The 288,358-nt window shown below is 41.4% G+C and overlaps 2 protein-coding genes across 3 annotated transcripts in view; one reads left to right on the plus strand and one right to left on the minus strand.

Annotated features, from left to right (window-relative positions):
- Positions 1-82,265: 82,265 nt before the first annotated feature.
- On the plus strand, positions 82,266-195,321 carry FRRS1L (ferric chelate reductase 1 like). Of its 2 annotated transcripts, none has more exons than XM_075212810.1 (6): positions 82,266-82,725; positions 83,806-84,002; positions 140,104-140,188; positions 182,148-182,286; positions 182,847-182,967; positions 194,853-195,321. In XM_075212810.1, exons 2-6 carry the CDS (start codon positions 83,810-83,812, stop codon positions 195,023-195,025), a joined length of 711 nt encoding a protein of 236 aa, XP_075068911.1. In that variant the 5' UTR covers positions 82,266-82,725; positions 83,806-83,809; the 3' UTR covers positions 195,026-195,321. The 2 variants fall into 2 exon arrangements, with proteins under 2 accessions (XP_075068911.1, XP_075068910.1); XM_075212809.1 differs by having other exon boundaries at positions 82,267-82,725; positions 182,847-183,093.
- A 92,156-nt stretch (positions 195,322-287,477) lies between these two features.
- The window catches only part of TMEM245 (transmembrane protein 245), a 206,281-nt gene continuing 205,400 nt past the window's right edge, over positions 287,478-288,358 (minus strand). The window contains exon 17 of the mRNA XM_075212814.1: positions 287,478-288,358. This exon is cut by the window's right edge and continues 1,029 nt beyond it. The gene's annotated coding sequence lies outside the window, so the exon portion shown is untranslated.

Below are 288,358 nucleotides of genomic sequence, written 5' to 3' on the forward strand. Positions count from 1 at the left end.
GCCAGCAACAGACTGGTACTCAGTCTGCACATGTGCAGATCAAGACTAAGGTTTTGAGAGCTGCTAATGAGGCACAGGTGAGTGTCTTAGTCTTTGTTTATGGAAGCCGAATAAGCGCCGTGTGACAGTGAGAGACTGAAGGAGGAGACGTCGTTAAGTGAAGGTCCAGTTCAGTGGTCAACTTGCTGACTAGGAGCTTCTTGCATCTGTTCAGATCTCGGTCAATTGGAAGCAAAGAATCTATGTAGGTCTTACACCTAGGATCAAGCACAGTCGCCAAAACATAGTGATCCGACTTCAAGATTTTAATAACTCTTGGATCATTGCGAAGCGAATTAAGTACTTGATCTACAAGGCCAACATACTTTGCGGAATTGCTTTCTTTCATCTCCTCCTTCAGTTTGTCAAGCTGCTTTTCCAAAAGTCGCATTAAGGGAATGACTTGGCACAAGCTAGCAGAGTCTGAACTCACTTCACACGTCACAACTTCAAATGGTTTCAGCACCTTGCACAGCACAGAAAATATTCTCCACTGCAAGAGTGAAATACATTCCCCCTCTTTTTCCAATGTCATGGCTTGTGCAATATGCTTGTATGGCTTTGCGCTGTTCCTCCATCCTCTGAAGCATGTACAGGGTGGAATTCTACCTTGTTAACACCTCTTGCTTAAGTTGGGGGCAGGGCAAATTAAATTGTTCTTGGAGCTGCTGCAATCTCCAAGGATTCCGGAAATGTCTTAAAAGTTTATTGCGTGAGCAAAACAGGGAATGTGATGAAATTCACCCAGCTGTAATGCATTCTTTATGGGTATACTATCACAATGGTCACGATTACACATACCACTCATGGATGGACTCTCCTCAGGGATTGGTGTCATTTCTGAATCTGAGAATACATTTTCCTCTAATGACTTACTGTTTTCTTCCAGCTCTGCTTTTACACGTAACAGTATTTGTGCACCACTTTTGGACTCCGATTTACTTGGTCTTGCTTGGTCACGAGTGACCTTACAAGTAGAAGCCTCAGTAACAATTTTAGATCTAGCACTCATAGAGAAAGGCGAAGGCCTCATTCTTTCTTTAAATGACCAAGAAATGCAGTGGTCACCCCACTCACTCACAAATACTAGTGCAATGCAGAGGGTTAAAAAGAATACATATTTATTTAAAACAAAATGATCACATGCACAGACAATACTGTGCTGAAATAATAAAAAGAACCACTAAATTGGAATAACCACAGTTAGATGTTAAGTAGGTGCACCTACGTATTAAGCTAACATTGCGCATATAGTTTCCAACAGCTGGCAAGAGTTCAAAAAATGGTGTTGAAAGTATTCCTGATAGACAAAGATGGTATTAAAATATGGTCAGACCACATAAACTTCTGTATAATGAAAAATGTATATCTCAGGATGGGTCTTGGATCAACCTGATATTGGAGCCAGGAATAACAACATTAAAGTACCTGGTGAGATCTCTGGTCCGTTTGTAGAAAAGCGATATCGATTTCTTACCAGAATTACTGGAATAACAACAAGGTCTCTGAAATGCACCTCCACGGAAACTTCTCAGCATTCCAAACCAAAGCGCGAGCACAAGTACGATCCTCAGAAACAGGTAATAGTAATCTTGATTCCCAGGTTCTTACCTACTACGTGCGCACAACTGTGTGTCAATGTTCCTAGTGCACAGGATCGAATAACAGTGGGCTAAAGATAACAATAGTAGAGATCATCCAGTGCTGACCAACAAATAGCAGGAATGTATGGCCAGCGGTGAGTAGTTGGAAGAAGGTGGTGTAAATCTCAAATAGCAGTAAAAAGGTCCAACTAACGCAATTCATCGCCTTCAGGCAACTTCATCAGAGATCTGATGCACATAGATCTTGACGATCTTAAGTATGGTTCAACTAATTGATATACAATAGATATTTATTCCACAGAGAATCACCAATGCATGTTCAAAATAATTAGAATCTACTATTGTTATGTGCGTATTGTCGCTAACCAATAACGATTGTCGAACCTCGAGTTGTGTTTCCAAAGCACAGAGATTTATTCGCAAATAATAGAATATATATATGCTCAAGCGAAGTAATAGTAAATACAGCCGTTACTTATCGCAGGCGCTCTGGATCCAGTGCAGTCATTCAATCCTGAAGTCTGGGGACAAGATGTCTGCCCTCTGGATCACAAGCTGCTGCTTATATACACAATCAAATACAGTAATACAATGAAGATGGTATAGCTTGCATCTATTGGTCCAGGTCTCAGGAATGTCCAAGGGGTCGTCAATCATTGGCTGGTTCATCCTAAGGAATCCAAAGGAGGGGGTCATCTCTGCAGGGGGTATGCTCTGCTCTTCCCGCCAGGATTCCTTAGTCTTAAGTAGTTCATAATTCCCTATCATTCATAACTTGCGTATGCACTCTGCGATTCCCTCGCAGAGTGAACCAAACAGTAGGATATGTAATAAGGTTCATTATGATACCACTCATGATGTTATTCCTTTAACCCATTCCGTGTATTTCACTAATATGCATGTAACTCTGATATAACATATAAATACTACTATATTTCGACATAACTGACTATGTGTTGCAACTACCATTAATGTGTACTATTTTATAAGTATGCGTGTTTGTGCGAATGTATGGTAAAAGACCGATTACTGTTGCTGCCACGTGTAGTGGATGCGTACGCCCTTTCACGCCGTAGCGTGCCCTTGTACGTCATAGCGTACCGTACGCATCTTTTCAGACAAAGACAACCAAGTTTGCTAAACTTTAATTGAAATGACTTTATCCAATTTGCTGACTTCGACAGTTCCACCCTTTGATAGTGTAATAAACTATCACCCAATCACCGTTTCAAGTTCAGGATTATACAATACTTCTTCACAGACCATGATCTCAGTATCTGGTACCACCCTTTCAGTCTTTCTCAGTGTTACTCCCATGAGACCGTTTTCCACACTTCAACACAGTAGGAACACATTTGACAACTAAACCAATTGCTAAGATGACACCCAGTATAAGGAGAAGGAGCTTACCTACACTCGCAATCATTTCCTGTACCCACTCCCCCAGACCGGAGAACCATTTTGCTGGGTTCAACCATGAGAACCAACCCGCCACCTTTTCCCCGACCTCATATAACGAAGAATTATGGCTCTTTCGAAATTCCCATTTCAGCTGCAAAATTTCATCCATCTTCCGGTCTATAACCTCTTTAGGGTCATTAGTATTATTAGTAATGTACGTGCAACATTTGACACCGAACTGGGTGGCCAGTGTCACACAGTACCCACCAGTAATAGAGGTGAGATAATTTAGTACCAGTCTATGTTGCACCAACTCCTTTTTGTACGCTTGTAGCTCCCTTCCAGTATACCTGAAATTGTCATCATACATCTCGGTGATATTATCTATTAATTTAGCTAGGTCTTGGATATATTTAAAGTTTAATGTTCCCCGAGCGGTCCTGGTGAGATCTAGAGCAACCATAACTTGGAAACCAGCAGTTTCACTAATCAATTTTGTAGCTATGGGTTCCTCAACAGGAATCATATTTCTCTTGCCACGGTGTTCATACTGTGTGTGTATGTATGGTGGTGATGTAGTCTTGTGAATATCTACCATTTCTTCATGAGTAATAGTCATGATTTCAGGAACCAGTTTAGCTAGGAAACAGATGCCCTTGGAACTCGGAGTCACCCAGGAATAAGCTTTCCTTCCACAAACAAAATACACATCATCAGGGAGAACATAAGGAACAGTATGCCCATGAATTATATCACACAGAGTTTTGATAAAACTACCCATGCCTAGTGTCTCCATCTGCTCTAGACACGTGTCGGCATTAATGATATTTTCACATTTATCTGTAGAGACTTTTCCAATGGATACCTTCTTATGTTTGGTTATACGCCCTAACTTGTGACTTCCATCAACATTCCTGCCTAGTAGTGACCTTGTGAGTCTCTCTCTAAAATGTGTGTGGCGAGCCATTGTCTGATCTGATAGGTCAGCCTCCCAATTCTCCAGGCGCTTTGCATGAGATATGTTTAGGCACAGCAAAGATCTGCCTATGGAGTATTGTCGAAGCGTCAGACTAGGGGACCTAGTGTTATTGTACCTCCCTTCTATGGGCCTCCCACCCTTTAATTCGAGTACTTCAGATATGGTTAGAGGGAATGGCACTAGTCCTATGTTATGCTGCCCTTGAGGCACGTGAGAGCACACCCAACACTCGGTTTGGTTTAGCAACTTACCCACCAGGGAGTGATAATCCTCCAAAGGATGCCCGCCTATATTCAGAGTACTGGGGGACTGGCATCGTTGGATGCATCTCTCTTCCACTAGGGAGTTGCAGAACTTGCAGATACAATACTCATCAGACAATAGCCCCTCACACTGCCTCCGAGTTCCTGAGCTAGCAGACCTTTTCATAACCCCTGGACCAAGTTTGATAATGGGCTGCTCAGGATATCCTATTAACTTTTCTTCAGCCTCCATTTCATCCGTATCACTCCCAGAACTCTCCTCCGTCCTCCATCCTCCCTCACAAAAATAGAATGTCCTAGAAAAAGTAAAAACAAGGAAAATCCTGGAACAAAAGAAAAACAAAAACCGCCACTCCATCGCTGGAAAGATAGTTCTGAGGCAACGTCTCTGGTTCAGGTGTCTCAACTGCAGGCTTTAGGTCTCCCGGAACAGGCTCACAAGTGACAGCTCTATGTCGTCGGTCTGAGTCTTGTCTTGCACTTTCTCCGGATTATGGACTCTCCTGCAGTGGGTGGAATGGACCCAAGTGTCTCTCTCTGCAACCTTCAGTGATGTAGTACTGGTCAGCAGCACTTGGTACGGGCCTTCCCAACGGTCTGTTAAACAACCTGAACGTAAGAAATTGCGGATCATAACATAATCTCCAGGTTCAACATCATGACAGTTCGTTTCTGGCATACCAGGTGACAGCATTTTTAGTTTTTGTTGTTGTTTTAGCTGTCTACTCATTCTTATAAGATATTGTACAGTCACTTCATTATTACACTTCAAGTCGTCTTGTGGACTCACGATCAAATGAGGTTGTTGTCCGAACAGTATCTCAAAGGGGGACAGATTAAGAGGAGGTCTAGGAGTGGTTCGAATGCTGTGGAGGACCAATGGCAAAGCCTCAGGCCATGCCAACCCAGTTTCAGCCATTATCTTACCTAGCTTGTTCTTTATAGTACCGTTTACTCTCTCCACCTTACCACTGGCTTGTGGTCGGTAAGGGGTGTGAAGTCTGCTACTGATTCCCATAAGTTTACACATATTTTGGAAGATATCACCAGTAAAATGGGTACCCCTATCACTTTCAATGATTCTAGGGATACCGAACCTACACACAAAGTCTTGTACAATTTTCTTTGCAGTGAACACAGCAGTATTAGTGGCTGCCGGATATGCTTCTACCCAACCGGAAAACACATCAATACACACTAACACATACTTTAGATTCCTGCACGGTGGTAATTGGATATAGTCAATTTGTATTACCTGAAAAGGTCCGTCTGTAGGAGGGATGTGGGATGGTTCAGTTGGAATAGTTTTCCCAACATTTTTCCTCAAACAAGTAAGACATGACATTGCTTTCTTACCAGCTTGAGAGGAAAATCCGGGAGCACACCAGTATGCTCTCACCAGTTTGCACATACCGTCTTTACCCAGGTGAGTCAGGCCGTGTGCTGCTTCAGCCAGGCTTGGATAGTATGTTCGGGAAGCTACAGGCTTACCTTGTCCATCCCTCCAGAGTCCGGAGGACTCTTGACCACATCCCTTCGCCTTCCAGACCGCCTTCTCCTGCAGGGAACACAAATCTTGCATTTCAATTAATTTCTGCGTGTCTAATGTCTGAAAAACCATCATAGTCTCGGTCGATACAGTCATAGGTTGCCCTGCTGCCCATTTAGCAGCTTCGTCTGCCCTGTTGTTGCCCAATGACACTGGGTCTTCTTCAAAAGGTATGGGCTTTGCACTTTATGACGGCTACTGTTCTGGGTAACTGTATCGCTGTCAGAAGTCCTTTTATGTGTTGTGAGTGTGCCACTGGTGTACCTGCTGCTGTCGTAAAGTTTCTAAGACGCCAAAGGGCCCCAAAATCGTGCACTACCCCGAAGGCGTACCTAGAGTCAGTATATATATTGGTTGATTTACCCTCTGCCAATTCACACGCTCTCCTTAGTGCTACTAGTTCCGCCACATGGGCTGAGTGAGGTGGGCCAAGGGGTTCAGCTTCTACCACATCCTGGTCGTCTACAACAGCGTAACCAGTACATAGCTCTCCTGTCTCTGTCTGTCTATGGCAACTTCCGTCTGTATAAAACGTAAAATCTACATTTTCTAAGGGGGTGTCACGTATGTCGGGCCTTGCAGTAAAGGTCTGATTCAGGTGTTCCATACAGTCATGCGTGTCAGTATTCTTGCCTAACTCATCATCAACCAGGGTCTCCTCACCTCCCACCCTTTGTGTCTCTTGAGACACATACGGAAGGTATGTAGCTGGATTTAAGGTGTTACATCGTTTGATGGTGATGTTTGAGGGTGCCATCAGGGCTAGTTCCCATTTTGTGAATCTAGCTGAAGAAACATGTCTGGTTTGGGCTAAATTTAACAGAGCTGATACAGCATGGGGTGTATAGATGGTTGAATTATGACCTAATACTACATCTTCGCTCTTACTTACTAAAAGGGCCGTTGCTGCTACACTTCTGAGACATGTTGGGAGTGACCTTGCCACATTGTCTAATTGTGCACTGTAGTATGCTACCGGTCTGCTAGCGTCACCATGTTTCTGTGCGAGGACACCTGCTGCACAGCCATCAGCTTCTGTACAAAATAGCTCAAAAGGCTTTTCATAATCAGGTATTCCCAATGCAGGTGCTCTTGTCAGACTATCTTTAAGGTTAAAGAACGCTTGCTCTGACTCTTCTGTGTGTACAACACGCTCTGGTTTTGAGGAAGAGACTAGCTCCTGCAATGGTAATGCCAGAATAGAAAAACCTGGGATCCAGGACCTACAGTATCCACACATCCCCAAGAAAGTACGAATCTGCTTCTGGCTCTGCGGCAGGGTCATGTGTTGTATGGCCTCAATTCTGTCGGTTGTCAGGTGTCTTAGCCCCTTAGTGAGGCAGTGTCCTAAGTATTTGACCTTAGTCTGACATGGCTGTAATTTATCCTTTGCCACCTTGTGCCCTGTTTGTGAAAGATGAAGCAACAACAATTTAGTATCATGCAAACATGACAAAAAAGAATCAGAGCACAACAACAAATCGTCCACATATTGAATTAGAACAGACCCATTGTGGGGTTGAAAGGATTGCAAACAGTCATGTAAGGCTTGGGAGAAAATACTGGGGCTGTCAATGAACCCCTGGGGTAGTCTGGTCCATGTGTATTGCACTCCCCTGTAGGAGAATGCAAAAAGGTATTGGCAGTCAGGGTGAAGAGGGACTGAAAAGAAAGCAGAACATAGATCAATGACAGTAAAATGACTGGCAGATGTTGGAATCTGCATGACAGCTGGATTCGGCACTATGGGGAATTGGCTCTCAACAACTTTGTTAATTCCCCTTAAGTCCTGGACTAATCTATAGCCCCTCCCCCCACTCTTCTTCACAGGGAAAATGGGACTATTTGCTGTACTGGCTGTACGAATTAAAATCCCTTGTTGTAACAGCCTCTCAATAACAGGATATACCCCTAGTTCCACCTCCGGTTTTAATGGATACTGTGGGATTTTTGGAGCTATCCTACCACTTTTTAGATTGACCATGACAGGGGCTACGTTTGCCATCAGTCCAGTGTCCTGTCCATCTCTGGTCCATAGGGAACCTGGTATTCCCAGCAACATCCCCTTTACTTGAGATGGACTTTGTTCTATAACAGTAGAGTGTAACATTAACCTTTGAGGGGTGTCCAATATATCCTGTACCTCATGTGCGAAATTCTCCGGCATATCTAAGAACACACCATCAGAAGTACAGTATATGACACATCTCATTTTACATAACAAGTCTCTCCCTAGCAAGTTAGTAGGAGCCGCTGCAGCCAAGAGAAACGAATGCTTAGTATGCAGAGGCCCGATAGTTACTTCGGCGGGTTTAGTTAGAGGATAATGTAACACTTTTCCCGTTACCCCCATAGCTGGAATAGTTTTACTGGTCACCTGTAGGTTGAAAGGAGAGGTTATCACAGATCGGGCCGCCCCTGTATCTACAAGAAAAGTTTGTTTCCTACCAGCTATGTCAACTATCATTGTTGGTTCTTCACTCTGACTCTCAGTTAACCTCACTGGCTGTAGACTACAGGTATGACCTGACCCCTACCGCTGACTATTGATTTCCCGCGCAGCATTTGCTGCCGTAATATGCGCGGGTAGATGTGAGTCTTCTAGTCTATGTGAATCCCTCCTTGGAGGATATCTATGTGACCCACCTTTCTGTGTATTGAGTCTTTCCTTTTTACACTCTCTAGCGTAATGTCCTTCCTCGTTACAGTTGAAACACCTGATCACTTTAGGTTTCCTGTTATATGGGTTGTATGCTGGTGGTCGTGTATGCACCCCTTCTAGAGCCTGTATACTTACCGTCATTAACCTATCACTTTTCTCTTCCCTTTTTCTAAAAAGGTTCTTGTCATGCTCCACAGCAGACTCCCTAAGAGAGTCTACCGTGACGCCTCTCCAATTAGGTAATGTGGTTTGTACTCTCGTCTTTAAATTTTCTCTAAGGCCATCCATCAGTACCCCTACAGCTACCTCTCTGTGATGTGGATCCTCACTTATGTTGGATATCCCAGTGAATCGTGCGATCGCTGTTATAGCTCTAGCAAAGTAATCTGAGGCAGTTTCACTATCCTTTTGTTTAATGGTGAAAATCTTACTCCAATTTACTACTACTGGAAAACAGATGGCTAAGTGTTTGACAATTTGTTCTATATTCCGTTGGTTAATCTCATCAGTCAAGGTGTCATCTTCCTCCAACAAACAATCTTCAATAAATTTTTGTATGTTAGTATTGGGAGGAAGACACGCCCTCAACACTACCCGCCAATCCTTACTGGTTGGTTCGTGAGCATTTCCTAAGTCTTTAACAAATTTCTGACATTTAGCTTACTCTTTTCTAGGATCTGGGAATTCAGTCATAATGGAACGTAATTCTGATCTAGTCCAGGGACAATGCATTGTAACATTTCTTAAAGGAACTACACCATCCTTATCCGGTTTCCCATTGGGAACTGATATTGTGCGGACCGGGAACGCACCCTCTGGTACACTGACTTCAGGAGACACTACAGGATTTACTGGTCCTAGATTTAAAACGCTTTCACTCCTAGTGATCACGCTACTCTCACCTATCTCAGCCATTTTCTCATACATGCGCTGAGCCTCTAGTACACTAACGGCATGGGCAATGGCCGAAATCACAGTGGGTTCATCTTCACTTTCAGATACACTTGATTTAAACTGGTTTAAACAGGATACAACTTAGCAATTTTTCTATTTTCAGTTTTAACAACGGCTGTACTTACCCCTCCCGCCACATAAGGTGGCGGGGGCGCGCTTGCGCTGAGTTCGCCACGCTTCACAATGGTTACATCCGCCTTGCGCGCGCTTTTCGTCACGCCTACTTCCGGTTTGCATTCGCTGCTCTGCCACGTGTTACTTTCCATTTGCCACAATTTTAAACAATCATTATGTTTATTCCTCACTTTCATTGAGGTAATCAACCATACTTTATCTTTTACAGTATTTAGTACCTCTGCATTAAAACTTCCTATTGTTGGGAAAGGCCTATCACAAGTTTTTGGTCCTCTTGACCCACGTGTCACAATACACAGTTGCGTATGCACCATATTTCTTACACATGAGAAACTTTGCTGAACCAATAGGGCCTTCCTTAGGCAGTACACTGACCATCTCTAGCGTATGCTTAGCACCCATGTTGAACAATATACCTTCTACCCGGAACACAGACACACCGCAATGCTCTGTTCCTTCCGGCCAAATGTGAAATACAGACACACCGCAATGCTCTGTTCTTTCCACCTAATAATTTCAACTCTGTTGCTATACTCACCGCTAGAGATCTATAATGCTCGGTGAACGTATTTCCTTTAGCCGCGTTCACTCGCTTTTCTCGCCCCTGGCGAGGATCCCTAATACAGAAATATCACTGTGGGCCCCAAGGGCTATCAGCTCCTCGATACCCTGGCTCAACCACAAAAATCTGCTGAGTTTATTATCGCTGGGAGCGCAAGTTAATACAATCAACCTGCCTTTCCAGTATAATTCCTCCTAGCTGCTTCACCAATTTGCACTAACGGTGCGATCGGATCGCACAGCCTACCAATACTAATTATTAGCAAACCTTGCGATCTATTGGTAGCGCTTTGCGAAAACCCGGTTTTCGCATTCGGTATACCTGCCCTGTATACCGTCCTTCAGTTGGGCAATCCGCCTCGTCAGACAGCAACTGAGCACAATCCACAATAAAACAGTGTATCTACGTTACAACATCACACACTATACACCTTTTCTGCGCAGAAAATCAAAAGTTCCCAACAACAGTAATAATATCTCAGAGGCTTTCACAAGTAATTATACTATACATGTACAATATACAGTTTGTATGTTCTCCCCGTGTTTGCGTGGGTTTCCTCCGGGTGCTCCGGTTTCCTCCCACACTCCAAAAACATACTAGTAGGTTAATTGGCTGCTATCAAAATTGACCCTTGTCTCTCTCTCTCTCTGTCTGTGTGTGTCTGTGTGTGTGTGTGTTAGTGAATTTAGACTGTAAGCCCCAATGGGACAGGGACTGATGTGAGTGAGTTCTCTGTACAGCGCTGCGGAATTAGTGGCGCTATATAAATAAATGATGATGATGATGATGTACAATAACTATCAAAACGATTGTTTAACCACGTGGCAAGTCTACCGGAAGTTCGCGTACGCACAGCAGGAAATAGACATACGCTAAGCAATGCAATACAGTTAAAACGCACAATGACAGAAAAAATAAACAGTTTTCTCTTTTGTCCCTAGGTTCTAGTTAGCGTGCCCTAGATAATGCAAAACGGACATTCGGTTTCGCAACACAGAGTAAAATTCAGGTTTTGAACACCATGCGTTCTTACCCGTTTATGACGCGTCTCCACCCTTTGTTGAGGAACCGAAATCCGTTGGTCTTGCATATCATCTGCAACGAAACCTCCAAAGCTCACGAGCCCCCAAATTGTTATGTGCGTATTGTCGCTAACCAATAACGATTGTCGAACCTCGAGTTGTGTTTCCAAAGCACAGAGATTTATTTGCAAATAATAGAATATATATATGCTCAAGCAAAGTAATAGTAAATACAGCCGTTACTTATCGCAGGCGCTCTGGATCCAGTGCAGTCATTCAATCCTGAAGTCTGGGGACAAGATGTCTGCCCTCTGGATCACAAGCTGCTGCTTATATACACAATCAAATACAGTAATACAATAAAGATGGTATAGCTTGCATCTATTGGTCCAGGTCTCAGGAATGTCCAAGGGGTCGTCAATCATTGGCTGGTTCATCCTAAGGAATCCAAAGGAGGGGGTCATCTCTGCAGGGGGTATGCTCTGCTCTTCCCGCCAGGATTCCTTAGTCTTAAGTAGTTCATAATTCCCTATCATTCATAACTTGCGTATGCACTCTGCGATTCCCTCGCAGAGTGAACCAAACAGTAGGATATGTAATAAGGTTCATTATGATACCACTCATGATGTTATTCCTTTAACCCATTCCGTGTATTTCACTAATATGCATGTAACTCTGATATAACATATAAATACTACTATATTTCGACATAACTGACTATGTGTTGCAACTACCATTAATGTGTACTATTTTATAAGTATGCGTGTTTGTGCGAATGTATGGTAAAAGACCGATTACTGTTGCTGCCACGTGTAGTGGATGCGTACACCCTTTCACGCCGTAGCGTGCCCTTGTACGTCGTAGCGTACCGTACGCATCTTTTCAGACAAAGACAACCAAGTTTGCTAGACTTTAATTGAAATGACTTTATCCAATTTGCTGACTTCGACACTATGATATAAGGATCATTGATATTATATGATCTGATGATTCATATATCTAAAATAGATAGCTTAATAGAACTAACAAAAAATAAATATAAAAATAAAAGTATATATATATAAACCCAAGTATAGGTGTGTATAAATACACAACAGATAGAGTGTGCAATGCACCTCTATAAACAAGTCTAATGATGTTGATAAATAAAAAAATATTATAAAAAATAAATATAAAAATAGATATAAAAAATAATAAATAATAAATACAAATTTAAACACAAACCAAGGCAAATATAAATCATAATAAAATATTAAGCACTCTACATGACCGAGTGTTATTGGCAGTAACCACCAGAAATAACCAGATACAAAACAGGAATATTAGCGTATAAACAAAAAGTAATAGAAACCCACTAATCAGCCTTATTTTAAATTATTTCATTAAGTTTCAATTATTCATTTAGACCTGGGGGGGATAATGTATTAAGAAGATATATCCAGAACACCTCTTGTTTGCAAAGTTTCTTAAAGCGATCACCTCTGGCTGTAGATTTTATAAGTTCCAGGCCTGTAATGGATAGACCATCTGGGTTGCAATTATGTTTTATACAAAAATGTCTTGATACACCATGAGACATCAGCCCATTAAGAATGTTTCTTCTATTTTCATTAAACCGTAATTTAAATTTTCTAGTAGTACGACCAACATAGTATAGGTTGCAACTACAAATAAATAACATAGGACGAGTTGCAATTTATAAAGCCACGAATATTATTCGTCTTGTCTTTCTACATAGTCTCCACAGAGTATATTTATTTATTTTTTTTAATGAAATTGCAAGTAATGCACCGTGAACTTCCACATTTAAAAGAGCCATCTGGAACAGATGGAAACCATTTTAATTCCACCTCATCTAGGGGTGCTTTTTTATCCAGTAATGGTTTCTCATAGAAATTTTTGACTGATGTTTGTGGTAGTATGTTCTTTAGATTATTTGCTTTTTTGAAAACAACTATTGGATTTGTAGGCAAAAGTGATTTCAAGACTGAATTCTGTTTTAAGATGGAATAATTGTAACGAACAATCCTCTGTATAGCCATAGAGGCTTTGTTATATTTGGAAATAAATGCCCATTCTAAATTTTTATTATGATAATCTTTAGCTTTATTTTTATTTATATTTTTATGTTTCTCGTTCAAAAGTTTTCTGTTACTAATTGATATCTCATGGGGATCAGTTTCCACAGATAGCTTATCTTTATTGGGGATCAATAAAGTCCCTCTATTGGTTCCTAGTACCTCTTCAAATGCTTGATGTACCAAGACCGAAGGATACCCTCGGTCCAAAAAGTTTTTTAGCATTATAGTAGACTGTTGAACAAAGACATCATCATTAGAGCAATTGCAACGTAAGCGCGTAAATTGGACCTTGGGATATTCTTTTTCCATTTGTGATAATGGGCACTTGAAAAATGTAAATAATTATTGCAATCAACTTGTTTAAAGTATGTAGAGGTAGATATTATACCATCTATACTGTAAGGGACAGGTCAAGAAAAATCAATTTGAGTTCTATGATATTTATATGTGAATTTAAGATGATAATCATTCAGATTCAAATAATCCACAAAAGCTCGGGCCTGTGCTTTACCCCCTTTCCAAATGAATAATAAATCATCTATGTAACAGCCATATAGGACGAGGTCCACACCAAACTTGCCATAATTTGTAAATAATAACTGCCTTCAAACAAAAAATAATTATGTGACAAAATAAATTATATAGATTTTAAAAGAAATTTCTGATGAACAACAGAAAGAGCACCATCTTGTTTTAATACTCCTTCCATCCCTTCAAATCCCTTCACGTGAGGTATATTTGTGTATAAGCATTCAACATCCATAGTTAAAAAGGCAAACTCCTAACTCCAAAAAATATTTTGAAGAAGACTCAAAAGATGTGTAGAATCACGAATGTGAGATTTCAAACGAATTACCAAAGGCTGCAAATAAAAATCAACATAACTAGATAAATTCACCGTGAGAGAACCCATTCCAGAAATAATAGGGTGTCCCGGGGGAGATGATAAATGTTTGTGAATTTTAGGCAAATGATAATAAACCGGCGTAATGGGATAAGAGACCAAAGAAAATCTAATTCATTTTTTGAAATGGCCCCCTCGTCCAAAGCTGAATCAAGAACATCCTTCAGTTCTAATTTCTACAATTCACTCGGATTAGTTGTTAATTTTTTTAGAAATCTATTTGTCTATAGGCTTCCTTTTTGTAGTCAACCAAATCATATATAACTACGCCACCTCCCTTATCTGTATTCTTAATAATAATTGAGGAATCATGTTGTAACATTCTAAGAGCTTCTTGTTCCCGAGATGATAAATTTATACATTTCTTTTTATTTTTATTCATTTTGAAGCATAAGTCTCTAAACTGTTCCATAGTGACCTTATAGAAGCAGTCCATCTGTGGACTCTTCATATGTAACGGAAAGAATTCAGATTTTGATTTAAACTTTGACCCAGTAAAAGTATTCTGTTGATTAATATCAAATATCACAGTATGAGAATCCTCAATTTGGTGAGATAATAACCTCAATTCCTCCAAATCGTGCAATGCTTGAATTTCTTGTTCTGTGTCTAAAATAATGGGTTGGAATGATGTATACAACCCATTTGACTTTAGGCTTTTATTTGCAAAGTATTTTTTTACGACAGAGTAGTCTCATATATCTGTTTAACTCTGTAAACAACTCAAATAAGTTTGGGTCTGATGATGGAGCAAGATTCAATCCTTTACTCAAAAGTTCAATTTGGGCTTCTGTCAGTACTTTCTTAGATAAATTAAATATTCCTCTCCCCTCAGGAGGTCTTTTATTGGTGTTATGAATATTTTTTACTTATATTCCTGTTCTTATTTCTATTCTCTATACCTCTATTTCTATTTCTATCTACATTTCCAGCTCTAATTCCATTTCTATTTTTGTCATAAATAATTGTATTCTTATCTATAATTTTCTATTCTTAATTTCCAAATTCCTTTGTGGATTTCCAGCCAATATTTGTCCATTCCTAATCTCTTTAACATACAAAAAGTTCTCATCATCAGAATAGCTCTCACTAGGATCTAAATTTAATTCCAGACTCTCATGTCTGGATCTAGGTTTTCTTCCCTGTCCTCTGACAGGTGTCTTGATCTCTTTTTCTGACCCGTTGAGAGTAACTGATAACGATTTTGATTTGTCCAATCTTTTCCCTTTTCTTTCTGAGACAGATGTGTCCCTAAAAAAAGACTGCCTCCTGACTTTTATTAGAAGGTAACCCAATTAGAATCATCATCACTAGATCGAATACGATGTCTATTTAGTGGTCTATCAATTTTTTTAGGTCTAACGCTAGTATATTCCTGTATACGGGAACCATTATAAACCTCTCTAGGACTTTCTACACTGGCTCTTCTGTAAGGTGGTCTTTTTTGTCTTTGTAAAGAGGAATTGCGTTTCATCCGAGGTTGTGCTAAATCGATCTTTCCCTAGGGAATCTTCTCCAACTTGTACTTCTTTCTGTTTTTTCCCCCTTCTATTAAAAGTTCTGACTCTATCTTGTTGGTAATATTGTAAGTCTCTGTCATATTTGGACTTTTTATTATTAATTATTTGACGCTCATATTCCACTACTCATTAATCCTTTTATCTTTTTCGATGAGTGCTTCTATATCATCATGTGCCTCTAGTTTATTTTTAATGTTCTCAATTTCCTTTGTGAGAATTTTACTTAGTAGTGCAAATTCAGAGAAAAAGCCTGCAAGGACTTGTATATTATTTCAGCAATGACAAATTCAGCAATGTCTTTGGATATATATATAACACCAGGGTCGGACTGGCCATCTGGCACTTCTGGTATGCCTAGATGGGCCGGTCCGACTCCCAGCTGTAACCGATCCGGCTTCTCCTTCTTCTTTATCCCGGCGCCGGTGCTCGCTGTGCTCTTCAAGCCTACCTGCGCTCCCAATGCGCAGAACGTAGGAGCGCGGTCTGGAATCTGGAGCCACCGAGTGAATGCCGGCAGTGTAAGGGAATACAAGGTAAGCCAATAACTGCGGTGGGGGGGAAGAATAAGTAAAAAATACTGCAGGCGAGGCAACGGCTGTAGGAGGGGGAGGGGGGTGCTAAGGAAATACCTGCAGTGGGGGAATTAGTAAAAATGACTTGGGGGAGGCAGTGGCTGTAGAAGGGGGGGGTAAATAAAAATGACTTAGGGGGAGACAGAGGCTGTAGAAGTGGAGTAAGTAAAAATGACTTAGGGAGGGGGCAGTGGCTGTAGAAGGGGGAGGTAAGTAAAAATGACTTAGGGGGGCGACAGTGGCTGTAGAAGGGGGGGTAAGTAGAAATGACTGAGGGGTGCCAATGGCTGTAGGAGGGGATGCTAAGGAAATACCTGCAGCGGGGGGAGTTAGTAAAAATGACTGAGGGAATTGCAATGGCTGTAGTAGGGGAGGTAAGAAAATACCTGCATGGGGGGACAATGACTGTTGGAGGGGGTATTGAAAATATCTGCAGGGGGGAGTAAGGGCAATGGCTGCAGGGGGTAATGAAAATGGCCGAAGGTGGGTAATGAAATGGATTTTTCTATTAATCAAGAATTTTTATATTTTATATATATATATATATATATATATTCAATTATGTACATTTCTATACACTTTACTGCCTACAGCGCTGTTCTTGTGTTTTGTGTTTAGATGTGTGGTTTAGTTAGAAGAAGAGCAATAGTCCCTTTTAACAGCTGCAGCGGGAAGTATTAACTTGTTTGGAAGTACACAATTTATTTTTGTGTATAGATGAGTTTATTAAATTAATTTTTTATTACTTTTTTACGCTGGTTTACTCTTTTAATAGCACTGGAGATTATTTGTGCAGGGGTAATAAAATATCTTGGGGGTATTTAATAAATAGAGCAGCTTTGGGGGGCATGATCTCTTTATTGTGTGGTGGGTACATGAAAGCTCTCTGTGGCCTTAGCGATTACTAGAATACTAAATACTTCTGAGATAGGGCTGGTAGAGGTTAATATTTGACAGCAAATGTTCAGTTATTGCCTTTATATGCCTGTACAATGGGGTAGTTTTATTTGGCCATAATGGAGTGTTTTGTTTGAACTAAATGGCCTAATCATTCAGGGTTTATTAACATTTTGCATTATAATAAAATATGACACAATGTTCAATACAGGACTCCCAACTTTCCAAAATCCAACAAAGCTGCAAGAACAAGCAAGAGAGAAGAGCAAGAACAGGTAAGAGACAACGGCGCAATCTGTCTAAACTTGAATGCTGGAGAATACATCTGAATATTCATATTCATGAGTATTTCTAATACATTGGGGGGGGGGGGCGCAACCAGTGTATTCTACTAGGGCAGGCAGAACACTTAATCACCCTTAACCCTTTTGTTTTTCCTTACTCTCCTTAATGACTCAAACCCTATATGTTTAATTTTTGCAGAGAACCATTCCATTGACTTATTCTGCCTTAGTGAATTTAATCAAATTTAATTATTTGCACCAGTTTTTTGCAGCGCTGTATTTTTTAGTTTTTCTGTCTTGAGTTGGGACATATAGTAAGGTCCTCTATTACAGATGCAACTTAATTTTCCAACTGGTAAGAAGCAAGCTCAGCACCAGAATTTGCTCGTTGGTTATATTTTATAGACTCATAAACAAACAGTAAATGTAAAATGTAACTTTCATTAGGTATATTTAACATAGACGGAAATTACCTTAAAGCATTAAAATGATCCAAAGTGATTTATTTGGAAATGGCTTAAACAATATGTAAAGGATGCAACATTTATATCACTCCTTGTCCAAAATGGAGAGACTAGAATCAATAACTATCCCGCTATATAATTCAGTACAATGTTGTATCCTTTAGATATTGCTTAAGCTTATTTATACCGTCTGATTTCCAAATTATTATTTTAATACTTGAAGGTAATTTCAGTATATATTTCAGTATATATTAAATATACCTAATAAAAGTTACAGCAAAGGTGACAGCAGTCATAAATGGTGTGGGAAGTCCAGGGGCAGAGCCTCTTGTACCTGGTGGAAGGGGTCATGTTGTAGGGCCGCTGACTTATGGTTTACTTAAATTTCAGTAATTAGGTCTTTTATTTCAATTCTATGCAATATTTATGTTTTACATGTTAATTTTAGTTGTTGTATAAAATACTTGTTATTTTTGGTTTGATGCTGTGGCTTACTTATAGTATATTATGATTTAATAAATTGCTATTGCCATTGCATCTCAAATTACTGTCTTATATGGTGCAGTGGGAAGTAGCATGGACACACTATACATTGTATTTTAACTATATATAATTTTTTTAAAAAACAAAAAAACCATTGTGGTTTTGTGCATTTTCCCAGTGCTCCAGGTGCATTGTACAAAAAGGGAATTGATCAGGGTGGGCAGAAGACAATTTGTGATAAATACGTTTGTGCTGAGGCTTTATATTGCACTGCACCAGCAACACCACATCAGCACGCAGCAATATTGTGCATGGAGCCCACAGCAGGTGGGCCTGTGTACTTTAAATGCCAGGGCTGATTTTTAGTCCCAGTCCGGCCCTGTATAACACCCTACACTTTGTGGTCCAAAATCAGACAAAAAGCCTGCAAGGACTTGTATATTTGTATTTGTATTTCAGCAATGACAAATTCAGCAATGGACCTCTTGTCTTTGGGTGTATATATAACGCCATACACTTTTTGTACACTACATCTACTCTCTATCTCAATCTATTCTACCCCTTCTGTAACCCTCTCTTAAATGGCGTTAGATCACAGTGAAGGACGGTATTTATACATCCTAAAACTCCCGAGATCCGACGACGTTACAATGACGTTTGCCTCGATTTGGATTCCGAATTGGTGCGAAAGTACCGACTTGGATCCCCTTAGTTCGGGTGGGCTCAGTTTTCGGGAAACCTAGCCCACCCACCTCAAGTTATATTAGACAAATGTCTAACCTTAGTGAGCACTGTTTTTTCTACATTGTTCTTGAAACAAATTAAAAATGTTCCACATTTAGATTTAGCAACTGTAGGAATTTCTTGGCATACCAACAAGATATTGCAATCCTAATCATGTTATCTGTTCCTATGTATACTAACCCATGAGTACATTTTGCAAGAGCAAGTAATGAAATTTTTAGTGCTACTGGTCTATTTTTCACATTTATTTTTAGTGTAGCTTTTAGATTTATTAATTTCATTTAGTGTAGCTTTTTCCTGACAGTGTCGCAAAACACTTTTAAGTATTTATGACACTGTCATGAAAAATTATCAGCTGAGTCTGTGACTGTAAGTTCGGCTACTGAGCTGAATGTAAGCCTAGTGACTTAGCTTCAATTACCTCATCCTGTGTAATGACTGCATATCCTGTCTCTAGTGAACCATCATGTGTTTGTTTATGACAACTTCCATCAGTAAAGAAAATTTAATCTGGATTCTCCAATGGAGTCTCAGGAATGTCTTGTCATACAGAAAGAACTTTGAATAATGCACTTAATTAAATCATGCTCATTATCCTGTGAGGTTTCAGAGGGCAACAATATAGCAGGATTGAGATTCTAACTAGAGATGCTCAGGCTTGGTTCCCGGAGAACCGAACACACCCGAACTTAGCAGATCTGAGTACCGAGCCCTTTCGCGCACCATCAGAATTGAAAACAAGGCAAAACATCATTGTTACGTTGTCGGATCACGCAAGTTTTGCATCCTATAAGTACCGACCTCCATGGCGATCCAGCGCCATTTCACAGAGGGACACAGAAGGGGTAGCACGGTTCTTGGAAGTCTGTAGTGCAGTTGGGCAGCATCATAAGTAGGAAAAAAAGAGGGGTAACAGTGTTCTTCAAAGTCTCCAGTGACATTCAGGAGAGCTCCATTGCTCTATTGCTAAATGTCATTACTGAAATAGAAATAATAGGGCTTGGCAGGCTTGGTCTTCTAAATCTGCAGTCAAATTGTACGGTGTTATATAGCTAACACGCAAACAGGTGAGCTCCATTGCTAATTGTCATTGCTGAAATAGAAATAATAGGGTTGGCAGTGTCCTTCTGCACTTGCATTGTACTGTGCCATAGCTCACCCAGAAATAGGAGATGTGGCAGTGTCCTTGTCACTCTCCAATCTTCAGTCACATTGTTCTTGTCACTTTCCCATCTCAGTCAATAATGATACTAATCCCTCTACCTCATGTGCTAAAGCCTGTGTTACAGTGCATAGTGGTTTAAGTCAGGGAAACCAAAATGTAAATAAAAAGCTTGTACCTTTTTAAAGAAAAAAAAAAAAACACCTATCTAATAAAGGTAAAAGTTTACTGTAGAAAAACATAAAATTGCCAACATGCCATTCTATCCAAAATATTACCAAGCATACCAGCATCAGCTAGTTCCCTTCTCTCAGCTAGATCTCAGCACCTGCAATCTACACTGTAATAATATTCACCCTCATCAGTTGTACATCATCCTCAAACAATACTAATTCATCCCCACCATCACAGAAGTGTATTTTGATGTAATTGCCGGTAATGGCCTTCCTCATGGAATTTGTAGTTCATTTTACAGAAGAGCTGTCATGATTTTTGGGCAATTCTTTTAGACCAGACCAAATGTCAAAATGTTGTGCAGACTCATCTGCATCACCACTGGGTGTCTTGTGAAAGCTAAGTTTTCTCCTAGCAGCAATTTCCAGCGAAACTGAAGGAGGAAACGTCATTGTGTCATGTACCACTTGAGCTGTCAGCTTACTGATCAGGAGCACATTGCTTCTCTTGAGATCTGGGTCAGTTGGAAAGAAAGAGAAGACATAACTCTTAAACCTAGGATCAAGCACAGTTGTCAAAATGTAATGATCCGATTTCAAGATGTTGATAACTCTTGGATCCTGGTGAAGCGAATAAAGTACTTAATCTACAAGTCCAACATAATTAGCGGAATTGTTTCATTTCCTGCTTTAATTTCTCTTGCTGCTTTTCAGTCTAAACAGGGGAATCACTTGACTCAAGCTAACAGTGCCTGCACTCTTTTCACAGGTGACTTCTTCGAGTGGTTTCAGCACCTTGCACAACACAGAAAGTATTCTCCTCTGCGCTGGACTAAAGTACATTCCCCCTAAATTATTTTCTTCTTGCAACTGCTGCATTGTCCTACATGCTGTTGCAGAATCACAAAATTTACCCTAAATATTTTGGGACACAGATAGCATCTCCTGCATGTCATTGTCATTTTTTAAAAAGTTCTGTATCATCAAGTTGATTGTGTGAGCAAAACAGGGAATTTGATGGAATTCCCCCCGCTGTAATGCTCTAACAATATTGGTGGCGTTATCAGAAATCACATATCCTCAGGAAAGTGCAAGCAGGATAAGCCATTTTCAATGACATACCTTAGTTTTTCAAACACGTTGTCAGCAGTATTACCTCTGACCTGCGCCTTCTCTTGTCTCTGATAACCACCTCTCACTCCCGCTTCAAGACTTCTCCCATGCTGCTACCCTACCATACTCCATTAGACTTTCCCACAGCCCTCAAATCTTTAGATGCTCTTTGAAAACCCATCTCTTTTTTAGAGGTGAACTTATCCTCGATAACACCATTCCTACTAATGCACCCTCACAACTATCAGCTGTGCCCTCTTCCCTTTAGAATGTAAGCTCTCTAATGAGCCAGGTCCTCCACACCCTTTGCTTTCATGTCTCCATTCATTTTGTGTGCCTTGTCTGTTCTTGTTTTACGTATGTCCTGTTTTATGTATGCCCTTGTCTTCTCTAATGTACGACGATGTGGAGCACTGTGGTGCCTTACAAATCTACGATAGTAATAATAATAATAATAATATGCCTCTTAGTGAAGCAGATGATACACAGATTAGCCTGCCTCTGAAAAATGTGACGTTCTTGGGTACATGCTGCTGCTGTCCCTGCTGATGAAGGGGAATCACCAAGCTAGTCGGCTGTCACAATCACATAATCTTAGGTTTGCCCAGTTCTGCTTGTCCACATATCTGTGCTTAAGTGTAGAGTGGGTAGAATGGATTTTTTTAGCCCAATGATTACATTTTTACGAACCTTCTGGTAGAGGTGAGGAATAGCTTTTCTAGTAAAATGGTGTTGTGATGGAATTTGGTAACGGGGACAGAAGACCTCAAGTAACTGTCTAAAACCAGCTGCATTAATAGTGGACATTGGACGCAGATCTAATACTAGCAGAGTCACCATGGCGTCTGTGATCCGCTTTGCGACTGGGTGACAGCTTTCAAACTTGCTTCCTCTTGCAAAGGATTAACAGTCAATTGTTGTAAACTACTAGTAGTCTTCTTCTTGGTCTGCTTCTAGGTTGAAGATCCACCCCCAGCAGCAGGAGCAGCAGCAGTGGACCTAACGCTCAAGGATACTTCTGAGAAGTCCTGGATAGGGGAGAAGTCCACTCGCCTTAGAAACTTGGATGCAGGACTAACTCCGATCACTTGTGAGGATCTTGATGATGAAGGTGTTGGACGTGTGGATTGCAGGTGCTGGGATCTAGCTGAGAGGAGGTAGCTGATGCTGGACTGCTTGTTATTTTTTAATAGGGATGTGCACCGGCGACTTTTGAGGTCTCGTGTTTTGGATCCGGATTTTCTCGATGTTTTGGGTTCGGATTTGTTTCGCAAAACACCTGCCGAAAGGTTTTGGTTCGGATTTTTTTTGAAAAAAAACTAAAAAGTGTAAAAATCAAGTTTTTGGGCTTATTTTCACTTCTACGCTATTATTAAAATCAATAACATTCAATAACAATAATTTCCACTAATTTAAAGGCTATTCTGAACACCTAACACCTCACAATTTTTTTTTTTTTTTAGTATAAAATGTTGCAACGAGGTATCTTTCTGGACTGCGTAGAGGAGTGTTCCCCACAATATAATTAAAAACCCATCAACTGGTCTGAATTACACCCAAAAATAGTATCTGGACTGCGTAGAGGACTGGCCACTGGCCACCACAATATAATATATAGAAAACCTTCAACAGGTCTGAATTACACCCAAAAATAGTATCTGGACTGCGTAGAGTAGTGGGCACCACAACAAAAAATATATAGAAAACCTTCAACAGGTCTGAATTACACCCAAAAATAGTATCTGGACTGCGTAGAGGACTGGCCACTGGCCACCACAATATAATATAGAGAAAACCTTCAACAGGTCTGCGTAACACCTGAAAATAGTATCTGGACTGCGTAGAGGACTGGCCACTGGCCACCACAATATAATATATAGAAAACCTTCAACAGGTCTGCATTACACCCAAAAATAGTATCTGGACTGCGTAGAGTAGTGGGCACCACAATAAAAAATATAGAAAACCTTCAACAGGTCTGCATTACACCCAAAAATAGTATCTGGACTGCGTAGAGTAGTGGGCACTGGGCACCACAATAAAATATATAGAAAACCTTCAACAGGTCTGAATTACACCCAAAAATAGTATCTGGACTGTGTAGAGGACTGGCCACTGGTCACCACAATATAATATATAGAAAACCTTCAACAGGTCTGAATTACACCCAAAAGTAGTATCTGGACTGCATAGAGTAGTGGGCACTGGGCACCACAATAAAAAATATATAGAAAACCTTCAACAGGTCTGAATTATACCCAAAAGTAGTATCTGGACTGCGTAGAGTAGTGGGCACTGGGCACCACAATAAAAAATATATAGAAAACCTTCAACAGGTCTGAATTACACCCAAAAGTAGTATCTGGACTGCGTAGAGTAGTGGGCACTGGGCACCACAATAAAATATATAGAAAACCTTCAACAGGTCTGAATTACACCCAAAAATAGTATCTGGACTGTGTAGAGGACTGGCCACTGGTCACCACAATATAATATATAGAAAACCTTCAACAGGTCTGAATTACACCCAAAAGTAGTATCTGGACTGCGTAGAGTAGTGGGCACTGGGCACCACAATAAAATATATAAAAAACCTTCAACAGGTCTGCATTACACTGCACATATGGCTGCTCCTCCATCCTCTCCATCATATACATGTTGGAGTTTCAGCGTGTGAAAACCTCTTGTTTTTGATGTCAGTGCATTTTGAATATTTATCAATTTGCCCCACAACACTGAATGTACTTTATCTATGATACGCATCTATCTTTCTTGACTGCGTAGTGTGGTGGCCCCGGTACACAATTTGGTACAGAGGCCACAATATAATTAAAAAACCCTCCACGAGTCAGAATTCCACCAAAAAAGGGTATGGACTGCGTAGTGTGGTGTGCCCGGAACACAATTTTTTACAGCGCCAACAATATAATTAAAAAATTGGGCATCAGCTGTCACCGTTGTTTAATATCTGATACACCTAAATATGGACTGCACGGTGGAGTGGCCCTGGTAGTGAATTTGGTGCCGGGGCCACAATACCTCCTCCAACTTCCAAGTGTAGTGTTTATAAAGACAGACAGCGTCTAAGTGTTATTAGTTGACTTTCTTAACCCTAAAATTGTCCCTGTTGCAAATATTCGTGCAATGGAGAGTTACTTTTTCATTGAAAGACTCAAGCTTTCAAGTGTAGTGTTTATAAAATATAAACAACAATACAGTAGTTTTAGAGCACGTCAATACCTCTTGTTTTAAATTATGACAGGGCATTTTACTTTTGGTTTAATTTCTTGAATTTGTTTAAATTTGGTTTTACTTTCTGAACATGGCAAACGACTGTTGATTGGTCATATAATGCAAAAAAAAAAGTTCCAAGATGGAATTGTCCTTGGGCCCTCACACCCACCCTTATGTTTTTGAAATAGGACATGCACACTTTAACAAACCAATCATTTCAGCGACAGGGCCTACCAAACAACTTTGGCTGAAATGATTGGTTTGTTTGGGGCCCCACACCAAAAAAGCTTTTCATCTCTCCCTGTACAGACTAAACAGGCTCTACTGAGGCAAGATGTCATCCTTATCCTCAACCTCTGATTCGTCTCCCCCTACAGTGTGTACTTCCTCCTCATCACACATTATCAATTCGTCCCCGCTGGACTCCACAACCACAGGTCCCTCTGTACTATCTGGAGGGCAGTGCTGTACTTCATTGAGGAATTGATTATTCATTTTTATAAACATCATTTTTTCAACGTTATGAGGAAGCAACCTCCTTCGCCGCCCACTGACCAAGTTCCCCGCTGCACTAAAAACTCTTTCCGAGTACACACTGGAGGGGGGATAACTCAGGTAAAATAGAGCCAATTTGTACAGGGGCTTCCAAACTGCCTTTTTTTTCCTGCCAGTAACAATATGGACTGTCTGACATGTCTACTTGAATGGTGTCAACAAAGTAATCATCCACAATTTTTTCTATTGTGACAGCATCCAATGCAGCGAGAGTAGACATGTCTGCAATGGTTGGCAGGTCCTTCAGTCCGGACCAGATGTTATCAGCATCCCCGCCAGCGCCTCTTTTAGGAAAACTGAACTTTTTCCTCGCAGCCATAGATGTGGAAGAAAATGAGGGTGGAGCTGTTGGCATGTCACGGTCCTCTTCAGAGGACAATCTCCTGACCAGCAGTTCTTTGCACCGCTGGTACCGGGGACACAATACCTCCATCAACCCTCTAAATCCCACTCCACTGATGGCGGACACTGGGCGCACGTCTAACACCAAAATTGCAGTTACAGCCGCAGTTATACGCTTTGCAATAGGGTGACTACTATCGTATTTTGTGGTCATGGCAAACCACTGTTGGACGGTCAATTGTTTTGTGAAAGACTTAGCGGTCTTACGACTTCCCCTCTGGGAAGATGACCGACTAACAGCAGCAACAGCAGCAGTGGCAGTAGTAGGCGTACCGCTGCAGGATTCCTCGGATGAATCCCGTATTGAGGAGGACTCAGTCTGGCTGCTGACTTGGGCTGCAGGACTGAATCTGATGGAGATTGTGGAGGAAGTTGACGAGGAGGGTGTTGCTGGTGTGTATCCAACTGGACCACGGGATTTAGGTGTCCCTGTACCGATGAGGGTCCTAGCCCCAGTTCCTGAACTAACCACTGAACTATGAAGGTTATTCAGGTGACGTATAAGGGAGGATGTTCCTAGGTGGGCAAGATCCTTACCCCTGCTTATTTGAGCTTTACATAAGCTACATATGGCCATACATTAGTTGTCTGGATTTGGATAAAAATAACTCCAGACCGAAGAGGTGCATTTTTTGGTCTTCTGACCAGGCATGACGATGGGCTTTTTCATCCCATGGACATCAGATGTTTCCCCATGAACACGGGCCAGGGCCTAAGCCGTTCCTTGCCACTCCGTGTCGTAAATGGCATATTGGCAACTTTACGTTTCTCCTCAGATGATTTTAAGTTTCTCTTTTTGCTACTTTTTCTTAACTTGGGCTTTTTGGATTTTACATGCCCGGTACTACGAGATTGGGCATCGGGCTTGGAAGACGACGTTGATGGCATTTCATCGTCTATGTCATGACTAGTGGCAGCAGCTTCAGCATTAGGAGGAAGTGGGTCTTGATCTTTCCCTACTTTATCCTCCAAATTTTTGGTCTCCATTATATGTAGCACAAGATACTGCAGAGTGTGTGAACTTGGTAATATTGCAGTACCAATGGACTTATACTGCTGGATTGGTTTTGCAAATTTGGTTATAATTATTTATTTTTTTAATTTTTTATTTTAATTTTTTTTATAACTTTTTTTTTATTTTTTAAAAACTTGGGAATAATGGGGAAATAACTATGCCCTTAGAAGCACAGAGCACAGGACACAGCACCACTGGACTGAACAGGACACAGCACAGGACCCAGCAGCACTACTGAACTCAGCAGGACAGAGCACAGGACACAGCACCACTGGACTGAGCACAGCACAGCACAGCACAGCACAGAACTGAACTGAACTGAACAGCACGAGATATAGCAGGACAGAGGACCACCTAACACACCCTCCCTCTACCCTGATCAATGCCCGAGTGAAGATGGCGGCGACTAGCGGGGAATTTATAGGATCCGAGTATAGCGAGATCCGACAACGGGATTATAAATCAGAGCCTCAGTTTCAGATTTGAATTTGGCGCCAATACCCGGATCTGTCTCGGATCCGACTCGGATCGGCAACGTTCGGGTGGGCTCGGATTTCATAAATCCGAGTGCGCTCATCTCTATTTTTTAACATAAGTTTCTGATTTTCACAAAAGCTTTCCATGAACTCGCTTAAAGTGGCGTAACATGGATGAGGTTCCTAGATGGTTAAGGTCCCTACCTTTACTGACTGTGGCTTTACAATCATACAAATGGCTAGACAACTGTTGTCAGGGTTTGTGTAAAAATAATTCCACACATAAAGGTGGATTTTTTTGGTCTTATGTCCAGGCATGACAATGGCCTTCTTCTTATCACTGGTAAGAACTGCTTCCATGGGTGCATGACTTGCTACAGTAGAGTGCATTAACAGCAGTGTTTGCTTAGGTGCCTTAAGCCCATTGTTAGCTTGTTTTGTGGGGGTCCAAACAAACCAAGCACTTCAGTCACAAAAGTGGCACTGCTTGTCGCTGGAGTGCTTTGCTAAACTGTACATGTCCTTTTCAATATCTTACACACTGCTGTGTGGAAATGTTTCCTAGATGTGCTATGAACTGTCGTGCGTTTGTATCACTGCTCTTTCGCTAAGCATCCAGCCAGGTCGCTGTAGTCTTTGTTTGAATGTGTATGAAAATAATATTGTGACCTGTGAGGTGGTCAAAATTGACTGCAAACGACTTGAAATTAGTGTTATTGAGGTTAACATTAATGAAGGTAAAAAAAGTAAAATTATGTGATTTTAGCAAAAAAATAGGGATTTTAGAAAACAATAGGGATCCAAAATCAAAACCAAAACCAAAACAAAAACACGCAAGGGCGGTTTTTCCAAATCCAAAACCAAAACATGAAGTTAATCCAGATCCAAAACCAAAACCAGAAAATGGGGGTCAGTGAACATCTCTAATTCAAACATTTGTGTATTGTAATGTTAGTAGGAGTAATGGAATTTATTTTCCCATCGTGAAAATCTTTCTACAGGCACATGTCTGTGCGCTATTTAGGAGTTGTACACCATCATGAGGAACAAACAAATGTAACCTGTGTTGCTACACAATATACTTTGTCTTTTCTACAAGAAGAGCTGCTACGGCTAAAAAACATGAAGGTAATACTTTTGCTACCTATCTAATTGTACGCTAATTGTGTGCATCTAAGTTATGTGTGTATTTGTGTAAGGACTCCTAATCATCCAGACCTACACAGTGTTCTCATCATCAGTACAGTACAGCTGTAAATATTTCTTATAAATGCCTAATGCTGGGGTCAAGAGTCTTTAAATCTCTTCAAATGTCTCAATGGATTCAGGAGTGTGTTCAACTTTATCTGGCATAAAGCTATGTCTGAAAATCCTGGTATCCACTGACAACAGAGTAGTGACATACCAAGAAATGAACATACTGCTTTTTTTTTTTTTATTCTGAGCTACAGGGTGTTTAAATATTAGGACCACCTTTTAGGAAATATAAATGTCTCTGGCCAGGTGTCAAAACAATTTAAACTTGTCAGTACATAATTACATTTTCTCCTTGGATACTTTTGCAAGAAAACACAATAGTTGTTGTTGTATCTTCACAGCAGAATATCGTTCACATATTCTGGACAAAACCACCTGTGGGTACAAAAGATTGCAAATTATTCTGCAAACATTATGAACATAAATTCTATAAAACCAGGAAGACGAGTCCAGGTATATTGAAGGGTTGGGTACTAAATTACGCCACTGAGAAAAAGGACACTACTTACCCCTACAGGAACATGACAAAACTCTTATTCCCGACATCCTCAGCGGGACGACTGTTGTAAAAGCTGACTTCGCATAAAATAGAGAGATGGAGTGTCTGGCGGACAGGAATGACGTCACTGTTAAAGCCCGGCAGCACTAACAATACTGCCAGGTATTAACAGTGACGTCATTTCTGTCCGCCGGACACTCCATCTCTCTATTTTATGCCAAGTCAGCTTTTACAACATTCGTCCCGCTGAGGATGTCGGGAATGAGATTTTCGTTATGTTCCTGTAGGGGTAAGTAGTGTCGGTGAGGTGGTAGTCGGGAAAGCGACTACCACCGATATTGAACCCATATATTTAAACCACCTGTAGGTAAAAGCAAAAAGAAAATATTGTGAATAGTTCTTATTAGTATTTAAGAACACTGCACAATTCTACTACTGTAATAAATATCAACAGAGATAAGCATTAAAATGTAGGGCGAGGGCCATTCATTTGCCCATTCTGTGGAACAAAAGACTGTGTTCAGGCTCAAAACACAGGAAATATTCATATGCTGAGCTCCTGCTCTTGGCATGGAAATAAAACATCCACCTCATTCCACAGGACGAGAGAGGAACTTTTTTTTTGTGACATGGGGAAAAATACAAACGAAAAATGGAAGCAGTTAAGGATCCCACTATGTAACTTTACACCATGATGTCACTCAAAACTACTATTTTTTAATGCAACTACTTTCCAATAATGCAAACCTAAAACACAGGTTTTTTTTGCCATATTTTAATAACAATTAATCTAATTCAAACAGCAAAGAATTCTCAAAGTTTAAACACATACATTGTGTTTTATGATCGGGGGGTGGATTGCAATGCTGACATGTCAAAAGTATTGGGCAATCCTTCCGAAAATATTCTAACATACCTTACATTTGCCCAAATCACTATTTAAAAGAATATATATATTGTAGTATAAACAGGGGAACAGGTATCATGTCCTGGGTGAACAGCAATCAGTAAGACACACGAGTCCAGAAGTTTCAGGATAACAGCCACAGCCAGTTTATTTACCAGCTTGTAAACAGAAACAAAACACAAATAAAATTCTAGCTGTCTGGCTTCTACCTAATACATTTATGAAGGCCCTCTCTCATGTGCAGGACCTTATGTCCCACAGACACACACACCAAACCATATGTATATCACTGCTCACTGCAGCAGAGTGTCTCAGGAGGCAGCTCACCTCCTCCTAGGTCTGAGACCCTGGCTGCACATCCTAGCTGCCTTATTGCAAGCACCTCACAGGTGCATCCCTTGATCAGTCTGTTAGAGACTGATAGATCAGAAGACCTGGACTCGGCCTTATGTATACAATGGAAGCCTGGGACACATACCTCTGTATCTAGCCTCCTTCCAGTGACTGTCACATATCCCCCCTTTGTTTCAACCTACGTGTGGAACACTTGTAACCCTAAATGCTCCTTTATTACTTTCCAAAAACTTTATGCTGTAAGCTGGGTGCGAGGGTATTGGTTATAGATCCTTTCCAACCCAAAGGTACAATGGATAGTGGAGAAATTGGGGTAGTTGCCAGCAAATTTTTAGCACACAATCAAAGACCACTTTCTGAACCCCTGGTTTTTTGCCCAGTTAGGATACAATACCCTATTACCAGGTTCTACTAGCTTATCATTAATAATTTTCACTCTCTCTCTGGCTTTTATTAAGGTGGGGTCTCTTAATTGCTCTGAGACACAAACATCTTTCTTTACTTTAACATCAAGTGTACAGTTAGCAGTTTTGACAACATTTTCCAACTCAATAGAACTTGCACTCACTTGCAGTCCATTGCTACTCTTGTCATTTCCTGACTCCCAAACCACATTTGATAAAGGGGACAATTCTGACTTGGGGACCACACCCCCTACCACTGTATCAGTGACAATACCATGTGGGTCTAAGCCATTCACTTTGACAATCAACTGGGTTTCCCACAGCTTCCAAAAGTGGGAACAATCTCTCCCCAATATCACATCAAATTTTAAACCGGTAACTAATCCCATAGTGACTATCACATGACCTTACTGTGTTTCTACTTGTACCTCAGTAGCCTCATAACGCAGTGTATCCCCGTATACGCAGGTTACGTCAACAGTTTTCCCTTGACGCTTTAAGGGACTCACCAACTCTGCTTTTACCAGAGAGACCATGCTGTCCGAATCTAGCAGAACTTTTACCCTTTTACATTCTACAGAAACTTCACACATTATTTTGTCAGGCTTAGCCTGTCGATCTGCAATATAGGCTAACTGAGCACATAAAGACCTTCTATGAAGTACATAAGCATTGTTACATTGCATAGATTCAAAGGTACGTGAACAGTAAGCAGCAATATGGCCTAAGCCACCACATCTAAAACAGGTAATCACATTTCTGTCATATCTCTTATGAGGCTGGAACCTTCTTGGCATAACTGGCCAATCTCCAGGTTCTGAGCCTACAGTCCCTGTACATTTCAGTTCATTCCACCGCCCAGCACCCTTTTCCTCTGGAACAGTCTTACCAGAATCCACTGGAGATCGCCGTTTCTGAACTAGAGGCTGGCGGGGTATATTCTTCCTTTCTTTTGCTGCTACATACTTGGTCTGTACCACTTTCAATGGAGCCATAGACGACGACAGGAACTCAGCTTTCTGACATGGTTGACTTTGCAACTCCTTTAACTGTTGCCGAGGCAAGTCGGTAGTTATCGCAGACTGCTGTACCTTTTGAAGCATATTGTTAATTAACTGAGTGCTTGTAACTTGAGGCTCAGGTAAAATCTTGGATAATCCTAGATCACTTGACTGCTTTTATTTTCCTGAAACCCGAGTGGAAGGTGTCTCAAAACCACAGGCAAACCTCTCCCAGTTATCCTTAACAGTTTGTATTCTGCTGACATTTTCTTGAATAGATTTAGTAGCGTACTGTAGTTCTTTTTGAACTGTGGACAACTCTGCTAGAATTTTTGGGTTTTGCTCCCATTGACCTTCATCTTTCTTTCCTTTTCCACTTATTGAATCTTGTTGGTCTGCCAGTGCAGATATCTCTATTTCAGCTTGGTCATGGGAAGCTCTTAACTATTGTACTTCTGTTTGAGAAGCTCGCTCTTCTGATGGTGATGTCTGAGCTAGGAGGATCTTGGCAACCAATTTATCATGCTGAATCTTTAATTCTTCATATTGAGTTTTATATTGCTTTCCAACATTTTCAACCTAGGATATGATCTTAATTTTCTCTTGTATATCTGTGACTTTGGCATCAAGTTCTTTCTGCAGATTTTCCTTCTCCTTCCTCAGTTTCACTGCTTCCTCTTTTGCACTTTGACATTGACCTTTATTTGTATTCTGGGCTGCAATTACCCTTGCAACATTAGTTTTCAACTTTCCATTCCCTTCAGTGAGTTTCTGTATTTGGGCCCTCTAACTTTTTACATTTTCCACAAGAAACTTCTTTTCCGCTAGCAACGTTTCTCTTTTCTTGTTGAGTTTGGAGTTAGATTCTTGCAACACCAACATATTTGCTTCAAGCTTCTGTATCTTAGCTTGAAGTTGCTTTATTTCACCGTTCACTTTTTCCTCATGTTCCTTCCGCGTCACATAATCAGAACACATCTGTTTTTTGCATTTCTGCAACTGTGATTGCAATTCTACATGTATGATAGCTTCTTTAGTTATTTGATCTTGCAACTCTGCATTCACTGCAGCCTCGCTTTTCAGCCTTTCTTGTAAGCCTGCCTCTTCTCTAACCCCATTCTTCAGCTGCAACTGCAACTCTGATTTTAGAGCCATCTCCCTGTCCAACTGAGCTTGCAGGGCTGCTTGCTTAGTAATCTCTCTCTGCAGCTCTGTCCGTATCTCAGTCAGGTCTTTTGCCTCACTCTCCAGTTGCTTCCTGATCACGGCTAGCTCAGCTTTAGCTTTCTCCAACTCTGTGGTCAGTGCGGCAGAGACTTGCAGGGGTGTTGTCAGCGGTATGTGGTTTTCCCGCAGACTGGCATTTTCGAGAGGAGAGAGCTTACTCTGTTTGCCTCCTCTTCACATTTTTGTGACACATCTGCCAACTGCTTCTCCAGTTGTATGATTCTTAACTGCACATCCTTCATATCCTTTCCATGCTCCTGGCAAAGAGTGGAGGATGCTTGGAGAAGCATCATACCCTCCTATAGTGTCTTTTTCTCCAGCAGTAACTTGCCCTGCTACAGCTCATTTTTCATATGATTCTGCTGTGACTCTGCTAATTTTTGGCTTAGTTGAGCAATGGTCTCCTCGCAGGCTCTCCTGCTTTCTGCGTGCAGCTGTGCTGGGACATGACTACTTCCCATCTGCCCCTGCAGCAGGACTTTCTCAGCCTGTTGCTTCTCCTTTTCCCAAGTAATATTACTGCTCTTTACTATCATTTCATCAAATTCCTTTTTAGTAGACTAGTCTGGAACCGAATCAGGTCTGGCAAACGGGATATTAACACAGAAGAAGAGTCAAAGCAGAGCCGAGACGGCACACATGGAAATACATGAAGAGTAGACAGGAACGGAAACAGTCAGGTACACGGGGATACAACTAGCCAGCAGGAAACAACAGGAACAGGTAACAGGGAAAACACAAGGGAGCAGAACACTATGGTAAACGTATTACTGGCAATCCTGCAGAGGATTAGCCGGCTATCTAAGAAGAGTAGAACCAATAGGCTGCAAGTGATAATGAGGAAGCCAGGTGGGTGGAGTAAGAGAAACAGGCTGGCCTGGTGAGGCACTACATAGGAAATGACAGCATGATTGAGGGTAGATTCTGCCAGAGAACAGACCTAACTGACCCTATCTAATCTATCTAGCTAATCTATCTGCCTATCTATTCTACCTAAACTAATCTATCTAAGAACTAAACTAACTACCTATCTAAACACCCAATATGGCTATCTAATTACCTACCTAACTACCTACCTACCTATCCCTAGCTAACTATCTATCTACCTATCTAGCTAACTCTGACAAAGAGCACGGCGAGTCATAACAGGTGGCGAGTCGAGTCTGTTAAAAACCACTATAATGTATGAAACTGTTGTAATTCTCTGTTTCATATGTTGTTGGTGTGAAGAGACAACCCTGTGTACTGGGAACTGATTAGCAGCTGTTTTGGTTGCAAAAGAAAGCAAAAGTTTAAACACTGCTGGTCATTGTAGTGCCACACTTGTTAAAGGTTCAAACTGTGAGTTGGGTGTGGTCCCCCCCCAAAAAAATGTTTGGGTTTGTTTGCTATTTACTAGTGAAGGTTTCTAAAGCACATGTCAGCTTTGGGGGAAAAAAGAAGGGGTTTTAAAAAAAAAAATTCTGGTAATTGTAGTGCCACACCTTCTGGGTCACTTAGTTGTGAATTGGGTGTGGTCCAGAAAGTTTTGTTGTTTATCTGAATGCTGAGAGAAGCTAGGTTTCATTTCCCAGCGCAAACTCCTGTGGGAATGGAAGACATTTAAAGAATCCTAGTGAATGTGGCAGCAGTGCAGGAAGAAAATACCCATTTTCTACATGAGGAGATCGCTCAGCGCACCTATATAGACCTAACTGTGGACCAGGCTGGCGATTATCTGCAGCTGAAAACCACCATCTTAGCGAGGGTTGGAGTCACCAGAGCAGAAGAGGCCCAACGATATCATGACTGGAGACTCTCCAAAGATTTACCGGCTGGGGCTCAGCTTGCTGAACTTGGTAGTGTTACAAACCGCGGCTCCATGAAGGGCCGCCGCGGCTCGCTTTCTGCTGCCTCTGACGTCCCGGCCGTCACCATGATGACCAGGGACGTCACTTCCAACCTCTACGTCCCGGTTGCCTAGGCAACAACTGGGACGCTCTGTTTCCCCTGCCACAGCTCCCGGCCAGCTGTCTAATAGCCGGGTGCATGCACACATAGGGGTTTTAGGCTGCACCTGTATTAGGAAGGGGGCTCATTGGCACTCTGCTCCTATTGGTTCCCCTCACTATTTAGGGCAGTGAGGACTGAGCCTCACTGCCAGTTATAGCTTCCTGTGTAGCTAGGCTCCCTGTTCTCTTTTCCTGCTCCTGTTCTGAGTTCTCTAGTTTGATTTCCCGTGTATGACCCCTGGCTTGCTTCTGGACCTCGTTGGATTGCCTGTGACCTTGACCTTAGCTTGTTCTCTGGATTCATTTGCCTTCTGCCGGCCCCCGACCTTTGCCTGGACTTCACCCTGCTGTCTACTATTGCCCTCTGACCTCGGCCTGTTTACTGGACTCGGCTTCTACCTCCTATCTGGCCCTCGCCAGCGCTGTGGCGACATCATAAACTTGTACTATTCTGAGTTCAAGTCCTGGGGCATCTGAGTACCTGCGAGCGCGTCCAGCTCTACGGGAAAGGCGACTTGCTATAGGTGAAGACCTTTTCTGCCTGTTCTGGCGTTTATGGTGTTCCCTGTCAGCCATAACATTATAACTGACGAAAACACTTCTATTTGATCCCAGTCCAGCCCAAGTCATAGCAGGACAGATCGCAGGTGGTTCAGGACCTTTCGCTCAGATTGTCTGCTCAAGAAGAAGCCTCCAAGGCCTCACAAGCAACCCTGGCACCAGCCCCTGAGCCCAAATTGAACCTTCCAGACCGATTTTCCGGGGATAGGACCCTGTTCCGGAACTTTAAAGAAAGTTGCAAGCTATATTTCCGTCTCAGACCCCGTTCCTCGGGTTCGGAACAACAGAGGGTTGGTATAATTATCTCCTTGCTCCAGGGCGATCCTCAATCCTGGGCGTTCAGTCTTACCGATGCTAGCCCCGCTTTGCAGTCCGTGGACGCCTTTTTCAACGCCCTTGGTCTCCTATATGATGATCCGAAACGGATGGCCTCCGCCGAATCACACCTAAGAGCGCTAAGACAAGGACGGCGTGCCTTGTATGCACAGCCGACAGCTAGGGTTAGGGTGAACGGGGAATTGTCAGAGCCCTTTGTCATATCAAATGGTACCAGACAGGGCTGCCCCCGTCTCCGTTGATTTTTATTTTATATATGGAAGCATTGGCCCACTCTATCTGGGCTAATCCTGACATTTCTGGTTTAAGGATGGAGGACAAAAGTTTTAAATTAGCCCTTTTCGCAGATGATCTACTGGTTATCCCTTACCAATCCAGTGATCTCGATTCCTAATATACTATTAGAATCTCAGCAGTATGGTGAACTATCAGGCTTTAAAATCAACTATTCAAAATCGGTAGCACTTAATATCTCTGCACCTGAGGCAGTAGTTGAAGGCCTGAAGCCAGCAATTCCCATTCTCATGGCATCCCTCAATACTTAAATATTTGGGGGTGTTTATCAACAAAGATAACTCAAAGATCTTTGAGGCAAACTTTATAACTATCACCAACACAATTTTTAGAGACCTGAGGAATTGGCTCCCAAAAGCCTTTTACCTGATCGGCAGAGTCAACGTGGTTAAAATTAATTTGTTGCCTCGTATATTTTACCTGCTCCATGCCCTTCTTATACATCTCCCCTCCTCGTGGTTCAAGACACTACATAAAGCTGTCCGGGATTTTGTGTTGAAGGGTAGACGTCCCCGCTTTAAGCACGAAATACTTATATGCGTAAGCATGCTGGGGGAATACAACTCCCTCACTTTGCACTATATTATGATGCAGCTATGCTGAACAGGGTAATGGACTGGACGAGGCAGAGGTCGGACAAATAATGGGTTTGGATAGAGAGTTACGTTTCTGGCAAGTCACTCCAACTCGCACCCTGGCTGCACGTTCTCCCTAAAGTTACTCACCCGACTTTTAACCCAACTTTGGCTAGATGGGCCAGACTGTGTGCGACTCCTCACATCTACTCGCGGCACTCACCTTTGACTCCGATATTTGACAACCCGGACTTCCCCCCCAGGCCTTACTAGACAGACTTACAGACATTGGAAAGGGGCGAGACTCCATAGGGTTGGCCAGCTGGTGGCTGTGTCTGGGGTTTTGCCTTTCACCAATCTCCAGTCCAAATGGTAACTCCCGGATGCGGAGATTTGGAGACACATACAGCTTCGCCACTTTCTAGGCTCCTCGGGGATTCGGGAGGCTGTGGGACGGCCGCTTACCCAGTTTGAATCTTTATGTACCACTCCTCTATATCCTAGACACACTTTATCTATCATTTACAGTATCCTCATTGAACATGCCTTTAGTAAACAACCCACCTTCATACGAGACTGGGAGAGGGATCTGGACTGCTCAATAACTGAACAGGATTGGAGTGACATATTTTTAAGCACCCAGTCTAGCTCTATTAGTATACGGGTAATAGAGACACAGTACAAGGTGATGACTAGGTGGTATCGATGCCCCAGTCTACTGGCAAAGATGGTTCCTGGGGTGTCAAACCTGTGCTGGCGATGCTTGATGGCGCCAGTTACCCCAGTACATATATGGTGGGAATGCAGAGCACATAGAACTTTTTGGGATGCAGTCCTTCTGATTGCTAAATAAATATTGGGTGTCGAGCTACCTAATTGCCCAAAATACTGGCTATTAAATGACAATAATATGATCATTTCTCAATATAAAAAATCTACGGTTAAAAATCTCAGCAACGCGGCTAAGGCCGTGATTCCGGTCCATTGGAGATCCCTGAATATCCCTACCATTAAAGAATGGTTTGTCCGATTGGAATACTATAGGATAATGGACGATGTACTTTATTCATCAATGGACAAATATAGGGAATATTACTATGTTTGGTTTAAGTGGATTGAATTCAAGGATTCACCATTATATTCTCAGTGGAACAAGTGAAATCCCCGACCCCTCCCCTCCCCCACCCTTAGCCTTGCCTTTCCTTCCCACTCTTTACCCAGCTTTATCTTTCCCTTATCCTTATATGTTTTACTATTGAATACTAAATAGTATGTTATATGCTGGACTACTGTCCTCCCTTTCTTTGTTACTCTGTAATACCTCAATTCACTGTTAAAATGCAAGTCAGGGATGTTTGTAAAAGCTGTTTAAATTTCAATATAAAAGAGATTTAAAAAAAAAAAAAAAAAACAGGCATACCGCCGAAGAGTTATGTGCCGAGTTTAGGTGTTGGTCCATCGATAGCCAGTGGAATGACCCCGCACTACAGAGTCAGTTCCGCCTAAGCCTCTCCGAGCAGATAAAGGATTCCTTGGTCCAGTACCCCTCCTCACCTTCCCTGAGACGTTAATGCAGCTGGTTATTAAGATCGACCGCAGAATCAAGGAGCGGAAGTCAGATAATGAATCTTCCTCACCGTCCTATCCTTCTCCTGTCTTCTACCCGGTTCCTCAGGACTCGCCTGAACCCATGAGGCTGGGAGCCTATCGCCTATCCCCTGAGGAAAGATCCAGGTGAAGCTCTCTGGGGCTTTGTCTGTACTGTGGGAATAAGGGCCACCTTCTGCGTACCTGCCCCAACAAGGCAGGAAAAAAACAGGCCTAGGAGTAAAGGAAGAGGTGCGCCAAGTCTCCAAATGGTCTCTTCCAAGAACTCAGTCCTCATCCCTGCTCAGATAGTTTATGGACACAAATCCGTGTTAATCACAGCTTTTCTTGATAGTGGTGCAGCAGGAAACTTTCTGGATGTGAATTTTGCCAAAGCCCTTGGTATTCCCTTGGTAAATATGGAATCTGAACTTACGGTCTGCGGATTGGACGGTAGACCTTTGACTGGTGGAAGGATCTCCTCCCAAACTCCTCCTTTGCATCTTACTGTAGGAGCTCTCATTCTGAAGTTCTCTCGCTCTTCCTGATTCCCTGTTCCTCCATACCCTTGATCTTAGGGCACCCTTGGCTCCAACTCCACAATCCTCATGTTGATTGGAGTACTGGGGAAATCTTGACCATGGGGTAAGGCCTGTTCATCAACCTGCCTGACCCTACCTCTCTGGGTTGTTCTGCCTTGTTCTGAATCTCTTCCTTTACCTTACCAGGAGTTCCAGGATGTGTTCTCTAAGAAGGAAGCAGATTCACTCCCTCCTCATCATAGCTACGATTGTTCCATTGAACTTGTTCCGGGTGCCAAGCTCCCCAAGGGGAGGTTATATGCTCTGTCCATTCCTGAAACCAAGGCTATGGATGAATATGTGGAGGAGAACCTAAAGAAGGGATTCATCCAACCATCTAAATCACCTGTAGGAGCGGGTTTCTTCTTCGTATCCAAAAAGGATGGAAGCTTTCGACCATGTATTGACTATCGGGGTCTTAACGGGATCACAGTGAAAAATACCTACCCCTTGCCTCTCATCTCCGTTCTCTTCGATCAGCTCAAGCAAGCCACGTTTTTTTCCAAGATTGACCTAAACTTGGTTCGGATCAGAGAGGTGGACGAGTGGAAGATGGCCTTCAACACTCACTCGGGCCATTACGAATATCTGGTAATGCCCTTTGGCCTATGTAATGCCCCCGCGGTGTTTCAAGATTTTATTAATTAAGGTTTATTGTGGTGTGGGACAACATATTGATCTATTCACTGGAACAGTCACTGGAACAGCACCGTATACACGTCAAAGAGGTCCTCCTCAAACTACGTCAGCACCATCTCTTTGCCAAACTGGAGAAATGTGAGTTTGAGGTCGCCCAGGTCACGTTCCTAGGATATGTCATCTCTCCTTGTGGCTTTTCTATGGATCCCAGTAAAGTCCAGGCAGTTCTCAATTGGATCCGGCCTAGCAATCTGAAAGTCATTCAGAGGTTTTTAGGATTCACCAACTATTACAGGCGATTCATCCGTTCATTTTCAGTATTAGTGGACCCCATTACTGCCCTTACCCGAAAAGGGGCCGATACTGTTAATTGGTCTTCCGCTGCTTTGACGTCCTTCAAGGCTCTCAAAAATGCCTTTATCTCCGCACCTGTCCTCAGACATCCCAACCCGGATCTACCATTTATAATCGAAGTAGACGCTTCTGATGTTGGGGCTGGTGCCATCCTCTCTCAGAAGAATCTCAGCGATCACAGACTGCACCCCTGTGCATTTTTCTCCAGGAAATTTTCCTCTGCAGAAATCCACTACGATGTTGGTAATCGGGAGTTGTTAGCGGTCAAGTGGGCATTTGAAGAATGGCGGCACTGGCTAGAAGGAGCTAACCATGTAATTACGGTATATACAGACCATAAAAATTTACAATATATCCAATCTGCCAAAACTGTGAATTCCAGACAAGCCCGGTGGGTCCTCTTCTTCTCCCGCTTCAAATTCACTATTACATTCTGGCCACGGTCCAAAAACATTAAAGCGGACGCATTGTCTGAAGCTTCATCGGCTCTCATCCTCTCCTTGCAGAACCTACCACTATTATTCCAGCGTCCAACAAAGTCCTTGGTCTGACTCAGGATCTTGGCACGATTCTCCATGACCTCCATTTTTTGGCACCACCCAGGGGCAAACTATTTGTACCTGATCATTTGAGGAGGACGGTTTTCGCTGAATGCCATGACAATAAGACTTCGGGTCATCCTGGAGTATCCAAGACAGTGGAACTTCTGTCTCGTTCATTCTGGTGGCCCTCATTGTCTGCGGATACCAAAGAATTTGTCTTAACCTGTGAGACTTGTGCCAGGAACAAGTCCTCCCGCAAACTTCTGGCAGGTCCCCTTATGCCTCTGTCTGTTCCAGTGAAACCCTGGACACACATTTCAATGGACTTCATCGTGGCGCTACCTCGCTCATCCTGCTTTAACACCATCTGGGTGATCATGGATAGATTTAGTAAGATGGCTCACTTTGTTCCCCTTGCAGGGTTACCATGTGCCAAGACATTGGCTTCCCTTTGTATCCAGCATGTTCTCAGGCTCCATGGACTTCCCGTTAACATTGTTTCAGACCGTGGCTCCCAATTTATTGCCACCCTCTGGAGAGCTTTCTGTACCCAACTGGGAAGCAAAATTTTACTGTCATCAGGATATCGCCCGCAGTCCAACAGACAAACGGAAATGGTCAACCAATCCCTTGAACAATTTCTCTGTCTATATGTGACCAAATACCATAGTGACTGGGCTGCTCTGCTTCCATGGGCAGAGTTTGCCTACAGCAACTCATGCCATTCTTCTACTCTGGTATCCCCATTTTTCTGCAACCTTGGGTTCCATCCTCGGTCCAACTCTCTGTCTACCCTGGAAGTCTTTTCCGGATATGGAAATAAGTTCACATTGCCCTCAAACAGGCTTCATTCAAATCTAAACATTATGCTGCTCGGCACCGCGGACCATGTCCTTTCAAAGTCGGGGACAAGGTGAGGCTGTCGACCCGCAACATCAAACTCAAGCAGAAACGGAAACATCACCATGCTAACAAACTTATTAAGGACTTCTTTAAAAAGTATCCTGGGAAGCCTGGAGGTCGGAGTTCCTTGACCCCTCCTCAAGGGAGGGTACTGTTACGAGCCACGGCTCCCTTCCTGTTGCCTCTGAAGTCCCGGCCGTCATTATGATGACCAGGGACGTCACTTCCACCCTCTATGTCCCGGTTGCCTAGGCAACAACCGGGACGCTCTGTTTCCCCTGCCGCAGCGCCCGGCCAGCTGTCTAATAGCCGGGCGCATGCGCGCATAGGGGTTTTAGGCTGCACCTGAATTAGGGAGGGGGCTCGCTGGCACTCTGCTCCTATTGGTTCCCCTCACTATTTAGGGCAGTGAGGACTGAGCCTCACTGACAGTTATAGCTTCCTGTAAAGCTAGGCACCCTGTTCTCTGTTCCTGTTCTGAGTTCTCTAGTTTGATTAGTCGTGTATGACCCCTGGCTTGCTTCTGGACCTCGTTGGATTGCCTGTGACCTTGACCTTAGCTTGTTCTCTGGATTAATTTGCCTTCTGCCGGCCCCCGACCCTTGCCTGGACTTCACCCTGCTTCCTGCTTTTGCCCTCTGACCTCGGCCTGTTTACTAGACTCCATTTCTACCTCCTATCTGGCCCTCGCCAGCGCTGTGGTGACATCATAAACTTGTACTACTCTGAGATCAAGTCCTGTGGGGCATCTGAGTACCTGTGAGCGCGTCCAGCTCTACGGGAAAGGCGGCTTGCTATAGGTGAAGACCTCTTCTGCCTGTTATACAAGTTTATGGTGTTCCCTGTCAGCCATAACAGGCAGAACACTAAAGAAGTGGTTGCAGCCAGAAAAGAACACTGCAGGCAGAATGATCGAAATTCTGGCCATTGACCATTGTATCCGGTGTATGAATCGAGGGATCCAAAGGTGTGCACTGCAGGCAGAACCTCAGTCATATGAGGAAATGGCTACTGTAGTGGAGACATACAGCGCCTTGCAGCATATGCCCAAACCTCTGTTGCCCGCTCCAAAGTTTGTGCCACGGTCAAAATCTGGCATATGGAACAGTGGACCGGTGTTACGGTCCAGGTACCTTAGTCAGTATTTTCGCAGGCTTACCTAGGGCGCGGAGTCTAACGGCCTTCCGGTCTTCACCAAGAACCACCGCAAGGTAGGATGGGTTTTGCTGTCAAAGAACCGCAGGTCGCAGCCCCCAGGTTAGCCTACTGACGTAAGGGAAAAGGCTCTAAGTGATGGATAGACAGCAGGAAATATGACAAGGGGATGCAAATAAACGCACTAACCGTGAATTCCAGGGTCTGAAGGTCTGAAGCGGAAGCCGGCTTGGTGCACGGTATCTGTTGTATGCCTTAACAGGAGATGAGTCCAGAGTAGTAGAAACACAGCCGGGTCGGAACACAGGAGATCGTCAGATATATACGGTGCCAGGGAGAATCCAGAGACTAGCCAAGAACACTGCCGAGTCAGTACACGGGGGGTCAGTCCAATACAGGGTGCCAGGGATTAGCCAAAGAATAGTCAGGACGCAGCCAGGTTGGTACACAGGAATCTGAAGAAATATAGGAGCACACAGGGAGCAGGATCACAGGAGTCAGGTACACAGGGAGAGATAGCCAGGAACAGGAAACACATTGATCTGACACAGATAGCGTGTCAGAGCAGGGAATATGTAGTTTTTGAATTCCCCGCCCAGGAGTCACATGACCACTGCTGCGAGAACCCGGAAGTGCAGCGGCGCGATCAGAGGGAGCGCTAACCGTCGGAGAGGACAAGCTGCTAGACATCCGACAGCGCAGCGGATCGGGGAGCAGGTAAGATCATACTAACCGGATTTTGGTGAGGAGATATTGCCTGATAAAAAGGCAGCCAAACTTGCTTTGAGTGCAAAGAGCCTGGACATTTGAGAACTCAGTACCCAACGTTAGTAGAACCTATGGTTGTTCACTAGCACAAACACAACCAACCTATCCGAGCTGCTGTACAATGAGTCCAGTTACCGGGAAGTCCTGCTTGTTCCGCGTGACTGTGTTTGTGTGAATCACCATCTGGTGCTGGCTCTGGTAGATTCGGGAAGTGAATTGTCCTTTGTTCCAGCTCCATATTACCAGAGAAACTGATGCATTATCTGCCCAAAGTGAAGGTACTCTGTATCCATGGGACTGCCAAGGAATATGACAGGACTCTTTTGCTGTTACTGTGAATGGACAGACAGTAACAGTGGTAGTGGCCGTTGCCGCAAAACTGCCATACCCTTTAATCCTGGGCAGAGACTTTCCACTGTTCCAGAAAATTCTCCAGGAGCGAATCCAGCATCGGCAATTGGAGCAATGTCCGAAAGTCCAGCCTTGATGGAGGAGCTTGAGGGAACAGAAAATGTAAAGTGCAATGATCTACCACAAAACATGAACCAGACAGTTCAAGAAAATACACCTCCTAAGAGGTTGGAGCATAGACAAAGGAGAGCTGTACAAGTTTCAACGCAGAATCGGTTCCTGGCATCGATCGTTGGCGAGACCTCGGGTGAAGCGGCTACACCTCACAATGAGGACTCGGACTGGGCGGGATAGTCTAACTTGTTTTCACTAAGAGACTTTGGCCGAGACCAACTTGGAGATGTTGCCTTAGCTAATGTCTATAAGAATGTAGTTGAGATTAATGGGATAGAAAATGCTAACAAGCCTGCCTATTATATGGTAAAGAATGATCAGTTATATAGAGTTGCTAATGTACAGTGTAGAACTATAGAGCAATTGTTAGTGGCACAAATCCATACACCACTTGTTCTCAAAGGTGCACATACACATCTGTGTGGGGGACACTTAGGGGAAGATAAAATACGGGAACGTATATAGCTCAGGTTCTTTTGGCCATGAGTGTATGAGGCAATAAAAAGGTTTTGCCAGTTGTGTCCAGTATGTCAGAGAACATGTCCGAAGCCAGACTATGGGGCCCCGTTAGTTCCCATCCCTGTGGTGCAGACCCCGTTTGACCATATTGGTATGGATTTGTCATAGTGGACTATGCCACCAGGTATCCCGAGGCTATACCTTTGCCAATATAAAGTCCAGTACAATAGCAAAAGAACTCCTTCGGTATTGTACCAGGTTGGGTATCCATAAAGAAATCTTGACTGATCAGGGTACTCCCTTTATGTCACGTCTAATGAAAGAGCTATGCAGGTTGTTAAGAGTAGAAACGTTACACACATCAGTATATCACCCGCAGACTGACGGGTTAGTGGAACATTTTAATAGGACACTCAAACACATAGTGAGAAAGGCAGTGGCGCAGGAAAAACGGGACTGGGATGTGTTATTACCCTATTTAATGTTCGCAGTGAGGGAGGTTCCTCAAGCATCTACAGGGTTCAGCCCCTTCGAATTGTTGTATGGCAGGCAGCCAAGGGGCATTTTGGATGTTCTCAAGGAGGGCTGGGAGCAACAGAGTCCAAAAGAACCCAATGTGATCCAATTTGTGCCCCAGTTGTATGACAAGATGGGGAAGATCACCCCATTGGTACAACAAGATATGCAGAAGGCACAGGCGAGACAAAAAAGAAACTATGATAAGTCAGCTGTAATTAGGGCTTTCCAACCAGGTGACAAAGTTCTGGTCCTGGTACCCACACAAGAGAGTAAGCTCTTCACCCATTGCCAGGGGCCATATGAGGTGAATGAGGCTGTGGGGCCTGTTAATTATAAATTCAGGCAAGAAGGCAGGAGAAAACCTATTCAGACATATTATGTCATCTTGCTGAAACCTTGGCATGATAGGGAGGAGCCAAAGGCCACGTTGGTAAAATCAGTTGTGCAGGAAAACAAAATCTCCATAAGGGATGATCTGTCGCAAGGGCGGAGACGACAGACTGAGGAAATGGCTCAGAGGAACCTAGACGTGTTTTCTGAGGTGCCAGGCCATACCTAGCTCATAGAACACGACATAGTTACACCTCCAGGGGTGGTGGTGAGAGGCGAGAGTAAGACCATACAGGGCCATCTTAACAACATTATGGGCCCCCGGGCAAAGCAGTGCACCAGGGCCCCTAGATATAGATATAGATATAGATATATAGATGTATACAGATACAGATATAGATATAGATATATAGAGATAGAGATAGATAGATGTACTTGCTCAGTGACCCTTGAAGGTTTTTTTTGCAGGTTTTTTTCTTTTGCAGGATTATTTATTCTCATTAAGAGCCCTGCCTATGGGGCACCCTTGCCCGAGGGGCCCCCGGGCAGCTGGCAATCGTGCACAATGGAAAAGATGGCCCTGAGACCATACCGTATTCCTGAAGCTAGACGTGTAGCTGTGTAACAGGAGATTAAAAAAATGCTGAACTTTGATGTCATTAAGGAATCCAATAGCAACTGGAATAGCCCCATTGTATTATTGTCAAACGGGAGTATTCATTTTTGCAACGATTTTAGGAAATTAAACGAAGTCTCCCATTTTCACACATATCCGATGCCCCGAATTGATGAATTAGTGGAAACCTTAGCCAATAGTTGGTACCTCACAACGTTAGATCTAAACAAAGGCTACTGGCAGATTCCAATAACGCCATCTGCGAAGGCTAAGACAGACTTTTCAACTCCAGACGGGTTATTCCAGTACAAAGTTCTGCCTTTCGGGCTACATGGGGCTTCTGCCACCTTCCAAAGAGCCATGAATCATCTCTTAAAACCACACCAGGAGTATGCAGCTGCATACTTAGATGATATAGTGACCCACTCCCAGGACTGGGAGACACATCTACCCAAAGTGGAGGCAGTATTTGTCTCACTCAGGGAGGCGGGTCTAACTGCCAATCCGGAGAAATGAGCATTGGCCATGCGTGAGGCCAAATACTTGGGGTGTGTTGTGGGACAAGGTCAGGTCAAACCCCAAGTTGACAAAGTAAAGGCTGTCAGAGATTGGCGCAAGCCTGTGCGGAAGACCCAGCTGAGAACCTTTCTGGGTCTAGCTTGGTACTATCGATGGTTTATGGCTAATTTTTCCACTAGGACTGCTCCTCTTACCGAGCTCCTAAAAAAAGCTTTTCCAGACAAGTTGGTCTGGTCGGAAGTGGCAGAGGCTGCCTAGCGGGATCTTCGAGTGGCTCTGTGTTCAGCACCAATACTCCAAGCACCGCATTTCAGCAGGAGATTATATCTCCAAACGGATGCCTCTGGAGCAGATTTGGGTGCCGTGCTCTTGCAGAGGATTGATGGGACAGAGAAACCCATCCTCTATCTGAGCTGCAAACTTCTGCCCAGGGAGAAGAAATACTCCACAGCGGAACAGGAGTGCCTAGCCATCAAACCGAGGCAGTCAGGTACTACCTCCTGGGTAGAGAATTCACCTTGGTCACTGACCATGCACCACTGAAGTGGATGCACAGGAACAAGGAGGTGAATGCCAGTGTAACTAGGTGGTTCCTAACGTTGCAGCCATACCACTTCACAGTGGAGCATAGGCCCTTTCTCATCGAGATACACTCTCCGCTGTGTCAGCGTCACCGAGGTTGGCGAAGCTAAGGGGAGGGGTATGTGGCAAAGAGGCATATTTGTCACAGTTCCCCTATAAGGAAATAAGTAAAAACACATCTAGTCTTCAGCAGCAGGCTGCAGACAGGGTTAAATTTTCTCTGGGATCCTCTTTCAGCACACACACACACACGCACACACACACACACACACACACACACACACACAGGTGTTCAAGGTGGATGTAATTGGTTTGTATTGCTGTGATTTGTTTGTAGTGCTTGGGTGGAGAAGAAAGACACTGTATTTGTGGGCGGGACCACCGATGCCAGTAAGTGGGTGGCTAGTAGTCAGGGAACTATTGTTTATCCAGATGTAGGTGGTGGGAGATTTTGTGACACTTTGCTGAATATGACTGCTGTACCATCACTGAAACTGCTTAGCCATCCTGACAACTGCTAATAAAGAGTGTATATATATATATATATATATATATATATATATACTGTATGGACAAAAGTATTTGGTCATACCTGTTAATTATTGAATTGTGGTGTTTTAATCAGACCCGTTGCCAGAGGTGTATAAAATCAAGCACCTAGCCATGAAGTCTCCATTTGCAAACATTTGTGATACAAAATGGGTCATTCTGAAGAGCTCAATGACTTCAAGCGTGGTACTGTGATAGGATGCCATCTGTGCAATAAGACGGTTCATGAAATTTCATCCCTGCTGGATATTCCATGGTCATTTTGGACAATGATATGTTTCCAACTTTGTGGCAACAGTTTGGGGAAGGCTGTTTTCTATTCCAACATGACTGTGCCCCAGTGCATAAAGCAAGGACTACAAAGACATGGTTTGATGAGTTTGTTGTGGAAGAACTTGACTGGCCCGCACAGAGCCCTGACCTCAACCCCATTGAATACCTTTGGGATGAACTAGAACGGAGATTGAGAGCCAGGCCTTCTCATCCAACATCAGTGCCTGATCTCATAAATGCTCGACAGAAAGAATGAGCACAAATTCCCACAGAAACACTCCAACATCTTGAGGAATGCCTTCCAAGAAGAGTGGAAGATGTTATTGCTGCAAAAGGGGGACTGTGGCCGGGCCCCCGAGTGCCGTGTGGCAACCATCTTGAAATGGATTCCAACGCAGGGAGGGTTAATACCCAGCACCGGAGGGGTTAAATCCCTGGCACTAGGCGCCGCATGAAAAGTTATTAAAAATATTTTAAAAATAAATAAAAGATGTATTTTAAATGTGCGCTGCAGCGCTGGGTGGGTAGCACCCAGGGCAGCAGCAGTGAAAGGGTTAAATCCCAACACCTAGCGTAAAAATGTATTTTAAATGTGCAATGCATATGTGTAGGCGCTGCAGCGCCGTTAAAGGACCAGCGATCAGCGCTGAAAGGGTTAACTCCCAGTGCTATGGGCCGGTAGTGTAATTATGTGTACTAAATGTAAATATGTGTTTTAAATGTAAAACTTAAATGTAGATATGTATAATAAAAAGAGAGTACTTACCCTGTGCTGGGACTGCAGAGGCAGCCCTGTATCCCCCTTCACTCCTGTGACAAAACGAGTGTGATATGTGAATTATAGCAAATACTTTGTATAGCCCTTCTTTTGTTTCCCCAGCTCATCAGACTACAACTGCATTGTCCAATTACATGTGGTTAAGGGGACATTGTAATTCAATTTAAATATGTATATTTTGTATTATATATTGATGACTTGAAGTAATGTTATTCATTGTCCTTAAACTGAAGCCAGGAGGGTTATGGGTAAAGATCAGGTGGTGTCTAGGATACAGGTGAGAGGGCTTGAGCTGCATTCATTCTCCCCCCTCCTTCCTCTACAGGAAGCATGGAACAGCTGGGGACCCTGTGACATCACAAAGTAGTGTAAGGGGTTAATTTTAGGAGGGGCTCACTGCTACCTTATCCTTGGAAGTAGGGGAAGCCAATTAAGCATCAATTGTTCTCCTTAGGACTAGTCCAGACGTTCTGTCTGCATCCCAGCAGGGGGCTTCTGTGAAAGGACATCTCATCTCCACTGCCCTGTCCAAACCCCCTAGTCCTGCACTGGCCAATGGGGAAGTAGAATAGATGCAGGGGTTTGTCCAGGGAGGGGAAAGACTGTGGAAATTAGACCTGTGATATATAAGGAACAACTCCAGGGGGGAGGGGTGTTCATGCTTGGATTTCATTCAGGAAGGTGCAAGATGGAGTTTTGAATTGTCGTTTTCTAACTCAAGTCTATATATGCAGCTGAGAGGGATCCATGGGTCATGAAGTCTGGACAGCAGGTGACTATATCTCCTTAAGTTATTGGGGTAAGGGACAGATGATGTGGTAAATCAGCCTGGCATTTATTTACTGTGTGTACATAATATTGTAGTGTGATTTGTATGACAATAAATATACTGTGGTATTTTTATAACTGTATTTTGCCTGAGTGACCATACGAATCCTAGAAGGTACTGGGTAGCACTGGGCCAGATAAACCCGGTATCTTCACATTGTTGGTGGCAAGCAGTGGGGTCACTCAGTCCCAGGTCTTCTCTGGGTAGAGCTGCAGGGGAACTGTATCGTGATACATTCCAGGGCTCTGCAAAGCAGTTAGCACTAGAAACCAGTTACCACATTATCCTGAACTTACTCCTAAAGGCTTTAAGGTAGAAAGTGTCACGAAAAGCGCTGTGGGCTTTAGGCGAGGGAAGATGCCGCCTAAGTGCCGATTTGATAAGGGGAAGCGCACCCCGCCAGAGGAGAGCGGAAGATGGAACCGTGTCTCAAAGAGAGGAAATCACAGTGAGGTGATCCCTGGAATTAAAATGGGTGTGAGCTCTAGGAACAAGAGAGCAGATCACAGCCCAGTGTTGAAAAAGTTCCCAAAGGAAGGGATGAAGCAGTCCAGTACAACCAGGAGAAAGGTGTACTGGGATGAAGGACTGTGGGAGTGTCTGCAGGATGGGGATATGGATGTGTTGCACCACCCCACCACAATGCAGCACATTTTGGATTATTGGGATGAGGAGTGCCCAAAGATTATTATGTGGGAAGGAGCCAGTCTACAGGAGAAATTGGAGAACCTGTTGGATGTGTTCCTAATGTTGAAAGAGGAGGCAAGTGCCTGTAATTTTCAGGATGAACCAGCATGGGATGATTTTACACATGAAGTTATTTGTACTATGCAGAATCTGGCCAAGGGAGAATCCAGATACAACAATAATCAGCAGTACAAACAAGACGTAAATGGACTATTACAGCACAGGGACATGCCTGATGAATCCCCTGCAAATGTATTAATAGAATCTGTCCCATTAGCAGATTCTACAGATCCACTAGAGACAATGAGTATGGAGGAGCTGATAGTGGAATGCCAGATCCGGGGTGTACCTTACCTGTACAGCACACACATGGATATCCTGAAACGTTTGTTAAAAGATCAGGAGAATCCCATCAATGCCTTTAGTGTTTATAGAAAATGGATGCTCACTTTAGGTCCCCACATACCTCTCTGGGAACAAATGCAATGTCTGCAACAGAGTTTTGAAGAAGCAGAGGATGAGGTATGGCGGCAAGGATTTACGGACACTGAAATGTGGCAGGATCAGTGTTATCGAGTGAATACTGAAAAATGCCAATTGGAATATCTTTTATCACACTCTAAAAAGATGGCTGCTCAGTCTGTTAATCAGGGGGAGGTCCATCCCAGTGGATTAAATACAGTTGCCCAAGCTACTATCTTGGGGGAGACTGGAGAAGAACTGCTTGGTGAGGATGTTGTACCTCTGACTACTCAGAAAGGATTAGGAGAAATTCTCCCATTTGGTGACTTGGATGGAAAAGAGCTACCAAGTAAGTACCATGTAGTAGCATCTTCTGATAATTTGCCAGTGTTATTGGAACCTGAGACTGTGTCTGAGTTAGAACAGAATTACAGAAAAGACCAGTTATCCATCCCTGTTGTGCCTGAAAAGAATTTGTTTAATGAAGTAACGCAGGATACCGCATGTGTGCTCTCCGGGGCAAGTGATGTACAGCTTTACCCAATTGTGACAGAAGAGAATCATAAACTTGCGCAACATATGATCTCAGCAGAAATCATGTTTACAGACTGTAGGACAGAATTAATGGGAGAGGATAAAGGAATTGTCATGTCAGAGGCCACTACCATGGGGCCCTGGGAAAATTACACTTATGCCTTCCCCTATGCAGAATTGGCAGATGAGGAGATGTTGACTGAGTGGGTGTCTGAGAGGGCACCAGTACAGCAAGATTCACCAGCCCCACCAGCTTTGATGCATCGCACTCCAGCTCCAAATCTGGGAATCCAGGACCCAATACCAGAGGCCTGCACTGGACCATCCACTTTGCTTTGCTGCCAGGAGGACAAGTCTGTGTCCAATGAGGATTCACACTACCCCGATGCGCCAGAGGCGAGGGAAGTAGTGCAACAGTTGGATGTGGTAGCAGGGGAGGGGAGATGCACACAAACATACTTACAGGGGCACCCACATGTGGTTTGGGAGGGGGACAGAGGATTCCCCATAAGCAAAGAATTAATGGAGCCCCCACGCTTGCCTGCCACTGGGCAGTTGTCCCTTGAGTGTTTGGGGGAGGGGGGATTGGATCTTTGCCAGAAACAAACAGACAAGGAGCCAGAAAGTTTGCCTGCCACTTGGCAGTTTTCACTTGAATATGTGGGGGAGGGGAGCATGGTCTCCAGAAACAGAGGACAGGCCAAGGGACTATTTGCAGTTGGGCAATTAAGGGTGGATAAGGCACACAAGGGATGTTGGACTACAACTCTCCTACCATGGATGTGTGCACAGGAGTGGCCCAGTTTTATTGTTGTCTCATCTTATGACACAGGGCAGCATAAACCCCCACTCCAGCTGAGTGGGAAGATATGCCTGCAGCCATGGGACCCTGGTGGGAGATTGAGGAACTGTGTACTGCTGTCTACCTTGCCATCAGACCCAGGAGAAACCACAGCAGGCCAGAAACTTTGGACTTGGAAGAAATGATTACTTGGGGCTAGGGAGCCACTGGGAAACAAGGGCTAAAAAAGTAGGGGAGGAATGTGACAAAACGAGTGTGATATGTGAATTATAGCAAATACTTTGTATAGCCCTTCTTTTGTTTCCCCAGCTCATCAGACTACAACTGCATTGTCCAATTACATGTGGTTAAGGGGACATTGTAATTCAATTTAAATATGTATATTTTGTATTATATATTGATGACTTGAAGTAATGTTATTCATTGTCCTTAAACTGAAGCCAGGAGGGTTATGGGTAAAGATCAGGTGGTGTCTAGGATACAGGTGAGAGGGCTTGAGCTGCATTCATTCTCCCCCCTCCTTCCTCTACAGGAAGCATGGAACAGCTGGGGACCCTGTGACATCACAAAGTAGTGTAAGGGGTTAATTTTAGGAGGGGCTCACTGCTACCTTATCCTTGGAAGTAGGGGAAGCCAATTAAGCATCAATTGTTCTCCTTAGGACTAGTCCAGACGTTCTGTCTGCATCCCAGCAGGGGGCTTCTGTGAAAGGACATCTCACCTCCACTGCCCTGTCCAAACCCCCTAGTCCTGCACTGGCCAATGGGGAAGTAGAATAGATGCAGGGGTTTGTCCAGGGAGGGGAAAGACTGTGGAAATTAGACCTGTGATATATAAGGAACAACTCCAGGGGGGAGGGGTGTTCATGCTTGGATTTCATTCAGGAAGGTGCAAGATGGAGTTTTGAATTGTCGTTTTCTAACTCAAGTCTATATATGCAGCTGAGAGGGATCCATGGGTCATGAAGTCTGGACAGCAGGTGACTATATCTCCTTAAGTTATTGGGGTAAGGGACAGATGATGTGGTAAATCAGCCTGGCATTTATTTACTGTGTGTACATAATATTGTAGTGTGATTTGTATGACAATAAATATACTGTGGTATTTTTATAACTGTATTTTGCCTGAGTGACCATACGAATCCTAGAAGGTACTGGGTAGCACTGGGCCAGATAAACCCGGTATCTTCACAACTCCCCAGCAGCCAGCTTCAGTGGCTGCCGGAGGGACTTAACAGCCAGACTCCTGGAAGCAAATAGGCCCAGGAGGTGCAGCGCCTCCGGTGAGTTCCGGGAAGCTAAGTCCCTAGTTGGAGCTCAAAGAGCTTCAACTAGCGACATGGCAGGGACTGCTACCCCGGGATCTGGCTGCTCTCCCCTGATCACTGGTACCTTTAACCAGTGAAGAGCAAATAAACATCACTTTCTTCAAATACCTGCTGGGAAACTTCTCTATGCTGATTCCTGTGACCAACAGATTAAACCCAACTCTAATCCGTTCCGGCTGTTCTGAGTTTTGGACCCAGCACCCAGTACCACCACTCTGCCGCTACCCAGCAACTCTGGTCAGTGTGATAGGCCAGGGGGTATCCATCCACAGCAACGCTGATCCATAGGAAGAGGTCAGGGGTACCAGCCTAGGTACACCAGTAAAGGGGTACACCCGCAGTGCTGGTTGCCCAAAAGAGACCCGGTTCTGGATGCCGGTAAGGAGTCCATTGTTGGCAGCAATGAAAGCCCCTCTTACTGTGGCAGAAGGGCGCACTTGGGATAACGAAAGGAAACGGTGGCAAAGTAAGCCCAGCCGTTTCCCAGCAGCAGCAGACAGGGTGGCATAGGCGGTCCGTCCTGTCACAGGGACCAACCCCATATTAAAGTGTTTGTGTTTGAATACAATTTCATCACAGTCCCTGTTTGTATAATGGTCAAGCGTTCGAATACTTTTGTCCATATTTTGTGTGCATATGTATATGTGTATATATATGTATATGTGTATATATATATATATATATATATATATATATATATATATAAAAACAGTGATAAAAGACAATGGCGCTCAGTGCAATAACACAGTCACGTGGATATATTGTGCTTATATTAAAATATCACATACAGTAGGCTGCTTCACTTTATACATCAATTGCAGATGTGGCACCAAGATAAATACAAAAAAGGAGCGCCAAACATAGTGTGATAACATCAAATAGCAATAAAGTGACCATATATTCCAAATTGGTCTCGTACCAAAAACAAAAGATAAAATCGCTTATCTGGACAATAGTATCCCTTGGAATGTTTTCCGGCTGCTTGGTTGGTTATTAGAAAGGAGGTTCCGTGTCCAGAGGAGTGAAGGAAATATCTATTACTCGTGGCAGCCATCTGTTCTGGTGGAAGGAACTGTGATCTTTTGCGGCCAAGTGGTTCCTAAGGATTTCTGGATGAGTCCTATTTACAGATAAGCTTGCCTTGTTTTATACAATGTACGGGCAATTTATTGTTATAAATGGATATGGCATGGTTTTTAATTAAAAATCTTTTATAGAAGGATATTAATTTTTTTGTTATGAACACACTACACTATTATTTGCTATTTCCTATTGAGTTCTAGTATTGGATAGGACGCAGAAGGTCCAAGTACCCGTGAAGAAACTTTTGGAGTTCCAAGGGATACTATTGTCCAGATAAGCGATTTTATCTTTTGTTTTTGGTACGAGACCAATTTGGAATATATGGTCACTTTATTGCTATTTGATGTTATCACACTATGTTTGGCGCTCCTTTTTTGTATGTATATATATATATATATATATATATATATATATATGGAGAGAGAGAGGACAAAACATACGGAATAGGGCGCCAAAATAGTGTAATATTGTAATTTAATGGACAGAAATATAGTGACTGATACCATAAACCAGTAGATAGAATAATCCGCAAGTGTTATATAGTAGGATATTCCAAGAATTAAAGCAAAGTTAGCCAAAGATACCAGTGAATACAAAGAGAGTCATAGTTGTCATGCAGACACTATTATACACCAAGCCTCTCCAATAGTGATATGTGTACCAGGTTAAAAAAAACGTTGTTGCTTATCTGATTGTAGTCAAAGGAAATGCACTCATCTATCGATTGTTCTCAAATGTAAGATACAAAGAAGAACCATCATTGTATAGTACTATTTAGTACCTGGATTTATTGCACACAAAACGTGTGGTATCTCACTCACATTGATTAAAAACATAAATAGCTTATCTGGATAGTTGTAATACACCGACAATCTGGTATAGATGAATCCAAATAGGATAGTCTAGTCTGCTCACAACTACTGAGACTGATGCCACAACAAATCCAGATATAATGTGTAAAAAGTCCAGAATAGGAGTAACCCACAGGCCCTCAACGCGTTTCGTCTTGTGTAATTAAGACTTCATAAGGAGGAATTAGATATGCGACTAATCCAGTCGCAATCTTAAAAATGTATGCAACGCCATATTGCCCCTGCACACTGCGCACAAAACCACGTCATTTCACGCTTAGCATGAGTAAGCTGCAGAATATAAACAAAGCGGTCACATGAACGCAACCACAAAAACTTTATTCCTATACACTAAACACAAATAACTGCGATTGTTATAAAAGGGATCAAAAGTGAACATAGAATCCCGTAGTGTTGTACACAGTTATTAATATAATATTAAGATATGCAGATATAAATCTCAACACATCTATATATAACAAACACATGTTAGAAAATTTCATATGATAAATAAACACTGTTGTTTAAACACTAAACATTTAAATAAAATTAAAAAGATACTCACATAGCTAGTAGCAAAGTAATATTGTATGTCTTAAATCAGCAAAATACATGCATATATCTCATAGAGTAGTAATGATTCAAAAATAGTAAGTGTAAAAAATGCAAAGTTCTCTTTATTCTTTCATAATGCAATGCATTGAGTCTTAGTTGAACAATAAAATAAGACTGGATTTTCCTATACAAGACACATAGATTATATTCAGTAAAACCCACTCCTCTTAACAGACGTCACAAATCACTTCTCATAGTTTGAAATAATACACCATACAAGTAAAGAAATCAATTATAAATGCTTTCGACAAATATTTCATCAAACAGAAAACCTATATGCAAAAGGTCAAGGGGCATATGTGACCTCTTACATTCCAAAGCTTATGTCCACATAGTACATATGGCATCAATTGGAACATCCTGTGGATCAATGAGACCCCTATTCATTGTGAGACACACAGAAAGATTTTAACCCTTGCACAGAATACATAGTAAGGCAGACAGTTGACCTACTTCATTTTAAACACATATAATACATTAACAATATTTTATCCAACTTATATTTGTACCATAATTTATTCCATTACATTCCCCTCTTTGTGAATACAATTCACACACTATAACCTTTAACTAAAAAAAACATTTCAACTACAAAAAAAATCTAAACAAAGCAGAGAGATATTATTATCTTCTATTATAAAAACTATCAAGAGAGAAATGTTCATTTAAATTGCGGTTGTCAGGAGCTGCGGCGGCCGCGGGCACCACCGCGACTCACTTCCTCATTGTGTCAGTTCCTGTTTCTTGGCTCTGGCCGTTGACTTGGCAACGACCAGACGCCGAGTGTGCTGATGTGCTGAACGCTGCGCCCCGGCAAGTAGTGCAGCCTGAGGCATGTGCTAACCGGCTTGGAGGCTGATTAATTAGGTGACTTATTAATTACCTGGGGCCTGGTGATCATTTCAGGGCTAAGCCCTGATTGGCTAATGTCAGTATATAAGGCAGGGAGGGCTTAGCCTCCCTGTCAGTTATAGCGTCCTGTTTCCAGTACTGCTGCCAGCTCCTGAGCTATTGTTTGGTGTCAAACCTTTGGATTTAATACCTGTGTATGACCTATTGCCTGTCCCCAGATTCTGAATCATTGCCTGTGGTCCTGACCCATTGCCTGCACCTGGAATCTGAACCATTGCCTGTGATCCTGATCTATTGCCTGTACCCGGATTCTGAACCATTGCCTGTGACCCTCACCCTGCTGGTACCTGACATATCCTCCGGTGCTCCGTCCAGTCTGCAGATCGCTGGCCTGCCTCTGGTCCGTGTGTTACCTCCTGTACCTGTGCGCAGCCGTGTGAGTATAAACTTATACTACTTTGAGTTTAAGTCCTGGGGGCATCTGAGTACCTGTGAGCATAACCAGTCTCTACGGGAAAGGCGGCTGCTAAAGATGAAGACCTCTTCTACCGGTTCTACCGAGTTTATGCCGCACTGGTTGTCAATGCTGCTATTTTTCAATGCAATTGAGAATTTCCCTTGTGATTCCGAGACAACATTTATTTTTAAAGCATTTGTCCCAACCTTGCACAACTTTCCTAACATACCTGGAACACATTTTATAAGGAGATAAATTAATGCACATATTATTAAAAAAATAACATATTTTCCTAATGTCCAGAATAATCCTTTCCACCATCCCGATATTCCCTAAAATATACCTGTAAACCAAGTAGAAGGATTCCACCAGGAACTTTCCCACCAGTCATCATTTTTAGTATCTATATTATGACACATTCTGAATTCATTTTTTATTTGTGAAATATGTAACATATATTTATCTATTTCTTCCTCTGGGTTGTTTGAATCATTCGAAATATACGTAGAACAATGGACTCCATGAACAGTTTCTAATGTGTGACAATATCCACTACTTTGTGCAGTTAAAAAATCTAATATTAATCTATGTTGCATTAATTCAGTTTTATAACCTTGAAGCTCTTTGGAAACATATCTAAAAGTGTCATAACAAATTTCTGTGATGTTATCCAACAAATCAGCTAATTGTTCAATTGCTTCAATATTATTTAAATATCCTATATGTCCATGAGTGAAATAATTTTCAAAACCTACCTTTACTTTGACTGAATGTTCTATTTTAAAAAGATGTTTATATTTAGTACTTACAGTTTTTACACGTCTCCTCGTCCTGCGGTTTATGTTTTGAGTGGTCATGTCAAACAGATCCTGATGTTCCATGATAATTGTACTAGGAATTAATTCTCCAATATAACATATACCTTCAGAATTTGGAGGTAGCCATTTATATGCTCGCCTTCCACATATGAAATACAAATTCTCAGGAAGTGTATAATGTATATCAGACATTAAACTATGAACTGCCTCATAGCCCAATTCATATGTGGTCCGATTAACAGAATGTATCGTCCACCTAGTTACATTTCCACTCAATGTTACATTGATTAGTTATTCAATTAAATTTAAGTTGTTAAATTATACAATCCTCAAACATTATTTTATTGCTCCTAAATATATTTTTGGTACATTATAATTCACTCCTTACTGTAGGATTAGCAGTTATTTTATAACATGTTATATTTTCATGTATCACATTATAATACTTTATCAACTTTATATGTGGTGGCATTGTAGTACTCTACTCTCTTTTTGTCTTGTTACCACATTTCTTTACACCTAATTTACTTTCATTAATGGGAAACGGTATAAGACCAACATTATGATGTGTACGAGGTACTTGTGTACAAACCCAACACTCACTGGTATTAAGTTTTTTCCCTATTAATTAATGAAACACATCTATTGTATGTTGATCAGTAAAAAAGTATGGACCCTCCCACCGATCAGTCAACGAACCGGATCTCAAGAAACTTCTTATCACCCAATATCCTGCATTCAAATTATGACAGGCTCCATCAATCGGAGTTGATTGTGTGCCTATCACAACAGCTTGAATCTGTCACAACTGTTTAGTAAACAATAGAATGTAGTCACATCATAAACTTGGCATTGACTGGTATTGCAGTTCAGAGCTAAATTAGGAATTTTTATAAACAGAATTTCATATGGTGATAAATTGAGAAGACCTCGAGGGGATAGCATGTAAAACTATTGGTAATGCTTCAGGCCATTGCATTCCTGTTTCCTTGAATATCTTAGACAAATTATTTTTAATAATTCCATTGTATCTCTCAACTTTCCCACTATTTGTGGATGGTACGGTACATGAAGCTGTTGTTTTATACCTAGCAATTCACACTTTTGCTTAAAAACAAATCCAAAAAAAATGAGGACCTCGATCAGAAAAAATTACCTGTGGTATGCCATATCTACATGCAAATTCTTGTACAATCTTTTTAGCTGTAACATTAGTGGTGGCTTTTGCATCTGCGTAACTTTCAACCCAACCAGAAAATTGATCAACACATACTAATACATATTCTAACATCCTACACTTAGGAAGTTGGATAAAATCAATTTGATTATTTGAAACAGGCCGTCAGTTGGTGGCAGATGATTAGGTATTGTTTTTACTGCCTTCCCTGCATTGCTCTGGAGACAGATAATACATGAAGCACAGTACCTGGCAGCTATGGCTGAAAATCCAGGTGCATACCAATACATTTGGACTATATTCTTCATAGCAGTCTTACCTGCATGGGTTAATCCATGACTCATTTGAGCGAATGCTGGGAAGAGTGCTTTTGGAGCTGCAGGCTTACCTCCCTTCCCACGCCACAGTCCATCTTTATCAATTTGACATCCTGCCCTTTCCCATCGGGCCTTTTCCTGTGAAACACAACCTTTTTGCATCTCAATTAGTTCAGTTTGATCAGATATTACAACAATTAGAATTTCACTATTTTTAAAAATCTGTGCAATGTCTCTTTCTGCTACTTTCTTAGCAGCTAAGTCATCTCTATGATTTCCTTTTGGTACCTCATCATGTTCTTTCATAAATAGCTTGACATTTAATAACTGCTACCTGTTTTGGTAACTGAATAGCATGCAATAATTAATTTACAATTTCATGCTGAGCAACTGGTGTACCATTAGCTGTGATGAAATTTCTTTGTCGCCATATTTCAGGATAATCATGAATGACACCGAACCCATATTTACTATCTGTGTAAATATTTACTGTTTTACCCTCTGCCAATTAACAAGCTTTAATTAATGCTTTTAATTCGGCAATCTGAGCAGAATGTGGAGATGATAAACTTTCAGAATATACAGTCATATTATCATCCACTGTTGCAAAACCTGACTGTAATTCTCCTGTATCATTTTTCCTATGACAACTTCCATCTACATAGAAAATCAAATCAGGATTTTGCATTAGTATTTCTTTTAAATCTGGTCGTTATGCAGTAGTTTGCTTCATGTATACAACTCAATCATGTGGTTCATGAGCAAAATGTGTATAATTCTGACGTTCACTTTTGTGTGTATTCTCCTCATCTGATTCACTTGATGTCAAATCATTACCATTTGTATTCAAATATACCTTCTCCTCCCTTTGAATCTGATAAGATTCAATATCAGAAGCAATAGTAGCAGGGTTTAAAACACTGCATCTGATTAGTGTAATATTTGGTGCCATAAGAAGAATCAATTCCCATTTTGTTAGTCTGGCATTTGTAACATGTCTAGTCATGTGACAATTTAAAAGTGCAGCTAGTGCATGTGGGACTTGTACTGTTAGTGGATTTCCCAAAACTATATCAGCACAATTGTCTACTAACAAAGCAGTGGCTGCAACAGATTTTAAACAATTTGGAAGCCCTCTAGCCATGGGATCAAGTTGCTTACTGTAGTATGCAACAGATCTGGGGATATTCCCATGGGGCTATGATAAAAAACCAGCAGCATGACCTAAATGTTCATGACAAAAAAAAGTGAATGATAACTCATAATTCCGTATACCCAATGCAGGGGCCATCAAGAGTTCCTGTTTAAGCTGCTCAAAACAACTTTTGGTAATATCAGTATGGATGAGAGGTTCTTTAACACCATTAGTTGTAAGTTCATACAAAGGGGCAGTTAAACTTGAATAGTTTGATATAAAATGCCTACAAAATCCACAACAACCAAGAAATCAGTGTAACTTCCTTTTATTTAATAGCAAAGTTAAATCATGAATAGCTTGTATACGATCTGGGGATAAATATCTTTTCCCTTTAGTTAAACAGTGTCCTATGTATAGGACCTGTGGGCTGCACATCTGCATTTTTCCCTTTGACACCTTGGGGTAAATGTATCAAACTGAGAGTTTTCCGGCGGGTTTGAAAAACCAATCAGATTCTAGCTATCATTTATTTAGTACATTCTACGAAATGATAGCTAGAATCTAAATGGTTGCTACAGGCAACATCTCCACTTTTCAAACCCGCCAGAAAACTCTCAGCTTGATACATTTACCCCCTTGTGTCTTGAATATGCCAAATGAGTTAACAATTCCCCAGTGTCTGAAAGCGATGCTTCAAAAGAATCAGAACATAACAACAAATCATCCACATACTGAATAAGCTAACTTCCTTGTGAAAATCTCAAAGTCTTTAAATCAGCTGCTAAGGCTTGGCTGAATATAGTACCACTGTTTACAAAACACTGGGGAATTCTAGTCCAAGTATACTGTTCACCCTGATAAGTAAATGCAAACAGATATTGACTATCCTCATGTATAGAAATAGAAAAGTAAGCAGAACATAAATCAATTAGAAATAAATGTACCCGCAGGCGCAATACTCTAAATATAGGATGGATACAGAATATGTCAATATAGCTGTTAAGTAACACACGTATTTATTATACACATTGGCTCCAGTGCACTGGGTTTAAACATATTAAAACAAATATGGTTACAGGGTCTCCTTATAACCATTCATAAAGGCATACATTTGCAAGCTTCACAATTTTGTTAGTAGTAGTATACCATATCACTTAGGTAACCGATCATGGCTATATTAGTCCACAGGTATAGTAACAGGGCAGCCGGCTGAGATAAATAAGAGTTATCTCTTAATGTCCACTATGAAGGGGTTTGCGTCTTCCATCTAGGAAAAGTGTATTATCCCCATTTTAGGAAGTATGTTTAGTAAAGAACTGGTTAGTCATCTAATAGGGCTGGCTTGATAGTGAAGTTTATTCCCGAGAGGTATATAGTTTTTCTGCTGCCAGATGTCCTCTTGGAGGCTGCTTGAGAGACTAACCTTAGTCCGGACGATTCCCCGGAGAGTTCCGGTCCGCTGGTCTTCTTCTCTCTGGTTGCAGCTGTTGCCTCAGCGATTTCTCTCTCTCTGTGTTGCAGGTCCTGTACAGCCGTACACAGGTCCTTACAGTAGTGCACGTTGTGTGAAAGGATATTCCGCGCATGCACGCGCACCCGTGGTCGCGTCTTTAGGTTTGATGTAGAGAATGAGAGAATAGGTTAAACAGAATAAAAAATGATGGTTCAAAGTGTTATTCCTACGTGTTTCGCCCTCTTGGGCTTCATCAGGGAATGATTCATAGGAGTTAGATGTATGGGTCATGGTGTCCATTAATAAAGGGTTTGTTGGTGTCCCTTATTAAAGTAATTCTATCGTTTTCAAATAAGCATTGCCCAAGCGATTGTATTGTGTTTCTAATGCACAAAGTGATTTATTTTAGCAGATGTAAATAGTCAAAAATTCAATACATTATTATATTATGATACAGTACAGTACAGCCAATACCAAAAGATAAATACATACCGCTTGCGTTACACTGCGCTAACCACGGGCACCAGTGAACAGTGATTCACCCTTTGAATACTGTGATCAGTGAAGACTGAGGCTGGTGGGGGTGCAGCTATGATTATATATACAGTCAGTGTTACACAGTGAACAATAGAGATGACGTAGCTTGCTTCTATAGGTCCAGACAAGGGTGGTTCCAGGGTAAACAGGTCATAGGCTGATTCAATCTAAGGAATCCAAAGGTGGGGGTCATCTCTCCAGGGGATGTGCTCCAGTTACAATGAGTTCATTAGCATATCACATGTCTGATATCAATCTGGCTATTTATTCCCTAATATCAATAACTAGAGTATGCAATATGCGATCTCTTCGGCTATGGAACCGGACAGCTGCTGATGAATAGGGGATTAGTATGATATCAGACGTGACACATTTCCCATAATCTGAACCTTAGATAACACTAAAGTGTACATATATTCATAATATATAAACTAATAATAAACCAAATACTGTCTGCTCATAAATTACTGTCTAATGGATCCAATTTGAATATGAATTACATAAATAACTAAATGTTGTCATGCGAGTGTGTGCGTGCGCATTTTACCGTGCGATCGCCGTATGTCACGTGTAGAGTGGCATACTAAGTGCAATCGGCCAATAAAACAATATTAACCAATATACTTTCGTTCATCCAATTATACGACTTCGACACCCTGCTTATTCCTAATTGATTGATCATGAAGATTGGCACCCCAGGGGGCCTTTGAGGGCGGTTCCTGGTGTTTCTTATTTGCCATTAGAACTCCGGAGATTATTGATCTTAATCCAGAGTATTAAACTCTTTTTTATATACATAATCGTTTCTGATGCTGATGGTGATTAATTAATTTGTGAAAGTTTAAGCACCTTGGTTTGCATCCAAAAGAATTAGTCCACAATTCGCAGTTATGTATATTTAAACATTATAGATATCGTCCACAGAATTAGTCCATATATTGTTAATGGTGGTAAATAGGATTAGTGTAAATTGATAGGGTGTCATTTGCTGATGACAGATTCAGATGTGTTAGACTGTTCAAATGAAACAGTTCATTTTAATATCGATGTTGAGGCCATGTGGGGAGAGTGTCTTGATCTATAGTCACCCCCTCTCCATTGTTGGTTTACTTTGCAGATCCCAACAAATGTCAACTTTGAGGGGTCGCTGTCATGGTGTGCGAGGAAGTGCACAGGAACACTGTGTGTAGTGATTTGCTTTTTGATATTCCTCAAGTGTTCATAGATTCGGGTGGAAAGTTTTCTGACAGTCCTTCCTACATATTGGTAGCCACATGGGCATTGGAGAAGGTATACAACACCAATTGTGTCGTAGGTGATTTTTTCTTTTATCATTAATGTTACACCAGTAGTGTGTGATTGAAAGCTGTATTTTCATTGAGCCATGTAGTATTTAGGCTAGTCTTTTTCTCTGGGGAAATAGTGCTATGAGTCAGACTATTCTTCAGATTTGTTGCTTTTTTGTATATGAACTTCGGCTTTGGTGGAAGTATTTTGTTTAGATCATTATCGCCTAGCAAAATGTGCCAGTGTTTTTTGATAATGTTCTCTACTTTCCTATGATCTCTATTGAATGTTGTGATAAAGGGGAGAATAGTTGGGTTTGGGTCTTCTTTTTGATTCTTTTTTTCCTGAAAGAGATGGTCTCTATTTTTATGTCTAAGTTTCTTATACACATTCTCTATTTGCTTTCTTTCGTACTGTTTTTCATAAATCTATTAGCAAGGACGCTAGCTTGTTTGTCATAGTAGGTCAGTTTTGAGCAGTTTCTCCTTAGATGTGTAAATTGGCCTTTCGGGATATTATTTAGCCATTGTTTGTGGTGATTGCTAGAAGTGGGTATGAAGGAGTTGCAGTCTACTTGTTTGAAGTGGGTCTTAGTGGAAAGATGTTTTTTTTTCTATGAAGATTTCTAGATCCAGAAATATTACCTTTTGTTCGCTAATCTCGCTAGTGAATTGGATATTCAGGTTATTATTATTGATGTGTTGGATGAAGTTTGATAGCTGGTCCCTGTTTCCTGCCCAGATGCAGAAGATGTCATCGATGTAGCAATATCATTTGATAATCTGGTTCGCGAATGGCTTATTGTCCCAGATGTGGGTATTTTCCTAGTGGGCCACGAACAGGTCTGCGTAACTGGGCGTGAACTTAGCAGTTCCGCGAACCTGTCTGTAATAATGCCCACTGGACCAAATGTAATTCTGGTTAAGTACAAAATCAATGCTTTGCACAAGGAAATCTATTTGTTCTTGTGTAAGTGTGGATGATTGTTCTAGAATGGCTCTGACATGTGCACAACCCGCTTCATGATCTATAATTGTGTACAGTGACACTACATCGCAGGTGACAAGGAGGTATTCAGGTTTCCATTCGAAGTCCTTAAAGGATTCTAGCAGATGTCCCGTATCCCTAAAGTAACTTTGTTGTTGGGTAACCAGGGGTTGTAGAAACCAGTCTATATATTGCAAGAGGTTGGTAGTTAATGTTCCTATACCTGAGACTATTGGTCTGCCTGGTGGGTTGCTTAATGATTTATGGATTTTTGGAATTTGATATACAGTCAGGTCCATAAATATTGGGACATCGACACAATTCTCATATTTTGGGCTCTATACACCACCACAATGAATTTGAAATGAAACAAACAAGATGTGCTTTAACTGCAGACTTTCAGCTTTAATTTGAGGGAATTTACATCCAAATCAGGTGAACGGTGTAGGAATTACAATGGTTTCTATATGTGCCTCCCACTTTTTAAGGGACCAAAAGTAATGGGACAAACTAAACAATCCTACATCAAACTTTCACTTTTTAATACTTTGTTGCAAATCCTTTGCAGTCAATTACAGCCTGAAGTCTGGAATGCATAGACATCACCAGACGCTGGGTTTCATCCCTGGTGATGCTCTGCCAGGCCTCTACTGCAAATGTCTTCAGTTCCTGCTTGTTCTTGGGGCATTTTCCCGTTCAGTTTTGTCTTCATCAAGTGAAATGCATGGTCAATCGGATTCAGGTAAGATGATTGATTTGTCCATTGCATAACAATCAATTTGTTAGCCTTAAAAAAACTCTTTGGTTGCTTTTGCAGTATGCTTCGGTTCATTATCCATCTGCACTGTGAAATGCCATCCAATGAGTTCTGAAGCATTTGAATGAATATGAGCAGATAATATTGCCCGAAACACTTCAGAATTCATCCTACTGCTTTTGTCAGCAGTCACATCATCAATAAATACAAGGGAACCAGTTACATTGGCAGCCATACATGCCCACGCCATGACACTGCCACCACCATGCTTCACTGATGAGGTGGTATGTTTTGGATCTTGAGCTTTTCCTTTACTTCTTCATACTCTTCTCTTTCCATCATTTTGGTACAAGTTGATCTTTGTCTCATCTGTCCATAGGATGTTGTTCCAGAACTGTAATGTGTTTTTTAGATGTTGTTTGCCAAACTCTAATCTGGTCTTCCTGTTTTTGTGGCTCACAAATGGTTTACATCTTGTGGTGAACCCTCTATATTCACTCTTGTGGAGTCTTCTCTTGATTGTTGACTTTGACACATATACACCTACCTCCTGGAGAGTGTTCTTGATTTGGCCAACTGTTGTGAAGGGGTTTTTCTTCACCAGGGAAGAAATTCTTCTGTTATCCACCACAGTTGTTTTCCGTGGTCTTCTGGGTCTTTTTGTGTTGCTGAGCTCTCCAGTGCGTTCTTTCTTTTTAAGAATGTTCCAAACAGTTGATTTGGCCACACCTAATGTTTTTGCTATCTCTCTGATTGGTTTTTTTTTATTTTTCAGCCTAATGATGGCTTGCTTCACTGATAGTGACAGCTCTTTGGATCTCAAATTGAGAGCCGACAGCAACAGATTCCAAATGCAAATGTCACACCTAGAATCAACTCCAGACCTTTTACCTTCTTAATTGATGATGAAATAATGAGGGAATAACCCACACATGTCCATAAAATAGCTTTGGAGTCGATTGTCCCATTACTTTTGGTCCCTTAAAAAGTGGGAGGCACATATAGAAACCGTTGTAATTCCTACACCGTTCACCTGATTTAGATGTAAATACCCTCAAATTAAAGCTGAAAGTCTGAAGTTAAAGCACATCTTGTTAGTTTAGTTTCAAATCCATTGTGGTGGTGTATAGAGCCCAAAATATGAGAATTGTGTCAATGTCCCAATATTTATGGACCTGACTGTATTACAGGAAGTCTTGGTTGTTTGATCAGTAGGAATTCAGAATCTTGTTTGTTTAGTATACCTATTGATGTTGCTTTATTGATGTGCTGTTCCAGTTCCTGCAGATAGGTTTTGGTTGGGTCTCCTTTAAGCAATTCGTATGTACTTGTGTCGTTTAGTTGCCTCTCTAGTTCCTTTAAGTAGTTTTCCTTATCTAAGATAGCTATTCCTCCTCCCTTGTCGGCCGGTTTTATGATGATTTCCAGGTTTTTTTCCATCTGTTTTATTGCCATCCTTTCTGGCTCATGTTGGTATACATATGTTCTTTTTAATCTTGAGTTTTTCAAGATCAGTTTAAACTAATTTATGGAATGTATTAATAAAGGGACCTTTCGAATATGTGGGATGGAATTTAGATGGGGCCTTCAGGGTGGTATGTTGAAAATTAACTTCCGTAGTGCGATAGTGGTTATTTATTGGAGCTTTAGATGGATCAGCAAAATATTTCTTCAGAGTGAGTTTTCTTGTGAATCTCTGTATATCTATATATGTATTGAACTTATTCAGGCCTTTTTGACCCTCACTCCAAAACTCAACCAAATCAAACGCAACGCAAACCCAATAATCTGAAATATAGCCGCAACCATCCAATTTCTCACACCAGACCAGTGAAGCAGACTTTCGACCAACGTGTCACTGCACACATTGACCCGACTTTTGAACGAGCGGTCGTATGTCGGCTTATTGAGCCAATTATTGGACGAAAACCGTGTAGTGTGTACCCAGCTTTACACATCTGAATCTGTCATCAGCAAATGACACCCTATCAATTTACACTAATCCTATTTACTTTTAATCCAATTTAACAATTCTCTATGCCTTATACACTCCTAAGCTCATATGTGTACTATAACTAACCTAACTGCATGAACTATTAATACTCTGTATTATTCATGTTCTGATTATTTTACATTTAGGTACAACCAACCTAATTCCACCATTAACAATATATGGACTAATTCTGTGGATGATAACTATAATGTTTAAATATACATAACTGCGAACTGTGAACTAATTCTTTTGGATGCAAACCAAGGTGCTTAAACTTTCACAAATTAATTAATCACCATCAGCCTAAGGGGCACATCACTCGCCAGCGGCTATAATGCCACTTTCAGTTTGCCGGGACTGAACCTAATTATACCTAATAAAAAGGAATCTTTTCAAAAACAGAGTCAGAAATGATTATGTATAGGGTATATAAAAAAAGAGTTTAATACTCTGGATTAAGATCAATAATCTCCGGAGTTCTAATGGCAAATAAGAAACACCAGGAACCGCTCTCAAAGGCCCCCTGGGGTGCCAATCATCAGGATCAATCAATTAGGAATAAGCGGGGACACCAACAAACCCTTTATTAATGGAAACCGTGACCCATACAACTAACTCCTATGAATCATTCCCTGATGAAGCCCAAGAGGGCGAAATGCATAGGGATTAACACTTTGAACCATCACTTTTTATTCTGTTCAACCTATTCTCTCAAACCTAAAGACGCGACCACGCGCACTACTGTAAGGACCTGTGTACGGCTGTACAGGACCTGCAACACAGAGAAATCGCCGGGGTAACAGCTGCAACCAGAGAGACAAATACCAGCGGACCGGAACTCTCCAGGGAATCGTCCAGACTAAGGTTAGTCTTTCAAGCAGCCTCCAAGGGGACATTAAGTATCTGACAGCGGAAAAATTATATACCTCTCAGGAATAAACTTCGCTATCAAGCCAGCCCTATTGGATGTCTAACCAGTTCTTTACTAAACATACTACCTATAACGGGGATAATACACTAGGTGGAAGACGCAGACCCCTTCATAGTGGACATTAAGAGATAACTCTGATTTATCTCAGCCGGCTGCCCTGTTACTATACCTGTGGACTAATATAGTCATGATCGGTTACCTAAGTGATATGGTATACTACTACTAACAAAATTGTGAAGCTTGCAAATGTATGCCTTTATGAATGGTTATAAGGAGACCCTGTAACCATATTTGTTTTAATCTGTTTAAACCCAGTGCACTGGATGTAGAGGTTCAACTATCGCATTAATAGCCCGTAGATCTTGAATTAGCCTATAAGCCCCCCCCCCGCGTTTCTTTATCGGATAGATCAGACTGTTACAAGAACTATGGGTTTTAATCAAGACTCCTTGCCGTAATAATGATTGTATTACAGGGAAAATACCCTGCTCAGCTTCTGGCCTTAATGGGCATTGATGTAATGAGGGAAGTCTTACATTTGGTTTCAATTAAACAGAGATTGGACTAAGCTTCATTTTCTCAGTCTCATTTGCATCCGTAGTCCATAACTGACTAGGTACACTTTCTAGCATATCATCTATCGTTTTATTTAGGCCTGGTTGGTAGCACCATATGGGCTGAATGTTATATGTGTCATGATAAGGCATATTAGCATCCATGTCAAGAGCTATCTGCACTTCATGTCTATTTCTCTCAGGAATGTCTAAAAACACTCTATCAGGAGTACAAAATATTGAACACCCTAATTTACACAACAAATCTCTAGCCAATAAATTAGAAGGAGCATTTGCTGCCAATAAAAAATAATGTTTATCTGTGATAGGACCTAAAGTGGCTTTAACTGCCTGTGTTTCTATTAAAGAAATTACTTGACCAGCAACTCCTATAGCATTTACAATTCTGTCAGTAATTGGTAATGCAATTTAATTTTTTAACACTGATCTTGCAGCTCCTGTATCAATCAGAAATTCATGCTTATTACCATTAACTGTCATGTTTACAGTGGGGTCCTTTACATCTGTTCTTAATACTGGACATATGTGCACAGGAGCTGCTGGAGACCATCAATCAATATTATCTTGAGAAGTGGTTATTTGATCTGGCCTCCCCCGATTATCTCTTTGCTTTCTAGGCTTCCTGCAATACAAAATGCCCCCTCTCCTGGCAATTATAGCAAATCACTTGTGATCTGTTACTCCTGTCAGTATATGCACCCTTGCTTTGGGTCTAACTCCCTGAATTGTAGCTTTAGCTGCCTCCATTTGCAAATTCATCAATTTTGTTCCTGCTTGAACTTTTTTAATTACCATATTATCTTCACGATGTGCAGCAATTGTAGATAAAGCATCAATAGCTTTTATAGCCCAGAGAGGGTTGTGAATTTGAATTCTAATTTTTTAATTATTTTTTAACCCCTTCACAAAAGCACTAGCCAAAATAATTTTAAAATCAGCTTTTGCAAACACATCAGAAACACCTGAATAATTTACAACTGAATCTAGCATTACCTCTTACCCCTTCAGTTGCACCCTGTTTAATTGAAAACAATTTGGACCAATCCACTTTCAGGGGAAACATTTCTTTAAATTTTGCCATTGCAAGTTCCCACTGTGTATCAATATCAGCCCTTGCATCATTTCTAGGGGTTTGAAAATCAGCCTCATTCCACTTACACTGAATATTTAAAGTAGTAAGTTCATCTGAAGTTAACAGAGCATGAAACAATTGCAGTATATCTGAAAATGTGGTATTATGTGTTTTGTATAATCTCTCAATTTAATCATTAGCTCTCCAGGTTTAGTCCTATAATCTTTACATTCCGTAACAATTGAATTCAATTCAGTTCGTGTCCAAAGGACATGAGCTACCAACTGTGCGCCTTGGTCTGCAGTTATAGTTCTTAAATGTGGACCTCAGAGGATTTTCCAGGCCATCTTGGAATATTGGAAATATTGGAAATGTTATTTGCAGATACATTTGCATAATCTTTACCCATAAGTGACATTTTAACCTCTGCAACCATACCTCCTACTGCTCCCCTTACTTCTTCCTCACAGTCATCAGATATTTGACGCTCATCAGACCCTAAAACAATTTCATCATCCCTTTTTGTTTAATCCACAATTTTATCTCCCTGTGGTATATCTATTTGATGATCCACATGGAGAGGTACTTGTGGATACAACCATCTTTGTGCCCTCATTACAATAGGTAATAAATCAGATATTGGGTCATCTTGCTCTCCTGATGCACTATGTGTTTTAACTGGCATATATTGATCAATATACGGAGGCGGAATTGTAGTCTCATTTAACCATAATTGCAAGGCTTGCACTTCTTAACTTTTATAAACACCCTTTCCTATTTCTCCTAAGACATTTAAATCAAAATTTCCTTTTGCTGTAAATTCAGGACACCTTGTTAACCATTTATGTACATATTGAACAGACTTTTTTCCATATTTATGGAACATATTGGCTACTGGAGTACCAGGGGAAATATACTACCTATTATTAGGCTTTTCCTTTGTGGCTACATATTGTCCCATCACACAGCTTATTCTTTTCTGTTATACTCCAGTCAATCTGCGTTATGGTAATAGGGCTACAACCACTATTAATATGTATCACCCCGTTTACGGGATACAACCGTTATTAGGGAAGCCACACTTTATCTCATCAGATAAATCCTGGTCTTATCACACATACATGTTACACACACTGCTATCTAAGGTCTTATAGTGTACTTTTTTTTGTGTTTCACAGTATGTGACTTGGAGCTATTCTTTACCTCCTTCAAGCCATAACCAGAAGTAATACTTGAATTTGGCAATCTGACCAGACTCTGGTTTCATAAAGGAAACCCTTTCACACTCACATACATGCGATCTTTCATACTATGGTTAACAAAGTAAAAACAGTCTCTGAGCAATAAACAGCAAATGGAAATTCTACTTGGTTCCAAATCACTACTTATACATCCATACAAACATATAAACAATTAAAAAAAATACTCATGACGTAATTACGCCCGTCGTTCAGTGAGGAGCGCCGCAGAGAGGAGTCAGCAAGAAGACAAAAGACAGAAGAGAGAAAAGAAAAAGAGAAGAAGAGAAGAAAGAAGCCGAAAAGGTAAGTGAAGGGGGAGCACAGACAGCATGGCAGAGAGTGAAGGGGGAGCACAGACAGCAATGCAGAGAGTGAAGGGGGAGCACAGACAGCATGGCAGAGAGTGAAGGGGGAGCACAGACAGCATGACAGAGAGCGAAAGGGGAGCATAGACAGCATGGCAGAGAGTGAAGAGGGAGCACAGACAGCATGGCAGAGAGTGAAAAGGGGCAAAGACAGCATGGCAGAGTGTGAAGGGGGATCACAGACAGCATGGCAGAATGTGAAGGGGGACCAAATCAGCATGGCAGAGTGTGAAGGGGAGCCAAAGCAGCATGGCAAAGTGTGAAGGGGGGCCAAAGCAGCATGACAGAGTGTGAAGGGGGACCAAAGCAGCATGGCAGAGTGTGAAGGGGAGCCAAAGCAGCATGGCAAAGTGTGAAGGGGGGTCAAAGCAGCATGGCAGAGTGTGAAGAGGGGCCAAAGCAGCATGGCAGAGTATGAAGGGGGCCAAAGCAGCATGGCAGAGTGTGAAGGGGGGCCAAAGCAGCATGGCACAGGGTGATAAAGGGGGGCCAGGAGAAGGAGAGGATCAAAGGCATCATGGCACAGGGTGATAAAAGGGGGCCAGGAGAAGGGGGGGTAAAAGCAGCATGGAGGGCACAGTGTGGTGATTAAGGGGCCCAGTAATGTGTCTGTGATGGCACAGCGGGCTTGTGGTAATGTGTGTGTGTGGTAGGTGGTGGCTAAATAATGGGTGCTATTTTGTTTGTAGGGTGAAGATGGGGCAATTTAATTTTATAGTGGGGACTATTCATTTAAGATGGGGTTGTTTGGGGCTATTAATTGAATATGGGGCTGAGTTTGAGGAGCATGAGGTCTATTTATTAAATGTGAATATGAATTATTTAATGGCAGTGACCATTGCGGGAAATAGGTATATTTATTATATGTAAATGCGATTAATTTATTGCAGGGGCTGTCTGGAGGGAGGGAAATAGGTTTATTAAATGGGAATACTATTACTTTAATGTTGGGGCTGGAGGAAGGCCTAAGTATTAATTGTGCGTCCTATTGATTTAACGCTGGTTGGAATTTTCGAAATGTACCCATTATTTTTTCCAAATTGGGCCCTCAACATTCCAGGATCCTGACAAGCCACAACTAAAGAAACCAGCAGCCACAAGTGGTAAAAGTGAAAAGAACAGGTAGGACAGTCTGTCAAATGTTCTGAATCTAGTGCAGGCTTGGCTAACCTGTGGCACTCCAGAAGTTGTGAAACTACATGTCCCAGCATACCCTTCCAGCAATAAGCTGCTATATATTGGCCCTCCAGGAAAGTTCCCAGTGAGGCAGGTGGAGAACAGATCTAAGCAGCAGAAGAAATATCCAGTTCGGACGTAAAATGGTGATAATAGGAATTACTACTTTATTGTAAAACATAAATACAAAGTTCAATGAAGGTTGAGCAAATTGCAAATGATGGTCACGATAGTATACAAGAGAGAAAGTTCAATAGTGCAGACTGAATACCTAATGAGCATAGTCACAACAAGTACCACTAGGGAATAGAACATAATACAAAGTTCAGTGAAGTTTACTGGAGATGAGCAGATTAGCGAAATCCAGATATGCAGCAACGATGAACCACAGCTCACCACAGGGATGTAAAACTAGCCAGCAGTAGACAACGGTGCAGGTAACGTAGATAGCGGCCATTGATCCCAGCGATCACCCCGGATAAGTGAAACAGGTACACAAAGATCAACAGAGTCCAGATATACAGCAACAATGAGCCACAACTTACCACAAGGATGTGGAACGAGACAGTATTAGTCAGCGGTGCCGGCAGAGTAGATAGCGGGCATTGATCATAGCGATTACCACAGGTAAGTGGAACTGGTGCGCAGAGATCAGCAGGGTCCAGATATGTACAGCAACGATGAGCCACAGCTTACCACAGGGATGTGGAACGGAACAGCAGTAGACAGCGGTGCAGACAGAGTAGATAGCGAGCATTGTTCATAGCGATTACCACGGGTAGTGGAACAGGTGCGCAGAGATCAGTGGAATCCAGACAGCGCTGGACCACAGCTTATCACAGGGATGTGGATCACGGAGGAGGCATCAGAATCAGGTCAGGTATGACTTGAAGAACAGCAAGGAAAAGGTGAAAGGAGGGACCTTATAAAGGGAGGCTGACCAATGGCAGACCTGACTAACACACAGGTGAAGTAATCACAGGTGCAAACCGTGGCTGACAACCTGTACCAAGAAGAGAGGTTTAAAGTAATAGTCAGTGTTTAGAGGCTCGGGTGGAGATACCCGGGGAGCGGAGTGTGACACTGATTTTATTCTACGGTCTCACAAATAGACTTATTTACACCGTTGAAGTAAGGTTTGTAATTCAAAGACAGTAGAACAGCGATTAACAAGCTTTCTCACCAGACCCGTCACCTGGAATCGTAACTCGATGAAATTCAAACTCTTTTGTCTTTTTAGTTACAGTTCTGGTATGAACCGGAGACATTTCTAGCCTCTGTTCATTTGAAATACTCACAATATTCTCAAGTCACAACGTACAATATGCATGCAGTGATCACACGGGGTAAATATTTTACATGCAACCAACATTAATTTCACGACGGACACATTTAGTAACACATCAGGACATAAAAAAGAACATTCAGAGATTCAGGGGGAGGTGAAACGTGAGAGTGCTAGTGTTGTATATATACACGAGAGTGTTGGCTTTTTTTCTGCTTTCTGATTAATATTCAATTTTGACTGCTCATATCACTTATTAACAAGTAACAATTAAATAACATTTTAACTGTCTTATTCTTCACTTTACTATTATAAGAGAATTTTATCCCTCATTATGTCTAGAGTTCAACATAAAAAGTTTCAGTCTCTGGAAAACATATTTTATGATTTCTTGTCATTTCCGCACCACTTTTCACGGAATCTCATACAATCAGGATTGAGACTCTATAGGCACACTTTTGCCGGGTGCTACCTTTCCTCTTCTTGGCAATGAAATCTCATATCCTGATTAGAGATTTCATTAGTCTCAAGCAATACGTCTATCGCGAGGAACAGGTGTTTCTACTCACGTATTAACACCTTAACTTAACAAGTCAAATCTCTTAAATTTGCAAACAAGTGTACACAGTGTTAAAGCACTAAAGTTAATGTGTTTTGCCAGTCATACTATAAAAGCCCATTTTAGCAATTTTAGCAACACACTTAAAAAATAACAATATTTTTTCTGCAAAAACTCATTAACTACAATATTTTTCCTAGGTTCTTTTACTTTCAGCAACCACCCTTATTTTTATCTCTTTACTCACTACTTCGATACCTCGAAAAATTTTGTAGCATAGATATAAAACACATCTGATACTCAACAGTGTTGAGGAGTGTAGGGGATCTCATCAACGTCTCCCCCTTGTCGAAGTAGTCATGAAGAGAGTAAGATGTGATGTATGCAGCCCATAGGACGCAAGCCCCTAGCTGAGTAAGATTTTTCTAATTTTCTCTTAAATAAAAATTGAGATGAGCAGATTTACAATATAATTTCTCTTTTCTTTATTTAAAAGATATGATACAGTCCAAATTCTAAGTGAAGCAGTAGACAGTTAGGGTCTCGATGCCAATTGACAATGTATCTTTAGATAACTCATGCTTTTATAGAAAATTTTACTCATCATTGTCAGAAACACTAATTATTCTCACCAAAACCACCCGTCCCTAATTTACGTCAATGCTGACACTCTAAACCTCTATCATTAATCTACATTAAATTGATAGATTATTGGCCATTAAGTTTGGCCCTTATTGTTGAAATTATTTCATCCAAAAGGGCCTGGAAATTTATTAAACATCTGAGGCCTGATTCATCTAGCTACGGATCTGCTTTCTTATGTGGATAATACGATAATCGTATCTGCGCATGCACGAAACAGGGAGTTACACTGCGTAAAACACCACAATACGCTGCTCAAACAGAGCATATCCGTCACGGAAAGGAATACGTGTCTCAAACTCCATCGCATTTGCGATGTTGGCTGACCACTTGAGAAAAAAGGGGTGGGAATGGTAGGAGAGTGGGCGTGGAGTGGCTGTTCGTGTAGGGTAAATTCACAACAATCCTGTCTCAACTCCTTGCTCAAACTTACACCAGCTCAGGGTCATGTTTAAGTCCAAAACAGTTAGCAAAAACAACAAATAAACTGCTCAAAATGCATCGTGTGTCTAAAAGAATCACTACGAAATATGCACAACATACATACACATTAATACTGATTTTTTTGTTTTTGTTTTTAATTTTTTTTTTACATTTATTGGGATATATATAAAACATTAAACATTACTAAGTTTTTGTCAAATAAGCCTCTTTTTCTTTCATCATCATCATCACCATCATCATTTATAGAGCGCCACTGATTCCGCAGCGCTGTACAGAGAACTCATTCACATCCGTCCCTGTCCCTTTGGAGCTTGCAGTCTAAATTCCCTAACATACACACAAAGAGAGAGAGAGACTAGGGTCAATTTTGATAGCAGCCAGATAACCTACCAGTATGTTTTTGGAGTGTGGGAGGAAACCGGCGCACCCGGAGGAAACCCACTCACACACAGAGAGAACATACAAACTCCACACTCCACACTTTCAGACACCTTTGTACTAAAAGCCACTGTAAAGTGCTTGATGTGTCCTCATATTTTGGCCCTTTGGGTTAATTCCGGAACTGCCGGAATTAGTCAGCTTAATATAGCGCCCTCTGCTGCTTGGTGTGTATGGAGTAAAGATGGCTGTACTTTCTAGGCCTGTATACTGCATTGTGGTATGCTACAAAGATATCTTCTCTGGAATATGTGGGACAACTATGGCACATAGTACAATATTGCATATATATATACACACATATATATATATATATATATATATATATATATATATATATATATATATATATATATATATGCAACACATCCCATAGATCCTCGATCGGATTGAGTTCTGGGGAATTTGGAGGCCAAGTCAACACCTTGAACTCTTCGTCATGTTCCTTAAACAGTTTCTGAACAATTATATATCTCCAATATATATATATATATATATATATATATATATATATATATAGTGGAGAAACCACCTATAGATTCCAGTTATCTGTTCTAACTGCCTTCATGTATGCCGGATTGGCTTTCTCAATGTTTAGGGTATTGTAAACACCATTCCGGCAGCTGGAATGGATGAGGAATGCACTCAGCACTCCATTCCGAGTGTGGAATGCACTCTGGCAGCCATTCTGGCTGTCGTAATGGATGGCTAAGGTATTTGCCGAACCATTCCAGTATCCTGACTAAGCCCCTCCAAAATCTTACATGGATCTCAAGCAAATTGTATTGTGCTATAAGCCAAATCTACAAATGGTACATATGTTCTCTTGCATACATTTAAAATTTACACTCAAGAAACAATGATCTTTGTACACCACAAACATCTAAGTCCATTTTATAAATATGTTAATTACCCTAAAAAATACACTTACCATAGTTTGATTACACTCTGAATATATGCCAGATATCTTTTCAAACCAAACACACTCAACGCACCTGTGTGTTCGTAATGCGCCGGCGTACTCACCGGCGGATAATTCTGTAATCATAGTGGTGTTTAAAAATGCCTTTGTGGAACTTCAGTGCTGTTGGGAGTTTCAGTGGTCTGGGTGAGTATAATGCAGATGGACAAATGCTGGTTTAAGGTTTTTACAGCAGTACCTTTGTCAACCTTCATTAGCAAACAAAGTATTGATATGTGTTTGATAGCTTGATAGCCCATTCATACTATATGTTTTAAGCTACTTAACTTGGTGCTGAAAGGGGTTTACAAACTTTGTTAGAGAGTGGAATTTGGATGTTAGAATAAAGTGTTTGTTTACATTCGGAGTTAGCTACATTCGTGCAATGTGTATACTTTGATGAGGGACTGGATTCAGATTTCAATTATGTTTGTATTTGACAAATTTTTCCCCCTTTTCGTGCCTTTATTTGTTACCTGCTCCCCCTCCCCAACAGATTTCAGTTGTCAGAGCTCTGCTGGCGACAGTTATATTAAGAAGCTGCTTTGCTTGGTAAGTATTGAGTGGCACCCACTGTTTTGTTTGTTTTGCACTATTTAGGGCCAGGTGGTATTTGATGTGGTGTGTTAGGGATTTAACTATGGTTTGTTTGGATTTTGGTTGCCAAACCAAAAATTACGTCACTATTTTCATAACTCTCTTTATTCTGTGTTTCACAGTCCATAACTGTTTACACCTTACAAATTGTAATGTAACAAGTGATTTGCACTAAGTGACTTTGGTGTTTGGCTCTGGTAAGTATCCCTTTGGCATGCGTTTCTGTGGGATTTCTATATGGTGAGGTGGTGTTTGCTCATTCAATAGGGCAGAAGTATTTCAATAATTTTTTTCTCTTTTTTTTCTAATTTGTATGTAAATTTACCTAAATCTTGACTGTATTTTGCCACAACAAGCTGGAAGATGAATCTTCACGTTATTGTAAGTATTGGTTTCATATTTGGAGGCTACTGTGAAAAAGGAAAGGTGGAAATGTGTCACCTACTGTTTTGTTTGTTAACTCAGGCTTTTGTCGCACATACAGGGGATCCTGGAGTTGGACTACAATCTGTTTCACGGGGGGCCTGCTTCTCCGCCACGTCCAAACCAGCAACTAGTACAACATCGCTGTCCGAGGGAGCGTGTCTTCAGGCCACATGTCAGCCTCTTTGGGATGTCGGATGCGGAGGTTTGTCTGCCGCTATCGGCTTCCTCCGTATGTGATCTTGGACACCCTGCGCATTGTGCAACATGACCTTGAGCCAATGCGCAACATCCCGACAGCAGTACCGCCGTTGACCAAACTTTTGGCGGTACTGCACTTCTGTGCATCTGGTTCATTCCAGAACACAGTGGGGGTCACGGCAGGTATGTCCCAGCAGTGTGCTGAAGGTGGTTTGCCACCATAGCTGGCTTTCCGCATGTCATAGGGGCGGTAGATGGGATGCATATGGCCTTGGTTCCGTTGAGTGGGAATGCTTCGGTTTTGATGAACCGCAAGCATTTCCACTCAATAAACGTACAGGCCACATGTGACCCGTCTCTCCAGATTCGGAACCTGGTTGCGAAATGGGGGGGGAGTACCCATGACTCCTTTGCCTTTTGCAATTCAGAGTTGTGGCGCAGATTGCAACAGAGGCAAGGGGGTGTCAGGCCACATGGAGATGCGTGGCTTCTTGGCAATTTCTCAAATCTATTGACTCAGTATAGTGGTTTTTGCTCTTAATAATGTATTTTAAAGTTATTTCCCGTATATGTTATCTTTTACATGAGATGTTAGCTTTACACAATGTGTCATATAGTGCATGAGCCTTTTATTTATAGTTGGTCCAACTATACAGTTGTAAAATCAAATTGGCCACATTTTGGTTAAGTTTATGGAAATGTAGGCCGATTACAGTAACAGACCTAACAGTTAAGGTTAGCTGAAATGTTAAAACTAAATGAAAATGTTACATGATATTTGTTTGTAGGGATTTCTTAGACATACTTATTTTACAATGGATTGTATTTACACAGTAATATTACTCATTTACCAAACTATTGAGTTAATGTATGAGCCATATTTGAGTATGGTTGCTTATTGACGCTGGTCAGTTGTTACTGTTAAAGTGTATTATTGTTTGTTTATTATGTCTTTCCTCTCATCCCACATAGGAGACGATGCGTATCCCTCCTGCCCTTGGCTCCTCACTCCGATCTTGAACCCACGCACAGAGCATGAAAAAGCATATAACTCAGCTCATGTGGCCACCAGATCGGTCATTGAAAGGGCTTTTGATGTCTTAAAGGCGCGAGCCAAGGAAAGCTTGCCAGATCATAGCTCTGTGTGTAATGTTTCATAATATTGCCATCCGGAGTGGGGCTCCAGGGGTCGTGAACTAGGTTGCTGGGATGGATGAGGAGGAGGAGGAGGAAGATCTGGAAGACACCTCTCGGGAATCAGTGCGTTGGTCCAACTTCAGGCAGTATGTGGTGGAGAGATACTTTTGAGGTAAAGCAGTTATTGGTACTGTTTCATTTAAGACCCCAATGCTCTCTGCTGTAATAATGAGCAAGCTAACCCAAAATATAAATAAAAAATGTATGAACCCACCAAATGTCGTTAGAAATATACATGGGGTGGTGTCCTACTGAAATGTGCTCCATTTGTCCTTATTGAAACATCAATGTCAACCTGTGTTTTAGAAAATGTGTTTTGGATTTCTCTTTAAATGCCTCAAAGTTTAATCGTCATTGTTTTAGGTGAAAAATGCCTTAATGTGGTTGATTTCAACTACTGTCTAATGTGTAAACATCAACGTCCTTGTGTGGAAATGAAGAGTTACGTTTGAACTGTCCAAACATTAAACATATGCTACTTGTATTAGCTATTTTATTAAAGGCCAGAATGGTCTAGTATGTCAATGGCAAATAGATTTTAAATATTATTGTATAAGATTTGTAGTTAAAATCTAGCCTAACAGTGTTCATGAAGGCATGTGAAGTTTATATTTGAATTTGGAACCCTTACAGTGCTGAGAATGGCACATTTGTTAAAGTAATGTTTTTTTTGTTTTTTTTTTAAATACAGGTTGTTTCACCCTTCAAGGGTATTGCGCTGGCCTTAGTGCCATAGCACTTGCATTAGGAGTTTGAGGATGTGGCCATGGTGAAGGCTGTCACAACTTAGAATATTCTGCTTACTGGTTTTGGCACTACTCACCAAAGAGGCGTGGAGTCTAACGTGTTCCAGGTCTTCACCAGAAACCCCTGCAAGGGAGTATGGTCTTAGCTGCAGGAGACACGCAGGTCGCGGCCCTCAGAGGGAGCAACCAGTGAAGCGGTAGGATGGAAGCGGAGTCAGGCAGGCTGGGTCAGAACCGAGAAATCAGGATATGCCACAGGGAGAATCCAATATCGTAGTCAGGGATAGCCGGGTCAGAACCAAAGGTCAGGATATGCCACAGGGAGAATCCAATATCGTAGTCAGGGATAGCCGGGTCCAGGGTCAGAAGCGCAGGAGAGAATAGTCAGCAAGCCGGGTCCAGTACACAGGGAGAACAGAGGAAGAATGGTCAGGAACAATCCGGGTAATTCACAGAGAAACAAGAACTGCACAGGAACGCTGGAGCTAGGGTGGACCTAATACTCTGGCACTCTCCTAGTGCCAGAGTGAAGTTTAAATACCTGCACTAATCAGAACTACTGGAGAGCGTTCCGTTGCCTAGCAACAGAATGTGTGACCGCTAAACCGGAAGTGTGCTCGGTTGCCTAGCAACCGAGCGCTCAGCGGCAGTAACAGGCGTCCGTTCCTGTGCAACGGACACAGTACTGGGACGGCGCCTGACAAAGGCAGTTGACAAATGTAAGTATCTATAGTGCTTGCATCAATAACATGTAATTGACAAGTGTGTGTGCTGCATACAATATTGACGTTTGTAACCATTACATTTGTGGGTCTGCTAAGTCAACATTTGTCAATGTGCTATTTGTGTTACTTATGGGTTTTGGGTTACTTTCCAGACAAAATCAACACAATCCACACTATGAAACCAAGATATAGCTCAAACACACAATTACATAATACTGTGTAGAACCTTACCCGACACTTTTCACATTACAATATAGTGGCCACATTCATGTGCACCAAGGCATAAACAAAGTACATAAATTAAAGTTCATTGTGAGCTAATATTGCCTTAGTAATTGTTTGTTTGACATTCAACAGGGCACGTTGGCCTGGATTTTGGAGTTGTGCATTTCGTGTTTCCCTACATGTTGAAGTATTTCTCCAATGCTCCAAGCCTGCTTATGTATTTCTTCACTTTGGCCAGATTGTCAGCTCTTCATCCAAGGAACTTTGGCACACAGAACACTGACTTTTTTGCTATGTATTTTGTAGCAAGCTTGGATTCAACTATGTAATCAATAAATCTGAACCTGCAATAGTGTCACCAAACAGTCCCAAGCAAGTTCCAAGCAAGTATTTTACACTGCTGTGCTTCCTCTTGTCATACACAACAATCCATACATAGTGCTTCGGGGCCCATTTCGGAACATGTCTACTTGTACAATATATTGATTGCATGTGTGGTTAGTTTGTTCTTTGCCACAGACAGACCGTAGCCTAAAAACCCACTCTCTATAGTGGTTTTTACCGATTTCCCATTATGGTTTTTTTTTATGGGAGGTTTGTATGTCTGGTTGCTTGTTTTCTGGCCAAATGTCTGGATTTTGTATGCTGCAGGTTCAACATGGCATGTGAACACAAACCTCTACATTTTGATTTATCCTCTGTAAAAGATTGTCCTTTAAATGTTTGAAGAGTTGCCCACAACACTTCCTAGCCTTGAAACTTTCCCAAACAACAGAGCCAAAATAGACTTCAGCCCCAATTGCCACTTTGTTTTAAATGTGGACCACAGCCAAATGGCAACCACAAAGCCATCACAATCAATCCAGCTCAATGCCTTGATGTCAGACGCAAGTTGAGCATCTTTTGGGGTCCGTCTGCACATTACCTTTAAATCCACTTTGGGACGTCATCAGCAAAATACGGAAGATCCGTACCTTAATAAATGAGACCCCTTGTGCTGTTAAAATGGGAATAGGTAAAAGCATACTTACCTACTTTCTGTACAGTATTCTGATTCCGGGAGATGGGCGTGACTGGATGGTGGAAGGGGGCGGGGCAGGGCAAGGCAAACCGCGTCATTTTAGCCCCGCCCCCTCGACGGAAATGACGTTTTGTCGCGGGGGCGGGGCCAAAATGCCGCGATTCTGGATGAATCGTGTCATTTAGCAGTGGCTGCGGGAGATTTGCCAGAATTTCGGGAGTCGGCAAGTATGGGTAAAAGCTGGAACTGCCGGAATGAGTCAGCTTAGTACACTAAGTAAACTCCAAAAATAATTAAGAGGCAACCTAAATTGATTTACAATGTTTTACACCTTCCTACAAAAAAACAAAACAAAGGATAAAGGACATTTCCAAATTCTAGTCAAGGTATCATGTAGGATGTTTCCTGTACAGTCTTCTCTCAGTGTGGCTATCTATTTCCAACACCCTCCAAACACACCAATCCGGTCACATGACTGTGATGTAATCAGGCCTTTCCTTCCAAGAAATCTGGCATCTGCCCCAAGGAGACAGAATCTTTAATGTGAGCGGCCGTTGGATGTACAATCAGAGAAGGGGCCGAGAAAGTCCAGTTACCGAGGAAGGTAGGGTTGCATGATGCAGAACACTGTTTAACAAAATGCATGGGTTTGCAAGCCGTGTCGATAGGCAGAATGAGCTGCATGAGTTGTTTTAGCACCATCTCAGTGTAGCCGTTGAAATCCAGAGAAGGAAAATAATCATAATCGTTCATAAACCATGAATTCAGAAACACGTTAATAGTAAAAAGTACAGAGCGAAAATTGATTAAGGTTTGTTATTTTTGTGAATGAGTGAAATTATGAAACACGTTACATCCACACTCCTGTGGTATATGATGCAAACTGATGATGTCACTCTCCCGTGTAACAAACACATAATTTAATAATGAACGGTCTGACATACTATATGTAGCGTGGGCCAATTTATACGTAGTGGTAAACGGTCTACTGTCACTGATGTTTCTGAATATACGAGGCAATCATATTTTTATTACTGGTTTCATTCCACATAAACAAGATAGGAAAAATAGTTTGACATATGCATATTTCACTTGAAAGTTTATTTGTTTTGCTTCTCAACCAGAGCTAAACTTTTACAAACACAAAAGGATTATGGGTGGGCAGCTGGGTTAGGCAGAGAATGGTTTGGATTTTTACAAAGGGTTCTCCGTTCAAAAACCTTTGCAATACTAACTTCAACTATTCACATGTGAGCAGAGTGAGAACATAGCTTAACAAATTTGCATTGGCATGCTTAAACCTTTTCCACTTTTTTATGAAAGCAGAGCATTTTTGCATTGTTCGATATTTACTTTTAATAATGTGGTATAATTTCTTACAGGCTAATAAAGATGGCAACTGTTAAGCTTTTTGACAAATATGTTAAATTAAATCCAATTATTGTTTGTACCTGCATATACAGTAAGAATAAAGTAAGATTGCAATGTTCTAATTTTTGATTGCAGGAGAGCAAAGCAGATTGTAAAATGAGATGCAGGAGAGCAAAGCAGATTGTAAAATGAGATGTAAAACAGATTCTTATATTAATAGTTAAAACAATTATTTGATGTAGTTCTGAATGTTGTATTCTTTCTAGAATTAACTGTCTTTTGAATATGAACATATTTAATTTCTTTCATTCAGTGACATGATTCTGCTGTGTCTACGTTTTGGAGGTTGGCTACTCTTTTTATCTTTCACAAGGGCTAGCCCAGAAGATGAAAGTGCAGCAAGGGGCAGCCATAAGGACCAGGGAGACTCAGCTCTGGATGAGAAACATGAGGACACTTATGGTACCTTTGCATCTGAGTTTTACGACTTGAGATATCTATCGGAAGAAGGTCAGGAAATAAGTAGATGTCCTATAAAACTGATCTTTAAAGACATAAGATTATTAATTAACAAAGTGCTAATGTGCAGAAACCCATGACAACATATCATTATTTTCAATTGTTCTAGGGCGTTTTAGGCAATGAAAGCAAATGCCTGACTTGCTGCGCTGCAATTTTTTTTTTTGCACATTTGAACTTAGTTAGACAATAACCTACACCGGCGGTTCCCAAACTGTGCGCCGCGGCTCCCAGGGGTGCCGCGGCGCTGTCTCAGGGGTGCCGCGGGCCAGCCATAAAAAAATCAAACAGAAACACTTACCAACCCGCGCGGCGCCGGGACCCAGCATCCTCCTCTCTCACGCAGCTGTCATATCAGTGACAGCTGCTGCGTGAGAGAGGAGGATGCTGGGTCCCGGCACCGCGCAGATTGGTAAGTGTTTCTGTTTGATTTTTTTATAGCTGGCGCACAGCAGAGGGGTCAAAGTGAGAGAGTGCAGAGGAGCGTGACAGGAGGGGACAGAGGAGAGTGACAGGAGGGGACAGAGCAGAGTGACAGCGTGACAGGAGGGGACAGAGCAGAGTAACAGCATGACAGGAGGGGACAGAGCAGAGTGACAGGAGGGGACAGAGCAGAGTGACATCGTGACAGGAGGGGACAGAGGAGAGTGACAGCGTGACAGGAGGGGACAGAGCAGAGTGACATCGTGACAGGAGGGGACAGAGCAGAGTGACAGCGTGACAGGAGGGGACAGAGGAGAGTGACAGCGTGACAGGAGGGGACAGAGGAGAGTGACAGGAGGGGACAGAGCAGAGTGACAGCGTGACAGGAGGGGACAGAGGAGAGTGACAGAAGGGGACAGAGCAGAGTGACAGCAGGGGACAGAGCAGAGTGACAGCGTGACAGGAGGGGACAGAGCAGAGTGACAGCGTGACAGGAGGGGGACAGAGGAGAGTGACAGGAGGGTGACAGCGTGACAGGAGGGGGACAGAGGAGAGGGACAGCGTGACAGGAGGGGGACAGACGAGAGTGAGAGGAGGGGGACAGAGGAGAGGGACAGCGTGGCAGAGGAGCTGTGACAGAGGGCAGAGGAGCTGGGACAGAGGGCAGAGGAGGGGGGCAGAGGGCAGAGGAGCTGGGACAGTGTGACAGAGGGCAGAGGAGGGGGACAGAGGGCAGAGGAGGGGAACAGCGTGACAGAGGGCAGAGGAGGGGAACAGCGTGACAGAGGGCAGAGGAGGGGGACAGCGTGACAGGAGAGTGACAGGAGGGGGACAGAGGAGAGGGACAGAGTGACAGGAGGGGGACAGCGTGGCAGAGGAGCTGGGACAGAGGGCAGAGGAGCTGGGACAGCGTGAGAGGGGCAGTGGAGGGGGACAGCATGACAGGAGGGAGACAGCGTGACAGAGGGCAGAGGAGGGGGACAGTGAGCAAAGGAGGAGGACAGCGTGAGAAGGGCAGTGGAGGGGGACATCGTGACAGGAGGGAGACAGCGTGACAGAGGGCAGAGGAGGGGGGACAGCGTGACAGAGGGCAGAGGTGGGGGGACAGCGTGACAGAGGGCAGAGGAGGGGGGGCAGCGTGACAGGGCAGAGGAGGTGGGACAGCGTGACAGAGGGCAGAGGGGGCAGCGTGAGAGAGGGCAGAGTGTCTGGATGCAGAGGGGGCAATTTTGCATACAACTAAATAAGCATTTCTGTCCTGACCTAAATACTTATTACAATTTTTTGACCCAACTACTTCTAAAACAGGACTGCTCGGTAATTATTTTGGAGGGGTGCCTTAAAAAATTATGGAGACTCTAAGGGTGCCGCGAACTGCAACAGTTTGGGAACCACTGACCTACACAGTATATGTTATGTCATCACTTGCTGTTCTAAGAAACATATTGTAGGTGAATTTATTCTTGTATTTTCATGGAACTTTGACTAAGAAGGAATAACGTAAATATAATCATTGATGAGATACAGTATAATATGTGATCACCACTTCATTGGTAGAAGTCTCCATCAGCGCTCAGCAAAGGCTATTTTAATGTTTATTTAATTCAAGGTGACAATCTGTCTCAAAATAAGTTTTGGTCCAATCTTATATTACACGCAATCACAGCTTGTTGATATTAGTGATGGGGTCTCACCGCTACTAACCAATGCAGAGCTGCAGGGGCAGACTGGGAACCTAAAGTGGCCTTTGAAAAAATTCTGAAAGTGGTCTCATGTAAGCTGGACCAAATCAACTGTAGGCGGGACCAACATAAAAGTAGGCAGTGTTTGCATAGTTATCCCTAGCCACAATAGTGGTATGCGAGGTTAATGCAACACTTATTGGTAGGTGGAGTCAAGGCAGTGGCAATCGGAGCCTGTTACAATTGGACTTAACACACAAGTAAGTAGGCAAGTGTGTTTGTGTGTATATATATTTTACAGACATGAGGACGCATGTCTGGAACATGCCTCATAGGGACACCCCTTTCGCAATACCAACAATCAAATGGGTATGTTTTAGATCTATTTGTATTCACAGTTATCACTTGAGATTTTCAGTTTGGCTTAAACCAAAATATTGACATTTCACTGTATGTGGGGACAGTTTCATGTATTCCGTCCATCTGAGGACATCCATAAACACGTATGCACCAACACCTAGCCATGGCAAAACCTTTCTACTGGTCAACTGCTGTGTATCAATTCAACTATTTTTAGTTCCCTTTATAGCAATTATCCGGTTCTTTATGTAGAATTGCACAGTTAACCAGTTTCGATCTTTCAATGTAGATGGCTCAGCCATGATGCATGCGACACAATCATATTTTCGGGCACCCTGCATGTCTGAATAGACTTAATCATATGCTTCACAACAGTTTTGATATCCTCTCTGTCCCATTATTTACACATTTTTTTATGACCTAAAATAAAGCAGAATTGTACAGTAAAGATGCATCTGTAAAACACAGAGAACACAACATGCTTTGAGTAACAAAATATTGTACTACACCAACCATTGGAAGCCTTTGCTTTAATCTTGTGTTACCGGATCTAATATATATAAGCCTAGCGGCGTGTGTTAGTGTGTGTGTGTGGAAAAAACTATTTTCTCAGAAAGAGCTCATCCAATTGACCTGAAATTTGGTAAAAAAATTATAATCGTGAAGTCAGTTAACTTCCATCATCCCCCCTTCCCCCCGTGGGAGGAGTAGTAAGGGCTTAATTTATCAGTTGAGGGCTCAAACTCTTGACCGTGGGGGTATTTATTTACCAGATCCTGTGCTTGGTCTTTGACAATGTCGCATTTTCACGAGTACGGAGAAGCAGTGATGTGAAAGTGCATGTTATGAATTAACCCCTTTAAGGAAGACTGATTGAGCACAGTGATAAGGTGTTTAGCAGAAACGTTGTGTATCGAGAGGTTTTAGAACAGTAAGACGATGGAGATTAAGGATGTGGCGATGAAGATGAAGGATGAGGTGATGGAGAAGAATGATGAGGTGGTGACATGTGGAAAAAAACCACGTTAAAAAAGGGCGCTTACGTTGGGAAGTAACGCTCTTCCCCTGAGGAGGCCTGGCCTAGGCCCAAATGCATGACAAGAACCTTTTTAACACCTTAAGTAGCTTGATTTGACTAGAATGCATGAGTATCATGCACGGGTTAACTTGTATTTACATCATCTCCCTTCCGAATGGAAAGTGTTGAGCACATGCAGGTCCATTTGTCTCTCTGGTTCAGGGGTTTGCTCATCCACTGATTCGTCACTCTGTTGCTGGACTGGTTCTAAAAAAAATAGATTTATAAACTACTGGTATAAATGGTGAAAATCAAATACATATATTGGACATGCGATTTCAAACCTACCATCTGGATCAATGTTCATCACTTCCAAATTCTTCCCTTGGATTCCAGCCAGTCCCCTCTCAAGACCCATTAAAAATTTGCTAATCTTGGCAAGCTGAAGGGTATCTTCTGGGAGGGTGTATTAGATATAAGCTGGTTGTTCCCTGCATATCTACTTTTAAATAAGCCTCAGCTGCTCTGCTGATGTGTCTCCATCTGAAGTACAGTTTTTTGCACCCTTGCTTTCAGTTAGTCCTGAGCTGCAGTGCAGGTGTGCCTTCCTCTGAATAGATGATTGGTGAGCTACACTATTTAAGACATCTCCTGCCTGCATACCTTTGCCAGTGATAGCATTATGCGCATGCTTCCTGGTACCTGTGCTCTCTGATTGCCAATCCCTGGTATTGTTTTCGGTTGCACTCTGGTTCCTGATCCCTGGCATTTTATTCGACTGCGCTCTGGTTCCTGATCCCTGCATTGTATTTGGCTTTTCTCTGGTTCCTTAACCCTGGCATTGTATTTGGCTACTCTCTGGTTCCTGTTCCACTGGAACTACATATGGTAGACTCCTGATCTCTGATTCCTGGCTGTGAACTCATTTGAACTTTTATAGACTTCATAATCTTGCAGACTTTCACGCTACTTACAGGTAGTTATACATAGTAGCACAGAGTCTCTTTGCAGCTCCATACATCTAGCACTGAGGTGTCCATCTCAGTAGCATCCACTGGCTCTGCATTCCATCTCTGTAGTTCTTGGACTGTCATGAATTTGAATTATTTGCATACTTGTTTCCTTTATAACCTGAGTCTCAAGAATTTATGTGTACAGCACACAATTCCATATTCAGAACTCTTGGCACCATATTATCTGCTTTACCTCCAGTTTACATAGACCGTTACTTCTATCTGTGTTGCTGAAGTTGTTCATTGAATGTTACCATATTATTTGCATTACATCAAAGTTACATACATTGTTGCTTCTATCTGCAATTAAGTAAGTTTTCTGTGAACCTTACCATACCCTGAGATTGCTCCTGTTATTGCATTTCTGTATTTTGAAGTGAAATGTCTTTGCTGGCACCTAGTAAAAATCATTTGTGGAGGTAAAAATGTGTAATGGAAAGGGCTTCATGCACTTCCCCCACACTATGTTTGAGTACTCTCAGCCTGGTTACTGTTAAGTGCCATATAATCCTAGCATATACTTGGGCAGCACTCATAATGAGATTGCCAAATAAGTTCAGGTCATTAAAATTCCCACCAAAAAGTTGTGATCCCCCAAATGGTAAACTGGGAAAACACCCTTGCAAACATACTTCATGATTATACAAAATTACATACGATTGTAACATAGGGTAATCCTAAAGCTGTTCCTGTCTACCGTGCACATATCCACAACCCCTCCCTTCCACGCAAATCGATAATTCCTCATCCTCTCACTTCACTGTTCTTTGTCACTGATTGAGTTTTGACCCACCTGTAACCGCCCCGACTTGCGCACCTGTGACTTGTACATCCACACAACCGTGCCACACCTGACTCATGTTTTAATAGATCTTCTTCCTCCTCTGACTTGCTCACACACACACACACACACCTGTGATTTCTGCAGACTTGTGCACCCACACACCTGTACCCATCCCTGAACTGTGCACCTACACGTGTGCCGCCACAAACTTAGGCCTGCACCTGACTTGTGCACTCACACAAATGTGCCCTCCCCTGACTTGAGCACCCACAAACCTGCAACCTATCCTGACTTGTGCACCTACACAATAGTGACCAGCCATGACTTGTGCACCCACAGACCTGTGCCCCTCCAGACTTGTGTACCCACAGACCTATGCCCACCCCTGATATGCACCTACACCCCTGTGCCCACTGTTGACTTGTGCACTTGAACATCTTTGCCCACCCTAACTTCCTGTGCAAAAATTGCCCGCATTCCTGAGCAAAAAGGCATATACAGTCGCAATGGTAGACATCATTGCGATTACCACAATTCCGACAATCGCTATAACGACAAAAGAATGCTGATTGCAATAGTCCCGATATGGAGGAAATGCAGACTTACCATAAAAAAGACACAGAACATGACCGACACGCCTCCTATACAGTACGACTGCAGAAAATGCTGGCAGTTGCAATTGACATCACTTAAAATGGCGACAGTGAGATTTCCCATTCTAGGCGGCAATGCCAGGACCCATCGCCTGTATAGTGTAATCTAAGAGTTAGGATTAGGTTAAGGGTTAGGGTTACAATTACAATTAGGATAAAGGGTTCTAGATTATATATCCTTTCCCTTCCCTTCTTTTCATCCATTGAATAAGATCACCTTTGCCAAGGTGACCTTTGCAAGCAATGAACAGTTTTTAAGCGAAGGCTCAGTGGATAAATTGCTGTGGTACACCTGCTGTTTCTCATTGAGATACAGGTGCATTTTTTTCAAATCTTCAATGAAAGATAAGTGCTAAGGCATGTTCAGTTTTGACTCCTTTAGAGTTTTTAAGGCAGCTGATAAGATCAGCTAATTCCATCTTGCCTCATAGATCTTCCTGAAGTTGTGTTAATTTTTCATTATAGCAGTGTAGACCTCTGTCATTGCTCAGCATTCCACAGTGTTCAAAATCTTTTGCAGACCATGGCCAACCTTCAGTGCCAGCGATAAATTTTTGAATGTATTGGTTTCATTATCGTACTCCTCTACCAGTATCAGAGCATTTACTACATGAATAAAGTTTTACGGGATGGTAAAGTCTTCCATTTTATCCAAATGGCATGTAACAGTAGCTTTTCCTTTTCTGATTGATGTACTCATGTTTACCGACATATGATGCAACCCGGTTGTAGAGATCTTGCACCATCTGTATGATGCATCTGTCATTTTTAAATGTGAATGAAATTTAATTTTGGCCCATTTCGTTCAAAAGTTTCCAAAAACCATGAATGATTTCAAGTAGAACAGGGTTAAAAAACACACACAGAGACTAAACCTGTTTTTGCTGTGTTTGGTTTTGTTACATTTCTTCATGTATCAACACAGGTATTTTCTCGTAAACAAGAAATGTATGCATGAAACCTTTGTTAACCATGTCTTTTCAAGGTTATTTACATGAAATCCTTATTACCTCTGAGTTGTCTGCAAAGTTACTTCTAAACTTAAAGTTACTTCTATTCTACAGATGTTCAAATTGCATGTGAGTGCTTGGGAAATGTAAGTGCCCTGGCAACTGCAGTCTCATTAAGATGAACATGCTCGGTAAGCCAGGCTATTTTTGAGACAGGTTTCTCACAGTATAGGCAGTACGTCTTTTTGTTATACAACCTGGATCCATCAATTATTGTTTTAGACAAATGAACACTGCATCAGCCCATTGTATTGCATCAGGTAGAGAATAGTTTTGTTTTAAACAGTTTTTTATTTTTGCACCGTTTCCATCCAATAGTGTCTCATCATTGCTGTTTCTGTTGTCTGAATCACTCTTCTCTGAAGGGTCAGCAACATACTCATCTCCTTTTCTACCCAGACTATCATCAGAGCTGCCACCAAGGATATTCAAATTCATATGGAAGTTTGAACTAAACGAAAGAGAAGGACCGCACTCTATTTCCATTACTGTTGCAAGAGTTGCACAGTGTTCATGGTATCCCTCCTTGATTATACGAAATGAAAAAACAGTCATGCGCTCATTGTCTGATTGTGTTTGAAAGAGTCTAATTACTATGTCTCTAAATCAATTGCACAATGATACTATCTAATAGTAAATGTCAAATTAATTATATAATTATCAATTTAGGAGAATTGATAATAAGGGTCGAAATGTTTAAATTAAAGATAAAACCAAACTGATGCATAAAATTCAAGCATATTATTTGTGAAAGCACAATATTGACATTATAGACAATATTCTTTACAAGAACCAATTGGTCAGAGAACAAGGCGAGATGGGTTCTGGATTTTCTTTAAATAATTATTGTAGCATACATATTCTCATTTGTATATCAAAACAGGTAATTAGTGTGGATCGTTCAAACGAGGAAAGAAGGTTGAAATTGTATCCTTGTTGTATAGACTGCTGGAGTCAGATATGTTTCGTGGTTTTCGTGTGGTATGGTGCCTTAAAGTTAATGTCCTACCAACGTCAAGGCATCTTCTGTAGGTGAGTCCCTAGCATGTGAAACAAAAGTTTATTCAGGGTGTCACAAATAAAACCTTCCCTGAGCCTCCCTGAATTGTAATACCAATTCTCCTATATTGATATAGGTTATATAATTCCTTCAACATTTATCGTTAGATAGTATCATTATGCAATTGATCTAGAGACATATAAATTAGACTCTTTCAAACACAATCAGACAATTAGTGAATAATTGTTGTTGTTTTTTCACATGGGAGTTTGAACATAACGTCTTGGAACACACCCATAACAGCACAAATTTCAGTTAGGATCACATAGAGAACCATGTTTTTTTCCTGGTAACCCCTTCTTAGGTCCACTTGTTTCCCTGCTCAGACACGAGCAGAGTTAAGGGGTGAGATACGTCTCTGCCACACGGCCATCTATTGGAGGTTAGTTGCCGTTGGGTGGTAAGACTGTTCTTTATTCTGTCACATCTTCCCATGTGTGAGCCTGTGGTTCTACTAGACTGGGGTCAAACTATTGCATAGTATATTTATTTCTCTCCCTTGCACATATTATTGAACTGTGGACTTCCCGAATTTTGTCATATTTGTGAGCCCTAATAGAACCTAATAGCCTGCTGGCTATTACTTAGAGCTGCGCACGCGCCCGACTGTCCTCAGTTGCCGGGATGCGGCGCTACAGAGGGAAGCGTCCGGCCATTGCCTTGGCAACGGTCGGGACCCCGGCGGAAATGGCGTCTCGGTCGTCAAGATGACGGCAGCTGTGAGTACCGCCGCGGCTCGTAACAGTACCCTCCCTTGAGGAGGGGTTAAGGAACCCCGACACCCAGGTTTTTTAGGGAATTTTTTGAAGAATTCTCTTAAAAGTTTTGTAGCATTAAGTTTCCTCCGCGGGACCCAGGACCTCTCTTCCAAGCCGCGATTCCTCCACTGTACCAGGAACCCTGTGCACCTGACCCTGCACGTTCTTACAATCGAGAATCTTCTGAATTATGTATTTTTGAGGTTTATTCCGATTCTGTACATGCGGACTTGGAAGCTGGGATTGACTTGGGTATAGCACAGGTTTAAGCAAGGAGCAATGGAATGTGTTTGGTATCCTTAACGACCCAGGAATTTTCAACCAAAATGCTACGGCATTGATCTGCTTAACAATGAGAAACGGGCCAAAGAATTTAGGACCCAATTTCCTGCAAGTCTGTCTGAGCCTAATATTTTGTGTAGAAAGCCAAACTTTCTGGCCCACTTTAAGGGAGCAGGTGGTACGGTGGCGATCCGATTTTTTTTTTTGCAGAGAATGAGGCCTGTCTTAAAAAGGATTGCACTTTTTTCCAGATGACCTTGAGGTCAGCAGCTGTGGAACGAATCTCCGGAATACCAGCGGATCTGAGGGAATACAAGGAATTGGATCTGGGATGAAAACCAAAGTTGCAATAGAATGGAAAGATTTGCGTAGATGAATGATATGAATTGTTATAGGCGAATTCTTCCCAAGGCAATAAAGACGACCAGTTGGCATGAAATTCGGAAGTGTAGCATCGTAAGAACTGCTCCAAGGACTGATTAACCCTTTCAGTCTGCCCATTAGACTGGGGGTGATATGCAGACGACAGGCTAATCTTGATTCCAAGCAAGGTACAAAAGGATTTCCAAAATTGTGCTATAAATTGTAAACCACGATCCGACATTATATCGGTAGGAAGTCCATGAAGACGGAATATATGCTGGATAAACAGGATAGCCAAATCTAGGGAGCCTAGGTAATGGTATGAAATGTGACATTTTGCTGAAGCGGTCAACTACCACCCATATGGTGTTATGTCCTGCAGAGAGTGGTAGATCAACTATAAAGTCCATTGATAAGTGTGTCCTAGGCTTCGCAGGGATGGACAATGGAACCAATTGGCCTGCAGGCCGACTCCTGGGGACTTTATTCCTGGCACAGTTTTCACAAGAGAGGACATAACTTTTGACGTCAGCAGACAATGACTGCCACCAGACCGTTCGGGAGAGAATTTCCAGCATTTTCTGAATTCCAGGATGTCCAGCAGTCTTACTATTATGTGCCTCTGCAAGAACCGCCTTCCTTAAATGAACTGGAACAAATAAACGTCCCTCTGGCATATTATCAGGAGCTAGTCTTTGGAACCTTTGAAGTGTTGTGCTCAGGTCTTGAGTTAGCCCAGCATGAATTATGGAAGAAGCAATGATGGGTTCTGGAGTAGTAACTGGAACATGATGTGCCAAGAAGCTCCGAGATAGGGCATCTGCCCGAACATTTTTAGAACCCGGTCGGTAGGTGATCACGAAATTAAAACGAGTAAAGAACAGCGACCAACGGGCCTGTCTGGTGTTCAGGCGTTTGGCCGATTGTATATATTGTAAGTTCTTGTGGTCAGTAATAACGGAGATTTGATGTGTAGCACCCTCCAGCCAATATCGCCACTCCTCAAAGGCCCATTTGATAGCCAGTAGTTCCCTATTGCCCACATCGTAGTTGGCTTCAGCTGACGAGAACTTACGGGAGAAGTAGGCACATGGATACAGGCGGTAAGAGGGTCTTTCTGAGACAATATAGCACCAGCACAGACATCAGAGGCGTCGACCTCAAGAACAAATTGTTTAATAGGATACAGGTGTCTAAGGACCTGAGCGGACACACAGGCTTTTTTCAAACTTTCAAATGCGGCTACTGCTTGGGGCGACCAATTAGTTGGATCCATTCCTTTGCGGGTCAGGGCGACAATAGGAGTCACAATGTCAGCAAAGCCACGAATGAACCGTCTATAATAATTGACGATGCCCAGGAACCTCTGCACCACCTTGAGACTGTTTGGTTGCACCTAATCCAAGATAGCTTGGACCTTAGTTGGATCCATCGAGAATCCCTCAGACGAGATTACGTAACCCAGAAAGGATACCTTCTGCACCTCGAACTCACACTTTTCTAGTTTGGCGTAAAGGTGGTGTTCTCGCAATTTCTGTAGGACCTGTTTGACGTGACCCTGATATACGGATAAATATTTAAAATAAATGAGGATATCATCTAAATAGACGACCACGAAACAATCAAGGAACTCCCGAAGAACTTCATTAATCAGGTCCTGGAATACTGCAGGTGCGTTGCTAAGACCAAACGGCATGACCAGATACTCGTAGTGGCCAGAATGCGTATTGAATGCCGTCTTCCATTCATCTCCATCTTTGATACAGATGAGGTTATATACTCCACGAAGATTGATTTTGGTGAAGACTGTAGCACCTCTTAATTGATCAAATAATACGGAGATAAGAGGAAGGGGATAAGTGTTCTTGACTGTAATGAGATTCAATCCTCGGTAGTCAATACAGGGTCTTAGTCCTCCGTCTTTCTTGGATACAAAAAAGCATCCAGCACCCATTAGAGATTTAGATGGCCTGATGAAGCCTTTCTCCAAATTCTCATCAATATATTCCTGCATGGATTTGGTCTCTGGACCAGAGAGAGAGTACAAGCGTCCCTTGGGCAATTTGGAACCAGGAATAAGCTCGATAACACAGTCAAAGTCACAATGAGGTGGTAAGGTGTCAGCAGCCTTTTTGGAGAACACATCCCAGAACTCATGATATTGTGAGGGAAGTTGCTCCAAAATAGACTGGATGATTCACAGAGGCATGGTTAAACAGGACTGTGAACAAAAAGAGCTCCACTAGATAATCTCTCCTTTCACCCAATCCACAACAGGGTTATGACGAGAAAGCCACGGATGACCCAGAATCAGCGGAACTGACGGACAGTCGATAAAAAGGAGGGTTATGGACTCTGAATGGAGATCTCCTATGTTCAGTTGTAGTGATGGAGTCTTCCAAACAATTTTGCCTCCAGGCAAAGGACTCCCATCGAGGCCACAAACTGTAACTGCAGAACAAAGCTTGACCATAGGAATCCTGGCAGAACGGGCAAATCTGATGTCGAGGAAGTTGTCTGCATCTCCACTATCAATGAAGGCCGACAGGGCCACGGAACTGCCACCGAAAGTGACTTGTGCGGGAATCAGGACAGGAGGTGCGGACCTCCTGCCAGATTTGCGGCACAGAATTTCAGTTCCGAGTGAGGTTGAGGAGCTGACAAGCTTGAAAGCGTGTCAAAGTGTGTTATCTTCTCCAACGTTTACATTCCTGTTATTAGTTACGAAAAATGCTGTACAACTGAAGATGCTGCGAAGAACGTGATTAGTTGTCTAAGTTTGAGAGCGGTACTTCCATTGAGACGTCGGTCCGTGGTTAAGAAATATCGTCTATTGCGGTCGCCGTATTGTCCGTTCCTGACTTATTAGGCGGAGCTGAGATTCCCCCTTGGAGACCCTGATACAGATAAGCCAGTTTTACACTATTTTCTGGTACGCTCCCAATTATTGGGTTTTTTATATTTATCTGGTATACATAAATTACTACACTATATAGCTCCTTTATCTCTATTTATCTGGTTGATTGGAGTCTGAGAGCAGTGTATACACTTGGAACGTCTGCCGTATCTAAGAAATATCGTTCGTGGTTCCTGTTTGTCCGTTCCTGATCTACTAGGCGGAGCTGGGATTCCCCCCTGTAGACCCCGATACAGATAAGCTGGTTTTATATTACTCTCTGGTACGCCTTTATCTATTGATTTGTATTATCTGATGAACTGAATTTTTATACACCTTTTGCACATTTCTGTCCTCTGATGACAATGAATTGTAGCTGTGATACAGCAGCCTAGCAAGTGTGTACGAGTTGCACATGAACTTTTCTATTCCACCCTGTTTTTAGAGTGGAATCCTGCACATTCATGTTTTGATATGACTGGTTACTCTGTCTTACATTTGGATTAAGACTGGATGAATTGTATATCTTGTTGAATACCAACCCAGAGATTTGTACTGAATCCATATGCTTATTTATTATTTACCCACCTTGTTCAGTAATATCTGTTAACATCACCATTGCGCCTTCATTCTGTTGTACCTATGCCATTCTATTTCGGCCTTACCAGCCAGTGTTTTGAAGGAAGGCTGCCTTCTTACATGGAAGAGGTGTATATGTGGGATTGAATTGATTTAGTTATTTATACAATACTGTGTTGAGCGCCAGTGTTTACATCTTGTCTGCTACATATATATATATATATATATATATATATATATATATATATATATATATATATATATATATATTTCTTAATTTATCATGATAATATCATGGTAATGTTAATAGTAAAGAGACCAACAAATAATCATTCATGTTATGCAGAATAGATGTGCCTCAAGTTTATATTATGCCTCATACTTACTCTGGAGAACTCAGCACGCACATCCACACATCATTCGTTCCACAAGGGAACCATGGAGCTGTTTCATTAAAACAGGCGAAGATTATCAAAATGGAACTGTTGCGTTTCATCTATCTTTGGCTGCTTTAGTAAGGCAGCTGCAGAGCTCCGGAGTGCCAGAAAGAAGTGTTCCAAGTGCCACGTCTGGCACGCGTGCCGGGGGTTGCCTACCCCTGTTCTACACAGAGATGCATATCTGTATGTCTACCTGATTTACCTTCAGCAAGTCTCCTGTCTTCTTCCACCCTTTGTGCATATATATATATATATATATATATATATATATATATATATATATATATATATATATATATATATATATATATATATATATATAGGCACATTTTGCACAGGAGACAAAAAAAAAGGCAGAGACCACATGCAATTTATAGAACATGAATCATATTTCCACAACAAAACTCCTGCTTAAAATCAGCAGCTTCTATGCACATTAAAACAAACCCCTATCTACTTCCGTGACTATGTCAATGTGTGTATACCCCTGATTCTGTCCGATTTCACAAATGTCTTTGCCCCATCGTCAAGCAATCTATCTCTTCTAGACAGATAGTGAATTCGTTGAGAGGGTTTGTTCAAAACTATTCCCAAGTTTTGATCTGTCTTAACTTTTCTCAGATATATCCCAGAAACATTACTCCCCCGTCAATAATCTGGTCATAATATCCTGCACATTTAAATACCAAACATGATGGAATTTAACAATATGACATACCTTTCCAAAAGAAATGAGTATAGCTGTTCCCTGTTACCGTTAGTACCTGTAATTCACAACCCTGGTGTGGTTTCTGCCCCTCCGTATGGAGTATCACATGGATTTCCCAAAATAAGAAATATGAAGGCATTTTCTTTGAAGTTCATATTTCTATATATCTGCATAGAGAGCCTTCATGTGTTGCTTTTGTCTTCATAAGATACAGCAAGTCATCACGTGGTCTCATTGTGTAAGACCACAAGCTCTGAACAGCTCCCTCCTGTCCAAAGTCTCGTCAGGTGTCAAAAACTCTCCTATGTCAGGATGTAGCTCACCCCAGGGGCCTTTGAAGCTGCTCAACTGTCCCTGTTATTTTAACATAGAGGGCAGAAGCCCCAGGTAAACACACACACCATACCCTCTGACTTCATATTTTTCACCTTAGTAGCTCACTTTATCAAACACATTAGAAATGCCAGGGCTTGCTGAGAGCACTAGTACACTAGCAAAAATATACTGATTTAAACATTTAAAACTTTATTATCACAATACCTACTGCACCTTTGGTATGGGCAGACCCTGCTTTTGATGTTGTATTGTACTTGGTTTGGCATCCTTCATGGCAGCTGGGGATGCCTGGAATGGGATGCTGAAGGGCCGCAATAGACATCTTATGCCCACAAATACCCCCAATGTGGGATCACCTCTGGGGAGAATCCGACCATAGGCTTTAATGTTGATTTTGAAGTGACATCAGTGATCTAGTTGTCCATATTGGTGCTTACCAGCGGAATATACAGATGCACACAGACCAAAAGGAAGAGTATCTACCCACGGGTATGTCGTGGAGAGAGATTTTTGAGGAGGAGGCCTTTGGTTTCTACTGTTATATTACTCTAGGTATGCCACAAATGTTCGATGTTGGAAGCTAAGCAGAGTAAGCCAGACCAGTAACAGGTTGGGGGACTGCCTGTGAACCTATGGTACCGTAGACTTAACCTCCCTATCCTCTACCCTCCACTCCACATTTCGCTTTGTGAGTCTGATCCAGTCCCGGGGTCTAGCTGGTGCAGTTTATTGTACCCACTGGTGAACACTGTTCATTGTATTTGCTATTCATGTTGCTCATTAGTACCCTTTCTATACAAATGGATACCTATAACAATGGGAATGTACAAATGTAGTTGATGATTAACCACTGATTTATTAGAATAGGAATAGGAAAGTAGCTTTCTGATTGTTTGATACCCACACTGCTACCATTCTGACTAGATAAAACTATTATTTTACAGAAATTAATGACCAATTTGTGCTGAAGTCAGTGACTATTCTCCAATATTTATAAACCATTACTGTACATTAGTTTATCATCAAGTATACGCTATAAAATAGGTTTATGGATATTTATAGGAATACGCTATACAATTGTTTTCTGGATATTCACCATTGTGTAATAGGATCATGCATTTTTTGTATTTTTGTTTTTAATTTTATTTTATTTGGATTTTTATATTTATTATCCTAAAGATAGACCTCTACAAAAAAGAGGTTTTCTAGACAGGAACTCCCCTTGGGAGAAAAAATTTCGACATGCGAACCCTTTTCAGCCACTTTTGTCTCTGACTCCCAAACGTTTCAGAGACGTTACAGAGACAAGAGAGGAGGAAGAAGATTGGGGTACTCTGAAAAAGAGGAGACCCCACTGAGCTCTAAAGGGATATTTAATCTCTCTGACTGACAATTTACATCGGCTGAAATTTCCCTATTAAGCAAAGGACTTAACTTTGCTCCTTCCAATCCCCCAAACATCTTTGAACTCTTTGTGGAACTCAACAGATTCGCAAGATCATTATGTCAGAAAAAATATTTTGCATATAAAGAACAAAAGAAAAAGAAATCGCCCTAGATTTAAGCATGAGATACTATTTAGACGTAGACACTTGGGGGGCTTGCAACTCCCGCACTTCTCTTCTTACTACGATGCAGCAGTATTGGTCAGAATAATGGAGATGTCTGGTCAGGTTGGGTCGAAACAATGGGTGGAAATCGAGTCATCTCTGGAATCCGCTGCTGCCACATTGCTTTGGCTATCCAGTATTCCTAAGATTTCTCATCCTACTTTAGGCCCCACATTAGCGAAATGGGCTAGGCTTAGATATCTCTCCTGTATCTCCTCTCCAATCTCCCCACTAACTCCATTATGTAATAACCCAATGTTCCCTCCGGGGACTACCCCGCTAGCTTTTAAACAGTGGTCTCAGGCAGGGATCCAGAGTGTCGGCCAGTTGGTGAGTGCTATGGGGGTTCTCTCCTTTACAGAGATCCAATCCAAATGGGAGTTGCCCAATGCAGAGATCTGGAGATACTTACAGATTAAGCACCTTCTGTCACAGGGCCTCCCAAAACAACACACTTCTAGGAGTCTAACGGTTTTTGAATCTCTGTGTTTCAGGTCACCCTGCCCTGCACATTCCCTCTCAACTATATATAAGCTTTTGGTAGAACATCTATTCGTGTCCCCTCTGAAATTTAAAACAGAGTGGGAGAGAGATCTAGGAGTTGAGCTACAAGAGGCCGATTGGTCCAAGATTTTTTGGGCATCTCACGCATGTTCTCCCAATGTTTCAATTCTAGAAACTCACTATAAGGTAATTACCAGGTGGTACAGATGTACTGCTCAACTGGCGAGGACCTTCCGTGGGGTGCCCGACACTTGTTGGAGATGCAACCGGGGTGTTGGTTCTCTTCTGCATATCTGGTGGGATTTCCCCATGTTGCAAACGTTTTGGTCCCGGGTGGTAAGCATCACGCGGAAGATGCTAGGTAAAGACATACCCAACACTCCGGTGTTCTGGCTGTTAAATAAAGTTGATATGCCCCTATCACTTTTTAAAAAATCTCTCTTGAAATTTATTATCTCAGCAGCAAAGGCAGTAATCCCAGTGAAATGGAGATCCACCAGGCCTCCGAGTATTCGGGACTGGTCTAATAGATTGGAACACTAAAGGGTCATGGATGAGATGCACCTGTCAACCACAGACTCGTTTGAAATGTATTATGCTATCTGGGGCCCATGGCTAAACCTTTTAGACTCTCCTGAGTCCCCGATCTCAAATTTGACTGATTGAGTGGTTTTGTTCCCACTTTTGCACCCGAAGATTGGCTTGGTTAGGTGGCCCATCTGGATTTGTGTTGTACCAGGCAGATTCACAACCTACTAGGCTAACAAAACTTTAAATTAAACTAAATTGAAGTTTTAAGTGAGGATTTTTTGCTACATCCCCTCCCCAAATGTGATTTCCCCTTCCCTTCTTTCCCTTTGTCTTTGTCTGTATGTTCGTAATATTGTTACTAGTAGATTTGTGTATGGTATGGCATATCTCTTTTACAGGTCTTTGAGTACATTTTTGGACTGGAGTCAGGATGTCATTCATTTTGTATCAACAGCCTACCATGCAAATTTGTTGATTGTGCATCTATAACCTGTCTGTGTTTACAAAAACCCAATAAAAATTTAATTAAAAAAAAAAAGAGAGAGTTCCATACTGTCATCTTATTGGACAAAGAAGATGACCAAGCATTGTCTATCTTAGAAGATTTATGGGATGAGAACCATGAGTGTGAAAATGCACATAATGTTATCTATGATATCAACAGCTCCACCAATTCTCTATCTAGTGGAAGCAGTCTTGAGAGATTTAGAAACAAGTCTAAATTTTATCCAACTCGCGTCAGAGGACCCAATATTGACTGCTTCTATAAACTTACATACAACAGTTTCAAAAAACTATGTTCCTTCCCCAAAAAAAGCAACACCAACTTAACAAAAGGGGAAAAACAGGCTTTAAAGAATCTGATGGAAGATCCCTCTTTTATTATTAAGTCAGCAGATAAGGGAGGGGGGGTGGTAGTTCAAAACATTGTTGATTATAGAAAAGAAGCTCTTCGCCAATTGTTGGACGCTGAGCTCTATACCATCTTGCCACATAACTCCACCTCAGAATATCAGATTACGCTAAAATCACTTTTGGATGGGGCTTTGGAACATGGGATTATTACTAGGGAGATATGGAGGTTTCTGTTTACTCCATTTCCAATTGTGCCTATTTACTATCACTTGCCAAAGATCCATAAGTCACTGGTGGCACCCCCCGGGAGACCCATTATCTCGGGGATTGGGTGTCTCACTTCCAATTTATCATTTTATATAGATTATTTTTTACAACCTGTAGTACGGTCTTTGAATTCATTTATACGGGATTCCTCACATCTTCATCTTATTAAAGACATTTTATGGCAGGAGAATTTTTGTTTTCTCACGTTGGATGTGCAGGCCCTCTACACCAACATACCACACAATTTGGGTATTGAGACTATACGTAAGACACTAAATAAGGATGGGCTTCTATGGCCGTTATATACATGATCTTTTGATCATTTGGCATGGCACAGATCAGTCGGCCTTGGATTTTGTTTTACAATTAAATCAGAACACTTTCAATTTCAAATTTACCCACACTCTCAATAGGACCTCTATAGATTTTTTGGATTTGACGTTATTTATAGATAGATCTAGAATTACCTCACGCAATTATAAGAAAAAAGTGGACACGAATAATTTCTTACACTTTGATAGTGCACATTACAAACCATGGAAGAAAAATATTCCCAAAAGCCAATTTTTGTGACTAAGACGCAATTGTTCTTCCAATACAGATTTTGAACAACAAACAGAGACCATGCTTATTTCTTTTAAAGATAGAGATTACCCCATACAGGATTTATACACTACTTTGGAGGAGGTTAGAAAAATAGATAGATCTTCATTACTTGCATATAGTGGTGCAACATCCTCTAAAAATTCTAATAGAACGAAACCTATGGAGGTGTCTTTTATATCTAAGTTCAACAATCTTTCCTATAAAATCAAAAAGATTATTTCAAATAATTATCCCATTCTACTACTGGACCCTATTTTAGGTGCAATTCTTCCCGACAATCCGAAAGTGGTCTTTAAAAAGAATTGCAATCTTAAAAATCTACTTGCTCCAAGTCAGATGAGAAATGTTTGTAAAAATAAGAGTAACAATGACCAAATTTCTACTTGGTTACCGCAGCCATTAAATGGTTCATATAGATGTGCCAAAACCAACGCCAAGATCGCCCCCTCTCCTCCACTCTGATCACCTCTTCCCACTCTAGAATCCAAGACTTCTCCCGTGCTGCCCACCTTCACTGGAACGACCTCCATCGCTCCATTCGTCTCTCACACAATCTGTGCTCCTTCAAGCAGGCACTTAACACTCACCTGTTCCTTAAGGCCTACCAACCATCCACTTAACCTCTCACCTCTTCTGGTTCTCCCCTGCCCCCTTTCTCTCTCCCCGTTGCTTTACTGGCTCCCTTTTGTGCCTGACTTTGTTTACCCTCCCTTAGGATGTAAGCTTGAATGAGCAGGGCCCTCTTCCCTCCTGTCTCCATACCTGTTCTTCTGCTCCGTCTCTACTGTATCTGCCTGCTTGGAGTTTCTGAAGTACTGGTACTTTGTGTTTATTGTTCTGTACTGTTTTACCCTGTATAGTCTACTGTTTGTACCATGTACGGCGCTGCGGAAACCTTGTGGCGCCTTACAAATAAACGATAATAATAATAATATTACATGTAAATTCATACAGCATGGAACTAAGGAGGTTTCTTCTTCGAACACTAAGAATAAGTTTAAAACCATAGGATTTGTGAATTGCAATACGGAATATGTTATTTATCTTCTACAATGTAGTTGTAATCTTCAATATGTGGGTAGGACCACGAGACCCCTTAAAAGAAGAATAGTAGAGCATGGACGAAATATTCTTAACAAATTCTTGAACCATGGGGTCTCAAGACACTTTGCAATGATAGTGACCCTTCTGTTCTTATTGTAGTGGGTTTGGAGTATGTTAAGAAGACTGAGGGAGGGGGGGATAGATATAATAAACTGTGCAAACAAAAAGTGGTTTGGATGCATAAAATGAATTCTATCCACCCAGATGGTCTTAACGAATCTATGGAACTAAATTGTTTTTTATGAACATATTGATATCATTAGGGGGGATATGATTGTATCTTTATCTGTGTATTTTACATGTATTTTCATCCACAGAGCCACACTAGCTTGTCACACTTGTCTCTTGTGATAATCGCTGTGGTTCTAAACATATGTATGATGTGATTAGCTATAAGTTATTAATATTTAAAACTGCATACACATGAATGAGCAGGATATAAAATATGAAAGAGGGCTCATCCAGTGTCAAACCATCATAATGTGTTAAAATGGTTATCAAGGCAGACTAAGAAATTAGAAATAGTCTTGTAGGGGATAGACTCCCTAAAGACATATGACAACATACACTGATATACAATGTGCAATGAACTCTATAAGTTAACACAATCTCCACTGTCTAGATAAGATAGCTTATATACCAAGTACCACACATTACTATTTTCATTTTCATTTTTATTTATTTATTTATTTTTTTATATTTATTTTTATATTTATATTTATTTTTATTTTCATTACATACAATATTTTTCACATTCTTTATTTTTATTTATATATTTTTATTTTTATTTTCATTTTCATTTATTTTTATCTTTCTTTTTATTTTTTTATTGTTTATTTTTTATTTTTATTTACATTTATATTTATTTTTTAATCTTATTTCTTATTTATTTAAATTATTACATTATTATTTTTATGTTTTCATTATTTTGATACCATTAAGAACGAATATAGATCGCAAGTAGGTTGTTTTTATGAGAATATAATATAAGAAAATCATATACTCATATATTCTGTATTATATAGAGTTGGGGGATATAAGCAAATGTATTTGTTTGTCCTTGGTAGAATTTGTCTCTTCAAGCACATATACCTATATTAACATGGCAGTATGTTGCTTGATAAAATCACGAATGGTCTAAATGTGTGTTACATTATATCTAATTGATTGATTGAAGTTGCAACCTATATAAAGCTCTTCTGAGATATTCCCTCTGAGGAAGTTGCATGCTGTAATGAAACGCGTTAGGGGTACTGAGCTTATGTTGTAGATGTTCTCTTTTTATTGTCCTATTTTTGCTTATTACCGTTGCCAATTGCAGATTACTTCTGCTGGTTTTATATGTTTACACATGGAGATATATTCCCCATTTTGATCAGGGTTACTGCAAGAGTGTCTGTTTCTGAGATTTTTTCTTCCTCCTACCCCCGGTGTACAGCTGGATCCTAATTGCCATACATTGTGTGCGGTTTCAAACAGCATTAGCTGAGAAGCACAAATATGTGAGGCTTGATATACAGTTTACCGCCCGCACTCACCTGCGTTTCTGACTCCACAGACATCAGTGTGCTTGAAGGGGTGTGTCAGCCACGGACCCGTTTAGGTAGGCACTTTACCGTTAGTGACATTGTCTGCGGTCCAGACAGATATCTCTCTGCCGGAGCTCCATTTGGAGGTGAGATCGGAGCGGCTCATCACTACACAGACGGAGTCAGCGAGTAGATATAACTCTATTTTATCACCGGTTGGATTGTTATATACTGGGGATATGGAGTGTTATTTTTGGACACACTAAATATGACAGCTACTGGAGCTCTTTGTTTATATACATCTATGCTCAGATAGAGCTATATACTGCCATCAAGACATCACTCTCTATTGCAGTGGGACATCTTTCCAGTGTTTATCATCAATCTATATGATTTTCGGCACTGCATCTATGAGGAAGCCATTAAAACAGCTCCTGGATTATTCCGTTTTATTGTGCATGCCACAATTTCAGCTACACCAGAACAGCTGTTTATACTACACCATCTAGTAGCGTTGTGGTCTGCCAAATCTCATGAGCTATGTTTTATACATACTTTTCTATATACATTTTTTATTTTTTATTACTTTTTTTGAGTCACAGTACACGGTGACTCAGTTATACTCATTGTCTTCCTTAATCAGTGTTGATACAGCATCAATAGGCTATTTATATATGTGGTTTTGCTTTTAATGCAATAAATTTATTTAATAGTCCATTCGTGATTTTTGTTTTGTTGTTTTTATATAATTGATATGATACACTTTAGACAGCTTGGTCTGTAGCGCTGCACTCTTTATTATTTTATCATGCAGTCACCCCCTAAGGTTATGAAGTTTTACAATCAGCGAATGAAGGGGTTCTTTACAGTAAGGGCAGTCAAAATATAGAATTTACTGCAAGTGAAGGTTGTGATAGCAGATTCAATTGATGTGTTTAAGAAAGGGCTAGGCAAATATTTAGCGGAAAAGGTTATTGGGTTACGGATGTTAATTAAAATGAAAGACCGTAGTGAATCCAGGTAGAAATAGGATGGAAATATTGAGTCAGGAGGGAGTTTTCCTGATTGCAACAGATTGGTGGTTGCTTTATTTTGATCAAATTCAAATATAAGAGAGGGTTCACAGGAGATCTAAAATAGGTTGAACTTGATGGATTGGTGTCTTTTTTTTCTTTTCTTTTGTTTTTAAATCTCTTTATTTTCACACTTTGTTCAACAGACAATATTGTACAACAAATACAATTGAAAAAACCCCCAATATGACTGTCAGGCTGACGGTCTGTTCACAAACTTACAGAACTAGTTGGCGGAGGTCTTCAGCTTTAGCAGCCACCTTTCCCATAGAACTTAATATGCTCACCGGTACTCAGATGCCCCCAGGACTTATCTCCACGTAGTGCAAGCCTGTAATGCAGATCCGTAGCGGCAGACCAGGAGACAGAGTAGATGGCAGTGGATGGTCAGACGTAAGCTGAGGTCAGAGTTCACTAGCAAGCAGAATGGTCCAATAACACGCCAAATGTCAGGGTCACAGGCAACACAGCAGAATCCAAGGTACAGGCAAAAGGGTCAGGGTCACAGGCAAGGTCCAAGGTACAGGCAGGGGTCATACACAGTAATCAATCTAAAAGGCTTTCACCAAACACAGCACAGGAGCAGGTCAGCTGACAGGGAAACTGGGTGCTATAACCGGCAGGGAGGCTAAGCCCTCCCTACATTAAATACTGACACTGACTGTCACGAACACGCTCTCAGCTGCTGTGACCTTGGGGTGTTCGATGTATGAGTTCACACACGATTTCAGCCCGCAGTCTCTCTCTACCTATCACACAGGTTATAGACCTACGGAATCGCCCACAAACACAGCGCTCTCACACCCCCAGACACTTCAGGTGTTGTCACCACCTATTGAGTACGGGCAATAGGACCCCAATATACTGTCCCACACAGGCTTCTAGTTTTCCACAAACTAGCAAGACCCACACCAGCACACACAGGGTTAACTCTTTACACCTCCAGACTGTTACACAAATGTAAATGCAAGCACACACACACAGCTTGTTAATCAAATGTATCAACAAATTACACACTGGCATTCCAAGGGTTAACTTGGTCGAGCAATCTGACTCTTCTAAACAGGCTAATGGATTTGTTAGAGTATCAAGGACGCAACTTATTAAATTATAGATTTAATATACAAAAATACAGGGCATACAGATAAAAACAAACAATGAATAACAATTAATAGATTGACATAACAAGCAAAAACAGTTTAAAATGAAAAGGGTTACATTCAGAATAGTACTTACGTGAGTTGCCTAATCTGTACCATGGGAAATTGGCTAGGAAGATGGACATCTTATCAATGTAACTTGATTTCCCCAAAAAGTCTGACAACTTGTCCCTTCAAAACACAGGTTTTTAAGCAAACTCAAATGGGATGGTCTTCACAGGGGCAGCGTTTAATGCTAATAGGGAGGAAGGGATGTCTTCTGGGTGTCACTGTACTTTGCTCACAAATATTCCCAAAGTCTTGACCTGTGGGTAATTCTTCACAGATATATCCCAGAGAAATAACCCCCCCCCCCTTCAATAAACCGGTCATAATCTCCCGCACATTTAAATACCAAACATGATGGAATTATGACAATGTGACATACCTTTTCCAAAGATATGTGATTTTAGCTGTTCACGGATACCACCCATACCTCTTATTCACAACCCTGGTGGGATTTCTGCTTCTCAGTATGGAGTTACTCCCAGATTTCCCAAAATATGAACTATGACAACATTTTCCTAGCGCCCCCATATTGGAGTAATACCCTGCAGTCCCTCCGCATAACAGTAATTTCCACCATCCTTCCACATTACAGCACTTTCAACACAGTCCCTCCACATTACAGCACGTTGCTCACAGCCACTCCACATTACAGCACTTTCTCCAGAGTCCTTCGACATTACAGCACTTTTCCCATAGCCCCTCCATATTACACCACTACCCCAGCCACTGCACATTACTGCACTTTCTCAACAGCCTCTCCACATTACAACTTTCCCCCAATTCTCCCACATTAATTATATGCCCCAGTCCGTCCACATTAAAGTAAAACTCCCAGTCCCTCCACATTGTTATGTGGAGGGACTGGGAGTTTTACTTTAATCTGGACCATGTGTAATTAAAACACCAATTACATTAATGGCCAAAAGTTTTGAGAATGACACAAGTATTGGTTTTCACAAAGTTTGCTGCTTTAGTGTTTTCTTTTTGCAGACCTTTGCAATTCACCCTGGCATGCTGTCAATCAAGTTCTGGGCCACATACTGACTGATGGACACCCATTCTTACCTAATCAATGCTTGGAGTTTGTCAGAATTTGTGGGTTTTTGTTTGTCTACCCGCCTCTTGAGGATTGACCACAAGTTCTCAATGGTATTAAGGTCTGTTGAATTTCCTGGCCATGGAGCCAAAATTTTGATGTGTTGATCCCTGTGCCACTTAGTTATCACTTTTGCCTTATGATAAGGTGCTCATTCATGCTGGAAAAGGCATTGTTCGTCACCAAACTATTTTTGGATGATTTGGAGAAGTTGCTCTTGGAGGATGTTTTGGTACCATTCTTTATTCATGGCTGTGTTTGTAGGCAAAATTGTAAGTGAGTCCACTCCATTGGCTGAGAAGCAACTCCACACGTGAATGTTCTCAGGACACTTTATTGTTGTAATGACACATGACTGATGGTAGCTGTGACGAAATGTAGTATAATGACTGATTGTTATTTTCTGTTGAATTTATGTATCACACTGTGAATATTTTATGTAACCTTTCAAAGTGTATTTGGTTAACTGACCTGAGTCTCACCTATTCAAGTATCAATGGTCTTTGGAAAGTAGCCAGGCCCCAGAGACAGAAACTCTCTGAGTAGTTTGTGTATGCAGAGGAGTTAGATTTAGCCAGGCAGAAAGAGCAGAGGTGAGACTTCATGGTCCTGTGGACATTCCGATCTCCGCTCACTTCGAATGCCCTGTGACATTTGGGAAATCAATTTGTCTTTATTGATAGCTTAATTCCTAAGGAGGGGTGTGAAGAGCCAACAAGAAATGGTTTAAAATCTTTTGCCTTAGACATCAGATTGTGCATTTCATGAGGGATCTATCAAGACTGAAATTTTCCATCCTTTTCCATTGTGTTCCCTCACACACAGCCAGTCTACCTCATAAGTAGTACTCTGATTTTATTTTCTGAAACTCTTTTGTGCAACATATTTTATGTCTTTGTTATTCATTTTTTTAAATAAGCCTTGGAAATATTTTTCATATTAAACATATTTAATCTAGCGTATTTCTCTGTGATTGTTTGTGAGCATACGAAGCCCCGGGAGGCACATGCTACATTTGTATGTGATTTAATTGTGAAACTTTAATAAGTGGTTTTGGTGAATGTAAGGACACAAGAATAAATTCTTTGTGGTGGCAGAAAAGTTGTATTCATTGTTAATTAACTAAAACGACACCAGTCGCGGCCAGCTGTTCAGAATGCCCTATCTGAGACAGGCTGGGCGTTTGTGACAATCTGGTGGCAGCTGTGGGATTCATAATATTTAACTTTTTATCATAAGAACTTAAGTGAATTAGTGGTGTGTGATTCTAGAGAGAGTCAGCATCCTAATTGACTGGAGATTGCGCTCAAGTCTTACAAAATGTTAAAGGACATTCTGCACATATATTCAAGATATAGATGTGAGTATCTGCGCTTCTCACCATTAGATCTGTAATGGCTGCCAAAAAAAAAAAGGGAATGTAAAACCCACCCTCCAGGCGAGAAATAGCAAAAACCAGAGATAAATCTATGGAATCCCCAGGCACCTAGGTGTGAAATGTTATGCACAATGTTACAATGTAAAAAAAGGACAGAACATAAATATAATAATGAATATATATTAAAACACACATAAAGGCATACCTGCTATGTTTATTACAGATGCAAGAGCACTATGCAGATCGCCAATGCAGAGGTAAAACATGAGTATACTTAAAGAATGAAATTAAATAAGTTTCCACCTTATATGATCACCAGGATCGCATATATTGCGAACAATCAAGTCCAATGTAAAAAGCAACAGTGAAACAAGTCCTTTGTAGCTCCCTCTGCAAACAATGATATGTGTCTATATGATGTATGGGAGACAAAAGGCTCAGTCAATAAACAGGGATATAGGTCCCTAGCTACGTAGGATAAACAGTCTATATTCAAGGCTGTTCAGGGACACGCTTCATGCATGAAGGAAAAAATGCAGAGTATAAAAAATTAATGAATTCCTTCCAAAACTAGTTCCGTCTGTGCAATTCTAAGTCGTATGCGGTAAACAAAATAGGCTGGCTCCAGAGAAGCTGGTGGGTGGGTGAAGGATTCACTTAGCCTGCTCCGGGTATCTTGCTGTAGGCTGAAACTTCCTGTCATGTTCCTGCTTTTCCCAGTTTTCCTGTGGACAATCTGCCCGTTTACCATTGGACCTCCTGTTGTGACCCTATTGCTCTGCTCTTGGATTCTGCTGTTGTGCTGGTGACCCTGACCCTTTGGCGTGTTATTTGACTATTCTACTTGCTTCTAAACCCTGACCTCGGCTTACGTCTGACCATCCGTTATCATCTACTCAACCTCCTCCAGCCCGCCGCTGCGGTGTTGTTAACAAACTTGCACTGCACTAAGAGTTAAGTCCTGGGGGCATCCGAGTACCTGTGAGCGCATAAAGCTCTACAGGAAAGGCGGCTGCTATAGGTGAAGACTTCTGCCATCAGTTCTGTAAGTTTATCAGACCATCTGCCTAACGGGGGCCCGACAGGTAAGCCAGTGCCGGCCGTCCTGTGTGCAGGAGGATCCCAAGAATGCCCCAGAGACAATCGGCAAACGGTTAAGGTAGGACACCAATTCGCGCTTGGGTTTTTAGACTCTGGTGCAGACCTGACTCTTGTACATCCAGCTCTTGTGAGCCCAGAGAACATTATTCCTTGTGTTCCGAGCCACGGTGGTCAATCAGTCGCCGCAACACTTTCACCTGCGTCCCGGCCATCGCTATGACGACCGGAACGTCACTTCCGGGTCCCGGCCGTTGCCTAGGCAACGGTCGGGACACTGCAGTAGATAGCGCTGCGTCCCGGCATTAGGTGCAGCTGGGCGCGCCCACTAATCATCAGCTGGCTAACATTGTTACAGCCTCTAGGGCTGATTGCATGCCTGCCCCCATTGGCCAGTGTCTGTTTCTAAGGCAGGTAGAGCTTAGCCTCCCTGCCGGTTATAGTTCAGTCCTTTCTGTGCCTAGCCTGCTCCTGTGCTGTTGTTTGGTGTGAACCTTTGGATTGATTACCAGTGTATGACATATTGCCTGTCCCTGGATTGTGAGCCTTTGCCTGTGACCTTGACCTATTGCCTGTCTCCTGATTCTGAACCATTGCCTGTGACCTTGACATATTGCCTGTACCCGGACTCTGAACCATTAGCTGTGATCCTGATCCATTGCCTGACCCCGGATTCTGAACCGTTGCCTGTGACCCTGAAAGTGCTGATACCTGACATCCTCTCCGGTGCTGCATCAAGTCTGCAGATCGCTGGCCTGCCTCTGTTCCGTGTGTCATCTTCTGTACCTGTGCGCAGCCATGTGAGTATAAACTTAAACTACTTTGAGTTTAAGACCTGGGGACATCTAAGTACCTGTGAGCATAACCAGTGTCTACGGGAAAGGCGGATGCTAAAGGTGAAGACCTCTTCTACTAGTTCTATAAGTTTATGCCGCACTGGTTGTCGTAACATTATAACCGGCCAGTGAAGAGTGGGAAAATATTCTCATGGATGAAAGCGGAACAAATCTTTCTCCAGCTCAAGTTTTGGTGGGCCAAATCCAAATGCTATCTAAGAGGGTCAAAGGCCTGTCACATAGGTTGTCTGCGCAAGAGGAATCTGCCAGAGCCTCACAAGCTCAGCAAGCTCCCTTGTCTTGTACTGTTGAACCTAAATTGAGCCTGCCGGATCAGTTCTCCGGAGATAGAACCTTATAAAGGCAAACTTTACAAGCCATCGCCCCTTTAAATTTTCACTGCAAAGTCGCCGATTTCTGGCGACTTGCAGAAATCGGACTTTCATACATTTACCCCCAAATGTAATTGCTGACAGGCAGTTAGTTGTACCTCAAATCTATAGAGAAGGGTTGCTGAAAGTAGGCCATGACATATTCCTAGCAGGACACTTGGGTGTTGCCAGAACTAAAGCTCGTTTGGTACATAATTTTTACTGGCCTGGCATGCTGGCTGACATAGCCAGGTCGTTGGGAAGTCTGGTGATGTGGGGAGGGCCCCTCTTATACCCCTGCCCATCATATCAGAACCCTTTGAACGGGTTGCTGTGGATATTGTGGGTTCCCTTGCCATTCCCAGTAGCTCAGGTAAAGAGTTAATTTTGACTGTAGCGGATTATGCTACTAGGTACCCAGAAGCAGTAGCTCTCTCCTCCATTCACTTAGACAAGGTAGCAGATGCCCTTATAACTATTTTCTCCATGGTGGGGTTCCCAAACAAAATGTTAACTGATCAGGGTACTCAGTGCATGCCTAACCTCATGCAGAATATGTGTAAAAGATGCAGGTGAATCATTTAATTACTTCCCCGTACAACCTGCAGGCCACGGGCCTGTGAGCTGTCCGCATTTATTACCCCATTTGGGCTATTTGAGTTTTTGGTCATGCCCTTTGAAATGAAAAATGCCCCTGTGTCTTTCCAGCCCTTGGTCAATGACCTGCTAGAGGGCCAGGAGGGCCATGCGGTTGCCTACCTGGATGACATTGCATTGTTCAGCCATACCTGGGAGGAGCACCTGATCCATCTGAATAGTGTGTTAGGCTGAATTACTGAGGCAGGTCTGACTATCAAGCCAGAGAAGTGCCAGCTTGGCATGTGTGATGTGCAGTACTTGGGACACCGTGTAGGGGGAGGTACCCTCCGCCCAGAGCCAGGCAAGGAAGAGGCTACCTATCACGGCGTGGCCGAACCCTACCACCAAAAAGCAGGTCATGTCTTTCTTAGGTACAGCTGGGTATTATCGAAAATTCGTGCTCCATTATAGCACCCTCATCAAACCTCTGATTGACTTAACAAAAAAGAAATTGCCACAGGTGGTTAATTGGACAGAGGATTGTGAAAATGCATTTACAGCTTTGAAATCTGCTTTGGAACAGTCTCCTGTTCTACAGGCCCCAGATTTCAAACAGAGGTTTATAGTACAGACCAACGCGTCTAACTATGGACTAGGAGCTGTCCTTAGCCAGGTGACAGCGCACCCTATCATTTTCCTAGGTAGTAAACTACTCCCCCGGGAGGTGGCGTGTGCTACAATTGAACAAGAGTTCCAAGCCATTGATGGGCACTGCAAAAGCTACAGCCTTACCTGTATGGATGGGATTTCACCATTATTACAGACCATAATCCTCTAAGCCGGCTAAATAGAGTTTCTGGGGATAATGGAAAGTTGTTAAGATGGTGTTTAGTTTTGCAGCAATATAACTTTCAGCACCAGAAGGACGCAGAACATGAAAACGCAGATGGCCTCTCGTGCCAAGGGGCAGAAGTGGTGAATGAGCAGGAGAGACAGTGACAGGTCACAGTTTTCCGTGCCCTAGGTTAGTGTGAGGGGTGACGAAATGTAGTATATCTAATGACTGATTGTTATTTTCTGTTGAATGTATGTATCACACTGAATATTTTATGTAACCTTTTAAAGTGTATTTGGTTAACTGACCTGAGTCTAACCTAGGCAAGTGTCAATGATCTTTTGAAAGGAGCCAGGCCCCAGAGACAGAAACTCTGAGTAGTTTTTGTATGCAGAGGAGTTAGACTTAGCCAGGCTTCAAGGTCCTGTTGACATTCCGATCTCTGCTCACTTCGAAAGCCCTGTGACATTTGGGAGATCAATCTGTCTTTAGTGACAGCTAAATTCCTAAGGAGGGGATGAAGAACCAACAAGAAATGGTTTAAAATCTTCTGCCCTGTGGCCAACACACTCTAAGGCCTGTTAGAGGAACTGTGGGGGGACGAAAGATTTCATACACATGTTCTGGAGCTGTCCTGTTGCTAATAGTCTGTGGATTGAAGTATATGCTCTGGTCGCCCAGGTTATTAAGACTTCAATTCCTTTTTCCCCCAGAGATGGCACTTCTACAATTATTTCCCTCGCAACTATCCTATGGAGGGCGGTATGTTGCTGGCCATATATTTATAGCAACTAGGGCAGTGATCGCTTCAGCATGGAAGTCTCCTTCCCTTCCCCACGTTGCCAAGGTAATATCTAAAACTCAACTAAGCTGTGATATGGAAACAAAGGGTATTCCGTATTCTTCCGCCTCTGCCTCACCACATATGATTCGGTTTAGAATGACTATATAACTGAACACCCAGGCCCTCAAGACACGATAAATACTCCAGTGTCTTCTCCACAGTAATGCCCCCACTTGAATAAATGCAGTGACACCATGTGTAATTTGACTAGATCATCAATGTATATGTTGTAACTATTGGAACACTCTATATGTACTTGTATTTTTCCTCTCCTAATACTCTTCATTTCCTCCCCCTTCCTCTCCCTACTTTTTGGTTTGTTTTTATTTATACTATATATGTAAACTGCAAAATTTCAATATAAACTATTATTGAAAAAAATCCTCTGCCTTAGACATCAGATTGTGCATTTCATGAGGGGTCTATCAAGACTCAAATGTTCCATTGTGTTCCCTCAAACACAGCCAGTCTACCTCATAAGTAGTACTCTGATTTTATTTCCTATTTTATTTTCTGAAACTCTTTTGTGCAACATATTGTATGTTTTTGCTATTCATTTTTGTAAATAAGCCTTGGAAATATTTTTCAGATTAAACATATTTAATCTAGAATAATAGTTTAAGGATCTGGCGCTCTTGTATGAATAAATTCTGCACCTCATCAAAAACAAATACAATAAAAGGCAGTTATACCAGAGGGCGCTGTAAATCCAATCAATATACACACACCAAACACGGAAAAAACAATGTTTCTAGCAACTTTTGCAGATGTTAGTATGTCAGCAGACAAAAAACAGCCAGGTTCACACGAATTCAGTTCTTACCCTAGGGATTACTAGGGTAAGAACTGAATGAGGGAAAATTAGTTGCAATTCATCTGATCACTCTTCATGACATTCTGGAGTATATGCAAATTAACATCATAAAAACTCATACACTCCAGTCCTTCCAGATTACAGTAAAACCCAGTCTCTTCACATTACAGAACTACCACCAAGCACCTTCACATTACAGCACTATCCCTCAGCCCCTCCACATTACAGTACAACCCCCACGTCCCTCCACATAACAGCAAAGCCCATCAATCCCTCAACATTACAGCACTACCCACCAGTTCCTCCACATAATAGCACTCCCCCAGCCCCTACACATTACAGCACTACCCCCCACTCCCTCCACAGTTCAAAATTATTTCCCAGTACCTCCAGATTAAGGTAATAACCCCCAGACCCTACACATTACAGCACTACTCCAAAGCTGTTCCTAATTACACTGTCCCCCGAGCCCCTCCACATTAAAGCACTACCAGAGAGCCCCGTCCTATTACAATACTATCCCCCACTCAGCACTACCCATAAGCTCCTTCACATTACAGCACTATCCCTCAGCCCCTCCACTTTACAGCACTTCCCCCAGTCCCTCCACATTACAGCACTAACCACCCAGTCCCTCCACTTTACGGTAATAACCTCCAGGCCCTCCACATTACGGTAATAACCTCCAGACCCTACTTATTACAGCACTAACCCCAGTCCCTCCACATTATATCACTCTCCCACAGCCTCTACATATTACAGCACTACCCCCAGTTCCTTCACATTGAAATGTTTTTTTCAGTACCTCCAGATTACAGTAATAACCCCGCATACCCTACACATTACAGTACTATCCCTCAGTTGGTCCACATTACAGCACTTTCCCCCCAATCCCTCTACATCTCTACATTACAGCATTACTTTCGAGCCCCGCCACATTACAGCATTACCCCGAGCCCTGGCACATTACAGCACACTTTTATTATAACTGTAACATATTGTTTTAGCAACATTACTTTGCTGCACTGTTTTGTTCCCTCACTGCTGAGTAGCATGTGTTATAAGTAATTTGCTGGTCACTGCTAGTTTGTGTAGTGTGATGCATAATGAAGGTGGTTGCTCTTTAATAATAGTTTTTTTGGGTTGTCTTACTTATGTGGTGTTCCACGCATTTTCTTACTGTACTCTCTGAGCCTCCCACAGTTACAAAGAAAAATGTTAGTAAACCACAATGTAAAACCTTTCTGCCGGATCTCTCGCATACTGTTGCCTACTGACCATAGTAGTCCAGTCAGAACAGTGACTGCAATGATGTGTAAATGACATTGCCTGAAGTTATGTATAATAATAAATATTACACCTTCATACCCCGTTATATCCTGCATTGATCACCGCCCTGTGCGATCAGTGCAGGAGCCGCAGCACAGATCAGTGTTACATTTTCAGTAGGCATGCACTGCAGAGGATCACTACAATTGAGTGAGCACCCCCGGATCAGTGTGATGATGAATAGCAGCCAGTGACATGGTCCACTCCGGCTGTTGTGTGCTACACTGTACCAGTTCAAACACAAAGACACGCTCCCACAGTGCAACAATGGTAAGTGTGAAAAAACACGTACACTGCATTTGTACTTCATTTCTTTCTTTATTACCCCTTTAGTGGTCACAATGAAGCACTGATCTGCCAGACTCGGCTGGGAAGGAGGAGGCAGGGCACCTCCATCACTCCAAAAATATGATTTAACAAATAAAATAAACAGAAATACAACAATAAATATACGTTATAGAATATCTAACAGCTGCGACACGATCGAGTCCATGTCAACTTGGAGGTGATAAACTTCTCAGCTATAGTGTGCTGGACTGGAAGGTAAAGGGCTGTTAGGGAAGGAGTCTCCCAGGGCTAACAGTGGTTCAGTGTCCCCCTTGCACCTGCAAAACACCACCTCACCCCACAGTTACTGGCAATTATGCCTAATTCATGTCCCACCCACAGAAAATAATGTTTATGCACGGTAAAAGGCTGCCATATATTTCCTCAAATAGCCAGAGTAGACTCATCACACACCTCTATTTGACATGTGCAACGCTATGAAATCCCTTATATTTAAAATGGGACTTATATTTAAAATTGTACTAAAAAATATATTGCTTTCCCCAAAATCTCACCTGCAAAAGGCAAGCCACTGAAACAGTGATTAATGTTCCATGATGTGCATAGTGTAACAGATCATTACTTGCGTCTGAGTCCTTTGTCAGTTAGCCATTTATGTTTTTATAATTATAAATACATATTTTAATTTAGCTCATCTACTTAGTGTTCCCGGACCAGCATGTGATTTGCTTGATTGCTCCATCTTAAATTCTGGCAACTAAATGTGTACTATTGGGAGGGTAGAACAGTTAAGCTCAAATGGTGAGTGCAAGAAAGTATAGTATGAAATGATTGTCCACAAAGCGCTCCAGAACATAATAAAATATACATATATATATATATATATATATATATATATATATATATATATATATATATATATATACACAACGTTAACATAAGGGCACGACTGTGCCCTTATAATATATATATATATATATATATATAAGTATGAAATGATGGTCCACAAAGCGCTCCAGTACATAAGAAAATATACATATATATGTACAGGATGTGATGGCATACCAAGGAGCACGTCCATTAAGGTTTCCGCCTTAATCGTCGTAATTTCATTGCTTTTTGCAGTTTGAGTTGAAGAGTTTCAATAGTTTTCTTACATTGCAGATTGTGTATAAGGAACCTAAATTGGACATGTTAAACCGTAAGGGTTTTTGTCTATGGAATATATATACATATATATATATATATATATATATATATATATATATATATACCTATATATATACCTAGATTTATGATAAAGACTTATGTATTACAAACAATAGTTTAAATTTGGTTAACTTACATGGTTTGAAATGTTCCTCAGACAGACAGGGGTGTGTCTATCTTAGTGCAAACAGAACCAGTGATGGGAGTTTACCTCTTAAAGAGATGGGAGGATGCAACAAACCTGCCCGTCAAGCTAGGGCTGGGGGAGGAGTATCATGTATAAAAGCTAGCTTGTTTCATTTGTCCAGTGAGACCAACGCTGAGGAAGCTGGCTGGTCTTGATAGAGCTGGTCTATGTATAGCTAGCGTTTAGGGTCTCCAGAATTGCTGTGAAATCTGTAAAGTGTCAAAACATTTACCATCCTGACAATAAAACTACATAAAAAGGAAGAAGTTGTTCGCGTGTGCTTCAGCAGTAGCGGGCTCTTGCCACAAGTGGATGATCCAGGAAGCAAGTTTCCGCTAGCCAACCCGTGCGGACGTCAACATGGAGGAAGTACTGAGAATCCTCATGAATGTGGCCGCTGTGCAGCAAGAGCAGCAAGCTCAGATGCTACGAGTTGCTGAGGCACAGGTGGAGAACACAAGGCTCTTAAGGGAAGAGTTAAGCCAGGTGAGGCATGACAGAAATGAACCACCTGGTCCGGTTCTGCATAAAATGTCACCAGCTGATGATGTAGAAGCATATCTGGTGTCCTTTGAGAGACTTGCTAAAAGGGCAAAATGTCCTCCTAAAGATTGGGCTGAGAGGCTGACGCCATATCTGACTGGTGAAGCTCAGCGAGCTTATATGGATCTAGATGAGGACCGGGCCTCTGATTATTTGCGCCTAAAGTCTGAGATATTGGCTCGCATTGGAGTTTCCGGGCCAGGTCGAGCCCAGCGCTATCACCAATGGCGCTATGATAAAGAAAAAACGGTCAGAGCGCAAGTAGCTGAGCTTTCTAAAATTTTAAAGAAATGGCTGCAGCCTGAGGAGAATTCGCCTTCTCGGATTATTGAAGTTCTGGCGATAGATAACAGCATCCGGGGTCTGAACCGCGATTTGCAAAGGTGGGTGCTGCAATCAGACCCACAAACTTATGAAGAGCTTGCCACAGTGGTAGAAAGGTTTTGTGCGCTACAGCAAATGACTAAAGAACCTGCATTCGTGCCAAAGCTGCTGCCACGCCAAAAGCCAGGTTTGACAATCCTTGCTACAAGGCCCAATGGCAAAACTGCTACGGACAGAGGGCCAGGTGCAAAGGTGTCTAATCTGAAGTGTTTCGAATGTGGTGAGCCAGGCCACTTTAAGGCAGAGTGTCCTAACCTACAGGAACCCATAGACTGTTCTGTGGCACATATTGGGCTTGCTTTTCCAAGCTGTTTTACCATGAGTCCCACATCAGGAAGTCCTTGTTTGTTACGGGTGACTATGCTAATCAACCAAAACCTTGTTCTGGCCTTGGTTGACTCGGGGAGTGAACTTTCATTGGTTTCCAGCTCTGCCTTACCCGAAACCATAACTTCTCGGTTGCCCAAGGTAAAGGTTCTTTGCGTACATGGCATGACAGACGAGTATGAAAGAACAATACTACCAGTCACACTCAAAGACAAAACCGTTATGGTGTTAGCTGCCATAGCACCTAAACTCCCATATCCACTCATTTTGGGGCGAGACTTCCCACTGTTTAATGAGGCCCTCGGTGAGCGGATCCGGCCGGACATGCCGGCAACTGATGGAACGGTCAAAAGCCCGTTCTTAAAGGAACCGCCTAAGAATACACAACATCTGGACATTGATCTTTGGGAACCACCGAACCGGAATGCCAGCCTGGGAGTCACAGCAGGAGTTCCACAAAAGCATCCACTTGCGGGGAAACATGGACATTCAAAACTAGCATTGGTCGGTGATGTTGCAGATGATCCCACCCTGCCTGTCAGAGAGGATACGGACTGGTTTGCAATAATGATTTTATTTCCTCTGCAGAACTTTGCTCGGGACCAACTTAATGATGCCACTTTAGAACATGCCTTTAAAAGTGTGACTGAGGTAAAGGGGTAGCAAAAGCCACCCAGCCTGCAGGAGGTATACCATATTTTATTGTCAAAAATAATTTTCTGTATAGAGTTGCTTTTGTACAGGGTGAAAAAGTAGAACAATTAATGCTTCCTCAGGTCCATGTACCCCTAGTGTTAAAAGCAGCACACACACGTCTGTGGGGGGCCCCTAGGGGAGGATAAAACACAGGAACAAGTTCTGCTTAGGTTTTACTGGTCCGGTGTACACATGGCAGTGAAAAAGCATTGCCGGTCCTGTCCCATTTGTCAGAGAACCTGTCCCAAACCCATGTACAGGGCACCTCTCATTCCAATTCCAATAGTACAAGTTCCCTTTGAACAAATAGCCATGGACCTTGTGGGGCCACTGAAAAAATCTGCACGGAGGCACCAATATATACTAGTGGTGCTTGACTATGCAACCAGGTATCCAGAAGCAATTCCCCTACGAAACATAAAGTCCAGCACTATAGCTAAAGAACTTGTATTGATGTTTACACGCTTGGAAATACCCAAAGAAATTCTCACAGACCAGGGTACTCCATTCATGTCCAAACTGATGAAGGACATGTGTCAGTTGCTAGAGGCTACGGCGCTTCACACCTCTGTGTACCATCCACAAACAGACGGCTTGGTGGAACGCTTTAACCGCACATTTAAGCACATGCTCAGGAAAGCAGTGGCTCAAGAGAAAAAAGATTGGGACACTCTTATTCCCTACTTAATGTTTGCCATCCGTAAGGTACCTCAAGCTTCAACAGGGTTTAGTCCCTTTTAGTTATTGTTTGGGAGACAGCCCAGGGGTATCTTGGATATGTTAAAAGAAGGGTGGGTGCAGCAAGGTCCCAGGGAGCCAAATCTGGTACAATTTGTGTCCCAAATGTATGAGAGGCTAGGAAAGATATGGCCCATTGTGCAGCAACATGTAAAAGAGGCTCAGGAATGACAGAAGAAAAGTTATGACAAAAGTGCTGTAGCTCGATCTTTCAAGCCTGGGGACAAGGTCCTAGTCCTGGTTCCTACCCAGGAAAGCAAACTTTTCGCCCATTGGCAGGGTCAATATGAAGTTCTAGAGGCTGTCGGTCCTGTCAATTACAGGGTCCGCCAGGTAGGAGAAGGGAGGAGCAAATATATCATGTTAACCTCCTTAAACCTTGGCATGATGAGGAAACCTCTTCTCAGGTAGTGAGTACTGCCATTAAAAAGTCTGAAGTGCCCATAGAGCCAGCTTTGTCCATTAAGCAGAGACAACAGACTGAAGAAATGGTTCGCCGGAACAGGGATGTATACTCTTCCATCCCTGGGCGCACTACCTTAATCGAACACGACATTGTCACTCCGCCAGGAGTCATTGTAAAGCAGAAGCCGTATTGTATTCCAGAAGTCAGACGGGTGGATGTGAGAAAGGAGATTGAGAAGATGCTCCAGTTAAACGTGATTGAAGAGTCCACTAGTGAGTGGAATAGTCCCATTGTGCTTGTCCCGAAACCCAATGGGACAATTAGGTTCTGCAATGACTTTAGGCGCCTAAACAGTATGTCGCAGTTCGATACCTATCCGATGCCACATGTGGCTGAACTGGTAGAAAATCTTGCTGGTAGCAACTATTTGACAACTCTTGATCTAACAAAGGGTTATTGGCAAGTTCCCATGACTTCCATGGCCAAGCCAAAGACTGCATTTTCCACCCCTGATGGTCTCTATCAATATAAAGTCCTACCCTTTGGGTTACATGGGGCACCTGCCACCTTCCAAAGGGCCATGAATAAATTGCTACGACCTCACACAGCTTATGCAGCCGCTTACTTGGACGATATAGTGATTTATATCCCAGAGTGGGGATCACATTTAGCCAAAGTTGAGGCGGTCTTAGCTTCATTAAGGTCAGCAGGATTACCAGCTAACCCAGAGAAATGTGCCATAGCCATGAGAGAAGCCAAATATTTGGGGTACGTTGTTGGTCGAGGGCATGTAAAACCCCAGCTAGACAAAGTGGAGGCAGTCAAAAATTGGGCAAGACCAGAAAAAAAATCGCAGTTAAGAACCTTTTTAGGCTTAGTAGGTTACTACAGGCGGTTTGTAAGCCACTTCGCCACTAGAGCTGCTCCACTTACGGACATGTTAAAAAAAAGATGTCCAGATAGATTAACCTGGTCTGACTCTGCAGAAACCGCCTGGTCTGATCTTCGGTTAGCTCTTTGTTCCTCTCCAGTTCTACAAGCACCGGATTTTACCTGGAGGTTCTTCCTCCAAACTGATGCTTTTGGTGTTGGCTTAGGTGCAGTCTTGTCACAGGAGAAGAATGGAGTAGAAAATCCTGTCCTGTACCGAAGTCGTAAGTTGCTTCCGAGGGAACAAAAATATGCCACTGTGGAGAAGGAATGTCTCACCATAAAATGGGCTACAAATGCTCTGCGCTATTATCTCCTAGGCAGAGAGTTCACTTTAATAACAGATCATGCACCATTGCGATGGATGCAGAACAACCGGGAGGTAAATGCCAAGGTAACCCGCTGGTTCTTGGCACTGCAACCTTTCAAGTTCTCGGTAGAACATAGACCTGGGATTCTACTCAAAAATGCAGATGCTTTGTCACGAAAATATGCGCTCCTCGCTCCCCTACTTGGAGACGCTAGGGGGAGGGATATGTAACAAAGGGAGGCATTTAGCTGGCAATATGCAGAGAAAGCATGGAAGTAGAGTAAAACATTTGTGCAGTAATGCACCTAGATTTATGATAAAGACTTATGTATGACAAACAATAGTTTAAAGTTTGGTTAACTTACATGGTTTGAAATGTTCCTCCTCAGAGCAAACAGTCTGTCTTAGTGCAAACAGAACCAGTGATGGGAGTTTCCTCTTAAAGGGAAGGTGGGTGTGTCACCTGCCCATCAAGCTAGGGCTGGGGGAGAAGTATCATGTATAAAAGCTTGCTTGTTTCATTTGTCCAATTAGACCAACGGTGGGGAAGCTGGCTGGTCTTAATAGAGCTGGTCTATGTCTAGCTAGCGTTTAGGGTCTCCAGAATTGCTGTGAAATCTGTAAAGTGTCAAAACATTTACCATCCTGACAATAAAACTACATAAAATGGAAGAAGTTGTTCGCGTGTGCTTCAGTAGTATCTGGCTCTTGCCACAATACATATTTATACATATATATATATATCTAATATATAAATGCTTAGTGGCGTCTGTCTGTCTGTGTGTGTGAAGAAAAAAAAACAAGTTGCAGCGCCACCTGCTGGGCAGAGTTATACACTGACCTACTAAATTCTTAGTGTGTGTGGGAAAAAAAATTCAAAAAGGGCTGAAATTTGGTAGGGCTCAAACTCATTTTCGTGAGGTAATTTTACCTCATGAACACACATTAAAAAGGGCGCTTGCGTCGGGAAGTAACGATCTTCCCCTGAGGAGGCCTGGGCTAGGCCCAAATGCATGACAAGAACCTTTTTAAGACCTTAAGTATCTTGATTTGACTAGAATGCATGAGTATCATGCACGGGTTAACTTGTATATATGTATATATATATATATATATATATATATATATATATATATATATATATGTATGTATGTACACACATATAAACATATATATATATATATATATATATATATATATATATATATATATATATATATATATATACAAGTTAACCCGTGCATGATACTCATGCATTCTAGTCAAATCAAGCTACTTAAGGTGTTAAAAAGGTTCTTGTCATGCATTTGGGCCATAGCCCAGGCCTCAACCACCAACCACTCCCCACTGTCATCCCCGGTAACCACCAACCACTCCCAACTGTCACTTCTCCTTCAAGAAATATATATATATATATTTTTTTAAAATCTTTATAAACACTTTTAACAATTAACAAATTAAAAACATCTTAGTACACCAAATTTCAGCCCTTTCTGAAATTTTTTTCCACACACACTAAGAATTTAGTAGGTCAGTGTATAACTCCGCCCAGCAGGTGGCGCGGCAGCTTGGTTTTAATTTTTTCTTTACTTTATTAGCGATTATAAAAATCGCACTTACATTGTATTGGAAATAAAACAGCAGGTGAGCAACAGTAGGTATGCAAAAGTAATCAAATGATTTGCTCCGACGCGTGCGCGGCATCCAGCATGGAGTTGAAACCAGGTGAGAATATTGATTCCATATTTGGCGGTACGTCACATGATAGGGATAAAGGTGACTGGGTACAGGACCTCTCAATATTAAAAGATATCATGTTCAAACAAACAAAAACGTTTTGGAATAAAATGATGTTTAATAATTACACAAAACAAAACATGGTTGCGAGGGGCCACAGACCAAAGGTATATCCAGCTTTAGAATTAATCAATGAGGACCTCAAAAGGTATTGGGAAGTAACTCTAACAAAATGCTCTAATGAGCTGATTCAAATTCTGATAAAGCATGATAGTTTACTACTGGAGCAATATACCAAAGAGATAACTGAATTAGGTGAAAAATTGAAAGAATTCGAAAATCTAGATAGTTTTCAGAAAGCGTATGATAAATTTAAGAAGGAGTTGGATCAATTTGAGAAAACAGTGATGGATAAAAAAAATGCATTAAATTTACAAGAGACCGCAAAGATTATCTTAACAACACCGTTTTCAAATGGAAATATAAGAAACCGATCAGTAAATCAGTCTCCTTTACCAGTGTTTCAGAAATTGATTCATCAGAGGGTGAAACAACAGATCTAGCTGTATCATCAAGAGAGGATTCCCTATATAGGAGAGATTTTTTAGGGCTATGCCAAGAAATCGTGATGGGGGAACAAATTAAAATCAGACAGATTTGCAGGGGGGGGGGAAGAAACACAGAAAAAAAGAGAAAAACAATGGAGGAGCAGGAAACCCCGTACCCCCCCTCGGAGAAGCCACACACGAACCAGGTTTTAGAAAATGACTTAAGATCTATGAACCTTACAGATAGACAGCTAAACCCAATTCACATCAAACTATTAAGTAAGGGTCTATAATTTTCTCCATCACACAAGTTCAATAGATTTGAATGGGAGAAGGACTTAATGCTCTTCTCTAGGAAACTACTACTTAAAAAATTCTACTCAAATCAATCTAATACCACTTACCGTTCTGATTCTCAACAAAAATATCTAACGATAGATTTATTTGAAACAGAAGAAGAGAGAAATGCACTCCTCATTTTGGAAGAACTAAACACTGAAGACCATTTTCTAAATAAAGAAATCACACCTCCTAAATTCAAGAAAAAAATCAACTTTCCTCCCGGACATATCTATCTGTCCCCAGATTAAGATCTATAGGGAGTTGGTCTCTAAAGACCTGGACAAATTATTACATCGTACATGCTCACATAATAATTTAGGTGAAGGTAATATGAGCAGAAAAGAAAGAACAGCGTTAAAAGAAATTAAAATTTGGGATGATACCATCATCAAACCCTCGGATAAGGGAGGGAATATCGTCTTGTGGCCTAAAGAACAGTATCTAACAGAAATGTACAGACAGTTGAATGATGTGGAATGCTACCAACGTCTCATCTTCAACTCTACAGCTAATTATTTGTCAATCTATAACAAACTAATAAGACAAGCTTATGAAGAGAGAACAATCTCAAAAGGAGATTATGAATATTTAGGGGTTCATAATCCCAAAATATCAACAATTTACATTATCCCGAAGATACATAAAAATTAACCCAACCCCTCAGGAAGACCAATAGTCTCAGGGGTAGGCTGTCTTACAGAAAATGCAAATAAGTATATAGATTTACATCTACGCAAACATGTAACAAGCCTTGACTTTTATGTGAGGGATACACTAGATGTATTATCAAAACTTAATAATGTTATAGTCAATGACTCCACAAAATTAGCCTCTCTAGAGGTTGAATCATTATATACTAACATCCTACACCAACAAGGCATTAATGCTGTTCGTTATTTTCTGAATATGGAGAAACAGAACAACTTTATTGAATTTCTCCTACAACTACTACAATTCACCCTAACTAAGAACTACTTCATAATTGAATACATTTGAATTCTTTCTTCAAATATGGGGGACGACATGTGCCCCCACATATGCCAATTTATTTTTAGGTTGGTGGGAAAGGGAATATGTTTTCAGTGTCCAGAATGAAAAATATACAAGCCACGTATATCTGTGGCTACGCTACATCAATGATGTTCTAATATTATGGGATGGTCATGACTCTCTCTTTCAGGAATTCGTAAATACTCTTAACACCAACAATATAAATCTTAAGTTAACTTCAGAAATCAATGAGACTACTATAAACGTTTTAGATCTTACAATTATGAACACTAAAGATGGAAGATTAGATACGGATATTTACTGTAAAAAGACAGCAACAAACAGTCTTTTACATTTCACGAGCTCCCATTTCCTCCCGGTGATTAAGGGGGTCCCAAAGGGGAAACTGTTAATAATTAAGAGAAACTGTTCTAACAACACAGTATTTACACAGAGAGCTGGAAAACTCAAAAAAAGATTAATTGATTGTGGATATAGAACGGTGATAAAACGAGCAGAGAAGGCTGTAAGTACAAGAGAGAGAGAATCCCTTATATATCCCTCTCCCCAGTGCCGTAACGAGGGTGGTGCCGTCGCCCAGGGCGCAATGCCAAGGGGGCGCAGCATCCGCCCGCTACCTGCCTCCACACCTTCAGCCCTAAGAGAGAGAGAGAGAGACATTTACTTACAACAGTTTGACGCTTCAGCCCTTAAGTCCGTCCCGCAGTGAAACGCGTATGCGTTCCACTGACAGGAAGTTCGGCGTTCCAAATGCCGAACTTCCTGTCAGTGCGTTCCACTGCGGGACGGACTTAAGGTCTGAAGCGTCAAACTGTTGTAAGTCTCTCTCTTTCTCTCTCTTCCCCCTCATTGAATTATTTAATGTTTTAACTTGCCTATTTCACAATCTTGTGACAATCCTGTCTTCTAAACCATTTTGTATGTATTATTTTGAATCTTAACTAATGATATTTCTGCTAAAGTCAAACAAGTTGTCAGAGTTGCAAATTATATAGAGTAAAAGCAAGAGGGTATAATTGTCATTAATAGACATAGTGCATTTTTTTGCCGCATGGTAGCGCCATATATAATATTTAGCAGTCAATTTACATATACTGGAGCTTTGCTCCAATGTTTGGTTGAGAGACAATGATAACATGTCACAATATATTAAACACACTTAAACCTACACATATTAACTGCATAAAATATTACAATACCTATCGCTATATATTTTGGACAAACTTTAAATGGTCATTAGGGCAGAATGCCGGTTGTTAATTTATTGAAATCCCACCACTGTGTGTGTGTGCATATATATATATATATATATATATATATATATATATATATATATATATATATATATATATATATAAAGAGTTCTTTCAGTAAAGTGCTAGCCACACCCACATTAGGTTGGCCACACCCACTTGTCACATGCCAGTCCCACTTAGATGGGGGGCGCCGGTGCCCTGTCTCGCCCAGGGCACCAAAATTTCTAGTTATGGCACTGCCTCTCCCAACAACAACAAAAAGAGGATAGAAAATAACGATATCAGAATGATAACCACTTATTGTACCGAATGGAAGAATATATCAGCTATCTTCCAATAACATTGGCACATTCTCACATTATATGAAGACCTCAATAAAATTCTTAAAGACAAGGTATCGATCACATGGAGACGTTCCAGAAACCTTAGGGACCAACTGGTCCATAGTACATTTCAGTCACAACGAAAACAATTATCAACAAGACCAAAGGGTTTCTTTCAATGCGGAGTCTGTAAAGCATGCAAATATGGAATCCAAACTAAGGAATATACAGACAAATTTTTGAAGGTATGGAGGATAGAACAATTCCTTAACTGCAATACACCAAATGTAATATATTGCTTATCTTGTCCTTGTCAACTTTGCTATATAGGTATGACCAGTAGACCATTTAAAAAGAGAATCCTTGAACACGTGGGCAATATTCGTAATGCTATGAGGAACAAAGCTAGGTTAAGACTACTCTCCACAGTAGCAAAACATGTTTTACAATATCATGATGCTGATCCAAAACATCTCAAGGCATATGCCATGGAACAAATTAATCTAGGTCTCAGAGGGGGAGATATACAAACTGAGCTCCTCAGACATGAGACCAAGACAATCTTCCTGATGGGGAGTTTGATCCCCAATGGTCTAAATGATTATAGCAATTATATGGTGTTTACTTAAGAAATAGCTAACAATATGTCTTTATCCAAAGATCCAAATATATTAAGTCCCACTATAAATTAGAATTATTACATATGGACCTACAACTCATGAACACTCAATAATTACTCGATATATAACAGGATTATCAATATAGTTACAATTAGTTCATTTTTGAATCACTGTTTTATTTGTTTGCAGTTCCACTACAATTTCATTATGTTTGCACCCATTAAGTTTCATCATCTTGCACTCACCCAACACATATATTAATATTTTAATCACAAACACAATATTTATCTATGTTTCTTAAAAACTCTTAATCAATTGTTTTCACTTATTTGGAATGTATAATTGCCAAAATAAATTATTAACATCACTAACACAATATGTTCTAAGTTAACATACATTTTATATCATAATTGATTTTAGGAGCACTTTATTATAATATCCAATGATCACCATAATTAGAAGGGATTAGCGGCGATTCCAGGAGTGGGCATTATGTATCAAAAACCTCCAGGGAATTGTGACTATCATATTAGCTATCCACTCACAGGTAAGGATTGCTGGGGCGTAGCTGTTTACAATGATCACAACAGAACTAAGCAGCACAAATTGATATATACTTACCTTTTAAGAAACATATACAAGGGACAGATTAGAATTATAATATGCGATCTGTCCATACAGTGGTAAATGTTTTTATCGATACTTAACACCACTAGAAAATATATAGCCAACATACCTATCTTTATTATATCGGAGCTTTACATCTAGTTTGATTAAGGGTCTCTGCATTAACCCCATGAAGGCAAGTTAGGATTAGGGAAGATATGCAGGATCTACCAATTATAATAATAATTTCACCATAAGATATTTACAGTATCAGCTAATCTAGACTTATATCTACTAAGGACAGCAAGCCAGCAGGGTAGTGTTTCTACCTTTTAAATGATTTCTAATCAGGTCAAACAAAATATCTATCCTTTTTTAATATTTCACTTTACAATATTTTAAACTGATCCCAATAAAGTTTAAAGATTTTATATTTTCTCCACATAAAATATCATTTGTGTAAAAAGAGTGCCCTTTATATACTAATCTCTTCTCTTCAAACGAGAGTATCAGCTTATACCAGCTCTTTTTGAAGGATTGGAAGAAATTCATTACTTATGCAAGTCGTGCATAAACCTCTGATCCTGTGGTACTATTTCCATTGGGTCATTTCATTGGGGTTATTTCCACTCTTGGTCTTGGTATCCTGGTTTGCCTACAGGAGTAGGGTGATTGGGTGTCAGTTCCTTACCAAGCTGGAAGAGGGTGAATTGGCCAAGCATCCAGGATCCATAAGCTGTCATCTCTATTCATAAGGAAGAGCCCGGGATTGACCTTACTTGGTAGGAATGTCTGTGCAACGCCTGGACTCTTACTTCTACTGGCTAAATTTTCTACTTTGCTTATGGACCCACTCAGGAGACTGTCAGATTCTGTCTCTCCTAATTCAGAAGCTGCTGATCTGTCTCAATCCACCTTCTCTGCCGCTGAACCTGTGCAAACAGCACCTCTTAAATGTGCTTCTACAAATTTGCTGTTTACTAAGAACTATGGTGTAACAAATTCCCGGTTCACAGGTGGTCCACGCCCCCATCTGACCGAAGAGGAGCGGCGGCGCAGAATAGCTAACAAACTGTGTCTCTACTGTGCTAGTAATAAACACTTTTTACAGGACTGTCCTCTCCGCAGACCACGACAGCCTACTGATGCATCCTCTGTTGTTTTCTCTCTGCATTCCGGATTTGTTTACACTTCACCATTTCTGTTCTCTGGGATGAGACACAATCTGCTAACCCCAGCCGCCTGCCCTGAGGCGCCAGCTCCAGCCGCCTGCCCTGACTCGCAATTATCCTTTGTTCCCGACATCAACTCTATATTTACATCATGCTGCATACATCTAAAAATATTTCCGGAATACGTACATATCTCACACAAGACACTGCAGAAACTTTAATTCATGCACTCATTATCTCCCGCATTGACTATTGTAATTCCCCCCTTACTGGTCTTCCCAAAATCAGACTCGAGCCATTACAATCTATTTTGCACACAGCGGTTAGATTGATTTTCCATGCAAATCGTTTATCATCTGCTGAGTCACTCTGTCATTCTCTACATTGGTTGCCTGTTTTTCAACAAATCTAATCTGCAATTCTTATATCAGACGCCGTCCCCGCTGATTCCCTGTCAGACGGGGAACGGACGTCTGATGCCTCCGTCGGCTGCCGCGGACTTCCGGATATTGGGCGCATGCGCCCTGGTCTCAGTTCCATTGCTAGGCAACGGGACGCTGCTTCAGTATCCGCTGCCGCCTCCGCTCTCCACCAATCACCTCAGTCTGGATCCTATTTAAACCTGCCTCTGGCGCCATTAGGGTGCCAGAGTAACAGGTTCACCACCAGTGTTCCTGGCTTCCGTTGCATCCATACTTCTGAGTATCCTGCTTACTGTATTCCTGTTGTGACCCGGCTTGGCGACATTCTACTTTTCTGTGTGACCCCTTCAGTACTGTGACTTCGGCTTGGCGACTACTCTTCTGGATTACCCTTCTGTACCTGATATTCCTGATTGCTGTGACCCGGAACCGTCTGACCTCTCTTCACTACACTGGTAACTGGCTAATAGAACCGCGACCTGCGTGCCCTGTGCAGCGAAGTCCAAACCTCCTTGCGGGGGTCCCTGGTGAACACCAGGGGTACGTTAGACTCCGCGCCTGTTTGACCAGTTGTGCCAATACCGGTTAGTGTTCATTCTACTCCTGTGCCCCTAGGCCTACGGCCTGACATCTTATACTAACATGCAAGTTCATCAACAAAATTGTACCAATATACATCCCACTTGTCTGAAAATATCTCCCAATTTGACACCTCTGTTCTGCACAAGATCTGCGTTTCTCTTCCACTCTCATCACTTTCTCTCACTTTTTTCAGGCTTTATGGCATTCACTCTCTCGCACCACAAGACTTTCCTCTAGTTTTAAATCCTTCAAGCATTTTCTGAAAGCCTACCTCTGCAGACAAGCTTATAATATTCCTCTACCACCCTCTTAATCTCCCTAGGTTACCCTATAACCACCCTCTACCCAATTAACACAAGAAAATAACCCACTGACCAACATAGTTGTGTGACTGAGCATAGAGCCCACTAAATACTTTGTAACCTTTGCATTCTAGCTGGACAAATATTCAATATAATGTAGCACTTACCCTTGTATATCAAACCATTTTCCCATAGATTGTAAGCTTGCGTGCAGGGCCGTCTTACCTCTCTGTATGTATGTATTGGCCAGTATTGATTTATTACTACAATTGGAGGTTTTGGTAACCACTAACACAGCGCTCTATGATCCTGACTGCAGCCAAAATCTTGGAAAAAGGGTATACAACCTAAAACAATCAAATAACAGTAATATGCCAAGACATTCAGCTCTGTCTGGTTCTCACGAAACACAAAACATAAAAAACTAAAACAGGTGCAGATACACTCCACCCTAATCACAATGTAAACTTGTTCAGTCCTTCATTTGCAAATATTGTGAAACAGTTCATATATTCATTCCTATCTTGCAGAGATGTTAATGGTGATCTTTTCACATCATAAGTGGTTTATTTCAAAGGGATAAGCACATCCCCATCACCTTCGTTGTAACAATATAAGATGGATTCCTACCAGATTGTAGAATATTGTGGGCTTGTAAGTATTTAGAGGACTTCTCCCAACTTAGAATTCCTGTATATCAAAATATCTCACTGTTCATCTCCTCTCCAACATGGATGACATCAGTTTCAATTTACAAGAGAAAGATAAACAGAATCTGGCGTGATATCGTTTAAATGTTCCAAAATTTATTAAAACTACACATAAAATCACAATAATGAGTGAATACTCCTACCAGAGATATGTTCTTTATCGCATATAGGGAAGAAATCAGATGTTATTGGTCCCGGGCTACTTTTCTTCACTTCTATGCCATGCAGTCAATCTCTAGTAAGCTATTAAAAGGTTTTCATAAATCAGTCATACCGTTCCGACGCGTTTCAACCGTCTTGCGGTCTTTGTCAAGGAGATATGACTGATCCTAAACTCCATCGCTACTTAAACCGGATGTAGCCAATCCGGAATAGCTATGATGTCCATATGTCATGCTATGTTAAATATCGGTAAAAGTGTATATTCGATATATTAAATGGTACAATATGTACCGATGGGCATATAATATAATATAAAATGCACTTCCAATATCTATATCTCATAAAAATAGTAATAATTCTCTTAGCTGAACCGTATATGACATATCGATATCCGTGGGAATCTTGGGAAATGTAGTCCACGCCTTATATAGGACTCCAAATGTCAAAAAACGGAAATGACGTATCGCTACCAGCGTTCGCTGACATCAATTCGATCTACAATGATGATATATGCGGCTAGTGTATCTAACATATTTAGATGGAATGTGGCACTTGGAACATAATATAATAATATAATGTAATGAGAATCAATATAAATACGAAGAGAGATACAACGATAGAGATAAGATTGATGATTATCATCATCGTAAATACAATCATATGAATAGGTATTCGGATCCTTTTCACAGAAATAGATTCGAACCTCTGAGGAGTCTAGGGAATGATTCTCCATCTTTTTTAGGGAGGGAAAGAAGAGAAAATCCAAGGACACAGAGATTCTGGAAACAGAAAAGGAACAAGAGATATTAAAGATATCTAAATACAAATGTAAATATGAATCCAAGAAAACCAAAATTAAAACAAAAAGAGGGGAAAAAGGTGGAAATAAAAATAAAAAAATCGATAAATGGTTGACTAAGAAACAACTCAGAAAAATTGAAGAATGAACCCCCAGATAAGGGTAATTCAGAACAAATTGAGGTTTTCAATTTAAGCTCAAAAATCTTGACTGATAGTGAATTATCGTTACTTAAAAGAGGATTGAAATTTGCCCCCACTTCTAAAGTGGATGACTTTGAGATTTTTATTGATACACATAAGTTTTTAAGAAAACTTTCTCTTTAAAAAGTTTTTTAAAATTAATGAAAAGACTGTTTCAGTGGATAAGACTATATCAGACACACCTCAAAATATTCACAATACAAAAATGTTCAAAAATAAATCCAAATTTTATCCCACCCATGTGAAGGGTCCTTATGTAGAAACTTTTGGTAAATTAGTGCTAGATGATCTTAACAAAATCTCACGGGGAAACAATAGTAAATTCCACTCTCAAAATATCTCTAATAAAGAGAAGAAATCTTTGAAAGATCTGCAGAAGGATCGTAGCATTATAATCAAACCTTCGGACAAGGGGGGAGGGTTGGTTGTCATGAATTACGATGACTACATATCGGAGATTAAGAGACAGTTGGATGACACAACAACTTATATGAAGTTGAAAAATGATCCTAGTTTTAGGATTACTAATGAATTTGAGCAATTTCTGACAGATTTTGCGGCGAATACATTAGATAAGGATCAATTTGAGTTCCTTAAGGTGAAAGATCCGTCCACGCCTCATATTTATGTGCTGCCTAAAATCCATAAAAGTATGGTTAATCCCCCTGGTCGCCCGATCATTTCAGGGATCAATAGTATTACGTCTAATCTTTCCACTGTAATTGACTACTATTTACAACCTTTAGTGACTAGAAATCCATCATTTCTCAAGGACACCAAAGATGTCCTGAAACATCTAGACACTATTAAATGGAGAGAAGGTTGGATGTTAGTCACTGCGGATATTACATCCTTATATACTATTATCAACCATCAGAAGGGAGTAGAAGCTATAGAATTTTTCTTAAATACTTCAGACTATTCGGAAAATCTCAAATCCTTTATTATTAAGGGCATTCAGTTTATTTTACAGAACAATTATTTTTACTTTCAAGGTGATTTCTATCTTCAAAAAAAGGGAACAGCCATGGGTACCAGGTTTGCCCCAAGCTATGCCAATCTCTTTATGGCTTATTGGGAACATCAGCATATCAAACTGGGGGTGGACCTGGTATCCTGGCAAAGATATATAGACGACATCCTTTTGGTCTGGCAAGGTAGTCCAGACTCCCTTAAATCATTTTGCACCAGTCTTAACAACAATGATTGGAATATTATATTTACTTTTAATGATAGTACAAGCTCTGTATGTTTTTTAGATTTGGATAAAGATAAGGGGCTAGATTTACTAAGCTGCGGGTTTGAAAAAGTGGGGATGTTGCCTATAGCAACCAATCAGATTCTAGCTGTCATTTTGTAGAAGGTACTAAATAAATGAAAGCTAGAATCTGATTGGTTGCTATAGGCAACATCCCCACTTTTTCAAACCCGCAGCTTAGTAAATCTAGCCCAAGGTGTGTGATCACGTGGTATGCTAGCATATCATATATATATATAAACAATGGTGCTCATAAATAGTATATCAATTACAAACAAAATGACCCAAGCAATTAAGCTATAATATAAAAAGATATCAAGAGTAGATCTAATAAAATATACAAATACCATTGAAAAAAATGTATGTTAAGGTTGCATAAAGCAGTGTACTTCCATCTAAAAGCAGAATGTATAGTAAGCCTTGTCAACATTGTATCATTTTTCAATCTGCCATGAGACTAAAACAATATAATATTTTATCAATAATATTATGCTATAATATTAATAGGAAATTCCTACTAACATTAACCTGCTTGGGAACACTGGCACACTGCTAAATGCCCTCCAACAATTACAAGAGGAACTCCTACATTTTGCATGTTGCCTTCTATGTTCTCCTTTCACTCCTTACCCCAGTGGTTCCCAAACTTTTGCAGTTCGCGGCACCCTTAGAGTCTCCATAATTTTTTCAAGGCACCTCTCCAAAATAATTACCGAGCAGTCCCGTTTTATAAGTAGTTGGGTCAGGACAGAAATACTTATTTAGTACACAGGCCCACCTTATTTTCAGCAGGAAAGAAACTGTGCCGCTGCGCAGGGTCCGCGCCAAAAAGGGCGTGGCCACATTGTGTTGTGGGTGTGGCCAACATGGTGCATTGATACATACTTATCTATGCTTCTGGTGCTGCTTACATCCATCAGGGTGGGAACTTCCTGTAGAGTGAGCAGAGAAGCTCTTAGTCTCACGAGATTACCAAATCTTGTGAGACTTAGAGCTCCTCGGCTTGCTTTGCAGGCTGTGTCCTATCCAGGGACTGGGAGCAGCTATCCGCTCCTTCCTGCTAACTAGAGCTGGATAAATGCTCGGGGGGCCCAGGGTATTTAAGACAGGGGGTCCCTATTATGTAGCATGGTTATCATTTTAGACAAATGCTAGACAAATACGCAGGCAAGACTGTGTGCAATACTGTTAGTTGCACGCAGCTCTGCCTTCACAAGCAGTACAGTGTGAAGCAGGACATACCTCCCAACTGTTCTTGTAGTCGGACCAAATCTCACTAAACGAGTCAGTCACCAAAATTAGGGACAGTTGGCAGACAGTCCTGCTCTCTCCTACCTGTTCTTGTCACTTTTACCACCTGTGGCTGCTGGTGTCTTTAGTTGCTGCTTGTCCGGATCCTGGAATGTTGGAGGCCCTATTTGGGGAAAAAAATGGGTACATGTAATTTAAAAAACTTTAACCAGCCCTAGTGTTTAATCAATACAACCCATGTTTTATAATTAGGCCTCCCTCCAGCCTCAACATTAAAATACTAGAATTCACATTTAATAAATAAACCTATTTCCCTGCCTCCAAACAACCCCAGCATTAAATTAAATAGCATTTACATTTAAGGAATATTACTATTTCCCGCAAACCATCACTGACATTAAATAATTCATATTCACATTTAATAAATATGTGTTGTTTTTTTTCCCAAACAGCCCCACTTTCAATTAATAGCCCCCAAACCACCCAAGCATTAAATTAAAGGTCCAATTACCCTTTCTTAAATTGCTAGGCCCCAATATTAAATTAAAGTGATCCACATCACCCCACAAATAAAATAGCACCAATTTAATAATTAGCCCCCACCTAAACTCCAGCATTAAATTAATAGCCTACCTCCCACATTATATTAACACTCTCCCCCTTTCCTCATGCCTGAGTATGTGCCCCCAATTGATATTAAGCCACCATATAGCCCACAAATCATGTTATGCCATAAAGTTGTGCCCCCATATCATATTATGCCACAATAGTGCCCCAGTTCATATTATGCCACAATAGTGTCCCCAAATCATAATATGCCACAATAGTGCCCCAGTTCATACAATAGTGCCCCCAAATCATATTATACCACAATACTCCCCTCAGTTGATATTATGCAACAATAGTGCCCCCAAATCATATTATACCATACAGTATTGCCCCAAAATCATATTATACCATACAGTAGTGCCCCAGTTCATATTATGCCACAATAGTGCCCCCAAATCATATTATGCCATACAGCAGTGTCCCCAAATCATATTATGCTATACAGTAGTGCCCAAAAATTATATTATGCCACAATAGTGCCTCGAAATCATATTATGCCACAGAGTGAATATAAACATATTAACACCACTAAATTATATTTGTATAAACTTTGAGTTTATATAAATATTCATTGGGAATAATTATGGACTATACAGCATCCTCCCCACTGTTTTTCTGTGTGGCATCCTTTCTCCCCCTGTTTTTCTGTGTGGCAACCTTTCTCATACTTGCCAACTCTCCCGGAATGTCCGGGAGACTCCCGCATTTTGGGTGGGTCTCCCGGATTCCCGGGAGAGTGTGGCAATCTCCCGCATGTGCCCGAATTAGGGCCAAAATGCCGCGACTCTCCAGGAATCTGTCAAATGACACATTTTGCATCATTATGTCACGGGGCGGGGCAAAATTACGCAATTTCGGAGCCCCCCCCCCGCATGCCCACCTGCCACCGAGAGGCTCCCGGACACCAACTGAAAAAAGTTGGAAAGTATGACCTTTCTCCCCCCCCCCCCGTTTTTCTGTGTGCATCCCTTCTCCCCTTCCCTTTTAGTGTACCTACCTTCTCAGCTTCTTTTCTCTTCTTGTTTATGTCTTTTTCTCCTTTCTGCTCGTCTGACAGCTTGCAGCAGGACCCAGAAAGATTTGGATGTGCAGCGTTGCGTGCTGCTCATGTGATCTGGTGGCTGGTTCCTGGGGAGGAGCCAGCCACCAGGCTGTCAGTGTCAGTGCATTCAGAGTTCACTGACTGCCTGTGACCTGACCATTGGCCCTTCTGGCATTTGCCAGAAGTGACAGGTGGCCAGTCCGGCCCTGTGCAGTGGCGGATCCAGGGGGCTTGCTGCCGGCGGCTGCACACTGTGCAGGTCCTTTCAGCAGTGACAGGGTGCTGCCCGGCTGCTCTGATTGTGTTTTAAACACAATCAGAGCAGCGGGGCAGCACACTGTCACTGCCGAGCAGACCTGCACATACTGTGCAGCCACCGGCAGCCTTAGAAATTAGAAAGGGGCAGGGCCTAAAATGCCCCCCCTAAAATCGCCCGGGGTATAGCAATAGTCTGGATCCGCCCCTGGCCCTGTGTACAGATGTATTATAAAAACACAGTTAGAGACTGATGTTTGCACCATCTTTTACACCTGTGCACAGTTCATGCTTGCCTTCTCTCTCATAATATCTGGGAGACTCCCAAAATTTGGAAAAGCAGGGCTCACTCCCGGATCCCCCACACTTCACCACTGAATGCCATGCTGTGAATTGGGGCATTGCAATTCAGTGGTGAGTTCATGGTAATGTTATTGCATCACCACGTCCCATCTCAAACTGTTACCTAACCTCCATTTGGCAAGTATGGAAGAGTTAATATTTATTGTGAACCACTTTACTGTAGTTTTATTCAGGAGTGTCAGGATGGTACAGACGGCAACTCTTGTAGTTCCAAACAAACAGCACAAACCCAGCTATCTAACCTTCCTCCCCAGCACTAGCTGGCTAAACCCTTTATTAATCACATTTGCCAATACAGACTTCAGATTGATGACTGTTCCTGGATCCAGTATGCTGCGTGTCTGTGTCTTCCAGGGATCTTTATTTCTGTCTGATCTGTGCTGTAAAGACATGGGGAGATGAAATGCATTTCTACAGCCACAGAACATGGTCTATGAAAATGGGAATGGGAATCTAAAGTACACAGCCACTGTGCGGATATAAGAAACATTGGACCATATACAGACCATTGGATCATATACAGATAAGCTGTTGATTGTTTTCTATCTGGTACGCATTTACACACTATAATGGGAGTGGTGTGCACTGTATTTGTCTGTTAAAAAGATATTACAGTATCTCTGGTTCTTGTTCTGCTCTTTTTGGGTTTACATCATTGAGCCTATCATGATGTCCTTGAAAATTCTGTAATGAGGTTCTGATATGCCTGAATAACTTGGCAGTCTTATACGCATATATACTTCACTTAAGGAGTTTGAAATATACTCTTGCATACTACAATATTGGGAGCCCTACCCCTCCTGTGTATTTGTATAATATATATATATATTATATATATATATATATATATATATATATATATATATATATATATATATATATATAATATAAATGTCTAGTGGCGTGTGTTAGTCTGTCTGTGTGTGTGTGGAAAAAATAAAACCAAGCTGCAGCGCCACCTGCTGGGCGGAGTTATACACTGACCTACTAAATTCTTAGTGTGTGTGGAAAAAAAATTCAGAAAGGGCTGAAATTTGGTATACTAAGATGTTTTTAATTTGTTAATTTAATTTGTTAATTGTTAAAAGTGTTTAGAAAGATTTTAAAAATATATATATATATATATATATATTTCTTGAAGGAGAAGTGACAGTTGGGAGTGGTTGGTGGTTGCCGGGGGTGACAGTGGGGAGTGGTTGGTGGTTGAGGCCTGGGCTATGGCCCAAATGCATGGCAAGAACCTTTTTAACACCTTAAGTAGCTTGATTTGACTAGAATGCATGAGTATCATGCACGGGTTAACTTGTGTATATATATATATAACAGACAGAAAAAGAGGTAAGAGGACGCTGCTCACATGTTTACAATCTGTAGGACAATAGGGGTTTGATACATGAAGTTAAGTGCTACATATTACATATTGGTCCATCCAAATCAGGGGCACACGCATAATTGTTAGGGGGGGTTCCCCCCCCCCACCCCAAAAAAAATGTTTCTTAGATTTATGTAACAGGATTGGGGTTTTCAAATAAGTCTACCATGATATTTTGTAGCTGAGCTATGCCTAGATTCAATTGGGAATCTTCCGAGGCATTAATCACATCTCATGGAAGCAGGAGCCCTTTATTAAGGACAAATATAAATTAACATTTATTTATTTATTTGCAGGGTATCCTTTCCCCACAGCTCCTCCAGTTGATCCATTTGCAAGGATACGTGTAGATGATTGTGGAAAAACTAAAGGATGCTTTAGGTCAGTATATAAAATGTTCTATATATTCACAATGTAATTAACATGTAAATTTGACAGTTTTGATGTGTTTTAGTACTCTTCTCTTGCTTTAGTCACGTCTTGGAAATAAGGCTAAAGTTAAATCATATGTTAATATGATTCGACCATCACAACAAGGTACTTTATTCATTGGTATTCCAGATACATCTACATATAAAAAAAATTCCCTTTTATGCCCTACAATAGAAACCCTTACGTATTATATGGCGGATGTTGTAACATTCAAGAGAACCTGGATTCTGTAATTCTACTGAACCAATTAAAAAAATCCTAATTTTAAATTCCTGTTGTAATACAATGCTAGCTTCAAAGCCCCATAAAAGTGACACATTTGAACTTAAACATTTTTGTTATTGCGGTTTATTAAAACACTTACACTGCACCAACATATATTGACTCATGCAGACAGTAATTGTAAACAACATAAGCATAAAAGGGCAGCACAAAGGACTTAAGTTTACGTATTTAGAGCACATTCTTGAAGCTTATTAAGTGTGGTGTGTGGCTTGATGGCCATTATAGCAAGACACATTTTACTATTGGTGTCGATTGGGCCTTATTTTATGAGCTCTGTCTCTTGCACATTACAATAAAAATCTTATCAAAATCAAAAAAGAAAGGGGGATTGGCCTCTTATTGTAATTCTCTTACATATAGCATATTGTTCGTTTATATAGGTAGCCTGATTAATAAGTCATAGAAAAGTTATTGTATAGTTATAATTATTATGATGATGTTAAATTATCGGATATTTCTATCTGAATAATAGTCCATATATTTCCCTAATGAGTAAAAATTATTAAAAATCTAAGTTGAGGCCACTTGGCGAAAGTATACCTAGATTGAAAATCTACCTAGCGTCCGCTCTAGAGATATTGGCCAGGTAGTTTACTCCTGTCCAGGGCACTATCATATTTTTGATCCCTATAAATGTCAGAGTTGATGGGTCCTCGTTGTGATATTTTGCATAATGATCAGAAAGACTATGTACGTCCACTCTCCTTTTAATATTCCTGCAGTGTTCTCCTAATCTTATTTTCAAGCTTCTTGTGGTGCAGCCCAAATATTGTAGACCACTTGGACACTGTAGAAGATATACCACTCCAACAGTCACACATGTCACTTTTTTTCTAATGTTGCTGACTTTGTGGTATGAACCTTTGTCATCTTAGAAGCCTGACATGTATTGCAGAAATAAAAAACAGCTTTTTGCATTCAACCAGGTTTCTTTTGGGGCTCTCTTATCAAAATGGATGGCACTCGTCACTAAGATTTTGGGCTTTCTTAAAAATTATTCTGGGTTTCTCTGGTATAATGCCATAATTTTCCTCACCGTTTCTGCTTTTCCATTGAATTTTGTTGTGAACCTAACTTGGTTCTCTGTGTTCATATTCTCATTTTTCTCTAATAGAAAGACCAGGGTCTGCATTGTGTCTTATAAATAATGTATTTAACATATTAGGAAATGCATTTGACAGAAAGGCTACACCCTGATGACATGTGACATAATCCATAATCTTGTTAGTGCCCTTATAGAACACAACGGTTGCAAATACATAGAGAACATCTTGAAAGCTGAATCCAGTATGAAGAAATCACAAATCTATTTCATTGTGAAAACGATCATGTTCATACGTGAACACAACTATTTTTGGTTTGAGCGTGAGTGCGAAAGACAGGTTCATGACACCACAATGGGAACACTGTTTGTTTCCAGCTAAGCAAACCTGTTTTATAGCATAGTAGGAAAACCTCTCAATTTTTAATAATAGCCCATTTCAAGGTTATATCTTAAAGTGGCAAAGATATATTGATGATCTATATATGAACAAGGAGTCAGGAGGCGATATCTGTAAGTCTTAAGTCCATAGAATTCAGAAGGACAGAGTCCAGAAGAGAATTACTATTCCTCCGCCATTGAATATTCATGGCGCAAAAACTCCCTACATGCCCACTGCATACCATTTATCCCTGAAGACGCCAAATATAGTGAAACACATAGGCTAAGGAAGAGACAATACGTACAAATCATTTTAACACCCGATACACTGTACAAGGAATCAGAACAAGGCAAGCTACACTTTTATGCTGTCACAACAATTAACAACAGTGGTTAAAATCAGCAGATTAGTGAACTCAACTCCCGAGTACAAGGCAGCAATATGGGTCACCTTTCACCCGAAGTTACATCTCCGGGAAGGAATCCCACATTTATGTGAGGAGAAGGAAGCCATGTTGTACCGAGGAAACCGTTGACACAGCAAGAAGAACCCACAGTGAATGTATATGGAATTTCAAACCATTGAATAAGTGACCCTAGAGTTGAATTAAACGAATGTGTGCACACTAAACTTGCAATTCCAGCACATTGATTTTTGCTGATCTTTTGTTCACGCAGTTAATTTGTGGATGAGGATCCACCACTGGGGCAAGTTTTTTTTTATGTCAAACAATTGTCTTTCGACAACTGAAAAAGGAACTTTACTAAGTGCAACATAGTATACAAAGTATCCAGAGACTTTCATTGTATACCTTGAATGAAATACAATATTCCTATAATGAGTTTTTGTATCAATATTGAATGTGTGCTTCAGCTGGTACATTTAAAGGCCAGCAAGACTTCTAGCAGGCTTATGCACCTTAAGCAGTATGGATAATATAATATTGATTTTTTTTTTCATTATCTTATTATCCATGCTACTTAAGGTGCATAAGCCTGCTACACTTACACACCAACTATTAGACACACAATCCTTACCCTAAGTGCCTTGGAGTTCACTCTATTATAGAAGAAACCTTAGTTTGCTGACTTGGGGATTCCCAGTTCCTGCAAATATCATTTCTCATATATTGCTGTTCCTGAACACATTAGGCACTGAAGGAGCCTTTTTTTTGCCCAGATAGTTGGCCACAATCGCAAAATATAAATCGTAGTCTACCTCCACCTGGAGACCAACACCTCCCATTTAACTTAATCTGGGTCCCTTGCCATTGAGCAGTTTCCTGAAGGGGCAGCAGCACACACATCTCGATGACTGAATTAGGTAGCATTGGGCCAATGTCAGAGCTGTGACATTGGCCACCAGAGACCCTTTTTTAGCCTTTACTGAGGGTGGACCTGCAAAATTCTGTGACCCAAAAATGGCTTAATTTACAGCTTGTATAAACACCTACCACAATCACTGAAGCATGCCTTTCAATGAGATCCATTCCATGGCCCAAATTCTGAACCAAACTGCAGTCAAAATTACAACTTGGCCCAACGCCTACACTGCAGCCTCATTAATGGACTATCTGGCAATTTACTCTCCGACCTTACTTGAGCATTCATTAATAGCCTCACCAGCAACCTGCCTTGCATCCTTTTCTTCAGCTCGAACCAAGACCTCCAGGGCTGCCAATCTCACTTGTGGTATATCATCCAAACTTACCTGAGTCATCCGCTGTAACCTTATTTGTGACCTGACCTGCAGCCTACTCCCTGGCCTGTTCCAAGGACTCCATTGCAGACTAACTAAAGGCACAATCTCTGGTCTATACCCTGATCTGATTTGATGCCTCTATTGCGGACTAGCTAGAAATCCACCCTACATCCTGGCCTGACTTGAGGCCTTCAATGTGGAATATGCAGCATCCAGAGCAATAGGCTACTCTCTGCCCTGTACTGAGGCCTGTACTGCAGCCAACCTAGGGGCCCAACATACGATTTACCTACCAACCTGACTCAAGGCTCTTAATGCTGTCTAATTAGTGGCCCAACCTGCAACTTTATTCCTGATCTGATCTGAAGCTTCCACTTAATTTATAACCCACATATCTTCTTAAATGGTCTAAATAATGACCTGCTCCATATAACTGATGTTTTGATCTGCAATCAACTCAAATTTGACTTCATCTAGACTTGACAGCTTCACCAAAAGCTTGACCTCTATACAGGCCATAGTTGTTATAGGACATTCTGATTCCCAAAAGAACTATAGAGCATTGAACCCCAACAGTAGCAAGAATTAAAAAAAGCCTGGTTACACCATTCTAGTCTCTCCAATAATGACCTACTTTGCATAACCAACGATCTGATCTAGAGTCATATTCATTCTATACACATCTGGCAGAAAACACGCACCACCTGGCTAGAACTCAGGATGATGCAGGACCCACAATCTCATCAGCACCCAAACTATTGTCCCAACGCCCACTGAATATGGACTGGTCTACAGTCACTAAAAGTTCCAAGACACTGTGAGCTAAACATGATATTGATAAGATTGTTCTAATTCTACTGTTCATTTTTTTATTTTACTAACTGAATCCATTAATATACATACAATAACGTATGTAAGACGATATATACTTGAATCAAAAATGTGACCTCACAATCTTAACTAATTATCTAACTATTACTTCTCAGAGAAAAACTGGATTCCCTCACCCTCATCTATTAGCTCTCTCTATTTATAAATAATACTATTATTATTGTCAGTATATTGGTTTAAAGTTCTAGTGGCTGGTGTTATTTTAATACAGTATGTTCTATATGACCTTACAGTGCTTGCTTGCACTTTTTGCCATAGCTGTGTGTTATCATTTTCCTTAGTGTCCATATTTTTAACTCTTAATTCTACTGGTCCAAACGTGAGCATTAATAACTCTTGGCAATCTTATGATACACCTCTTCCTGGGCATTTTACCCTTGGTTAGTTTATGGGTACTTTTTGCACCGATTCACTTTAAACTCAGTCATCACCGTTTGGTACTACCTACATCAAAATGGACTTATCCCCTCACTCCCAAACCCTTATTTCCATACCTCTACAGGAAGAAAGTATTAACCTTTCTACAAAACTAAATCTCACTCTACACAAAGATTTCTTTCTACAATTCCTCTCCAACTTTAGTGCCTGTACAAATAACATCACATAATGTTAAGAGGCTTAACAGCCCCTAGAAAACGGGTAGGATTTTTGCTTCCTTAACTTAAACTTTTTAGAGTTACCTGTCTTCAATACAGTTCTGAATGCAATCTGTTTAGATAGATTGAAGCTCACCTTCTTAATCACACAACTAAACACAACTATGCAAATTTCTAATTGAATACTTCATGATTAACAATACTTCAGAAATCTCCCCTAAGATTCTCTGGGAAGCCCATAAAGCAGTGCTAAGGGGATATCTGATCGATTTGACTTCTAGAGCTAAAAAAGATAAATTAACTATAACAATGGAGCCAACTAAACAGTTTCAAGATCTTGAAAACCAACATAAACTATCACTGGGCCCATAAACTTAAATAACTCAAACAAACATTTCTGAAAATGGAAATAAAACTAACAAAATCTTAGCTACTAGTTTAAAAATCAAGATCTTTAATGTTAATCTTATGTCAATCAAAAACACCCTCAGGACATCTCACCTATGATCCTAAAACCGTTCAAGAATTTCAAAGTTATTATACCAACTTATATAAATAACTTGCCTCAACATTTAGATATTGTCTCTTTTACAATAGAAACCCTTACTATAAATGTCTTACACTCCTACAACTGCATCACCAATCAGAACAATATCTCTGTTAAAACTTTTTATTTCTCAGGAATTTATTGAAAAAAAATATACTGATGTTCAAATGCCCTGTCTTCACTCCTTGTTTAACACAGCACTGCAAGACAACCCTTCCATGCTTGAAGCCTGCATAATGATTATTCATAAGGAAGGTAAAAACAAGTCATAACTGTGTATGCTACAGCCCATTTCCTTCCTGAATAATGACATCAAGCTTTACATCAATATTCTCACTAATCGCTTAATTCAACTTCACTATTCATAGTACACTATGATCATTTCAAATTTACTTCAGGTTGCCAATCTAGAGATAATACTAGAAAGATAGTTCATTCAAATCACTAATACTAGTAAGACCCCAATGGTCAGTCTCTTCCTTGACACAAAAAAGGCCTTTCATACAATCTCCTGGCAATTTATGCTCCAAAGTTTTGACATACATGTAATTTTGTGTCAGACAATCAAGGGCTATGCACCTTGCAAATGGTCAGAATAATGATTAATGGTTCTCCTTCAAATTTAGTTTACCTTCACAACGGCACTCTACCGGGATGCCCATTATTCCCTTTGATCTTCACTTTAGTGAGAGAACATCTGGCTGCATTAATTAGATCCTCAAAATATGTGCATGGAGTGGATGTGGGAGACACCAGTTATAAAAAGTCGTTGGTAAAGCTTCTGGATATAAAATTAAGATACAGAAAATATTACCTTTGCTTTTAATCTTACCTAGTAACCTAAAAATATCAAGTTTAGCTATTAAAATGAATATAATCCCAAAATGTCTATACCACTTTCAAACTTTTCTCGTAGGAGTCGCATATTCGATCATTGATGGTATCCAAGTTTGAGGATCAAAAAAGTAATACACAAAAAAATCAATAATCAAAAAAATCAATAAAAAAGAGGTCAGTCTTTCTCAGACATCAAACTTTACTATTGGGCAACTAGTGAAGATAACTTCAACTTTTGCTCCTTCCAACACAATCTGATTTTTGAATATAGAAACTAAACTCTTATGTCTTAATTCTCTCTCATCTACATGGTGCCTCCCAAAATCTCACAAACCTACCAACTAAGTCCTCCACCCAACCCTCAAGTTCACCTCAAAATGATCTGACTCTTATGCACTCAAACTAAATCTCTCTTTTATCAACTCACCTATTACCCCCATATGGGACAACTCAAATTTTCACCCTGGCATCATCAATTCTTGAATCCAAACTGGTATCTGATTCATTACTGTGAGATCATTTTGCCTCGCCATCTGGTATTCACCAAAAATTCCCTTAATCGAGTCCAAGACGATTTGAATATTTGCAAATGAGACACTCCCCCCTCTGAAACTTTTTACATCCTCTCCTCCTTCGAGACAGTCTGTCTTCAATCTTGATTATGTAGATGCATGATTTCCCTTATCAACAATATGTCACTTGACTTAACTACATATTCCCAAGGAAGAGATAAGCGGAAACAGAAGAAAGATTTTGCTGGAGGAGGGTCGTTGGGAGGAGGTAAGAGACAGAACAGTTTAAGCCTTAATATTCACCTCGATGAAAGAGATGGTGTACAAACTTTACTATAGATGGTATTACACACTTGACAAACTTAATAAAATATCTAGAAGACTGGATTTGGCTTGGTGGAGGAACTGGAGCCACATGAGAATCCTTTATCACATATCGTGGAGTTTCACAAAGATTTCTCTTCTTGGAAAAAAGTGCATAACCTACTCAATTTTCTAATAGAATATCCTATTTCTAAAGATCCCTGAATTTTTTCCCCTCTGCAACCCCTCTCCCCCAATCCTAACTAAACAATCTACAAAACTGACCTGCCATAGCCTACCTGTGTGCAATATGCCTAACATAGGAAGCAAAGTGAAGCCAATTTTCTCTTTTCTATACTTAAAAATTGCGTATGTCATGTTGCATGTTTGGATTACATATAATGCACTACAAGTCAGAACTTTTTGCGCGTGAACCCCTTGGATCTTTAGAAGAAGGCAAGGGCGGTTTAATCAACTGGATTTTTAGATTCTTAGATCTGCCCAACTTGGCACTACTCCTAGCAAGGCGTGGAGTCTAACGAACGGATGGTTTTCACCAGGGACCACCGCAAGGTGGTTTGGACTTAGCTGAGTCCGTCCACAGGTCGCGCCCTTACCAGGGTGTCAGGCGAGACCCTTTAGGGGAGTAAGCAGAATAAGAAGAATAAGATGCTGCAGGGAAACTGGAACACAAGGCCTGTAGCCAAAGGGACAGTGGAGTCAAATGGAGCTTAAGCTCTTCAGCTAGCGGCACAATGGAGACAGATGAAGCATAAGCTCCTTGGCCAGAGGCACAGTAGAGACAGGTGGAGCGTATGCTCTATGGCCAGAGGCACAGTAGAGACAGGTGGAGCGTAAGCTCTTTAGCCAGCGGCACAATGGAGAGAGGTGGAGCGTGAGCTCTTTAGTCAGCGGCACAGTGGAGACAGATGAAGTGTGAATTCTTTAGCCAGCAGCACAATGGAGACAGAGGGACCGTAAGCTCTTTAGCCAGCGGCAGAGTGGAGACAGATGAAGTGTGAATTCTTTAGCCAGCGGCACAATGGCGACAGATGGACCGTAAGCTCTTTAGCCAGCCGCACAGTGGAGACAGATGAAGTGTGAGTTCTTTAGCCAGCGGCACAATGGAGACAGATGGACCGTAAGCTCTTTAGCCAGCGGCACAGTGGAGACAGACGAAGTGTAAGTTCTTTAGCCAGCGGCACAATGGAGACAGATGGAGCGTAAGCTCTTTAGCCAGCGGCACAGTGAAGATAGGTGGATCGTGAGCTCTTAGCCAGCGGCACAGTAAAGACAGGTGGAGCGTAAGCTCTTTAGCCAGCTGCACAGTGGAGACTGATGAAGTGTGAGCTCTTTTGCCAGCGGCACAGTGAAGACAGATGAAGTGTGAGTAATTCAGCCAGACACACAGCGGAGACAGATGCAGCTTGAGTAGTTCAGCCAGCGGCACAGTGGAGGCAGGTGAAGCATGAGTTGTTCTGCCAACGGCATAGCAGAGACAGGTGAAGTGTGAGTTGTTTTGCCAACGGCACAACGGAGACAGGTGCAGTGTGAGTAGTTCAGCCAGCAGCACAGCGGAGGCAGGTAGGCGCTGAAGATCCAAAGTAGAACGCAGGAGACAAGACGGTAAGTCTAACCAGGCAGGTAACTCGATCAACAGGCACTGAGGAGAAGGGGGAAGTGCCTTTTAAAGTTTGGAGCCAGGCTGATTAGCCAATAGAGAACATGCAGAGGACATAAAGGATAGAGTCCGCGCATGCCCAGAACCAGAGTCAGGATGCCAACAGCTGAAGCGTGAATCAGTGAGGAACAGGTGAGCGTGTCGGTCTTCGGTTATGGAAGCCGAACGACCATCGTGTGACAGCTCTCTTTTTCCACTTTATAACTACTCCCTCTCATAACATTTAAGACTCTCTGAAACATACAATCTACACAATTTGTTATCCCTTCTGTGACGCGATGGGTCTGACAGCCATCATTTTCCCCATCTGTCATTTTAAACACTTAGAATGAAAGTTGCTTGTGCTTAGGTGAACATTGGGTTGCATTAATCTATTAACCTCATTTGTTACATAATCTAAGTGTGTATAAAAACCTATGAGATGGACTTAAGTTGACCATATTATTCTTAAATAAAGCCAGGTGGGTTACATGTATTCATCTGAACATTATATCGGATTACAACATGGTGGATGTACTGTTTCCTGACTAAGGCATCCCCCCCCTCTTACAGACAGGAAGCTGAGATTAGCTGGAGCCCCTCTGACATCACAAATGACTGGAAGGGGTTAAAACAGGGAGGCTCTCTTACTTAACCAGGAATAAGTCAATCAGCAACTGGTTGGAGCAGCTATTGTTTCCCCTGGATCTGTTTCAGACTCCTAGTCTCCAAAACAGCAGGAGGGAAAGCCATGAGGGAAGGACAGCTCTCCACTCCCATCTCCACCCCCCTAATACCTGCCAGCCAATCCCAGTATCTGTGACCTGTGGATAACCCTGCAGGGAGGGATTCCACACATGGGAAATGTTGTCCCTTTAAGAAGGCCTGCAGGAGAGATTTCTGTGTGTGGGATTTTTGCTTCTAGAAGCTACTGGCGTTGGAGTTTTGACTGCTGCCCGTGTGCTGAGGAGGAATTTACCTGGAAGTATTGTGGCTATTGGATTACAAGCTTTTCCTGCACTTGCAGACTTGTCTGCTCTGCCTGGCTTATTCTATTAATCACGGACATCATCCTTCCCCTATTACTTGGACTGGTAAAGAAAACCTATTTTCGTTATAAACAATTTGGGGTTATTGAACACTGGGGTGTTACTGGGTGATGGTTGAAGTTTGGTGAACACTGGGTGTTGTTTGAATTATGGTTTGATATATATATAAGCTATTGTTTGCAGTTAGCTGTAATAAAGATACCATTGTATCCACACCTTTTCTTTGCCTGTGTGATCCTGAACCCCTTGATACCAGGACTTTCTTCTGGGTTCCTACCCTAACATCCTGGTATCATCACAAATGGTGGCAGCGGTGGGATCACACAGTCCTGATGTTCAGGTAGAGTGCAGGGGGTTGTATCGTGATACACCCAAGGCTCTGCAAAGTAAAGGTGCAATAGCTTACCAACACCACCTTCAATTTATAACTCAGTAGTTAACCAGTTGCTATAATGTCCAGATTGCCAAAGACAGTTGCAAGTGCCAAAAGCAAGAGGCAAGGGAAGATGCTGCCTAAGTGCCAATTTGATAAGGGGAGGCAAACCCCGCCAGTGGAGAACGGAAGATGGAACCGTGTCTCAAGGAGGGGAAATCACAGTGAGGTGACCCCTGGAAGTAAAATGGATGTGAGCTCTGGAAAGAGGAGAGCAGATCACAGCCCATTGTTGCAAAAGTTCCCAAAGGAAGGGATGATACAGTCCAGTACAACCAGGAGAAAGGTGTACTGGGATGAAGGACTGTGGGAGTGTCTGCAGGATGGGGATATGGATGTGTTGCACCACCCCACCACAATGCAGCACATTTTTGATTATTGGGATGAGGAGTGCCCAAAGATTATTACATGGAAAGGAGCCAGTCTACAGGAGAAATTGGAGAACCTGTTGGATTTGTTCCTAATGTTGAAAGAGGAAGCAAGTGCTTGGAAATTTCGGGATGAACCAGGATGGGATGATTTTACAAATGAAGTTATTTGTACTATGCAGGATCTGGCCAGGGGAAAACCTAGTTACAACCATAATCAGCAGTACCTGTATGATATGTGCTTGGCAACCAAGATAGATGGAAGCAAGGACCAAAATAGGCTGCTGGAACCTAGAGAGATGTTTGAGGAGCCCCCCACAAATTTAATCCTTGAATCATCCCCATTAGAGGATTACACAGACCCACTGGAAACAATGAGCATGGAGGAATTGATTGTAGAATGTCAGATTAGAGGTGTACCGTACCTGTACTGCACGCATAAGGATATCCTCCAACGTCTTTTAAAGGATCAGGAGAATCCCAGCAATGCCTTTAGTGTCTATAGGAAATGGATACTGACTTTAGGTCCCCACATACCCCTTTGGGAACAAATGCAATGTCTGCAACAGAGTTTTGAAGAAGCAGAGGACCAGGTATTGCTACAAGGACTCACTGACACTGAAATGTGGCAGGATCAGTGTTATCGAATAAATACTGAGAAACGCCAATTACAATCTCTTTTGTCACATACTAAAAAAGGTGTTTCTCAGTCTGGTAATCAGGGGGAGGCCAACCAAAGAACAGAAACATTGAGGGGTATTAGTCCAAAGCCACACGAGAATTTGTGCTACCTGTTTCCTTTTGCTGATTTAGAGGACAGTGATTTTATGCTGCGTGATCAATGGTACTCCCAAGACAGCACCCTTGGGACAAGCACTTATCGAGAAATGTTTTTGCCCTCCAGTTTAAGGAAGAGTATCATAACCTACAACTGCTCTTCTGCTCCCGCTGACCACCGTAACCAACAGGGGGAGGTCAATCCCACCGGATTATACACAGCTGCCCAAGCTACCATCTTGGGGGAGGCTGGAGAAGAACTGTTTGGTGAGGATGTTGTACCTCTGAGTAATCAGAAAGGACTAGGAGAGATCCTCCTATTTGGTGACTTGGATGGAAAAGAACTACCATGTAAGTACCAGTACCATGTAGCATCTTGTGATAATCTGCCAGAGCTACTGGCACCTGAGACTGTGTATGAGTCAGCCCAGAATTGCAGAAAAGGCCAGTTATTCGCCCCTGTTGTGTCTGAAAACGTGTTACCCATTGAAGTAATGCAGGATAGCACATGTGTGCTCTCCAATGCAAATGATGTGCAGCTGTACCCGTGTCTGACAGAAAAGAAAGATAAGCCTGCTCAACATATGATCTCAGCAGAAATCATTATTACAGATTATATGACAGAATTAAAAGGAGAGGAAAAAGGAATTGTTATGCCAGGGGTCAAAAGGGAGAACACAAAGAGTGACAATCAGTTAGTCCCTACAACAAAGGACAATGGGAAGGAAATAGAAGTGATAATTGGAAGTGGCCCTGTTAAGGATTCTGGAGAGTCACATTCCTCTCCTTTAGAAGACCTCACAGTTCTGAAAATTACCCTGAGTGGAACAGAATGGGGTGTCCTTACAGGAACTGTGCAAAAGGTGTCTGAACATGATCAGGGAACTGGACTCCTGGATTACCACCCAGGAGATTTTCCTTCTCCAGGAAAGCACATTAACAGAACTGTAAGTACTTCTTCAAATATAATTAACACTGCTGACATACAAGGGAAGGCTGAAGAGGTAAATGGAGAAAACAGTAATATGCTTGGCTTAGTACTTCTGAAACATCAATTGAGCCCTATTAATCTCCAAACTACAGACTCGCAGGAGATCAGAATGTCACAGGCTAAAAATAAAAGTGGCAAAAAGCCACCCAGGAAAAGTTCTGTTAAAACCTGCTTATCCTGTCCTTTGTCCAGTAAACAGAAAGGAAGCAGGAAAAAGAAGTGGGGATCCCAGCTGTTACAAGTCAATTTAGCTGGACACTCCAGGTTATTACCCCTGTGCAACCCAATCATGGAAAATGACTCCAGTGACCCAATACAGGAGTTTGCTGGAAGTACCTGGGATAACAAGGATGCAGTTACAGATCCAACATCTTCATTGGATATCGTGGATCCTCAAACTGAACCTACTCTTTTGCAGCTTTCACTTATGGAAGTGGGGGAGGAGGGAGATACTCACTACCCTGATGCGCCAGAGGCGAAGGTGTTAGTGCCCACTGTGGAGATTGATGTGGGGGAGGGGGGAACTTTGCAAAAAGATGGATACATGCAGCTGGATGGGAATAAAGCGGTAAACTCCAAGTGGTATTATCAAACTTATTTGGATGCTTTAATATTCTGCCTATTCTATGTGGGTGGGAGATTGCATCACCCAGGGAGGAAGACTGAACTAAAATTATGGGAGAGTGCGAGAACTTTGAGAGATTGTGGATTGTTAAATAAACGCCCACCAGATCCAGGGATATGTCCACCCCAGGAGATTGGTCAAAATGGACAATGGACAGAGGCACCCCAAAACCCACCTGGCCGAGGCATCCCTCCTGGTCCCGCTAAAGAGACCAGTCCCTCTGCCCCGATTTAAGAAGGGGGAGGTATATGTGACGCGATGGGTCTGACAGCCATCATTTTCCCCATCTGTCATTTTAAACACTTAGAATGAAAGTTGCTTGTGCTTAGGTGAACATTGGGTTGCATTAATCTATTAACCTCATTTGTTACATAATCTAAGTGTGTATAAAAACCTATGAGATGGACTTAAGTTGACCATATTATTCTTAAATAAAGCCAGGTGGGTTACATGTATTCATCTGAACATTATATCGGATTACAACATGGTGGATGTACTGTTTCCTGACTAAGGCATCCCCCCCCTCTTACAGACAGGAAGCTGAGATTAGCTGGAGCCCCTCTGACATCACAAATGACTGGAAGGGGTTAAAACAGGGAGGCTCTCTTACTTAACCAGGAATAAGTCAATCAGCAACTGGTTGGAGCAGCTATTGTTTCCCCTGGATCTGTTTCAGACTCCTAGTCTCCAAAACAGCAGGAGGGAAAGCCATGAGGGAAGGACAGCTCTCCACTCCCATCTCCACCCCCCTAATACCTGCCAGCCAATCCCAGTATCTGTGACCTGTGGATAACCCTGCAGGGAGGGATTCCACACATGGGAAATGTTGTCCCTTTAAGAAGGCCTGCAGGAGAGATTTCTGTGTGTGGGATTTTTGCTTCTAGAAGCTACTGGCGTTGGAGTTTTGACTGCTGCCCGTGTGCTGAGGAGGAATTTACCTGGAAGTATTGTGGCTATTGGATTACAAGCTTTTCCTGGACTTGCAGACTTGTCTGCTCTGCCTGGCTTATTCTATTAATCACGGACATCATCCTTCCCCTATAACTTGGACTGGTAAAGAAAACCTATTTTCGTTATAAACAATTTGGGGTTATTGAACACTGGGGTGTTACTGGGTGATGGTTGAAGTTTGGTGAACACTGGGTGTTGTTTGAATTATGGTTTGATATATATATAAGCTATTGTTTGCAGTTAGCTGTAATAAAGATACCGTTGTATCCACACCTTTTCTTTGCCTGTGTGATCCTGAACCCCTTGATACCAGGACTTTCTTCTGGGTTCCTACCCTAACATCCTGGTATCATCACACCTTCTATAGATTTTTCTCCCCTCTACCAACCCCTCGTAACATCCAAAGGTTATAAATGTTTGCTGTTATTACTATGTTGCTGCAAAAAGTCAGACTATGTATATTTGTTTTATATTAGATGTTCTATATTTGTCAATTGAAAAATAGAACATTTTTTTTTAAAAAAAAAGGCCTATTAAATGCACTTTGACACTGATATTTATGTAAGTAAATCAACCTCTATCCACACTTTCTGACATGCATTCGCTTTGCTTCAATTTATATGTTCATTCAAAAAGGGAGATTTGGAAGGTTTTTTTTAGAAAAGTAGGTGCACTAAGTTCCCTATTTCCTTAATGTCCCAATTATTAATTGAACATCAAAATGAGAAAGAATAATAAAATATAACTTTTAGTGATTTCTGTTAAAAAGCATTGATATTAAAATTAGCGAAATATAAAAGTGTTTGTGATTAGTGAGTATAAATACTGTGTGATAAAATCACAGGATGCACACTAATAAACTCCTAAATAGCCTTTTTGGACAAGAATTGGTTATAGCTGAAGTTCGTTAATAGGATAACATTCTATTCATATTATTTGATATATGTTGATGGTCAATATGTTCATACTAGATTCGTGATCATAACGCAAAAATTTGTTTTCTATTATAATATAGAGTAATGCTATAATGAATATTCAGTCCGTTTCCCCCTCCAGCTAAATCACTGCCAGTGGAGCTGTTTCACAGTTATATTTACTGTCTGGTTTTACAAAGTTCAGATCACCTGTTCACATATTCTGGCTGGACTGGTTATAGCCGTGAACAAGCTATATCAGCGAAACGCGCGTTGGTTTCACTGGTTGTCCCTTTCTAAATGTCCAACTTATACTAGATATCCAGTACAGTAGTAGACATGTAGTAGATCTATCCCAATAGAGTGACAAATAGTGGCAGGACACGCCACCTCTCGCTTACCATGATGTAGTATCTCCTTAAACCATCATGTAGGAAATCCTTTACAATTTATACTTACCTTGGAAGGATGCCTCTTTATGTGTTTAATGATGGCTAATATTGCCATTCATTTTATTTTGATATGTTTAACCTCATGTATATAAACTTAGTTACTTATTAGAATCAGTTCATCCATTTATTTTAATTATCCTAATAGTTATCATTGTCATCATTTAGGCTAGCTAGTCATAGAGGTTTTAAAGCATCAGTCCTGTATGTATCAGCCCTACATTTATAATTATGATTAGTATTATTCTGACTTGTTATTAGTCCAATTAAACATCTTAGCTTATGCAGAAATAAATGGAGTTTTACTACATGTTAGAACTATTATATATCATACGGTCGTGGTCGCTTTTATATGTTTATTATTTTTTCAATGTTACCAATATAATCTGTTACACAAATCCATATTAGGGTTTTCAATTGGCTTATATTAACCTTTGTTATGTAATTACATTTTTAATATTTACAGCTACCACCTTGTTTATGATAGACGTATTATCACCTGTTACTCATATGACCTGGTTGGCGTTTAGATTTTATTACAATGGACAATTAAGCTCTTCTGTAGGCTCAGTAACAAATCATCAATTACACTCTATTAAACAATTATTTATTGTCAATATATAAGGAAGCACATTAGATGCTCCCTTCATACCACATCCCCTGAAGAAATCTGCTCCTGCAGATGAAACGCGTTGGGACACGCCCACATTCGTGACGTCACAGGATATCCGGTCCATGCGTTCCACTGTGGAACGCACGCCAGGCTCTCCATCATCACACTGCAGCATCGCTAGGAACACAGTCAATATCTGTTCCCGTGAGCTCCACCGCTAGCCTTCCTGTTTTCATCCTGTCTACCATAGTGATATTCGCCGGATAACCGCAGCACACATCAGGTATCTGGACAGTGTTTGTATCCCCATTTGGAATATTGCTTTTTGCGTTATTAGGTCATTTTTTTAGTTATTTTTCCACCAGGACTTTCATGAGTGCTTCTATTTGGACTGCATTTTTGCATTTTCCGGATTTTTTACTTTTATTTTAATTTTATTGTATTTTTATTTTCTTATTTCATTTTATTTTATTCCTATTGTTATTTCTATTTCATTTCATGTATGTATTCATGCACCAAATCCCATCATCGTTGGAATCATTTATTCCTCCTTTTTCTCTGGAACTGTTTATTTATACTAATTAAATTCACTGTTTTTACCAATCTGCACTATTTCATGTTAAATATCTATTTCTATAAATAGTTTCCACTTATATTATAGGTTTGTTCTAGGCAATTTGAGCGCATTAATTTATTATACATTGCATGTTACACAGGAAGGGATTCCTGAATTATTGCTGCTCTTGCCGTTTGGGGTTGAGCGCAGGTCCTTTTTTGATTTGAATATTTGTATTATCCCTTGGTCCTTGCGCCCCTCCTTGAGCAACCTGACTCATGGATTATGCAGATCCATTTCAGTTAAGATCCAATAGGATACATACATCCAAGAGTATGTTTTTAGACAACAAAGAATGCACTGTACCTTCTCATATCACTGACCAATGCCACTGTCTTTTAAACCTTGAAAAATTATTACATAAAGAAATGCAGGCTTGGTGGAATATATTCACCTTGGAGCAATATTCTAAAGATAATATCATCCCTAAGGGTCTCAAAATAAAGAAAGCTCCAACTCACCATCTACATAACTCCATCTTTATGTCTAGATGGCAAGCTACCCTAGATCAATGTTCCCTCAGTTTAATGGACCTTTTGGTCCTTCAACAAAAAGAAGAGTTAATAATTTTAGAGAATCAGATTAATTTATTAGATAAAGAAATTTTACCCATTAAAAACGAACCCGCTTATCAAAATTTATCTAAATTAATTGAGGAAAGATTAGTACGGAAAGAACATTCAATCATTGACACAAAAAGATCCAAATATATGAGAGATAAGTTTGGTATCAAATATAAAAAGAATAAATCTTCCAAGAAATTGTCAATTACAAATAAGACACAACCACAACCAGACCTATATTCAAAAACCACCAAAGGAAACCTTAATCGTGCAATAGCCTCTGGTCTGCCATACAAAAAAATGGGCATAACATACCAGCAATACATGGCATTAATACATCACAAATCAGTTAAAATTTGGTCATCTGAAGCTAAATTGGCCCATGATATCACTATAAGCTCATGCTCTGACTCTCCCTCATTCTCTGTACATGATGACCTCAGCTTAAATTATGATCATTTGGCCATCCAATCCTTTGAAAAAGGTTGGAAACACCGAACTTCTAAGACAGGTTCACCATTAGGTACGAATATCCCTCTCCATCAGGGAACTCCATTATTAGTCCATGATGAGCCTGTCAGCACCATCAGGGACAACACTTTATACTCCACACCAACATTAGCTCTAGATGAACCAGTCCCCAATGGAGACCTTACTCAGTACGATACCATCTCACAAATAGGTAATTTTTTAGGGTTAGGCCCGAAGTTCTTGAACATACATTTAAAACCCAGCCAGTCCCAACCCACCAAAAGGAAATTAAACACCTCAGACGAGGAAGAAGAGGAGGCCAAAAAAACAAAACAGTAAACCCAATACAGACTCCCCCAAAACCAAAAGGAATTTTTAATCTGAGTGATCACACTCTATCTGAACCACAAATTAGTGTATTGAATAAAGGCCTTAAATATGCCCCCACTAGATCTCTGAATAAATTTGACACCTATAGAGACGTTCAAAAATTCATCAGAAAATTAACCCTTAAAAAATACTACGCTAAAACCCCTTTGGAACGTGAAATCCCAACATCTCGTGATACATATAAACATACTGACCTAAAACCAGAATCCAAATTTTATCCCCGACAATTAAAAGGTAGCCTCATAGATACATTTGAAACTTTAATTCTAGCAGATATTGATGCCATCACATCTACCAAACATAAGAACAAATCTGTCAACCTGACCCAAACAGAAATGCAGGCACTTAAACAATTACAAGACCTCAAAAACATCACTATAAAACCTGCAGACAAAGGTGGGGGTATAGTGATTCTGAATACCAGTGACTATATCAAAGAGACATACAGATTATTATCCGATTCATCCACTTATGAGTTACTGAATACCAATCCAACTGCAGAATATTCCAATCAACTCAAAATGATTCTTACTCATGGTAGAGATATGGGTATTCTTTCTAATAATGAATACAATTACATTTACAATTCCCATCCTATTATTCCTGTCATTTACCACCTTCCCAAAATTCATAAAGATATGAAACAACCACCAGGAAGACCAATTATTTCCGGAATTGGGTCTATAACAGCTAATCTTTCACATTATTTAGATACATACCTACAACCCTAGGTTCAGACCCAAAAAGCTTATTTAAAAGACACCACACATGTTCTACAGATTCTACAAGACATAACCTGGAATTCAAGATACTGGTTGGTTACGTGTGATGTAACCTCGCTTTATACTGTTATTAAACATGATTTAGGTATCACTAGCACACGGCACTTTCTAGAGCAAGACCATACACTGGACAACAGACAGATAGAATTCATATTGACAAATATTGAATTCATTCTGAAACACAATTATTTTTGGTTCCAGGACCAATTCTACTTGCAAATACAAGGGACCGCAATGGGCACTAGGTTTGCCCCCAGCTATGCCAATCTCTATATGAGTTTCTGGGAGAATCAAAACATCTGGTCAAATAATAGCTGGGAGAGAAACCTAGTGCTGTGGAATAGGTACATTGATGACATCCTCATCATATGGGATGGGTCAGAAACCTCTCTTTTACAATTTCTCAGTCACATCAATACCAATAATTATGGCCTACATTTTACTGCCAACTATAGCCAGTCATCTATAGAATTTCTTGATTTAGAAATCTTCATACAAAATAACAGTATAACAACCAAAACATATAGGAAACAAGTGGATGTTAACAGCTACATCCTTTCTACTAGCCATCACCATCCACAGTGGCTTAAAAGCATTCCTTTTAGTCAATTCACGAGGATTAGACGCAATTGCAGTAACTTGCAGGATTATATCACTCAGGGTACTGAACTCAAGTCACAATTCCAGGAGAAGCAGTATGATAATCGTATCATTGACACAGCATTTAACAAGCTTCAAAATACTGATCGAAATCAATTACTCAAATATAAAATACCTTTACAACCCAATCCCTGCAAAGAAGCAGTCCCTGTGAATAACCAAATATACTTTGTTTCAGATTTATCCAATCAAGCAAACCACTTGAAACATATTATTTACAAACACTGGCATATTGTACAGAAGGATGAAATCTTAGGTCCTCTGATTTCAGCTAAACCCAAAGTAGTCTTCAGGAAAGCGCCAGATATCAAGAAGGTTTTAGTCCAAAATCACATTAAAGATAACACTGTACACCCCAACTGGCTGACCAAAAATATACAGAAACCAGGCTTCTACCACTGTGGCAAATGTATTAACTGCCGTACAATCCAACATAACAGTACCCAAGGAACTACTGAGGTTTACTCAACTCACAATCAAAAAAAGTACTTAGTCAAAGACTTTATAACGTGTAACACCAAGAACGTCATTTACCTCATACAATGCCCATGTGGCAAGCAATATATAGGCCGAACAATCAGACCCTTAAAGGTCAGAATTGGTGAGCACATCAGAAACATAAGAAATGGGCTCGATAAACACCACCTCTCCAGCCATTTTAAAATTAAACATAATTGTGATCCTACTGGGTTGGAGTTTCTGGGTATCAAATGTGTATACAATAACTGGCGAGGAGGGGACCCCATTAAAAACATTAATAAAGAAGAAAGTAAATTGATCCTCTATTTTGACACTTTATCACCACGAGGACTGAATATGGAATTCGACATCTCAATGTAGAATATGTCTTCACTATCAGTAACATCTTATCTACATTGGTTGCAAGTTGTGGACATGTAGTGTCTATGCCTTTTTGTCCCCTTGGGTAAAGTATCTCCATGCACACTACGGTCATACCACCCTGGTGATGCCCAATCTCCGTCGACCTTGGAAGCCAAGCAGGTTGGAGCTGGCTTAGTACCGGGATGGGAGACCTCCCGGGAATATCCAGTACAGTAGTAGACATGTAGTAGATCTATCCCAATAGAGTGACAAATAGTGGCAGGACACGCCACCTCTCTCTTACCATGATGTAGTATCTCCTTAAACCATCATGTAGGAAATCCTTTACAATTTATACTTACCTTGGAAGGATGCCTCTTTATGTGTTTAATGATGGCTAATATTGCCATTCATTTTATTTTGATATGTTTAACCTCATGTATATAAACTTAGTTACTTATTAGAATCAGTTCATCCATTTATTTTAATTATCCTAATAGTTATCATTGTCATCATTTAGGCTAGCTAGTCATAGAGGTTTTAAAGCATCAGTCCTGTATGTATCAGCCCTACATTTATAATTATGATTAGTATTATTCTGACTTGTTATTAGTCCAATTAAACATCTTAGCTTATGCAGAAATAAATGGAGTTTTACTACATGTTAGAACTATTATATATCATACGGTCGTGGTCGCTTTTATATGTTTATTATTTTTTCAATGTTACCAATATAATCTGTTACACAAATCCATATTAGGGTTTTCAATTGGCTTATATTAACCTTTGTTATGTAATTACATTTTTAATATTTACAGCTACCACCTTGTTTATGATAGACGTATTATCACCTGTTACTCATATGACCTGGTTGGCGTTTAGATTTTATTACAATGGACAATTAAGCTCTTCTGTAGGCTCAGTAACAAATCATCAATTACACTCTATTAAACAATTATTTATTGTCAATATATAAGGAAGCACATTAGATGCTCCCTTCATACCACATCCCCTGAAGAAATCTGCTCCTGCAGATGAAACGCGTTGGGACACGCCCACATTCGTGACGTCACAGGATATCCGGTCCATGCGTTCCACTGTGGAACGCACGCCAGGCTCTCCATCATCACACTGCAGCATCGCTAGGAACACAGTCAATATCTGTTCCTGTGAGCTCCACCGCTAGCCTTCCTGTTTTCATCCTGTCTACCATAGTGATATTCGCCGGATAACCGCAGCACACATCAGGTATCTGGACAGTGTTTGTATCCCCATTTGGAATATTGCTTTTTGCGTTATTAGGTCATTTTTTTAGTTATTTTTCCACCAGGACTTTCATGAGTGCTTCTATTTGGACTGCATTTTTGCATTTTCCGGATTTTTTACTTTTATTTTAATTTTATTGTATTTTTATTTTCTTATTTCATTTTATTTTATTCCTATTGTTATTTCTATTTCATTTCATGTATGTATTCATGCACCAAATCCCATCATCGTTGGAATCATTTATTCCTCCTTTTTCTCTGGAACTGTTTATTTATACTAATTAAATTCACTGTTTTTACCAATCTGCACTATTTCATGTTAAATATCTATTTCTATAAATAGTTTCCACTTATAGGTTTGTTCTAGGCAATTTGAGCGCATTAATTTATTATACATTGCATGTTACACAGGAAGGGATTCCTGAATTATTGCTGCTCTTGCCGTTTGGGGTTGAGCGCAGGTCCTTTTTTGATTTGAATATTTGTATTATCCCTTGGTCCTTGCGCCCCTCCTTGAGCAACCTGACTCATGGATTATGCAGATCCATTTCAGTTAAGATCCAATAGGATACATACATCCAAGAGTATGTTTTTAGACAACAAAGAATGCACTGTACCTTCTCATATCACTGACCAATGCCACTGTCTTTTAAACCTTGAAAAATTATTACATAAAGAAATGCAGGCTTGGTGGAATATATTCACCTTGGAGCAATATTCTAAAGATAATATCATCCCTAAGGGTCTCAAAATAAAGAAAGCTCCAACTCACCATCTACATAACTCCATCTTTATGTCTAGATGGCAAGCTACCCTAGATCAATGTTCCCTCAGTTTAATGGACCTTTTGGTCCTTCAACAAAAAGAAGAGTTAATAATTTTAGAGAATCAGATTAATTTATTAGATAAAGAAATTTTACCCATTAAAAACGAACCCGCTTATCAAAATTTATCTAAATTAATTGAGGAAAGATTAGTACGGAAAGAACATTCAATCATTGACACAAAAAGATCCAAATATATGAGAGATAAGTTTGGTATCAAATATAAAAAGAATAAATCTTCCAAGAAATTGTCAATTACAAATAAGACACAACCACAACCAGACCTATATTCAAAAACCACCAAAGGAAACCTTAATCGTGCAATAGCCTCTGGTCTGCCATACAAAAAAATGGGCATAACATACCAGCAATACATGGCATTAATACATCACAAATCAGTTAAAATTTGGTCATCTGAAGCTAAATTGGCCCATGATATCACTATAAGCTCATGCTCTGACTCTCCCTCATTCTCTGTACATGATGACCTCAGCTTAAATTATGATCATTTGGCCATCCAATCCTTTGAAAAAGGTTGGAAACACCGAACTTCTAAGACAGGTTCACCATTAGGTACGAATATCCCTCTCCATCAGGGAACTCCATTATTAGTCCATGATGAGCCTGTCAGCACCATCAGGGACAACACTTTATACTCCACACCAACATTAGCTCTAGATGAACCAGTCCCCAATGGAGACCTTACTCAGTACGATACCATCTCACAAATAGGTAATTTTTTAGGGTTAGGCCCGAAGTTCTTGAACATACATTTAAAACCCAGCCAGTCCCAACCCACCAAAAGGAAATTAAACACCTCAGACGAGGAAGAAGAGGAGGCCAAAAAAACAAAACAGTAAACCCAATACAGACTCCCCCAAAACCAAAAGGAATTTTTAATCTGAGTGATCACACTCTATCTGAACCACAAATTAGTGTATTGAATAAAGGCCTTAAATATGCCCCCACTAGATCTCTGAATAAATTTGACACCTATAGAGACTTTCAAAAATTCATCAGAAAATTAACCCTTAAAAAATACTACGCTAAAATCCCTTTGGAACGTGAAATCCCAACATCTCGTGATACATATAAACATACTGACCTAAAACCAGAATCCAAATTTTATCCCCGACAATTAAAAGGTAGCCTCATAGATACATTTGAAACTTTAATTCTAGCAGATATTGATGCCATCACATCTACCAAACATAAGAACAAATCTGTCAACCTGACCCAAACAGAAATGCAGGCACTTAAACAATTACAAGACCTCAAAAACATCACTATAAAACCTGCAGACAAAGGTGGGGGTATAGTGATTCTGAATACCAGTGACTATATCAAAGAGACATACAGATTATTATCCGATTCATCCACTTATGAGTTACTGAATACCAATCCAACTGCAGAATATTCCAATCAACTCAAAATGATTCTTACTCATGGTAGAGATATGGGTATTCTTTCTAATAATGAATACAATTACATTTACAATTCCCATCCTATTATTCCTGTCATTTACCACCTTCCCAAAATTCATAAAGATATGAAACAACCACCAGGAAGACCAATTATTTCCGGAATTGGGTCTATAACAGCTAATCTTTCACATTATTTAGATACATACCTACAACCCTAGGTTCAGACCCAAAAAGCTTATTTAAAAGACACCACACATGTTCTACAGATTCTACAAGACATAACCTGGAATTCAAGATACTGGTTGGTTACGTGTGATGTAACCTCGCTTTATACTGTTATTAAACATGATTTAGGTATCACTAGCACACGGCACTTTCTAGAGCAAGACCATACACTGGACAACAGACAGATAGAATTCATATTGACAAATATTGAATTCATTCTGAAACACAATTATTTTTGGTTCCAGGACCAATTCTACCTGCAAATACAAGGGACCGCAATGGGCACTAGGTTTGCCCCCAGCTATGCCAATCTCTATATGAGTTTCTGGGAGAATCAAAACATCTGGTCAAATAATAGCTGGGAGAGAAACCTAGTGCTGTGGAATAGGTACATTGATGACATCCTCATCATATGGGATGGGTCAGAAACCTCTCTTTTACAATTTCTCAGTCACATCAATACCAATAATTATGGCCTACATTTTACTGCCAACTATAGCCAGTCATCTATAGAATTTCTTGATTTAGAAATCTTCATACAAAATAACAGTATAACAACCAAAACATATAGGAAACAAGTGGATGTTAACAGCTACATCCTTTCTACTAGCCATCACCATCCACAGTGGCTTAAAAGCATTCCTTTTAGTCAATTCACGAGGATTAGACGCAATTGCAGTAACTTGCAGGATTATATCACTCAGGGTACTGAACTCAAGTCACAATTCCAGGAGAAGCAGTATGATAATCGTATCATTGACACAGCATTTAACAAGCTTCAAAATACTGATCGAAATCAATTACTCAAATATAAAATACCTTTACAACCCAATCCCTGCAAAGAAGCAGTCCCTGTGAATAACCAAATATACTTTGTTTCAGATTTATCCAATCAAGCAAACCACTTGAAACATATTATTTACAAACACTGGCATATTGTACAGAAGGATGAAATCTTAGGTCCTCTGATTTCAGCTAAACCCAAAGTAGTCTTCAGGAAAGCGCCAGATATCAAGAAGGTTTTAGTCCAAAATCACATTAAAGATAACACTGTACACCCCAACTGGCTGACCAAAAATATACAGAAACCAGGCTTCTACCACTGTGGCAAATGTATTAACTGCCGTACAATCCAACATAACAGTACCCAAGGAACTACTGAGGTTTACTCAACTCACAATCAAAAAAAGTACTTAGTCAAAGACTTTATAACGTGTAACACCAAGAACGTCATTTACCTCATACAATGCCCATGTGGCAAGCAATATATAGGCCGAACAATCAGACCCTTAAAGGTCAGAATTGGTGAGCACATCAGAAACATAAGAAATGGGCTCGATAAACACCACCTCTCCAGCCATTTTAAAATTAAACATAATTGTGATCCTACTGGGTTGGAGTTTCTGGGTATCAAATGTGTATACAATAACTGGCGAGGAGGGGACCCCATTAAAAACATTAATAAAGAAGAAAGTAAATTGATCCTCTATTTTGACACTTTATCACCACGAGGACTGAATATGGAATTCGACATCTCAATGTAGAATATGTCTTCACTATCAGTAACATCTTATCTACATTGGTTGCAAGTTGTGGACATGTAGTGTCTATGCCTTTTTGTCCCCTTGGGTAAAGTATCTCCATGCACACTACGGTCATACCACCCTGGTGATGCCCAATCTCCGTCGACCTTGGAAGCCAAGCAGGTTGGAGCTGGCTTAGTACCGGGATGGGAGACCTCCCGGGAATATCCAGTACAGTAGTAGACATGTAGTAGATCTATCCCAATAGAGTGACAAATAGTGGCAGGACACGCCACCTCTCTCTTACCATGATGTAGTATCTCCTTAAACCATCATGTAGGAAATCCTTTACAATTTATACTTACCTTGGAAGGATGCCTCTTTATGTGTTTAATGATGGCTAATATTGCCATTCATTTTATTTTGATATGTTTAACCTCATGTATATAAACTTAGTTACTTATTAGAATCAGTTCATCCATTTATTTTAATTATCCTAATAGTTATCATTGTCATCATTTAGGCTAGCTAGTCATAGAGGTTTTAAAGCATCAGTCCTGTATGTATCAGCCCTACATTTATAATTATGATTAGTATTATTCTGACTTGTTATTAGTCCAATTAAACATCTTAGCTTATGCAGAAATAAATGGAGTTTTACTACATGTTAGAACTATTATATATCATACGGTCGTGGTCGCTTTTATATGTTTATTATTTTTTCAATGTTACCAATATAATCTGTTACACAAATCCATATTAGGGTTTTCAATTGGCTTATATTAACCTTTGTTATGTAATTACATTTTTAATATTTACAGCTACCACCTTGTTTATGATAGACGTATTATCACCTGTTACTCATATGACCTGGTTGGCGTTTAGATTTTATTACAATGGACAATTAAGCTCTTCTGTAGGCTCAGTAACAAATCATCAATTACACTCTATTAAACAATTATTTATTGTCAATATATAAGGAAGTACATTAGATGCACCCTTCATACCACATCCCCTGAAGAAATCTGCTCCTGCAGATGAAACGCGTTGGGACACGCCCACATTCGTGATGTCACAGGATATCCGGTCCATGCGTTCCACTGTGGAACGCACGCCAGGCTCTCCATCATCACACTGCAGCATCGCTAGGAACACAGTCAATATCTGTTCCCGTGAGCTCCACCGCTAGCCTTCCTGTTTTCATCCTGTCTACCATAGTGATATTCGCCGGATAACCGCAGCACACATCAGGTATCTGGACAGTGTTTGTATCCCCATTTGGAATATTGCTTTTTGCGTTATTAGGTCATTTTTTTAGTTATTTTTCCACCAGGACTTTCATGAGTGCTTCTATTTGGACTGCATTTTTGCATTTTCCGGATTTTTTACTTTTATTTTAATTTTATTGTATTTTTATTTTCTTATTTCATTTTATTTTATTCCTATTGTTATTTCTATTTCATTTCATGTATGTATTCATGCACCAAATCCCATCATCGTGGGAATCATTTATTCCTCCTTTTTCTCTGGAACTGTTTATTTATACTAATTAAATTCACTGTTTTTACCAATCTGCACTATTTCATGTTAAATATCTATTTCTATAAATAGTTTCCACTTATATTATAGGTTTGTTCTAGGCAATTTGAGCGCATTAATTTATTATACATTGCATGTTACACAGGAAGGGATTCCTGAATTATTGCTGCTCTTGCCGTTTGGGGTTGAGCGCAGGTCCTTTTTTGATTTGAATATTTGTATTATCCCTTGGTCCTTGCGCCCCTCCTTGAGCAACCTGACTCATGGATTATGCAGATCCATTTCAGTTAAGATCCAATAGGATACATACATCCAAGAGTATGTTTTTAGACAACAAAGAATGCACTGTACCTTCTCATATCACTGACCAATGCCACTGTCTTTTAAACCTTGAAAAATTATTACATAAAGAAATGCAGGCTTGGTGGAATATATTCACCTTGGAGCAATATTCTAAAGATAATATCATCCCTAAGGGTCTCAAAATAAAGAAAGCTCCAACTCACCATCTACATAACTCCATCTTTATGTCTAGATGGCAAGCTACCCTAGATCAATGTTCCCTCAGTTTAATGGACCTTTTGGTCCTTCAACAAAAAGAAGAGTTAATAATTTTAGAGAATCAGATTAATTTATTAGATAAAGAAATTTTACCCATTAAAAACGAACCCGCTTATCAAAATTTATCTAAATTAATTGAGGAAAGATTAGTACGGAAAGAACATTCAATCATTGACACAAAAAGATCCAAATATATGAGATATAAGTTTGGTATCAAATATAAAAAGAATAAATCTTCCAAGAAATTGTCAATTACAAATAAGACACAACCACAACCAGACCTATATTCAAAAACCACCAAAGGAAACCTTAATCGTGCAATAGCCTCTGGTCTGCCATACAAAAAAATGGGCATAACATACCAGCAATACATGGCATTAATACATCACAAATCAGTTAAAATTTGGTCATCTGAAGCTAAATTGGCCCATGATATCACTATAAGCTCATGCTCTGACTCTCCCTCATTCTCTGTACATGATGACCTCAGCTTAAATTATGATCATTTGGCCATCCAATCCTTTGAAAAAGGTTGGAAACACCGAACTTCTAAGACAGGTTCACCATTAGGTACTAATATCCCTCTCCATCAGGGAACTCCATTATTAGTCCATGATGAGCCTGTCAGCACCATCAGGGACAACACTTTATACTCCACACCAACATTAGCTCTAGATGAACCAGTCCCCAATGGAGACCTTACTCAGTACGATACCATCTCACAAATAGGTAATTTTTTAGGGTTAGGCCCGAAGTTCTTGAACATACATTTAAAACCCAGCCAGTCCCAACCCACCAAAAGGAAATTAAACACCTCAGACGAGGAAGAAGAGGAGGCCAAAAAAACAAAACAGTAAACCCAATACAGACTCCCCCAAAACCAAAAGGAATTTTTAATCTGAGTGATCACACTCTATCTGAACCACAAATTAGTGTATTGAATAAAGGCCTTAAATATGCCCCCACTAGATCTCTGAATAAATTTGACACCTATAGAGACGTTCAAAAATTCATCAGAAAATTAACCCTTAAAAAATACTACGCTAAAACCCCTTTGGAACGTGAAATCCCAACATCTCGTGATACATATAAACATACTGACCTAAAACCAGAATCCAAATTTTATCCCCGACAATTAAAAGGTAGCCTCATAGATACATTTGAAACTTTAATTCTAGCAGATATTGATGCCATCACATCTACCAAACATAAGAACAAATCTGTCAACCTGACCCAAACAGAAATGCAGGCACTTAAACAATTACAAGACCTCAAAAACATCACTATAAAACCTGCAGACAAAGGTGGGGGTATAGTGATTCTGAATACCAGTGACTATATCAAAGAGACATACAGATTATTATCCGATTCATCCACTTATGAGTTACTGAATACCAATCCAACTGCAGAATATTCCAATCAACTCAAAATGATTCTTACTCATGGTAGAGATATGGGTATTCTTTCTAATAATGAATACAATTACATTTACAATTCCCATCCTATTATTCCTGTCATTTACCACCTTCCCAAAATTCATAAAGATATGAAACAACCACCAGGAAGACCAATTATTTCCGGAATTGGGTCTATAACAGCTAATCTTTCACATTATTTAGATACATACCTACAACCCTACGTTCAGACCCAAAAAGCTTATTTAAAAGACACCACACATGTTCTACAGATTCTACAAGACTTAACCTGGAATTCAAGATACTGGTTGGTTACGTGTGATGTAACCTCGCTTTATACTGTTATTAAACATGATTTAGGTATCACTAGCTCACGGCACTTTCTAGAGCAAGACCATACACTGGACAACAGACAGATAGAATTCATATTGACAAATATTGAATTCATTCTGAAACACAATTATTTTTGGTTCCAGGACCAATTCTACCTGCAAATACAAGGGACCGCAATGGGCACTAGGTTTGCCCCCAGCTATGCCAATCTCTATATGAGTTTCTGGGAGAATCAAAACATCTGGTCAAATAATAGCTGGGAGAGAAACCTAGTGCTGTGGAATAGGTACATTGATGACATCCTCATCATATGGGATGGGTCAGAAACCTCTCTTTTACAATTTCTCAGTCACATCAATACCAATAATTATGGCCTACATTTTACTGCCAACTATAGCCAGTCATCTATAGAATTTCTTGATTTAGAAATCTTCAAACAAAATAACAGTATAACAACCAAAACATATAGGAAACAAGTGGATGTTAACAGCTACATCCTTACTACTAGCCATCACCATCCACAGTGGCTTAAAAGCATTCCTTTTAGTCAATTCACGAGGATTAGACGCAATTGCAGTAACTTGCAGGATTATATCACTCAGGGTACTGAACTCAAGTCACAATTCCAGGAGAAGCAGTATGATAATCGTATCATTGACACAGCATTTAACAAGCTTCAAAATACTGATCGAAATCAATTACTCAAATATAAAATACCTTTACAACCCAATCCCTGCAAAGAAGCAGTCCCTGTGAATAACCAAATATACTTTGTTTCAGATTTTTCCAATCAAGCAAACCACTTGAAACATATTATTTACAAACACTGGCATATTGTACAGAAGGATGAAATCTTAGGTCCTCTGATTTCAGCTAAACCCAAAGTAGTCTTCAGGAAAGCGCCAGATATCAAGAAGGTTTTAGTCCAAAATCACATTAAAGATAACACTGTACACCCCAACTGGCTGACCAAAAATATACAGAAACCAGGCTTCTACCACTGTGGCAAATGTATTAACTGCCGTACAATCCAACATAACAGTACCCAAGGAACTACTGAGGTTTACTCAACTCACAATCAAAAAAAGTACTTAGTCAAAGACTTTATAACGTGTAACACCAAGAACGTCATTTACCTCATACAATGCCCATGTGGCAAGCAATATATAGGCCGAACAATCAGACCCTTAAAGGTCAGAATTGGTGAGCACATCAGAAACATAAGAAATGGGCTCGATAAACACCACCTCTCCAGCCATTTTAAAATTAAACATAATTGTGATCCTACTGGGTTGGAGTTTCTGGGTATCAAATGTGTATACAATAACTGGCGAGGAGGGGACCCCATTAAAAACATTAATAAAGAAGAAAGTAAATTGATCCTCTATTTTGACACTATCACCACGAGGACTGAATATGGAATTCGACATCTCAATGTAGAATATGTCTTCACTATCAGAAACATCTTATCTACATTGGTTGCAAGTTGTGGACATGTAGTGTCTATGCCTTTTTGTCCCCTTGGGTAAAGTATCTCCATGCACACTACGGTCATACCACCCTGGTGATGCCCAATCTCCGTCGACCTTGGAAGCCAAGCAGGTTGGAGCTGGCTTAGTACCGGGATGGGAGACCTCCCGGGAATATCCAGTACAGTAGTAGACATGTAGTAGATCTATCCCAATAGAGTGACAAATAGTGGCAGGACACGCCACCTCTCGCTTACCATGATGTAGTATCTCCTTAAACCATCATGTAGGAAATCCTTTACAATTTATACTTACCTTGGAAGGATGCCTCTTTATGTGTTTAATGATGGCTAATATTGCCATTCATTTTATTTTGATATGTTTAACCTCATGTATATAAACTTAGTTACTTATTAGAATCAGTTCATCCATTTATTTTAATTATCCTAATAGTTATCATTGTCATCATTTAGGCTAGCTAGTCATAGAGGTTTTAAAGCATCAGTCCTGTATGTATCAGCCCTACATTTATAATTACGATTAGTATTATTCTGACTTGTTATTAGTCCAATTAAACATCTTAGCTTATGCAGAAATAAATGGAGTTTTACTACACGTTAGAACTATTATATATCATACGGTCGTGGTCGCTTTTATATGTTTATTATTTTTTCAATGTTACCAATATAATCTGTTACACAAATCCATATTAGGGTTTTCAATTGGCTTATATTAACCTTTGTTATGTAATTACATTTTTAATATTTACAGCTACCACCTTGTTTATGATAGACGTATTATCACCTGTTACTCATATGACCTGGTTGGCGTTTAGATTTTATTACAATGGACAATTAAGCTCTTCTGTAGGCTCAGTAACAAATCATCAATTACACTCTATTAAACAATTATTTATTGTCAATATATAAGGAAGCACATTAGATGCTCCCTTCATACCACATCCCCTGAAGAAATCTGCTCCTGCAGATGAAACGCGTTGGGACACGCCCACATTCGTGACGTCACAGGATATCCGGTCCATGCGTTCCACTGTGGAACGCACGCCAGGCTCTCCATCATCACACTGCAGCATCGCTAGGAACACAGTCAATATCTGTTCCCGTGAGCTCCACCGCTAGCCTTCCTGTTTTCATCCTGTCTACCATAGTGATATTCGCCGGATAACCGCAGCACACATCAGGTATCTGGACAGTGTTTGTATCCCCATTTGGAATATTGCTTTTTGCGTTATTAGGTCATTTTTTTAGTTATTTTTCCACCAGGACTTTCATGAGTGCTTCTATTTGGACTGCATTTTTGCATTTTCCGGATTTTTTACTTTTATTTTAATTTTATTGTATTTTTATTTTCTTATTTCATTTTATTTTATTCCTATTGTTATTTCTATTTCATTTCATGTATGTATTCATGCACCAAATCCCATCATCGTTGGAATCATTTATTCCTCCTTTTTCTCTGGAACTGTTTATTTATACTAATTAAATTCACTGTTTTTACCAATCTGCACTATTTCATGTTAAATATCTATTTCTATAAATAGTTTTCACTTATATTATAGGTTTGTTCTAGGCAATTTGAGCGCATTAATTTATTATACATTGCATGTTACACAGGAAGGGATTCCTGAATTATTGCTGCTCTTGCCGTTTGGGGTTGCGCGCAGGTCCTTTTTTGATTTGAATAACTTATACTAGATAGTAGCTTTATTCCTAGAGTCAGAACTATTAGATCTTCATACGAACTAGAGCAGCAATATGTCTGAACGCTTGCAATGATTCATAATATGTGCCGTTAAATGAGCATAATTTGAAACGTGTATTCACAATCTATTTCCAGGAATCAAAGGAGACAGACTGTAGCGATTAATATGATCCGTCTGTTCACACAAGTATAAAATCGTTTTTTGAGAGTATACCGGGTGACAGATATATAATATCACACATCACAACCATTATATAATTATTATGTGCACTCACGACCTGTTCCATTAACCTGGATGAGACAAACTTTGCAAGTATTGTATCTCGCTACATAGTTACAACATCACAAATATTATGTGACAAGAATGAAGAGAATAAAGTGTAATATCTCATGCATGAAGCGAACTAGTAATTTCTGAAACAGGGATAATACCTGGATCTCAGACATATGATTTTCTTATATTTGCTTGCTCTTTCAATTATTAATGTGATTATCACTAATATGATTCCCTTGCAATTATCTGCTTATTATATATAGTGAGCATAATAATAATGACCTATATGGGGTTGAGCGGAGCAAGGACTAGATCAACTAATTATGGAGAACTATAAATGGTTTGACTAATCTCCTCAAACCTTACATTTGCTGCAAAACTCATTATAATATAGTTTGTTAATCTATGCATAGAAATAAGGCTAGTCCGACTTTGATTTCCCGAGACGAACCCCGAACGCGGCATTGTCCTAAGAAGTTCTGGTTCAGTTTCTGAAGGAAGTGTACAATAATTTCCACTATATGAGCAGGAATAAACTTTTCTTCTTTGGAATATGAGGCTTTGGAATCTAGAGAATTTATTTCTGAACTTAGGATAAAGCTATTTGACATACCCCTACGAAATTATAATTCTCTTTATCCGTAGGAATCATATACATATAAATAATTTTGAGACTAATTTAGGGACAATCTTTTATTTTAATCACTTGATTTTTATATTATCACATTGTATTTATATTTCGCTGCAATTTTATAAGTAATGAATAAAAGTTATATTTCAGTAATCAGATATCTTACAATCCCCATTCCATTATATGGATGTGAATAGTGCATCTTATTCAAACCCTCTCTTTTCTGTCTCTTTATTACCTATGGACTGGTTATACGTAAAGAGCTAATAAAGCTATTCCTCAACTATGTCCACTATATAGCTCCACATCTAATTTCCTAGAGTAGCGGGGTATCGATATTTCTCCTATTTGAGCTAATCTCAGCGGGCATGAAGAGAAGAAACACCGCTATCTAACTATCACGTAGTAGTGTTGCTTGTGGCTAAATAATCTTGTCCATTTCTATTATTCTATTCTATTATTATTTCTAATAATCTGTGCGATAGAAAAGTGTTCCTTTTGAGTCTAATACCGTTGATTTAGTTCAAACTTCTACTATCAGCACGATTATCAGTAATTATTGTAAAATTAAAGTACAGAATTAATATAATCTGTCCTGATATTAAGGTTAGAAAAAATATTATTAATATATCAAAGTGACCACTTTTAATTTCAGACAGGATTTAAATTCAAGACAAGAGAGACGGGGAGGAGACACAGAAGATATCCTTGGTAATTTACATTGCTTAGAGACCCATAATCCACATTGGACAGAAGACCTACTAGACTTAAAATACCTTTTAATCAAAGAAACCAAGACCTATTGGAATAAATTAACCTCAGAAAGTTATATAAAAATGATTTGGTACCAAGAGGTTTAAGACCAAAAAATTTTCCAGCATATGAATTAGCAAATTTAGCCCTTAAAGAAGAATGGGAAAGCACCCTGTTGAAATGCTCACATGATCTAATGAAGATCTTGGTGAAGCATGATCAAATAAAATTAGAAGAGTATACTATTAATATTGCAAAATTGGGTGAGAAACTAAAAGAATTCAAAAATATAGAGAAATTCCAAACAACCTATGAAAGATATAAAAAGGAGATTAAAGAAATAGAACAATCAGTCATATATAAGAAAAAGAAAAAATTATCAAGAGATAGAAATGATTTTGAACAGCGAAATATTTTCAAATGGAACCAATTGAAGAGCAGATCAGGCAATAGAAACCGTAATGAGGGATACACAATATCAGAAACCGAGACATCTGACATAGAAACACAAGAAAGTCCCATGAGATTTAGAGACTGGCCATTTCTTCAACGGGATTTTTAGGGAGAGGTACAAGATCAAAAGAGATAGGACCAGACCCAAAAGAACGACACAGGGGAACCGTCAATCTAAGAAAAAGAGGACTAAGAGAATGGGAGGGAAATCCCTTAAGACAATACAGGAGACCAAAGTACTAGGAGAACAATCGAATTCCCTAAGAATTATAAATTTAATAAGAAATTACCACAAGCACAGGAAAGTATTTTGTCCAAGTGCCTTTCCTTTTCTCCTACAAAAAACATGGATAGATTTGAGGTAGAAAAGGATCTCCACCTCTTCGGAAGAAAATTGTTGCTACACAAATTCTTTAAACCTTTACTCAAGATGCAATGATAGAAGAATTACAGCTATCCTCTATAAATTCCCAAGATCAAGAGATGGTCAGTTTTTTAGAGGAACTACAACAAGAGACAGCATTTGTCAGTGAGACTATGCCAAATGAAGACAAACAAACAACATTAAAAGAGAAATCCATTTTCTGTCCAAATCCTACAACATGTCCTCAAGTTACAGTATTTCTACAATTAGTATCGAAAGATCTGAATACTATCATGCAAAAAACTAACTATGGGAGGCCCAATATTACAAAAGAGGAGAAAGAAGCATTATATGAGATGAGTCAGTGGGAGAATGTAGTTATCAAACCCTCAGACAAAGGGGAAAATATAGTCCTCTGGTCTATTGAGGACTATAAAACAGAAGTATTAAGACAACTCAATGATAAAAATTGTTATCAAAGATTAACCTCAAATCCAACAGATGTGTTCCTGAAAATGTATCAAAATTTAATTATGGATGGCCGAGAAAAAGGAATAATAAGTAAAGGGGATTATGAATTCCTCTGGATATAAAACCCAAAGATCTCAACATTCTATGTACTTCCAAAAGTACATAAGAATGAAAAGAAACCACCGGGGAGACCAATTGTTTCCGGCATAGAGAACTTGACTGAAAAAGCCAGTGAGTATGTAGATGTCAACCTAAGAAAATTCGTCTTAACTCTACCATCCTATGTACAAGACACCTTAGATATTTTGGGAAAACTTCAAAACATTTCAGTAACAAAAGAAACTTGGTTATGTACCTGTAATATAGAAGCACTTTATACGAGCATAGAACATGAAAGAGGTCTATATGCTGTAGGTGAATTTCTCTAAATGAAGATGAAAGCTGATCATAATGACTTTATTATGATACTATTAGAATTTGTTCTAACCAAGAATAATTTTATATTTGACAACAAGTTCTTTCTCCAAATAAGGGGCACGGCAATGGGCACAACATGTGCCGTGAGATATGCGAATGTCTACCTAGGATGGTGGGAGAAAGAAATAGTATTCTCAGTAGAAAATGAAAAATACACAAAATCTATTATCGTTTGGTTACGATACATAGATGACATACTTATTGTTTGGGAAGGAGATGTGGAAATTCTCAAATAATTTCTAAACTTGTTGAAGAACAATAAAATGAATTTAAAACTGACCTTTGATATCTACAAAGGTCACATTTTTTAATTTAACTATATTCGTTACAGAAAGTGGAGAATTATCAACAGATATGTTTAGAAAAGAAACAGCTACAAATAGCATTTTACACGCCTCTAGTTCTCATCTCTCTTCAACAATAAAAGGAATCCCAAAAGGTGAATATCTGCGTACAAAACGCAATTGCGGCAACCAAACAATTTTTGATGAACGTGCAGGAGAATTACGAACAAGACTTTTAATGAGCAATAAGTTAATCAAGAAGCCCTATAACAAAACAACTAAGATAAAAAGAGAGAATCTCCAAAAAGACATATGGAATCAAAAAAGGAATCCATTGCATTTATTGGTACATTCAATACACAATGGAAGCATATACAATCCATATTACAGAAACACATTCACATATTACAACAAGATCATGATGTCCAAGAAGCTGTGGAGGATAGAATCCTCCTAAGCTGGAGAATATCAAAAAACCTGGGAGATTTACTTGTACATAGTCACTTCCAAGAAAAGACTCCTGGAATTATGAATAACTATTGGTTTCTTTACTTGTGGAAAATGCAAGGCTTGCAAATACATGAAAAAGATTAAGTATTTTATATATATCAATTAGTGATAGTATGGAGTACTCTTGCAGATAAGCGCACAATTAATCAGCATGCAAATTACAGGAGCATAAAGGAATTTGAATATATTCCAAACACAGTTATTGTTATTGAAATAAGAATAGGGCTAAGCTATTTATAATTTAAATAATCGCAGATTTCATTAGTATGTAAGCGAACAAGAAAGGATATTTAATCTGCACCAAAAGATCGAGATTCGACCAATGGAATCAACCCAGTAGCCGGGACGTAAATTATTGTGACTCCCATTGGTACGTACATATGTCAATCATACACACACACCCGATTTCGGATTGACGGAACTCGTTCACGTCATCGGGGTATGTCCGTAAGATTATAAAAGACCTGTCATAACACCGGATCGGTTACTCCTTAAAAAAGCACAGCGAAACGCGGGTCGGCAGTTCACTGGCAGCACACTATACTCAGCCCAAATAGAATAATAGAAATTGACAAGATTATTTAGCCACAAGCAACACTAATACGTGATAGTTAGATAGCGGTGTTTCTTCTCTCCATGCCCGCTAAGCTTAGCTCAAATAGGAGAAATATCGATACCCCGCTACTCTAGGAAATTAGATGTGGAGCTATATAGTGGACATAGTTGAGGAATAGCTTTATTAGCTCTTTACGTACAACCAGTCCTGCTAGAATATGTGAACAGGTGATCTGAACTTTGTAGAACCAGACAGTAAATATAACTGTGAAACAGCTCCACTGGTAGTGATTTAGCTGGAGGGGGAAACGGACTGAATATTCATTATAACATTACTCTATATTACAATAGAAAACAAATTTTTGCGTTATGATCAAGAATCTAGTATGAACATATAGACAATCAACATATATCAAATAATATGAAAAGAATGTTGTCCTATTAACGAACTTCAGCTATAACCAATTATTGTCCAGAAAGGCTATTTAGGAGTTTATTAGTGTGCATCCAGTGATTTTATCACACAATATTTATACTCACTAATCACAAACACTTCTATATTTTGCTAATTTTAATATCAATGCTTTTTAACAGAAATCAATAAAAGTTATATTTTATTATTCTTTCTCATTTTGATGTTCAATTAATAATTGGGACATTAAGGAAATAGGGAACTTAGTGCACATACTTTTCTAAAAAACTTCTAAATCTCCCTTTTTGAATGTACATACATTTAGGTTTTTGGTACCACCCCTCAGCCTATCTATTAAGAGGAATCTATAGATTTACAGGAACGAGGGTATTCCCTATAATCTGTGCGATAGAAAAAGGTTCCTTTTGAGTTCAATTTATATGTTGCCTGCAGCATTCACAAACATTAATGCTTTGTAAAAAAACAATAGACTGCTATGAAAACACTCATTGGGCCTGATTCTTTAAGGAAAGTAAAGCAAAACAATTCACTTTGAACCTTGTAAAACTATGTTGCAATGCAAGAGGTGCAAATGAGTTTAATATTTTGTACATAAGGAAAATACTGGCAGTTTTTTCATGTAGGATGTAAATACGTGATAGCTTTATGTTTACACTGACATTAAAAGTTTATTTAGGACATGCTCTACTCCAATTATAAATCTGTTCTCACATTTTAAATTTACTTCCCCCTCCAATACAACATGGTTTTGCCAAGGTTCAAAGTTACTAATGAATCAGTCCCATAAAGTACATAGTACACATTTAGGCTTTGAGACACATTAGTGATCGTGCTTCCTATTTTCTGCTAAAAGTGAGGACAAAATACAAGGTTGTGTGCATGCTTTAACTAAAAGTTTTTTCCAACATCTGTGCGTAGGAGCTTGGTAGAATAGCATAGGGATTTTGCTTTAAGTTTCATAAAGTCAAATCATGAAACTACTAAAGGCATTCAACAGATGGTCATAACCTTCACCTACTGTCCTTTTTGTGGTTGTTTTATTGATATAGTCGTAATTGTACTTAATTGGTTTTGATACAACGTGGAATGTGTCACCTTATGCTCATTTAACTGTACATAATACATCTTCTTACACAAACTTCTAGCATTCACATTGTAGTCAGGTTGGCAGCAACTACGCCCATGGGGGGATTTCAATTTAATGTGAAGCGCCATTGTAGTTTTGTGTGATGTGCGTACTTCTAGGTATCACAGTAAGTAAAACATTGTTGATTTTTTTCTCACACTTCTATGCTACGGTGCAAACAAAAATTGGCACAAGGCTCCGGTAGAAGTTCGCTAGTGATTGAATTCCCTCCATTGTGTTAAGGGTGGTTTAATGGCCATAGTGAATGAAGCACTTGACTTTTATGTGAAAAGATCAAAGACCAGTTTGTAATATCATACAACGGTCTTACATTGCATGACACATAGCACATATTATGAATGCAGTGCCCAGTTTTGCATTACAAGGTCACAAACTGCATGTACCCCCCTGACTGACTGACTGATTCAGATCAGCTTGCCAGAGGAGCCCAGCTCTGACTTCACATTTATTAATTTATATATTTTAAAACTTTACATTTTGCATTGGTATTTATACTTTATTTTTTTTGTTTAGCCTTATTTAGTAATCTATCAAAAAAGAAAAAAACAGTGATATCAGTATGACAGTGTACTGACTCTGCTAAATTATTCACATCACACATTACAACAATGGTGTGAGCTAGACTAGCGTTTTAGACCCTTACATTCAATTTATTACCATCCCCATGTGCCCTAAATATCTCTATTTGTAGTTTAAACTGCACTTTGATGGGCTTAATTCCACTCTGCAAGGTGCTTTGGAAAAAGAGGCTTTATGAATAAAAAGATGGATCAGCATTAGAGTGGATGGATGGGATGCATCATATCAATTCAACATGTAATCGGCAACATGGTGGCTAAGTGGTTAGCACTTCTGCCTCACAGCGCTGGGGTCTTGAGTTCAATTCCCGACCATGGCCTTATCTGTGTGGAGTTTGTATCTTATCCCTGTGTTTGTGTGGGTTTCCTCTGGGTGCTCTGTTTTCCTCCCACACTTCAAAAACATACTAGTAGGTTAATTGACTACTATCAAAATTGACCCTAGTCTGTCTGTGTATGTTAGGGAATTTAGACTGTAAGCTCCAATGGGGCAGGGACTGATGTGAATGAGTTCTCTGTATAGCGCTGCGGAATCAGTGGCGCTATATAAATAAATGGTGATGATGATAATGTCCACAAACTGTACATAGTTTATTTTTAAAATTATAGTTATAATTATAAGTTAGAGTGTTTAAAGTAAAGTGTGGGTAGATTAACTTTACTCACTTTCGGTAGTTAGCGGTGCCTCCACCTTAATCTTATTTAGGGGTTCACGGTAACTTAGGATACAAGTACGAGGGGTTGATTCAAGAAGTTTCCCTCTTATACCGCTCCCTGCCAAAGCAGCATGGCGGAGTGTGAAGGGGGGCCAAAGCAGCATGGCAGAGTGTGAAGGGGGGCCAAAGCAGCATGGTAGAGTGTGATGAAGGGGGGCCAGGAGAAAGAGGGAGCAAAAGCAGCATGGCACAGGGTGATGAAAGGGGGCCAGAAGAAAGGGGGAGCAAAAGCAGCATGGCACAGGGTGATGAAGGGGGGGCCAAAGCAGCATGGCACAGGGTGATGAAGGGGGGCCAGGAGAAAGGGGGAGCAAAAGCAGCATGGCACAGGGTGATGAAGGGGGGACAGGTGAAAGGGGGAGCAAAGGCAGCATGGCAGAGGGTGATGAAGGGGGGCCAGAAGAAGGGGGGGGGAGCAAAAGCAGCATGGCACAGTGTGATGAAGAGGGGCCAGAAGAGGGGGGGGCAAAAGCAGCATGGAGGGCGCAGTGTGATCATAAGGAGGCACAGCATGGTGATGAAGAGGCACAGTAATGTGTGTGTGATGGCACAGCGAGCTTGTGGCAATGTAATGTGTGGTAGGTGGTGGCTAACTAATGTGCACTATTTTGTTTGTGGGGTGATGGTGGGGCAATTTAATTTTATAGTGGGGACTATTAATTTAAGATGGGGTGGTTTGGGGGCTATTGATTAAATGTGGGGCTGAGTTTGAGGAGCATGAGCTCTATTTATTAAATGTGAATATGAATTATTTAATGGCAGTGACGGTTGCGGGAAATAGGTATATTTATTATACGTAAATTCTATTAATCTATTGCTAGGGCTGTTTTGAGGGAGGGAAATAGGTTTATTTATTAAATGGGAATACTATTACTTAATGTTGAGGCTGGAGGAAGGCCTAAGTATTAATCGTGGGTCCTATTGATTTAATGCCGAGGCTAGTTGGAATTTTCTAAATCAACCCATTTTTTCCCAATAGGGCCTCCAACATTCCAGGATCCAGACAATCCGCAACTAAAGAAACCAGCAACCACAGGTGGTGAAAGTGACAAGCACAGGTAGGACAGTCTGTCAAATGTTCTGATTCTAGTGGGACAATCACGATTTTTCCTGACTGTTCTGCCAATCTAAGGGACAAGTCAAGACTGTGTACTCTTTATATACACACTACATTCTTTATATACTACACTATGGTGCTAGCTGTCCTTCATGGGCTGACCAATCCCCCTTTAGTGTCTGGTTTTGCCTCTATGATGGCTGGCCACATCCCCTATGGTGGGCCCCTAGCGTTGCAGTCCTCTGGTGGGCCCTTCATGCCCCAATCCGACACTGGCCTTAACTGCCCCTCCTTTTCATCCTTTCTGTTATTGCCTAGGCTCAGTTGTTGAATGTCTTGTAAAACTTCTAGTAACCCCTGATATCTTGTCTTGGGTTACATTAGAAAATGGAAACCTTGTTAATAAAGTAGTGATGGATGTTATTAGGAGGTGAAAAAACTCAATTTATATTTTAAACATGCTTAAAATTGATTTTAATGTATATTATTCACACTTATGTAAATTTTAAAATGCTTAATTAACATACCTGCCATGACTCCAGTAACAATGGGCTAGCATTTAAACTCTTCTAACTTTTCATTAATTGTTCGATGCATGTAATTCACTTTACATGCTACTATTGTAAAATGTGTAAGGATTAAACCCATTCATTAGAAATGTCCTTTTATTTTTAGGTATGGCAAACCTGGGTGTAATGCAGAGACCTGTGATTATTTTTTAAGTTATCGTCGTATTGGTGCTGATGTTGAGTTTGAGTTGAGTGCTGACACTGATGGATGGGTAGCTGTTGGATTTTCTTCTGACAAAAAAATGGTATGAAATTAAAAAGTATGGTAGTGCTGAAACAGGATATTTGTCCTCGATCCTTAATGTATTGTCAGTAAATTGCTGAGTTCTGTTAATAAACAAATAAATAATATGCCAATAAAAATACGAACTTAATTATTACCTCACACGCATCCCACCCACTCATCCCAGGAGTGTTTTGGGAAGAACTCTAGTGCTTTCAGCATGGGGCTGTGTTTTCTTCTTGGGGGGGGTGCATATTTTTTTTGCATGCAGCCCCATGCTGAACAGGGGTAAAATGAAGACAATGGGATCCCTATGCTGCAGGTTATTATAGTGTACCGCAGAGACAATGAGTTCTGGTAACACATTTTTCTTTTGGGGGGGGGGGCATGTTTTTTTATTACTATTATTTCTTTTTATAATAAAGATGACGGCATATCATGATACACTTAATATAATGTCATCATGCTTTTCTCACACAAACACATTTACTTAAGATTCATGTGACTCAGATGTAGAGACATTATTACATACATACTGTTACAAGTTATTTCTTAATTACTAATTGAAGGGTTCAATTTCAGGGAGGTGATGATGTTATGGCCTGCGTGCATGATGATAATGGAAGGGTACGCATACAACACTTCTATAATGTTGGCCAGTGGGCTAAAGAGATTCAGAGGAATCCTGCCAGAGATGAGGAAGGTGTGTTTGAAAACAATCGTGTAACTTGTCGGTTCAAACGTCCTGTCTATGTTCCTAGAGATGAAACAATTGTGGATTTGCATTTAAGCTGGTTTTATCTATTTGCCTGGGGCCCAGCAATTCAAGGTGAGAGACACAAGTATTTTTATTACAATTGGACTTTAGCATTTATTACATACTAAGTTGTAGTACATAAGTATGTTTCTTGTATTCTGTAGTTGTTTTATTGTTATGTAAACTTTCATTTTAAAATAGCTACTTTATCATTGCCTGTAGATGAGAAACCATTGCAGGGTAAACACAGGATTTCGATTGGTGTTACTACCTTTACTTCTTGTGAAGGCCACATCACATTTTTTATAACAAACATAAAAAATAAATACAAATATGGTACATATAAAATATACCCTAGTATAACAAAAGTGAATATAATTTAAAGTGGCACACAAACAAATCAGGGAAGTTATTCCAGAATCAAACAACTCTGTGAGGTAAATTTATCAAGCTTCGGGTTTGAGAAAGTGGAGTTGTTGCCTATAGCAATCAATCAGATTTTAGCTATCATTTATTTAGTACGTTTTACAAAATGACAGCTAAAATCTGATTGGTTGCTATAGGCAACATCTCCACTTTGTCAAACCTGCGGCTTGGGTCCCCACTGTGATTGTACTACTCTTCATGTCCTCTGATTAATCTTCAAACTTCATGTGGCTCATAAATACCAAATAATGCATGAAAAATAAGAGAGAGAGGGCATTCTGACACAATTGGCCTGATTCAGTAAGGAAAGTAAAGCAAAAAAAATGAGTAACTTTGCACCTTGGCAAAACCATGTTGCATTGGAGGGGGAGGCAAATTTAAAATGTAATGGCAGCTTTATAGTTGGAGTAAGGCATGTTCTAGACCAAGTTTAAATTTCAGTGTACAAATAAAGCTATCAAGTATTTGTGTACTACATGCATTGTAACATGGTTTTGTCCAGGAAAAAACTCACTAATTTTTTTGCCTTACTTTCCTTAATGAATCAGGCCCAATATCTTATCAGTAGAAATAAAATGAAGCAATATTCACTCACATGGAAACATGAAGCAAATCTTTCAATATGGATCTGCACACTGATGTGATAGAAAACAACACTTCCCGACGTAGTTCTACTCACAGGAAAGTGGATTTATGGAGCTTTAAAATAAATCCAGGTTTTTCTTCAAATCATATTATTCTTCAAGTGGTAAGGTTACTATGTATCCAATCGAACATTCCAGTATCACAGATGACAATCATAACACTAGTGCGGGAAAACTGATGTTCTATTCGTGCCTGGTTTATTTCATTCCATTCTGTCTCTCCTTGTTAAAGGTTAAATTGTTTAAGTGGTGTTTTCTATCACATCAGTGTACAGATCCATATTGAAAGCGTGTTTACTGCTAATTGCAGCTTTTACAATGTTTGCATCTGAGTGCATATTGCATCAATTTTATTTGTGCTGTTTTAAAAATATTATGCAATATATTTTTATGTATTCTTTGGTATGTACAATTCACAAAAAGACTGAAAGACAGAAGACTTATCTTAAAGGGGATTTTGCAATATGCCCTCGTATAGCCACAAACTGAAGTGTACAATAAGCATAAACATTGAATGGGATCCTGGTGGTCATACTGTTAGTGGCACTGCAGTCTTTTTCCTTTATTAGGCCAGGATTTTTCAAACTGCAGTTTTGTCAAATCAACATTTTTTTTGAAGCTTGCAATCTGCAATGTATAAAACTTTATAAAATAAAACCACCTAAGGTTGAGCTGTAATGTTTATAAGAAAAATAAAAAATGTGCAATGTCTCAAGAATCAGTTTGCAATACCACCTGCCAAGCAGTAGTAAAATAGTCAAATATTTTCTCTTGGTTCTGATAGGCAAGTTTGTGTAAATCACATATGTTTTGAACAATGTGTTTTTAAAAGGGTATAAAAACATACATATTTCCCTGATGCAATCTAATCAAGTTGGCACAGGAACTTTCTTACCTCAGGACAAGCTCTTTGAATGTAATTTATATAATCCATAATAAATAATGACAAAAATTGGGCATGCTTTTGGTGTCCCTTTTATGTTGGAAACCAACCCAGGCTGGCACTTGGGCTGGTTGAGAATGTTTGGGGGGGGGGGACTAAGTTGCCACATTTTTTCATTATTTTACAAAAGGTTTGCCTGGAAGAACGGAACTGTCTTTTGTAATATTTCGTTAGTCATTTTAAACTGAAACCAGGGGGTAAATGTATCATCATGGATGTGTGTGAGGGAACGGTGTCTACCAAGGCTGAACAGCCTACAGAGTTCACTTGTACGTGGGTAAATACTTACACCCAGGCAGATATCCAACTTAACCAATGGTACCTTTTATTAATGTAACAACAACAACAGACACAAAACCAACATATGTACAGGAGTAACAATTACAGGTATACACAATGGACACGAGAGTAGAACATACAATACAATACCGGTGTCAGAGTTCCCATGGTAAGACCACGGAGAGAAAGTAGGTGAATGAAGTGGTTTTATTAGAAACACAGGTAATACAGGTTCAGGATGCAATAAGTGGTAAGGCAGTAATATAACCACAGAGCTTAACAGCAGAATAGGCAATACTGTTAAAGCGATAGTAAGATGCAGTAGCCAGCGGGTTGCAGGGTGGATATCTCTGGAAGAGGTGGAGAGATTGGTAGCCTGCGGATTGCAGGTTAGATACCTCTGAAAAGGTGGAGAGACAGGTAGCCTGCGGATTGCAGGGTCAGATAGCTCTGGAAAGGTGGCGAGATTAGTAGCCTGCGGATTACAGGGTTGGATACCTCTGGAAGAGGTGGTGAGATGAGTAGCCTGTGGATTACAGGGTTGGATACCTCTGGAAGAGGTGGTGAGATGAGTAGCCTGCGGATTGCAGGGTTGGATACCTTTGGAAAGGAGGTGAGAAGAGTAGCCTGCGGATTGCAGGTTTGGATACCTTTGGAAAGGAGGTGAGAAGAGTAGCCTGCGGATTGCAGGGTTGGATACCTCTGGAAAGGTGAGACTCAGAAGCCAAGTAATGCTGAAATACTTGAGAGCAGACAGCAGGTAAAGGTGGAAGGAAGCTGAACAGGTCACACTGAGAAGCAGTGAGAAGTAGCGAGAAGAAGCACAGAGATCCACAGAGGTGTATAACTCAGGAACCGGATAGATGATGAGCTGTGTCTGCAACACTGGAATGAACAGTAAAACCACAAGTCAGGTACACAGTTAAGTATGACCAGCAACAGGAGTCAAAGTATTGCTTCCTATCAGGTAGAGTGACCTGATGATCTGGCCCAGACTGCTGGGCGAGGCTTTCTTTTAACGAGTAGCAGCAGGTGTAAATCATGCTGAGAAAACAAGCTTAGCTCAGCAGGAAGGGAAACACTTCAAGCGCCACAGTATCCCCTTTGGTGGCATTGTGGTGCTGCAGGCTATATATTCAAAAAGACCAACATAGCTTCTGGCTGTTACGAGCAGCGACGGTGCCCAGCCGACGCGTCTCTGTCCTCGGCGTCCCGGCCGTCGCTATGACGACCGGGATGTCACTTCCGGGTCTTGTCCCGGCCGTTGCCTAGGCTGCAGGGCATAGCGCCGCGTCCCGGCATTAGATGCAGCCGGGCGCGCGTGGTAATATACAGGTGGCGCTAAGACAGCCCCTAGGGCTGATTGTGAACCATTTTCATTGGCTAGTGTTGCTTTATAAGGCAGGGAGGGCTTAGCCTCCCTGCCGGTTATAGCTCAGTGCCCCTCTGTCTAAGCCTGCTCCTGTACCTCAGCTGGTGTATTGCCTTGGATTTCTGATTACCCGTGTATGACTCCTTGCCTATTACTGGATTTTGCTGTCTTGCCTGTGTCCCTGATCGTTTGACCTGTACCACGGATTCTGCTGACCTGCTTGTGACCCTAACCCTTTGGCGTGTTGACTATTCTTTTCTGCAAGTGACCCCTGACCTCGGCCCATTCTCTGGATTAACGGTCTGCCATTACTCTCCGTTTCTGGGTTCTCCGCAGCCAGTACCCATCTCACGACTCTCAGCTGTCTGTGGCCAAGTCTGTCCCCACCACTAGGGGCTCCAGTGAAAACCAGACTTCTGAGTAGACTCCAGGTTTTGTGGTGCTGACTGCTGGGGTTCCTAACACTGGCAAACAGGAGCTGCAGGATGCAGATCATGACAGTACCTCACCTTTTAAAGGGCGGATTCCAGATGCCCATGAAACCGGGAGCTTAGGATCGGTCAAAGAAATCAGAGTTGTAGTCTAGCATTACGGTCCTGTTGAAAAAGTCTTCGTCTAAGGAATGCAGAGATCCCAAGCCCCACTCCTCCTCCTCCTCTTCTTTTTACCTTTCTTTTTACGGGTTTTAGAGGGTTGCTGGAAATGGAGTGAGGCAAAAGACAATCTCACAGTTGGAGTAGCTGGAGATACAGAAAGTGGCAAAGAAGAAGCACTAGGAGTAGGATTTGCAATTTCTTTGCACACTGCTTCAGTAAAAAGCCCCAAATCTGACAGAATAGGGTCTTGGATCTCAATAAAGGGATTTTCCCATTCTAGAGATTTCCCTGTAATGTTGGAAAGCATGAAAAACACACACTTTTTATTGGTATCCCGGAGGTCGGGTACTGATGGAAAGTAAGATAAACAAAAAATCAAAAGGGTATTAAATTGCCGGATGTCCCAGTCAAAGGTAAGTGGTGGGATTTCAAAAACGGAAGCAGAGTCAGCAGTTTTGGCCCCGTCGGAAGCAGGTAGTAAGGGCAGTAGCTAGAGATTCAGCACTGGAGGCAGAAGCTAGCAGGCCTATTATGGCCACCTTGGGTAATCGGGCTATAGGCTTAGGCTCTCCTGGGAGTGCAAAGCCAGTGACTGCCAGGAGGGCAGCGGTTCAGCTTCACTGTCACCTCGCTTTTGGTGAGCACACAGATTCACAAGGCCTGGGTTAACCTATCCAAAGGAAGATGAATAAGGGTCCTTGCAGTCCTTCTCCCGATCTTCGTCAGCTGGCAGGAACCATACCTCCTACACCAGCCTGATCTTTGCTCCATCAACCCCCCTGACACTCCACTGCTCTATCTTATACCCACAGAATAGCCTCAGGCTGTAGGGGTGTGTTGACTGTCTGCTGTGTCTTAGGATATTAAGGCATAGGAATACAATACACATTTCCTAATTAAGGTGCTTAAATCAGACACAGAAAGCCACCATGTCTGGCTTGTGAATACACTACTAATCATTATCTTGTTTGCCTACAGATGTAGCTAACAGTACCATATTACAGTTTCTTCTTTTTAGCCTGTGACCTGTGGTTAACTAGCAAAGTGTCACACGCTGCTCATTTGGCTTCCACAGACAAAGACTCACTCACAGGTGTCTCATTAACAGACTTCAAACCTCCAAGTTCTGATCTGCACAGGTGCAGACTGATTACCTGTCTACTTCTAATTAAGATTCCTATTGGTTCCTGCGTTGGCTCCAGACTTGAAAAGGCACTTCCTTCCTTTCCTCTGGGCCTGTTGATCATGTTACCAGTCTGATTAGGTTCCTACCTACTCTGTGAGCTCTCACCTGGATCGTCAGTGCCTTGCTGTGTTGCTGTTAAAAACCATACAGATCAAACTGCAACTGTCTGCTGTGTACTACTCCACAGACTATTCAGCTCATGCTGCAACTATCTCTGCTGTATGACACTCCACAGGTCGTATCATCAAGCTGCTTGTTGTTCTTTTCTCTGGCTGAACTGTTCATGTATTATTGAAAGCATTAAGGCATTATTTGGTTCCTGATTGCTGCCGCATCTATTGTGCATATACTGCTACCTGGACAGTTAATCTTTCCTCTGATGTGGGCTGCTCAACTGTGATACCATATACCTGCTGCCTTATTCTTTCCACCCTATTGCTGGACTGTGCATTCAAAACCATATCTAATTATATGCTGATTGTTCATATTGCATATGATATTGCCGGTGGCTCCGCCCACCTTGTACTACGCTCCTAGTGTGTATATATATATACATATATCAAGACTTTCCTGTATATTCATCCAGTCATCATTAAACCTCTGATTGTACTTTTATCCTGCATCTGGCATCTATTTGAACCTCAGGTTATCATTACCACTTACTAGTGTATTACCATATTCTCACTCCCCGAGGATCTGTTCCCACAACATCTATGAACAGATCCAGAGTCCAAAATACCAAACCGTGACAGTATCAACAGGCCACAATGGACTCCCCTGGGGAACCGTCGGCTAAACAGACTCTGCGGCTGTTACTCCATAGGCTAGAACAACAGGATGAAATTCAACACCAACTCCTTCAATGTTTCCAGACATTGGCCTCTAGAGTGGATTCTATTCAATCTGCTATATCCTCACTTCTTCCGCTCGTTCCTCCATCGGAACCACCTGCACCAGAGCTACCCAGTAATTCTCATTCTACTCTCCGGATTCCGTCTCCTGCTAAGTTTGATGGCGACGCTAAAGCCTGTAGAGGTTTCCTCAATCAGTGTTCGATTCAATTCGAATTACAACCTCAGAACTTTCCTACTCAAAGAATAAGAGTTGCTTACATAATATCATTATTGTCTGGCCAGGCTTTGGCCTGGGCCTCCCCCCTCTGGGAGCGTGATGATCCTCTCCTGTCCGACAGCTCTGCATTTATAGTCACATTCCGTAAAATTTTTGATGAACCTGGCCGTGTTACCTCTGCAGCTTCAAGTATTCTCAGGCTTCGTCAAGGGTCACGATCAGTGGCGCAATATGTGATCTCCTTCCACACTTTATCAGCAGAACTACGTTGGAATAATGATGCTCTAGTGACTACTTTCTGGCACGGCTTATCTGATAAGATCAAGGATGCTCTTGCCTCCCAGGAACTACCTGCTACTTTGGATGCTCTAATTTCTTTGTGTAACAGAGTGGATCTACATTTCAGAGAAAGAGCCGCTGAAATAGATAACGCCCGTCGTTCTGTATCCAGAACGACGGGATACGCGTCGATAGTGCGCGATCGAAGATTTAAAAATAAATTGTGTATTTACTGTGCCGATCCAGGGCATATCTTTAATAAGTGTCCCAAGAAATCGGGAAGCGCCAAAGCCTAATTTGTTCCGGGGAAGTCAAATTAGGCAATGTCAAATCTTCTCCTCAATCATCGTTACACACTGTGTGCTCATTTCCAATTATATTATATGGCCCTTCTGGCCCTGTTCACTCCTATGCCTTGCTGGATTCAGGAGCTGCTGGGAACTTTATTTCTTCTTCTCTCGTGTTCCAAGGGTCCTTACCCGTATCCTTCCTAGAGCATCCTGTATCTATTTCTACAATTGATGGATTTCGTATCTCCAATGGTCTCGTTAAAAAAAATGCACTCAGCCTATTCTTCTACAAATAGGAGCATTACATAAAGAGATGATATCCTTCCATGTTTTGCCAACTTCTACTAGTCCTGTCATTCTGGGATTACCCTGGCTCCAACAACACTCTCCTCAGATGGATTGGATCACTTCACAAGTGTTATCCTGGAGTTCTAATTGCTTTACAAATTGTCTTTCACGTGTTCATCCCCTGGCCTCTACTAGCTTCTCATCTGAATCTCAATCCAACTGCCTTCCAAGTCAGTATCTGTCTTTTCGGGATGTGTTCGACAAGGCCAGATCTGAACAGCTTCCTCCTCACCGAACTTGGGATTGTCCTATCGATCTGTTGCCTGATCAAATCCCTCCGCGAGGTCGTGTGTATCCTTTATCCTTGCCAGAGACTCAAGCCATGTCCGAATACGTCCAAGAAAATCTTCTTCGTGGATTCATTATACCTTCATCTTCTCCTGCTGGGGCCGGTTTCTTTTTTGTTAAAAAGAAGGATGGGTCCCTTCGCCCATGTATTGACTACAGAGGTCTTAATGCCATCACCATTAAGAACCGGTACCCCATTCCTCTCGTCACCGAACTATTCGACCGTATAAAGGGGGCGAAGATTCTTACAAAACTAGATCTCAGGGGAGCTTATAACCTCATCCGAATTAAAGCCGACGATGAATGGAAAACAGCGTTCAACACTCGCGACGGCCACTACGAATACCTAGTGATGCCTTTCGGTTTGTGCAATGCCCCTGCGGTGCTTCAAGGTTTTGTGAACGAAATCTTCAGAGACATCCTCTATGATTGTGTCGTTGTATATTTGGATGACATTTTGATCTTCTCCCAGGACATTCATTCTCACCGCTTTCAAGTGGCAGAGGTTCTTTCATGTCTTCGTAAGAATCAACCTTTTTGCAAGCTAGAGAAATGCTTATTTGAAAAGTCCCAAATGTCATTCCTTGGCTACATTTTCTCAGGCTCAAGATTAGAGATGGACCCAGAGAAGGTTCGAGCTATACTCGAGTGGCCTCTTCCCTTAGGATTGAAGCCTGTGCAACGCTTCTTAGGGTTCTCTAATTATTATAGATGTTTTATCAAGAGATACTCAACTATAGTGGCACCCATTGTGTCTCTCACCCGGAAGGGTGCCAATCCCAAATCCTGGCCACCAGAGGCCTTAAAGGCTTTCAAATTTCTAAAAGAAGCATTCTCCTCGGCACCTATACTTCAACAACCTAACATGTCTTTGCCATTCTTCCTCGAGATTGATGCTTCAAGTGTGTGAGTAGGGGCTGTGTTATCTCAGAAGTCTCATCTTAACCAGTTCCATCCCTGTGCATTCTTCTCCAGAAGATTTTTACCTGCAGAGAAGAATTACGCCATCCGCGATAAAGAATTACTGGCCATAAAAATAGCATTGGAGGAATGGCGTTATCTTCTAGAGGGAGCCAAATTCCCGGTTACCATCTTTACGGATCATAAAAACCTATTATATCTGCAATCCGCTCAATGCTTAAATCCTAGACAAGCTAGGTGGTCTCTCTTTTTCTCTCGCTTCAATATTCGAATTACATTCAAACCTGGTGAGAAGAATAAACGTGCAGATGCTCTTTCCCGAGCCTTTTCCTGTGATTCCAAGACCGAAGAGGTGAAACCTCATCCTATACTAGATCCCAAGTGTATATTCACTTCTACTTTGTCTCCTGCCTGTACACCACCACCTGGGAAGACTTTTGTATTACCGGATTTACGAAAGAAACTGTTCACTTGGTTCCACTCTACTCGTTTTGCTGGCCATACTGGTATACGTAAAACCATTGAGTTGGTCTCCCGCAATTATTGGTGGCCAAAATTTTGTGATGTTAAGGACTTTGTTGCTTCCTGTGAAATTTGTAGTCAACACAAGTCATCTCGCCAATCTCCTGCTGGACAATTAATCCCACTTCCTATTCCGGACAGACCATGGACCCATTTGAGCATGGACTTTATCACCGACCTACCCCCTAGCAAAAAATATAATACCATCTGGGTTGTGGTAGATCGGTTCTCAAAAATGGCTCATTTTATTCCACTTATTGGCCTACCATCCTCATCTGTTCTTGCCACATATTTTGTTAAAGAGATATTCCGGTTGCATGGCTGTCCCGCAGAAATTGTGTCAGATCGTGGAGTTCAGTTCATGTCTAAGTTTTGGCGAGCCTTGTGTAAAATTCTTGGTATCCAATTATACTTCTCATCATCCTACCATCCCCAGTCTAATGGACAGACTAAACCAAGATTTGGAGACTTTTATTAGAATGTTCTCTGCTGCCAATCAGGACGATTGGGTGGATCTTCTACCTTGGGCAGAGTTTGTGCATAATAATGCCCTTCATGAGTCAACTTCTGCATCACCATTTTCCATCGTGTATGGGATTCATCCATCCTTTCCCAGGTTTACTTCCCTCCCGCCCACCCAGGTTCCTGCTGTTAATCCCGTTCAACGGAGATTTGTTTCTATCTGGAATCAAGTGAGGAGCTGTCTTAAGAAATCTTCCAAACGTTACAAGTTTGCGACGGATAGAAAACGTCGGCCGCACCTGCCTTCAAGATAGGTGATAGAGTATGGCTCTCTACAAAGAATATCCGTCTCAAGACTCCTTGTATTAAGTTTGCTCCTCGCTTTATTGGTCCTTATACTATTTCAAAAATTATTAATCCAGCTTCTGTGAAATTATCTTTACCAGCTGCTCTTCGGATCTCCAATTCGTTTCATGTCTCCCTGTTGAAACCATTGATCATTAACCGTTTTTCGTCTACCTATACTTCTTCTACAGCACCTAAAGTTCACTTGGATCAAGAATTCGAGGTCAAACAAATATTGGATTCAAAAATCTCTAAAGGAAGTTTGAAGTATTTAGTAGACTGGAAAGGGTTTGGTCCTGAGGAACGTTCCTGGATCCGTGCTGCGGATGTTCATGCTCCAGTTCTGGTTAAGAACTTTCACAAGAACTTTCCTTCTAAGCCGAATCCTTGGTGTGCGGTGCCCACCTTTAAAAGGGGGGGTACTGTCACACGCTGCTCATTTGGCTTCCACAGACAAAGACTCACTCACAGGTGTCTCATTAACAGACTTCAAACCTCCAAGTTCTGATCTGCACAGGTGCAGACTGATTACCTGTCTACTTCTAATTAAGATTCCTATTGGTTCCTGCGTTGGCTCCAGACTTGAAAAGGCACTTCCTTCCTTTCCTCTGGGCCTGTTGATCATGTTACCAGTCTGATTAGGTTCCTACCTACTCTGTGAGCTCTCACCTGGATCGTCAGTGCCTTGCTGTGTTGCTGTTAAAGACCATACAGATCAAACTGCAACTGTCTGCTGTGTACTATTCCACAGACTATTCAGCTCATGCTGCAACTATCTCTGCTGTATGACACTCCACAGGTCGTATCATCAAGCTGCTTGTTGTTCTTTTCTCTGGCTGAACTGTTCATGTATTATTGAAAGCATTAAGGCATTATTTGGTTCCTGATTGCTGCCGCATCTATTGTGCATATACTGCTACCTGGACAGTTAATCTTTCCTCTGATGTGGGCTGCTCAACTGTGATACCATATACCTGCTGCCTTATTCTTTCCACCTTATTGCTGGACTGTGCATTCAAAACCATATCTAATTATATGCTGATTGTTCATATTGCATATGATATTGCCGGTGGCTCCGCCCACCTTGTACTACGCTCCTAGTGTGTATATATATATATACATATATCAAGACTTTCCTGTATATTCATCCAGTCATCATTAAACCTCTGATTGTACTTTTATCCTGCATCTGGCATCTATTTGAACCTCAGGTTATCATTACCACTTACCAGTGTATTACCATATTCTCACTCCCCGAGGATCTGTTCCCACAACATCTATGAACAGATACAGAGTCCAAAATACCAAACCGTGACACAAAGTAAATAGCAGGGCAAAATATACACAATCTGTATTAATGGTTACAGCATAATGTAATGGTGACTATTCACTCCATTGTGTTTTAAACTTAGCACTTGCCTGACTGGATTTTAACAGAGGAGGGGACACTACCCCTTGCTAGATCTCCTGTTGTTTAGGTAAACAAAGATAGCTTCTGTTAAACAATAGTCTGGTCTACCTGTTAATATAATTATTGATGTATTGTTTCTGCAGTCCTAGAATACCCATAGACTCACTCTGTTGGCATAAGTAAACAATAGGAAGCCCTCAGACTAACAGGAATACATCTCCTACAGTGTAATATATAATATGACACAATCTCATTTATTACCAATCACATGCTATGAGAATGAAAACACACATACTAAATACACAGTTATAATGTGTGCTAGGGCAGATCCTAGGGGGGTATGGGGATAAAAAGTACATGCGCAACAGTAACGTGACAGTGTGCTTCAAACAGTTTACTGATGATATACCGACATAAAATAACTGTTGTATTTCCTATCATTTTCCAGGCTCTATAACACGGCATGATATTGACTCGCCTCCAGTTTCAGAGAATGTAGTGAGCATTTACCGTTATGAAGATATTTTCATGCCATCAGCAGCATATCAAACATTTTCCTCTCCTTTCTGCCTTCTTCTGATTGTTGCATTGACCTTTTATCTACTAATGGGAACCCCGTAAGGCTGTATTTGTTAACCTGTGGATTTGACAGAAAATATGTGGACATTTTGTGCTCTTTTGTGCTTGACCTTGTATGTATTTTTCTGCTGGAACAACAGTCTTCATGTAACAGATTATTCCAGCAGTGATTTATATTTTGCAGACACAGAAGGTACGGTGGTACGGTTTGGATTAGTGTGGTGGTTATGTAATTAATAATAAAGTGCCAAGACAGTGAAAATTATAGTTGTTAAATTGCTTAAAAAACAAAACATGCACATTGTGTTAAATATAAAAAATCTACTGTATAATTCTCAGACTGTTTACATTTTCTTTGTGTCAGCTATGTAAGTCTTTAGAACTGGAAAATATATAACTGTATATCTGAGGTAAGATTTCTAAATTACAATGTTCTCTTAAAATGATAATAAGTGGTTTATCAGAATTCCCCATAGCGTCTATACAAATACTAATTTGAGATTGCGAAAAAGTTAAAATCTGTCACAAATTCTCTTGTGGCTAGTGATGTCACAAGAGAATTTGTGTGACAGATTTTAACTTTTTCGCAATCTCAAATTAGCATATGTGAGTGTGCAGAACTTTCCTGTGGTAAGTGGATTGGGGCATCCCTTGCTAAGTGCAAACTAGATATACAAGTTTGCATAGTTCTGCACTTAAGTGATAAAACAGGATTTTATTTAGCTGGACAGAATTATTTAAATGAGTTGGTTGTGGTGGAATGCTTTCCCTATGTTATGGGTGGGATTATAGAAGTTTTCTCCTTGAAAAGAGACCTGATTTTGCCACTTATTCAGAGGTGGTGTAAATCAAGCTTCTTTGGAAAAATTTTTTTAACTTAGAAAGATTTTATTGTGTTTATAAAATAAAGCAGAACAAACATAACAATGTATAGTGGTTCAATTATATCAGATATTCGTACATTTACATTGTTAACATATAACAAGACACCATACAGAAGTAAAAACATAATCCAGAAATATATGGGGTGGGGAGGGGAATGGAGCAAGGGAGGAAGGTAGGGAGGAGACTTATTTAGAGGTAATCAACATTCCAAGATTTCAGAACTACACATTTGGGGACATCAGAACAGTAAGATTTCAGGAGGCTGGATTAATTACTAAGGGTCCTGTAGAGGTCGATGTTCTGAATAATATTCATGCCACATGAACCACTTGATAATCGGAGAGTATACAGTAGTGGAGTATCTGAAACCAATGGTTCCAATCTCATAGCTTTGTTGTATTTTGTAAATTATTTTTGAAGGGGATGGAGGTAGTGGAGACTTCCAATGCTGGGCTATAGCTGCCCTAGTAACAATGAGTATATGCCCAGTAGCGTAGTGGTTATGGCGTTGGAGATGAGGCGGAAAAAGGTGTAATAATGCTATTAGCAGGACATGGACGGACACTTGCTTTGGTAACCTGAGATATCAGATGGAAAACGACGGTACACAGTGGCCTGATTTTGAGACATCATATACAAAGGGAAAGATCAAAAAAGCGCTCCCTGTCACAGCTGCCTAATACCTCAATAAATGCCACTACATTCAATTACCACAAATAATATAATACAGGTATATAGGCGCATATAACAAGTTCACCACAGAGTCCAAAAGTCTATATAATATCCACGTGAATCAACCTCTTCTTATAGGTCCAATCATGTGATCTTCTTAATAGATGCTATTTAAGAAGCAGATGTCATATGGAAGGTTTTAGTTTTATCTTCTTGTAAACTCTCCAAATATTACAGTCCGTAGAGTTTAGAAAAAAGGGGATAGATGGATATCAAATTAGTATTTCAAATTAGTATTTCAAGTTACTGAGAAAAAACCATTCTTCCTTAATCCCTTATCCTAAGGAATAAGTATCCACTTCACTGTGTACAAGTTAACGGTTACTTAAAGCACCACACGTGTAGAGTGAGTGAGATAATTAACTGAATCACTTACACAGTGAACTCGATCCACTGATTTATATAGAACGCCACGTCTGATCCCGTTGTCACATGTAGCCCAATCGTATTATATACAACGAGAGAGTTAACACAGATCCGCCCACTTGACAGCAGTGTTACACGAGCCGGAGGAGAGAGGACTGTCTAGCGGTGATTGCCCGGGAGTTTTTATCTACACGCTGACTCTTCACTTAAGTCCGGTACGAGTCCACTTACTGTTAATGTTGGGATATCGTATAAGATGAGATGATTTTATTATGGTGTTTTTAAACTGTGAAAAATAAAAACCCCGATGATATTATGCCAGATCCTTTTTGTATGCTTCTCTCATTGTATATAATACGATTGGGCTACATGTGACAACGGGATCAGACGTAAGTAAGTTGAAATACTAATTTGAAATACTAATTTGATATCCATCTATCCCCTTTTTTCTAAACTCTACGGACTGTAATATTTGGAGAGTTTATAAGAAGATAAAACTAAAACCTTCCATATGACATCTGCTTCTTAAATATCATCTATTAAGAAGATCACATGATTGGACCTATAAGAAGAGGTTGGTTCACGTGGATATTATATGGACTTTTGGACACTGTGAACTTGTTATATGCGCCTATATACCTGTATTATATTATTTGTGATTTTGAGACATGTCCAGAAAATATGTATGAAGTTACCAACGTAACCACATTCTCCGAGGGCCAGATTTTGTGAAGCTTACCTGGGGTATAATATATCCTATGTACCAACTTAATCATCATTTCCGAGTGATTGATACACTTGGACATTTTATAGATATTCTGGAAGATTTTTTCCCAATCTTCTGCTGAGAGAGTAATGTCCAAGTCAGATTCCCAGATGGCTTGGATCAGGAGATCACGTGTGTCAACGGGGGACAGAAGGTTCTGGTACCACCTTGAAATACCACCCGTGTGAGGAGAGGATGAGAGCGACATTCATACATAGGGGGAGGCAAGTCTCAATGTTTGGGGATGTGACGAGTAAGACTGAATCCAGTGTCTGATCTGGAGTTATTTATAAAAATCTCAAGTTGGCATGTTATATTTAGCTTGTAGGTGGGAAAAGGGAGGAAGTGAGCCGCCCTCTAAAAGAACCTGTATTCGTCCAGCTCCTTGACTATGCCAAAATTCAAGTTGAAGATCTGGAATTAGTTGTGACAGCAATGGTAGAGAGGTTGGAGGAGGGAAGAGGGGTATCCAGTTATAAGATCAATATCTTATCACAAACAATAAGAGAGTCATTGATACTCCATTTTGTAGTTGTGGAAATTGGTCTGCTAGGTTTATCTAACCAGAGAAGGTCTGCTAACAGGAATGGGGAAGAGTTGTGAAGTTCAATGGTCACCCAAAGTTTGAGAAGGGAAGGGAACTTCCAATCTCTGAGTTGGTCTAGTAGAGCTGCGTGTAGGTACGTTTCCAGTTTAGACGTGGCTAGGCCACATCTCAACTTATAGCGAAACATTCTGTCTCTAAAAAGTCTAGGACGTTTATTGCGCCAAATAAAGTGAAATGGTATAGTATACAATTTATTTAGGAGAGCTCCTGGGACCATTTTGGGGATAGAGCGGAACAAACAGGACCTTCAAAAGAAACATCATTTTCAGGGTGGCCACTCTCCCCGGCCATAAAATTACATAGTTTACTCAAGTTTTAGTCACTGTGTCAAAGTGTCTTAGAACTGTTGGTAATTGCACTCAATGACCGAAACAGAATTCGGGGGGATACGTATTCCCAGGTATGTCATAGAAGTGGGGCACCAATGAAATTTATATAGTGACTTTAGGGGCCGTAGTGAATCCTGTGGAAGGGCCACCCCCAACACCTCTGATTTAGAGGTGTTAAGTTTGTAATAGATGACCCATGAGTATTCTTGCAGGATTTGTGATAATGCAGATAATGAGGATTCAGGTTTCGTGACAAACAGTAGAACGCATCTGCGAAGAGGTAGATTTTGTGGTGAGTGGTACCAATAATAAACCCTCTGATGGCATCAGTTTATCTTATTTTGGTGGCCAGGGGTTCCATAACCAGTGTGAAAATTAATGGGGAGAGGGGACATCCCTGCCATTAATGATCTGAAATGGAGAGGAGAGGAACCCATTGCTGAAGACCCTGGCTGAAGGATTTGTGTACAGAGTGGAAATAGCTTTGAGGACAAATCCACCAAACCCAAATTTGATTAGGACCGCAGACATATTCCCAATGAATCCTATCGAATGCCTTTTCGGCGTCAAGAGATAGTAGTAGTAGGGGCTCGGAATTGGCAGTGTGTGTCTCGATAATGTTTGGTACTGTCCTTGTATTGTCAGGCGCCTCTCTTCCAGGCACAAATCTGACTTGATCCAGGTGGATCATTTGGAGTAGAATGAGGTTTAGTCGGTTGGCAATTAGCCTGGCAAAGATTTTAAGGTCAAGAGTTAAGAAGCGCTATGGGATGGTAATTATGGCAGTGGGAAGTGTCTTTGCCTGGTTTAGGAATGGTAGTTGTGCTGTGGGTAGGAGAGTATCCCGGGTGGCCGAATTAAATAAATATAGTGAGAACAGGGGTCGGTACGGGCTGGAAGGAGGAGTAGAAGTTGAGTGTAAAGCTGTCGATGCCCGGGGCCTTTCGGTGCTTCATAGATTTAATGCACTTCTGACCTCATCCTCCGTCCAGTCAGAACACAAGGCCGAAGCCTCATCTGAAGACAGGGATGGGAGCGAGATAGATACTAGGAACTCTTTAATAGACTCAGTAGAAGGCTGGGTCAGAGATGTGTCATCTTTTAAATTGTATAGGCCTTTATAGTAAGATGCAAACTTTTTCACTGTGCTAAAGGGGTTGGTGATATGGGTACCTTGAGCGTTACGCACAGCCTTAACCTGGTTGATAGCATTGTTTCTACATAGTTTACGGGCCAGCAGCTTGGTTGCTCTATTATCTAAGGTGTAGAAGCACTGATTGAGTCTAGCCATGGCATTGTTGATCTGTAAGAGACCCACTTCATTAATTTTCCTGCATACTTCATTTAGCTTTGCTTTAATCTTGTGATCTGAGGGGGTACGTTTGTGCAGGGCCTCCAATGATACTAGTTGTGTCTCATAAGAAGCCTGTACTTCGGACTGCATTTTTTAATTGTAGCCACAGCCTGAATTACTGCTCTTCTCATAATAGCCTTAAGGGCACACCAGTGGGTGTAGACCGAGGTTTCATCGGGTTTATCGGTCTCTAGAAAACATTCAAGGGCACCCTGCACATCCGAACCCCACCAACCTCAGCCAAAATATAATCCTCCAGTCTCCAACATCTAAGAGGACATTGTCCAGCAATAAGTACCAACTGACAGATAATAGGTGCATGATCTTATCAGATATTAACAATTGTGATATGCTGAAGGGACCATTTATCAGACAACACTAGATCAATTTGTAAATATGAATTGTGTACATGGGAGAAATACGTGTAATCCTTCATTCCTGGATGGTAAGCTCGCCACGCATCATACAAATCATATTCCGCTAAGAGTTGAGAGAAGGCAGAGGATATAAAAGCAAAGGAAGCCATAGACTGTTTGGAGGGGTCAGAGGAGCGATCTAACTTGTAGTCTGGGGCTATGGTAAAATCACCCATGTACAATAGCATTCCTCGTTTTTACATTGTGAATGGCCTGACAATGGCCCGAACACCCATCAAGGGGATTTGATGGGTATGCGGGGCGTACATAGAGTCTAGGGTAAAAAACTGATGCCCTATCTTTCTCAGCAGTATCTGGTATCTGCCATTTATATCAGTGACATGTTTCTCCAACTTGAAAGGACAATCAGCACCGATCAAAATGGCTACATCATTATGCTTAAATGGGCTAGAGGCTAAGTAGCAGATTGGGTATTTAAGATTGTGAAATTGAGGTGGGGAATGTAAGGAAAAGTGTATAGCTACAATATCTGCTTTTTGGGCCGCAAAACTCTTGAGAGCAATTGTCCACTTATTAGGGGAGTTCAGACCCTTCGCATTTATAGATAAAAATTTAACCATTATCCTTGATCATATCATTGTTAAGACCATGTGCCCGAAAAATTAGCCTGGGTGGTCGATGTCTTCAAACAGTCTCCAACAGATTATGGAAGGATGGGAGTAAAAGGACAGAAAAAAATGAAACAGTACCCATAGGGGAACTAATATTTATGCCACTGAACAAAAGAAAGAAGTGGCAGATAGTATGTGTGTGGGAGCGCATGCCCGGACCATGGGCACTCTAATGTAGTCTAAACAAAATATTTAAACAAAGCCATTAAATGTACTGTTTAATATATTTGCACATCATGTAACAATTCTGTACCATAGATATGTGTTTCACCACTAGGTTTCATGTTACACTATAAGTGCGGTATGTAATATCACTAACATAACAGTTGAACCTATAAAAAACCATAACAGATGAGTAAGAGATTGAAGCATGGAGTACCTCCGCGGTGAAAAAGGAGAGAGTGTCCAGTAGCGTGGTATAGGGGTACTCCAGCTAATGCACCTTGGGGTGAAAACAAATTTGAAGGATACAAAGTTTGTATCAATACTGACATGAAGCAGTGTAAGACATAGCTCCAACAAATGAAATGAGCGGCAACAATCTTACGTGTTGCTTGTAGACCATTCGTTGGCGACTCGACTTGCTTTGGGATTGGGAGTTGGATCTGGCATTTAGATATTCCAGTCCTTCAACATCGCCGTAGCTTTGTCAGGAGACGAGATGGCCACAAAGCTACCATTCCTGTGGACTAGCAGTTTTGTCGGGAAGGCCCAGCGATATTAAATGTTGGCCGATCGTAAGGCTGCCGTTATCTGGTGAAACAACCTGCACTTGGCCAGAGTAGCGGCAGATAGATCTGGATATAGTTATAGGTCTCCCTTCTCTGACCAAGTAGAAGAGGGCAAGGAAGCTCGCCGAATCTGTTCTTTAATTCTGTAGAAGTGCACTCGTAGTAGAGTATTTTGGGTGCAGAATCCGGGATAATTCTGAGATTTAGGCAGACGATGAATACGATCTATGCGAAGATCATTAGTCGAAGCCGTTGGTAATAGTTTTTGAAACAAGCCTGTGATACCCCGAATTTTGCTGTTGTTGCATCGTGACCTGTCCTCAAGATCCACTATTTTGTCCTTATTCCCAGAAACTTATTTCTGCAGAAGGTCATGAGCAGATATCAAGTCATTGTGGGAAGCCAAAAGTTCCTCCAACTTATGTTTAAGTGGAACCGTTCTGGCTCCCAAGAGGATGACATCAGCCTTGATTTCTTTGATCCGTTCCCTGAGATCAGAGGTGATGTCAGTTTTAAGCGCTTGTAACAGTCACTGAATGGATCTCAAAGTAACAGGGCCATCCATATCCACCCTGTGTGTCAGCCGGAACATTGGATATATTAAAGTAATTCTATCGTTTTCAAATAAGCATTGCCCAAGCGATTGTATTGTGTTTCTAGCGCACAAAGTGATTTATTTTAGCAGATGTAAAAAGTTAACAGTTCAATACATGATTGTAATATAATACAGTACAGTACAGCCAATACCAAAAGATACATACATACCGCTGCGCTTCGCTAACCACGGGCACCCCTGGACAGTGATTCACCTTTGAATACTGTGATCAGTGAAGTCTGAGGCTGGTGGGGGTGCAGCTATGATTATATATAAAGTCAGTGTTACACAGTGAACAATAGAGATGACGTAGCTTGCTTCTATAGGTCCAGACAAAGGGTGGTTCCAGGGTAAACAGGTCATAGGCTGATTCAATCTAAGGAATCCAAAGGTGGGGGTCGTCTCTCCAGGGGATGTGAGCATTTCATAGCCAGCATAATACAAAGGTTTATTCCCTAATATCAATAAATAAAGTATGCAATGTGCGATCTCTTCGCAAACTGCACCGGACAGCTGTTGATGAATAGGGTTTTAATATGATACTAGACATGCCACCTTTCCTATTATCTGAACCATATATAACACTAAAGTGTACATATAATCATAATATATAAACTAATAATAAACCAAATACTGTCTGCTCATAAATTACTGTGTAATGCATCCAATATGAAAATGAATTTTATAAATAACTAAATGTTATCATGCGAGTGTGTGTGTGCGTATTTTACCGTGCGATCGCCGTTACTGAGTGCAATCGGCCAATAAAACAATATTAACCAATATACTTTCGTTCATCCAATTATACGACTTCGACAGTTCCACCCTTTGATAGTACAATAAACTGTCACCTTAAAAATGTTTTATGCAGGATCTCAGTACCACGTTTCATTGCTATGTAATGCAAATCCCCCTTGGGGTATGACCACGCTGTTTGTAGATCTAAACAAGTTATCATAAGAGAGTCTTAATCCTCAAAACGATTTCTTCTTTTACTATAGACCGTACATTTCTGGAGCTTGGAGATAACCTTTTGTATGCCCTTCGAGTGTGCAATAAAACACGTAATACATTATTTGGAAAGGTACAAGGTACAATAGAACATGTATCAGCTATACAGAATACTCTACTACAGTTCTTCAAGTTTAACAGGTTCATCTGTCTAACGCATGTCTTTAAGCTCAGAATACATTTAAACACTTCATGTTCATCAATAGCATCATCCTATGTCTATCAATAATGTCATATACAATCTCCTTCAGCTTGCGTTAATATACACACTTCTAATAATGTCATCAGTTCTTTTCATTGACACTTGTGGGCGGGCTATTGTCTGTATGTTCTTCCCAGTCTCCCAATACTCAGATTTAACAGTGATCAGCTTGTAAACTATTGGGAGATTCCAGACTAAGGGACCTAGGTGTTGTACTTTTCCCCTAGTGACCTCCCACCCATAATTCGGGTACCTCAAGAATATTTAGTGGAAAGAGAACTAATCCTACTTGATATAATCATTGAGGCACGTGAGAGCACGCCCAGCACTTTGTTTGGTCTAAAACCTTACCCTCCTAAGAATGATAATCATTCTCAAGGATGCCTGCTCAAGTCCGAATAGTACTGGACTGGCATCGCTGGGTGTACCTCTTTTTAACTATGGGGTCGCCGCACTTACGGACGTAATGATACTCAGACAATAGCCCCTTGCACTTTCTCCAAGCTCCAAGGTTTCCAAATTTTCCTTTACCCCTGAATAGAATAGAGTAATTGGCTGGACCGATTATGCTACTAACTTCTCCTTCATCCCCAACACCTCATTATCATTACCTGAACCAGCCTCTGTCACCTGCTAATAATCAAAAGAGTTGACCGTCCTGAGAAGAGAATGAAATGAGAGAACACAAAACAGAAAAAACTACAACTTCATGCTGGACAACTGTCTTAGCCTTTGGCTCGGGTGCTACTAACTGCATTCGAGGCCTTCCAGAACAGACTCATGAGTGCCCTTGGACCCTTCTCTGAGTGTTGGCCCCTCTGCAGTGGGTGGAATGGGCACCAGTGTGTCTCTGCTACTCTTGAAGCCGTGATGCTGGTAGCCTACACCTGGTACCTGTCTGTCAAATAACCTGAGCCTAAGAAATTCTGTTCCACAACTTACTCTCCCGATCCAACATCCTGACAGTTAGTGTGACTTTTCAGGAAACAGTGTTTTGGACGTTCTTGGTTACTGTCTCACTATTTACCTTCTCTCAAGGTCTAACCTAGCCTCCCAGTTACAATCTCATCTCACGAGGGGTCAAGAACATTTCAAAAGCCAACAGGTTAAGGGTCTGCCCAGGAGTGATCTTTTGGTAGCGGGGAAGGACTAGTGGCCGAAGCTTCAGTCACTTCAATCAAGTTCCAACTCTTATTCTATTCAATTCGTTCTACCGAGTACCACTACTTTATGTTCACACTGGTTTGCGGCTAATCGAAAATATGTGATTTGTTACCACTACTCATACATTATACATCTGTTATCAATAACATGAATACCTCTATCATCTATTATAACTCTAGGACTATCACATTGAATAACAAAGGCTTTGAGTATGACACAGTAATACATTAGACACATTTCAATACACCTTTACCCAGGCATATTTCATTGGTACACCAGTGTATACTTGAGGATCCTGCATGGTGGTAATTGGATGACGTGGATTTGTTTTACCTGGAGGAAAACCCATCTGCAGGAGGGATATGGGATGGCTCTATTGGTATCATTTTCCTGACATTCTCTTAATCAAGATAGTACGTTGCCGTCCTACTAGCTTGAGACGAAATGTCTGGTGCACCCCAATATACTCTTACCGGCTTGCACATACCTTCTGTACCCAGCTGAGCCAGGCCATGTGCTGCCTCCACTGGGTCTGGAAGATACACTCTGGGAGCTACTGGTCTACCTTGTCCATCTCTCCAGAGTCCACCAGACTCCTCACCACATCTCTTCACCTTCCAGACAGTTAATTCTTCAGGTAACACAAATCTTCATATATTAACTAATATATGTATGTGTGTGTGTGTTCACATTTTAAAACTAAAACAATACAATGAAAAACAAAACATAGATTTGTTAGCTGTCACATAAAACCCTGCTATCTATTTCACAGCTATGTTCGCCCTGGTGTGACAGCCATGTATGGTCGTGTACGTAAGTGTGAACTTTACTAGCAGCTACTTCAGTTGGTAACTGTCACTTTATAAAGACCTCTATGTAGTGTCCTACTCATGTGCTGGTATTGTTATAAAAAGATTTTTCAGTCAACTCAACATCGCCTCCTAGACTATAAAAATGCTGAAGACCACTGTATATCAATCGATTTTCCCTCTGCCAACTCACATGCCATTCTCAGTACCTCACATTCAGCTACTTGACTATGTGAGAAAGACAAATGGGTCTATTTCTATAACACTTTCTTCAAATATAACAGTACCCAGTACATGTTTGTCTAACAGTGAAAAATATAAAACACGAAAATTCTACATTTTCTAGGGTTTCACATTATGTAGTATCTTGTGGTAAAAATCCTACTCCAATGTTCTACACAGAGATGCATATCTGTATGCCTAACCTCCAGCAATCTCTCCACCCTTTGTGCATAAATATAAAGGCACACTATGTACAGGAGGCAAAAAGCAGATATGCATTCTAAATAAACAACATGAATCATTTTCTTTTCAGACAAAACTTTCTGCTTAACACATAACACCAAACCCCTTACTGTTTCTGTAACTCATGTCAATCTAGTGTGTGTATCCCTTAATTTGTCTTATGTAAAAAAATATGTCTTAGCCCCATTGATGAGACTGTGTCTGTTTTTATGTCCACCAGAGCAGAGAGAGAGAGAGAGAAAAAAAGAAAGATAGAGAGGTACTAGCATACATGTAAAAAATGAGAAATAAGAAAGCAATGAATAATAGGAATACAAAGATTTGAATACAAACATACATGCAGAAAAAGAGATTTTACAACACAAATGACAGCTGGATTGGACTCTATGGGAAAATGGCTGTATTCATTCCACTAATCCCCTTAGCTAATTGCTAAACTATGATCCCTCCCCCTACTTGACTAGGGGGTCTTACATCAACCGTGCAATCCAGCTGTCATCCGTCATTTGTTCATTAAGAACTCGGTATCACATTAACTACATACCTTTTCAACGAACTTTCTGACTTATGACAGAGAAATGTAAAAATTAACTCTTGATGACTCATCTGATTAGTCTCTCAAGAGTGATTTTTCTATTTCTATATCCCACCCCTGTAAACACTAAGTCTATATTTCTTTTGTGTATCTGTGAGGAGAAAAACAAGATAGTTATCTTAAAACAGCAAACAAAACAAACATTTCCATTCTTTTCCCTCGGCCAGCGATTAGGAAAGCAAGCATGGGACAACATAAAACAAACAAAAATTACCTTTTAAATCAGTTTTTTTTTCTTTCTAAACCTGCACACTGTTACTTATCACAGATTAAACCCTACCTGGTTGTAGGACTACAGGTCTGACCTAACCTCTAGGGTTGGCTATGGTTCTCCCCCAAGGCATTGGCTGCTATGAGGTGCACAGGAAACTGTTGAGAAGTCTCTGAGACTTGTGTGTGCCGACTCTGTGGGTGTCTGTGTGATTCCCCCTTAGATGGGCCAAGTCTCTTTGCTTCCGCTCTTGTCATTGTACAGTCCTTTGCTTGGTGTCCCATTTTAGTGCATCTAAAACACTTCCTCAACTCATGTTGTTTCTTTTCCTTAAACCAGGTGTTAATATGCTGTGGTTGTGTGTGCTGTCCCTCTAGTGCTTGGATACTCACCATCATTAACCTATCACTTAGTGTCTCTTTCTGTTTATTTATATTCTTATAATGTTCTATAGCTGACTCCCTGAGAGCATCTACAGTGATCCCTCTCCAGTTCGGTAATGAAGTTTGCACACTTGTTTTCAAATTTTCTCTGAGGCCATCCATTAAAACTGAAACAGCAACCTCCCTGTAGTGTACATTATCCTTTATGTCTGATAACCCAGTATATTTGGCCATCGCTATCAGAGCTCTAGAAAAATAGTCCACTGCATTTTCACTATCCTGTTGTTTGATAGTGAAAATTTTACTCCAGTCCACTACCACAGGAAAGTATATGGCCAACTGAGAGATTATGCGTTTAATATTTTCCTGATTATCATCATCTGCTAAGGACTTCTCTTCCTCCAACATACAATCCTTAATAAACTTTTGTATATCAGTACCGGGAAGAAGACACGCCCTGAACACCACTCGCCAATCTTTATTAGTTGGCTCATGTGCATAACCTAAATCGCTAACAAATTTCTGACACTTGGCTAAATCTTTCCTAGGGTCTGGGAACTCAGATATAATGGCACACAGTTCAGATCTAGTCCATGGACAATGCATTTCTACATGTCTTATGGGAACTACGCCATCTCTGTCTGCCTTCCCATTGGGATCTGCTATTGTGCGGACAGGATGCAAACCTACTAAATCACTACATTCTGAACTAGTTGCTGGAATTGCTGTTGCAGTATACATTATTCTCACCGATTTCAGCCGCTGCCCCTGCTGGTGGAACCGTTCCCTTTCCTTGTCCATGTGGTGCCTCTTGCATGTTACTAGCATGGGCAGTGGCCGAAATGACGGTGGGTTCACCTTCTTCCCTTGATAGCTTATCCTTAACGTAAATTATAGGATACAAGTTACTGGTTACATTCTTAACATTTTTGGTATTGGCTGTACTTATCACATCAATCGCATTTGGCTGCGAGGGCGCACGTGCGCTCAGTTCTCCACGTTTCTCAACGCTCACTTCCACTGCATGCGTTTTTCGCCACGCCTACTTCCGCTGTGCACTCGCTGCTCTGCCACATGTTGCCTTCCATTTGCCACAATTTTAAACAATCCTCATGTTTATTTCTCGTTTTTGTTGATTTAATCAACCGCACTTTATTTCTAACAATATTTAGCACCTCTAACTCAAAACTACCCATGTTTGGGAAAGGTCTTTCACAATCCCACTTGTCGCAATATGCAGTTGCGTATGCACCATATTTATTAAACATGAGAAATCTTGCTGAACTAACCGGCCATTCATTAGGCAGCACAACACGAACTATCTCTAGCGTTTGCTTCGCATCCATTGTGAAAACAACCTATTTCTCAACGCTACGCAAAAATACTTTTTACCTGTTCTCCTTTCAAACAGAACCTACTAGAGATTTTTATCCGTGGATGGTTTCACAGGCTACGCCCACACACCTCCTAACACAGAAATATCATTGCGGACTAACGGGCTATCAGCTCCTCGATACCCTTGACTCTACCACAAAATCTGTTTTCGCCGTATCGTACTTCTTCAATACACCGTATGCTACTCAAAATACCACATACTACCATAAAAACCCACACCATATACAGCTTAGAATACCGTATATATTACCTATAACACCGTATGCTACATAAAATTCCACATACTACCTGAACCCACACCATATACAGCTTAGAATACTGTATATTACCTATAACACCATATACAAATTCACATACTACCTATTAAACTGCACCGTATGTTACATAAAAAATCCACATACTACCTATTAAACTGCACCGTATGTTACATAAAAAATCCACATACTACCTATTAAACTGCACCGTATGTTATATAAAAAATCCACATACTACCTATTAAACTGCACCGTATGTTACATAAAAAAATTCACATACTACCTATTAAACTGCACCGTATGTTACATAAAAAATCCACATACTACCTATAATAGTGTTCTTATTTCAAACACAACCTTGCTCATCCAGTCCCACTGGTCAGGCAGCAACCGATATCTCTGTCTTTTCAATAGTAAATCACCTCTTTGTCTGTCTTCAACAGTATGCAAATTCTTCCCTTATCTATCTCTTTTCAACAGTATGCAAACTCTTCTCTTATCTTTATGCATACCATTCACATACAACCTTTTGTTTTCTGCACAGAAAATAGATTTCCCAAACAATGGTAGTTTTACAGATGTTTCAACAAATGCTTATACTATACATATATAACAGACTATGCACATGATTGTTTAAACACGTGGTAACAATACCGGAAGTTCATACACATACACTAGGCAATGCAATACCTTTGAAAACGCAAAACGACAATATAAAGAAACATTTTTTTTTCTTGTCCCTAGATTCTAGTTAGCATTCCTTCAGATTACGCAACTGCGGACATTCGGCTTCTCAACACAAAATGGACAACAGGTTTTGAACACATTGCGTTCTTTCCCGTATGAGACGCGTCCGTCAATATCCACCCTTTGTTGAGGAACCGAATTCCGTCAGCGTTGCATACCTTCCGGCAACGTAACCTCCTAACTCAAAAGCCCCCAAATTATTAAAGTAATTTTATCGTTTTCAAATAAGCATCGCCAAGCGATTGTATTGTGTTTCTAACGCACATAGTGATTTATTTTAGCAGATGTAAAAAGTTAACAGTTCAATACATGATTGTAATATAATACAGTACAGCCAATACCAAAAGATACATACATACCGCTGCACTAACCACAGGCACCCCTGGACAGTGATTCACCTTTAAATACTGTGATCAGTGAAGTCTGAGGCTGGTGGGGGTGCAGCTATGATTATATATAAAGTCAGTGTTACACAGTGAATAATAGAGATGACGTAGCTTGCTTCTATAGGTCCAGACAAAGGGTGGTTCCAGGGTAAACAGGTCATAGGCTGATTCAATCTAAGGAATCCAAAAGGTGGGGGTCGTCTCTCCAGGGGATGTGAGCATTTGATAGCCAGCATCATACAAAGGTTTATTCCCTGATATCAATAACTAAAGTATGCAATGTGCGATCTCTTCACCGACTGCACCGGACAGCTGCTGATGAATAGGGTTTTAATATGATACTAGACATGCCACATTTCCTATTATCTGAACCATATATAACACTAAAGTGTACATATAATCATAATATATAAACTAATAATAAACCAAATACTGTCTGCTCATAAATTACTGTGTAATGGATCCATTATGAAAATGAATTACATAAATAGCTAAATGTTGTCATGAGAGTGTGTGTGTGTCACTCACCGGACTGTGAGTGCTTCTTCCCGTACATTTAGGAACCGTGGCCGTCCTCCATCCTGAGGGTCTGCGCATGCGCAGCCCTTTCAAACCCTTCAGTACCTGTCCCTTTAACTTAATTGGCAGATCAGGCAACACTCCCTATATTAAGCACCTGTGGTCAATACCACGTTGCCTGATCTTGGAGTCTCATTCCCCATGAGCCTCTGAAGGTGTTCCTGTGTTTCCTCGTGTATTCAGCGCTGCTGATTCCTGTGGTTTCCAAACCACTTCTACCCCTGTGGTTTCCAGACCACTTCTACTCCTGTGGTTTCCTAACCACTTCAACCCTCCTGTGTATCATCGTGACTGTTAGCTGATTCCTATCCGCTGCCTCCATGCACTACAGTCTTCAATCTACTTCAACTCACCTGTGTGCCATCATGACTGTTAGCTGATTCCTATCCGCTGCCTCCGTGCACTACAGTCTTCAATCTACTTCAACTCGCCTGTGTTTCATCGTGACTGTTTGGCTGATTCCTATCCGCTGCCTCCGTGCGCTTCAGTCTTCAGCTCATCTCATCTCTCCCGTGTTTCCTCGAGACTGCTACAACTGATTCCTATCCGCTACTCTCCGTGCTCAACAGTTCCAGCTCAGCTCTGCTCTCCCGTGTTTCATCATTGCTGCACCTGCTGGTTGCTATCCGCTACCTCCGTGTATCTGCAGAGTCCTGCTGCTGCTACTTCTCAGTTCTACTCGTCCTACAACAGCTGACCCGCTCTCTGTGCTTCTCCGTGTTCCCGCTGGTCTCTACTCGCCAGTCTGCATCGGATCTGCGCCTCACTGTTTTCATCTCATCTAGATCATCGCTACTCTTCAGGGTCCTCCAGGAGTCCAGTTCTACATACTACTGCTTCCTGAGTATTTGTTCCCCTGCTGGTCTACCTACCTGTGCGCTGCACCTACTTGATTACCGCTTCATCCCTCCAGGGACTTCGCATCCTGCCGGCCTCCAGCCGTTCAGGTATCTCTGCACTCCTGTCTGACAGCCTGCTTCTGAACCACGGTATGCATACTTCTCATTGACTGTGCTGGTGTATTGCATATCTTGCTGGACTGAGTTTGTTCTCCTCTGGAGTTTACTATCCGCTGAGACTATTGCCATCATTGACTGTGTTATCTTGTGACGGATTACCTCAAGTGACTTTCTATTATTGCAGTGCTGTTCAGTCATTAATATATTGTGCATGTTATTGTGGATCAAGTTTAAGGTGCCCGTGTATCCCCTGTATTGCAGTCTCTCCCCGTGCTCCTCCTCACATATATATTCAGTGGTACAACTTGCTAGAGGCAGACCACTGATCCCTGTTTCCTGTGTCACCTGTTCCAGTATCCTCTCACATAGCAGTGGTACAACTTGCTAACGCAGACCACTGACTCCCCGGATACCTCCACTTGGATTCCATTCCTTCACTCAGACAGCGGTACAACTTGCTATCCGCAGACCGCTGACTCTCATCACCTCCTCGTTTCTGTTGGACATTCCTCCTCACTATAGCAGTGGTACAACTTGCTACCGCAGACCACTGACTACCCTCACGTGTCCTTTGTCCATACAGTTCCTCGTGTATTTCTACATCCATATTACCAGTGCTGCTAGTCATAGACTTTCCTGAGCATCTCCATCATCTGCTATTTCCTGTTCCGTGATCACCCTGCTACCAGAGTACCATATTACCATCTATACTGCTCTGGTAAGCCTATCACCTGGTGATCCCTGGGTAAAGACTCCTAGTGCCCGTGACAGTGTGTGTGCGTATTTTACCGTGCGATCGACGTATGCCACGTGTAGCGTAGCATACTGAGTGCAATCGGCCAATAAAACAATATTAACCAACATACTTTCGTTCATCCAATTATACGACTTCGACAGATAGTTCTGGTTGTGTTCTAAATGGAGAAGTTTGATGCACTGGTCGTGACGCAGCTTGGGATGTAGCAGCAGTGGACAAAGATGTGTCAGAGCCAGTGCCGAAGAAGTTCACTGGAGGAATAGGTTTGTCAGGTTTCACTTTTTTAGGAGGAGCCATTATGCCTAGGTAGATTAGATTACACTGGCTATATGCGACAGGCACCTCCTCTGTTACAGATATCCTTGTAGGTAGGTATGGTACTAGATGTTAAGGCATGAGCAGCATTTAGTTTAGAGTATGGCCCAGTAGAAGAGCAATCAGGCAGACATGATTAGGTCAGCAGGACCGAGGTGATATGCAGCTGGTGGACAGCCGACTCAGCATAGGAGCCTACTGGCATGAATGGAATAGTGGTTTACATGTCATCTGTCTAGCAAGGGTTCAGTTAACTGCACTGTAATAGTGTGTAAGAGCTGGATAATCTCATGATGTAATGTAGCAAAGTAGACACTAGGGGGTAAATGTATTAATGTCCGGATTCTTCAACTCCGGCGTGTTCAGCGTCTTCGGCGATTAAATTTAAAACTTCCCTTTACAATGCAGCGCCACTTTAAATGTAATCGCCGAAGACGCTGAACACGCCGGAGTTGAAGAATCCGGACATTAATACATTTACCCCTAGATGTCAACAATGTCCTATTGTAATGGCCTAGGAGTTGGTAATATGAGGTCAATAAACACAGGTGGGAGTTATGTGCACAGTTTTCTGCAGCTAGGAATGGTGACACTGCACACTGGATATAAGCAGCCAAATAGGTAAGTACTATGACAGGTACCTTATTATCGTCTGCAACTTCACTTCACTCCCTAGATACAGCTCTGCTGTAATTCTGCAGGGTTTTTCCAAGCGTTCACAGATCAGCCTTTGATCTTTAGTGCCAGTCCTCTGGGGTAGCCTGCAGTCAACTGGGCAAGTAAATGGTAAGCCACAGGCGCGGTTGTCTGCACACAATCTCCGATTGTCACAACAGGGCTTGTCTGCCACTTGCCAGTTTTTGAAGTGGCCACAGTCTATTCGAGGTGGAGAGAGCAAGAGAAAACTGATCACTAGATCCCTAGTCTGGGAGAATTGGCCAGTATCTTGAGGATCTCTGGAGGATTTCAATTTTGTGCAGAGTGGGTCTTAGTGGCAGGGGTTCCAGTGTAGACCCACTATTACAGGCTGTCAATGAGGGTTCCGGCGAGTGAATCAGGTTTAATGGGAAATAGCGTCCGACACATCTAAATTTGAGTCTGCGGCTTCAGGTGCTGGGTAGGTCTCTGGAGCGACGGATGGCCTGCAGGTGATGGGGCTGTCAGGAATGGAGTCCCGGTACGAACGGAGGAGCTGTAGAATAAGGGGACTTTGTTTGCAAGGAGTGCTGAGGGCAAGAGGAGCAATATGGAGCCCAACATAGGAAAACTTCTAGGGAGCATCAACAAAACGTGGCCAACCGGGATGGCTGCCATACCACGCCCCCCCCTACCTGCACAGAATTTTAATGACGAGATGAAGATATTGTTCGTAATAAATATTTTGCCTGAGGATCTCACTTTATGTTGAGAAATGTTGGATCTGGATTCATCTATTTCCTCCATACGTATGCGTGCACTGGAAACCGGGAGTCAGCAGTCCGGGATGCGGCCGCAGCTGTAGTCTGAGGTCTGCTAACTGGAAGTAGTCCTCTGCTGTTGTCTTATGGAAATCCAGGCATGGAAGGCTCCAAGGGAACTCGTCGGGCAGTGAGAAGATCCAGGAGAGGCACCAAGCATCAGGTGGAGGATGCAGGGCAGCCACAAGCTCTCCCCCTCTCCAGTCGACACTAATGGCAATCTCTCCCCTTCTCCGGCTGAATTGAAGGGAACCGCTGCTCACGTGACACAGACAGTCAAACAGAGACCTCGAACCGTGGCCAGAGGGGCTTGTCGCGACTGTAGGAGTCGACCTGTGGCAGGGTGCAGGTGAGTGAGCTCCTGTGGGGGGAAGGAGGGCCCCACTACCGTCCAGGAAAAGTCGCAGCCAATCCGGTCCCCGGCTTGGAGCAGGCCTGATCTTGGACAGTCATTTATACTCAGCAGAGGCTCCCAAACCTTGTCAGATGGCCCTCTGCGGCAGGTGGATGCTGTTCCAGTATGAGGGATGCCCAAAGTGACACCTTCAAATGCATATGGAGAACAATTACATGCACTTGCATAACTTTAAAAGTGTGGGTCTGCATCATTAAGCCTTATAGACTCCTCTTTCTTCATCTGTAAAAAGGTGCAGAGATTTAAAAACAATTATGCTTTCAAGAGCCCTACCTTTATTCTTAAAAGCCAAAGTACTGTTTAGTTTTAGGACAACCTAGTTTCAGTACATAGATTTTTGGATTTGATTAAGATAACTACTCTGACATGTGAGTTCTATGAGATATAAAAAAGCTGGCTACTGCTTTTGTTTTACTGCAAGTGCAAAAAGCCACTAGACACTGCACCCTTCTCACTGCACTTGCAGAAGAGAGAGGGATACTCAGGGCCGGATTTACTGCTAGGCAACCTAGGCACCTGCCAAGGGCCCAGCGGTTCTTAGGGGGCCAGCGACAAAGCAGATGGGGGGACAAGGAAAAAATAAAAATAAATTGCGGCCCCTCCTCCGACTCTCGCCCCCCCCTGCAACTCGGGGGAGGGGCGAGTCGGGGGTGGAGCTGGTGTTATAGCTAGGTGTCCGGTCTCCTCCCTCCCTCCTCTATGTGTGGCCTGCTCCGTGTCACATGGGACGTGCACCACATGACAGGTGTCGTTCCATGTGTAAAGAGAATGAAGACTGCACAGCTAGAAAAAGGTAAGTTGGGGGGTAGTGTATTAATATAACATGTGGGTGGCCAGTGTATGTATATTATATGTGTGTGAGAGGCCAGTGTATGTATATTATGTGTGTGTGAGAGGAGCGGGTGTATGTATATTATGTGTGTGTTAGGGGCCAGTGTATGTATGTGTGTGTGTGAGAGGGGCTGTTTGTGGGAGGGAAATAGGTTTATTTTTTAAATGGTTACACTTAATTTAATGTTGGAGCTGGTTGGAGAGAAATAGGTCTATTTATTAAATGTGTATGCTATTAATTTAATGTTTTGGTTGGAGGGAGGCCTATTTATAAAATGTTGGTGCTATATTGATTTAACACTGGGGCTGGTTGGAGTTTACTAAATTCCATGTACCCATTTTTTTTTTCTAAATAGGGCCTCCAACATTCCAGGATCCAGACAAGCAGCAACTGATCAAAGACACAGCAGCCACAGATGGTGAAAGTGACGAGAACAGGTAGGAGAGAGCAGGACAGTCTGCCAACTATCCTGCATCTGGTGGGATTTATATTATGAGGAGGTCTGAAGTGTTTAAATGTTGCACTATGGGATTCATGCAGAAGACTGACATATTAACATGATTATTACATTCCAGCACTTTTTCATGTTTCTGTAGGTAGAGTGCTGCAATCAATAACTGTAGTGGCGGACAGTCTGTGATGTGGTAGTGATAGGAGACTGCTGTTTTTTTATTACTGGGCTTGCTAACTGTGAACTGCAGTTTCTTGACATGTTAATTATGATTAATACCTAAGTTTAGCTACAAATAAGGTACAATTTCTGTGAATTGAAAAGTAAGCAGTGGTGGAAGTGGAGTGTATATGGTAGTGTCGAAGTCGTATAATTGGATGAACGAAAGTATATTGGTTTAATATTGGTTTGCCGTGCGTATTGCGAAGCGTACGCCACGTAACACGTGGCGTGATGCGATCGCATGGTAAAATACGCACGCACACACTCGCATTACAACATTTAGTTATTTATACAATTCATATTCATATTGGTTCCGTTACACTGTAATTTATGAGCAGATAGCATTTGATTTATTATTAGTTTATATATATATATATATATATATATATATATATATATAGACATTGATTATATGTACACTTCAGTGTTATTAAAGGTTTAGGTTATAAGAAAGGTGTCATGCCTGATATCATATTGAAGCCCTATTCATCAGCAGCTGTCCGGTGCAGTCGGCGAAGTGATCGCACATTGCATACTTTAGTTATTGATATTAGGGAATAAACCTTTTGTATGATGCTGGCTATGAAAGGAGCAGACCCCCTGGAGAGACGACCCCCTCCTTTGGATTCCTTAGATTGAATCAGCCTATGAACTGTTTACCCTGGAGCCACCCTGTGTCTGGACCTATAGAAGCAAGCTACGTCATCTCTATTGTTCACAATGAAACACTGACTGTATATATATTCATAGCTGTGCATCCAGACCTCAGTCTACTCTGACCACAGTTATCTAAAAGATATACTGTTCCATTGGGACCCATGGAAGCGCAGCGATTGCAGCGGTATGTATGTATTTATCTATTGGCTGTGCTGTACTGTACTGTATCATAATATAATAATGTATTGAATTGTTGACTATTTACATCTGCTAAAATAAATCACTGTGTGCGTTAGAAACACAATACAATCGCTTGGGCAATGCTTATTTGAAAACGATAAAATTACTTTAATAGTAGTATGCCATACCACTACTTCTCATACTGCCTTCATTTGTTTACATTCCCATTACATTTTTCATACTGCCACTTCTAAATTTCTAAGTACAAAAAGAGGAGCGCGAAGCACCAAGTACTTAAATAAAAATTTATTCCAAATAAAAACAAATATTAAAATGGATTAAGCATATAACCAAATGCTAAATATATCAAACAGCTGTACAAAAACAAACTTATCTTAGAAATACAATCAAGCTATGGCCAAGATATAGTTATCATATGGTACCATATGTAAAAAATATTAATAATAAAATACCACTAATGAAATCCAATCCGCAGACTGCTTGATGAGATAGAATTGTTCCTTTGGAGCTATTTTTAGAGAATGGTATGGATTACTTGTGTTCCGAAAAAAGAGAAGCCACCATTCAAGCTTTTCTTAATACCAATCCATTTAGCAATTTATAATAATCATTTCCTTTGCGGGCTCAATTTGGAATCCAAACATATAATAATAAAGGATCCACCGCAAGGTGCAGTTCGGGCACCAGATAAAAGATAGATTATTTCAATATTTCTTATTGCTTTTATATTTAACAACATTAGCTTGTCAGGTTTTGAATTGGCATAATCCTTGATAGTATAAATGTGCCAGAGTACTAATGAATATTTCTTGGCACCAAAAATGAACACATAAATTTACTTAGCTCTCCTATGTAGATACATAAGTCCCGAACTTCCGATGTTTAGTGATCACTCCAATGAATAAAAAGCAGTCAACGGAGGAGAATCTCAGCAGATATCACAAAATAGCTTGCTAGGAATAGCTGGCCAGCGCTTGATAGAGAATCAGCATATAGGACTGTTATACTTCTAAATTTCCACTTTGACCACTGAGCTTAATATTCATTGTATGGAGTATATGACCAGTATAATTCAAAATTCTGCTAGATCCTTTGATAAAATATGGGGTCCATGGTCATTATTCTTTAACTGCTGGGACCACAGTGTGATGCAGTGTAATAATAAAGGAGGGCACAGTGTGATGAGAGGGACAGTAATGAGGGGCCGCAGCTGATGTAGTGTAATGATAATGGAGGGCACAATGTGATGAGAGGGACAGTAATGAGGGGCCACATGGTGATGCAGGAGGAGCAGCATGATGTGCGGCGGCACATAGCTTACCCTTCTACTTAACTATAGGAGTATATGCTATGCTAAAATAAATATAGTGCTATGGATTGTTTCAGGGAGGAGTGGGGGCAAACCAATATTTTGCCTAGGGCCCCATGAGGTCTAAATCCGGCTCTGGGGGTACTAGTTCAGCAAAAAAGACCAATGCCAATGGACTTAAATAACAAATACCAAAATATTGCCAGAACTCCAGTTTAATGAGTACTCATGAGCTGCAGCCAGGAAAGAAGAGGTTCCCAAATCTAGCCTCTATTTTAAGCTCAGAATGAAAGAAATCCATACTTGCCAACATTTCATATTTTTTTTCCGGGAGCTGCTAGTAGGAGATAGGCGTGTAGGGGCGGGGCCCCGAAAATCGCGTCATTTTAGCCCCGCCCCATTACGTAATGACGCAAATCGCGTAATTTACAGTGGTGGCGAGGCCAAACGCCCCCGATTCCCGGTGAATCACGGCGTTTGAACCGTATTCTGCCCACTTCTGGGCACATCAGGGAGATTGCCACACTCTCTCGGGAGTCCGGGAGACTCACGCAAAATGCGGGAGTCTCCCAGACGTTCCGGGAGAGTTGGAAAGTATGAAGAAATCCAGTGCATGAGGACCCAACAAAGCGGGGGAAGGGGATCACATATAGTGTGTACCATCCAAATAGTTATGTGATGCGCTTACCCTTATAGAGTGTAGCAAAAACAATAGTGGACTCTCTGAGGAATCAGGCGGAATCTGTTTAGTGTGTGGAAATGGATGAGAAAAATTTTCTGGTTAGATTTACCGCAAGGACCTTTTAAGATTATGTCTACATTGGCCCTGGTTAAATTCTAATGTATTTGTTTGAAGATTATCTCTGTGAGCACAATTTTAGTATATGTTTTTATTTCGGTAAAAATATGCTGCACCATGATTTTTAATAATTATTTCAGAATTAAGTAAATGTACAGTATGTCACAGTATGAGACATGGTGAATCTGTCTACAAGAATTTATATCACAAAATCATGCAAACATATTTTTCAAGGTTTCACGGTCACCTAAAATAGATGAGTGCATTTATACATCACTTTGTAAAAATCACAGAATTTACTCACACTGGGCCCGATTCATCAAAGTACGCAAACGCATACGTATCTGCGTTGCATACTTTGAGTGACGCAAACACTTACGCGAGTGAAATAAGCACCTCAAACTGCAAAAACACACCCTCCTGTGGGCTTCTACACTTAACAAACGGAATTAAGCAGCGCAAACGCAATCAAACACACCCACCTGCGGATCTGTAAACAAGGCACAAGCACAAGCGACGGATCACAAGTGTTTGACGGGAAATTATGCACACGTTACGCCCACTGTGGGAGGGACATGAACACTTTGTTTACACAGAACACGTCACAATTGCCTGGGGCTTATTTTTACGGGATAACTCTTTACTCATTATTCACTGACAAATAACAATGATGTGGCACACTCTGAACGTTGTTTTTCCTTTGCTAATAATTAGTGTGATACACACTTGTTAACTGAAACACACATGGCCTTTCTGTGGTTTGGATTTCAAATCTTCGAATAGTATGCATAATGCATGGATATGGCTACCTTAAAAGCACATACATAATGACTCAATTAAAATGTATATGTATGTTGTACTACAAATCCATCTGCCTCTTCTAGGAAATGCATAGCATACTCTTCCATAAAGAATATACACACACACACACACACACACGCAAAAGATTGTCTACAATCTCCACACAGATTAAGGGCTTCAGTCTGGATTAGAATTTATGACTGTCTTTATGGGAAGTGGGAGGGGTACCCACTAGGCCAACCTGAAAGGTGAAAAAACACAGAGAGCACCAACAATACAGCATGAGTGCTACACAGGCAAATGACAATTAATAGTACCCCTCATTATTCACACAAATTTCAGATAAAATAACAATCTCAGAGGTAGCTCATTGGTTAGCATTTTAGACTCACAACACAGCAGCCATGAGTTCAAATCCAAACCATACCCATAACAATTGTCTGTACATTGTGGACTGGAATCATTATGCTAAAAAGAAACACAGAAACTTGACACAATGGTTTAATTGTGTACATTTGATTTGTTCTACATGCTCAACTACATTGTAAAATATGCTCTCCTAATTATCCTGTATTGTAAAAAAAAACATTTTTTGGGGGGAACTTTCGAAAAAGCCTAAGGACCCACAGTTCACAGGCACATTATTATGTGCATGCTGACATTTATTACTACGAATGGACTAAGAGGGGGGGAATAAGTTTGTAGGGGACAGCCTCCTTGGAGTTAAATGCTACATTGCCTGCCATCGGACTTTCATCTGGACACGTTATGTCATGTACTCAGCTTTATCCAAACACAACAGACCGCTTACCACACTCCAGTACCATGGAGCTTTGCTTCGCTTGCACTTCTGCCTTACACCACTTCTGGGTACAGTTTCCATGTTCTCTTCAATGTGTTACTGGCTTTTCTCTGACACTGGAACGTAACCTTGGACTATCACTACAATGATACATAATTTGGGGAAATTGGTAACTAGCTAAGGCATTTGACCTTTTGGAATTTATCTTGCACAAAGGGCCTACAGATGCCATACCTCTTACAGGGGTGGCTTGTTGGCAGAGGGCTCATGTTCCTTTTGGCTGACATGCAAAGAGCAAATCTAAGCCCTTTCAGCTATCTAAATGATGATGGAGTTCTAAACCAACCATCCTCCCTAAATGTTACTCTTTTGGGATTATTATATACTTTCTGTTTTATCCTTACACCCACATGTTGGGTAAATAGATGAATAAAGACCCACACACCAAGTTTTTTTTTTTAGAAACTTAAATATTTTTAAAGTGAATCAGTGTTAACTATTTACATAAAACAGAAGATACACAATAAAAAAAGAAAAAAAAAAACATTATTACAAAAATGAGGCCCAGTAGGCCAATTTAAATTGCAAATTGGCAATAATTTGCCCTATATGGTTGTGGAGGTCCAGGTCCAGGTCCTCCGCAATTTGGCCCATGACCCGATAAGCAGGTTTCCTAACTGGCCTATGCTGACCAATGTCCACATGGTGCATCACCAAGGAAGTCCGACCGGGCTTCCTACTGAACTGGGTCGCAAAGGGCACTGCTCCAAGCTGCTCCCTCTTGTGGGCACTCAACTGCTCATTCCAGCCTACTTCCTCTACACCACCTTCCTCTCTGGCATCCGCGAGTAGGTCAGGTAGTGGGTTACTTCCTGGTTCCTCAGTTGGTAAGCAGCAAACCGCTACTACTGACTCCACACGCTCGTGGTATGCCTTCAACATATTTATGTGGTAGGTCCGCTGCCGCCTACCGTCGCTGTCAAATGACACCATGTAAGTGATGTCACTCAGGCGATTTGAGACCGTGTACGGTCCAGCCCAGGCAGCCTGGAGCTTGTTCTGGCGCGTGGGCATCAGAACAAGGACCTTCTGCCCTACTTCAAACACTGGCACGTGCGCCCTGATCATACCAAGTCTTCTGTTTCGCCTGCGCTTCCGCTAGGTTAGCCTGCGCTAGCCCCATGAGATTCTCTAACTAATCTCTGAGCTTCAACACATACTCCACCACAGAGACATCCTGGGTGGGTAGCTCCCCTTCCCAAGACTCCCGGAAAAGGTCAAGAGGCCCACGGACTCTGCAGCCATATAGTAGTTCAAAGGGGGAGAAACCGGTAGACTCCTGCGGCACCCCCCAATAAGCAAAAAGGAGGTGCGGCAGGTAGCGTCCCCAGTCCCCCCCCTCCGAAGTTACAAATGCCCGTAGCATGTGCTTCAGAGTGCCATTGAACTGCTTGCACAGTCCGTTAGTCTGGGGTTGGTAGGGGGCAGTACCGAGTTGCTGCACTGCGCACTTTGCCCAGAGACACTGGACCAGTTCACTCATGAACTGTGTCCCTTGATCGGTTAGGATCTCACTAGGGAACCCTACTCTGCTAAATACTCCTAGCAGTGCATCCGCTACCTTTTCTGCAGTTATGGAGAACAGAGCTACAGCCTCTGGATACCAGGTAGCGTAGTCCACCATGGTGAGGTTGCATCTCTTCCCCGATCTACTGGACACAGGCAGGGGACCTACTATGTCCACAGCCACTCGCTGAAAAGGTTCTTCAATTATTGGCAAGGACCTGAGGGGAGCATGAGCACTGGGGCGCCCAAGATGCTGACACACATCACAGGACTTACAGTAGGCCTGGACCTCATCCGACATTCCAGGCCAGAAGTTCTGTGTCAGGCGCTTCAGTATCAGGTGGTAGGGCCTCTTTTTGGTGAGCTTACCTTGGGCGTCTGCGCTTGACGGGAGTGTCTTAGGGATTGGTGCTGCCGTTATGGATTCTTCGGGTGTTCCGGTTCCCGATCTTGTTGTTTGTCTTCTTGTTTGTGCCGTGGCGCAACCTGGGGAGAGAGAGAGAGAGAGAGAGAGAGAGAGAGAGAAAAAAAGGGGGGGGGGCAGGGGTGGTGTGTGGAGAACACAGTACAGATGCGGTACCAACAATATACTCCTGGGGCTTAATGTAGGTTATAGCTCATTTTGCTGGTGTGGGTCTATAGCTCTTTGCCCTGTTTACAGCCCTAATTGCAATGTATATTGTGGTGGTTAGGTACCTCCTCTTAAGGGATGTGTCTATTGGTCTGTGGGGGGGTTTAAGAGCTCAACTGGTGAACGGTATACGAGTCAAGTATACTGGTGGCAAAAACAAAGGAAGTTTTCGCAAGCGCGCCCAATAATAATCGCAACGTTTACTGATAATTAGTATCTGTAAGCGGTGCAATCTGACCGCACGGTAAGGCCGTGATTGTGACTTGGGAGAACAGCTTGGAGGAATTATATTCGAAAGGCTGGTTGATTCATTTAGCTACCTGCTACCAGTGATAATAAACTCAACAGATTTGTGAAAGAGACAGGGTAGTGCGGTATACCTGTGGTTTACGCTGATATTTCTGTGTTAGGGGTCCTCGTTTGATACGAGAAGAAGTGAGTGGACGCAGCTTGAGCAAATCGTCCACGGCCGTTAAAGATCTCTAGTGGTAGATTGCTTGTGGCAAAGGGTTGAAAGTATTTGCTTGAAAAGACAAGGTATTGCGGTATACCTGTGGTCCACATAGATATTGGTATTGTTCAACATGGGTGCAAAGCATACGCTAGAGATGGTCGATGTACTGACTAAGGAAGGGCCTATTGGTTCAGCGAGATTTCTTATGTGTAAGAAATATGGTGCATACGCAACGGCAAATGGATCAAGATGACCAAAGATTGTGTTAGTCCTTTCCCAACAATAGGTAGTTTCAATTCAGAGGTACTGAATAACGTTAAAGAAAAGGTGTGGTTAATTAAACCAACAAAAGTGAGAGCTAAACATAATGATTGTTTAAAGTTGTGGCAAATGGAACACGTGGCAAAGCAGCGCATGCACAGCGGATGTAGGCGTGGCGAAAAGCGTGCGCAAAGCGGAAGTACCCATTGAGAAGAGTGGAGAACTATGCGCAAGCGTGCCCCCGCCGCCCTATGTGGTAGGGGGCGTAAGTACAGCCGTTACTAAAAATGATATTAACAAGTTATATCCTGTTTTGAGTCAATTTAAAACAAGTGTTTCTGAGGAAGAGGATGAACCCACTGTGATCTCAGCCATTGTCCATGCTATTAACATGTTAGAAATACAACGCAAGTATGGAAAGGGTGCGGTCCCAACAGCAGGGGCAGCGGCTGAGATAGGTGAGAGTAGTGGGGTGATCACTAGGAGAGAGAACACCTAAGGTACTGAAACAGCAGCTTCTGTGATTAATCCTGAATGCAGTGAACCAGTTGGTGCTTATCCTGTCCGCACAATAGCAGTTCCTAATGGGAAAGCGGAAAAAGGATGGTATAGTTCCCATCAGGAATGTAGCAATGCATTGTGCTTGGACCAGATCAGAACTATTCTATTATGACTGATTTCCCAGACCCTAGAAATGAGTTGGCCAGATGTCAGAAATTCATTAAAGACTTAGGAAATGCGCACGAGCCAACCGTTAAAGATTGGCGCGTGGTGTTAAGGGCCTGCCTTCTTTCCAATACAGATATACAAAAGTTTATTAAGGATTGTATATTGGAGGAGGACAAAACCTTAACAGATGAGAATAACCAAGAAAATATTGCTAGAATTATCTCACAACTGGCCCACTATTTTCCTGTAGTAGTGAATTGGAGTAAAATGTTCACTATAAAACAAAAAGATAGTGAAACTGCAACGGATTACTTCGCTAGGAGTCTGTCAGCAATAACATGGTTCACTGGGATAACTGACATTAGAGAGGATGCACATCACAGGGAGGTGGCTGTAGGGGTATTAATGGATGGATTTAAAGACAAGGGTACAAACCTCATTACCTAATTGGAGAGGCATCACAGTAGATTCCCTTAGGGAGTCTACTGTGAAACATGACAAAAATATTTTTAGAATGAAGGAAGAGAAGAGTTGATGACGGTAAGTATACAAGCTTTAGAGGGAATGTATACACGACCACCAGCATACAACCCACATAACAAGAAACATAGAGTAATCAGGTGTTATAACTGCAATGAAGAAGGACATCTAATGAAAAATTGCAGAAGGGAAAGATACAGTACACATAGGGGTGGGACACATAGATACCCACAAAGGAGACACACAAAGGATAGAAGTCTCACAGCTACCAGCGCATATAATAGCAGCAACTGCTGCATGGGAAAGCGATAGTCAGCGCTAGGGGTCAGGTCATACCTGTAGTCTACAGCCAGTGTGGTTAACTGAGAGTCTGAGGGAAGAATGATAGTTGACATAGCTGGTAGGAAACAAACTTTTCTTGTAGATATAGGGGGCGGCCAGATCAGTGATAACTTCTCCTTTAAATCTACAGGTAACTAGCAAAATTATTCCAGCTATGGGGTTAACGGGGAGAGTGTTACATTACCCTTTGACTAAACCCACTGAGGTTACTATCGGGCCTTTGCATACAAAGCATTCATTTTTCTTGACTGCAGCAGCCCCTACTAACTTGCTGGGAAGGGATTTATTGTGCAAAATGGGATGTGCCATATACTGTACCCCTGATGGTGTATTCCTAGATATACCAGAGAAGGTCGCACACGAGGTATAGGATATATTGGACACCCCACAAAGGTTAATGTTATATTCTACCGTTATAGAACAAAGTCTATCTCAGGTAAAGGGGATGTTGCTGGAAATACCGGGTTCCCTATGGACCAAAGATGGACAGGACACTGAATTGATGGCAAATGTAGCTCTTGTGATGGTAAATCTAAAAAGTGGTAGGATAGCTCCAAAAATCCCACAGTATCCATTGAAACCGGAGGTGGAATTAGGGGTGTATCCTATTATTGAAAGGCTGTTGCAACAAGGGATTTTAATTCGTACATCCAGCACAGCAAATAGTCCCTTTTTTCCTGTGAAGAAGAGTGGGGGGAAGGGCCATAGATTATTCCAGGACCTAAGGGGAATTAATAAAGTTGTTGAGAGCCAATTCCCCGAAGTGCCCAATCCAGCTGTCATCCTCATGCAGATTCCACCGTCTGCTAGTCACTTTACTGTCACTGACCTTTGTTCTGCCTTCTTCTCAGTCCCTCTTAACCCTGACTGCCAATACCTTTTTGCATTCTCCTATAGGGGGGTGCAATACACATGGACTAGACTTCCCCAGGGGTTCATTGACAGCCCCAGTATTTTCTCCCAAGCCTTACATGACTGTTTACAATCCTTTCAGGCGAGCAATAGATCTGTTCTGATTCAAAATGTGGATGATTTGTTGTTGTGCTCTGATTCTTTTATAACATGTTTACATGATACTAAATTGTTACTTCATTTCTCGCAAACAGGGCACAAGGTGGCAAAGGACAAGTTACAGCCATGTCAGACTAAGGTTAAATACTTAGGGCACTGTTTCACCCAGAGGCTAAGACACTTGACAATGGACAGAATTGAGGCAATACAACACATGACTCTGCCGCAGAACCAGAAGAAAATCCGTACCTTCTTGGGGATGTGTGGTTACTGTAGATCCCAGGTTTTTATATTCTGGCATTACCATTGCAGGAGCTAGTCTCTTCCTCAAAACCAGACCGTGTCGTACACACAGAGGAGTCAGAGCAAGCGTTCTTTAATCTTAAAGATCTGACTAGAGCACCTGCATTGGGAATACCTGATTATGAAAAGCCCTTTGAGCTATACTCTATGGAAGCTGATGGTTGTGCAGCAGGTGTCCTCACTCAGAAACATGGTGACGCTAACAGACCGGTAGCATACTACAGTGCACAATTGGACACTGTGGCAAGATCACTCCCAACATGTCTAAGAAGTGTAGCAGCAACTGCTCTTCTGGTAAGTAAGAGCGAGGAAGTAGTATTAGGACATGAATCAACTGTCTATACACCTCATGCAGTATCTGTTGAATTCAGTTCAAACCAGACATGTCTCTTCAGCTAGGTTCACAAAATGGGAACTGGCTCTGATGGCACCCTCAAACATCACCATCAAACGATGTAGCACTTTAAATCCAACTACATACCTTCCATATGTGCCTTGAGATGCACAAGGGTGGGAGGAGACCCTGGTTGGTGATACTTTTTGCAAGAATACTGATACGCATGATTGTATGGAATATCTGAACCAGACTTTTACTGCAAGGCCCGACATACATTAGAAAATGTAGATTTTATGTTTTATACAGACGGAAGTTGTCATAGACAGACGGAGACGGGAGAACTATGTACTGGTTATGCTGTTGTAGACTATCAGGATGTTGTAGAAGCTGGATCCCTTGGCCCACCTCACTCAGTCCAAGTGGCCGAACTAGTAGCATTAAGGAGAGTGTGTGAGTTGGCAAAGGGTAAGTCAGCTAATATATATACTGATTCTAGGTACGCCTTTGGGGTAGTGCCCTTTGGCGTCTTAGAAACTTTACGACAGCAGCAGGCACGCTACTGGCACACTCACAACACATAAAAGGACTTTTGACAGCGATACACCCAAGACAGTAGCCGTCATAAAATGTAAAGCCCACACTTCTGAAGAAGACCCGGTGTCATTGGGCAACAACAGGGCGGACGAAACTGCTAAATGGGCAGCAGGGCAACCTATAACCATATCAACCGAGACTATGATGGTTTTTCAGATATTAGACACGCAGAGATTAATTGAAATGCAAAATTTGTGTTCCCTACAGGAAAAGGCAGTCTGGAAGGCGAAGGCATGTGGTCAAGAGTCCTCGGGACTCTGGAGAGATGGACAAGGTAGGCCTGTGGCTTCTAGAGCATACTACCCAAGCCTGTCTGAGGCAGCACATGGTCTGACTCATCTGGGTAGGGAAGGTATGTGCAAACTAGTGAGAGCATACTGGTGTGCACCTGGTTTTTCTTCTCAGGCCAGTAAGAAGGCAATGTCATGTCTTACTTGTTTGAAGAAAAACATTGGGAAAACTATACCAACTGAGCCATCCCATATCCCTCCTACAGACGGACCTGTTCAGGTAATACAAATTGACTATATCCAATTACCACCTTGCAGGAATTTCAAATATATGTTAGTATATATTGATGTGTTTTCCAGTTGGGTAGAAGCATATCCGGCAGCCACTAATACGGCTGTGTTCACTACTATGAAAAATGTTCAGGAGTTTGTGTGTAGATACGGTATCCCTAAAATCATAGAAAGCGATAGGGGTACCCACTTTATTGGTGATATCTTTCAGAACATGTGTAAGCTCATGGGAATCAGTAGCAGACTTCACACCCCTTACCGACCACAAGCCAGTGGTAAGGTAGAAAGAGTAAATGGTACTATTAAGAACAAGCTTGGTAAGATAATGGCTGAAACTGGGTTGGCGTAGCCAGAAGCTTTGCCAGTAGTCCTCCATAACATCCGGACCACTCCCAGACCTCCTCTAAATCTGTCCCCCTTTGAGATACTGTTTGGCCAACAACCTCATTTGATTGTAAGTCCACAAGACGACTTGAAGTGTAATAATGAAGTGACTGTGCAATATCTCATAAAAATGAGCAGACAGCTAAAGCAACAACAACAAAAACTAAAAATGCTGTCACCTGGTATGCCAGAAACAAACTGTCATGATGTTGAACCTGGGGAATATGTTATGATCCGCAATTTCTTACGCTCAGGTTGTTTAACAGACCGTTGGGAAGGCCCATACCAAGTGCTGCTGACCAGTACCACATTACTGAATGTTGCAGAAAGAGACACTTGGGTCCATTCCACCCACTGCAGGAAAGTCAGTAACCCAGAGAAAGTGAGAGATAAAGCTGAAACCGACGACACCGATCTGTCACTCGTAAACCTGTTCCGGGAGACCTAAAGCCTGCAGTCAAGACACCTGAGTCAAGGACGTTGCCCAAACTATCTTTCTAGCGATCGAGTGGCAAGTTTTGTTTTTCTTCTGATCCAGGATTTTTCTTGTTTTTATTTTTTATAGGACACCCTATTTTTGTGAAGGAGAATGGATGACAGAGGCAAGATCTGGTAGTGATACTGATGAGATGGATTTCGATGAAAAGTTATTAGGATACACAGAGCAGCCAATTATCAAGCTTGGTCCAGGGGTTATGAAAAGGTCTGCTAGCTCTGGAACTCGGAGACAGTGTGAGGGGCTATTGTCTGATGAATATTGTATTTGTAAGTACTGTGATTCTCTAGTTGAAGAGAAGTGCATCCAGCGATGCCAGTCCAATAATAATCTGGACATGGGCGGGCATCCTTTGGAGGATTATCACTTCTTAGTAGGTAAGGTTCTAAACCAAACTGAGTGCTGGGTGTGCTCTCATGTGCCTCAGGGACAGCATAACATAGGGTTAGTGCCGTTCCCACTAAACATCTCTGGAGGTCCTCGAATTAAGGGGAGGGAGGTCTATAGAAGGGAAGTACAATAACACTAGGTCCCCTAGTCTGAAGCTTCAGCAATACTCCTTAGACCGGACTTTACAGTGTCTAAATATCTTACATGTGAAACGACTGGAGAATTGGGAAGCTAACCTGTCAGATCAGACAATGGCTCGCCAAACTCATTTTGGAGGGAGACTTGCAAGGTCACCAATAGGCAGAAATGTTGATGGACTCCATAAACTAGGACGTGTAAACAGACATAAGAAAGTATCCATTGGGAAAGTCTCTACAAGTAATTGTAAGAATGTTATCCATGCTGACATGTGTCTTGAACAAATGGAGACAATAGGCAGGGGTAGTTTTGTCAAAACTTTGTGTGATATTATCAATGGTCGTACTGCACCTTATGTTCTCCCAGATGACGTATACTTTGTGGGAGAAAAGCTTATTCCTGGGTAACTCTGAGTTCCAAGGGTTTGTGTTTCTTAGGTAAACTGGTTCCTGAAATCATGACCATTACTCATGAAGAAATGGTTGGTATTCACAGGACTACATCCCCACCATACATACACCCATAGTACGAACACCATGGCAAAAGAAATATGATTCCTGGTGAAGAACCCATAGCTACAAATTGATTAGTGAAACCTCTGGCTTTCAAGTTATGGTTGCTCTAGATCTCACCAGGACCGCTCGGGGAACTTTAAATTTTAAGTATATTCAAGATATAGCTAAATTGATAGACAATATCACTGAGATGTATGATGACACTTTCAGGTATACGGGAATGGAGCTACAAGCGTAAGGATTTGGTGCAACATAGACTGGTATTGAATTATCTAACATCTATTACTGTTGGATATTGTGTGACATTGGCAACCCAGTTTGGTGTCAAATGTTGCACGTATATCACCAATAATACAGATGACCCCAAGGAAGTCATAGACCGGAAGATGGATGAAATTCTGCAACTGAAATGGGAATTTCGAAGGAACCATAATTCTTCGTTGTATGAAGTCGGGGAAAGGGTGGCAGGTTGGTTCTCATGGTTGAACCCTGTAAAATGGTTCTCTGGTCTAGGGGAGTGGGTACAGGAAATGGTTGCTAGTGTAGGTATTATTATTATTATTATTAATTTTTATTTATAGGGCGCCACAAAGTATCCGTAGCGCCGTACAAGGACAAACAATGGCACAGTACAAGGTGAAAGAGCACAGTACAAGTAACAGTAAGCACTATAATTCTAGGGGCTCAGGCACAGCATGAAAGAGAGGGAGGGAGGGGAAAAGTGAGTATAGGCAGGTAACTATGGCCCAAGAGGGTGGGCACGGATGACAGGTTGAGAGTCACTGAGGGGAGCGGAGAGAAGCGAGAGGAGACAGAGGGCAGAGGGACTGAGAGGAGGTGAGCTGAGTAGCTGGAGAGCGCAGTTAAAAGTGATGGAAACAGAAGGTAGGAGAGCCCTGCTCAAAGGAGCGAACAATCTAAAGGGAGAGGAAGACAGACAGACACATGGATGAGACGGAGAGACGGAAGAAACGGAGACGGAGTCGAGGAAGGGGGAGAAGGGAAGAAGGGATGAGAAAGAGAGGTAGCCAACCGGTGGGAGTTTAGGCATGAGACTGGAAGGCTTTAAGGAAAAGGTGGGTTTTTAATGTGCGTTTGAAAGAGGACAGATTAGGGGAAGTTCTGATGGAGCAGGGGAGCTTGTTCCAATGGAGGTAAGTTCCTTCTCCTTATACTCGGTGTCATTTTAGTAATTGGCTTGTGTGTCAGATGTGTTCCTACTGTGTTGAAGTGTGGAACCTGATGTATGAGGTCTGGCCTGATCGGTAATGGCCATGGATGTTCCAGCAACCTTCTCTGTGCTACAGCGAACCAGGGACGCCTCGGCCATGCTGGGAGGACTGCTATCATTTTCACTTTCTCTTTTCTTATTTTACTGAGAATCTGAGGAATGAGTGGAAAGGGAGGAAACACTCCAGTTGGAAGTTCCACTGCATTGACAGGGCATCTATCCCTAGGGCCCTGACGTTTCTGTGACGGGAGTAGAAGAGGGGCACCTTGGCATTGCTTCCTGTGGCCATAAGGTCTATTTCTGGTGTTACAAATTTGTGTACCAATTGAAGGACTTCTTCGTGCAGCTTCCATTCCCCTGGGTGGACTTGGTATCTGCTTAAGTAATCCGCCACTATGTTGTCTTTGCCTGATACGTGAAGGGCCGAGAGAGATCTCAGATTCACCTCTGCCCACTCCATTAGCGCGGTTAATTCTGCCACCATGGCTCTGCTCTTGGCACCGCCTTGCTTGTTTATTGTCAGCCGCCGTCTCCGCACTGACACTTGGTGCAGGAGACGGACGCCTGCACCTTCCAATCAACCACGTCCTGTTGCCTAGCAGCGGGACCATATCTCTGCTCACCTGTCTGCAGCCAGCATGTCTTGCCGCCAAAATCTCCCTAACCCTATCAGGAGGCACGTTAGGGTATATAAGGCAGCCTCTGACACATGTCTAGTGGCAGAGTATTTGGTCTTTAGCCTTGCTCCAGTGTTGCTGTTATTTGGATTCTGACCCTGGCTTGTTCCTGACTTCTTCTTTGGTTCTTAATTCTGGCTTAGAGTGATATTTGGTATTGACCCGGCTTCCTGACCATTCTCCTGCTTCTGATTTGGCTATATCCGTTCCTCTGGTTTTGACCCGGCTTGCTGACTACTCTTCCATCCTGCTGGGCTATCACCGCTGCATCACCAGCCGACTGATACTGAGGGCCGCGACCTGCACGTCCCTTGCAGCAAAGTCCATACCTCCTTGCGGGGGTTCCTGGTGAAAACCAGGAGCGTGTTAGACTCCGCGCCTCAGTACTCAGTAGCTCCAACTGCTGGCAGGTATCATCAATTCCACCTAGTATTTCTGACATTTATGAAGGCAACCAAGGTCCTGTTGTCGGAGAAGACTCGTAGATGCTTGACTCGTAGACAGGGCTGGAAGTACTGAACTGCACGCCAGACTGCTGTCATCTCCAAGATGTTTCCCTGAAGAATTCTCTCTTCGTCTCGCCAATTGCCCTCCGTGACCATATCTTGCATATGAGTACCGCAACTTAGCGCACTTGCGTCCGTGGTAAGAACATACCAGTCTGGTACAGAGAGAGTCACACCTTGTATTCCTCAGGCCTGGGAGCTGCCACCAACGTAAGGACTGTCTCACTGAACTTGAGAGATTGACTTTGGAGTCTAGAGACCCTACTGTATGATCCCACTGTGCAAAGAGGTTTGCTTGAAGATCTCTCATATGACATCTTGCCCATGGGAGGATTCCTATTGTTAAGGAAAATATTCCTAGGAGGCGCAGACATGTTCGCGCTGACACGTGGGATTGAACTTGATGCGCTAAGGACTGAATTCTGTCGGCCCTCTCTTGAGAGAGGCAGACTTTGTCCGTACGTGTATTTATTTGCACTCCTAGAAACACAAACTGTTGTGTTGGTATCAGATGACTTTTTTCTATATTGACTAACCAACCGTGCCGTTGCAGAAACTGGATCACCTGAGATGTAACTTCCAAGGCTGCTTTTTCTGACTTTGCTGAAATTAGAATATCATCCAGATACGGCCACAAGGTCACTCCTCTTTCCGATTGCCGCTATGAGAACTATAAGCACCTTGGTGAATGTTCTTGGAGATGTGGAAAGGTCAAACGAAAGGCAAGTGAACTGGAAGTGGCGCCCTTGAATGCAAAATCTCAGAAACTGTTGGTGATGACGTGTGATTGGAATATGGAAATATGCATCTTTTAAGTCTATTGCCGTCAGAAAAGCTCCTGTGTCTACCACTTTGAGAATTGTATTGACAGATTCCATCCGAAAATGTTGCTCGCACATAGCAGTTGAGAGCCCTTAGATCTAGTACTGACCTGAAGGCACCAGATGGTTTTCAGACGAGGAACAGTCTGCAATAGAACTGTTAGTCGCGGCGGCCGCGGGCACCGCCGCGACTCTGTCTGTAGTCCTCCGGGCTTCCCAGCCGTCACTATGACGACCGGGACGTCACTTCCTGTAGCTTCGTCCCGGTTGCCTGGGCAACAACCAGGACGCTGGGGAGCTTCTGGCGCGTGCGCACAAGGGACTTCAGGCCCAGCCGTTCAAGGCTGAGTTCAGCCAGCCAATCAAGGCTGATTAGGAAGAATGGTTACTGCTGGCACTTCGCTATTCCCATTGGCTGCAGGCTCTGCATGTTCATCAGTCTGCAGCTGAGGACACATTCTGGTCTGTGTCCTGACTGGCCATCTGTACTATTTAAGGCAGTGAGGACTGGGCCTCACTGCCGGTTATAGCGTCCTGTTTACAGCTCCGCTGCCTGCTTGTTTTCTCTGTGCTTGGTGCTAAACCTGTGATAGACTACCCGTGTATGACCCTCGCTTGTTCCTGGACCTTGAACCTATGCTTCTGACCCTGACCATTTGCCTGAAAATAAGATTCTGCTCCTCCGCCTGTGCCCCTGACCTTTCGCCTGTCCCTGGATTCCGAACTTGTGCTTGTGACCTCTGACCTTGGTTTACCCTGCCGTACCCCACGCTGCTGTCCGCAAATCACTCTATCTCTGGGTTCTCCTTAGTCAGTATACGATTCTGCGGCCAAGTCTGTCCCCACCACTAGGGGCTCCAGCGAACACCAGGCTTTCGGAGTAGACTCCGAGTTTTGTTGTGCTGGCTGGGGAGTTCCTAACATTATAACCGGCTGTGAAGATTGGTGTTACTGCCATGGACAACAGCGACTCGAATCTTTCTCCAGCCCAGATCCTGGCGAACCAGATCCAGGCAATTTCTCAACTCGTGCAAGGTTTATCTCAGTGGTTGGTAGTCCAAGAAGAGGCTTCCAGAAACTTCCAGCTTCAGCAAGCCCCCACTTGCGACACACCAGAGCCGAAGATGAACTTGCCTGACCGTTTCTCTGGAAATAGGTCTGCTTTCCGCAACTTCAAAGTAAGTTGCAGGTTGTACTTCCGCCTGAGACCACACTCCTCTGGTTTTGAACAGCAAAGGGTAGGGATTGTTATCTCTTTACTTCAGGACGACCCTCAGTCTTGGGCCTTCTCCCTTCCCTCAACCAGTCCAGCCTTGCAGACCGTGGATGCCTTTTTCCAGGCCCTGGGGTTGCTATACGATGACCCAGACAGAGTGGCCTCAGCTGAGTTGCATCTCCGGGCATTAAGGCAAGGACGTCGTTCTGCTGAAGAATATTGTGCGGAGTTCTGGCGATGGTCCACCGATAGCACCTAGAATGATCTGGAACTGCGGAGTCAATTTCGCTTGGGTCTCACTGAGCAAATTAAGGACTCCTTAGTTCAGTATCCAGCAAAGATTTCTTGGATTTGCCAATTACTACCGAAGGTTTATTGGCTCATTTTCCTCTTTGGTGGCTCCTATCACCGCTCTCACCCAAAAAGGAGCTAACCCAGCTGAGTGGCCCTCAGAAGCTTTAGCAAGTTTTTCAGCTCTCAAAGCCGCATTCATCTCTGCACCAGTTCTTAGACACCCAGACCCAGAACTTCCGTTCATTGTGGAGGTAGACACCTCGGATGTTGGTGGTGGTGCCATTCTCTCGCAGAAAGACCCACAGATTAAAAAATTATATCCTTGTGCCTTCCTCTCTAGAAAGTTTTCGCCTGCGGAGATAAATTACGATGTAGGAAAACATGAATTGCTGGCCATTAAGTGGGCATTGGAGGAATGGCGACATTGGTTAGAGGGAGCTGCACATACCATTACCATCTTCACTGACCATAAAAATCTCCAATATATTCAGACCGCAAAAACTCAATCCCAGGAAGGCCCGCTGGGCCTTGTTCTTCACCAGGTTTAGCTTCATCATCACTTTTCGTCCAAGATCGAAAAACACTAAAGCTGATTCTTTGTCTAGAAGATTTTTGGCACGTCATCCTCAGCCTCCGGACCCGCTGCCTATTGTCCCTTTGACTTCTATTCATCTTGAACTAACCCGGGATCTGGGAGCCACTATTCGGCAGTTCCAGAAAATTGCTCCAGTTCAGACTCCTGCAAATAATTTGTTTGTTCCAGTTCACCTAAGAAAATCCGTTCTCATGGAGAGTCACGACAACCGTTCAGCGGGTCATCCTGGAATTTGTAAGACCGTTGAAATTCTTTCCCGTTGGCTTTGGTGGCCCACCTTAATTGCTGACGTGGAGGTGTATGTCCGTGCATGCTCTGTATGTGCCCAAAATAAATCTGATAGTAACCGTCCTTCTGGTCTACTGTTACCCTTACCTACTCCCAGCAGGCCTTGGACCCATCTTTCCATGGATTTTATTGTTGACCTTCCAGTATCCGCGGGTCACAACACCATTTGGGTAGTTGTGGACCGATTCAGTAAGATGGCGCATTTTATTTCCTTACCCAAACTACCTGATGCCAGGACCTTGGCCACCTTGTTCCTTACACATGTCTTCCGTCTCCACGGTCTTCCAGAAGACATCATCTCGGATCGAGGGTCCCAGTTTATTGCACAATTTTGGAGATCTTTTTGTAATTCCATTGGTATCAGTAACAGTCTGTCCTCGGCTTATCACCCTCAGTTGAATGGTCAGACGGAGAGAACCAACCAGTCCCTGGAACAGTTCTTACCTATCTATGTTTCCAAGTTCCATGATAATTGGTCGTCTCTGTTGCCCTGGGCGGAATTCGCCTATAACAATTCTTGCCATTTCGCTACACACACATCCCCATTCTTCTGTAATCTCGGGTTTCACCCAAAATCTAATTGTTTTGCTTCCACTGGGGAGATTCCGGAAAACCTGCTTTTACTACCAGGTTGAGGTCTGTTTGGAAAAGGGTGCATTCTGCACTAGGTCAAGCCTCCCAAAAGCCTTTGCTGACCGCCATCGTTCTCCATGTTCGTTGAAGGTGGGGAATCGAGTCTGGTTGTCCACACAAAACATTAAGTTGAGACAACCCTGCAAGAAGTTGGGCCCCCGATACATTGGACCATTTGCCATTATAAAACGGATAAATCCAGTAGCATTCAGGCTTAAGCTACCACCTTGTTTAAAAATACCCTCTACATTCCATTGTTCTCTTCTAAAGAAAGCTGCTGCTCCCAGTCAGTCAGTCAGCCTTCCTATAACAGGCCTCGGCCTTTGATTGTGAACGGAGACCACGAATACATCGTTGAAAGAATCCTTGACTCAAGGAAGGTTCAAGGCCAAGTGCAATTTCTAGTCCACTGGAAGGGTTACGGCCCAGAAGAGAGATGTTGGATACAACAGAGGCGTCTCCATGCTGAGAGGTTAGTGAAGGAATTCTTTAAAAAATTTCCTACTAAGCCTGGATGTTGGGGTTCCTTGACCCCTCCTCAAGGGGGGTTACTGTTAGTCGCGGTGGCCGCGGGCACCGCCGCGACTCTGTAGTCCTCCGGGCGTCCCGGCCGTCACTATGACGACCGGGACGTCACTTCCTGTAGCTTTGTCCCGGTTGCCTGGGCAACAACCGGGAAGCTGGAGAGCTTCTGGCGCTGCGCCCGGCTGTTTGATAGCTGGCCGGGCGCGGCGCCAGAAGCTCCCCAGCGTCCCGGTTGTTGCCCAGGCGCACAAGGGACTTCAGGACCAGCCGTTCAAGGCTGAGTTCAGCCAGCCAATCAAGGCTGATTAGAAAGAATGGTTACTGCTGGCACTCTGCTACTCCCATTGGCTGCAGGCTCTGCATGTTCATCAGTCTGCAGCTGAGGACACATTCTGGTCTGTGTCCTGATTGGCCATCTGTACTATTTAAGGCAGTGAGGACTGGGCCTCACTGCCGGTTATAGCGTCCTGTTTTCAGCTCTGCTGCCTGCTTGTTCTCTCTGTGCTTGGTGCTAAACCTGTGATAGACTACCCGTGTATGACCCTCGCTTGTTCCTGGACCTTGAACCTACGCTTCTGACCCTGACCATTTGCCTGAAAACCGGATTCTGCTCCTTCGCCTCTGCCCCTGACCTTTCGCCTGTCCCTGGATTCCGAACTTGTGCTTGTGACCTCTGACCTTGGTTTACCCTGCCGGTACCCCACGCTGCTGTCCGCCAATCACTCTATCCCTGGGTTCTCCTTAGTCAGTATATGATTCTCGACCCTCTGTCAGCCTGCGGCCAAGTCTGTCCCCACCCCTAGGGGCTCCAGCGAACACAGCGCTTTCGGAGTAGACTCCGAGTTTTATTGTACTGGCTAGGGGGTTCCTAACAAGAACCCCATGTTTTCCTGACTTGCCGGTACTGGTACGATAGCTTTTGCTTTCAGCAAGCCTCTTAGGCTTTCCTGCAATGCTTGCTGTTCTAGGGAGGACGAAGGACTTCTTGACTGAAAAATCTTGTTCCCTACAGGGTAGGTATGGAATTCTATGGCATAGCCCTTGGTGACTATGTCCACTTATCTTGTGTGGTCTGAATCCAAACTTTTGCAAAGCATTATATCCTGGAGCTAGTGGAGACTGGATCTGTAGATAGTCATTGGGATCTTTGCTGTCCTTGTTTGCCCAATTATGGTATGATGGGCCGAAAGGACAGTCTTGCCATATTATCCTGATGCCTAGAATTTTGTCTCCCTGACCTATAAGCACGGGCCTCCTTGAACTGTTGTTTTGGAGAATAAGAGAGAAAACATCTTGCCTTTCTGTCTTGTGGTAGACGATTAGCATTGCAACTTGCAAGTCTCTGCATTCGTTTATCTAGTTTTTCACCGAACAAGAAACTGCCTTCATATGGAAGCGTTGTTAGATGGCTTTTAGATTGACGATCTGTCGCCCACGGATGCAGCCAGAGTGCCCTGCTTGCTACAACCGCTGAGGTCATGCTCCTGGAAAACAATCATATCCAATGAAGCTTCAAACAGGAAATCAATGCCTTTCTGCATAACCTCTAAGGATTTAAGAAGATACACTCTATTTATCTTATCCTCAATGTCTGTATGCAGAGTATTGGCCCACAGTCTCAGGACGCTAGCTACCGAAGCCATCGCTATCCCAGACTTTAGAGTTATACCTGAGATGTGTAATTTCCTGAAGGAAGTCTCCATTCTCCTATCCATAGCATCTTTTAATGGACCCCCATCATCCCACGGGAGAATGGTCTTTGAGGATAAGCCAGCTATGGCTGAATCCACCTTAGGCACAGAGCACCATTTCAGCACATCTTCATCCTGAAAAGGGTACATACAATTTAGTCTCCTCATGTTAGGATGACTCTTGTCTAAAGTCTGACATTCTTTAGCAATCAAGTCTTTAACCCCTTTATGCATATGAAACACTCTAGACTTCACCTAGTGCTCTGAAAACAATGCATCCTGTGGTTTAATTGGTACAGTTGGCTCCTCAATACCTAAAGACTTGTTAATATGCTTAAGTATAATATTCACAGTATCCAAATTAAACATCCTGGGATCCTCCTTCACTTCATCCTCACTATCTGACTCCGAATCCCATTCCTGAGCAGAACTGAATGTTTCAGAAGATGGCCCTGGCCTTATTTCCTCCATATCTTCTGCTATAGGGATCCTGTCCCTTATCGTTCTCTGTTCTGGGGCCTGATACTCTTGCACTGCTTTAACCATCCATGAAAAGAACTGCTTAAATTGTTCAGGGGGGCCAGGGTCCTCTACTGGGGTGCATGACACACATAATGGATCAGTACAATCTTTCGGTAAACTGACATCACAAGCTGCACATACACGATTCTTCAGGTTATATTTCCTTTTTCCCTGCACAGGCTCCACAGAGGTACTGTAAACAATAGAAGAAAGGAACTAAGTAACCTATCCTAAAAGTACACAAAAAAACCCTTACTAAGGGCTTACCTTGGGGTGTCATTTAGCTTTTTTAGGGCGGGCTCCTGGTCCATACTGCACTATCCAAATGGCTGCCAAATCCTGCAGCATCCAACACCAAGCAAAAGACTGAACACCATATAATAATGGGCTGCAGCTGCTTACATAGGGTGCCTGCTCTCGGCATCATCATAGTGAGCCTTAGCATAATTACACCACCTGATTCCTACAGGTGAGCTTAACAGAGAACAGCACTGCTGGCAGCCCGGCAGCCTACTGCGCATGGAGGGCGTGCTTGTCCTCCATGCACAACCGCCTGTAATCTCATAAGAATCAGAGAGAGAACTGCCGAGCAAACTGCCCAGTTGAAACTGTACACAGCAGTCAGCACAGAGGAAAAAAAGCCAGAAACCTCACAGGTAAGCCCTCTCGAATAAAATATAAAACAAAACAATACCCACTCACTACACTACCCTGTCATAAACACTGCTGAGATAGGAAGAAAAGACACCATGGAGAGGGAGGTGCTGCCTTATATAGGGGCCAGGTGGGACAAAATTCTTCCTGTCTACACTAGCTGATCAGGGATTAACAAATTGTAAGGGCTGCCATGGAGTAGGGAAAGAAAAAGCTCATACTACTACTCTGTGTAATAAATACAAAGCAGATAGTGTTATATTACTGCCTTATATAATAGTAATAAAGTAGCTGGTGTTTTTTTTATCAGGTGGCAAAATATTTTGGATTGTTACATTATGCAATAATGATAAAAATAACTGCCACCTTACCAGCTTTAATATAGAGTTTGTTTCTGGTGATAAATGCTGTATACTAAACTATAATTAATAATATAGTATCAATTTACATCAATTGATTGAATTATAACAATATGTATAAAAAGATTTAATAGCAAATCATCAATTTTTAATCAATAGCAGAAGATTGAACAACACACAAATCATTGTGTTTTATTCAAGAAGTTTCAGAGAGAACAAAGCAGATGCAGTTGAATCTGCAATTTTTATTATTGCACTATAGTTTATTCCATCACTTTATCACTATTTTGTTTTTAAATTTTGTTTTTTATGGAATCAGTAAAATGATTTTCTTTTCGTGCATATCAACTAAAATGTATTGTTTTAAATGTTAATAAACATTCCAGACTGCTTTGATATATATTTCTGTTTCTCTTCTTTGTATACTGTTGTATAAGTATATGAACTGAATATTACGAGATTATATCTTTACAGTCATGGCCAAAAGCTTTTAAGAATGACACAAGTATTGGTTTTCAGAGTTTGCTGCTTCAGTGTTTTTAGACCATTTTGTCAGATGTTGCTATGGTATGCTGAAGTAAAATTACAAGCATTTTATAAGTGCCAAAGGCTTTTATTGACAATTACATTAGGTTTATGCAGAGAGTCAATATTTGCAGTGTTGACCCTTCTTTTTGAAGACCTCTGCAATTCGCCCTGGCGTGCTTTCAAGCAACTTGTAGGCCACATACTGACTGACCCCATTCTTGCCTAATCAATGCTTGGAGTTTGTCAGAATTTGTGGGTTTTTGTTTGTCCATCCGCCTCTTTAGGATTGACCACAAGTTCTCAATGGGATTAAGGTCCGGGGAGTTTTCTGACCATAGACCAAAAATTTCAAAGTTTTGATCCTGAGCCACTTCGTGATCACTTTTGCCCTATGACAAGGTGCTCCATCATGCTGGAAAAGGCATTGTTCATCACCAAACTGTTCTTGGATGGTTGGGAGAAGTTGCTCTTGGAGGATATTTTGGTACCATTCTTTATTCATGGCTGTGTTCTTAAGCAAAATTATGAGTAAGCCCACTTCCTTAGCTGAGAACCAACCCACACATGAATGGTCTCAGGATGCTTTATTGTTGGCATGACACAGGACTGACGGTAGCTGTGGCTAGATCACTTATAAATAACTTGTGACTGGATCATGTTGAAATAATTTATTTTAGAAATGTATTACAATTAGTGGTGCACGCCCCACTGAATATAATTGCAAATGCACTTATCGTGTTACATTGGGATGTGTTTTGTATGGAAATGTTGTTTGGTGTTACTTTTCTTTGGGATTTCCCAAGTTAGCAATAGAATGAAGGGGATGTGTTTTTGAAACTTTCTAGAGATAGGTAAACTCATGCTAATTAGCCCTTTTTTTTATCACTCAGTGACTAACACATTTGTTTAGCCTGTATACGCAACAGGGAGGTGCTGCTTTCCTGTCTGGTGTGGCTGCTTCTCAGATAATGCACGCAAGTTTTAGCAAATAACAGAGTAGTGTAAATATTGTTAACTTTGCATTGCATGTAAATCCATGTTTGGAAGAACATATTGGATCCTGATACTAAAAATAAATTGACGTGATGGGTCTGGGGAGGATCAGGGGCTGGAGTTACCCCCTGCTAGGATTTATGTCAGAACTGTATGAAAAGTGGGCTGTGTGAGCATGTAAAGTGATATACCATCTGTACCTTTCTGGAGTACCTTCAACTGGTAAATATACCTGTCCTTATTAGGACACTGGAGCTAATAAAACATCATTTTGCTTCAAGAACCTGCTTTGATGACTGCTTACCCTGCTGTAAATTCCTGCAAATTACAGATTAGACCCAAATTTAATCAGTTCTCCCATTGTTCTGAGGTGGACCCAGCATTCCAGTACCAAAGTTTTGCCCGTTACCTGCAGCTCTGGCCAGAAGAGAACCGTCCACAGCAACCCTGATCTGAAGGCAAGAGGTCAGGTATTTCAGCCCAGGTGTACCAGCAAAGGGGGTACCCTAGCAGCGAGGTATCGAGAAGGAAGCGTTTCTAGATGCCGGTGAAGGAGCGTAGTGCTGGCAGCAGGCTCCTACTATTGCAATAGGAGGGGCAGATTTGGGATAAAGAAAGGAGACGCTGGCAAAGTAAGCCCAGCCGGGCCCCAGCGACACCGGATGGCATAGGCGGCCGATCCTGTCACAGTTGCGCTCACCTTTCCTTCTCCAGACAAGCATTTTTCCTGATGACCCAAACAATCTGAAAGAGGATTTATCAGAGAAAATGATTAAACCCCAGTCCTCAGCAGTCCAATACCTGTACCTTTTGCAGAATATCAGTCTGTCCCTGATGTTTTTCCTGGAGAGAAGTGTCTTTTTTGCTGGCCTTCTTGACACCAGGCCACCCTCCAAAAGTCTTCGCCTCACTGTGCGTGCAGATGCACTCACACCTGCCTGCTGCCATTCCTGAGGAAGCTCTGCACTGGTGGTGTCCCGATCCCACATCTGAATCAACTTTAGGAGACGATCCTAGCGTTTGATGGACGCGCTTATGCGCCCTGAAACCTTCTTTACAACTATTGAACCTCTCTGCTTGAAGTTCTTGATAATACGATAAATGGTTGATTTAGGTGCAATCTTGGTAGCAGGGCTTGTCTGTGAAGCCCTTTGTGTGTAAAGCAATGATGACTGCACCGGTTTCCTTGCAGATAACCATGGTTAACAGAGGAAGAACAATGATTTCAAACACCAACCTCCTTTTAAAGCTTGCAGTCTCTTATTCTAACTCAATCAGCATGGCAGAGTTATCTCCAGCCTTGTACTTGTCAACATTCTCACCTGTGTTAACGAGAACATCACTGACCTGATGTCAGCTGGTCCTTTTGTGGCCGGGCTGAAATGCAGTGTAAATGTGTGCCTCTTAGGTGGATGAGAGAAAGCTTGTGCATGCCACCAACAGAGATCAGTTGACCAGCCACACGTACGTCCCACTAAGAGCAAAAAGAGGAGAAGACTGCAGCTTTCCTGGACTTTTTACACCAAATGGAATTAGGACATAGTTGCATCCATCTGCTGCTGAAAGTAAAGGACAGTGGAGCATGACAGATAACATCTGTGGCTCTAACTAAAGCCCAAGAAGCAGTGGAGAGGAGTATGCCCCTGACACTTTGGGGGAGAGTAGTTCAGACAGAAACAGTGATGCCCAATTGCCTGGCAGTGGAGCAAAGTGCAGGTTCCCAGAGATGTGTTCTATGCACGAACATTCTCGACCAGCTGGCAGTGCTGTTTTAAACACAGAAGGTTAGAAAGACAGCATGGTATCTGTCTAAATGCGATCCAGAAACAGTGATGGCTCCAGGGTGTATAACAAAAAGCTGTACTGCCTGTACTGTGAAAAGCCCCTCTAAAAAATAGCCCAACATATGGAGCATGTTCACTGCAATGCGAATTAAGTAGCCCGGCCCATGAAATTCCCCAAGCACGCAAAAGAAAGGTCATGCAATTGGCATATCTTCGCAATAGGGGCAACTTTCTGCACAATACCGAGATAATGAAGACAGGATGCAGCTTTCCGGTCCCATGCAAACCTCCAAAGTGATGTATGCTAAAGGCTTTATGCACTGTGCAGCCTGCCAAGGCTTGTTTGTAAGAAAATAACTGTGGAAACACATGAAGAGATGTAAGCTAAACCAAAGGGATAAGCCTATACCTGGAATAAACACAGTCCAGTCTCTGTGCACCTTTGCTCGGCTTGTTCCACCTAACATCTGTGGTGGCTTTGAAAGCTCTTGAGCGACATAACCCCAGATGAAATCTTACTCGAAGACAAAAATGACAAATGCATCATGCAAATGGGGCAGCATCTCTTCAACCGGTCGGTCCAGATGCTAGCAGGCATTGGTACATCTGTCAGAAGCTTAGAAAAAGTAGCAGGCTACTGCTACAGGCCAGAAGAGCTAACCCTTTGGAAAGGATAAAAGACTTTACCATCCTATCAAACTTTCTGCATGTAGTAGATTCTGTGAAGCTGGTAGCTGGCTATGATAAGGAGACATGTACATTTAAGATACCCTCACGGGCACTAAAGGTCGGGCATAGCTTATAAAAGATAGACAGCACTGTGCTGCGCATGATGAAAGGCTGCAATGCTGCGTTTGAAAATGCACATAACTTCAGGGAGATCTATGAGGTAAGATAGATCAAGTTTCTCATTGGCTGTCTTGAATACTCCTAAGGAGTCCAAGTGCAACATGCCTCAGCTCTTAACTTTCACTGATGTGAAAAAGATGCACTTATACCACAAAGAGAACCAGAAAACCTACCAAAGCGGTCTATCCATCAACCATGCGCTTAACTGGGCACTTATTTGGTTAAATTAAAGAAGGGAAGGGGAAGTTTCCAAGATGTTGACTACAACTTTCTTCTTGAGAGACACTCAGGACCACATCCTCATGGAGATCCAAGCACTTTGAGAGGAAGCTCTGTCAGCCTTGTTTTCCCCGGATTCTACAATAGAGAAAAGTTCCTATCCTGCTAGCACCAGCCATGCAAGGAGAAATTAATCTTCTCACAGAGAAGAGTGAAGAATGTGGAGTAGCTACCCAAAATGTTTACATGTTTGTCAGACCAGCTACCTTGTCACACTTCAAAGACTACGATTGCATACGCCTGTTTTCCCGAGAGTGTGGGGCCACACAACTTCACATGCTGTCTTTCACAAAGCTTTGAAAGCCACTCTCTCAAAAGTCCTCAACATAAACTACACAGAACTTTATCAGTTAGTGGACTGCCAGGGTGCACATGCAGTACTACCACCTCCAAGATGATACCTTCCAATATGCCAAGATCACCAAACTTTTAATGGCTCTCAAGAGTGGCAGACAGGCTGAATTCAAAGGCAACAATTTGGACGAGCTGCACATTGATTCAGACGGAAAGTTGGAAATCTTGTATCTGATGTATGCTTTTTACTTTTCATTTACATATCGGTTTCTTTTCAGAACTGGTCCAGCTATAGAGCGACAGGCTGGATGATGAGCAATCTCCTGCAACAGAGGGAGAAGTGGTCAAGCGTTCAGTCGACACTTCAACTTCAGAATAGAGGCAGTGTAGGGACCTGGCAACACAGGACCAGTGCTCAGCCAAGGCTTCCACAGGTCGTGTATTACACAATTTCGTTAAGCAAAAGCACTTTGCCTTCTTTGTATTTCGCAGAGTCGCAATGGGCCGCTCTACTTCTTTTCAGGCTGTAAAGTAGTGTTAAGAAAAATCTGGGACAGAAAGGAGATCCAAGCTGTGGAGAAGCACATGATCAACTTTATGCACACATGCTGGGTGCCTGGCAATTGTGACTGTGTTGCATGCCTGATGGCTGAAGCATCAGCACTGAAAGATCGGAACTGGTCGGGGTTGAAATTCTACATAAAGAACTGCTTAACAGCTTTAAAGAGAGATCAAACTTATTGAACTAATATGCAGTGGCTGACCAGGGCTGTAACCTCCATGGCTAGATGTCGGTGTATTCGAGTGTTTGTTTGTCCTCAAATGGCCAAAATGCACAAAATTTTCCCCACCATGCAGTCCATGTCAGTACTTTGAGAAAAGTCAAACTGTAAATCTAAGGTAGTAACTCTGGTGACAAACAGCTCCTACACATCCCCATATGATTGTTCTGTTGACAGGACATTAGGAAAGGGTTGTTCCTATACATCATGTTTCAGACATGGGTCCTCACGATGCAATAAAACAGTGTGTGTGTGTGTGTGTGTGTATTTGGGTTCAGAGAGGGGAACATGAGGCTGAAAGAAAGGAAGGATTTTGTGGTCCAAGAGTGGGAAGGCCAAGTTTTAAAAACTTTAAAAAGAGCAGAAGTGGGAGAGGACAAGGTCATAGTGGGTGGGAGATGAAGTAAACTAGGGGAGGACACAGGAGGAAGTAAAAGAAGTTTTGTGGCATTAGAGACAGTGAGTCACCTAGTATGAGGTCAAATGATAGAAATGTTATCAAGGTGTTGGCGAACTGGACCTGGGGGATAATAACGGACATGAACAAGAAGGTGGAGAGGGGAGAAATGAAGAATGCTGTGGACTAAAAAAAAGGAGAGTGGTACCCGTGGTATGACTAGGCAGGTGAAGTATGGAGAGTGTGCTTACTCCACCATCTTGTCTGTTTTCGGTGTGTGACTGTGACTGAGGGAGGGGGCTGCAGAGGATGTAGTGTCAAAATACATAAGCCATGTTACTGTAAGGCAAGGAGATTGACGGATTTTGAAATTAACATATCTTGGATGCATGCAAGTTTGTTACATACAGATATTGTAAGTGCACAGAAAAAGGGGAGAGTAGTGGAGATTTGTGGATAAGGTTGTGATTGGAAGTATGAGCTGGATGGAAGTAGGTTTGGGTGAGATGTTAACAGTTGACATGAGAAAGAGCAGGACAACAAAGAGCACATGCAAGGAAGATCTGTGGGCGTGAGGTTTGCTTCTGCTTATGTAAACTTGTGAGTGTGGTGGGTGCAGTAAAGTTTATCTTTGCAGACTACTGGGGAGGGGGGGAATTACAGTGAAGTGGAAATAATAGGGGAGGAGAAATGGAAACCTTTGATTCTTTAGCCATGTAGTAATATTGATAAGTGGTAGCAGTTTTTTCCTGAAGTGGTCATCTAGATCAAGAAGTGCCACTATTTTCAACTGAACTAATACAATAACGGTAAAAGGGACGCACCAACAAATCTGGATTTACTGTTTTCATAAAACATTCAGCTAAACAAGAGCTTTTAGCTCTTGTTACAATGTTTACCAATAAAGAACCTAAAATATTTTACTGGGATTTTCACACTATAGAAGAGCTTAGTTTTACAGATTTTAAGCAAAATATCATTTTTTTTTTTTATTGATTTTTAGAAACTCTCTACTAGTAACTGTAGAAAGCATCCTATCCAAACTGGAGATATTTAAAAATTGTTATGATAATTAAGGGATTAGAGAGGTGTTTCTGATGTAAAGAAGACTCTGTTTCATGCTTGCCCTACACATTGTTATATTGGGCAGTAACATATCACTGCAAAACCAGCATAATGATGATCCAAACTTCAATCCGATTGTCACCGTTGGAAAATGTGATCGGAAGAGGAGTAAGACAGGCCTGTGATACCACACTGATAGGCCCACATGTATTCAGGAAGCATTTTAGTACCTTGGCCAAGCCATTTAACATATTTATCTTAATCTGTGACAGGACTGGCCATGTTTGTCAGCTTTAAACTCTATTGAAGGACAAATAGGTGCCTCATTTTGAAACAATTAATTGTGGAGAACTATAGCTGGCACTTTGCTACATAGAGCATGTAAAAGTTCTGTGACAATATGTGAACAGTTGTGAATGTTATTAGTAGCTTTTTATTTATACAGGAAAATAGGAGGATGCACTGGACAAATAGTGGTGTGGTATGAGCTGCAGCCAAGGATGGGGGTAACCAACCCTTATATGATAAAGATGAAGAAGTCCTGATGCGCTCAAATACTGGTATGAAAGTGGGGGTGTGGTGCTGGGAATATACCTCTGGAAATGGTGGATTGCAGGGAGGTTAAACTGTTTGCAGCAGAGTTGTTCTCCTGAGAGGCCACCATACCTCACTTGTCCACCATATTACTCTGCTGCAAACAGTTTAAGCTATCTGCAATCCATCACCATTTCCAGAGGTATATTCCCAACACCACACCCCCACTTTCATACCAGTATTTGAGCGCATCAGGACTTCTTCAGCTTTTTATTTATATAAGGCAACTTCTGCTTTTTGTTTAGAGGTTAACAATCACATAACAGACAGCATGTTCAATATCCACTTGAGGATCATGTGATTTGCTCTATGAGCTATATAAGACATGAAGATTGCTGGTTAAGGCTGCTGTTTAATAGATCAAGTATATTTATTAAACAACAGAACCACAATCAGAAACACCACTCTCCTACATGTTTCAAAGAAAGATCTCTTCTGATGGCTAAGACACCACTCAGCCAGAGCTGAATATCTGCATGGTTAGTTGATGAGGTTGAAAAAAGACACCAGTCCATCAAGTTCAACCTATTTTGGATCTCCTGCGATCCTGCACTTATATTTGAAATTGATCCAGAGTAAGCAACCGCCAATCTGTTTCAATTGTGAAAATCCCCCCAGATTCAATATTGCAGTCCTATTTTTACCCTATATCCACTACTATCCTTCATTTTAATTAACGGTCGTATCCCTGGACACACTTTTCCGCTAAAAATTTGTCTAACCCCTTCTTAAACATATCTATTGAATCTGCTATCACAACCTTCCCTCACAATGAATTCCATATATTGACTGCCCTTACTGTAAAGAACCCCTTTCTTTGCTGGTTGTGAAATTTCCTCTCCTCTAACCTTAGGGGGTGACCGCGTGTCCTGTGTATAATCCTTGGGGTAAAAAGTTCCCATGAAAGTTCTCTGTATTGTATTTGTACATAGTAATCATATCTCCCCTTAGACACCTCTTTTTTAAAGTAAACATGCCTAAACTGGCTAACCTTTCCTCATAACTTAATGACTCCATACCCTTTATCAATTTTGTCGCCCTTCTCTGAACCCTTTCTAGTTCCAAATTATCTTTTTTATAGAGTGGTGCCCAGAACTGTACTGCATATTCAAGATGAGGTCTTACCAACGATTTATACAGTGGCAAAATTACACTATCTTCCCTTGCATCTATGCCCCTTTTTATGCATGCCAATAATTTGATTGCCATTGCAGCTGCTGCTTGACATAGAGCACTATTGCTAAGTCTACTGTCTACGAGCACTCCCAAATCCTTGTCCATTATAGATTCTCCTAAATTAATTCCATTTAATTTATAGATTGCGTTCTTGTTTTTGATCCCTAAATGCATAACCTTACATTTATCTATGTTAAACCTCATATTGCATTTGGCCACCCAATTCTCCAGTTTATTTAAGTCCCTCTGTAGAGAAGCTACTTCCTGCTCTGATTTTATTACCTTACAGAGTTTAGTGTCATCTGCAAAAATAGAAACTTTACTATCTAAACCATCACCAAGGTCATTAATAAATATATTAAAAAGGACGGGCCCCAGCACAAAACCTTGAGGTATTCCACTTAAGACTTTTGACCAATTAGAAAATGTTCAATTTAACACAACTCTCTGTTCCCTATTCTCTAACCAGTTTTCGATCAAAGTACAAATGTTGATTCCTAGACCCAGTTCCCTTATTTTGTAAACCAACCTCTTATGTGGCACTGTATCAAAGGCCTTTGCAAAAGCTAAGTAGACCACATCTACTGTGCCTCAATGGTCTAAGTTCCCACTAACTTCCTCGTAGAAACTAATTAGCTTAGTTTGACATGACCTATCCCTGTTGATTCCCACTAATAATTTTATTGCATACTAAGTAATCCTGAATACTATCCCTTAAAATACCTTCCATTAGTTTCCCCAGTATTGATGTCAGGCTTACAGGTCTATAATTCCCTGGTTGTGATCTCATCCCCTTTTTAAACAATGGCACCACATCTGCTATTCACCAATCCCTTGGTACTGAGCCTGATGAGATTGAATCTCTGAAAATTAAGAATAGCGGTCTAGCTATTTCCAGGTTTAACTCCATAAGGACCCTTGGGTGTATGCCATCTGGACCTGGAGCTTTATTTATCTTAATATTCTTTAGTCGCCTTTGGACTTCTTCCTCTGACAACAAAGTATTAATTAATGGCATGGTTTGATTTCCATTTTTATGTATTACTCCTACCATTTGTTCCTCTCTAGTAAATACTAAAGAAAAGAAAGTGTTAAATGATACTAAGGAAAAAGCAGAGGTATTAATCAATTCACCCATCTCACTTCTTAGGGGTCCTATATTATCTTTTTTAATCCTTTTGCCATTTATATACTTAAAAAACTTTTTGGGGTTTGTCTTACTTTCTTTTGCAACGTGCCTTTCATTTTCTAATTTAGCCAATCTAATTTCCTTTTTGCATGTTTTATTACATTCCTTGTAGCAACGAAAGGACTCCTCTGACCCTTCAGACTTAAAGAATTTAAATGCACGCTTCTTCCTTTGCATTTCTTCCCTCACCTGTATGTTTCCAACAACATTTTAAAGACAGCCCACATTTCTTCCGTATTTTTTCCTTCAAAGGCTTTGTCCCAGTCTATGCTCTTTATAGACTCCTTTAGCATATTAAAATTTGCCTTTCTAAAGTTTAAAGTCCTAGTTGATCCCTTATACCGTTGCTTCTGGAAACTAATCTCAAATGAGACCATATTATGATCACTGTTTCCCAAGTGCTCCCTTATTTGAATATTTGATAATACGTCTACATTGTTTGTTATTACTAGGTCCAGTATAGTCCGGTTCCTAGTTGGTTTCTCTGCTAATTGGGACATGTAATGGTCTTTTAACTTGCTCAGAAACCTATTTCCCATAGCTGTACCGCAGGTCTCAGTACTCCAATCAATGTCCGGATAATTAAAATCCCCCATAATTAAAATTTGACCTAGTTGTGTAGCCTTTTCAATTTGCTGTAGAAGTTGGGCTTCCTCAATCATACTAATATCTGGCGGTTTATAGCATATCCCTATCAGCAACTTCTCTGAACTTTTTCCTCCGCTGGATATTTCCACCCACAATACCTCTATATTATCATCAATAATCTCGTATATAACTTCCTGAATACTTGGATTTAATTCTGGCTTAATATAAAGACATACTCCTCCTCCCCTTTTATTTACCCTATCCCTCCTGAAGAGAGAATAGTCTTCCAAGTTGACTGCCCAGTCATGTGTATCATCCCACCAGGTCTCCGTAATACCTATAATGGCATACTGCTCATTCATTGCTACTAGTTCTAACTCCCCCATTTTACCGGTCAGGCTTCTTGCAATTGCAAGCATACACTTAAGTCTATTGCCTCCCTTAGGTATTTCTTTTTGCTTTAAAAAGGGCCTCTCCTTATTGGCTATGCTTCCCTTTCCCCCCTCTCCATCCCCTTGACTCTTGTTAAATTCCTCCTTACTACTCTGTGTCTATAAATAAAGAACTGGAAGTTGCTCAAATCAATTTATAGGCTATAACAGGTGCATGAAAGGGTGGGGTTGTCCTAAAAGGAAAAAAAACACAGACAAATTCCCCCAGCACACTTCTATAGCCAGCAACAGATCTGCTATTTCTACTGTAGATAAAAATGCAAAAGTCTCGGTTGCACACATTTGCAAATGTATGTTGAAGCCACCCACCACTCCACGGTGCTTTTGCTAATAGGGTGGTCCTACTCTAAACAATGAGAGTCCCATATATTTGGGCCATACATGTGTGTTTTTAAATTGAGAGCTAACTCTACTCTACGTCTATCCCATAAATACTTGCTTGCCTCTCCCCCCCCCCGAAGCCTAGTTTAAAATCTCCTCCAACCTTCTAACCATCCTCTCCCCTAGCACTGCAGCCCCTTCCTCATTCAGGTGCAGTCCATCTCGACAATAAAGATAGCAACTAACCGAGAAATCAGCCCAGTGCTCTAAGAATCCAAAATCCTCTTTCCTACACCAATCTTTTAGCCATGCATTAACCTCCCTAATCTCCCGCTGCCTCCCTGGACTAGCGCGTGGCACAGGTAGTATTTCCAAAAATACTACCTTGGATGTCTTTGCCTTAAATTTGCGACATATGTCCCTGAAATCATTCTTTAGGACACCCCTTCTTCCTCTAACTCGGTCATTGGTGTCAACATGAACCAAAACCTCTGGGTCATTCCCAGCCCCTCGCAACAATCTGTCCACCCGATCCGCAATATGCCGAGCCCGAGCACCTGGGAGACAACACACTGTTCAGCATGCATGGTCCCGGTAACAGATTGCCCTATCTACCTTCCTAATAATTGAATCCCCTACCACCACAATCTGCCTGGGTCCCTGAGTAACCTTCGTCCCCTCTATGCTGGAGAGACCATTCCCCTGGTTGCTAGAGGAAGCACTCTCATCCAACTCTACCAATTCTGAACTGCCTTCCACAGTATCTTCATCCAATCTGGCAAATCTGCTGGGATTGCATAGCTCAGAACTGGCCATTCAGGAGAGGGTTTCTGGGATACCTTTATCTTTAAATCTAACCACACTTTTAAAATGATCTAGCCCATCTCTTAGGCGATAGATCTGGGTTGCTTGGCAGTTGACATGTTTTTGGGTCTTACCTGGACAACAGAGTTCTTTTCAAGATCCACTAGCAAACTGAGGTTTTGAAGGTAGTCGTTGGGTACAATATCAGAACTCCTTTCATTGTCAGCATTGTCACTGAATTCTCACTCTGAGGGGGGGGGGGGGGGGTTCAATTAGCAGTGATATTCCTCAGAACATCGTGGCTGCACATTTTTATCATTCCTATGGTAAAATCTCCGCTTATTTTTCATGAGGAAAAAACAGCTGAGATTTATGTAACAATCTTGCAGTTGTTGTAGGGAACATCGTGGTTAATTGAATTTCCCCCTGAAAGTCAACCAGAGTGAAACGCAAGTCCCAAAGTGCGATTGAAAACAAAAGCATGCACAAGATGACGTATATATTTGCAGGTCATGCAGAGTCGCATGCAACAGAGGAAATGTTTCACTTGGCATTAGTCTCAAGAAACGGCAGGGATAGGTCACGTAGGCACACAATTTTTTTGGGCAGGAGGGAGAGAGGGCTTTAGGATAGTCATCACTAGTATTGCACCACTATTGAGAAGGTGCAAAAAAACGCACTTGTGTTAGGGGCATTTGCGTGCAGATCTGCATCTATTTGTAAAGTGTGAATGCGCCTTTACTGTACTTTGGGAAACATTGAAATGCCATTCAATCCCTGTTCTGCCCAGTCATTTATAAGGGTTGATACGTCATCGATACTAACAACAAAGTCTATTGCTATTGACTGCACCTATTTTCTGGCCATGCACAGTGTGAAAATACTATCTTCCACTCTGCAAGACCCTTCTATATGTATCTTATGAAAAGAAGTACTATTCTGAATTGACTGTGGTCTAGGGAAGCTGTAACACACTACGCAATTGTGCCTCCATTTGTTTCTTCTAGCTGTCTAAGAGGTTTTTTTAGGGTCTGGGGAGGATCAGGGGCTGGAGTTACCCCCTGCTAGGATTTATGTCAGAACTGTATGAAAAGTGGGCTGTGTGAGCATGTAAAGTGATATACCATCTGTACCTTTCTGGAGTACCTTCAACTGGTAAATATACCTGTCCTTATTAGGACACTGGAGCTAATAAAACATCATTTTGCTTCAAGAACCTGCTTTGATGACTGCTTACCCTGCTGTAAATTCCTGCAAATTACAGATTAGACCCAAATTTAATCAGTTCTCCCATTGTTCTGAGGTGGACCCAGCATTCCAGTACCAAAGTTTTGCCCGTTACCTGCAGCTCTGGCCAGAAGAGAACCGTCCACAGCAACCCTGATCTGAAGGCAAGAGGTCAGGTATTTCAGCCCAGGTGTACCAGCAAAGGGGGTACCCTAGCAGCGAGGTATCGAGAAGGAAGCGTTTCTAGATGCCGGTGAAGGAGCGTAGTGCTGGCAGCAGGCTCCTACTATTGCAATAGGAGGGGCAGATTTGGGATAAAGAAAGGAGACGCTGGCAAAGTAAGCCCAGCCGGGCCCCAGCGACACCGGGTGGCATAGGCGGCCGATCCTGTCACAGTTGCGCTCACCTTTCCTTCTCCAGACAAGCATTTTTCCTGATGACCCAAACAATCTGAAAGAGGATTTATCAGAGAAAATGATTAAACCCCAGTCCTCAGCAGTCCAATACCTGTACCTTTTGCAGAATATCAGTCTGTCCCTGATGTTTTTCCTGGAGAGAAGTGTCTTTTTTGCTGGCCTTCTTGACACCAGGCCACCCTCCAAAAGTCTTCGCCTCACTGTGCGTGCAGATGCACTCACACCTGCCTGCTGCCATTCCTGAGGAAGCTCTGCACTGGTGGTGTCCCGATCCCACATCTGAATCAACTTTAGGAGACGATCCTAGCGTTTGATGGACGCGCTTATGCGCCCTGAAACCTTCTTTACAACTATTGAACCTCTCTGCTTGAAGTTCTTGATAATACGATAAATGGTTGATTTAGGTGCAATCTTGGTAGCAGGGCTTGTCTGTGAAGCCCTTTGTGTGTAAAGCAATGATGACTGCACCGGTTTCCTTGCAGATAACCATGGTTAACAGAGGAAGAACAATGATTTCAAACACCAACCTCCTTTTAAAGCTTGCAGTCTCTTATTCTAACTCAATCAGCATGGCAGAGTTATCTCCAGCCTTGTACTTGTCAACATTCTCACCTGTGTTAACGAGAACATCACTGACCTGATGTCAGCTGGTCCTTTTGTGGCCGGGCTGAAATGCAGTGTAAATGTGTGCCTCTTAGGTGGATGAGAGAAAGCTTGTGCATGCCACCAACAGAGATCAGTTGACCAGCCACACGTACGTCCCACTAAGAGCAAAAAGAGGAGAAGACTGCAGCTTTCCTGGACTTTTTACACCAAATGGAATTAGGACATAGTTGCATCCATCTGCTGCTGAAAGTAAAGGACAGTGGAGCATGACAGATAACATCTGTGGCTCTAACTAAAGCCCAAGAAGCAGTGGAGAGGAGTATGCCCCTGACACTTTGGGGGAGAGTAGTTCAGACAGAAACAGTGATGCCCAATTGCCTGGCAGTGGAGCAAAGTGCAGGTTCCCAGAGATGTGTTCTATGCACGAACATTCTCGACCAGCTGGCAGTGCTGTTTTAAACACAGAAGGTTAGAAAGACAGCATGGTATCTGTCTAAATGCGATCCAGAAACAGTGATGGCTCCAGGGTGTATAACAAAAAGCTGTACTGCCTGTACTGTGAAAAGCCCCTCTAAAAAATAGCCCAACATATGGAGCATGTTCACTGCAATGCGAATTAAGTAGCCCGGCCCATGAAATTCCCCAAGCACGCAAAAGAAAGGTCATGCAATTGGCATATCTTCGCAATAGGGGCAACTTTCTGCACAATACCGAGATAATGAAGACAGGATGCAGCTTTCCGGTCCCATGCAAACCTCCAAAGTGATGTATGCTAAAGGCTTTATGCACTGTGCAGCCTGCCAAGGCTTGTTTGTAAGAAAATAACTGTGGAAACACATGAAGAGATGTAAGCTAAACCAAAGGGATAAGCCTATACCTGGAATAAACACAGTCCAGTCTCTGTGCACCTTTGCTCGGCTTGTTCCACCTAACATCTGTGGTGGCTTTGAAAGCTCTTGAGCGACATAACCCCAGATGAAATCTTACTCGAAGACAAAAATGACAAATGCATCATGCAAATGGGGCAGCATCTCTTCAACCGGTCGGTCCAGATGCTAGCAGGCATTGGTTAATCTTCAAGAAGCTTAGAAAAAGTAGCAGGCTACTGCTACAGGCCAGAAGAGCTAACCCTTTGGAAAGGATAAAAGACTTTACCATCCTATCAAACTTTCTGCATGTAGTAGATTCTGTGAAGCTGGTAGCTGGCTATGATAAGGAGACATGTACATTTAAGATACCCTCACGGGCACTAAAGGTCGGGCATAGCTTATAAAAGATAGACAGCACTGTGCTGCGCATGATGAAAGGCTGCAATGCTGCGTTTGAAAATGCACATAACTTCAGGGAGATCTATGAGGTAAGATAGATCAAGTTTCTCATTGGCTGTCTTGAATACTCCTAAGGAGTCCAAGTGCAACATGCCTCAGCTCTTAACTTTCACTGATGTGAAAAAGATGCACTTATACCACAAAGAGAACCAGAAAACCTACCAAAGCGGTCTATCCATCAACCATGCGCTTAACTGGGCACTTATTTGGTTAAATTAAAGAAGGGAAGGGGAAGTTTCCAAGATGTTGACTACAACTTTCTTCTTGAGAGACACTCAGGACCACATCCTCATGGAGATCCAAGCACTTTGAGAGGAAGCTCTGTCAGCCTTGTTTTCCCCGGATTCTACAATAGAGAAAAGTTCCTATCCTGCTAGCACCAGCCATGCAAGGAGAAATTAATCTTCTCACAGAGAAGAGTGAAGAATGTGGAGTAGCTACCCAAAATGTTTACATGTTTGTCAGACCAGCTACCTTGTCACACTTCAAAGACTACGATTGCATACGCCTGTTTTCCCGAGAGTGTGGGGCCACACAACTTCACATGCTGTCTTTCACAAAGCTTTGAAAGCCACTCTCTCAAAAGTCCTCAACATAAACTACACAGAACTTTATCAGTTAGTGGACTGCCAGGGTGCACATGCAGTACTACCACCTCCAAGATGATACCTTCCAATATGCCAAGATCACCAAACTTTTAATGGCTCTCAAGAGTGGCAGACAGGCTGAATTCAAAGGCAACAATTTGGACGAGCTGCACATTGATTCAGACGGAAAGTTGGAAATCTTGTATCTGATGTATGCTTTTTACTTTTCACTTACATATCGGTTTCTTTTCAGAACTGGTCCAGCTATAGAGCGACAGGCTGGATGATGAGCAATCTCCTGCAACAGAGGGAGAAGTGGTCAAGCGTTCAGTCGACACTTCAACTTCAGAATAGAGGCAGTGTAGGGACCTGGCAACACAGGACCAGTGCTCAGCCAAGGCTTCCACAGGTCGTGTATTACACAATTTCGTTAAGCAAAAGCACTTTGCCTTCTTTGTATTTCGCAGAGTCGCAATGGGCCGCTCTACTTCTTTTCAGGCTGTAAAGTAGTGTTAAGAAAAATCTGGGACAGAAAGGAGATCCAAGCTGTGGAGAAGCACATGATCAACTTTATGCACACATGCTGGGTGCCTGGCAATTGTGACTGTGTTGCATGCCTGATGGCTGAAGCATCAGCACTGAAAGATCGGAACTGGTCGGGGTTGAAATTCTACATAAAGAACTGCTTAACAGCTTTAAAGAGAGATCAAACTTATTGAACTAATATGCAGTGGCTGACCAGGGCTGTAACCTCCATGGCTAGATGTCGGTGTATTCGAGTGTTTGTTTGTCCTCAAATGGCCAAAATGCACAAAATTTTCCCCACCATGCAGTCCATGTCAGTACTTTGAGAAAAGTCAAACTGTAAATCTAAGGTAGTAACTCTGGTGACAAACAGCTCCTACACATCCCCATATGATTGTTCTGTTGACAGGACATTAGGAAAGGGTTGTTCCTATACATCATGTTTCAGACATGGGTCCTCACGATGCAATAAAACAGTGTGTGTGTGTGTGTGTGTATTTGGGTTCAGAGAGGGGAACATGAGGCTGAAAGAAAGGAAGGATTTTGTGGTCCAAGAGTGGGAAGGCCAAGTTTTAAAAACTTTAAAAAGAGCAGAAGTGGGAGAGGACAAGGTCATAGTGGGTGGGAGATGAAGTAAACTAGGGGAGGACACAGGAGGAAGTAAAAGAAGTTTTGTGGCATTAGAGACAGTGAGTCACCTAGTATGAGGTCAAATGATAGAAATGTTATCAAGGTGTTGGCGAACTGGACCTGGGGGATAATAACGGACATGAACAAGAAGGTGGAGAGGGGAGAAATGAAGAATGCTGTGGACTAAAAAAAAGGAGAGTGGTACCCGTGGTATGACTAGGCAGGTGAAGTATGGAGAGTGTGCTTACTCCACCATCTTGTCTGTTTTCGGTGTGTGACTGTGACTGAGGGAGGGGGCTGCAGAGGATGTAGTGTCAAAATACATAAGCCATGTTACTGTAAGGCAAGGAGATTGACGGATTTTGAAATTAACATATCTTGGATGCATGCAAGTTTGTTACATACAGATATTGTAAGTGCACAGAAAAAGGGGAGAGTAGTGGAGATTTGTGGATAAGGTTGTGATTGGAAGTATGAGCTGGATGGAAGTAGGGTTGGGTGAGATGTTAACAGTTGACATGAGAAAGAGCAGGACAACAAAGAGCACATGCAAGGAAGATCTGTGGGCGTGAGGTTTGCTTCTGCTTATGTAAACTTGTGGGTGTGGTGGGTGCAGTAAAGTTTATCTTTGCAGACTACTGGGGAGGGGGGAATTACAGTGAAGTGGAAATAATAGGGGAGGAGAAATGGAAACCTTTGATTCTTTAGCCATGTAGTAATAGTGATAAGTGGTAGCAGTTTTTTCCTGAAGTGGTCATCTAGATCAAGAAGTGCCACTATTTTCAACTGAACTAATACAATAACGGTAAAAGGGACGCACCAACAAATCTGGATTTACTGTTTTCATAAAACATTCAGCTAAACAAGAGCTTTTAGCTCTTGTTACAATGTTTACCAATAAAGAACCTAAAATATTTTACTGGGATTTTCACACTATAGAAGAGCTTAGTTTTACAGATTTTAAGCAAAATATCATTTTTTTTTTTTATTGATTTTTAGAAACTCTCTACTAGTAACTGTAGAAAGCATCCTATCCAAACTGGAGATATTTAAAAATTGTTATGATAATTAAGGGATTAGAGAGGTGTTTCTGATGTAAAGAAGACTCTGTTTCATGCTTGCCCTACACATTGTTATATTGGGCAGTAACATATCACTGCAAAACCAGCATAATGATGATCCAAACTTCAATCCGATTGTCACCGTTGGAAAATGTGATCGGAAGAGGAGTAAGACAGGCCTGTGATACCACACTGATAGGCCCACATGTATTCAGGAAGCATTTTAGTACCTTGGCCAAGCCATTTAACATATTTATCTTAATCTGTGACAGGACTGGCCATGTTTGTCAGCTTTAAACTCTATTGAAGGACAAATAGGTGCCTCATTTTGAAACAATTAATTGTGGAGAACTATAGCTGGCACTTTGCTACATAGAGCATGTAAAAGTTCTGTGACAATATGTGAACAGTTGTGAATGTTATTAGTAGCTTTTTATTTATACAGGAAAATAGGAGGATGCACTGGACAAATAGTGGTGTGGTATGAGCTGCAGCCAAGGATGGGGGTAACCAACCCTTATATGATAAAGATGAAGAAGTCCTGATGCGCTCAAATACTGGTATGAAAGTGGGGGTGTGGTGCTGGGAATATACCTCTGGAAATGGTGGATTGCAGGGAGGTTAAACTGTTTGCAGCAGAGTTGTTCTCCTGAGAGGCCACCATACCTCACTTGTCCACCATATTACTCTGCTGCAAACAGTTTAAGCTATCTGCAATCCATCACCATTTCCAGAGGTATATTCCCAACACCACACCCCCACTTTCATACCAGTATTTGAGCGCATCAGGACTTCTTCAGCTTTTTATTTATATAAGGCAACTTCTGCTTTTTGTTTAGAGGTTAACAATCACATAACAGACAGCATGTTCAATATCCACTTGAGGATCATGTGATTTGCTCTATGAGCTATATAAGACATGAAGATTGCTGGTTAAGGCTGCTGTTTAATAGATCAAGTATATTTATTAAACAACAGAACCACAATCAGAAACACCACTCTCCTACATGTTTCAAAGAAAGATCTCTTCTGATGGCTAAGACACCACTCAGCCAGAGCTGAATATCTGCATGGTTAGTTGATGAGGTTGAAAAAAGACACCAGTCCATCAAGTTCAACCTATTTTGGATCTCCTGCGATCCTGCACTTATATTTGAAATTGATCCAGAGTAAGCAACCGCCAATCTGTTTCAATTGTGAAAATCCCCCCAGATTCAATATTGCAGTCCTATTTTTACCCTATATCCACTACTATCCTTCATTTTAATTAACGGTCGTATCCCTGGACACACTTTTCCGCTAAAAATTTGTCTAACCCCTTCTTAAACATATCTATTGAATCTGCTATCACAACCTTCCCTCACAATGAATTCCATATATTGACTGCCCTTACTGTAAAGAACCCCTTTCTTTGCTGGTTGTGAAATTTCCTCTCCTCTAACCTTAGGGGGTGACCGCGTGTCCTGTGTATAATCCTTGGGGTAAAAAGTTCCCATGAAAGTTCTCTGTATTGTATTTGTACATAGTAATCATATCTCCCCTTAGACACCTCTTTTTTAAAGTAAACATGCCTAAACTGGCTAACCTTTCCTCATAACTTAATGACTCCATACCCTTTATCAATTTTGTCGCCCTTCTCTGAACCCTTTCTAGTTCCAAATTATCTTTTTTATAGAGTGGTGCCCAGAACTGTACTGCATATTCAAGATGAGGTCTTACCAACGATTTATACAGTGGCAAAATTACACTATCTTCCCTTGCATCTATGCCCCTTTTTATGCATGCCAATAATTTGATTGCCATTGCAGCTGCTGCTTGACATAGAGCACTATTGCTAAGTCTACTGTCTACGAGCACTCCCAAATCCTTGTCCATTATAGATTCTCCTAAATTAATTCCATTTAATTTATAGATTGCGTTCTTGTTTTTGATCCCTAAATGCATAACCTTACATTTATCTATGTTAAACCTCATATTGCATTTGGCCACCCAATTCTCCAGTTTATTTAAGTCCCTCTGTAGAGAAGCTACTTCCTGCTCTGATTTTATTACCTTACAGAGTTTAGTGTCATCTGCAAAAATAGAAACTTTACTATCTAAACCATCACCAAGGTCATTAATAAATATATTAAAAAGGACGGGCCCCAGCACAAAACCTTGAGGTATTCCACTTAAGACTTTTGACCAATTAGAAAATGTTCAATTTAACACAACTCTCTGTTCCCTATTCTCTAACCAGTTTTCGATCAAAGTACAAATGTTGATTCCTAGACCCAGTTCCCTTATTTTGTAAACCAACCTCTTATGTGGCACTGTATCAAAGGCCTTTGCAAAAGCTAAGTAGACCACATCTACTGTGCCTCAATGGTCTAAGTTCCCACTAACTTCCTCGTAGAAACTAATTAGCTTAGTTTGACATGACCTATCCCTGTTGATTCCCACTAATAATTTTATTGCATACTAAGTAATCCTGAATACTATCCCTTAAAATACCTTCCATTAGTTTCCCCAGTATTGATGTCAGGCTTACAGGTCTATAATTCCCTGGTTGTGATCTCATCCCCTTTTTAAACAATGGCACCACATCTGCTATTCACCAATCCCTTGGTACTGAGCCTGATGAGATTGAATCTCTGAAAATTAAGAATAGCGGTCTAGCTATTTCCAGGTTTAACTCCATAAGGACCCTTGGGTGTATGCCATCTGGACCTGGAGCTTTATTTATCTTAATATTCTTTAGTCGCCTTTGGACTTCTTCCTCTGACAACAAAGTATTAATTAATGGCATGGTTTGATTTCCATTTTTATGTATTACTCCTACCATTTGTTCCTCTCTAGTAAATACTAAAGAAAAGAAAGTGTTAAATGATACTAAGGAAAAAGCAGAGGTATTAATCAATTCACCCATCTCACTTCTTAGGGGTCCTATATTATCTTTTTTAATCCTTTTGCCATTTATATACTTAAAAAACTTTTTGGGGTTTGTCTTACTTTCTTTTGCAACGTGCCTTTCATTTTCTAATTTAGCCAATCTAATTTCCTTTTTGCATGTTTTATTACATTCCTTGTAGCAACGAAAGGACTCCTCTGACCCTTCAGACTTAAAGAATTTAAATGCACGCTTCTTCCTTTGCATTTCTTCCCTCACCTGTATGTTTCCAACAACATTTTAAAGACAGCCCACATTTCTTCCGTATTTTTTCCTTCAAAGGCTTTGTCCCAGTCTATGCTCTTTATAGACTCCTTTAGCATATTAAAATTTGCCTTTCTAAAGTTTAAAGTCCTAGTTGATCCCTTATACCGTTGCTTCTGGAAACTAATCTCAAATGAGACCATATTATGATCACTGTTTCCCAAGTGCTCCCTTATTTGAATATTTGATAATACGTCTACATTGTTTGTTATTACTAGGTCCAGTATAGTCCGGTTCCTAGTTGGTTTCTCTGCTAATTGGGACATGTAATGGTCTTTTAACTTGCTCAGAAACCTATTTCCCATAGCTGTACCGCAGGTCTCAGTACTCCAATCAATGTCCGGATAATTAAAATCCCCCATAATTAAAATTTGACCTAGTTGTGTAGCCTTTTCAATTTGCTGTAGAAGTTGGGCTTCCTCAATCATACTAATATCTGGCGGTTTATAGCATATCCCTATCAGCAACTTCTCTGAACTTTTTCCTCCGCTGGATATTTCCACCCACAATACCTCTATATTATCATCAATAATCTCGTATATAACTTCCTGAATACTTGGATTTAATTCTGGCTTAATATAAAGACATACTCCTCCTCCCCTTTTATTTACCCTATCCCTCCTGAAGAGAGAATAGCCTTCCAAGTTGACTGCCCAGTCATGTGTATCATCCCACCAGGTCTCCGTAATACCTATAATGGCATACTGCTCATTCATTGCTACTAGTTCTAACTCCCCCATTTTACCGGTCAGGCTTCTTGCAATTGCAAGCATACACTTAAGTCTATTGCCTCCCTTAGGTATTTCTTTTTGCTTTAAAAAGGGCCTCTCCTTATTGGCTATGCTTCCCTTTCCCCCCTCTCCATCCCCTTGACTCTTGTTAAATTCCTCCTTACTACTCTGTGTCTATAAATAAAGAACTGGAAGTTGCTCAAATCAATTTATAGGCTATAACAGGTGCATGAAAGGGTGGGGTTGTCCTAAAAGGAAAAAAAACACAGACAAATTCCCCCAGCACACTTCTATAGCCAGCAACAGATCTGCTATTTCTACTGTAGATAAAAATGCAAAAGTCTCGGTTGCACACATTTGCAAATGTATGTTGAAGCCACCCACCACTCCACGGTGCTTTTGCTAATAGGGTGGTCCTACTCTAAACAATGAGAGTCCCATATATTTGGGCCATACATGTGTGTTTTTAAATTGAGAGCTAACTCTACTCTACGTCTATCCCATAAATACTTGCTTGCCTCTCCCCCCCCCGAAGCCTAGTTTAAAATCTCCTCCAACCTTCTAACCATCCTCTCCCCTAGCACTGCAGCCCCTTCCTCATTCAGGTGCAGTCCATCTCGACAATAAAGATAGCAACTAACCGAGAAATCAGCCCAGTGCTCTAAGAATCCAAAATCCTCTTTCCTACACCAATCTTTTAGCCATGCATTAACCTCCCTAATCTCCCGCTGCCTCCCTGGACTAGCGCGTGGCACAGGTAGTATTTCCAAAAATACTACCTTGGATGTCTTTGCCTTAAATTTGCGACATATGTCCCTGAAATCATTCTTTAGGACACCCCTTCTTCCTCTAACTCGGTCATTGGTGCCAACATGAACCAAAACCTCTGGGTCATTCCCAGCCCCTCGCAACAATCTGTCCACCCGATCCGCAATATGCCGAGCCCGAGCACCTGGGAGACAACACACTGTTCAGCATGCATGGTCCCGGTAACAGATTGCCCTATCTACCTTCCTAATAATTGAATCCCCTACCACCACAATCTGCCTGGGTCCCTGAGTAACCTTCGTCCCCTCTATGCTGGAGAGACCATTCCCCTGGTTGCTAGAGGAAGCACTCTCATCCAACTCTACCAATTCTGAACTGCCTTCCACAGTATCTTCATCCAATCTGGCAAATCTGCTGGGATTGCATAGCTCAGAACTGGCCATTCAGGAGAGGGTTTCTGGGATACCTTTATCTTTAAATCTAACCACACTTTTAAAATGATCTAGCCCATCTCTTAGGCGATAGATCTGGGTTGCTTGGCAGTTGACATGTTTTTGGGTCTTACCTGGACAACAGAGTTCTTTTCAAGATCCACTAGCAAACTGAGGTTTTGAAGGTAGTCGTTGGGTACAATATCAGAACTCCTTTCATTGTCAGCATTGTCACTGAATTCTCACTCTGAGGGGGGGGGGGGGTTCAATTAGCAGTGATATTCCTCAGAACATCGTGGCTGCACATTTTTATCATTCCTATGGTAAAATCTCCGCTTATTTTTCATGAGGAAAAAACAGCTGAGATTTATGTAACAATCTTGCAGTTGTTGTAGGGAACATCGTGGTTAATTGAATTTCCCCCTGAAAGTCAACCAGAGTGAAACGCAAGTCCCAAAGTGCGATTGAAAACAAAAGCATGCACAAGATGACGTATATATTTGCAGGTCATGCAGAGTCGCATGCAACAGAGGAAATGTTTCACTTGGCATTAGTCTCAAGAAACGGCAGGGATAGGTCACGTAGGCACACAATTTTTTTGGGCAGGAGGGAGAGAGGGCTTTAGGATAGTCATCACTAGTATTGCACCACTATTGAGAAGGTGCAAAAAAACGCACTTGTGTTAGGGGCATTTGCGTGCAGATCTGCATCTATTTGTAAAGTGTGAATGCGCCTTTACTGTACTTTGGGAAACATTGAAATGCCATTCAATCCCTGTTCTGCCCAGTCATTTATAAGGGTTGATACGTCATCGATACTAACAACAAAGTCTATTGCTATTGACTGCACCTATTTTCTGGCCATGCACAGTGTGAAAATACTATCTTCCACTCTGCAAGACCCTTCTATATGTATCTTATGAAAAGAAGTACTATTCTGAATTGACTGTGGTCTAGGGAAGCTGTAACACACTACGCAATTGTGCCTCCATTTGTTTCTTCTAGCTGTCTAAGAGGTTTTTTTAGGGTCTGGGGAGGATCAGGGGCTGGAGTTACCCCCTGCTAGGATTTATGTCAGAACTGTATGAAAAGTGGGCTGTGTGAGCATGTAAAGTGATATACCATCTGTACCTTTCTGGAGTACCTTCAACTGGTAAATATACCTGTCCTTATTAGGACACTGGAGCTAATAAAACATCATTTTGCTTCAAGAACCTGCTTTGATGACTGCTTACCCTGCTGTAAATTCCTGCAAATTACAGATTAGACCCAAATTTAATCAGTTCTCCCATTGTTCTGAGGTGGACCCAGCATTCCAGTACCAAAGTTTTGCCCGTTACCTGCAGCTCTGGCCAGAAGAGAACCGTCCACAGCAACCCTGATCTGAAGGCAAGAGGTCAGGTATTTCAGCCCAGGTGTACCAGCAAAGGGGGTACCCTAGCAGCGAGGTATCGAGAAGGAAGCGTTTCTAGATGCCGGTGAAGGAGCGTAGTGCTGGCAGCAGGCTCCTACTATTGCAATAGGAGGGGCAGATTTGGGATAAAGAAAGGAGACGCTGGCAAAGTAAGCCCAGCCGGGCCCCAGCGACACCGGGTGGCATAGGCGGCCGATCCTGTCACAGTTGCGCTCACCTTTCCTTCTCCAGACAAGCATTTTTCCTGATGACCCAAACAATCTGAAAGAGGATTTATCAGAGAAAATGATTAAACCCCAGTCCTCAGCAGTCCAATACCTGTACCTTTTGCAGAATATCAGTCTGTCCCTGATGTTTTTCCTGGAGAGAAGTGTCTTTTTTGCTGGCCTTCTTGACACCAGGCCACCCTCCAAAAGTCTTCGCCTCACTGTGCGTGCAGATGCACTCACACCTGCCTGCTGCCATTCCTGAGGAAGCTCTGCACTGGTGGTGTCCCGATCCCACATCTGAATCAACTTTAGGAGACGATCCTAGCGTTTGATGGACGCGCTTATGCGCCCTGAAACCTTCTTTACAACTATTGAACCTCTCTGCTTGAAGTTCTTGATAATACGATAAATGGTTGATTTAGGTGCAATCTTGGTAGCAGGGCTTGTCTGTGAAGCCCTTTGTGTGTAAAGCAATGATGACTGCACCGGTTTCCTTGCAGATAACCATGGTTAACAGAGGAAGAACAATGATTTCAAACACCAACCTCCTTTTAAAGCTTGCAGTCTCTTATTCTAACTCAATCAGCATGGCAGAGTTATCTCCAGCCTTGTACTTGTCAACATTCTCACCTGTGTTAACGAGAACATCACTGACCTGATGTCAGCTGGTCCTTTTGTGGCCGGGCTGAAATGCAGTGTAAATGTGTGCCTCTTAGGTGGATGAGAGAAAGCTTGTGCATGCCACCAACAGAGATCAGTTGACCAGCCACACGTACGTCCCACTAAGAGCAAAAAGAGGAGAAGACTGCAGCTTTCCTGGACTTTTTACACCAAATGGAATTAGGACATAGTTGCATCCATCTGCTGCTGAAAGTAAAGGACAGTGGAGCATGACAGATAACATCTGTGGCTCTAACTAAAGCCCAAGAAGCAGTGGAGAGGAGTATGCCCCTGACACTTTGGGGGAGAGTAGTTCAGACAGAAACAGTGATGCCCAATTGCCTGGCAGTGGAGCAAAGTGCAGGTTCCCAGAGATGTGTTCTATGCACGAACATTCTCGACCAGCTGGCAGTGCTGTTTTAAACACAGAAGGTTAGAAAGACAGCATGGTATCTGTCTAAATGCGATCCAGAAACAGTGATGGCTCCAGGGTGTATAACAAAAAGCTGTACTGCCTGTACTGTGAAAAGCCCCTCTAAAAAATAGCCCAACATATGGAGCATGTTCACTGCAATGCGAATTAAGTAGCCCGGCCCATGAAATTCCCCAAGCACGCAAAAGAAAGGTCATGCAATTGGCATATCTTCGCAATAGGGGCAACTTTCTGCACAATACCGAGATAATGAAGACAGGATGCAGCTTTCCGGTCCCATGCAAACCTCCAAAGTGATGTATGCTAAAGGCTTTATGCACTGTGCAGCCTGCCAAGGCTTGTTTGTAAGAAAATAACTGTGGAAACACATGAAGAGATGTAAGCTAAACCAAAGGGATAAGCCTATACCTGGAATAAACACAGTCCAGTCTCTGTGCACCTTTGCTCGGCTTGTTCCACCTAACATCTGTGGTGGCTTTGAAAGCTCTTGAGCGACATAACCCCAGATGAAATCTTACTCGAAGACAAAAATGACAAATGCATCATGCAAATGGGGCAGCATCTCTTCAACCGGTCGGTCCAGATGCTAGCAGGCATTGGTTAATCTTCAAGAAGCTTAGAAAAAGTAGCAGGCTACTGCTACAGGCCAGAAGAGCTAACCCTTTGGAAAGGATAAAAGACTTTACCATCCTATCAAACTTTCTGCATGTAGTAGATTCTGTGAAGCTGGTAGCTGGCTATGATAAGGAGACATGTACATTTAAGATACCCTCACGGGCACTAAAGGTCGGGCATAGCTTATAAAAGATAGACAGCACTGTGCTGCGCATGATGAAAGGCTGCAATGCTGCGTTTGAAAATGCACATAACTTCAGGGAGATCTATGAGGTAAGATAGATCAAGTTTCTCATTGGCTGTCTTGAATACTCCTAAGGAGTCCAAGTGCAACATGCCTCAGCTCTTAACTTTCACTGATGTGAAAAAGATGCACTTATACCACAAAGAGAACCAGAAAACCTACCAAAGCGGTCTATCCATCAACCATGCGCTTAACTGGGCACTTATTTGGTTAAATTAAAGAAGGGAAGGGGAAGTTTCCAAGATGTTGACTACAACTTTCTTCTTGAGAGACACTCAGGACCACATCCTCATGGAGATCCAAGCACTTTGAGAGGAAGCTCTGTCAGCCTTGTTTTCCCCGGATTCTACAATAGAGAAAAGTTCCTATCCTGCTAGCACCAGCCATGCAAGGAGAAATTAATCTTCTCACAGAGAAGAGTGAAGAATGTGGAGTAGCTACCCAAAATGTTTACATGTTTGTCAGACCAGCTACCTTGTCACACTTCAAAGACTACGATTGCATACGCCTGTTTTCCCGAGAGTGTGGGGCCACACAACTTCACATGCTGTCTTTCACAAAGCTTTGAAAGCCACTCTCTCAAAAGTCCTCAACATAAACTACACAGAACTTTATCAGTTAGTGGACTGCCAGGGTGCACATGCAGTACTACCACCTCCAAGATGATACCTTCCAATATGCCAAGATCACCAAACTTTTAATGGCTCTCAAGAGTGGCAGACAGGCTGAATTCAAAGGCAACAATTTGGACGAGCTGCACATTGATTCAGACGGAAAGTTGGAAATCTTGTATCTGATGTATGCTTTTTACTTTTCATTTACATATCGGTTTCTTTTCAGAACTGGTCCAGCTATAGAGCGACAGGCTGGATGATGAGCAATCTCCTGCAACAGAGGGAGAAGTGGTCAAGCGTTCAGTCGACACTTCAACTTCAGAATAGAGGCAGTGTAGGGACCTGGCAACACAGGACCAGTGCTCAGCCAAGGCTTCCACAGGTCGTGTATTACACAATTTCGTTAAGCAAAAGCACTTTGCCTTCTTTGTATTTCGCAGAGTCGCAATGGGCCGCTCTACTTCTTTTCAGGCTGTAAAGTAGTGTTAAGAAAAATCTGGGACAGAAAGGAGATCCAAGCTGTGGAGAAGCACATGATCAACTTTATGCACACATGCTGGGTGCCTGGCAATTGTGACTGTGTTGCATGCCTGATGGCTGAAGCATCAGCACTGAAAGATCGGAACTGGTCGGGGTTGAAATTCTACATAAAGAACTGCTTAACAGCTTTAAAGAGAGATCAAACTTATTGAACTAATATGCAGTGGCTGACCAGGGCTGTAACCTCCATGGCTAGATGTCGGTGTATTCGAGTGTTTGTTTGTCCTCAAATGGCCAAAATGCACAAAATTTTCCCCACCATGCAGTCCATGTCAGTACTTTGAGAAAAGTCAAACTGTAAATCTAAGGTAGTAACTCTGGTGACAAACAGCTCCTACACATCCCCATATGATTGTTCTGTTGACAGGACATTAGGAAAGGGTTGTTCCTATACATCATGTTTCAGACATGGGTCCTCACGATGCAATAAAACAGTGTGTGTGTGTGTGTGTGTATTTGGGTTCAGAGAGGGGAACATGAGGCTGAAAGAAAGGAAGGATTTTGTGGTCCAAGAGTGGGAAGGCCAAGTTTTAAAAACTTTAAAAAGAGCAGAAGTGGGAGAGGACAAGGTCATAGTGGGTGGGAGATGAAGTAAACTAGGGGAGGACACAGGAGGAAGTAAAAGAAGTTTTGTGGCATTAGAGACAGTGAGTCACCTAGTATGAGGTCAAATGATAGAAATGTTATCAAGGTGTTGGCGAACTGGACCTGGGGGATAATAATGGACATGAACAAGAAGGTGGAGAGGGGAGAAATGAAGAATGCTGTGGACTAAAAAAAAGGAGAGTGGTACCCGTGGTATGACTAGGCAGGTGAAGTATGGAGAGTGTGCTTACTCCACCATCTTGTCTGTTTTCGGTGTGTGACTGTGACTGAGGGAGGGGGCTGCAGAGGATGTAGTGTCAAAATACATAAGCCATGTTACTGTAAGGCAAGGAGATTGACGGATTTTGAAATTAACATATCTTGGATGCATGCAAGTTTGTTACATACAGATATTGTAAGTGCACAGAAAAAGGGGAGAGTAGTGGAGATTTGTGGATAAGGTTGTGATTGGAAGTATGAGCTGGATGGAAGTAGGGTTGGGTGAGATGTTAACAGTTGACATGAGAAAGAGCAGGACAACAAAGAGCACATGCAAGGAAGATCTGTGGGCGTGAGGTTTGCTTCTGCTTATGTAAACTTGTGGGTGTGGTGGGTGCAGTAAAGTTTATCTTTGCAGACTACTGGGGAGGGGGGGAATTACAGTGAAGTGGAAATAATAGGGGAGGAGAAATGGAAACCTTTGATTCTTTAGCCATGTAGTAATAGTGATAAGTGGTAGCAGTTTTTTCCTGAAGTGGTCATCTAGATCAAGAAGTGCCACTATTTTCAACTGAACTAATACAATAACGGTAAAAGGGACGCACCAACAAATCTGGATTTACTGTTTTCATAAAACATTCAGCTAAACAAGAGCTTTTAGCTCTTGTTACAATGTTTACCAATAAAGAACCTAAAATATTTTACTGGGATTTTCACACTATAGAAGAGCTTAGTTTTACAGATTTTAAGCAAAATATCATTTATTTTTTTTATTGATTTTTAGAAACTCTCTACTAGTAACTGTAGAAAGCATCCTATCCAAACTGGAGATATTTAAAAATTGTTATGATAATTAAGGGATTAGAGAGGTGTTTCTGATGTAAAGAAGACTCTGTTTCATGCTTGCCCTACACATTGTTATATTGGGCAGTAACATATCACTGCAAAACCAGCATAATGATGATCCAAACTTCAATCCGATTGTCACCGTTGGAAAATGTGATCGGAAGAGGAGTAAGACAGGCCTGTGATACCACACTGATAGGCCCACATGTATTCAGGAAGCATTTTAGTACCTTGGCCAAGCCATTTAACATATTTATCTTAATCTGTGACAGGACTGGCCATGTTTGTCAGCTTTAAACTCTATTGAAGGACAAATAGGTGCCTCATTTTGAAACAATTAATTGTGGAGAACTATAGCTGGCACTTTGCTACATAGAGCATGTAAAAGTTCTGTGACAATATGTGAACAGTTGTGAATGTTATTAGTAGCTTTTTATTTATACAGGAAAATAGGAGGATGCACTGGACAAATAGTGGTGTGGTATGAGCTGCAGCCAAGGATGAGGGTAACCAACCCTTATATGATAAAGATGAAGAAGTCCTGATGCGCTCAAATACTGGTATGAAAGTGGGGGTGTGGTGCTGGGAATATACCTCTGGAAATGGTGGATTGCAGGGAGGTTAAACTGTTTGCAGCAGAGTTGTTCTCCTGAGAGGCCACCATACCTCACTTGTCCACCATATTACTCTGCTGCAAACAGTTTAAGCTATCTGCAATCCATCACCATTTCCAGAGGTATATTCCCAACACCACACCCCCACTTTCATACCAGTATTTGAGCGCATCAGGACTTCTTCAGCTTTTTATTTATATAAGGCAACTTCTGCTTTTTGTTTAGAGGTTAACAATCACATAACAGACAGCATGTTCAATATCCACTTGAGGATCATGTGATTTGCTCTATGAGCTATATAAGACATGAAGATTGCTGGTTAAGGCTGCTGTTTAATAGATCAAGTATATTTATTAAACAACAGAACCACAATCAGAAACACCACTCTCCTACATGTTTCAAAGAAAGATCTCTTCTGATGGCTAAGACACCACTCAGCCAGAGCTGAATATCTGCATGGTTAGTTGATGAGGTTGAAAAAAGACACCAGTCCATCAAGTTCAACCTATTTTGGATCTCCTGCGATCCTGCACTTATATTTGAAATTGATCCAGAGTAAGCAACCGCCAATCTGTTTCAATTGTGAAAATCCCCCCAGATTCAATATTGCAGTCCTATTTTTACCCTATATCCACTACTATCCTTCATTTTAATTAACGGTCGTATCCCTGGACACACTTTTCCGCTAAAAATTTGTCTAACCCCTTCTTAAACATATCTATTGAATCTGCTATCACAACCTTCCCTCGCAATGAATTCCATATATTGACTGCCCTTACTGTAAAGAACCCCTTTCTTTGCTGGTTGTGAAATTTCCTCTCCTCTAACCTTAGGGGATGACCGCGTGTCCTGTGTATAATCCTTGGGGTAAAAAGTTCCCATGAAAGTTCTCTGTATTGTATTTGTACATAGTAATCATATCTCCCCTTAGACACCTCTTTTTTAAAGTAAACATGCCTAAACTGGCTAACCTTTCCTCATAACTTAATGACTCCATACCCTTTATCAATTTTGTCGCCCTTCTCTGAACCCTTTCTAGTTCCAAATTATCTTTTTTATAGAGTGGTGCCCAGAACTGTACTGCATATTCAAGATGAGGTCTTACCAACGATTTATACAGTGGCAAAATTACACTATCTTCCCTTGCATCTATGCCCCTTTTTATGCATGCCAATAATTTGATTGCCATTGCAGCTGCTGCTTGACATAGAGCACTATTGCTAAGTCTACTGTCTACGAGCACTCCCAAATCCTTGTCCATTATAGATTCTCCTAAATTAATTCCATTTAATTTATAGATTGCGTTCTTGTTTTTGATCCCTAAATGCATAACCTTACATTTATCTATGTTAAACCTCATATTGCATTTGGCCACCCAATTCTCCAGTTTATTTAAGTCCCTCTGTAGAGAAGCTACTTCCTGCTCTGATTTTATTACCTTACAGAGTTTAGTGTCATCTGCAAAAATAGAAACTTTACTATCTAAACCATCACCAAGGTCATTAATAAATATATTAAAAAGGACGGGCCCCAGCACAAAACCTTGAGGTATTCCACTTAAGACTTTTGACCAATTAGAAAATGTTCAATTTAACACAACTCTCTGTTCCCTATTCTCTAACCAGTTTTCGATCAAAGTACAAATGTTGATTCCTAGACCCAGTTCCCTTATTTTGTAAACCAACCTCTTATGTGGCACTGTATCAAAGGCCTTTGCAAAAGCTAAGTAGACCACATCTACTGTGCCTCAATGGTCTAAGTTCCCACTAACTTCCTCGTAGAAACTAATTAGCTTAGTTTGACATGACCTATCCCTGTTGATTCCCACTAATAATTTTATTGCATACTAAGTAATCCTGAATACTATCCCTTAAAATACCTTCCATTAGTTTCCCCAGTATTGATGTCAGGCTTACAGGTCTATAATTCCCTGGTTGTGATCTCATCCCCTTTTTAAACAATGGCACCACATCTGCTATTCACCAATCCCTTGGTACTGAGCCTGATGAGATTGAATCTCTGAAAATTAAGAATAGCGGTCTAGCTATTTCCAGGTTTAACTCCATAAGGACCCTTGGGTGTATGCCATCTGGACCTGGAGCTTTATTTATCTTAATATTCTTTAGTCGCCTTTGGACTTCTTCCTCTGACAACAAAGTATTAATTAATGGCATGGTTTGATTTCCATTTTTATGTATTACTCCTACCATTTGTTCCTCTCTAGTAAATACTAAAGAAAAGAAAGTGTTAAATGATACTAAGGAAAAAGCAGAGGTATTAATCAATTCACCCATCTCACTTCTTAGGGGTCCTATATTATCTTTTTTAATCCTTTTGCCATTTATATACTTAAAAAACTTTTTGGGGTTTGTCTTACTTTCTTTTGCAACGTGCCTTTCATTTTCTAATTTAGCCAATCTAATTTCCTTTTTGCATGTTTTATTACATTCCTTGTAGCAACGAAAGGACTCCTCTGACCCTTCAGACTTAAAGAATTTAAATGCACGCTTCTTCCTTTGCATTTCTTCCCTCACCTGTATGTTTCCAACAACATTTTAAAGACAGCCCACATTTCTTCCGTATTTTTTCCTTCAAAGGCTTTGTCCCAGTCTATGCTCTTTATAGACTCCTTTAGCATATTAAAATTTGCCTTTCTAAAGTTTAAAGTCCTAGTTGATCCCTTATACCGTTGCTTCTGGAAACTAATCTCAAATGAGACCATATTATGATCACTGTTTCCCAAGTGCTCCCTTATTTGAATATTTGATAATACGTCTACATTGTTTGTTATTACTAGGTCCAGTATAGTCCGGTTCCTAGTTGGTTTCTCTGCTAATTGGGACATGTAATGGTCTTTTAACTTGCTCAGAAACCTATTTCCCATAGCTGTACCGCAGGTCTCAGTACTCCAATCAATGTCCGGATAATTAAAATCCCCCATAATTAAAATTTGACCTAGTTGTGTAGCCTTTTCAATTTGCTGTAGAAGTTGGGCTTCCTCAATCATACTAATATCTGGCGGTTTATAGCATATCCCTATCAGCAACTTCTCTGAACTTTTTCCTCCGCTGGATATTTCCACCCACAATACCTCTATATTATCATCAATAATCTCGTATATAACTTCCTGAATACTTGGATTTAATTCTGGCTTAATATAAAGACATACTCCTCCTCCCCTTTTATTTACCCTATCCCTCCTGAAGAGAGAATAGCCTTCCAAGTTGACTGCCCAGTCATGTGTATCATCCCACCAGGTCTCCGTAATACCTATAATGGCATACTGCTCATTCATTGCTACTAGTTCTAACTCCCCCATTTTACCGGTCAGGCTTCTTGCAATTGCAAGCATACACTTAAGTCTATTGCCTCCCTTAGGTATTTCTTTTTGCTTTAAAAAGGGCCTCTCCTTATTGGCTATGCTTCCCTTTCCCCCCTCTCCATCCCCTTGACTCTTGTTAAATTCCTCCTTACTACTCTGTGTCTATAAATAAAGAACTGGAAGTTGCTCAAATCAATTTATAGGCTATAACAGGTGCATGAAAGGGTGGGGTTGTCCTAAAAGGAAAAAAAACACAGACAAATTCCCCCAGCACACTTCTATAGCCAGCAACAGATCTGCTATTTCTACTGTAGATAAAAATGCAAAAGTCTCGGTTGCACACATTTGCAAATGTATGTTGAAGCCACCCACCACTCCACGGTGCTTTTGCTAATAGGGTGGTCCTACTCTAAACAATGAGAGTCCCATATATTTGGGCCATACATGTGTGTTTTTAAATTGAGAGCTAACTCTACTCTACGTCTATCCCATAAATACTTTCTTGCCTCTCCCCCCCCCCGAAGCCGTTTAAAATCTCCTCCAACCTTCTAACCATCCTCTCCCCTAGCACTGCAGCCCCTTCCTCATTCAGGTGCAGTCCATCTCGACAATAAAGATAGCAACTGACCGAGAAATCAGCCCAGTGCTCTAAGAATCCAAAATCCTCTTTCCTACACCAATCTTTTAGCCATGCATTAACCTCCCTAATCTCCCGCTGCCTCCCTGGACTAGCGCGTGGCACAGGTAGTATTTCCAAAAATACTACCTTGGATGTCTTTGCCTTAAATTTGCGACATATGTCCCTGAAATCATTCTTTAGGACACCCCTTCTTCCTCTAACTCGGTCATTGGTGCCAACATGAACCAAAACCTCTGGGTCATTCCCAGCCCCTCGCAACAATCTGTCCACCCGATCCGCAATATGCCGAGCCCGAGCACCTGGGAGACAACACACTGTTCAGCATGCATGGTCCCGGTAACAGATTGCCCTATCTACCTTCCTAATAATTGAATCCCCTACCACCACAATCTGCCTGGGTCCCTGAGTAACCTTCGTCCCCTCTATGCTGGAGAGACCATTCCCCTGGTTGCTAGAGGAAGCACTCTCATCCAACTCTACCAATTCTGAACTGCCTTCCACAGTATCTTCATCCAATCTGGCAAATCTGCTGGGATTGCATAGCTCAGAACTGGCCATTCAGGAGAGGGTTTCTGGGATACCTTTATCTTTAAATCTAACCACACTTTTAAAATGATCTAGCCCATCTCTTAGGCGATAGATCTGGGTTGCTTGGCAGTTGACATGTTTTTGGGTCTTACCTGGACAACAGAGTTCTTTTCAAGATCCACTAGCAAACTGAGGTTTTGAAGGTAGTCGTTGGGTACAATATCAGAACTCCTTTCATTGTCAGCATTGTCACTGAATTCTCACTCTGAGGGGGGGGGGGGGTTCAATTAGCAGTGATATTCCTCAGAACATCGCGGCTGCACATTTTTATCATTCCTATGGTAAAATCTCCGCTTATTTTTCATGAGGAAAAAACAGCTGAGATTTATGTAACAATCTTGCAGTTGTTGTAGGGAACATCGTGGTTAATTGAATTTCCCCCTGAAAGTCAACCAGAGTGAAACGCAAGTCCCAAAGTGCGATTGAAAACAAAAGCATGCACAAGATGACGTATATATTTGCAGGTCATGCAGAGTCGCATGCAACAGAGGAAATGTTTCACTTGGCATTAGTCTCAAGAAACGGCAGGGATAGGTCACGTAGGCACACAATTTTTTTGGGCAGGAGGGAGAGAGGGCTTTAGGATAGTCATCACTAGTATTGCACCACTATTGAGAAGGTGCAAAAAAACGCACTTGTGTTAGGGGCATTTGCGTGCAGATCTGCATCTATTTGTAAAGTGTGAATGCGCCTTTACTGTACTTTGGGAAACATTGAAATGCCATTCAATCCCTGTTCTGCCCAGTCATTTATAAGGGTTGATACGTCATCGATACTAACAACAAAGTCTATTGCTATTGATTGCACCTATTTTCTGGCCATGCACAGTGTGAAAATACTATCTTCCACTCTGCAAGACCCTTCTATATGTATCTTATGAAAAGAAGTACTATTCTGAATTGACTGTGGTCTAGGGAAGCTGTAACACACTACGCAATTGTGCCTCCATTTGTTTCTTCTAGCTGTCTAAGAGGTTTTTTTAGGGTCTGGGGAGGATCAGGGGCTGGAGTTACCCCCTGCTAGGATTTATGTCAGAACTGTATGAAAAGTGGGCTGTGTGAGCATGTAAAGTGATATACCATCTGTACCTTTCTGGAGTACCTTCAACTGGTAAATATACCTGTCCTTATTAGGACACTGGAGCTAATAAAACATCATTTTGCTTCAAGAACCTGCTTTGATGACTGCTTACCCTGCTGTAAATTCCTGCAAATTACAGATTAGACCCAAATTTAATCAGTTCTCCCATTGTTCTGAGGTGGACCCAGCATTCCAGTACCAAAGTTTTGCCCGTTACCTGCAGCTCTGGCCAGAAGAGAACCGTCCACAGCAACCCTGATCTGAAGGCAAGAGGTCAGGTATTTCAGCCCAGGTGTACCAGCAAAGGGGGTACCCTAGCAGCGAGGTATCGAGAAGGAAGCGTTTCTAGATGCCGGTGAAGGAGCGTAGTGCTGGCAGCAGGCTCCTACTATTGCAATAGGAGGGGCAGATTTGGGATAAAGAAAGGAGACGCTGGCAAAGTAAGCCCAGCCGGGCCCCAGCGACACCGGGTGGCATAGGCGGCCGATCCTGTCACAGTTGCGCTCACCTTTCCTTCTCCAGACAAGCATTTTTCCTGATGACCCAAACAATCTGAAAGAGGATTTATCAGAGAAAATGATTAAACCCCAGTCCTCAGCAGTCCAATACCTGTACCTTTTGCAGAATATCAGTCTGTCCCTGATGTTTTTCCTGGAGAGAAGTGTCTTTTTTGCTGGCCTTCTTGACACCAGGCCACCCTCCAAAAGTCTTCGCCTCACTGTGCGTGCAGATGCACTCACACCTGCCTGCTGCCATTCCTGAGGAAGCTCTGCACTGGTGGTGTCCCGATCCCACATCTGAATCAACTTTAGGAGACGATCCTAGCGTTTGATGGACGCGCTTATGCGCCCTGAAACCTTCTTTACAACTATTGAACCTCTCTGCTTGAAGTTCTTGATAATACGATAAATGGTTGATTTAGGTGCAATCTTGGTAGCAGGGCTTGTCTGTGAAGCCCTTTGTGTGTAAAGCAATGATGACTGCACCGGTTTCCTTGCAGATAACCATGGTTAACAGAGGAAGAACAATGATTTCAAACACCAACCTCCTTTTAAAGCTTGCAGTCTCTTATTCTAACTCAATCAGCATGGCAGAGTTATCTCCAGCCTTGTACTTGTCAACATTCTCACCTGTGTTAACGAGAACATCACTGACCTGATGTCAGCTGGTCCTTTTGTGGCCGGGCTGAAATGCAGTGTAAATGTGTGCCTCTTAGGTGGATGAGAGAAAGCTTGTGCATGCCACCAACAGAGATCAGTTGACCAGCCACACGTACGTCCCACTAAGAGCAAAAAGAGGAGAAGACTGCAGCTTTCCTGGACTTTTTACACCAAATGGAATTAGGACATAGTTGCATCCATCTGCTGCTGAAAGTAAAGGACAGTGGAGCATGACAGATAACATCTGTGGCTCTAACTAAAGCCCAAGAAGCAGTGGAGAGGAGTATGCCCCTGACACTTTGGGGGAGAGTAGTTCAGACAGAAACAGTGATGCCCAATTGCCTGGCAGTGGAGCAAAGTGCAGGTTCCCAGAGATGTGTTCTATGCACGAACATTCTCGACCAGCTGGCAGTGCTGTTTTAAACACAGAAGGTTAGAAAGACAGCATGGTATCTGTCTAAATGCGATCCAGAAACAGTGATGGCTCCAGGGTGTATAACAAAAAGCTGTACTGCCTGTACTGTGAAAAGCCCCTCTAAAAAATAGCCCAACATATGGAGCATGTTCACTGCAATGCGAATTAAGTAGCCCGGCCCATGAAATTCCCCAAGCACGCAAAAGAAAGGTCATGCAATTGGCATATCTTCGCAATAGGGGCAACTTTCTGCACAATACCGAGATAATGAAGACAGGATGCAGCTTTCCGGTCCCATGCAAACCTCCAAAGTGATGTATGCTAAAGGCTTTATGCACTGTGCAGCCTGCCAAGGCTTGTTTGTAAGAAAATAACTGTGGAAACACATGAAGAGATGTAAGCTAAACCAAAGGGATAAGCCTATACCTGGAATAAACACAGTCCAGTCTCTGTGCACCTTTGCTCGGCTTGTTCCACCTAACATCTGTGGTGGCTTTGAAAGCTCTTGAGCGACATAACCCCAGATGAAATCTTACTCGAAGACAAAAATGACAAATGCATCATGCAAATGGGGCAGCATCTCTTCAACCGGTCGGTCCAGATGCTAGCAGGCATTGGTACATCTGTCAGAAGCTTAGAAAAAGTAGCAGGCTACTGCTACAGGCCAGAAGAGCTAACCCTTTGGAAAGGATAAAAGACTTTACCATCCTATCAAACTTTCTGCATGTAGTAGATTCTGTGAAGCTGGTAGCTGGCTATGATAAGGAGACATGTACATTTAAGATACCCTCACGGGCACTAAAGGTCGGGCATAGCTTATAAAAGATAGACAGCACTGTGCTGCGCATGATGAAAGGCTGCAATGCTGCGTTTGAAAATGCACATAACTTCAGGGAGATCTATGAGGTAAGATAGATCAAGTTTCTCATTGGCTGTCTTGAATACTCCTAAGGAGTCCAAGTGCAACATGCCTCAGCTCTTAACTTTCACTGATGTGAAAAAGATGCACTTATACCACAAAGAGAACCAGAAAACCTACCAAAGCGGTCTATCCATCAACCATGCGCTTAACTGGGCACTTATTTGGTTAAATTAAAGAAGGGAAGGGGAAGTTTCCAAGATGTTGACTACAACTTTCTTCTTGAGAGACACTCAGGACCACATCCTCATGGAGATCCAAGCACTTTGAGAGGAAGCTCTGTCAGCCTTGTTTTCCCCGGATTCTACAATAGAGAAAAGTTCCTATCCTGCTAGCACCAGCCATGCAAGGAGAAATTAATCTTCTCACAGAGAAGAGTGAAGAATGTGGAGTAGCTACCCAAAATGTTTACATGTTTGTCAGACCAGCTACCTTGTCACACTTCAAAGACTACGATTGCATACGCCTGTTTTCCCGAGAGTGTGGGGCCACACAACTTCACATGCTGTCTTTCACAAAGCTTTGAAAGCCACTCTCTCAAAAGTCCTCAACATAAACTACACAGAACTTTATCAGTTAGTGGACTGCCAGGGTGCACATGCAGTACTACCACCTCCAAGATGATACCTTCCAATATGCCAAGATCACCAAACTTTTAATGGCTCTCAAGAGTGGCAGACAGGCTGAATTCAAAGGCAACAATTTGGACGAGCTGCACATTGATTCAGACGGAAAGTTGGAAATCTTGTATCTGATGTATGCTTTTTACTTTTCATTTACATATCGGTTTCTTTTCAGAACTGGTCCAGCTATAGAGCGACAGGCTGGATGATGAGCAATCTCCTGCAACAGAGGGAGAAGTGGTCAAGCGTTCAGTCGACACTTCAACTTCAGAATAGAGGCAGTGTAGGGACCTGGCAACACAGGACCAGTGCTCAGCCAAGGCTTCCACAGGTCGTGTATTACACAATTTCGTTAAGCAAAAGCACTTTGCCTTCTTTGTATTTCGCAGAGTCGCAATGGGCCGCTCTACTTCTTTTCAGGCTGTAAAGTAGTGTTAAGAAAAATCTGGGACAGAAAGGAGATCCAAGCTGTGGAGAAGCACATGATCAACTTTATGCACACATGCTGGGTGCCTGGCAATTGTGACTGTGTTGCATGCCTGATGGCTGAAGCATCAGCACTGAAAGATCGGAACTGGTCGGGGTTGAAATTCTACATAAAGAACTGCTTAACAGCTTTAAAGAGAGATCAAACTTATTGAACTAATATGCAGTGGCTGACCAGGGCTGTAACCTCCATGGCTAGATGTCGGTGTATTCGAGTGTTTGTTTGTCCTCAAATGGCCAAAATGCACAAAATTTTCCCCACCATGCAGTCCATGTCAGTACTTTGAGAAAAGTCAAACTGTAAATCTAAGGTAGTAACTCTGGTGACAAACAGCTCCTACACATCCCCATATGATTGTTCTGTTGACAGGACATTAGGAAAGGGTTGTTCCTATACATCATGTTTCAGACATGGGTCCTCACGATGCAATAAAACAGTGTGTGTGTGTGTGTGTGTATTTGGGTTCAGAGAGGGGAACATGAGGCTGAAAGAAAGGAAGGATTTTGTGGTCCAAGAGTGGGAAGGCCAAGTTTTAAAAACTTTAAAAAGAGCAGAAGTGGGAGAGGACAAGGTCATAGTGGGTGGGAGATGAAGTAAACTAGGGGAGGACACAGGAGGAAGTAAAAGAAGTTTTGTGGCATTAGAGACAGTGAGTCACCTAGTATGAGGTCAAATGATAGAAATGTTATCAAGGTGTTGGCGAACTGGACCTGGGGGATAATAATGGACATGAACAAGAAGGTGGAGAGGGGAGAAATGAAGAATGCTGTGGACTAAAAAAAAGGAGAGTGGTACCCGTGGTATGACTAGGCAGGTGAAGTATGGAGAGTGTGCTTACTCCACCATCTTGTCTGTTTTCGGTGTGTGACTGTGACTGAGGGAGGGGGCTGCAGAGGATGTAGTGTCAAAATACATAAGCCATGTTACTGTAAGGCAAGGAGATTGACGGATTTTGAAATTAACATATCTTGGATGCATGCAAGTTTGTTACATACAGATATTGTAAGTGCACAGAAAAAGGGGAGAGTAGTGGAGATTTGTGGATAAGGTTGTGATTGGAAGTATGAGCTGGATGGAAGTAGGGTTGGGTGAGATGTTAACAGTTGACATGAGAAAGAGCAGGACAACAAAGAGCACATGCAAGGAAGATCTGTGGGCGTGAGGTTTGCTTCTGCTTATGTAAACTTGTGGGTGTGGTGGGTGCAGTAAAGTTTATCTTTGCAGACTACTGGGGAGGGGGGGAATTACAGTGAAGTGGAAATAATAGGGGAGGAGAAATGGAAACCTTTGATTCTTTAGCCATGTAGTAATAGTGATAAGTGGTAGCAGTTTTTTCCTGAAGTGGTCATCTAGATCAAGAAGTGCCACTATTTTCAACTGAACTAATACAATAACGGTAAAAGGGACGCACCAACAAATCTGGATTTACTGTTTTCATAAAACATTCAGCTAAACAAGAGCTTTTAGCTCTTGTTACAATGTTTACCAATAAAGAACCTAAAATATTTTACTGGGATTTTCACACTATAGAAGAGCTTAGTTTTACAGATTTTAAGCAAAATATCATTTTTTTTTTTTATTGATTTTTAGAAACTCTCTACTAGTAACTGTAGAAAGCATCCTATCCAAACTGGAGATATTTAAAAATTGTTATGATAATTAAGGGATTAGAGAGGTGTTTCTGATGTAAAGAAGACTCTGTTTCATGCTTGCCCTACACATTGTTATATTGGGCAGTAACATATCACTGCAAAACCAGCATAATGATGATCCAAACTTCAATCCGATTGTCACCGTTGGAAAATGTGATCGGAAGAGGAGTAAGACAGGCCTGTGATACCACACTGATAGGCCCACATGTATTCAGGAAGCATTTTAGTACCTTGGCCAAGCCATTTAACATATTTATCTTAATCTGTGACAGGACTGGCCATGTTTGTCAGCTTTAAACTCTATTGAAGGACAAATAGGTGCCTCATTTTGAAACAATTAATTGTGGAGAACTATAGCTGGCACTTTGCTACATAGAGCATGTAAAAGTTCTGTGACAATATGTGAACAGTTGTGAATGTTATTAGTAGCTTTTTATTTATACAGGAAAATAGGAGGATGCACTGGACAAATAGTGGTGTGGTATGAGCTGCAGCCAAGGATGGGGGTAACCAACCCTTATATGATAAAGATGAAGAAGTCCTGATGCGCTCAAATACTGGTATGAAAGTGGGGGTGTGGTGCTGGGAATATACCTCTGGAAATGGTGGATTGCAGGGAGGTTAAACTGTTTGCAGCAGAGTTGTTCTCCTGAGAGGCCACCATACCTCACTTGTCCACCATATTACTCTGCTGCAAACAGTTTAAGCTATCTGCAATCCATCACCATTTCCAGAGGTATATTCCCAACACCACACCCCCACTTTCATACCAGTATTTGAGCGCATCAGGACTTCTTCAGCTTTTTATTTATATAAGGCAACTTCTGCTTTTTGTTTAGAGGTTAACAATCACATAACAGACAGCATGTTCAATATCCACTTGAGGATCATGTGATTTGCTCTATGAGCTATATAAGACATGAAGATTGCTGGTTAAGGCTGCTGTTTAATAGATCAAGTATATTTATTAAACAACAGAACCACAATCAGAAACACCACTCTCCTACATGTTTCAAAGAAAGATCTCTTCTGATGGCTAAGACACCACTCAGCCAGAGCTGAATATCTGCATGGTTAGTTGATGAGGTTGAAAAAAGACACCAGTCCATCAAGTTCAACCTATTTTGGATCTCCTGCGATCCTGCACTTATATTTGAAATTGATCCAGAGTAAGCAACCGCCAATCTGTTTCAATTGTGAAAATCCCCCCAGATTCAATATTGCAGTCCTATTTTTACCCTATATCCACTACTATCCTTCATTTTAATTAACGGTCGTATCCCTGGACACACTTTTCCGCTAAAAATTTGTCTAACCCCTTCTTAAACATATCTATTGAATCTGCTATCACAACCTTCCCTCGCAATGAATTCCATATATTGACTGCCCTTACTGTAAAGAACCCCTTTCTTTGCTGGTTGTGAAATTTCCTCTCCTCTAACCTTAGGGGGTGACCGCGTGTCCTGTGTATAATCCTTGGGGTAAAAAGTTCCCATGAAAGTTCTCTGTATTGTATTTGTACATAGTAATCATATCTCCCCTTAGACACCTCTTTTTTAAAGTAAACATGCCTAAACTGGCTAACCTTTCCTCATAACTTAATGACTCCATACCCTTTATCAATTTTGTCGCCCTTCTCTGAACCCTTTCTAGTTCCAAATTATCTTTTTTATAGAGTGGTGCCCAGAACTGTACTGCATATTCAAGATGAGGTCTTACCAACGATTTATACAGTGGCAAAATTACACTATCTTCCCTTGCATCTATGCCCCTTTTTATGCATGCCAATAATTTGATTGCCATTGCAGCTGCTGCTTGACATAGAGCACTATTGCTAAGTCTACTGTCTACGAGCACTCCCAAATCCTTGTCCATTATAGATTCTCCTAAATTAATTCCATTTAATTTATAGATTGCGTTCTTGTTTTTGATCCCTAAATGCATAACCTTACATTTATCTATGTTAAACCTCATATTGCATTTGGCCACCCAATTCTCCAGTTTATTTAAGTCCCTCTGTAGAGAAGCTACTTCCTGCTCTGATTTTATTACCTTACAGAGTTTAGTGTCATCTGCAAAAATAGAAACTTTACTATCTAAACCATCACCAAGGTCATTAATAAATATATTAAAAAGGACGGGCCCCAGCACAAAACCTTGAGGTATTCCACTTAAGACTTTTGACCAATTAGAAAATGTTCAATTTAACACAACTCTCTGTTCCCTATTCTCTAACCAGTTTTCGATCAAAGTACAAATGTTGATTCCTAGACCCAGTTCCCTTATTTTGTAAACCAACCTCTTATGTGGCACTGTATCAAAGGCCTTTGCAAAAGCTAAGTAGACCACATCTACTGTGCCTCAATGGTCTAAGTTCCCACTAACTTCCTCGTAGAAACTAATTAGCTTAGTTTGACATGACCTATCCCTGTTGATTCCCACTAATAATTTTATTGCATACTAAGTAATCCTGAATACTATCCCTTAAAATACCTTCCATTAGTTTCCCCAGTATTGATGTCAGGCTTACAGGTCTATAATTCCCTGGTTGTGATCTCATCCCCTTTTTAAACAATGGCACCACATCTGCTATTCACCAATCCCTTGGTACTGAGCCTGATGAGATTGAATCTCTGAAAATTAAGAATAGCGGTCTAGCTATTTCCAGGTTTAACTCCATAAGGACCCTTGGGTGTATGCCATCTGGACCTGGAGCTTTATTTATCTTAATATTCTTTAGTCGCCTTTGGACTTCTTCCTCTGACAACAAAGTATTAATTAATGGCATGGTTTGATTTCCATTTTTATGTATTACTCCTACCATTTGTTCCTCTCTAGTAAATACTAAAGAAAAGAAAGTGTTAAATGATACTAAGGAAAAAGCAGAGGTATTAATCAATTCACCCATCTCACTTCTTAGGGGTCCTATATTATCTTTTTTAATCCTTTTGCCATTTATATACTTAAAAAACTTTTTGGGGTTTGTCTTACTTTCTTTTGCAACGTGCCTTTCATTTTCTAATTTAGCCAATCTAATTTCCTTTTTGCATGTTTTATTACATTCCTTGTAGCAACGAAAGGACTCCTCTGACCCTTCAGACTTAAAGAATTTAAATGCACGCTTCTTCCTTTGCATTTCTTCCCTCACCTGTATGTTTCCAACAACATTTTAAAGACAGCCCACATTTCTTCCGTATTTTTTCCTTCAAAGGCTTTGTCCCAGTCTATGCTCTTTATAGACTCCTTTAGCATATTAAAATTTGCCTTTCTAAAGTTTAAAGTCCTAGTTGATCCCTTATACCGTTGCTTCTGGAAACTAATCTCAAATGAGACCATATTATGATCACTGTTTCCCAAGTGCTCCCTTATTTGAATATTTGATAATACGTCTACATTGTTTGTTATTACTAGGTCCAGTATAGTCCGGTTCCTAGTTGGTTTCTCTGCTAATTGGGACATGTAATGGTCTTTTAACTTGCTCAGAAACCTATTTCCCATAGCTGTACCGCAGGTCTCAGTACTCCAATCAATGTCCGGATAATTAAAATCCCCCATAATTAAAATTTGACCTAGTTGTGTAGCCTTTTCAATTTGCTGTAGAAGTTGGGCTTCCTCAATCATACTAATATCTGGCGGTTTATAGCATATCCCTATCAGCAACTTCTCTGAACTTTTTCCTCCGCTGGATATTTCCACCCACAATACCTCTATATTATCATCAATAATCTCGTATATAACTTCCTGAATACTTGGATTTAATTCTGGCTTAATATAAAGACATACTCCTCCTCCCCTTTTATTTACCCTATCCCTCCTGAAGAGAGAATAGCCTTCCAAGTTGACTGCCCAGTCATGTGTATCATCCCACCAGGTCTCCGTAATACCTATAATGGCATACTGCTCATTCATTGCTACTAGTTCTAACTCCCCCATTTTACCGGTCAGGCTTCTTGCAATTGCAAGCATACACTTAAGTCTATTGCCTCCCTTAGGTATTTCTTTTTGCTTTAAAAAGGGCCTCTCCTTATTGGCTATGCTTCCCTTTCCCCCCTCTCCATCCCCTTGACTCTTGTTAAATTCCTCCTTACTACTCTGTGTCTATAAATAAAGAACTGGAAGTTGCTCAAATCAATTTATAGGCTATAACAGGTGCATGAAAGGGTGGGGTTGTCCTAAAAGGAAAAAAAACACAGACAAATTCCCCCAGCACACTTCTATAGCCAGCAACAGATCTGCTATTTCTACTGTAGATAAAAATGCAAAAGTCTCGGTTGCACACATTTGCAAATGTATGTTGAAGCCACCCACCACTCCACGGTGCTTTTGCTAATAGGGTGGTCCTACTCTAAACAATGAGAGTCCCATATATTTGGGCCATACATGTGTGTTTTTAAATTGAGAGCTAACTCTACTCTACGTCTATCCCATAAATACTTGCTTGCCTCTCCCCCCCCGAAGCCTAGTTTAAAATCTCCTCCAACCTTCTAACCATCCTCTCCCCTAGCACTGCAGCCCCTTCCTCATTCAGGTGCAGTCCATCTCGACAATAAAGATAGCAACTGACAGAGAAATCAGCCCAGTGCTCTAAGAATCCAAAATCCTCTTTCCTACACTAATCTTTTAGCCATGCATTAACCTCCCTAATCTCCCGCTGCCTCCCTGGACTAGCGCGTGGCACAGGTAGTATTTCCAAAAATACTACCTTGGATGTCTTTGCCTTAAATTTGCGACATATGTCCCTGAAATCATTCTTTAGGACACCCCTTCTTCCTCTAACTCGGTCATTGGTGCCAACATGAACCAAAACCTCTGGGTCATTCCCAGCCCCTCGCAACAATCTGTCCACCCGATCCGCAATATGCCGAGCCCGAGCACCTGGGAGACAACACACTGTTCAGCATGCATGGTCCCGGTAACAGATTGCCCTATCTACCTTCCTAATAATTGAATCCCCTACCACCACAATCTGCCTGGGTCCCTGAGTAACCTTCGTCCCCTCTATGCTGGAGAGACCATTCCCTGGTTGCTAGAGGAAGCACTCTCATCCAACTCTACCAATTCTGAACTGCCTTCCACAGTATCTTCATCCAATCTGGCAAATCTGCTGGGATTGCATAGCTCAGAACTGGCCATTCAGGAGAGGGTTTCTGGGATACCTTTATCTTTAAATCTAACCACACTTTTAAAATGATCTAGCCCATCTCTTAGGCGATAGATCTGGGTTGCTTGGCAGTTGACATGTTTTTGGGTCTTACCTGGACAACAGAGTTCTTTTCAAGATCCACTAGCAAACTGAGGTTTTGAAGGTAGTCGTTGGGTACAATATCAGAACTCCTTTCATTGTCAGCATTGTCACTGAATTCTCACTCTGAGGGGGGGGGGTTCAATTAGCAGTGATATTCCTCAGAACATCGCGGCTGCACATTTTTATCATTCCTATGGTAAAATCTCCGCTTATTTTTCATGAGGAAAAAACAGCTGAGATTTATGTAACAATCTTGCAGTTGTTGTAGGGAACATCGTGGTTAATTGAATTTCCCCCTGAAAGTCAACCAGAGTGAAACGCAAGTCCCAAAGTGCGATTGAAAACAAAAGCATGCACAAGATGACGTATATTTGCAGGTCATGCAGAGTCGCATGCAACAGAGGAAATGTTTCACTTGGCATTAGTCTCAAGAAACGGCAGGGATAGGTCACGTAGGCACACAATTTTTTTGGGCAGGAGGGAGAGAGGGCTTTAGGATAGTCATCACTAGTATTGCACCAGTATTGAGAAGGTGCAAAAAAACGCACTTGTGTTAGGGGCATTTGCGTGCAGATCTGCATCTATTTGTAAAGTGTGAATGCGCCTTTACTGTACTTTGGGAAACATTGAAATGCCATTCAATCCCTGTTCTGCCCAGTCATTTATAAGGGTTGATACGTCATCGATACTAACAACAAAGTCTATTGCTATTGACTGCACCTATTTTCTGGCCATGCACAGTGTGAAAATACTATCTTCCACTCTGCAAGACCCTTCTATATGTATCTTATGAAAAGAAGTACTATTCTGAATTGACTGTGGTCTAGGGAAGCTGTAACACACTACGCAATTGTGCCTCCATTTGTTTCTTCTAGCTGTCTAAGAGGTTTTTTTTTTGCAAATATCTTTCTAGAAACAAAACTCAGAATTTCAGACTGAACATTTTAAGCAGAGTGCAATTTGATTTACACTTCCAGAAATAAAATCAACCCCCAACTAGATTGCTGAAAACAAAAGACACCATGATTCAGATTCTATCAAAAAGACATTGAAAGAAATGGATATGGGCATCTTGAGCTGCATTAAAACTCCATTTTATTTATTTACAGTCAAAATAGAAAAGCTATTGGCAAAGAGTTTCAGTGGGCCAGCCATTCTCGAGACACAAACTTCTAAAAATAAAAGATCATATTGGGTTCACAAAGTTAGAAGCCCCCCACTCCTTCTGTTTCTACTAATCTCGCTGTGTTAAGTTTAATTTCATGGCTCCTCCTATTACAGGAAGGATCAAGTTTATATAGTGATTTATATAATCACAAAACAAATCACTTGTCCTTCTTACAATTGGATGGCCTGCACACAAGCACCCAGCTGAGTGAGACAGGACAGTGTGAGAGAGGGAGTTAAGTTTCACAGAACATTAATGGAGAAAAAAAGCTTAACATTAGAATAATGTATTTATTATAATATTGCTAAGAAAAATATACTATACATTACATTGTCAGTCATAAAACTGTAGATTTTGAAATGGTAAACAATTACTTCAGTGTTTTGAATAGTTACAATCAGGGGAGGGCTGGCAAGTTTTAGCCCAGGGGGAAAGACTCAACTCAGCAGCCTATAAGGACCATTTAGGTGAAAAAAATGCAGATGGCCCAGGGACCCAGCCCAAGCTAGTCCACTATGGGAGCGGCCCGAAGGGCAGATGCCCCCCTGCCTCCCCCAGCTACAACCCATTATATTGTACAAAATAACATAACATACTTCCTACAGCAGACCATAAGAAAAAGAGAATATCCTGTGGTCTTCTAAATTATTACATTATTTTATAACCACACTTTTTATTCTTGAAATATACATGAAATCTAAGTAGGGTTGAATTATTATTTGTATGTGTAGGAACCTTGACCACAATTACTCATTGTTTCATATTTCCTGAATTTTAATTGAACAGTGCAT

Source organism: Mixophyes fleayi, chromosome 5, assembly GCF_038048845.1.
Source record: "Mixophyes fleayi isolate aMixFle1 chromosome 5, aMixFle1.hap1, whole genome shotgun sequence".
NCBI lineage: Eukaryota > Metazoa > Chordata > Amphibia > Anura > Limnodynastidae > Mixophyes > Mixophyes fleayi.

Coding starts and splice junctions, on each gene's coding strand:
- FRRS1L (XM_075212809.1), top strand. CDS start 83,810: ATGATTCTGCTGTGTCTACGTTTTGGAGGTTGGCTACTCTTTTTATCT. Junction 182,287..182,846: donor TTTCTTCTGACAAAAAAATG/GTATGAAATTAA, acceptor GTTCAATTTCAG/GGAGGTGATGATGTTATGGC. Junction 183,094..194,852: donor CTGGGGCCCAGCAATTCAAG/GTGAGAGACACA, acceptor ATCATTTTCCAG/GCTCTATAACACGGCATGAT.